The sequence below is a fragment of the Staurois parvus genome, unplaced genomic scaffold (genome assembly GCF_062004578.1).
Source record: "Staurois parvus isolate SC_StPar_1 unplaced genomic scaffold, SC_StPar_1.0 ptg000009l, whole genome shotgun sequence".
Lineage (NCBI taxonomy): Eukaryota > Metazoa > Chordata > Amphibia > Anura > Ranidae > Staurois > Staurois parvus.
In genome coordinates, this window is record NW_028317805.1 from 309,421 (window position 1) to 597,778 (window position 288,358).

The 288,358-nt window shown below is 42.5% G+C and overlaps 6 protein-coding genes across 11 annotated transcripts; 3 read left to right on the forward strand and 3 right to left on the reverse strand.

Moving 5' to 3' along the window:
• Nucleotides 1-6,770: 6,770 nt before the first annotated feature.
• Nucleotides 6,771-18,223, reverse strand: CUNH10orf88 (chromosome unknown C10orf88 homolog). 2 transcript variants are annotated; one of them, XM_089668848.1, is made up of 6 exons: nt 17,913-18,223; nt 14,772-15,063; nt 13,485-13,691; nt 12,704-13,023; nt 10,248-10,351; nt 9,365-9,519 (listed from the first exon to the last, which is right to left on the reverse strand). In XM_089668848.1, exons 1-6 carry the CDS (start codon nt 18,047-18,049, stop codon nt 9,506-9,508), a joined length of 1,074 nt encoding a protein of 357 aa, XP_089524974.1. In that variant the 5' UTR covers nt 18,050-18,223; the 3' UTR covers nt 9,365-9,505. The 2 variants fall into 2 exon arrangements, with proteins under 2 accessions (XP_089524972.1, XP_089524974.1); XM_089668846.1 differs by lacking the exon at nt 10,248-10,351 and having other exon boundaries at nt 6,771-9,519; nt 17,913-18,215.
• Nucleotides 18,224-26,548: 8,325 nt separating this feature from the next.
• Nucleotides 26,549-107,600, forward strand: LOC149474202 (disintegrin and metalloproteinase domain-containing protein 9-like). Of its 2 annotated transcripts, none has more exons than XM_089668861.1 (22): nt 26,549-26,740; nt 54,485-54,576; nt 61,074-61,150; nt 62,876-62,954; nt 63,914-63,993; nt 65,636-65,813; nt 66,933-66,998; nt 69,688-69,759; nt 72,042-72,211; nt 74,835-74,922; nt 77,801-77,919; nt 80,732-80,903; nt 82,669-82,758; nt 84,118-84,313; nt 89,616-89,721; nt 93,688-93,862; nt 95,589-95,669; nt 97,138-97,243; nt 100,200-100,329; nt 103,115-103,196; nt 104,714-104,766; nt 106,697-107,600. In XM_089668861.1, exons 1-22 carry the CDS (start codon nt 26,668-26,670, stop codon nt 106,788-106,790), a joined length of 2,379 nt encoding a protein of 792 aa, XP_089524987.1. In that variant the 5' UTR covers nt 26,549-26,667; the 3' UTR covers nt 106,791-107,600. The 2 variants fall into 2 exon arrangements, with proteins under 2 accessions (XP_089524987.1, XP_089524996.1); XM_089668870.1 differs by having other exon boundaries at nt 26,551-26,740; nt 104,717-104,766.
• Nucleotides 107,601-124,736: 17,136 nt separating this feature from the next.
• On the reverse strand, nt 124,737-137,606 carry LOC149474203 (uncharacterized). Of its 2 annotated transcripts, XM_089668888.1 has the most exons (4): nt 136,873-137,606; nt 131,820-131,955; nt 130,832-130,901; nt 124,737-127,713 (listed from the first exon to the last, which is right to left on the reverse strand). In XM_089668888.1, exon 4 carries the CDS (start codon nt 127,710-127,712, stop codon nt 125,076-125,078), a length of 2,637 nt encoding a protein of 878 aa, XP_089525014.1. In that variant the 5' UTR covers nt 127,713; nt 130,832-130,901; nt 131,820-131,955; nt 136,873-137,606; the 3' UTR covers nt 124,737-125,075. The 2 variants fall into 2 exon arrangements, with proteins under 2 accessions (XP_089525014.1, XP_089525006.1); XM_089668880.1 differs by lacking the exon at nt 131,820-131,955.
• On the forward strand, nt 137,367-160,020 carry PSTK (phosphoseryl-tRNA kinase). The gene is made up of 6 exons (XM_089668929.1): nt 137,367-137,636; nt 142,771-143,068; nt 144,539-144,737; nt 150,198-150,273; nt 152,333-152,426; nt 155,420-160,020. The coding sequence occupies exons 1-6, from the start codon at nt 137,412-137,414 to the stop codon at nt 155,653-155,655; spliced, it is 1,128 nt and encodes a 375-aa protein (XP_089525055.1). The 5' UTR covers nt 137,367-137,411; the 3' UTR covers nt 155,656-160,020.
• Nucleotides 160,021-160,850: 830 nt separating this feature from the next.
• On the reverse strand, nt 160,851-184,680 carry IKZF5 (IKAROS family zinc finger 5). Of its 3 annotated transcripts, none has more exons than XM_089668900.1 (4): nt 184,515-184,680; nt 169,034-169,200; nt 165,304-165,543; nt 160,851-162,559 (listed from the first exon to the last, which is right to left on the reverse strand). In XM_089668900.1, the coding sequence occupies exons 2-4, from the start codon at nt 169,164-169,166 to the stop codon at nt 161,616-161,618; spliced, it is 1,317 nt and encodes a 438-aa protein (XP_089525026.1). In that variant the 5' UTR covers nt 169,167-169,200; nt 184,515-184,680; the 3' UTR covers nt 160,851-161,615. The 3 variants fall into 3 exon arrangements, with proteins under 3 accessions (XP_089525026.1, XP_089525034.1, XP_089525041.1); XM_089668908.1 differs by having other exon boundaries at nt 165,304-165,486; nt 184,515-184,678; XM_089668915.1 differs by lacking the exons at nt 169,034-169,200; nt 184,515-184,680 and adding an exon at nt 162,885-163,129 and having other exon boundaries at nt 165,304-165,434.
• Nucleotides 184,681-184,862: 182 nt separating this feature from the next.
• On the forward strand, nt 184,863-213,867 carry ACADSB (acyl-CoA dehydrogenase short/branched chain). The gene is made up of 11 exons (XM_089668942.1): nt 184,863-184,979; nt 189,640-189,802; nt 191,621-191,721; nt 192,523-192,729; nt 193,403-193,573; nt 196,214-196,339; nt 197,417-197,509; nt 199,944-200,033; nt 203,927-204,064; nt 207,700-207,799; nt 208,845-213,867. The coding sequence occupies exons 1-11, from the start codon at nt 184,950-184,952 to the stop codon at nt 208,913-208,915; spliced, it is 1,290 nt and encodes a 429-aa protein (XP_089525068.1). The 5' UTR covers nt 184,863-184,949; the 3' UTR covers nt 208,916-213,867.
• Nucleotides 213,868-288,358: the final 74,491 nt, after the last annotated feature.

A 288,358-nucleotide genomic window follows, 5' to 3' on the forward strand; every position in this document is an offset into this window, starting at 1 on the left:
ACAACATTCCAATCAAGCCAAAGCAGGGGCAACTAACAACGTTCCAAACCAGTCAAAGCATGGCTACACTTACAGTACCTAAATGAAAAACATTGCAAATAATTTACTATATCAAAAGAAACATTATAAATGAGGGAAACAAGCTATAAACGGGGCAATCCATAAATAAAGCAGACAATCCATTAACCACTTTGAAAGCACATACTAAACATACAGTATAAACATTGAACTGGGAAAGATGAATAGCATTCAGAAGTTAAAGTTGGGGTTGGGTCATCGCTCCAGCTTGGTTTTACAATACTCCTAGTGCATTCTTCACATGTCTTTGTATAGGCACCACTCTGTCCGGGAGTGAGGCCCCATTCACACCAGAGCTCAAAGCTCCAAATTCCAAAACATTAGAGGAGAAAAAAAATCAATTATTCTCAATGGAGATGGTTCACATCTCCACCCCATGTGTACCAAGGTGGGGGGGGGGTGCCCTGTCCGATATTGCAGCTGGTGCTAAAAGGCACTTAGGGAGATGGGACAATGTACTACATGCACTTTGTCCATCAGGAACAGAAGAAAGTGCAACAATAATGATGATTCTTCTTTAAATGTATAAGCATGTCTGGAGGTATGGGGGGGGGGACTCGAGTGCAGTTGCCTTTCACTACTTTAGCTTCTGCACCCATGTGCCCATTTACATTTGTTTTATAGCCCTGCAATAGATTCTGCAATAGCTGCCATTCCTTAAGATAACTGAAAGTGCTGCATAAATTGATGGCGCTATATATAAGTACCTGTAATAAATAAATAAAAAATAACAAAGCAAGGATGTTTTTGTGGTCTGGTGATGGCATCATTGTGTAACTTCGAAATACCATACTACTGACAGTATGAAAGGTTCACTGGAGCCTGTCTATAAGCCAAGGACCAAGCTGCAAAGGTTACAACCACTGCAATTTTTAGTGTTATTTGTCGTATGGATTAGCGTCCTCATATAAATTGCAACCTCCTTCAATGTGCTACGGGATGCTTACCACCTGCCCAATGCTACATTTTTTTAGATGCATCGTGCAGCTTTAGCACAGTTTCCACATCCTGTAACTCTTCTATTTGACCAGCTAGAGACACTGTTGTTGGGTCATGACTTGCCTAAACCCCTATCGGTGATATACTCCCAAAACAATGACTGCGTATCATAATGGCATTCCCTCTCTGACGGAAGATGACTGGGAGGACTGTCTACTTCAATTTTTAAAGAATATGATTTCCTCCATTGATCGGTTCCTCCAAGTGAAATTTATCCACAGAGTCTACTATACCCCTCAACATTTGACCCTTATCTATCCTGGCACTCCTGATACTTGTTTTCAATGTGGGCTTAAAGTGTTACTAAACACCAGATCCTGCATTCACTATATCTGGTCTCCCACAGTACACAGAACTTGGAAATACAATTATTTTAGTATACAATATCTCACAGAAGTGAGTACACCCCTCACATTTTTGTAAATATTTTATTCTATCTTTTCATGTGACAACACTGAAGAAATGACACTTTTCTACAATGTAAAGTAGTGAGTGTACAGCTTGTACAACAGTGTAAATTTGCTGTCCCCTCAAAATAACTCAACACACAGCCATTAATGTCTAAACCGCTGGCAACAAAAGTGAGTACACCCCTAAGTAAAAATGTCCAAATTGGGCCCAAAGTGTCAATATTTAGTGTGGCCACCATTATTTTCCAGCACTGCCTTAACCCTCTTGGGCATGGAGTTCACCAGAGCTTCACAGGTTGCCACTGGAGTCCTCTTCCACTCCTCCATGATGACATCACAGAGCTGGTGGATGTCAGAGACCTTGCACTCCTCCACCTTCCATTTGAGGATGCCCCACAGATGCTCAATAGGGTTTATGTCTGGAGACATGCTTGCCCATCACCTTTACCCTCAGCTTCTTTAGCAAGGCAGTGGTCGTCTTGGAGGTGAGTTTGGGGTCATTATCATGTTGGAATACTGCCCTGCAGCCCTGTCTCAGAAGTAAGGGGAACATGCTCTGCTTCAGTATGTCACATTACACACTGATATTCATGGTTCCCTCAATGAACTGTAGCTCCCCAGTGCCGGCAGCATTCATGCAGCCGCAGACATGACACTTCCACCACCTTGCTTGACTGTAGGCAAGACACACTTGTCTTTGTACTCCTCACCTGGTTGTCACCACACACGCTTGACACCATCTGAACCAAAACAGTTATCTTGGTCTCATCAGAACACAGGACATGGTTCCAGTAATCCATGTCCTTAGTCTGCTTGTCTTCAGCAAACTGTTTCTTGAGCATCATCTTTAGAAGAGGCTTCCTTCTGGGATGACCCCCTACCCCTTCAACCTCTGCAGCAATGCTGGCAGAACTCATATGCCTATTTCCCAAAGACAACCTATGGATATGACGCTGAGCATGTGCACTCACTTCTTTGGTCGACCATGGCGAGGTCTGTTCTGAGTGGAACCTGTCCTGTTAAACCAGTATATGGTCTTGGCCACCATGCTGCAGCTCAGTTTCAGGGTCTTGGCAATCTTCTTATAGCCTAGGCCATCTTTATGTAGAGCAACATTTCTCTTTTTCAGATCCTCAGAGAGTTCTTTGCCATGAGGTGCCATGTTGAACTTCCAGTGACCAGTATGAGAGAGTGAGAGCAATAACACCAACTATAACACACCTGCTCCCCATTCACACCTGAGACCTTGTAACACTAATGAGTCACATGACACTGGGGAGGGAAAATGTTTAATTGGGCCCATTTCTTCAGTGTTGTCACATGAAAAGATATAATAAAATATTTACAAAAATGTGAGGGGTGTACTCACTTCTGGGAGATACTGTATATAAACTGCTAAATACCTTTTCCCATCAGCAGTTAGAGCAGGCTTGTGACTTCAGCAAAGCACTGGTTAAAGCTTGTAGGAGAAGTTTTCTTTCTGCTCTAGGAGGATGCAAAACCCTTGACCCTCTGTCTAGACCAGGGGTGTCAAACTGGTGGCCCTCCAGCTGTTGCGAAACTACAAGTCCCATCATAACTCTGCCTTTGGGAGTCTTGCTTGTAACTGTCAATCTTGCAATGCCTCATGAGACTTGTAGTTTGGAAACAGCTGGAGGGCCGCCAGTTTGACACCCGTGGTCTAGACAGTGCTGATTGGCCTTGTACTGATCACATGCACTCTCCCAAGAAAAAAAAAATCCTCTCTAGCAATACACACTAAACTGAGCATGCGTATGTGGCTAGGGGTTCAGTCTGTCTTATCAGGTGGACATTTGAACAAGAGGAGGGGCAGAGAAGTCAGGATCAAACAAGGTTTTTACACAATGCACAGGATTAACCCTTTAGGTTCCCCAGTGAGTATAACAAGCATGCTTTACTGCAGATACAGACTGATTTTACTGTTGTGGGTTTAGTAACACTTCAATATTCACTTGTACTTTCACATTTTTTGGTTATACCCTAAGCTGCAACACTACTGGAGAGGAGCAGTGGACACTGTCAATGCAGTAGGTAATCTTCCCCTCCCGCTGGACCCAACCCTGTGGTCACTAGGCCGTGTGGAGGGTGTGGTGGCAACTAGACATGAAAGCTATTTGTGCTATATTCCATCTTCTATGCTAGACAGGAAATTCTCCTAAAATGGAAGTCATCATCCCCCATTATTGTGAATAGTTGGAAAACTGCGATTAATAATATTCTACCCTTGCACAAGCTTACCTATGTAGGAATTGTCCCCATAAGTTTGATCAAATGTGGAATTGTTGGGTTGATGCACAAGGTATTGCTGTTTGATCTCTATTTCGGTTGCATACTTTGAGGATCTAGGTTGTAGGTTTTCTTGGTCCCACTTTACATTATTGCTGCCTCCTCTCTCCCCCACTTCCCCCATCTTTTTTTTATTCTATCTCCCCTCACCCTTTCCCTACTCCTTTTTCTTTCCTTGGCACTTCCCCTCATAACTGGTGCCTGAGAAACTACCCTGTTCTGCTGAGTGTTTGCCACATTGCCATATATGAAACATGCACCTGAATTGCTGTGTACCTTATACTACAGCTTTTTTGTAATGCTCAGATATCGACTGTTGTCAGTGATTGCATTTTCCATTTCCCATTTTGTACGTACTTGTACATTTTGTATATCTTAATAAAAAATATTTCTGATAAAAGAAAAAAAATAACCTGTATCTATTATAAGTACCGTGGAGGCAAGTGGCCATTGTGCTGCTCTGTGGTACCTACCTGTGCATTGTGGAAAAATACTACGTCTGCATTTTATTGCAGTTCACTACACCGCACCGCACCTCTTAGATGTGATTGGCGATTATCCATTTAAAGCTGCCTCCTTGATGACTGGTGTTTTTGACTGCTGGGGACATTTCCCAGAAACAGCGGGAGAGGTGGAAGAAGCACAGAGCCACAGAATGAACAAAACAGAAGCAGGGAAGTGCTCACAACGCAGGTCGTAAACGCTACCAAAAATAGTTTTCCCCTGCAAGGAAATGTCATAATGTGCTAGTATGCATCGCATGATAGCATGTTATGTGAAACTTACCTTAAAGTGAAGCCCTCCAGTGGCGTTCTGTCACCCCTGAAAGGGATTCCATCGTCACTCGGTCTCTCTTCCGGGTGGGCGAGTGCTAGCAGCTTGGATGGCCAAGTCGCAATGACGTCATTCTCCCGCATGTGCGCAGGAGTTACTTTTTTACAGCACACAGCTCTGAAGGAACGGCATAGGCATGCTGTTCCATCAAAGCACATGCGCTGGTGCTCTACACAGGTAAATATCTCCTACATGTTTTGGAGATATTTACAGTACATACAGGTAAGCCTTATTATAGGTTAAAAAAACAGCGTTTTTGGTAAAGAAAAAAAAAACAGACTTTACTACTTTAAGCCCGGGTTCACACTGATGCGGTGCAGAATTCAGTGTTTTCTGTGCGAATTCTGCACCGCATCAGAATCGCACCCCGTTCATGCAAACTGCTGTGGGTGTGTATGTTAACAACACCCCGAAAGCGGTCCGCGAAACGCGGTGCGATGTGCAGAATCAGATCGCATAGGTGTGAATACCCATGCGATCCAATTCTAGTGCGGATCCAAAAAAAAGAGTCCCGCACCTTTTTGGTGCAATTAGAGCCATACAAAGTGTATGGCTCCAATCGCACCGCACACAAATCGCATGTGATTTGCACAGGATATATGTGAACCCAGGCTAAGATAAAGGGCCGTAATGACATCACTGAATCTCACAAGACTAGCAGTCAGAGGCTGCAGTGTGGTCCACGTGCAGGTCAATGTTCAGGCACTGCCCGATATGGAGCGACAACCGTGTTACAACTTGAGCACCTCTTGGAGACATCAAAAGCAGCTGTGTCAACACACATTGTACAGACATGGTGCACTGTTGTCACTATCAGGAAAGCAGTCCAGAGCAATGATGTCCAACTGACACTGGAGAGCATGCATGTAGACAGGACATGGCTGGAAGAGGATGGAAGTGATCAGCTGCACATATACAAACAGTGATACAAAAAACAATGAAGAAAAAGCTGGAAACAGTATTGGGTGGGGAAAAAAGCCAATGTTTTATAATATACAGAGCTGATGCAAGCTAAACAATGTGTGGGATTTACTAAAACTGGTGCAGCTCTGCATGGTAACCAATCCGCTTCTAACTTTAGCTTCTTAAATTAAGCTTTGACAATAAAACCTGGAAGCTGATTGGTTACTAAGCACAGCTGCACCAGATTCTGTGTGCACCAGTTTTAGTAAATCTCCCCCATTGTCTAGCTAGGGTGTACATTTATTTTAATTATGTAGGTTTTTTTCAAAAGTTACTATTTTTCAAGTAGAGGGAATCATTTCAGCAAATGTAAAACCAACTGACCCATGAATTCTTGCATGTATCTATGCCAGCCTTTCTCAACAGTATTACCCCAGAGGTATCCTTAAAAAGAAACACATAGGTCTTGGGGGACCCCTGCTAAAACCAATTAATTGAGGGGGGGGGGGGGGGGAAGCAACCTTTTATGAGGGCCTAAGAGATCACTGGTGTTATGCTGCTGGACTTCCAACTGCTCTTGGCTCTGTATCCATGCCGCAACCATCAGGTGGGAGGTCAGTTAGGGACAGCTCAAGGAATGGCTGGAGGAACCCTAGTTGAGAATGGCTGGTCTAAGTCACAATACATGTAAGGGTCTCAGCATTGCTGCCTATAGAGCTTCTGTTCTGATCACCTCTCCCAGCTTAGATCCATGATTTCTGCAGTGCCTGCTTTTATCAAACCTCAACCGTACTGTGACATAAACATATGGTAAAACTCCTTTAATATTTACAGTAGTTATCTGTTTTCTTGCGATACATTTACAGCTGGCAGTTTTCCCTTTAAAGGCACACTTTTGAAAAAGCACACAAAAACATGTCTGAAGACTTTGACAAAGTGGCCTGGCTCTGTTAGGACTTGTTCACATTACTGCCCCTTCCTGGTGGTGTTTGGGCATTTAAAAGGCAGTTGTATTGGAAGTTTGGCTTCCTATTACATGTAAGGTACAGATCTACTCACCACAGTAGTCAGAACTGAAAATCCCTATGTAAGGGAGCAGTATAAGGCAGAATGGTTTCTAAGTTTTCGAAAAGGGTGATAATAGGTAGTGTTATGTGACCATTTTACATGAAACTGTTCTTAGCTGTGTTCTTTAATAATTATGACAACTCATGAAAAACACAAAATGTAGACAAATGCTTGCTGCAGGGCTTTGCAACATGTTTTTTTATTGGCTACAAGACAAATGACATACGTTAAGTGATATAATGTCAGGTATGCACCCAAGTAAGGTTTCTGCCATCAAATACAATTTAAGAGTACCTGTCATTTGACTGCAACAATACCTAAATTAGGACTAAAGGCAAAACATTTTTCATTTTGGATAGAGCAAGGGAGACGATTTTCCTTCACTTCCTTTCCCACAGCACACCAGGAAGTGAGAGAAAAACTCTAAAGTGAGGAAAATGTCTGATTGTCACCGGGGTCACCAGTGGGAGATTTCCTATTTATTTCTGTTTCGGTGACAATCCAAAATTTTAGAGTTTCACTTTCGCTTTCGGTTATAATTGCAAACATGACAAATAAAGAGAGTACATCTCCCTAAAGGGGGCACAGACAGCAATAAAAAACTGAAAGGTGTTCTAATCCTTCTCCATGCTATCCAAAAGTTATTCCTTCAGTTATAATTGAAAGCAATGGGGCTTCCCCCACACTGCAAGGGTAAAATGCTCATTTACATTTAGAGTACTATAAACAACACCTTTTCTTACTGGCTCCTGCAAGCTCCTTTCAGGCTGTAAGGTCGGTGCCCACAACCATTCCTGCCCTACGCTACAGCAATCATATGTCCTGACATCATACAATGCAGGGCCCAGAGCTCTAATTTGGATATGGGGACACCAAGCAATAGTCCACAAGCCAAGTGTAGATGAGAAGAGGAGACCACCAGCTGCTGGGGGAACAGAGGATCAGGTAAGCAAAAAATTGATTTTTGATTTCCCCAATGACAGGCTTTAATTCCTCAATGGTATTGCTGGATTATGATGAATAGGTACACTTTAAAAGGCCAATTCACAAAAAACTGGAATGTAGTTTGGGGGGAAACTGAAGAGCTGAATCATGCAGGAGCAATGGAAAATCACGTCTTTATTAGCTATCATTTATGAACAACTGGTTGAAGACTGGCCAACCTGACAGTACTGCTAGCTATAAGATCTTTTTCCTCTCCAGCTCCTCCAAACTGACACGGCTTTATTAAAGGGATCTCACTCTCCTTGTTAACTTTTCATTAATATTATATAACAGAGAATGCAGAAGATAGAGTGGGACAGCAAAGAGAGACAAAGTCAGCAAACAATTTTATAACAAATTCCAACAGATCTAGGTGGCTATTGGGCAATTCATTTAAATCCAGAACAACATTCTAAAAAGAAGCTTCAGCAAGAATGTGGAGCGGTAACAACACATTACGTGTACACTGGAAACATCATTCAAGAAACGACTCAGTGCAGTTTGTTTTATTAACTTGAATGGACTGTACAGACTAAAAAGAATGTACAATAGCCCAGCTGTACAGTGCTGCAAAATGTTAGCATCCTATATAAATTAATAATTATAAAGATCTGTGACGCAGTCCTGTCACCTGGACATGCATATAAAAAACATGCTCCATGGAAAACAAACCATTTAATACGTAAGTCTCGGTTCACACTGCTGCAATATAGGATCCGACTTGTGAGACCCCAAGTCGGACGACATGTGAAACTCAATGTTTCCCTATGAGAGCCATCTTAACTGATATTACACAAGTCAGTTCGGCTTTAGAAAAGGTTCCTGCACTGCTTTGGTCCAACTTTGATATGAATTGCCTGTGAATGCCACAGTGAAAAAAGTCACATCAAAGTTGTATCAAAGTCAGACTCGAAAGTTGAAAAGTCGTGCAACTTTGGAATCAGGCGAGTGTGAACTGAGCCTTACTGTTCTGCTGTCTGCCCAGTCATTCTCCTCTGTCTTCACAAGAGACCCCTTGGTAAAGAGTCTCCTGTATCCAGCACTCCTGGAAGTGTCAGGTGCAGAAAGAACTTCCGCTGGCGGCATGCTTGGTGCCCCTTTGCACTTTGTGGCTCCTGCTGATCCAAACCTCACTGCAGGATGCAAAAGGGACATGGGGACTGACAGAAGAAAACAGACAGTGTAGCAATGAACCATGTAACCAAAACTCTCAGAAAACTTTGGCCAGTGGTATCTCTTAAATACACAGGAAAGCAGAGACATGGGCAGTGGGACAAGTAAGTAATAAAGGACTCTTAACAGGCATTTTTTTAGTCCAGGTGGCAAGGTCAATTTAAACAAACAAGTCCATTAATAAAAAGGTAGATATCACTAACGGATAAAAAGATACCCAACAGCTGTTTCTTAAAACCGTAACCAAAGCTTAAAAACTGACAAGTCCATTTACATCTTTGTTTATATTGCCAAGTAGATTATGTAGCCCTGACGTGGTGTGTAGCTGAAGAATAAAAAATGGACCGCATGGACTTGGATCACAAGTTTAAACCGCATAGATTTTTGATGATACCGTGTGGCAGCCTTGGTAATAGGTACGCACTGTAGGACTTTCCTGTACAAGCAAGAGCCATCTTACCGAAGGATTACCCTGATCCTCTGACCACTAAGTGTCAGTCGGATTTAATCGTTAAATGCCAGTCAGTGTATGTCATGTGTGTAATCCATGTGCCCGTTGACAAGTTTGTCTCCAGTAGTTCCAGGATGTGGTTTAGACTTGCCGCCTCTCTCCAGTACACATACTAATAACTGGTCTATTCTGGTGTCCAGGTGCTCCTGTAAACATGTTATCCTCTGATCAATGTGCTTCATAAGATTAATCTCCATACGCTCCATGTGAGCAGACAGCACTTTCTCTAAAGCTGGATCTAGCTTGTTCTCTCTGTAAGAAAAGTAAAAACACTTCAGGCAAAAAGTAGAAAACAAACAATGAGCTACTAATATACCAAGTAAACTCAAAAACTGTACTAAAATCCAAAAGAATGTATTTAATATATTTATGGTTATAGGAGAAATCTTTGTATCCACTAGCTGCCATGGTAACTCGTACAACTCGTTTCCACTATACGGGCATAAAAACTGATGGGAAAACTGCAGATTTCACTTGCAGAGCCACAAGTTTATATCAGTTTGTATGCATGCACTAGTGAGTTATATACACGTTGCAAATTCCTGCACAGAAAAAATCCATACATAATAACAGTGTTGTGGTGTGAACAGGGCACATAGAGAACAATTGTTTTCTTTGTGCCCTTGCAAACGTGTGCAGAAAAACTCAGATCTCTGCACATGGTGTGAACGAGGCGTCTTTTATTTTTTTTTTCCAAAAAAGTTTTATTAGAAGAAAGCATTCATAACGATACATGTACAGACGGAAATCCAAGATCGGACATATCACTGTATGGCGCTTCCCGTGTCGCAGACGGGTTAAATCACAGCAGGCAATACAAAACATACCATTGTAAAACATTTTGTCAACGTAATGTTACAACCCAGGAAATATACAGCAGATATGAAATGCGCAAAAAGATATATTGTCTTATGACCTTTGAGCAGCATTTTCTATCATGGGAGTGTAAAGAGTAGGCCTCTTTTAAATTTTTTGCTTACCTGATCCTCTGTTCCCCCAGCAGCTGGTGGTCTCCTCTTCGCATCTACACTCCGCTTGTGGACTATTGCTTGGTGTCCCCATATCCAACTTAGAGCTCTGGGCCCTGCATTGTATGATGTCAGGACATATGATTGCTGTAGCGTAGGGCAGGAAAGGTTGTGGGCATATTCAGGGTGTAACATGTTACAAAAGGACTGGCCCCCGCTACCCTGCTTTGACAGCTAGCAGGGAATCTTCTCCCCCAGCTAGCTGTCACAATTTTAAAAAGATGTGGCTGGGTAGGGCTCCACCCACCTGGATGTGTCACTCATTGACAGTATTCTGTGAATGGGAAACTTCAAGTTCCGACAGCTTTTGTAACTGATGACTTGTAGTCCTCAATGAACTACCACGGCAGTGTGGAGTGCTGTAGTAGTCTACTGATTCTTCCTGTCAGTGTGCATCTGCTTGCCCGTACAAGGTACGAACACACAGATACACTGACAGTTCTGCAGGAGTCCTAAATGGCACCAGTGATCTGCTGGAGCCATGCTTTACAGGCACCCAAAACAAAAAATAGTAAATGCACATTTTTTTTACCTGCAAAAAAAAAAATGTGCATTTATTATTTTTGGTTAAAAGGTAAACCTGTTCTTTAAGCCTCGTTCACGCCATGTGCAGAAACATGAGTTTTTCTGCATGCGTTATGCAAGGGCCCAAAGAAAACAATTGTCCTCTATGTGCCTCATTAACACCACAACAATATTATCATGCGTAGATTTTATTCTGTGCAGGAATCTGCAACATGTATGCAGTTTTCTGCATGGAAAATACCTGACGTGACAACATTGTGGTGTCAATTGAGCAAATAAGAAAACGATGACAGGACATGACAGGGTGTGATGTCTATCTGTGCATATAAAAAGCACATGAAAACTGATGTCAACGTGCATAAAAACTCACTGAAACAGGCTGAAAACTGATGTAAACTCATCTCTCAGCAAGTGAAAAATGTGCGTTTTTTCCATCAGTTTTTATGCACAAATGGTGTGAACAAGGTCTTTAGAAAAACTGAAACCTAACCTAAGTTCTACCCTCTGCCCGCTTTAGCTAAAACAAATGTAAAATATGTGGCTTGAGTTGGGCTTTTTAAAAATAGCAAGCATGTTATACATACCTGCTCTCTTCTGGGGTCCCCAACAGCGCTCCTGGTTGCTTCCCCCCACCAAGTGCTCACCATAGCAAGCTTCTTGCTATGGTGGCAAGGGCTCTGCGTGTCCACAGGAACACAGTGGTTGACTTACTAAAACTGAGAGTGCAAAATCTGGTGCAGCTGTGCATGGTAGTCAATCAGCTTCTAGCTTCAGCTTGTTTACTAAAACTGGAGAGTGCTTCCAGTTTTTTTTGTCAATTCAACCCCACATAGTATGGCATGGCCCCCCCCCCCTCCCCCCTTACTGGCTGTGATTGATAGTAGCATTAATCAATGGCTCCCTCTGCTGCCTTTGAGCCTACCAGGAGGAACAGAGCAGGGAGAGAACATACAGACAGACAGTTACTGAATCGCAGGAAGAATCAAATAACTATGAAAGCGCTCACCAGCGCCCTCATAGTACACTGAGAACCACAAGCCACAAGCAGCTGTAGCCGACAGGACTTGTAGTTCATTCATTCACAGAACTCTGTGTGGGCACAGCTCTGCACGGCCACACTGTTTTTAAATTCTGCCGCAGGCAGGGGATCTTCTCCCCCACGAGGGGAGGGGGGAATCGGGGGAGAGGAGGCAGGAGATGAAACATGTTACATGTTCCACTCTAAATGGTGAATTTCTCCTTTAACCACTTGTCTACTGGGCACTTTCACCCCCTTCCTGCCCAGGCATATAGAGCTTTCTTTTGGTGGTATTTAATCACCTCTGGGTTTCTTATTTTTTGATAAACAAACCAAAAACAACTGAAAATTTTTAAAGAAAAAAGTTTTTTCTTAGTTTTTATTATAAAATTTTGACAATGAGTAATTTTTCTTCTTCGCTGATGTGCGCTAATGAGGCTACAGTGATGGGCATTGATGAGGAGGCACTGGTAGGTGGCACTGATGGGCATTGACAGGCATCACTGATGGGCACTGAAAGGCAGTGCTCATATATGGCACTGACAGGTGGCACTGATAGGCAGCACTGACTGGCACTGATAGGTGGCAGTCAATGGCAGCGCAGATGAGCACTGACAGGTGGCATTGATGGTCAATGACAGGTGGCACTGATGGGGCTACACTGATCATCAGTGTAGATGTCCCCTCTGAGAAATGCCGATTACCGGCTCGCCTCTCCTCACGAGCGAGGAGAGAAATGCCGATAACCGGCGCTCCTGTCATTTCCTTATATGAAAGGCGGAAGGCGGTTAAAGAAAAAAAATAAAAAACCTTCAGCCTTTAGAAGCACTTTATGTTTTCTCTTTTGAGTGTCTAAGTTGCCTACCTTGGCATTGAACATGACTTTCCTCCACTGTCTCCATCAGTGTTCCTCTGTACAGTAAGATTTTGCAGGAGAGGCAAAACAGAGTCAGGAGAGACAGCCTGACCCAGCTGGTTCTGCAGAAATGAAGACATCATAGACTTGACATCGGTGGGCGATGGTTGTTGGTAGGAGGGATGACTCTGTGCAGCTTCCAGCCTTGTATTAGGAATCGTTTTGGTCAGTTGGAGAGTTTCTTCTTTAGGGCCCTCTTTGTTCTGATAAGCATGAGGCTGGAAGCTGCCAAACAGTTGCAGTAAGTGAGACCCAAATGGAGCCGGATTCTGTAAGCACAAAATACATGAACTGAAGGGAACTGCAGACTCCATGCACATCTAATCAAAACAACAAATTCACTGTGGTCCCCATGCAGGTATCACCCTGCAAAGGAGGTACATGCAGGTACTCCCTGGCCATGACTGGACAGTGAAGGAGAAGGAACAGGCTGATGGTCCAATCTCACTATCACTATGCTCTCTCCTCCTATCAGCATGTCCCTGTTAGAACATAAGCACAGAAGTTCAATGGATTAGATGCTTGCTGCATTGCTTCTCCCTCTCCCAGTCTGAGCTTTGTTGATACCAGGCCAAATGAAGGTATTTCTATAGCTTGCATTTAAAAAAAAATAATTTATTGTTTTGTGAATACAGAGCTCCACTGGTTGGTATCTTTTATATGTGCCTGGAGTTCAGCTGTAAAGGTTTAGGAGGGTTGTAGTCACTGGTAACAGTACACAGATACTTACCTTCTGCTGTGCTCGCACCATATTCATAAGCTGCTCGGCTCCAGGTGACATTTTCCCGCCCATGCTGTCCATCATACTCTGCACACGCTCCAGATTAATGGATGTCCCCAACAAAGATGGAGTCTGGGAGCATCTCTCGGGAATGGACGTCACTTGCACTGCAATATCCCCCACAAGGACACTTTGATTTTCTCCAAGTGAAAGTAGCTGCAAAGAAAAAAAAAACAGTCCCTATAACAGTAAAAAAGATAATTAAATGTAATGATAAAACATCTGCATAGAAATCTTTGATGTAAATGTCCAGCCAACCGCTTGACATGCTGGGACCCTCTCAACTTTTTACTGTTGTCTGTATAAGTAACAATATTGTGTGAACGAGTTATAATTGCCACCTGATGAGAGCTCTGATGAAGAAGGGTCTCCCTTCGAAACGCGTCAGCCTCACTTTGAAAGTCTACCGTCGTAACATGACTTACATTGGCTCTACACTCCCCAGTACCTCTGAGGATCTGTAATGCTTGTTTTACATCCTTGTTTGTGAGTATATATATTTTATTAAATAAAATCACTGAATTACTGAACAATGCGCTCTTTTTGCTTCACTTCACTAGAGGAACAGTCTGCAGGAGTCTGAGCATTGCACTCATTTTCCACTCATTGTGGTTGCATTGCATTGCAAGCTAAAATGAAAAAAAATAAATAATACACATATTTATTTTTGTTTGATTAATGTGGGTGCATTTACTAGGTTTTTTTGCAAAATGTGGAATATGCCTTTAATGACAGGTGTGCTTTGAAGTGTTACTAAAGGTATTTTTTTTAAATAAAATAAAAGACACCTTATATTCAACTGCTCTGTGCAGTGTGGCCCCGAACCTCCTTCTGGAGTCCCCCGCCGGTAATCTTGGCTCCTCCTCTTCTTTATTGCCCTCATAGCAAGCTGCTTGCTATGGGGGCACACAGTGCTTGCTCACTCCTGAGCTGTGTGTGTCTATGGAGCCATGCTTGGCCCCACTGCCGACACCTATTCACACCATTTGATTGACAGCAGCAGGAGTCAATAGCTCCTGCCGCTACTTGAGTCCCTGTGTGAAGAGGAAGGAAGGGGAGAAGAGAAGCAGCTGTGCACAGCACTGGATCTATTCTCCCCTCTCTTTCCCTTCACACAGAGAAGGGGGAGGACAGAAAGCTATAAAACATTTTTTACCTTAATGCAGGAAATGCATTAAGATAAAAAGAGTTTTGGCTTTAGAACCACTTTCAGTAGACAGACACCTGAAGTTGTACCTTGACTTTACAAGCGGGCACAGGAAAATCGAACTTCAAGTATGCTCTGTACAAGGCAAAGGGCTCATCATCTCCACAACTTCTGAAGGTACATTTTTCTCCTCGACTGGTACCCAAATATTCCTCCTCCTGACCATCCGCAGAGATGCTGTACACCTCTATGGTTCTGGCTCCACTGCATAAGCTGATGTCCAGTATATGGTGTGTCTCTTGTGCAGAACAGGAGATGGTCAGGGTGCAGGGAACAACATCACCTGTGGGACATTGAAGCTCCAAAACCACACACTCCTCCCTGAAAGAAAACACAAAGCAAGCATTAAAACCTTCACATACAGTAAGGCCTCATTCACACGTGCGGCTGTCCCTTTACACCCTTTGGAAAACAAACCGCAATAAATCGCTCTTCAGAGGCGGGTTGCAGGTCTTCAGAAGGTGATACTGCTGCCTCATGACTGCCTGTGTTTTTTCTTTTTTCAGCTGCAGGGCATTTTGAGATTGGCAGCCAGGAAATGGTAATAACGCAACTGTTTTTACAGCCCCTCTGACTCCCATGTGAACCTAGCCTATCACCATAAATATGAACAGAAAGGAATTTAAATTATTTTTAACAGAAATTCCACTTCACTTCCTGTCCTTTAGATACAACAGGAAGTGGAGGGACATTTTTTAATAGTGAGGTAATTCCACTCTTAGTTTTGTCACCAGAGCAATTATCCCCAATGGAATTCACTCTCATGTACCAAGCATGTACATATCATGTATCATCTAACCTAATCGTATATCATCTAATGAACGCATGCTTGTTCCAGGTCAGTGACACACTACGTACTGATAAAAGAAGAAGAAGGAAAGTCCCGGAAACTGCACCTTCAAAAGGCCAGAGATGATCAGTGGCATCACTCCCAGTCTGAGCTCTGCTGTCAATGGGCTGCAATAGGCTGATAGCAAGTAAGAATTGGGTACTTTAATTACTTGCAAAAAAAAAATACACTTGAAGTGCAATGATTTGTATTTTATATTGGCCTGGAGTTCTGCTTTCATGCAACCCTCTACTTTACCCGTGGATTGCTTTACAAAAGGCCTGGATTGTTTCTTAGATACACAGAATATAACTGGATACTAACATTTATAGGTAACATTGATCCAGGAAATATCTGATTGCCTCTCGGGGGATCAGGAAGGAAATTTTTCCCCTGCAGGAGCCAAACTGGATCATGCTTTGCTGGGTTTTTTTATGCCTTCCTCTGGATCAACTGTGGGTATAGGTTTATAACTTTTTTTATTTTTTTTGGTTGAACTGGATGAACTTTTGTCTTTTTTCAGCCAGACTAACTATGTAACTACCTAGACAAGTATACCCTGAGCAAGACGGACCTTGCAAGCCAAAGCTTGCACAGGACATGTTGGGGGATGCAGCAATGGGTGGACTGGCAGGGGTTGTAGGAAAGTAAGTACAGGCTGTCTGTGGGGCAGGCTATGAAGCAGAACTGCTACCTTGTCTGGTCCAGGATCACTTTAAATAACCTGTAAATCAGACTTTAGTGTGGCCGGCTATTCTTGTACCCTTAGCAGAGATAATACCATGTGATGCTCAGCTCTGCAGGACAGATCTGCCCACAAGGGCCATGCTGCCAGATACATAACGATACGATTGCTCAATAGAATTGTTACTGAAGGAAAAAAAGTTTAGAAATAATTTGCACTAAGTGAATAATTACATCAATAAACACTTGTTTTTATAAAAATGAGGCGCCAGCTATGAAGGACAGTGGTGAGCCTGTTCTGCAAGGGAGCAACATTACAGAAGGGGAGAGACAGTGGGGAAACAGCTCTGCGGGGGGGGGACAGAAGAGAGAGGGCTCTGCATGAGAGGAAGAGTGGGAAGCCTGCTCTGCAGAGGGGATAAAGTGGGGTGACAGCTGAGCAGGGGCAGAACAGTGGGGAGAGAGCTCTATGAGAACACGGAGAAATCTTTGCTGAGTGACGGTGAAGAGAACTGTGTAGGGGACAAACAGTGAAAAGGTTTTGCAAGGGAGCAATGAGGGGAGGGGGGAATAGGGAGGCATCTTTAGCTCTGCAGGGGAGGAACAGTGGGAAAACATCTTTTCAAGAGAGAGACAGTGGGGAGATAGTTGTGCAAAGGAGGAACAGCAGGGAACCAGGACCACCCACCCATAGGCTGCTCTCACCTTAGGAGAGGGGACAGTTCTGCAGAGGAGGGACAGTGGTGAGACAATTCTGTAGGGGAGGAGAGAGGGCTCTGCAAGAGGAAAACCAGTGGAAAGCCAGTTCTGTAGAGAGGAGAAATTGGGATGACAGCTGTGTGGGGGGAAGTAGGGAGATATCTTTGCTGGAGAGTGACAGCCAGGAGAGAACTATGCAGGGGAGGGACAGTGGGGGAAGGCTTTGCAAGGAAGGAATACTGGAGTGGAGGGGGGGACTTTGTTCTGCAGGATAGTGAGGAGACAGCTCTGTAGGGGAGGGAAAAAAGGGCGACATCTTTGCTGAGGAGGGATAGTGGGGAGATAGGCCTATAGGGGAAGAATATTGGGAGGGGGAGGGGGAGGTGTTAGCTTCGTAGGAGAGGAACAGTGGGGGGATAGTTGTGCTGGGAAGAAGCATTGGGTAGACCTCTGCAGGGGAGACAGCTGTGCAGGAGTGGGACAGTGGGGAAACAACTCTTCAGGGTAGGGATAGAGGAGAGAGGACTCTTGCAGGAGAAAAACAGAGTAAAGGGAAACAGGAGAGGGACAGGGAAAGAGAACTACGCAGGGGAGGGGCAGCGGAGAGAGAACTACGCAGGGGAGGGGCAGCGGAGAGAGAACTACGCAGGGGAGGGGCAGCGGAGAGAGAACTACGCAGGGGAGGGGCAGCGGAGAGAGAACTAGGCAGGGGAGGGGCAGCGGAGAAAGAACTAGGCAGGGGAGGGACAGTGGGGAGAGAACTTTTCTGGGAGAGACAGCTCTATAAGGGAAGAATTTTGGGCAGGGCAGGTGTTAGCTCTGTAGGGGAGGAACAGTAGGAAGCCAGTTGTGCAGGGGAGGGGCATTAGAGTTCTGCAAGGGAGGGGTATTGGGGAGTAAGCTGTGCAGGGGAGGGACAGCAGGGATGCGGGGCCATCCAATGACAAGCTGCTCTCACCTTGCTGTGGTCCCCGGAGTGGTGGTATCAGGCTGGACCGGGCCTGTGACATGGAGCACAGAGAAGAGATCATCATCATGACAGAGCCAGGAGCTGGAGCACAGCACAGGGCCCCGGGCACTCTGCACCGAGGACATCTCCCGGTACTGCTAGACCATCACTGGACCTGCCATCACTACAATACGGAGCTCTGCCCCGCCGCTGACACTCTCATTACATTACAGCCAAAATCAATGAGCCTCTGTACAGTGGAACAGATTATTCGGAACAACTTCCGGTCCACGGCAGACGACACTAGAGATGTGTTGTTAGCGGCCATTTTGTCGTAGTCTCCATTCGTCTGCTGCTAACAAGCCGTTCGGTCCTAGCTTATCGATACAAGCTTGTTGACCTCACTAAAACGTAACCCCGCTAATGTACGTTCTTGCGCTCCTACTCAAATCCCTCATGCTTTTATTCTCCTTTTCTCATCATTGCGATGATGTACCTAAATGAGAAGTTTTGATCTCCGATAAAATGGCCGCTACTGTCATGCAGGTATGAGTCAGGTGTAGGGGGCGGAGTTAAGGACTGGCGTTGCCATTTACAGGACAGTGGTTTCTTGCGGCTCTTATCCCACAGCACCACCTAGGGGTTGGCCGAATACAGCGAGCATTGAAGATGGAGTTCATACAGTGCAGCCATGTGACTAGGAGGACCTGTCCGGAAGGAGGCAGGAACTCTGCATGCACTGAACTGGGATCTTTTCTGGGCTCTTTTCTTTTTTTGCTGACATTTGGAGCTCTTTTTTCACAGCGATTTGTTTTTTATTCATTTTTGGGGTAAAAAAAAAAAGCGTAAGAAAAATGTATTCCTTTAAATCCTGTGGAACGCTTCACATCAGTATGCTGCAGGGGCGGTGCGTTTATAGGCTGCTTTCACACTGCAGGGCTACATTGCAAAAACACCGTTTTTGATGCGTTTCTGGTGCGTTTTCTGATTACCTGCACCTATGAAAAATGGACATGTAATTCAAAAAAGGCACCAGAAATGCTTTTTTTCCTTCCTGATCCCCTGAGAGGCAATCAGATATTCCCTGGATCAACTTTACCTATAAATGTTAGTATGCAGTTATATTCTGTGTATCTAAGAAAGAATCCAGGACTTTTTTAAAGCAATCCACTGAGCTGGCCAGAACCAACTCTTGAGGGAGTCTATTCCGCATTTTCACAGCTCTTACTGTGAAGAAACCTTTCCGTGTTTGGAGATTACATTTCTTTTCTTCCAGACGTAAAGAGTGCCCCCTTGTCCTCTGTGATGACCTCAGGGTGAATAGTTCTACACCGAGTTCACTATATGAACCACTGATGTATTTATACATGTTGATCATATCCCCCCTTAATCTCCTCTTCTCAAGAGAGAATACATTCAGTTCCTCTAATCTTTCCTCATAGCTGAGCTCCTCCATGCCTCTCATCAGTTTGGTTGCCCTTCTCTGTACTTTCTCCAGTTCCCCAATGTTTTTTTTGTGAATTGGTGCCCAAAACTGAACTGTATATTCCAGGTGAGGTCTTACTAATGATTTGTACCGGGGTAATATGATATCTCTCTCTCTGGAGTCTATACCTCTTTTAATACAAGAGAGGATTTTGCTCGCTTTAGAAACCGCAGCTTGGCATTGCATGCCATTATTAAGCTTGTGATCTACCAGAACCCCCAGATCCTTCTCCACCATTGATTCCCCCAGTTGTACCCCCCCCTAGTATGTATGATGCATGCATATTCTTAGCCCCCAAGTGCAGAACATTACATTTATCTACATTAAACCTCATTTGCCACATAGTTGCCCAATTAAACAGTGCATTGAGGTCGGCTTGTATCAAACGTTTACAATGGTGAACTTATCCTTTAATATCTGATGGAGTCTCCGCCTCTTTACTATTACAGCCTGATGAAGGTACCAAACTACGATATGTTTCCTCCAGTATTTCCTGACTGTAGCCATTTTCTAAAAAATTAGCTTTAAGAATGTTGCTTTGAGATAAGTAGTCATCCTCAAGAGTGCAGTTTTTTTTTGTCAATCTACAAAACTGACCTACACTCCGGTCACATCAAAGCCGATTTTGAAATCATGTGATTTACATTTCAAAATCAGATGCAATGCCGATTTCATTGCGATTTGCAAGACATCTAACACTGATGTCTATGCAAATCGCAACAAAAGTAGTGCATGTAATACTTTAGAAATCGATGCGGCTCCGACCAGGTCAGAACCTCACTGATATGACCGCGCTAATAGCAGACAATAGGGTGAAAATTTGCATACGATTTGCAAGTCACCTGGCATGCAAATCACATGCCAAATCGCACCAGATGTTACCAGGGGCTACTTTCTCACTGATCCAATGCAAAAATGCCTCAAAAACGCATAGGCGGTTTTACAACATTTGTTAAAGGACGTGACTTAAAAATGCATCAAAAACGCTTCTCAGAGGCGTTTTTGAGGCGTTTTCCATTGATTTCAATAGGAAGAGGTGTTTTTGGGGCTTTTTTTTTTAACTCACCAAACATGCCCCAAAGATGCTGCAAGCAGGAGTTTTTACACCGCACCGCAAGCACAACACCTCAGTGTGAAAACATACATACATAGAAATACATTCACATACATAGGGAAGCCCTTTTGCTTATGCTTTTCAGGTGCTTTTTTTTTTAATGCAAAAATGCTTGAAAGACACAAGGATTGAATTCCAAAAGAATTTTTTTCAAAAATCTTTTCTGAGAATTTTCATTTGAATTTCGCACCATTAGTGGGCCACAGCAATAGCCAATTTTTGAGCAGCCATCCAATTTGAGTGATCGGGCATTTTGGAAATTTTTTTAAAAACTAACAAATTTCTAATCAATGATGGGAGAATCGTGTGAGAAATGTAATTGAAGAAGAAATGAGCATGAACTGTGACCTGGAAAGAAAAGAAAATTCTTGGCCACAAAAAAATTTTTCTGTAGTAACATGAGGTGAAATTAAAGGCTTGGTTGGTTGAACTTCGAAATCATTGGTGGCATCATTGTATTACAAAACTCAAGAAATTTCTGATTTTCTAAAGAAAATTAATTCGGAATTTGACCCCTGTGTGGCCTGCATTTGCCCTGCTTCACACCATTTGTCATGCCATTTGACAGTTCAAAATCACATTACAAGTCACACAATATTTACTATGCAAATTTGAAAAAGGTTCCTGCACTACTCTTGTGTGATTTCATTTTGATTTGCATTGACTTGGGTTAAATGAAGTCGCAAGCCTCAATGAAATTGCAAATTAAAATCGCACTGATCATCAGCTTGGAAGCCAAAGCCGAACTGGTGTGAACCAGGGCTTAGGTATTTTTGATCCATATGGGGTGATGCAACTATGAGAGTGTAAACATGAATTCCCTGTTGTGGGTTTAAAATTTTTTTTTATAAAATGAGATCATCCTTAAAGGGTAACTCCATATGTGTGGGGAAAAAAATAACAAATAAAAAAACATTAATATAGGATATACAACTGCTAAACAATCATATTGTAATTGATTGTTATGAAAAAGTACCTTTCCTTTTCAGTCTGAAGTGCTGCAATTTTCTATAAAATGCAATGCAATATGGCTACCTGGAGGTGTCCTGTACTCTAATGGTATACAGAACGCCCCCCCAGAAATGTCACTTACTGCTTGTGTGATTGGCTCACTGATTTTCCTAGAAGTCTGCACTAAGATACAAATCAGATTTTGAGCATCCCCTGCAACAAAAATATAATTATCTAGGGATGCAGACCCTGCTACTTTCCTCATTAGAGCCCTGCAGGTGCAGCAGCTGATTGATAATTATAAAATCACTCCCATACAGATTCACTCTGCACATGGACATAGACAAACAAACAGTCACTTCTTCAGAATAACTAAAGGTAGGAATCTGCAACAAAGTTTGGTCAGATCCCTGTGATATACATAGATCACCAAGAGGGGAATGTTTTTTCTCAACAAACGTGGAGTTACTCTTTAAGGGCCAGTTCACACTGCACGCGTTTCAGTTGCTCTTTTTCTGCATCCAAAACGCACAGAAAGTAAGTTATATGGTTGTCAATGTCATAGTTCATCAGTGCTTGCAGTTCCAGTGTGTTCTGCTTGCAGAAAAAAAAAGTAGAGCAGGCTGCATTTTTCCTGCACAGAACTGTATTGGAATGGGGTAAAACACATCAAAAACACACCAGCATGCACCAAAAACACAGTGGAACGCACATGTCCCTATTTAAATTGAAGAAAAAAGAGGGGAAAAATGAATCGGAAAGCATCAAAAACGCACTGGAACGCATCAAAAATGCATTGGAACACACCCAAAATGTGTCAAAAAATTTTCATGTGGAAATGCATCTGGAACACATCTGGACTGCGTTTCAAAGGTGTGAACCGGCCCTAAAGCTGAACTCTAAGTCCAGGAATTATAGAGAGGTGGAATCACATGTTTAAAGGGGGAGACCAGGGTCATTGTTATCAGAGTAGTCCACGAACAATGATACCCCCCACCCCCCCCAAATATATTGTGGGCAAAAGGGTTATTATTCCAAATAGAGAGGTTCTCCCAATAGTTAGGATCACATAACTGGGTACAGAACTTGCACCCATATCAGTGTCTTTGGTTTGGAGGTAATATTCAGTGTTAAATGTGAAATCATTATGTTCTTACCAAAATGTGGTGCCTTCCAAAAGGAGCTGTGCTTGCTTGTAGTGTAGATATGGCACAGAGACCTACAATAGGGAATTTGATGTATAAAGTGAGCTGACATCTAGAGACAAACAGATGTAGGAAGGATTCCTTGTATAACCACAGAGGCTTTCCCGGAGGTGCAAACAATTACTCTCTTTGTGACATTGACACAGTCCAGATTTTTAGTGGGCATTTTATATTACCGTGGTGTTTTAAAACTTTTCTGTCCAATAATATATTCTTCTAGTGAGTATACAGGGTTTGTATTGTTTCTAAAGTTATACTTATGGGAGATCCGCTGAGTCTTTAAAGAGGTTATATTTGTTGTTCTGGAGTCCATATATCTTGGCTTTAGCTATACTTTAAAGTGTTACTAAACCCACAACAGTAAAATCAGTCTGTATATGCAGTAAAGCATGCTTGTTATACTCACTGTGAACCTAAGGGGTTAATCCTCTGCATTGTTTAAAAAGGCTGTTTGATCCGGTCTTCTCTGAGCCTCCCCTTCTTCTACTGTTCCCAGTTCGTCTGCTGATAGTACAGAGCCCTAGGAGTCACTCTGCACATGCTTAGTTTGGTGTGTATTGCTATAGTTTTTTTTTTACTTTGGGAGGGTGCATGTGATCAGCACAGGGCCAACCAGCACTGTCCAGACAGAGGGTCAGGGGTTATGCAGCCTCATAGGACAATCATAACAGAATGAAAACTCCTACAAAATTAACCAGTGCTCAGCCGGACACTGATAGAACTCACAAGACTGCTATATACTGCTGATGAGAGAAGGTATTTAGCAGTTTATATTTACTAAAATAGTTGCATTTCCATGTTCTGTGTACTGTGGGAGATCAGATATAGTGAATGCAGAGTCCAGGGAGACCAGATATAATGAATGCAGGGTCTGGGGGAGACCAGATATAGTGAATGAAGGGTCCTGGGAGACCAGATATAGTAAATGCAGGGTCCGGGGAGACCAGATATAGTGAATGCAGGGTCCTGGGAGACCAGATATAGTGAATGCAGGGTCCCGGGAGACCAGATATAGTGAATGCAGGGTCCGGGGGAGACAAGATATAGTGAATGCAGGGTCCGGGGAGACCAGATATAGTGAATGCAGAGTCCGGGGAGACCAGATATAGTGAATGCAGGGTCCGTGGGAGACCAGATATAGTGAATTCAGGGTCCTGGGGCGGACTGACAACTCATGGGGCCCCCCGGGCAATAGGGGATCATGAGGCCCCTGTGTCCTTGCCCAAACTCAAAAAAGCCTATGAAAAAGGTACCAGGGGCATCTTATGGGGCCCCCTACTGAACCCGGGCCCTTGAGCAGTGCCCGAGTTTCCAAATGATCAGTCCACCCCTGGTCCGGGGGAGACCAGATATAGTGAATGCAGGGTCCAGGGGAGACCAGATATAGTGAATGCAGGGTGCGGGGAGACCAGATATAGTGAATGCAGAGACCGGGGAGACCAGATATAGTGAATGCAGGGTCCGGGGAGACCAGGTATAGTGAATGCAGGGTCCGGGGAGACCAGATATAGTGAATGCAGGGTCCGGGGAGACCAGATATAGTGAATGCAGAGACCGGGGAGACCAGATATAGTGAATGCAGAGACCGGGGAGACCAGATATAGTGAATGCAGGGTCCGGGGAGACCAGATATAGTGAATGCAGGGTCCGGGGAGACCAGATATAGTGAATGCAGGGTCCGGGGGAGACCAGATATAGTGAATGCAGGGTGCGGGGAGACCAGATGTAGTGAATGCAGAGACCGGGGAGACCAGATATAGTGAATGCAGGGTCCTGGGAGACCAGATATAGTGAATGCAGGGTCCGAGGAGACCAGATATAGTGAATGCAGAGTCCGGGGAGACCAGATATAGTGAATGCAGGGTCCTGGGAGACCAGATATAGTGAATGCAGGGTCCAAGGAGACCAGATATAGTGAATGCAGAGTCCGGGGAGACCAGATATAGTGAATGCAGGGTCCTGGGTTTAGTAACACTTTAAAGAGGTGGAGATCTACCTAAACAACATGGGAGAGGTCAAAGATCACCAAGCACAGTGTCTGCCAGTATCACTTCCTCACACCTGATTTAAAGCTCTAATTGTACTACCGTGTCACAATCACAGGTTTAAATCAGACAGCGAGGAGGCAACATATCACCTCCTCACTACTTATCAAACACACTCGGATCGCTTTGCAGAGGGGCAGCAGTGCCTGCTGCACTTGTGAATGAGCCCTTAGTTGCATCCGGAAGCGGCACCCTTAGGGCTCACTCACATGTAAAGTTGGGGTGTGGTAAAACCCTGCAGTTGAGTCACAGTTTTACCTCCCCTAGTCCCTACCCCCCTTTATCTGATGAGGCAGTAGCCAAAGGTGTACATATGTTGCAGCAGGAAATACACCCCGTGTTGCTTTTGGTGCCTACTACCGCCTGTCATTTGAGACCCATTCAAGTAAATGAGGCCACTCTGTAAGTATTCTGTAACTATCTGCGGGGTTCAAAGGGTCAAAGCAGGTGGTGAGAAAGCAGCACACCTCCACACCTTAACCCCTTGTTTGCTGTACTGCACAAGGTTGCAGGGCACTTGCAGAGCGGCCTCATTCACTTGAATATGGGTCATACTTGGCAGGTGCTACACCCACCACATTCCCTCCAGAATAATCAGTCTCTAGATGATCAGTAGCAAATGTTCCTCTCTTAGGAGGTCTATGTCCCCTGAATGAGACCTATAAAGTCCCAACACTTTGTAAGAAAATATCAGCCCACCTGGCTACTTAGTGAAGTGTTCCAGAGCAAAGGATTTAGGTTATCACTGTCCCGTGAAAGCATGCTGGATATTGCATCTGGCAGCCTTCTCCCTTATAGGCCCTGGGGGTGTAGAAGTGCTCACACTGTCCCTTGTATTCTGCTGCTTTGGATAAGACTGCTTGTCCAGGCCTTTCGCTGTGCTAGTCTTCCATGCTGAGCAGGGTGTCTCCTGGGTAGGACTTGACGGTAGTGAAGTTCGCTCTCTCCTGCTTTCTCTCCTTCCCTCTCCCTCCTCAGGGTCCCCTCCCAGGCCTCACGATCTTCAGCACTCCATCTTTCACCCGATCACCACACTCCCCTGCTGGTTAGGCTCTTTAATATTTATAGGCCCATCTCACCAGACTGCAGGCATCCTGCCTGGGATTGGTCAGACTTCCATAAATATTCAGATCCTTGCTTCTGCCCCTCCGCCCACTAGTTTCTAGAAGTTTCCACAGACCTCCAGAACCAGGGGAAGGTGACAGAGGCCTGACCTGCAAAACTCTCCATCCTGACTTGAGCTTGACATCCCCCCCCCCAACACACACAGACATGCTCACTTCAACTACTCTGTGAGCCAAGCTAAATTTACCTATCTGGAACACACTAGAGGGTGCTACATAGATATCCTTTCAGCAGAGAGAACTCCTTGGGGCACCTCTGGCTCTACACTGCGTTGTGTATTTTATGACTGGCCTATAAAATGCATGTCCTGAAGAGCAGATAACAGCATTTGTACTTCAATATAAATCAGTCCAATAGTAATTGGTTTTCTACTTTAATTTTTCTGTAGTAAAACACATGCGCTTCACTGCAGGGTAACAGGTTTGAACAGGGCCTAGATGTTCTTTGTTCCCTGTGCTGTTTTTCTATATTCAGATAACCTTACCGATCCCTTTTCCTTATCACTCATTTCCCTTTGATCTGCAAATAAACATTAATTGTGTTGTGTAAATGGCATATATCATATTTACTGTATTAAGAAATCTTTGAATTTAAATATCTGAGTCACGTTAAAGAGTCCTTTTGTCTACATCACTTTGTCTATATCACAATAGCTGTAGAACAGGTTCCCTTGCATGCCTGAGAAGCAGCAGAGACATTCGACTTCAGCCTTTCAATATGATCACACTGATTTCCCTGGACATTCCGGGGCAGAGAGGAGTGCTGCAATCTGGATTTTCTGGTTCCTTGCACTAACCTTGTGACACAATGAAGCTGGCTGAAGTGCCATGAACGGCCCATGAAGCTCACACTTCCTCAAGCCATGCGGAAGAGTCAACAGCTGCTAGGGCTTCTGTGTCTGCTGCTCTGGGGTGAGTTATTTTGGGGGTAACAAGGTACATGGTGTTTCTTACCACCTCTCTAGTTCTTAAGGACAAAGAGCTTTGTTGTTGGATATGTTCCTGAATAGGAAAGTTTGTTAGTTACGTTGTGAGAATTGCTTTCTTCTTATAATAATACTAGAGTCCTGTATATTATGTACTGTATATTTATGCCGTGCCTACTCATGAACACGATAATTCATGCTAAGTAGTTTTTGGCCTCTGAGTGATTCATTACACATTGGTATTGATTACTGTTCAATCAGACAATATTTTAGCTGGTTGTTTAACTTCCACTATGGGAGGTCTCTCTTTGCTATAGGGGTGGTCTTTCCTTTTCTTGTTCAATATGTTTTATGAATGGGTTTAACATATATAAGATATGTAATGTAGATAAATGCATATATATATTCAGTTTAACAATACATTATCAATAATGGACTATCAAGATAATTACTGACCTTTTCCTAATTATTATTATTATACAGTATTTATATAGCGCCAACAGTTTGCTCAGCGCTGCACATTATAATGGGAGACAATACATGAGACAGCACAGTAACAATACAATACAATACACGAGGGGTTCGAGGGCCCTGCTCCTTGGAGCTTACAATCTAGGAGGGAGCGGATAGTGGTACAGGAGGAAATAGCTGTGGGGGATGGAGTGGTAGGAAGAGTGGAGATCGGCAATTAGGTGAGGGCGGGGTAGGCTTCCCTGAAGAGATGGGTTTTCAGGGTGCACCTAAAGGTGAGGAGGGTGACAGTCTGATGGATTGGGGTAGTGAGTTCCAGAGGATGGGGGAAGCCCTGGAAATGGGCATGGGAGGAGGAGACCAGGGAACTAGAGAGTAGGAGGTCTTCTGAGGAGCGGAGAGTACGTTTTGGGTGGTAAATGGATATCAGGTCGGTGATGTAGTTTGGGGCAGTGTTATGAACAGCTTTGTACGTCCTAATGACACAGAATGGGGTTAACATTATTAGGTAAGATGTCCAGTGTTGGTTACCATACCGTACCATATACCATATGATAATCTGGCATTTCTCACTACTTTATGGATTTTTTTAAGATTGGGCTAGAGGTGACCTTAGAACAAAGGGAATTAGAGTATCAGCTCCTCGTCCCCAAAACATTATAAATACAAAAATGATACCCCCTTGTGACTTTAACGCAGCTAATAAAATACCACACATATATTTATTTATAAAAATTTGTATGCTTTATTTTACAAAAACATATAAAAAATACTCATTATATAAAATCTCTCTAGTAGCTCTGGCCCTGAGCCATCAGGGACTATTATGTGTACTAATTTGTATTGCCTTTCTTGTTTCTTGACCCCACATAGAGGATGATGTCAAACAAACTTTGTCAAAGCTATTAGAGAGATTTTATATAACGAGTATTTTTTAGGTATTTTGTGTAAAATAAAGCATACAAATCTTTATATATAAATATATGTGTGATATTTTATTAGCTGCATTAAAGTCCCAAGGGTGTATCTTTTTTGTAGTTAGAGGTGACATTAGAAGAGCTTTAAAGTATATGTGAACCCTCACCTTGTAAAACAACCCATTCAGTTTAAAATAGAAATGAAAGGCAAAACATTTGTGTATACATTAAAAAAATTATAAATACCTTTTTTCGCCATTTTTAAGTGATCCCATACCCTCTGTTCTTAGCTGTATAAGCTGCTAGGGGAGGAGAAACAGCAGAATACTGGTCTTCTCAGTAAATGGCTGTGCAGTGGGTCAGCACAAGCCTGATCATTGGATTAGCTCCCAGCACAGACAGAAATCTAACCACACAGCTCTCCTGCTTAGCATGGTCAGTTTTTAATAGGAAAAGGAATTGGCAGGAACATTAGGGATTTCACACAAAAGAAGCAATACAAATAGAACAGGATCCTTTTTCATACAAGTAAATGGTACAGGTACATACTAGGTACTTATTAGCTTTAGTATGATAATTTATTGTATCTCCATTACCTGTGAAAGTCTTGCCTTTTCTATCCCTCCTTGTCTAATCACTCTCACCTTCTTCTCCTCTCCTCCTATTCTACCTACAACTTACTACCTTCCCTTGTTTCCCTTTCCTCCTTTGCACGGCATGTGGTCATCAGATCTGTCCTTCCAACTGGGTACACTATGCTGGAAATCCTTAAAGAAGGCAGTCTCGTGGATGCCACACCTTGTCTGCCTTACATGTTCTGTTTACCACTGTACATTGTGTAATTATGTACACAACAACAAAATGCCTGCATGACATCAATCTTTATTTTCTCAATAAATTTTAATTCTGAACAACAAGATATTGCAAATGGGCACGTATTACTTTGTGAGATATGCAATGTCACTTGAGCTGATCATGTGGGCAAGAGAGAAGGCTGACCGCTAAGCCTGGAGGAAATAGGAGGCATAGCAGAACCTGATCCTGGACCACTGGGAGATTAGGCAGAATAACAACTCTAGGTATACCCAGGACAGGAGACAGAGGAGAATAAACTACATACGTACTTTATTCTTGTATGGTTTTGGAATGATGTCATTGCAGGGAACTTCCTCTAGACCAGTGGTGGGCAACCTTTTTTTTAAACTGAGCCAAATCTCGCCAAAACCACGATTGAAATTTATTTTGAGAGCCACATTTTTAAAACTGAAAATACATCCCCCATATAGTAATTCATCCCCCATAGTAATTCATCCCCCATAGTAATTCATCCCCCATATAGTAATTCATCCCCCATAGTAATTCATCCTCCATATAGTATTTCATCCCCCATAGTAATTCATCCCCCATATAGTAATTCATCCCCCATAGTAATTCATCCCCCATATAGTAATTCATCCCCCATAGTAATTCATCCCCCATATAGTAATTCATCCCCCATAGTAATTCATCCCCCATAGTAATTCATCCCCCATATAGTAATTCATCCCCCATAGTAATTCATCCCCCATATAGTAATTCATCCCCCATATAGTAATTCATCCCCCATAGTAATTCATCCCCCATAGTAATTCATCCCCCATATAGTAATTCATCCCCCATAGTAATTCATCCCCCATATAGTAATTCATCCCCCATAGTAATTAATCCCCCATATAGTAATTCATCCCCCATATAGTAATTCATCCCCCATATAGTAATTCACCCCCCATAGTAATTCATCCCCCATATAGTAATTCATGCCCCATAGTAATTCATCCCCCATATAGTAATTCATCCCCCATAGTAATTCATCCCCCATATAGTAATTCATCCCCCATATAGTAATTCATCCCCCATAGTAATTCATACCCCATATAGTAATTCACCCCCCATAGTAATTCATCCCCCATATAGTAATTCATCCCCCATAGTAATTCATCCCCCATATAGTAATTCATCCCCCATATAGTAATTCATCCCCCATAGTAATTCATCCCCCATAGTAATTAATCCCCCATATAGTAATTCATCCCCCATATAGTAATTCATCCCCCATAGTAATTCATCCCCCATAGTAATTAATCCCCCATATAGTAATTCATCCCCCATAGTAATTCATCCCCCATATAGTAATTCATCCCCCATAGTAATTAATCCCCCATATAGTAATTTATCCCCCATAGTAATTCATCCCCCATATAGTAATTCATCCCCCATATAGTAATTCATTCCCCATAGTAATTCATCCCCCATATAGTAATTCATCCCCCATATAGTAATTCATCCCCCATAGTAATTCATCCCCCCTATAATAATTCATCCCCCCTATAGTAATTCATTCCCCATATTGTGTCAATTCACTTACCTTTGCTCCGCGCGTTCCTCTCGCCGTGTTCCCGCGCCGTTCCGGTCTTCAGGGCGGACTGTGAGAGGAGAGGAGTTCGTCACGCTGCCCCGCCTACATCCTGACAGCCAATGTTTGCCACGCTCCGCGGGCCGGATTAAAAGGTTCACCGGGCCGTATACGGCCCGCGGGCCGTAGTTTGCCCATTGCTGGGCTAGCTGCAGAGTCCTGACTTTTGGGGCGGCCGCCCGAGAGGAGGGAGGGGAGCGGGCGCTCGGCACACAGAAGAGCCGCATTAGAGTGTGTAAAGAGCCGCATGTAGCTCGCGAGCCGCGGCTTGCCGACCACTGCTCTAGACAATCAATTCTCAACAAAGGTTCCATCAGGGGTTGCAAGGAGTCTCATGAGCTGTAGCTGATTGATCTCCCATTTCATGGTGCCTGCATACAGTGGATATAAAAAGTCTACACACCCATTAAAATGTCATGTTTCTGTGATGTAAACAAATGAGACAAAGATAAAACATTTCAGAACTTTTTCCACCTTTAATGTGACTGTAAGGGACCACCCGGCGGTACCACTAGCACTCCACTGAATAGGCGTCCCCAGAGCATGGAATCTAAGTTCCAAGGTGCTTGTTCACCAGGGCCCCTGATGGTGGGGATGGACTTGGAGCACCCTGAGACCAGGTCGTGGCTACTGGGTAAACCCGTCAGTGGTAGTGGTATACGCCGAGGGCTCCCACGGGGGAGAGCCTGATATGAGGAGGTCTGAAGCCCCCTGGGAGGGACGGATGGATGGATGGCTGAGCAGGTGCGAAGTCAAACAGGCCGGGTCGGTAACAGAGAGGACGGTACGGTACAAGGCAGCGGGCAGAGAATAGTCGGGTCACACGCCAGGTCAGCAACAGCAGGTCAGATCCAATAGGAGGCATCCAAGAGAGAGGTCAGGCAAAGCAAGGGTCTGGGCAGGAGAATATAGCAAGGTCAGAGCACAATCCGGGTCAGCAATTTACAAATCACAGGTTCGCAGACACAGGATACAGGGAAGACCAGAATGCACTGAATGACAGCTCAGGGCCATTTAAATATCCCACCCTGCGCTGTCATTGGTGCCACGCGCACGCCCGCGGTCCCTACTGCGCATGCGCGAACTCGCTCGTTGCGGTCGGCCAGGTCCCAGTGCCCGCGTTCCTGCACAGGGCGGTGCACTGCGCGTGCGCCGAGCCCATCGCGGCAGTGATCTCCGACAGTGACCTACAAACTGTACAACTCAATTGAAAAACAAACTGAAATCTTTTAGGGGGAGGAGTCAACATAAAAAACAAAAATATTGCAGTTGCATAAGTGTGCACACCCTCTTATAACTGGGGATGTAGCTGTGTTCAGAAGCAATCACATTCAAAATCATGTTAAATAGGAGTCAGTACAAACCTGCCATCATTTAAAGTGCCTCTGATTAACCCCAAATAAAGTTCAGCTGTTCTAGTAGGTTTTTCCTGACAATTTCTTAGTCGCATCCTACAGCAAAAGCCATGGTCCACAGAGAGCTTCCAAAGTATCAGAGGGATCTCGTTGTTAAAAGGTATCAGTCAGGAGAATGATACAAAAGAATTTCCAAGGCATTAGATAGAGTATACCATGGAACACAGTGAAGACAGTCATCATCAAGTGGAGAAAATATGGCGCAACAGTGACATCACAAAGAACTGGACATCCCTCCAAAATTGGTGAAAAGACGAGAAGAAAACTGGTCTGGGAGGCTGCCAAGAGGTCTACAGCAACATTAAAGGAGCTGCAGGAATATCTGGCAAGTACTGGCTGTGTGGTCCATGTGACAACAATCTCCCATATTCTTCATATGTCTGGGCTATGGGGTAGAGTGGCAAGATGGAAGCCTTTTCTTATGAAGAAAAACATCCAAGCCCGGCTGAATTTTGCAAAAGCACATCTGAAGTCTCCCAAAAGCACGTGGGAAGATGTGTTATGGTCTGATGAAACCAAGGTTGAACTTTTTGGCCATTTTTTCAAAAGATATGTTTGGTGCAAAAACAACACTGCACATCACCAAAAGAACACCATACCCACAGCGAAGCATGGTGGTGGCAGCATCATGCTTTGGGGCTGTTTTTCTTCAGCTGGAACTGGGGTCTGAGTCAAGGTAGAGGGAATTATGAACAGTTCCAAATACCAGTCAATATTGGCACAAAACCTTCAGGCTTCTTCTAGAAAGCTGATCATGAAGAGGAACTTCATCTTTCAGCATGATAATGATGCAAAGCATACATCCAAATCAACAAAGGAATGGCTTCACCAGAAGAAGATTAAAATTTTGGAATGGCCCAGCCAGAGCTCAGATCTGAATCCGATCGAAAATCTGTGGGGTGATCTAAAGTCACACCTGAAAGCACACTGACCTGCAGCTTTGAAATCACGCTACTTCAAGTGAAGTAGCGTGATTTAAAAGTTGCATCCAGTGTGAAACAAGGGCTAAGGGCTCATACAGATGACCATCATTTCACATCTTTTTATTACTAAACTCAAACAATGCTTATGTCAGTATTTATGTAAGTGTAACCTTGTGTGTACCAGGATTGCTGTGAAAACGTTTACTTCGGGCAGGGATAGATATGTATAACATTGTAACAAATGGCTAAATATTATTTTGGCCTAGGCCTGCTTAAACTGATACAAAACAAACTGTTTAATGTTTATTGACTGATATTTTCCTATACAAGTACCAACTATAATGTCAACTTTTAATGTGATTAATTACAGTACAATTATATTGCTGCTTGTTGTTGTAGAATGACTGTTGTATGTACTTCATCTGCTCTGACCTATGAATTTCATTTTTATGGCCTTTATTAGATAATAAAGCGGAGCTCAAGTCAAAGATAAAAAAAATAAAAGTCAGCAGCTACAAAAACTGTAGCTGCCGACTTTTAAAAAACAAACACTCACCTGACGCATGATTCAGTGGTGTATTTACCACATCTGGTTTCACCGGCAGTCCTCTCTTCCTGGTGCTGGCAAATTAAGTGTGGGCACCCGGCTGTGACAACTTTAGAGCTGGGTGCCCACTGTGCATGCGCGAGTAGCACTGCACCTTGTGAATGGTCAGGTAGTCTTCTGGGACCTGTCATGTGTCCCAGGAGACTATGGGGAGGGAGGGTGAAGGACAGAAGGACAACTTCCGCTTCCAATCACCAAAGGTGCCAATTCCTCATCGGGAGCAAGGGATCAGTGCTTAAAGTGTAACTTCCCCTTTTGGGTGGAGCTCAGTTTTAAAGAATATATAAACCCTCACCTTGTAAAACAACCCATTCAGTTTAAAATAGAAATGAAAGGCAAAACATTTGTGTACAGATATAAAAAAAATTATAAATACCCTTTTCACCCCTTTTTTATAAGTGATCACATACATAGTTACATAGTTAGTCTGGCTGAAAAAAGACAAAAGTCCATCCAGTTTGACCATTAAAAAAAAAAAGTTATAATCCTAAACCCACAATTAATCCAGAGGAAGGCAAAAAAAAAACCAGCAAAGCATGATCCAATTTGCTCCTGCAGGGAAAAAAAATAAATTCCTGAGGCAATCGGATATTCCCTGGATCAACTTTACCTATAAATGTTAGTATCCAGTTATATTCTGTGTATCTAGGAAAGAATCCAGGACTGTTTTAAAGCAGTCCACTGAGCTGGCCAGAAGCAACTCTTGAGGTAGTCTATTCCACATTTTCACAGCTCTTACTGTGAAGAAACCTTTCTGTATTTGGAGATTACATTTCTTTTCCTCCAGATGTAAAGAGTGCTGCCTTGTCCTCTGTGATGACCTCAGGGTGAATAGCTCTACACCGAGTTCACTATATGAACCACTGATGTATTTATACATCTTGATCATATCCCCCCTTAATCTCCTCTTCTCAAGAGAGAATAAATTCAGTTCCTCTAATCTTTCCTCATAGCTGAGCTCCTCCATGCCTCTTATCAGTTTGGTTGCCCTTCTCTGTACTTTCTCCAGTTCCCCAATGTTCTTTTTGTGAATTGGTGCCCAAAACTGAACTGCATATTCCAGATGAGGTCTTACTAATGATTTGTACCGGGGTAATATGATATCTCTCTCTCTGGAGTCTATACCTCTTTTAATACAAGAGAGGATTTTGCTCGCTTTAGAAACCACAGCTTGGCATTGCATGCCATTATTAAATTTGTGATCTACCAGAACCCCCAGATCCTTCTCCACCATTGATTCCCCCAGTTGTACCCCCCCCCCCTAGTATGTATGATGCATGCAAATTCTTAGCCCCCAAGTGCATAACCTTACATTTATAAACATTAAACTTCATTTGCCACATAATTGCCCAATTACACAGTGCATTGAGGTCGGCTTGTAAGTTGAAGACATCTTGTTCTTAAGAGCTAGGGGAGGAGAAACAGCAGAACACTAATCTTCCAAGTGAATGGCTGTGCGGGGGAAGGCATGTGAGCAGATGTCTGATCATAGGAGGAGAGCACACTGAGTTCCCAGCAAAGCTAGAAAAACTGACCTCGCTGTGCTTTCCTGCCTAGTGTGGTCAGTTATTAATAAGAAAGCAGAGGGACTGGCAGGAACACCAGGGATTTCACACAAAGAAAGTAATTCAAAGAGAACAGGATACTTTTCATACAAGTACATGATAGAGCAGGCACATATCAGGAATATGAAATGTTAGGTTTACATATTCTTCAACAACACACCAAACAATTGAACATCATTCCCAGGTGTAATACTTTGGTTATCGGTGATGTACTATCTACAATATCACCCTCACACTAACCGTCTTTTCCATAACTGGATTTAGGAATGTTGGGGTGGTAAAGTTCAGGACATTCATTTTTATTTTAATGCACCCTACATTTTATACAGAATAACAATAAATATACGGTTCACAAGCGGTTTTCCTATCAATATGTTGAGAGTGCATGAAACTGTTGTAGGACCAATAACATAACAAGAGAATCTAGTCATTGGCAAAACAGTTTGTATATTGTAGATGGAATATAGAAACTATTCCCCATTGGTGTCATTTCAGCATTGTTATATATAAACTAGAGTACAGCCGTGTTTTTTTAGCAGTGGACAGCTGCAGGTAATGATTTGTTTATCTATAGAACTGTCTGTTTTTAGGGACATTTTTTGTAAGATATGCAAATTATTAGTAAGCATTTCTGCTGTGTCTGTTGTATATGATCCTTTTCACCAGCTGATGTGACTCTGGATTGTTTTCTGTTGGCTCTATACAGAGAAACATACTCGGCTCTTAACACAGAATGCCCCTAGGCTGGAGCTTTTGGTCCAATGACTAGTCTTCACCTTTAATAAACTAAGATATATAGAAAATCCCTGCGCTACTACCAAAACTACCAATAACCACCAAATACAGAAAAACGCCCTACCAAGTGCTTCAGAGAGTGCACTAAGTGCTTACAGGGAGCTTCTGCCACTAATATGCGCAATCACAACACAAGCTAAATAATAATATTGCCCTCCAGATGATTTAGCCCCCTTCCTGACCAGGCCATTTTTTGCTTTACGGCACTGCGTTATTTTAACTGACAATTGCGTGGTCATGCAATGCTGCACCCAAATGGAATTTGCATCCTTTTTCCCCCCACAAATAGAATTTTCTTTCAATGGTATTTGATCGTCTGTGCATTTTTTATTTTTTGCGCTATAAAAAAAAGACCGACAATTTTGAGAAAAAAAACTATATTTTTTACTTTATTAAACATGTCCGGTAAAAAAAAATGAAAAATCAGATTTCCTCAAAAATTTAGGACAAAATATATTCTGCTACGTCTTTGCTAAAAAAAAATCCCAATACGTGTAAATGGATTGATTTATGTGAAAGTCATAGTGTTTACAAATGGTGGTATATATATTGGTCTTTTTAAAACAAAATTTACTAGTAATGCTGGCGATCAGCGACTTATAGCAGGATTGCAGCGGGAATTCTGACACTGGGGGGAACTGACTTGGTGCCACCTACCCAGAAATGCAAAATTACATGTATATATACGTGATTTTGCGCACAGCTGCCGCCTTGTAGCAGTATTTCTGCTATGTGGCAGAGATGAAGCAGTTAAAAAAACTTCCAAGAATAAACTAAAAATTATAAACCATGTTCAATAATGAAATAAAAACAAAAATATATACAGTACATCCATCACATAAATGTTGAAAAACGTATTATGAATCACAAATCAAATGAGCCATGTGCATGACACATGTACCTATATAATAAAACTCATTTGCATATACTACAAACCAGGTATGTATCAGTGGTCCAAAGGGTATACACATACAGTATAAATGTCCCACTAAATGCAAAAATAAATATTATGAATAATTTAAAAACACAGTCCAGCAATTAGATATCCATATCCCGCAATGGGGTTTATTTACTAAACCTGAAGAGTGCAAAAACAGGCTCACTTCTGCCGAGAAACCAATCAGCATCCCCGTTTTATTGCGAAAGCTTAAATGAACAAGGTGATGTTAGAAGCTGATTGGCTATCATACACTGCTGCACCAGATTCTGAGTGCTCCAGTTTTAGTAAATCTACCTCAATGTGTCATAAAATCTTCACCGTTTTTGCACATATGTTTAAAAAAATCATGTTAGGTCTGAAGATTACACAAATCCCCAAACATTATATATTTTCTGAAAGCAGACACCCTAGAGAATAAAATAGTGGTAGTTCCAATGTGTTATGTCACATAGCAAACTGGACCTTTACTGCAACGGTCTAAAAAACACAACATTTCAGTTAAAAACACACTAAAGTGAATTTTAGGGCAAACCAACGCAATAAATTACCCACATTTTTGGTAAAATATAAAATACGAGGTTGCACTGAGTAAATAGATAACCAACATGTCAAACCTTAGATTGAAGTGCACCCTTGAAATGGCAACAAACTTCAGTACCCTATATTTTCTATGGGCAATGCTTTAAAAGTCCATACATGCCATCAGTTTAGTGTTATGGAGGAGATCTTGTTCTAGATTTATTGCTCTTACTCTAGTGTGCGCAGGGTATATTCAAATCAACGATTTCATGCATAGGCGTCTCGGCACATGTGTCTACGTTCATATGTGCATATACAGTGAGGAACAGAAGTATTTGAACACCCTGCAATTTTGCAAGTTCTCCCACTTAGAAATCATGGAGGGGTCTGAAATTCACATTGTAGGTGCATTCCCACTCTGAGAGACAGAATTTAAAAAAAAAATTCAGGAAATCACATAGTATGATTTTTAAAGAATTTATTTGTCTTGCACTGCTGAACATAAGTATTTGAACACCTAAGAAACAGCAAGAATTCTGGCTCTCAAAGACCTGTTACTGTGCCTTTTAAAAAGTCCACCTCTACTCCATACATTAATCTAACTTAGTAGCACCTGTCTAAGCTCTTTAAAGACCCCTGTCCACCCCACAGTCAGTCAGACGCCAACTACTACCATGGGCAAGACCAAAGAGCTGTCAAAAGACACCAGAGACAAAATTGTGGACCTCCACTAGGCTGGAAAGAGCTATGGGGCAATTGCCAAGCAGCTTGGTGAAAATAGATCAACTGTTGGAGCAATTGTTAGAAAATGGAAGAGGCTAAAGACGACTGTCAGTCTCCCTCGGACTGGGGCTCCATGCAAGATCTCACCTCGTGGGGTATCACTGATGATAAGAAAGGTGAGGAATCAGCCCAGAACTACAAGGGAGGAGCTGGTCAATGACATGAAGAGAGCTGGGACCACAGTTTCAAAGGTCACTGTCGGTAGAACACTACGCCGTCATGGTTTCAAATCATGCATTGCACAGAAGGTTCCCTTGCTCAAGTCATCACATGTCCAGGCCCGTCTGAAGTTTGCCAATGACCATCTGGATGATCCAGAGGAGGCATGGGAGAAAGTCATGTGGTCAGATGAGACCAATTTGGTCTAAACTTCACTCATCGTGTTTGGAGGAAAAAGAAAGATGAGTTGCATCCCAAGAACACCATCCCTACTGTGAAGCATGGGGGTGGTAACATCATGCTTTTGGGGTGCTTTTGTGCGAAGGGGACAGGACGACTGCACTGTATTAAGGAGAGGATGAATGGGGCCATTTATTGTGAGATTTTGAGCAAAAACCTCCTTCCCTCAGTCAGAGCATTGAAGATGGATCGTGGCGGGGTCTTCAAACATGACAACGACCCGAAGCACACAGCCAGGATAACCAAGGAGTGGCTCCTAATTTTTGGGGGGAGATGTTATGTGCTTGGGACTCCAATCAAAATTAAAAAAAAATAAAAGTCAGCAGCTACAAAAAAATGTAGCTGCTGATTTTTAAAAAACAGACACTTATCTGTCCCTTGATCTAGCATTGCAATACATTCCTCCCCGGCAAGAATAGCCAAGGAAAGTGACAGGAGTGACCTGACAGTGACGTCATACACGTTGCTCTCCGGGTCACAGCAAGAAGGAGAGGAGAGCGGACGTTTGTCCGCTCTCCTCCCTACCCTCGACCCACCATGTCGGCCCCGGGCCTGCGGGTGGGAGCCTGAATTACATGGCAGGGGCACGTGGGAGGCGCCACTACCGGAGGTGTGTGGAAGCAATCAGCCGGCAGCACACTGCCTGTCAGTTTTTTTTACAATCCCGGTGGCTGCAGCCATCGGATTTTCTGTAAACCCCCCTACTGTCAGGTCCGTATGACATACGGACCTGGCAGCAAGGGGTTAAATCCTTAAAGAATGCGACCAAACACCCCCACTGCAGACAGATGGGTGTATCCTCACCTTATAAGTTGGACCTCACTATATGGTGTGAAAGTCAAACAGCGCTTTAGACATACCCCAATGCTCATTTCAGGTTCCTTTGTCAGAAATCTTGTCCAACCACTTTTCTACCAAAAGGTCTTCTTTAATAAGCAATCAAGGGACAAGAGTAGAAGGAAAGTCCAAAGTGTGAAACCTTAAATGTTATTTAAATGAAAAAAAAACAGACTCACAAGATTTCACTTTATAATATCTTCCAAACAATAGCCATAATACCATAAACATGACTTCCAACTGCCTCTTTTTGCCCAGATTTCCAAATTCTTCCCACCACAAGCTGCTTTGTTTGATTTCTATGTCCATTAGTATAACCAGATCTATAAATTACAGCACCATTTTCAACCTTTTTATCCCTAAGGAACCCTTGAAATAAACTTCAGGTCTCGAGGAACCCCTACTAAAACCAATTAATTGAAAGTCAATGGAAAATTCCTCTTAAATGGGGGGCCAGTGGCAAGAATGTTCACCATACAATGATGGTCGGAATGCAACTCTTAGAGGCAGCTAAAAAGATCATTTGTGACATGTAACTGGCCCTGCCAAGAGGTATTGCCTCTGCAATTATGCAAGCACCATTAAATGTAAGATCAATGAGCCACAACTCATGGAACCCCTAGAAAACTCTGGAGGAATCTTAGGGTTCCACAGAATCCTAGTGAAGAATTGCTGATTAAGTCTCGGTTCATGCTCCTGTGACCTGAAAGTCGCACGGCTTACAGCGTGACTGTGCCAGGCGACTTCCTGACGACTTGAGTACTATTTTGATGCGACTTTGAAGCGACTTTCAGGGAATGCCTAGGTAATCTTCCTGTAATGTCAGATCCAAATCACATCAATACAGATGAGGATCCGACTTGGAGGCAACTTCCATTAAAGGAACAAGTCGGATAGAAGTCACTTTGAAGTAGTACAGGAACCTTTTCTAAAGTCGGAGCGACTTCAGTAGTGCCAATTAAGACATCTCTCATTGACTAACATGGGAATTCACATGTCATACGACTTGGGGTCTCACAAGTCAGATCCCAATTTGCGGCAGTGTGAACCGAGCCTTAGGCTGGCCATACACTATACAAATTTCTTACAATTTTCTGTCCAATTTCCTTTAGATTTACCTTCAATTATGTAGTGCGAGGACCTGCCTAACTGGATACAACTGAAAGTGTTGTTTAGGTTTGACCTCATATTATATGGTTTTTGGTAAATCTAAAGCAAAATTCTCAAGAAAATTGTATAATGTATGACCAGTCTTAGAGGGAAACTAATTATTTGCAAAATTTAAAATTTGCAAATTAGGACATCCTGGGTTCTGGAGGCACTGATAATCTATGCCTTTTCATTTATGATGCTAATTTGGGTAGCTTTCTGAACTGACAAGTTTTACTGTAAGATTACATTGGGATATAAGAAAATGGTGACATTGATATGTAAAAAATCATACAGTTGGCCATACATACACAGAGTATCTGCAGAGGAGAGTGGTTTTCACCTGTTCTGACAATATGTCTGTATATAGGTCACAGCCAGCTTATAACATTGACAGACATTCACTCAAATATTGCATCGCTTAGCTGGAAGACGCAGTCTTTTATGGGATGCATGAATGGGACTCATGAATACTTTGTTCCAGGAATTTGTGCACGCCACAATCTCCCAGTGTAATCTGCAGGACTGAGCTGTCAGTTTGGCAGGTGGAAAAATGAGACGTCACCAGCACTCTGTTGCAAACATATACACATTTTTATTAGTGCCATGTCAAGTAAGGCTCATGTACAATGCAGCTTATAAACTCACGTTTAGGAGCTTTTCTGCGTTTTTTTTCAGCAGCCGCTGAACTCTCCCTAATGTTTTCCTATGTGTCCATGTACACTATGTCGTTTACAGTAATTTACAGGCAGTAGAGTTTACAGTCTTTTTTTGAACGCACCAAACTTGTGTTCAGGAGTAGATTTTACCAGCGTTTCAAATTTTCCAAACACAAGTGCTTATAAACGCATTTAGCCGTGTTTACACACGTTTACAAGCGCTTACGTTTGGAAACTTTTTTTAACTTTTCCATTTCCAGATGCTGTCTAGAGCCTTTTTTCATCATGAAAAATGCATACAAAGCATTTTCCCGGTACTCAAATGAACCTGGTACACCATACTTTGAGGTTTCGCATGAAAGAAAATATGTTAGACACTGCTGCAATAATTTCTGCACAGAAATGAGCTGGAACACATCCAAACACCACAAAAAAAAAAGACAGCTAATCTCAACAAATACTACTCTCTCTGCTTCTGCTCTCTCTATTTCTCTCAAAATGTCTGAAATAGTTATTTTTTTACTGTTTTTCAGTGCTTTCTGGGCATTTTGGAAGGTCTCCTGAGGTTATCTTTAAAAAATGCTCATAAACATGCATAAACGTGGTATGCAAACGCGGCTAAACAGACATTTTTTAACCTATGTTTTCCAGCAGTCAGTTTCCATCATTCAGAAGTGTTTTCCAAACGTCCCGTGTACATGGAGCCTAAGACAACGTTCTGGGATCACATAGGGCCGACGACATAGTAACATCTCGCAATACAATGAAGGAAGTATACATACATAAGTGGACATACCTATCAGACCCTGCATGACCCCAAAACGTTAGCTTATTTGACTGATGTGACTATAAAAGAGTGCATATGTTCGCGTGCTGGTGACATCTTATTGTTTAACTGTGGTTTGTGCGATGCCATTCACTAGCGTCATTGCGACTGTCAATGTGTTTCCTAAGGTCATACACTGTAAAAACTATAGTCCTCATCTTCTGATATAAGTTTGCAGGTACTTCTGCCTCTTCTTCAGCTGGCCCTGCTCTCGTACTCTGTGCAAGTGACCCCCTTAGAACACTGTAATAGGCTGATCTGTGTGTCTTCTCTCTTTGGAGTACTTTCTCCATTTGTCCCTATAAAGTGTAACACTGTCACCATTCCCTCAGGAATTTTAATTGGGAAAATTAGAAGATAGCAAAGATGTATTTGAAAAAAGGAGAAACAGGATATTCAACTCAAAGCAGTGCCCTGATGGTCACCAGAACAGGGAAAAAAATGTTTTTGAAGCTCTGTTTTCCTTCTCTCTCTCTCTCTCTCTCTCTCTCTCTCTCTCTCTCTCTCTATATATATATATATATATATCTGTGTGTGTGTGTGTGTGTGTGTGTGATTCACACTTTATTCTGCAGTAAATAACATGACTATTTAATGTCTCTAGTTCTCAGGCCACATGTATACAGTTTTATACCGGATGCTCAGGGATCTACATCTCTACAATCTACAATCTTCAAATCCTGAGCAATTAAAAGTCATTAACATATGACTATACTTACAAAGTATACAGTACTTAAATATAGCACCCTCCGAGTTCAGAGCAGGCTGCTAGGCAAATTTAGTTAGCTCTTTTGTAAATAATGGAGCAGAGGTTGATTACTTGGGGATGCTCGGTCTCACAGGCTGCTGTTTTGCTACTTCCCCATATTCTAGAGATTTCTAGAAGTATGGTTGAGGGAGAGCAGAACAGGCAGTCGGAATATTTATAAAACTCTGGCCAATCTCTGGGTAGGTGTACCCAGAGGGTGGAGGGGGAGTCCATAAATATTCTAAGGCCTGGCATATACAGTAGGTATAGAAAAGAATCCCCCCTCCACTTAAAAATAATCACATTTAGTTGCTTTGCAGCCTGAAATGAAGACAGACACTGTTTTTGTTTTTCCAGCTGTATTTACTCAGTGCAGCTTAAAACATCCACATGAAAGATATAACACCAACACATCAGAAAAAAAATATAAAAAATTTTAAAAACAGAATCACTGAGCTGGAAAAGGATCACCTCCCTCCAAAAAAGACTTGTAAACTCAATCAGGTGTAGCTAATTACCTTCTCAAAGGCACAATTTGACTTTCAACTGTGATCAGCTGTGGTCATTTTGATTAGCTCAGCATGAAAAGAGCTTTCCTGGAGCATTTCAGTTCCTGGTAGTGCAACTGAAGCAAACACCTAGGGGTGGCAAGGCACTGTTAAAAGATCCCCGGGATAAATTTGTGGCCAGGCACTCGTCAGGACATGGGTACATAAAAATTCAAAGGCTTTATCAATGCCTAGAAGCACTGTGAAGTCTATTATTAAGAAGTGGAAGGTATTTGATACAACACAGACCCTCCCTAGATCAAGACATCACTCCAAACTGGATGAAAAAGCCAGGAGGAAACTGGTCAGAAAGGCTGTCAAGAGGCCTACAGCAACTCTGAAGCAGTTGCAGGAATTTATGACAAAGAGCGGTCATTGTGTGCATGTGACAACAAGATCACAAATTGTCCACAAATGTGGCTTGTATGAGAGGGTTGCAAGAAAAAGTGGCTCCTCAAGAAAGGTCTCAGTTGTCTTACATTAAAAATGGAGGATGATGATTATATTTATAAATGTGTTTTCCCGCAGCAACTAGTCCAACAGTTCTTTTCCAGAGAGATGCATTTATTAGGATAAAGATATTTGCAACAGATGACAGAAATCCAGCTGAATACTTGTAAATATTACAATGAACAACAGCCCTCAGAATCCCATTTAAGATACTTCATATCAAACATGGAGATACTACACCTCCAGCATATGTCCAATCTATAATATGCACCTAGGTAGCTTCCATGCATGCAATAATGCAAGTTATGATCTATACCTGTGCTTCCATATTAATGAAAGGAAGAAGCTCCTCGTATACACATTCTCCCAATTCAATAGAATGGCAAGCACTCTGATTGGCCACTTTTAGGAGCTCCTTTGATCTTCTGGGTGACAGGTAATGCCTTTTGTGCTTGGACAGATGCCGTCATAAATTCTAACAAAAGTCCTAAACTGCATTCTTTTACCATTAATTAGATAAACAAGAATGTTATTTACCAAACTTAATTCTGACTGAACAATCTGCATTTATCACCCTTGCAAGTTTGCAAATTACCTCCATTGAATTTTAACAAGTTGGCCCCTGAGTGCCAAAGTGATCTTGCATAAAATTAACACAGCAAAGAGTCCTTGGCTATGCATTTTGTTGTGTAAAATACATTTAGCTCAGTCCTAGAATACACCACATACAGTGTGTATATATATATATATATATATATATATATATATATAAAATTAAATATCCCTACAGTCTCATGCGGTCACAACTGTGCTTTGACAAAATGCACCTTGAAGATTCTGAGGCCACACGGAGAAAGGTGTTATTGTCAGATGAAACTAAAATTGAATTATTTGGCCTGAATACTAAACGATATATCTGGCGGAAATCCAATACAACTCCCCATCCAAATAATACCATTCCTACAGTAAAGCCCGGAGGCGGTAATATCCTGTTATGGGGTGATTCTCTGCAGCAGGGTCTGGAGAACTTGTCTGGATAGAAGGAAAAATGGATGGGGCAAAATACCAACAAATTCTTGAGGGAAATCTGCTGCCCTCTGCCAGAAAGATGTCACTGGGAAGAAGGTTTACCTTTCAACATGACACTGCCCAAAGCACACAGCAAAACTGACCACACAATGGTTGAAGGAGAAAAAGGTGAATGTCCTTGCATGGCCTAGTCAAAGCCCAGATTTAAACCCCATCAAAAATCTGTGTCTGTGGAATGACTTGAAGACTGCAGTCCACAAACTGTCACCATCAAATTTAACTGAACTTGAGCAGTTCTGCAAAGAAGAGCAGTTAGTAGAGACATATCTCAACAGACTAAAGGCTGTCATTAAAGCAAAAGGTGATTCAACAAAATACTGACACGAGGGGGTGATTCTTTTTCCAACTCACTGATTCTGTTTTTGAATGTTTAAATTTTATTCTGACGCGTAGGTGCTATATCTTTCACTTGGATGTTATAAATTGCACTGAGTAAATAGACCTGGATGAAAACAAAAACTGTGTCTGTCTTCATTTCAGGCTGCAAAGCAACAAAATGTCATTATTTTAACTACTTGCCAACCGCAGATAGCCGAATGATGGCTACACTGCGGCCGGCCAGCCCCCGGGGGCACGCACCCGGCGATCTCCGTGATCGCTGTGTCCTACGGACACAGCTGATTACTTGATGTGGTAAAAGGCCAATCACAGCAGCCTTTTACCACGTGATCAGCCGTGTCCAATGACACTCTAATCACCGGGAAATGCAATTGCTGGTTCTCGGCTGCACTTTCCTCACGCTGTCAGAGCGTGAGGAAAGTACTGCCAAGAACCGGCAGTTGTCAGGGCAGGGATCGGCACCGATCATCAGGGCACTTTTATTCCTTTTTAAAATTTATGTATTAATAAACCTTTGTACTTTTATGTGAATGTAGGCATTCTTGGGCACCTCATAAGTGTTTGTCAGGGATCCCCGCCGCGCTGGTCCCGGCGCAGGCGCAGTGCGCTGTCCTGTGCAGGGACGCGGGCACTAGGTCCTGGCCGGCCACGGCGTTCGGGTTCGCGCATGCGCAGTAGCGCGCTTGGCACCAATGACAGCGCAGGGCTGAGCTGTCATTCAGTGCCTTCTGGTCTCTCCTGTATCCCTGAACCTGCGAACCTGTGCTCTGTAAGTTACTGACCCAGATTGTACCTGACCTTGCTCTATTCTCCTACTCTGACCCTTGGCTTGCCTGACCTCCCACCTGGATGCCCCTTATTAGATCTGACCTTCTGTTGCTGACCTGGCGTGTGACCCGACTAATCTTTGCCCGCTGCTTTGTACCGCACTGTCCCCACCGTTACCGACCCGGCTTGTCTGACCTCGCATCTGCTCAGCAATCTATCCATCCCAACGGGGTCACCCGACCTCCTCATATCAGGCTCTTCCCCGTGGGAGCCCCTGGCGACTACCCCTACCACTGACAGGTATACTCAGTAGCCACGACCTGGTCTCAGGGTACTCCAAATCCATCCCCACCATCAGGCGCCCTGGTGAACAAGTACTCTGGGACTTAGATTCTGTGCTCTGGGGACGCCTGATCAGTGGAGTGCTAGTGGTACCGCCGGGCGGTCCCTTACAGTGTTTCTCTTTTTTGGCACCTGTGTAAAAGCTTTGTGAATTAAGCCTATTAGGCTGTGCACTTTGGAACAGAAATATGGGGGTCATAAAAAAGTCTTTTACATTTTACATTCATTGTTCACACTTTAGGGGTGTGATATAACCCAACAGGATCAGCCTTATTCCCTATATCCTACAGACAAGCAAGACGCTAATAAGGATTAGCCTATCTGAGCTGTGATAAACAGTTGGACTCAAGCCATGCAAATTAACACTAATCAATTCTAATCACATCTGATCCTCTGAAATCTTTATTGTAGAATGCACAAAAGCACAATCTGCACACAAACACACTAAATGACCTCCCCCAGGATAAATGCTTGAGCCATCCATTTACAAGCCTGTGTAAAAGTTATAGGATCCTCTGTCACATCTCCTAGGCCGCTCAGAAAATGGAAACTGGTCTGTGATTAGTTACAATACAACTTTCCTCATATGATGCGTCATGATTGCAGACCGTGGATGAATATTTAGCTGGTAGTAGGATCTCAAAGTCTACAAATGTGTATATACTGCATACCAGCTTATACGGCAATGTTTATTTAGTTCCCTTTTACTTAAACATACTTCCTCAATTTGGAGCATTAGGTGCTTTCCATCAAATTCTGTCTACTGCTGCCTCATCCCATGGGATCCTGATGACTTTCCACTCTGTTTTAGGGCTAGGTTCGCACCTATGCAGGTTGCGTTTAAACCATTTCATTTTGCATTGCGTTTTTGACGCATTTTTGATAATTTTTTTTAATTTATTTTATTTTTCTTGTTGCTAGGCAGATTTAAAATGCAAAATGCAGCAAAAACACAGCACATGCTTTTTTTGCAGCATTTCCATTGAAGTCTATAGAACCAAAAAACGCAACTTTTTGCGTAAAAAAAAAAGTCCCTTTCCCTTTCCAAAAAATGCACCAGGTGAAAACGCACAGATGTGAACATGTCCCATAGGAAATCATGTTAAATTGACTGTACTGCGTTTCTGCAAAACGCTACAGAAAACGCTTAGGTGTGAGCCTAGGGTAAAAGTGGACCGCCAGGTTGTTGGCAGTCTTCCTCGTTTCCACTCTCTTCTAGATGGTGGTGTCCTGTACATTGAACTTTTGGGCATGCGGTGGTTGAGTAGATGCAGGATTTGTCTGGTCAACCATAGGCTCCATTTTAATAACCTCAGCTATATATTTTTGTTTACACTCCTTCCTGCGGAGAAATGGTTTTAAACAACCTTTGATCTGTGTTACATTGATAAAGACTAACACTATGTGTATATTTATTTAAACCGGTTTCCTTTAGACTATAGAAAAAACAAGCATGATTTAATGGCATGCTTCATGTGGAGTTACTACATCAGCCCAAGGTGCGGGTTTAAAATGCGTCATTCCAGACAACTGGGTGGGAGAATCAAGGGCAAAGGAGGCTGTATGGGTGCAGTCACAATCAGTGGGTCTAAAAATTTGTGGGGACTGTTGTCACCCTAAAGATGGAGTCAAGTGGAGTAAGTGGTTGCTATTATCTATCTGTATTATTATGCTTTTATTTTAGAGAAGAGCATTTATAGATAGCATATATGTAAAGTGCTATATTATGCTTTTATATGTAAAAATGTGGCATTGCCACAGCAGTTTTTTCCACATGTAACATAGTTTTATTCCCAGATGATTCTGCCAGTAGATCTGTTATTTTGTCACTTGTAACAGGGTGAAAATTCTCTTTGTTCTATAGTCAAATTGCACAGCAGCAATTTATGCTGTACCAAGGGTAGATTTAGATGGATTTGAAGTTTTGTAGGATAGTGCACATACAGTATGTGGCCTGTTGTAATTCCCCTAGTTGGCCACTAGGTGTGCCTATAGCTGGAAAGTGAGATTCGGCTTAGGAGTAGCTTGGGTAAAGTGCCAGCCCTGCCCCTGCTAGGAAAGTGGCACCCTGGGTGAGGTTATATCAGGAAGGAGGAGAGCTTTCTGGGTACTAGCAATAGTTGCCTCCAGGAGAGTGGCAACTGGACCAGCATGTAGGTGATAAAGGATATTGTTTAGCTTCCCCTAAGGGAGGTTGGAGGTAGCTGGGGGACTAAAATATATTGGAACTACTCACAAGAAGGAATGCCAGACCAGAGGTAGGTAGGCGGGTAGGGGCCTTTCGTTTTGTCTCTGCTCTTCGGTCTGTGGTATTTCTCTCTGTATATCTACAAATTATTTGGAAGATTATACATGTAGCACCCTCTAGTGATAGATAGGCTTGTTAGAAGCCTGGGATGTGTCAGGAGTGAAGTAGTGAGTTCACCTCAGGACAGGCTGGGAGGCTGTACAGGTCAGGGTTTCTGGAGCCCTCCCATCCTTCCAGAAATTGCAAGAACTTTCTGGAAGAGGGGCAGAGGAGGGGAAGAGGCCCAGATTTGCATGTTTAGGGGAACTTGGCCAATTCCCAGGAAGGAGGCCGGGCATAGTGGCCACAACCCTTAAATATGACAGACCCTGTACAGCAGTGTAGTCGGAAGGAAGATGGTCTGAAGGAAGGTGCTGGAATGTGAATCCTTTGAGGAGGCCCAAGGAAAGGAGCCTGCCTACAGGTTGGTTGCTGGACAGAAGGATCTCCATTATGCCAAGTCTCCTAGAGAAGACAATCCTGTTAGCAGGGAAGGAGCTAGCTCAGCGAAAGGCCTGAAAGCAGCTACAACCCACCAAGCTAACAGAACAGGACAGTGTGAGTACTTCTACACCCCCTGGGCCAGATAAAAGGAGAGGGTGGTTGGGCGCAGGTCCCAACTGGTTCTCATCTAGGACTACTTGACTGGTGGAACTTGGAATCCTTTGCCCAGGGATACCCTCAGTGCAGCTAGCTGAAGAGGAAGGATTAATCTGGGGTCTGAGGAGGTACATCAAGGGGAATTCATTAAAGAGGCAGTGCTATATTTCTTATTTACATTTTTGTACAGTGTAGTTTGCTAAGAAGTTTGTCCTCAGGTTTGCAGTTCTTTGGACATCCCATATACCCCTAGACCCCATCCAAGTTGTTAACCCCTTAATAAATTCAACAAAAACCCAGCTCAAGGACTGTTTTACTGACTTTGTGTGTGAAGATGTGGGAAAATGTGTGTTACCTGGCTGTGCAGAGCTTAGGAGGACTCAAACAAATCCAGCAGCCTTTAAGGGGGTAGCGCTACATAAGTCTTGGGTTACTGCCCATTAGGTAAACTGACCTGTAATATGCATTTATTAATTTAGTAAACCTCTGAAAAGAGACTTCATGTGGAATGTCCCTTCCTGTAGCCTGAATGGGGACATCTCCTGGAAATGGCCCTGTGCACTGGAGTCTAGTAGAGTCTGTTGGTGGGTAAGGCCAGAAGGGGGTGGAATAGGGCACTGGGGTCCCCAATGCTAGTAAGGCTAGGTTGGGTTGTTCTCAGGGTGTACCCCAATCAGGTGGGGCCTTGGGAACCTGAAGCATGCCATGTGGCTCATCCAGCTGGGTCTCAACAGGTAAAGAGTGGATGTGTTCATAACAGCTTTAAATTAACTTAAAACGTATGCAAACCTAAGTACAAAAATGTACTACATTGCATCTTACCAGTCTTTAATCCACCAATGGTGTTGCCATATTGCATTGCATTTTACGGAAAATTACAGCTCTGCAGATTAAAAATGAAAGGTCATTTTTAATAGCTTTAACGTGCAACATGGCTTAAGTATGCTATATTTTTTGCTGTACTTTTCCCACAAACCTTTAATTTACTTGCAGCCTTTGCATATGAAGGCAGTCACTAGTCCCCTTCTGTGTCTATAGAAAGGCCCCAGGTCTGAATAGCTAACAGCATTCAGTAGGATCGGATGGGTCTATTAAAGGGTGGGTGATGGTCAGATTAGAGGTTTTCTTTTTTTGGGCAGCATGTGACAAATATATAGGTGATCTAATCCTATTTTCTATGATAATCCTTATAGCTTGGCAAAGCTCTTCATTTTCCTGAAACCAAATATGCTGTCAGAGTCACCTGACAGGTTAGTCCAGTACAGACATTAACACATCAGTGATGTCAGTTCTCTGGTTGATGAAGCTGTGTCATAGAGCCAGAGGACGGAATTCACACATATTGATCTCATAGCTAATTCTTGCTCAATTGTATGTAGTCATGTGAAAATTCCCGAGGGCTCCTTCACACTACATGCATTACCATGCATTATGATGGGGCTGGAACAAACCAAAATTTGACATTGACCATTTTGCTTAACGGATAGGTTCACCGTTAGGAACATGTTGTACTGTTGCAGCCGCTCCCCAACCCACCGCCTCTAGTGACAGCAAGACGGGGATCTTCTCCCTGTCACAGTTTCTTAAAAACCGTGGCTGTGCAGGGCTCCACCCACATGATCCTGTCATTCATTCACAGGGTTCTGTGAATGGGAGAACTACAAATACCAACAGTCTTTCTGGCTGTCCTCTTGTAGTTCTCAATGAACTACCCGGGCACTGTTGAGAGCTGTGGTAGATCATTGATTCTTCCGGTCATTGTGTGTGTGCTTACCTTTATGAGGTACAAGCAGATAGCTTACACCGACAGTCTGCAGGAACCCTGCATTGCACCCATAATCTGCTGATTGCTGGTGCAATGCTGTGTAGGCTCTTAGCAAAAAAATTAAAAATTCAAATTTTTTTACCTTCAAAAAATGTGCATTGATTATTTTGTTAGAAAGGTAAAAGTATCCTGTAACATAACGGACTGCACGCCATGTGCATTGTGTTGTATTGTGTGTTAGGTTATGCATTGCACATGGGGGTGCCATTGAAAATGAATGGAATTTCAACACAGCTCATCATGAGGCATGCATTGCCATGCATTGTGGACCATTTTTCAATTGCTTGAGCACTAGGGTGACTGTGACAAGGAGAAGCTTGTGCTTTTTTATTTTTTTTAACTGCAGTCATGTTCTCACTTGCATGTCTGTGCCGTTCTAATGAAAGATCTGTCTAATGTGAAAGTGAAATGATCCCTGAATCATAATTACAATTTTGTGGTTTTACTCATTAGAGATCTATACCTCCTCCCATATCTAGCTTTTATTTGTTTGTCTGGGCCTGGCACTTCTATGTGAGTCAATGGAATACATCCAAGAGGCACTGGGACTTCAATGCTGATTAATACAGAGTTGTAAAGGGCAAAAGACAATAATTTAAAAAGTACATGAGCTTTGGTTAGGTGGCTTCACATGTAACCAGGTCACTCCTCCAATGGGAACCCAGGAATATCACCCAGAGCCAGGGGCGGACTGACCATTTGGAAACTCGGGCACTGCCCGAGGGCCCGGAGTCAGTAGGGGGCCCCATGAGATGCCCCAGGTACCTTTTTCATAGGTTTTTTGGAGTTTGGGCAAGGACACAGGGGCCCCATGATCCCCTATTGCCCGGGGCCCCATGAGTTGTCAGTCCGCCCCTGCCCAGAGCCTAAACCAACAGAAGGAGCACCAGACCAAATTCTTATTCAATGTAATTTAAGCATGTTATTTACCTGTAAAAGCCTCCCTTGTGTAAGCATCCAAAAGCCCTGAGCTACCTGCTGGGCACTGCCATCTTGGAGGTGGTGGCAGCTAGCAGACTCACAGCTGTCACTTAATGTACATTACAAGTGAATACAAAATTGTATATGGAAAGGAAGAACACTGCAAGTAAGCATTAAAAATTATTTTTCCTTTGTTTGTTGTAGCAATTCTACTAATATAATTCCATCTCATCTAATGCATTTTCAATCTATAACCCTGATGAAGAGCGTGTTTTGCTTCTGAAATGTGTTGGCTGTATTAAATCATTAAAGTGTTGCTAAACCCACAACAGTAAAATCGGTCTGTATATGCAGTAAAGCATGCTTGTTATACTCACTGTGGAACCTAAGGGGTTAAGCCTATGCATTGTGTAAAAAGGCTATTTGATCCTGTCTTCTCTGATCCTCCCCTTCTACTGTTCCCAATCCATCTGCCATAGTTAGAGCTGCAGTGGCAAGTCTGCACATGCTCTGTTTGGTGTTTATTTCTAGTGAGTTTTTTGGGGGGAGGGTTCATGGGATCGGCAGAGGGTCAATCGCCGCTGTCCAGACAGAGGGTCAGGGTCATGCAGCCTCATAGGACAGTCAGATGAGAATGAAAACTATTCCTACAAGATTAACCAGTGCTCAGTTGGACACTGATAGAAGTCACAGACTGCTATATCCTGCTGATGAGAAAAGGTATTTATATTATATATTTAATATATAATAAATTGCCTTCCCATGTTCTGTGTACTGTGGGAGACCGTATATAATTAATGCCGGGTTGTGGGTTTAGTAACACTTTAATGATTTAATACAGCCAACATGTTTCAGGAGCAAAACAAGCTCTTCATCAGGGCTCAGTAATGTTTGCAAGTCTTTAATGGACTCCTAGAGGTACATGCCAGAGAAATAGCTTGCAAATGCATTAGATGGGATGGAATTATACTAGCAGAATTGCTACAACAGACCAAGGAAAAGTATATTTAATGCTTACTTGCAGTGTTCTTCCTTTTCATATACAATTTTTTATTCTTACATAACAGCTGTGAGTCTGCTAGCACTGCTGTCACCACCTCCAAGATGGCAGTGCCCAGCAAATAGCTCAGGGCTTTTGGATGCCTACACAAGGGAGGCTTTTACAGGTAAATAACATGCTTAAAATACATTGAATGTACATGCCTGTTTAATCCTATGGAAAGATTTTTGTTGAGATGAACGACCTAGCAATGGGATTTCGTTAACGATTATCTCATATAATTCAGTATTTTTAATTTTAGATGTGGTGGGGTTCTTAAGCAAAGTTATCATGAGAAAAGTATGGGATTTGCCAATGCTGACCAGTCTAAAAATGCTGGTTCAAAAAAGGAGAGAACGTGAAAAGAGATTCACAGAAAGTGGTTACATTATGGACAGAATGCGATACTAGAAGTAGTTCCAAAAATTATGCTTTATTACACAATACACATGTGGACAATTAAGGTTAATACCTTGGTTCACCATCACCTCAATATGAGATAGTACAAAAACAGACCTAAAATCACATAAAAGCAACGTCAGGACCGGTCTTAGTAGTGATGTGCTGCAGACATAGTGACAATAGCCTAATACATTTGCAGCACCGACACAATTGTACCATATAGGCATAGCATACATTGCAATAATGGCTGATAACAAGTACCAAGTGATAATGATATATTTGCCCATAAATCTGACTAGGTAATGTGGGTTAAAAATAATTGCATATATAGGGATGCGGTTAGCCTCTGTTATAACCAGATAAAGTAATGGCAAGAAATTAATGGCAAGAGTAGGTGGTGAAATATTAAGCCGCAATGAACATGTCCATGTTGCTTGAGTATAGGATCAGCAAAGCAAAAATCACCATTGACTTCCTCAGTGTTGTAGAGATGGCAGGGCCGTGCCTTAAGGGGTTTCTTCACTGCGACGTGCGGGCTATTAACCATCTTAATATTGATGTAGTAATGCAAAGAGTTGGGTCATCCGTGCCTTGTAATAAGTGTAGGGTGCCATGCACCTTTATATAGTGAAACATGCTGTCCCCATCCTGAAACAAATAGGTGACATATGGACAGTCAATACATATATTCCTTGTAGTATATATGTAATGGCGGACATGCGCCTTATTTCCGTTTATCTGTGTAGCAATTTACTCACCACCCAAGCCATAGGTGATACTCTTACAGAGTTTCCTTCATCTGGATGACCAGGCGCAGTCCCGGAAGCAGCCGTCACCATCGGGACTGTTATCCAATGACCACAATGGAACCGTTCTAATCAATGGGACTCCAACTTCCAACTTTGTTGGAGTCGCACTGATTTGAAAGTATTTCTTGCACTACTTTTGCAGATTTCGGGTGCGATTTGCATAGACTATTGAAGTCGCACAGATGCCTGAACTCCTATTCCTGCTAAACATCATAGAAAAATATTTTGCAGTAAGGATAATTATTCTACAGCTAAAAGAGCCGTATTCAAATGTGTGATTCTAAATTTTTTGTACTACTTCCACAGGAGGTGATGTATTTGGGTTTCGTAATGAGGAGATTGTATTCCCAGAGCAGATCTTGGGCAGACAGAGGAGAGATGCAGGACAGAATCATACGGTAATTAAAGTTCTCTGATGGTCCATCTTGGACTTGTTTACTACTTTACTTACTGAGGCCTCATTCACATGCGTGCTTACACCCTTAGTCTGTGAATGGGCCGTGTCTTTGACCTGCATGTGTTACAAGATTATCTGTACAACAAAGGTGCAGCCTGCAGTATCTGTATCAAAGAGGAGACAGAAAAAATGTGTTGCTCACTTGCACTCGAGTTTAATGTGTTAAACAGAAATGGATCACATACAGATAATTACTTTCTTTATAGCGGCTGCGCAGGTCACATGGAAAAATGCATCAATTTGTATTACAGAATTGCCATTATTAACATATAGGATACTAAACAGAGAAAGTGAATGTCAGAACAAACACAAAACTGAACAAAGATAGCATAAACCAAGTATCAGTAACCTGTATCAAAGAGGAGAGCATAAACGCATGTTGTTCACTTGCATTCCATGTTTAATGTGAGCTTGTTGGAATTAAGCCTCATGCACACTGCTTTTGGCATTATTTTGCCAAAGCCCCTGAACTCAACTCAATAAAGACCTATGTATACATGTACACATAGGCTTTTATCATAGTTTAGCAGCAGCAGAGTTTAGAGGCAGTTAAACGTCCCTCTCCTGAACGCAGAAGAATCACAATCAGGAGACGAACATTTTGGCCACAAAATGCCAAACACGGCAAAAACGCGTGTAAACGCGCCCAAGCGCTAACCGCATTTAACGCTTGGGCGTTTATTCATTTCAGTGGCAAGTACTCTGGTCAATTAAATTAATAAATGTCCAAGTGCTAAATGTGGGTATGCACAGTTAAACGCAGTACCACGTTTACAAGTGTTTTGCCGCATTTAGTGTTCCAGTGTACATGTAGCCTTAGTCTCCTGAAGTCACACTACAAATCATTCGAGCTCACTATAGATGTAGCCTAGTAATAGCATTACTGGGAGATTTATTAATTTACTTGCTACACATGCAAACAGCCTATCTTTGTCTAGAGGAACAGAACGCTTGGTGAGGTGAGGGGCCCGATTGCATGCTGTCTGCATTAGGGCCACCGACTCACAACCACCGGCTATCAAGTTAAAGTGGTAATAAACCCAAGACTGGCAATACTGCCGTCCAAAGGTGCCCCTGTGCCCCTTCATCCAGAGTGGGGTTACTCATACAGGAGCTGTGTTACTGGCCAATTCACAGGGTGAAAACAGAGGGGGGAAAGCCTAAAAAAATAAAACAAATGCAGCCACCACATCTAATGATTTGTAGGCTATAATTTATTACATTTTTGTTTTTGCATTTAATACCGCTTTAAGCTACTGAATTAAATTAACTTATTGTATTAAAGCCCAGGTTCAACTAAAGTGTTTTCTTTAGTTTTGGCTAGGGTAGGGTAGGTTTGGTTCCTCTGTCTGTGGCCCCACTGAGGAGATTTCCTCTCTACGAAGTCATTTTATGACTACAGAGGAAGCAAGAGAAATATTCTATATTTTCACAAGACACAAAGCACAGTACGAGTCCTATCAAATAAAAACAATTATCTGTGCTGACTGCTAAAGTGAGCAGCTGACACTAAAAGGTAGTATACAAACCCAAAACAATACAAATACACAGCATGTGCAGCGCTTAATGACCAATTAAAGTGAAAGAACAATATAAAAGAAATGATAATAAAACGTCCATATAAGTGGTACAGTCTATCTTGAAAACATGCTCAATAGGTGTTCATCCACCACCCTTAAAAAGGTATACTTGATAGATGCCAATTCAATACGGTTGCAAATGTCACCACCACCATCTCCCAGTGAATTGCAAACTCACCGCTGAGAAGGAGTTACAGTGCTGACGCCATGCCACTGCTTGATTCCGGGTCAGCAGCGGCTACAAATGTAAGCTGGCTTACCCAAGTTTATGTTTTCTGTACATTTATGATTTTAACATTAAAATATTACACTATGAAAACTATACTTTGCTCCTGGTGAGCCTTATTTTGCCAGAGCCTGCTTAACCATCTGCCACTCGCCCTATGGCCGAATGGCGGCCGGCAAATGTCATCAGCGTTCCGGGTGGACACCATATGGCGTCCTCCCGCACATGTGCAGATTGCGCTCCTGCAGAGCTGCGCAGCGGCGCGATTTGTCACCGGCCGTGTACCTCGGACACGGTCGATGACAGATCTGAGTATCAGCCCCCGTTGCCGGTACCATGTGACCTGCTGTGACCAATCACAGCAGGTCACATGACAGTTGTATACAATGGATGGCTTCATTCATGCCATCCATTGTATACTAGTGTCTAGCTGTGATTGGTCACAGCTAATAACATGCACATGTCATGTGATTAGCTGTGGCCAAATCACAGCTAAGCACAAAAAAAAAAAAAAAAAAACCCTGAATGAATCGATGTCATTCAGGTAAATGCTTGCTTATAGCAAAGTAATTCTTTGCTATAAGCAAATTGTGTATAAAAAAAAAAATACTGATCACTTCCCCAAAGTAGTACAATGTTACTATGGTAACATTGTAGAGGAAGATGAAAGAAAGAGAGCACAAACCTTACGCATTACCTCAATAAATAGTGACTAATTTTATTAATAAGGAAATATACTCACAAAATGATTGTATAACAGGCATAAGTAACCATAATCCAAACAGGGTTACAGGTAAATCAAAAACGGGGGGTAAGAAAGCCACTGAGTGTCAGTATTACAGCAGTTCAGCCTGTTTAGTGACACTAAACAGGCTGAACTGCTGTAATACTGACACTCAGTGGCTGAATATCTCCTTGCCATGGGAACTCTGCCATACTGAAGTTTCTATCTGCCAAACCCAGCTCTGATGAAGAAGGGAGCACCCTTCGAAACGCGTTAGCCTTCATACCCCCCCTTTTTGATTTACCTGTAACCCTGTTTGGATTATGGTTACTTATGCCTGTTATTCAATCATTTTGTGAGTATATTTCTTATTAATAAAATTAGTCACTATTTATTGAGGTAATGCGCAAGGTTTGTGTGCTCTTTCATCTTCCTCTACAGTTTTATTAAGCTTCCCCAGCTTCATGATAGAGCTGCACAACCTCTGATCACCAGTGGATGAATACACAACACGCTGCTTGTCACTAACGCCTGTTTGATCTGAGTCCTTGAGCGCAGGAGATAATGGATCTTTGGTGACTATGGTAATTGTACTACTTTGGACATAGTGAAGTATGAAAAAGAATTCTTAAAAAAAATTAAAAAAAATAAATAAAAAAAAAATATATATATATATATATATTTTTTTTTTTTTTCATACTGTCACCAGTCAGTGTCCCTGATCACCGCCATGCCAGTTATATGATGACGCTGTACTGCACTGGTGACAATATGTAAAAAAGAAATAGTGAAACTCATTTTTTTAATTTTTCCATTTTCCGAAAAAAATTATGACAAAAAAAATACAACTTCAAAAAACTCGCCATGCCTCTTATGAAGTACGTCGGACTGTCTACTTTGCAAAAAGGGGTCATTTGCGGGATATCTGTTCTGTTCTGACATTCTTGGACCTCAAGAAATTAGATTGGCTGTCAGTACTTCAGGATTGATCAATATTCAGATCTATACCATAGTTTGTGAACTCTATAACCTTCCTACAAACTAAAAAATACATCCTAATTTGGGTTATTTTCACCAAAGACATGTAGCAGAATACATCTTGGCCTAAATTTATGAAGAACAATTATTTATTTGCAAACTTTTATAACAGAAACAAAGAAAAACGTGTTTTTTTCAAAATATTTGGTCTTTTTTTGTTAATTTAGCAAAAAATAAAAACCCCAGCAGTGAATAATTACCACCAAAAGAAAGCTCTAGTTGTATGAAGAAAATGATAAATTTTAGTTTGGGTACAATGTTGTATGACCGCGCAATTGTCATTCAAAGTGTGAGAGCGCTGAAACCTGAAAACTCGCCTGGGCAGGAAGGTATAAAATTGCCCGGTATTGATGCTCTTCATACACTAATGGCTGTGACAAGCTACATACTTGCTGCTGGAATCTGAGAGGTGTTTGTGCTGCTGTAGTGGCAGCTGATACTTCCGGTGAGCTTGCAATTCACTGGGAGATGGTGGTGGTGATATTTGCAACCGTATTGAATTGCCATCTATCAAGTATACCTTTTTAAGGGTGGTGGATGAACCGCAAGTGTCCTATTTGCATGCCGTAGCTGGAGGCTCCTACATCAGGAAACTGCATTGTGTGACCCTTTTCAACTGGCCCATGTATATCATCAAGCTTCACAGATCCGTGCCTGTGCTGCAATAAAGCTGAACAATGAATAAATCCCCGGAAAATGAAAAGCAGGCCATACATGGATCGAAATTCAGACGGTACAGCTGGGAATGGCTGAATTGTGATCCATGTGCGGGCAGGCTGGTTTTATAGAAGTCAACCACCCAAATTTCTATCCATTTATGGGCAGTCTGGTTGTACAGAAGTCAATTTACCAATCGACTTTTGTACAATCACCCCATCTGATAAATGCCACTCGATGAGTGCCGCCGGCAGTGCTGATCAGTGTATTCTGATAGCATGGAAATCTCCCAACCATCAAAACACATCAGCTCAGTGGAAGTGATTCCACCATCCACATCAAATGTGTGGATGGAGAAATTAGGTCAGTGTTTTTTGTTCTACCTGCTAGTTGAATGAAAAAACTGACCCATCTATGGCCAGCTTATGACCTCTTTCACACGGGGCGGACTCCACTTTGATCATCAGGGGATCTGTCTGCTGGTCCCCTGCTGGTTAGAACAGAGCTGGCAGATGACAGGTCCGTGTTTGCTCAGTTTATGCAAATCAGACATGGACACAGCCTGCTCTGCTCTATGGGCAGCCAGGAGTAATTAGACTCCACTGTCCATTTACACCCGACTCCCCTCTGATTCAATCCACCTAGACAGAAGGGATGGATCCCTTTCCGTTTTTTTGTTTTTTTTTAGTGAATCAGATTGGAGGTAGGTGGGTATAGATGGATACAAGTCTGTTTACACCCTCCAGTCCATAGGGATACATGGACCCAGGGGGGGACTGACAACTCATGGGGCCCCCGGGCAATAGGGGACCATGAGCCCCTCTGTCCTCTCCCACACCCAAAAAAGCCTATAAAAAGCCAATGAAAGGTACCAGGGGCATCTCATGGGGCCCCCTACTGACCCTGGGCCCTCGGGCAGTGCCCTAGTGCTCGAATGGTCAGTCCGCCCCTGCATGGACCATCCTATCAGGTCTACCTGAAAAATGGACAGCCGGGCCTGATTGGATCACCTGGGTGAAAGGAGCCAGACAGTGGGCTCAGGTTCTTCTACCTCTCCGCCCCTGTGGGGAGAGAGCCTTCCAGAGAAGCACTGATGTCTATTCACCTTGTAAAGAGGAGGTAACGACTTTCATCTGGTTACAGGTAGCCATATACAGATCCAAAGAGTTGCACAATATACACAATGACTCAGTTGTGTACAAAATGGAACAATGAAAAGGAATAACTGCTGAGCATTATAACGTGAACGTGTTCTCTGGAACAATTCTTTCTGTTTCTATGTGTTCTTTGATGATTGTTTGGAGACAAGTCTGAGACAGCAAGATAAAATCAACATTGTCAGAGATGGCAGGTCTGATTTTGACAAAGGTGAATAATTACAACCTAAATTAAAATCTGTACCCAGCCTTTTGGCCCCAAAGGTGGCCATACACTGGTGGATTTTCAAACAAACATTTGTACCAACATTCATATGAAAATTGTTAGTACATTCAAGTTGAGTTGAGAAATTTAGTTTGAAAGTACTTCAAAATTTAATTTTAACATTCAGTCTTGAAAGGAATGGACTTTCCCCAACAAAAACCACATACTGTACACTGTTTGAAGTCTATTTGTTAGAGAAAAATTTCCATCTTGCTTTTTCAAGTTTTTTTGGTCACTGCAGTTGAAAGGAAATGTCAGATTGACTCCACTAATAACTGGAAAATTATTATTAAATAATTGGATAGTAGTACCAGAGAATTTAAATTGTTAAAGAAATCTATATACTGTATATGACTAGATTAATAGGAGGGGAAAGAGAGAATAAGATGAGATTGGACAGTGGTGTGTTGGGGTGGGTCTGGGTATAAAGTTTATATGTATGATGTAAAAAAAATTATGATGGTTTTGTAAGGTATTTATTTCTTAAAAGAAAATTTAATAAAATATATAATGGAAAAAAAAATTGGAAAATCAAAGCTCTTAAAGTGAAAATTTTCAAACAAAATTCCACTAGTGTGTGGTCAGTTTACAAACTCAATTTCACTTGGAGGACCTTTGTCAAAGGTAAACTTTAGGGTATGTCCTACATTGTTTCTGGGATTAAACACCATTGCAACTGCATGCTGTGCGGTGGCTATAGTTTTCTAGAAATAGGTGTATACAGTATGTGTAATAAGGAGTTGGGCCAGCCTCTGAACCAACAAACTAATCTACTGTTTTTGTTTTTGCAGGGTCTATGGGAGGATAGTTTAACATATATCATCCCAACATCAAACGGTACTCTACTTCTAAACCTCCAGAGGAACAGGTACATAGAGACTTGTATCTTATAAACAGATTATAGACATACTGTAAAGCTGGTCATACAAGCATGTGGGTATATTTAAAAAAATATGCTGTGTGAATATCTCAGCATTCACACAGCTGTCACAAATAATCCCAATATTGTGTCTAATAGGTTTATTTCCTGTAATCATCAGCTCTATCTACTGTCCATGCTACGGTATTTTCCTGAAATACCTCAATCAGGAAAATATGGCATTATGGCCACTAGATGTAGCCAATGAGCATAGGAAATAAAAATACTAGATAAATTACAGGGATTATTCATGACAGTTTTGCAAATGCTGAGGAATTCATCAAGTACATTTTTTACAGACAGACCACATAGATTTTTACAATCAGCCTGCCGGAATCAACTGAAATTCACTCAGTGTATTACCAGCTTAAGAGATACATGTATAAACCATTTAATTCCTTTAGTCCAGTAGTGGTCAACTTTAGTCATAAGGAAGACCTCAGGTGTAGCCCCTGGTATCAGTAGTGGGACAACCTAATATTTAGTGAATGTGATGCCACAGAAAGCTGTCAAAGACCACAGACAAGCAACAGGACAAGCCACAGGAGACAGTCAAAGACTACCAAAAGATGATCAGAGTCTGCCTTTTTTGGCATTTTCAACACAGAGGAACTCTTGAAATAACTTTCCAGTTTCTGGGAAACCCTGCTAAAAGTACTATATCTACAACTCATGATACATTAGTGTGATGGTCAGTGGGGAAGATAGCTAACTCTGGAGCAACACTGGGATTCCATGGAACCCTGGTTGAGAAGACCTGCACTAGATGTTGTAGGAGACATAGACAGTTATGATATAACATGAGACTGCAGGAAATCGTTGTTATTAAAAGACAATAGGGAAACACCAACTCACCCCAAGGGCCATGCAGAACAGAAAGTGTCAAAGGGCCGCATGAAGCCTACGGCCTGCAGGTTGGGCATTACTAATGAGGAAATACTTATATCCACCAGCTTGTCTTATACCTCCACTTTGCACTTTTAACTGCATTCTACCATTGAGCATAAAGGGAAACCAACAAACTTCACTTTGAAAGCCTTTACACACAATATGACTTCAGGCTTGGTCCCTAGGCAGGCCCTGTACCACAGTTGGCTCCAATATTGAGGCTCTGCCACTAAGTGGAACACATGAAGTAATAAGCTGTTCCCTCACTACCAGGACCCCCATCACCTGCTACCATCACCGTTCCCACTGTCAGCTGGTTGACACAGATAACTTCTCCTTTGAACAAATACACAATTTACCGAACATTCTTGTAATTTGCAACTGGGGCAGAACACTTAGATGCCCTAAAGAATAAGTTCCATTGGAGGGGAATGCTGTCAGAAAAGCAGATCATATGATACACTTGTCCTCACTGTGGAGATCCCACTCCAGACTCCTCAGCACAAAGTATATGACTCTACAAAATGGGAAATGACACACATGCAGGACAAACCATATCACAAAGTACATTACCCCCCTACATGCATCAGCCAATATTTTAAGGTGCATACACAGAGATACATAAATAAATTATTAAGAAGGCACTTGACTACAAGCAGGATTACTGTCTCAGTGTCACTTGTAGCTACTTTACCATATGAGCTTGACACATTAATCATCTGTTGTACATTTTAATCTATAAATCTGAATTATGTTGGAAATCACCCTCTCCCACTTTCTCCACAGAGACTTTATTAGTAAAGACTTTGAACTGTTTACCTACAGCAAAGATGGTGGACTGCAGAAGCACAATAGGAGTGCACTGGTATGTGTAATCCCCATATTACTTATGCATTCTATTCCATTTAAACCATATTTAAACTCAAGAACAGAAATGTATATCTTTCTCCCAAATTTGTGCCAGCAAGCTATATCTGAGGCCTAAGGAGAATAATTCCCTTTATATAGATTAAGTCTTGACTGAGAAGGCCAACTGCTTTAAGAGATTGAGCTCTTAGAGATTGAGATATTTTTATCAATATCTGTATGCAAGTGCGGTCACCAGAACTATTCAACCAACAGTCACCCAAAGTATGAAATGCAAAATACTAACAGACAAAGCCATTCACAACTCTGCCCCAGCTACATCACTAACTTCTTCCTAAAATGTCACCTATACTGTCATCTGTCATCTTTGTAACTCCGAAAACCTCCTGCTCTCTAGTTCCCTCATCACCTCCTCCCATGCCCACATTCACAACTTCTCTAGAGCCTCTACCATCCTATGGAACTCCCTACCTCAACCTGTACAGCTATCTTCTACTCTACTTTAGTTAAAACCTGAAAACTCATCTCTTCAGGGAAGACCTATCCCACCTCTACCTAAAAATGAGAACTTTAATTCTCGAACAACTCATCTTCTCATAGTTGCTGCTCATCCATTTTTTAATTGTATTGTATTTATACTGTCTCCCTTTATTTTGTAAACCGTTGCGGAAACTGTTGGTGCTATCTAACTCCTACATTATGATAACTAGACATAGTATTCAAAATGAGGTCTAAGTAAAGCTCTATATACAGTAGTAGAATCAGGACCTCTTTTCTTCTGTTGGAGATTCTTTAAGTGATGCACCCTACAATTCTATTTGCTTTCTCCACTGCCTGGTCACACTGCTTGCCCATATTGCAATCTTCTGAAATAAATGTTACACTGTTATGTGCTGAAAGACATTCAGTGTAGGCTGTTAATTTATGCTAAATGTATATACAATTCCCTTTTCCCAGGAACACAACTGTTATTACCATGGACAAGTAGATGGATTGGATGACTCAGTTGTTGCTCTTAGCACTTGCTCTGGTCTCAGGTTGGTATGGAGTTTTTTTTTATTTTAGTTACAAAATATGAAGAATCTGATATTGATTTATCATAGTCTTCCACATGTGTAGAAATAAATGTATCTGTAGTAGAATAGTTTTGAATACACTTTGGGCCCCTTTCCCACTGATGCTGTTTTGCCTCTCCACAATGCACCTTTCCAGCAGGACAAAAGTGCATCAAAATTATTGCCCTTTAAATCCTATGAGACTTTTAACATCGTTTTGCTGCATTTGCACTGTGGTTTGAACAGTTCTGCAAGCTGCATAATTGGTGCACTTTCCAAAAGCACACAAAAGATGCTATTTTCATTGAAGTCAATAGGAAACGTCCCAAAAGCGCACTCAGGATTTTGGGGGTTGTGTGGTCAAAATATGCTGGTTGTTAAGGAGCAGGCACCCCCTGGCATCCTTGGCAACCAGTGAATAACTTATTGATAAGGAGCAAGCATATGCCAGCTTCCTTAACAATCAGAAGATAGGTAAAAAAAATTCCCCCTGCACCCCTCCATCCCCTGCCAGGATAACGGGGGAGCTCTGGAATCTTTATTAGCCCTCCAACTCTCCCATCTGGCCATCCCCCTCCTCCCCTCAGATCTGCTCCTGGCTGTCCTGCTGCCTCTCAGCCTCCTCCCCCTCTCCAGTGGTAGCATCTCTCCTGCACAAGAGGAGCTGGAGCATGCTGATCACTGAGGAGGAGGCATTATCACTAGTTGTCAAGGACACCAACACCGTAGGACACCGTCGGCGACTTTAACAACCAACAAATAGCCGGTTGTTAAGGAGCTGGCACCTGACAGCATTCTTAATAACCAGCTATTCACACAGATGTGCTGTAATGCAGTGCTTTTGAAGCTCAATATGCATTTAGAAGCACTGCAGAGTGCATGCAGCTTCACTGCAATGTGAAAGAAGCCTTAAACATATTATAGAAAAGGGATGAAGACAAAACAAATCTCAAAAGTTCTCCCATTGACCAGTAAATTCTAGAATAATTCCAGGAATACAGATGCATACAAATATATAGGTGTTACTCCAACTATGAATTCCAACTCCAGCAGCCTCTGTGGACCATGGGTTTGATTTATTAAAACTGGAGAGTGCAAAATCTGGTGCAGCTGTGCATGGTAGCCAATCAGCTTCTAACTTCAGCTTGTTCAGCTAAGCTTTGACAATAAAACCTGAAAACTGATTGGTTTCTCTGCAGTGCTGCACCAGATTTTGCACTCTCTAATTTTAGTAAATCAACCCCCATGTGTTGTTGAGCCTGTCCTTAGTATAAAGTCAATGTTGTTGATTACTTGGTGCCTGTGTGGATGGGCTTTGGGCTTGTGTTGATGACATCACTTTGATATCACTTCTGAGATCATTCAGTAACCACAGGTGCATTTCACCTGCAGTTGACCTCCTTCTGAAGAGCATTTAACCTGCTTAATGTGTTTTGCATCCCAATTTACTTGTATGGGAATGAAAAACCTTCTTGAAGAGAAACAAACCCCCATTGACACAGACCATAAAATTGTAGAGCATGTTTATTTTGCAATGTGAACTTTCACTTGTGCTTGTGACTTCAGCCATATAATCCTATGCAAGTGAATTAGGCTGTTTTGATATCTAAGTCCTCTTTTCCAGGGGAGTCTTGTTTTGGAGTGAAACACATTTTGGGATTGAGCCCATGAAAAACTCATCAAATGGAGAACATCGACTGTACCAGTTGGAGGAGCCTGATGAACCAGCTATGTGTGGTGTGGAGGACTTCAGCACGGAATCCCCACATACCTTACTGTCTTCATATTTCCAACTCCGCAGGGTAAATTCATGCTTATTTCTTCAACATAATGTTCAAAATACTGAAACTGATGCAGCATTTTACATGTACATAGGAGCAATCACTTCAGGCCATGCTTCAGAGCAGCTCACAATACCGTAAACTGGATTGGTTCTTTCCATCCTTGACAACTCTTTGCTGTTACTCTTTAGCAGTGGCAAACTGAGGATTTGGTCCCATCATTCATGGTGCAGAAAGAGGGGAATATGGTGCAGTCGTGGTGCAGGATGGTTAGGTTGGGTTAGATTCGTGTTACAGTCAGGGTAAGAAGGTTTAGTTTATCTGTTAGGATTAAGTGTCTAGTAGTTAGGATTATATTTTAGACTGTTGTGTTAAATACTGTGGAAGTTAAAATGTAACAGCAGCCTTTGGTATAGTTACACTTATATTGCCAAAAAAAGGTACATGAGATACTTTGGCCTGTTTGTTGAGTGTAGGGCAGCCTATTCAAGAGAAAGGGTTGTGACAAACGCACCAAAAAACATGGCAAAGAAACGTGTTGTGTCATGTCCCTCAGGCGACCTTAATCGCAAAAGTGTGATTAGATGAGAATTTGAGCTTTTACAGTTTGACAGATAATGGCAGATTCTGGTACCAGACTGGCATTGCAGGCCTTTGTGCTAGTCATACAAAATTTCCTTGCTGCATATGAATGGCTGGAATAGATTAGGAGTTACTGTATACTTTTAGATGTCCTTCTATATGATAGCTAGGCCATTGTTTACTTTTGTTTTCCCAGATGTCCTAGAGCTGTGTATAGCCGCCCATAGACATGAATGGTTGATGGCTATTGTATGCAGCAAGTGGTGCAAGCGTACAAGTGGAATACACCAAATGCACCTTAGATGGATTCAGTGCATGCTGTTTGTACACTTGCACTTCTTTAGGCAAATAGGTGTGTAGAGTCGCCTCCACCCCTTCATGTCTACAGGCAGCTGTACACAGCTCTAGGACATCCAGGCAAAACAAAAATAAACACTGTCCTTAAGCTACAAGGGCAAATGGGCCCATGTAGCCTAAAAAGCATGTATGCGGTGTGGTAATGTAATTCTACTTTACACAAGTGATCGTAATTCACTGTATTTGTTGTTTTTTTTACAGAAGAAAAGAGGCATCCTTCTTTCTACCAGTTACGTGGAGCTTGGGGTAGTCGTAGACAATCTACGTGTAAGAAACTTCATTCATCATAATCATCATTATTATTATTTCACCTAATCAGGCTCAGGAGTTTATTTATAAAACATTTGTTGCACTCATGTCAGAAGCATATGTGGAAGCCGAACAAAATGTCACTATATTTTTTCTAGGAGATATGTGCTTGTAATGTCCATCTGCTGGCCAAAATGCAGCATAGTGTTTCTGAAATACCTCAGTGAGAAACCTTTATGGCATTTTGGACACAAAATGGAAACGATGGTACAGGAATTAGTCTCTTAGAAAAACTAAGGTGACATCATTTTGTTCAGCTTGCACAAATGCTTCTGACATTTATGCAACAAATGTTTTATATTAGACCCCTCAGTGTTTTCATACACTGCTCATAAAAAAAGGAACACTTTTTAATCAGTATAGGATCAAGTCAATGAAATTCCTGGGATATTGATCTGGTCAGTTAAGTAGCAGAGGGGGTTGTTAATCAGTTTCAGCTGCTTTGGTGATAATAAAATTAACAACAGGTGCACTAGATGGGCAACAATAAGATGATCCCCAAAAACAGGAATGGTTTTACAGGTGGAGGCCACTTAAATTTTTTTCCCTACTCATCTTTTCTGACTGTTTTTCACTAGTTTTGCATTCGGCTAGGGTCAATGTCACTACTGGTAGCATAAGGTGATACCTGGACCCTACAGAGGTTGCACAGGCAGTCCAACTCCTCCAGGATGGCACATCAATATGTGCCATTGCCAGAAGGTTTGCTGTGTAACATCGGTCAGCATGACCGTTTTGGTGGTGGGTCAGTGATGGTCTGGAGGGACTCAGAGACCTCTACAGGCTAGACAATGGCGCTCTGACTGCCATTAGGTATTGGGATGAAATCCTTGGACCCATTGTCAGACCCTATGCTGGTGCAGTGGGTCCTGGGTTCCTCCTGGTGCACAACAATGCCCGGCATCAAGTGGTGAGAGTATGCAGGCAGTTCCTGGAGGATGAAGGATTTGATACCACTGAATTACCCCCACGCTTGCCTGACCTAAATCTAATAGAACACCTCTGTGATATCATGTTTTGGTCCATCCAACGCTGCCAGGTAGCACCTCAGACTGTCCAGGAGCTCAGAGATGCCCTTGTCCAGATCTGGGAGGAAATACCCCAGGACACCATCTGTCATCTCAGGAGCATGCCCCCGACATTGTCAGACATGCATACAAGCACATGGGGGACATACAAACTACTGAATACCATTTTGAGTTGCTGCAATGAAATTTCAGCAAAATGGACTAGCCTGCTGCATCATCTATTCACTTTGATTTTCAGGGTGTCTTTGAATTCAGTCCTCTGTAGGTTGAAAATTTTAATTTCCATCAAACAATAGGGCATCCTTACATTCCTAACACATTACCCAGTCCATATCAGTATTGAGATCCAGCATGATATTTTTCTCCATTGAGATCTGATGTGATTTCAATGTGTTCCTTTCATTTTTTTGAGCAGTGTATTATTATTATACAAGATTTATAATGTGCCAACAGTTAGTGTAGCATTTTACAAAATAGAGGGAGACAATAAAGTTACAATATAATTTAATACAAGCAGGGTTGAGACGGTTGACCATGAAAGTTTACAGTCAAAAAGGTTTATTATAATGAAAAAACTGCAGCTTCGATGTCCTCTTATAAGTCCAATTGTCTTTGGCAATATATAGCTAAAGACAAATCTATTACATGGGATGCCTGTAACTGGACTTCCAGCTCTCTGCTGACATTTGACAAAAGCATGATTACATGAATAGAGGGATGGGAAATATAGGAAGGCCTGTATACAGAATACTGTTACCATGGTTGGAGGAAGCAGACATGTTGTTGTTCTGTTTTAAGCACCACCTTATTCACCGGTATACCTCCTTTAAGCCCCTTTCACAGGGAGCGGATCAACTTTGCTCAGCAGGGGATCTGTCTGGTGATTCCATGCTGAGGAGAGCAGAGCTGACCAAGCTTTGCTCTATGGGTAGTCAGTTGTAAACGAACCATCTGTCCGTTTGCACCCGACTACCCTCTGATCCCATCCGCCTACAGAGAAGGGGATGAATCCTATTCTGTTGATTTTTAGCAGACTGGATCAGATTGCAGGTAGACAGGTGTAAAGGGACACAAGTCCGTTTACACCTGCCATCCATAGAAATTAATGGACTGTCCCATCAGTTCCATCAGAAAAATTGACAGGTGGACTTGACTTTTTAAAGGGAATTAGGACTTTGGTCTATCTGGCCAGCATGGTCACTTGCTACTCCACAGGCATCTCAACTCTAAAATAAGACATGACTTTTTAATCCAGCATAGTTTAATTGTTAAAATGCAGTGCTTGAATGTTCACCAGTCATTTGAAGTGTAAAGAGCCAAGAGTCGTCTAAGCCTCATGCCTGCTATGAAGGTTGGTAACTAACTTCAGAAACATGAAGAAAAAGAGAGGGAAGAGGGAGTCTATCTAAGGTCTAAACCCACTAGCCTCAACATATAGGTAAACTAGAATATACAATTTCCAGACATAAAAGTAGCAAGTTGTAGTCGCGCTGAATTGTCATTAGATAATGAAATCTAAAGCAAATGTGATGGACACACAAGTGTTCCAGAACAGTTATGATTAGGAAGTGGTAAATAACATTTTGGTAATTTTTTGTAACATGTTATTTCTTTTTTAGTACACATATGAGAATTCTAACACTACAGCTGTAGAAATGAACACCATAGAACTGATCAACATTGTTGATGGGGTAAGAGTTAAAAAGATGAGATGGTTTTGTAAAGAATGCAAAGAAAGTCAAAGCTCGGTTGTGAGGAATGAGAAAACACTTGAAGTGGAATTAAGTAGAATTCATGTTCATTTGTTGATGTAAAGTTGTATAGGTATATTTTAAGATGCCTCCCTCCTACAGAACCAAATACAGTATGTCTCCTTAGTGTGAAGGATAACGGCCAATATCCAACCTCCCAGTCAATGTCTCACAAGATGGTTGCCATTGTAACACTTCCTGTATCACTTCAACATTCCATGTACAGTATGTTCTTGGTACACCAAGGTAGCAAAGCCTCCCTAAGTCAGTATTTTGGTGACTTAATTTAGATGCTTTAATATTGCAATTGGGAACTTTCACTTCAAGGGACTTTTAACCTTAACCTTACCTAGCCCCTAACCTTAAAATGTTTGTAAACCCCAATGGTAAACTTCTCATATTTGCTTCATTTTGCTCTGTTAAATATACCATTGAAAGTATGTTATGTGTTTGATAAATGTAAAAAAATATGCATTAACCTTGTCAGAAATTTTGAATTGTTGTGTGTCTTGTGCCCTGTCAAGGAGCCGCATTAGCCCTTCCAGTTCATATCCCTGGATTACAGAACAATTAGTTTATTTATTTACTGGTATTTACTGTATATAGTGTTGGCAATTTATGCAGTGTTTTATATATTGCACATTAGCATCAGCCTCTGCCCTCAGGGAGCTTACAATATAAGGTCCCTGTTACATAGTAAGTCCAATTTAGAAAGGAGCCAGTTGCACAGTTTGCAGCGTTTTTAATTTTTTTATGTTGATTATGAGGTCACAAATAATGAAAGCAAACCCTGCAATAAAAAACGCTGCAAACTGTGCAACCAAATCAATCCATCAAAAAGTGTCAGACACTCAAAAGGGATCTTCAATATCTCCGGACCATACAGCTGCACCTCCAGTAATGTTGTGTACCTTATCCAGTGCAGAAAATGCAGCAAAGGATCTTATGTTTGCGAAACAGGATGGAAGTTGTGAACAAGGATGAATTTGCACAGACATACCATCAAGGAACATAAAGAAGATGACTTTTGCACACCTGTAGGACACCATTTTTCACAACCAGACCACATTATGGAAGACCTCAATGTTTTAGTTCTTAAAGGAAATTTCAAATCCATTCAGGAAAGAAAAACTTTTGAACTAAGAATGATAATTCTATTTGACACAAGAGATAACGGCCTTAATTTGGATATGGGATTCCTCAATCATTATCCAACATTTTTATGACTCACTCTGTGAGTGTTGTTCTCCCCCCCCCCCCCCCCCAGTTTTTGCTTTTGCTTTGCTGTGTCTTATCTCTAGGCTTGTGTTTCTTTCTGCTTTTTTTTTCTCATCCCCCACATCTCTTCTAACATTCTGCTAAAACGTTGTAATAGTACTGCTTGGACCTGAAGAAGGGGACATACCCCGAAAGCTTGTCCTCAAAATTGTATGTTAGTGCAAATAAAAAAAGAATCACGCCAGTACTCAATTGTTGCAATTAACTTGAAACTGAAGACTTATAGGGGCTTTTTAAGTGTTGCATATGGAAAATATAAGATATCAAAGTTTGTCACCATTTCACATGCACTTGCAATTATAAGGCTTGATATGCTTTGTATCTATTTACTCGGCGCAACCTCATCTTTTATATTTTACGAAAAAAATGTATAATATATTGCGTTTATGTGCCCTCAAATTAGAGCCAGTGTATTTTTTACTGAAAATGTGGCTTTCGTAATTTGTTGCGGTAATATCAGGTGACAAACAATTGGAGCTACTGTTCTTTTATTCTCTAGGGTATCTACTTTTACACAATATGTAATGTTTAGGGGGTTTACGTAACCTTGAGGACTAAAATTAATTTTTAAATTGTGTGCAAATGTGTGCAAATAAATGCTAAAATTTCCTTCCTTGGCAGCAAAAAGGTGAAACTGGATTTTGGGAAATTGAATTCACACACCTGGTACTACCAAGTATAGGGAGCATGTGATTCACTCCTCTTCCTTCCAGCTATAGCTTTTCTCTGATGGAATAGAGAAGTGGCTATACAGCTACCAAAAAGAACTACACTGCAGAAGATACATGGAAATGTACAAATTATACCTATTCAGCAGATCGGTTTGAGCCAATTTGTATGCAAACCTTTTTGCAGGACTAGATTGTGGTCTTTACACAGTCTTGGTCCTTCTAATAAAGACATACCGTGTTCTGATTCTTTATATGTTTTTGGTTGTTCTATAGATGTTTCGTCCGTTGAACATTCGAGTAGCCATAACTAATCTGGTGATATGGTCCACGGAAAATCCCTTTGATGTTAACAGTGGATCTGCCGGTGATGTCCTGGGGAGATTTGTTCAGTGGAGACAAAGCACCACGGATCTCAAGAAATGTGACATGTACCACCTTCTCATGTGAGTGATCTTTCTAGCCACCCATGTGTCAAGGGCAGATAGCTTCAGCTGACCAGTCAGAATATTCCCTGAATTGCCCTTCATAAATTCTGTGTATAATTGGCGGGTTGGAATCCTATATGTGGTCCCATAATAAATTGTTTCCAGTGCATGTATACTATAATATTCTACTAAGAAACATATTTCGGGCAGTCTTGTGGGTACAGTAGAATGCTCATAGGGCCACCTATTACCAAACTTTACTCATCTCTCTGTTAATTTGTAAGCTTTGCTCAATATCTTACTGATAGTGTCATTGGAGAGGGCAGTAATCAGTAACAAAGTGCAACAATGGGTGAAACAACGATTGGGATGCTATTTACTGTGGCAAAGGCCTGTCAGTTAACTTGCAGGCTACTATAGACTTGTCCTGTCTTTGGATAAGCAAATCTGCCTAAGTTTGGTTCCTGAACATTTTTGCAAATTTTGCTTGAACCCTATTGAGGGAAGGATGAATCTTGTTTAATTCTCAGTAAGGTAATACAAAGCAGAAGGAAAGTAAATGATCACCTGGGATATTTGAAGGATGTGAAGCCTCCTCCACCACACCTTATTGTGGAATTACTATTATTATTATTATAATACAGGATTTATATATAGCGCCAACAGTTTGTGCAGCGCTTTACAAAATGAATGTAGACATTACAATTACAATACAATTTGGTACAAGAGGAACAGAGGGCCCTGCTCGTTAGAGCTTACATTCTAGGAGGAAGAGTTGAGTGATACAAAAGGTAATAGTTGTGGGGGGGATGAGCTGATGGATGAAATGGGGTTGGGTTGGGACAAACCATATTACACTGATAGGGTGCTTACAACTAGCAGCTTTTTTCATTTCCAATAATTTTGAGTCAGAAATACAAAAGTGGACATAGTTAAAAAAATAGTTAAAATTTTTAAAGCAAAACTTCTCCCTTAGCAACCTAATAAAAATAATGTTCTTTAACAAGGAACATACATTCCACATTAATAATTCTGCTACCAAAATTAGTGTGTGCAGTAACTTGTTTCCAGCATTGCTTCTGTTTCTTCTTGCTGGAGGATGCCATTTTGTTGACGTCCAGAGCCCCTGAACAGCTGTAAATCATAAAACATAACTAAACCCATCGATTAAACAGTTTCAACTGGCATGCCCAGATTGCTAGCTTGCATTGCTTGTGTCCACAACTAAACAGTCAAACCATCAAATGGCTTTTGTTATAACTGAACACAACAGAAGCAGCCTCCTTCACTGTAAAGGATAGGAGGGTTTAATTCCACTTTAAGGCTGTCACCAGATCGGGTTCTACAAATTCGGCAGTGTCACTAATGCCTATAAATGGAGAGCAACTGAGCATGTGCAGAGCAGGGTGAGACAGTGTGTTACTGGATTCCAAACTATATAGGCACTTTTTTTAAGTTTTAAATACTGTGGCTATACCTGCAAAAGGGGCCAGCCTGGAGTAATCTAGCAGGACTTAATTTTCTGACTAAGGTTCCACTTTGAGTACAAATGACACTGGTTCAGAATCCTACAAAACTCCAGTTACTTAGTTGGAAAAAACAACATACAAAGCATGTCAGTTCCCGCTTTTGCTTTGTAACTTCAATAAAATAAGAACCCCAAAAGCCTTAGGTGTTAGAAAATGGCATTGGTCTATTTTTAGGAAAGGTGGCATCTTGCGATGCCCATACAGATGGGGGGGCTCATTGCAAGATCACGGGTATCCACCAGCCATCACAACTATAGGTACACTTGAAAGGGGAACTGAAGTGATAGCCATAGTATCTAGGCTAAAGAAATAGTGTAAGGAAGGGAAGATGAGAAGGACGAAAGAAAAGTAGTAAGAAGAAGAGAAAAGGAGGAAGGTAGGGTAGGAAAGTGGGGGGAGAGGCCATGCCAGGACATGGAACCTCTAACAACTTGACAGGCCAAAAGTGAACCACAGAAAAGGGCCTGCTACATGAGCACTAAGGTTTAGTCTAGGACTTTCAGGAGATCATTTTAGATCCAGAGGAAACACGTCTTTTCAAATTTACAAGTCGTGTCAATCAGTATCGTTTCCATTTTTTTCATGGATTGTGATTGCTGCACTAGAGCACTTTAAAGCCCAGCTCCAGACCAAACGTTTTGGATAGGGCTTGGAAGAGTTTGAATCTCTGCAACGTTTTAATTGCTGTCTAGCCATTTCTAATTGCCTGGTCAGGAAGTGGTGGGAAATGGCTGCAATGGAAAGAGACAGAACCAAAAATACATTTTTATTAGAGTGCAAGACTGTTGGAACTTCTGGCAGTGTTTTTATTGTTGTCTGTGTTACCTGTCTTGGCAACAACTGCCCCCCCCCCCTTTCTTTTCTTGTGACACTGGGAGAGAAAGTGAGGAAAAATTTCCCTAATGGGGCTAATAGACTGAAAACCAAACCTGGCAGAAGTTTTAACTCCTTAACTCTAACTCTATCCAAAACTAAAAAAATGAATGAAGTTAGGCTTTATAAAAAATAACCAGGAGTCAAATTGTCATGGTATGAACAATCCCATTTGAATTGGGCTAGTTTGAAAAAAATTACATATAATAAAATGTGTAATTATTACTTAATTGTTCCAGAGGGCATGGTGCTTTCACGGGAGGAGTGATCGGCATGGCATTTGTTGGCACCGTTTGCTCACCTAATCTTGCCAGCTCCATCAGTACAGTAAGTACATTTTAATTAACAATCATGGCAGTTTCATGGAAACTAGGGCAACAACAAAGAGATAAGTTTCCTCAATTTCATAAAATTTGGGGTCCATGAATCATCCATTGTTTATAAATTTTGACCACTCCCTACTGAGCATAAATCACTGAAAAGCTTGACCTTAGATTTGTTCTGTGAACAAATCAATAAAATTAGGAGCTAGCCGTTCTCATATGAAAACTCCCCCTGATGCAAATAGTGCAGAATGCAAAAAAACACATGAGCCAAAAAAATATAATAGCCTATTGTAATTAGAAAGTCCAAATGCTAATTAGTAACAAAGTTCCCAAGCACCATATTTTTGTGGACAAGAAAAGCGATCAATTCTTCTTATTGTAGTCAACAGTGTTCCACCAACATGTCCAGATGAATTGCACACTCACCAGATCCCATCGCCCACCAAAATAGCCAGCAGGCATTAGATATCAGATCTTGCGTATGGCCAACTTGGATATCCACTTCTTTATTTAAATGAGAAGTACAGCCAAAGCTCTTTTGCGTGTACTTCTCCTGTGGATCACAGGAGTGTAAAACATTTTGCACTCCTGTGACTCGTTTTCAGCTGACAGCAGACTGTCCGCTGTCAGTTAACATCACTCAGCCAATCCAAGCTGGGGAAAAATGACGACTTCACAGTCGGTTTACACCCCAGAGTCTGGAGCGGCACCCGGCTCAGCCTCTCAGTGAAGCGCTGAGAGCCAGAACCAGCCACTACCTCCCCCTCCACAGCACAGTGCTTGGGGGCTAAGCAGACAGCGATGGCTGACAGTCCCTCTCTCTGCTTAGAGCGGAGAGGAGAACTCCGCTTTCATCAGTCATGTGATTGCTGAGTTCTCACCCTTAGAGCCTCTGGGGGACAGATGAAGCATTGGATTGATGTTTCATTCACCTAGGTAAGTATAGTGGGGGAAAAAAAAAACCCCATACTTCTCTTTTAAGTCTTCACCAAAATGGCGGCGGCTGAGCTTCCTGAGGATGCACATTGCATGAAATGTATTGAGGCTGAGCCGCAAACATCATTTCCTGTCCCTCTCTTACATCATATCCAGTTGCTAGAACGCACGCCGGTTGTGGCACGATCAGCGGTGTGGGCAAGGGGTCCCCCTAGTGAGCTATTTATGTTGGTGCCCCCTCTGGCACCCAGTCCATGTGAGTGCATACAGTTTGTACTTTTAATTTTACATTTTCTAATAAAACTCACTTCATTATGAGCATTTCTTCTTGGGCTTCCCTCTGAGATTTGCTTGACAGTGGAGGTGGTTTACTAGTGAGTGTTTGGGGGAATAATCTTCTGTGATTCTGCATAAAGAAGCGGATATCCAGTTTGGCCATACACAAGATCTGATATCGAATGCCTGCTGGCTACTTTGGTGGACGATAGGATCTGGTGAGTGTGCAATTCATCCGAAAACATTGGTGGAACACTGTTGACTACAATAAAATGAATTGATCACTAAACTTCTTTTCTTGTCCACAAAAATATGGTGTTTGGAGACTTTCTTACTAGTTAGCATTTGGACTTTCTAATTACAATACACTATTATATGTTTTTGGTTCATGTGCTTTTTGCATTGTGCACTATTTGTATCAGGGGGAGTTTTCATATGAGAAACGCTAGCGCCTACTTTTATTGATTTGTTCACATATACAGTGTTATTTTGCACTAAAAGAGGCAGCTGCCATGGATATTGGTGTGTTGGTTTTGGACATATAAGTTCATGGAATGGCGTGTTCATATCACTAATCAACTGAAATTGGTTCTGATGACTCTTGCCTTTTCACTCCCTAAACCTCCCTTTCCTTTTTTTTCTTTTCCCTTTCCTCCCCTCTTTCCCCCACCCGATGAGATTTCTTTTCACTTTCATGTCCATACTCTATACATTATCTTTTTTTATCCACCTGCTTCTATGGGTGAAGCCTCTCCACTGTCAGCATGCCTCTCTGAGCCTAACAACATCTTCACTTAGGAAGCTGAGAGGCTCAGAAGGGCACACTAATGGATGTCCATGTGGGGAGCTGCGAGAACTGGAAGGAGAGAGCCTGAGGAGCTGATCGGTACAGCAGGGAGGCTCAGTTCTGGTGGGAGAGGGTTGCCTAGGACATGGCCCGATGCTCTCCTGCCACTCTGCTATCCGGCCACATTCTTCCTTTGTTAGCCCTGCACACTGCTAACCCTAGGAGCTGTGCACCTGCACTTCACTCCAGGTCAGGATCTGCAGAAATTTGTACTGTACCAATCTCGGGCTCTCTCCTTCCAGTCACAGTACTTTTCAGAGGGCTTTGACAGGCACTTAGGAGATGTTATATCACTTCCTCACCATCTGATTTAACCGAAAAAGCTGCATTACCATGCTGCAATCTTGTGCATTGCACATGATTGCAAGCAGCCCTTTGGATCTCCGTGGGTGAGTTTGATAAGCAATGCTGCTTGTCAAATTCTGCAGCTCAGGTTACAGACAAGTGGACAGCCTTGTTTGGCTGTTATTCTACAGTTCAGATGGGTTGCCAGGAAGCAGTAAAGCCATGGCTCATTTGCCTTTTTTACCACCCCTGGCTGCCCATCTGAAAAGGTCTATTTTAGGAGTAGTTGTACTTATTATTCCTAGTGCCAGATGTTTGTTTTCTATAAATTTATGTACTTACTGACCTCCCAAGTCTAAAATTATTATTGAGCATGATAAGGTTCAGCCATCCACAACAGTCCAAGTCTCTCAAGTGACCTATTGGCAAAATGAATTGCCCACCCTTGTAACTACCTCCACTTTTAGGTTAATTTATCTGTTTGATACGCCCTGGTGTGTTTTACAAGTCACTCAACAAGACCTTTTGTGTGCAGTTCTCCGGCTCTCCTCAATCACATGCCTCGGTGGTGGCTCATGAACTTGGCCACATCCTTGGAATGGGCCACGATGATGCCACGTGTCCAGGGAGCTACATCATGCACAGCGCAGACATGTAAGTCTTGATGGTAATGTATGAGAACCGATGATACCAAGATACACTTACAACTGTACCCAAGTGCCTCTATGGCTCTTCTGTCCATTGCTTGAATTAGCTACAGAAAGTGGTTATGCCACAACAAATTATAAGAAGCTAAAGCCAAATCTTTTCTTTTCTAGAAGCTGATTGGTTACTGTGCACAGCTGCACTAGATTTTTTGTGCACCAGTTTTAGTAAATCTCCCCCTATGTGTACTACAATTCCCATAGAGTTGAAAGTGTCTGCAAGAAGATGTGTGGCCAGGGGTCTCTGGGTGTCCACTGAAAAAGAAAAGAGATGGAGGTGGGAGAGCCCTTTATAGTGTAGTAGATTAAATCATAAACAGGGTGTAACGTTTCAAAAAAAGATAAAGTGAACTGACAACTACAGAGGCTGCGGTCACCCAGCAGGGTGGAGAACCCACAGATTTCCAAGTGTACAGGTGAAGAAAACCTGTCTCCATGATGAGTGCCTGTGGTCACTCTCCTTGGGGGCAGGGGCGGACTGACCATTTGGAACCTCGGGCACTGCCCGAGGGCCCAGGGTCAGTAAGGGGCCCCATGAGATGCCCCTGGTACCTTTTTCATAGGCTTTTTTGAGTTTGGGCAAGGACACAGGGGCCCCATGATCCCCTATTGCCCGGGGGCCCCATGAGTTGTCAGTCCGCCCCTGCTTGGGGGTTCCTATTCTCAGTGAGCTTCACAGGCTGGTAAACAATTCCATAATCTAATGCATTTAATCAATGCAGAGCCAAAAATAAATGTAAAAATCATCATACGGCAAGTAAACAAAAGTGTACATAAATTAACATAAACTTTACAATGCTTCCAAAATTTACACCATTTGATTCAGAAATCTTTTTAAATTAAATAAATACATAAAAATTCCTGAATATAAATATGTGCATAAACAGTGGTTTCTAAAAGTAAGGCTATTTAATTCAATATTTTGCATTCATTACAAAAATTTAAATAAACAAATAAAAATTTCCAGCAGTTCATTAATATAATAATATGTGTAAACAGTGTTTCCACCAAGTCCTCCAGATATTATCTGTGCAAATACCAACTTCTGGCTGTGAACACCATCGCAGCACCACCACCAATGATTAGCCTTTTTCTTTTCTTTTTTCTTTCTAAGGCTACATTCACACTAGCGTTGTGTGCAGGCGGCAGAGAGGCGTTTGGGAAGCGTTTTTACAGCTTCCCAAACGCCTCTGCCAATTATGCACATTACAGCTGTTCTAACGGGAGCGCTTGCGTCGCGGCAAAACGGACACCTAGTGACCCCTGAGGAAATGTCCTTGCACAAAATGGGTTGGGGGGAGTGTACGTGCTGAGTGGCGGACATTGTTGCGAGTCTCAGTAGCATATTGCATTTATTTAATTTATAAAAATTGTGAGTTTAGTGTCACTGTAAATTTTCATTCAAAGTTTGTTGAGCCAAGTGATGCTGATAGAGCTAACCACGGCTTAATTTGCAGCCAATTGAGCAGGAATCAGCTGAAATTTAAATGATGTTTGGGAAGCATACGAGGGCATTTCCTTCTAATAAAAAAAAAGGTTTTGGATAGAGATAAACTTTAAAGTTCAACTCTTTATTTATAATGGATAAATCAATTTGTGTGGCATTTTTAATATAATCTGCAATAAAACAGATTAAAATACATAACAAATGTGTAGCACCCTCCTAGATAGGTTGCTAGAAAGGTTTATGCATATTTATTTTTCTGGGGCTCTTCTGTAATTATTGGAGCAGTGTGTGATTATTTTGGGCTGTTCTGGCTTTCCTTGGCTGCAGGCTCAAATGCTTCCCACTACCTTCTGGTGAATTCTATAATGTAGTGGGCTGGGAGAGGCCGGTCATCATCCTGAATATTTATGTAGTCTTGGCCAATCCTTGAGGGAGAATACCCAGTAGGTGACCAAGGAGTGCAAAAATAGTTTGGGGCCTGGAGTAGCAGGGTTCTTGTCCAGGAGGAGAAGTTCCAAGCCTGAAGGGCTGCTGCATTCTGGGCAGTACAGGTGAGGTTTTACTGGAGATCTTCGAGGTCCCAGTTCAGCCAGAGCTGAGGGGGGATGGGGCTATTTCTTTGAGAAAAGCTGGAGTTGATCAAGGGATTTCATCGAGGATCTGGTCTAGGAGTTCACCGGAGAAATGTCTGGCTGATATTGGAGGGTGGCATCTAAGTATTCAGGGGCATTATGAGTAGAGACCTGAGTGCAGGATTCTAGTGACTGTTTGGTGCTACCATCCATTTGTGCATCAGTGCCAGTGCTTGCTTGACTGGGGACATTACCCTTTTGGGGTACTGGTGCTGCTCGTTCTCTTAGTGGCTGCTAATGAGTCTATGCTAAGAAGTCCAAGCAAAGTAAAGATTGTCCTCTGAATATTGGCATGTGTTTCTGGAGTATCCCACAGCTTCCTGCACCCTAACCAAGTTCAACTTGTAATAAAGCACCAAAAGATACCCCCAGAGTGATCATTGAACTGTGAGATTGACTGTGCTGCTAGGGGGTGAGCGCTACAAAAGGGATCACATTGCAATTCACATATAAAGAGTTTCTTTCTGCTCTCAGAAACCAGTCAGCTTTTAAGTGCAATGTTTTCAGTCCATGCTAAAGAAAATAAAGAATGATCCAGCTTGGTCTCTAAGAGGCAGTACAGATAGTTCTCATCTCAGACCATAATATATGGCTCAAGTAGGCTGCCTTTAGTCCCAGGCAGTATGCACTGTCTCCATTGTCTACCATACTCTGCTATGGCATGAACTGACTTTCTTTTCCAGTGGTGCCAAAGTATTCAGTACCTGCAGTTCAAATGACTTTGAGGCACTAACCCAGAGAGGTGGAGGAACCTGTCTTCGTAATCCTCCCAACCCCAGCCAAGTTCTCAGCATCCCAGTCTGTGGGAACAACCTAGTGGAAAAAGGAGAAGAATGCGACTGTGGATCACCGCAGGTAAAGTGCAATGTCTGCATTTTATACTGACCACATTTCTGGTGCGGCTAAGTGCACATGGTTGTCTGTTGCCCCACCTCTACGTCAAAACACCTTTGTTTAAAAAAGTACAACAAAAGCAGGACAATGTAAAGAATTGGTGTTCCTTCTACAAGAGAACTTTTCTGTCCCCACAGACCAACATGAATGGGCATCAGCAGTTCCATTATCTAGACACTGCAGGGCTAGGCTCTTTACGGGCAGCTTTTCTTTCAAATTGCTCAGTAGTTGTGTTAGCATGTTAGTTAATTGAAAATCTATAAAAGGCGTACATGAACATGAATCACTATAACTCACAGGCAATATAGAAAATCATGATTGGAAACCCAGTTAGCAATAAACAGTGAAAGAGAAAATGTATTAAATACATGTATTTATTTATTAAATGTTGTATCAGGAAATTTCTATATTAAATAATTAAAAAATGTCAAAATTTAAAAAAGTATTTTGTGAATGAGAAACTACAAGTCCTGACAGTCTTAGTGGCTGTCAGCTTGTAGTTCTCAATGTACTACCGCAGCACTGTGAGCGCCGTGGTAGTTAATTGATTCTTCCTGTCAGTATCGGCTTGCCCGTACGAGGTAGGTGCAAGCAGATACACTGACAGGTCTGCAGGAGACCCACATGGCTGGTGCAAAGCTTTACAGGCTCCTACAACAAAAAACAATAAATGCACATTTTTTTAATCTGCAAAAAAATGTGCATTTATTATTTTTTGTTGAAAGGTTGACTTATCATTTTAAGGTTTTTTTAGTAGGATTAAGTCACTTGTGGTGTTTTTTATTTTCATTATTTACCTACTTGTTATTGAATTCTTAGCTTTGATTTTCTATATTGATTGTAACTTATAGTGATTTTTTTTCTCTAAATGTGTAAACACTTATATTTACACATGATGGAAATGATATTAATGCCAGATTGTAACTTTATTTATATTGTCTCCATAATCATATTTTTGCAGCCCTCATGAAGGGGGTATTGTTTGGTCCTTTGGTCCCTCAGTGAGAGTTCCTTTTTATTTTATTTTGGAAAAAAGTTTCATCCGGATGTTCAGTCTTGATTTTCTTCAATTACAAGCCTGCAGGATAGTGGAGTCCTTTGGCATGGCGAAGCAGCCTACCCAAAATATAGATACCCTTAACAATTTAGCTTTTTAACTTTTATAACAAATGGTCAATCCTAAACGCAGGTCCCACAATTCTTTGACATTTGGGAGTCTTTCATCCAGACCCTGCCTACTGACACCCAACAATCCATAGTACAATGTTATCAATACACTCAATGGTATCAAACCAGATTAGTTGCTAATGATACCCCAATTGATGTTTTACCCCCTGCCTAATCTAAATATTATATTCGAACAGCCTTCCCTACTTCTTGCAACTGTGAACTAAAAGACCGACTGCCATCCACGTACAGCATGTTGTTTATTAGGTTCCTTAAGGCTTTGTATCATTAACTCAACTTTATGCCATGGTATCAAGCTGACTAATATTATCTTTGTATTGTCTTGTTGCCCAAATGTTCTGGCCACCCTCGCTGTCAACTGCATTCTCATACTCAAATAATAAAGTTAGAAATGGTCACTCCTAAGGCCCCAGCGCTTCTACTCCATTTTCCCTAACCCTTTGCCAAAAAAAAAAAATATATATTTTTTGAAGTTAGGCTTTTAGCTTTTTAGAGAAAATTGTAACAGTTGGAATATCTGTTCAATATTTTGCTGTAGGAATGCAAGAACACATGCTGCAATGCTGCTACCTGCAAGCTCACAAGTGGATCACAGTGTGCCCAAGGATTGTGCTGTGAAAACTGCAAGGTAAAACCAAAGTTTAATCCCGTACTGCATGCAAGAAATATACAGTGGGAGACACATATGCAAACTGTTGTAATTCCTACACCGTTCACCTGATTTGGATGTAAATACTCAAATTAAAGCTGACAGTCTGCAGTTAAAGCACATCTTCTTCGTTTCATTTCAAATCCATTGTGGTGGTGTATAGAGCCAAAAATGTTACAATTGTGTCGATGTTCCAATATTTATGGACCTGACTGTATCTGAGTCTAAACTGGCACAACACTAGCTGCATTTTTACGCATTGCATACCACTGCATATGTATGGTGTGAATAGGGCACATATACACTTGCGTGGAGCCTGCATTGATCAATGCTGATCAATACAAATCAACGCAATGGATGTGAACATGCCCCCTGGGGGTATATTTATAAAATTTGGATTATTTTGGCACATTGGCTTGCTTCCATTTGCTGGCACGCTACCCATACTTTAAATATTTGGTGGGTGCAGAGAGGAAATGCAAAAAAGGACCCCAGGCTGAAATCCTCATTTTCTGGGCAATGTATGTCATGCAGCAGGTGAGCAAGCACAGCGAGTCCTTCACTAGAATCAACAATCTGCCATTTGTAAAGAGTGAATGACCAAATGCTGTAAAATTTACTGTGTTAATATTATATTTGGATTTTCCTCTGAAGATTTGAAAATCCAGACCCACGTAGGTGCAGCTCGATCTGACCAATATAGGTCGACATAGATTTTTAGTAGGAGATTGAATAAGGCCCTCGTGGTAATAAAAAAAAAAATTCCCTGCACACTAACCAGCTAACCTGCAAAATAAGCAAATTGACAATTTACGTTAAAAACAGAGTTTAGTTGTACACATTTTTGAGAGTCTCCAAGTTGGAGCATATATAGCAGTGGATACATTAAGGGCAGGTTTTCCCTCAAAGGGACAGGGGCATATTGGACAACCAGCAACAGCACAATGGTAGCTGAATGCATCTAATTTGTTCCCACACCAAATCCAGCAAGCAAACTATACAAACAGATGGCAACCACCCCAATTTATAACTAGTCTTTGCAGTAAGATGCACATGGAAGGGCAATGCACATCACAAACAGACAAAAATGCCTTACTGCAAAGGCTAGTAATACATTGAAGTGGTTGCTGGTTCTGATGGTAATTAAGCTGCAAATGATTGGTCATTTGCTGCTTTATAAATAAATTCCTTCAACAAAACTACTGAATAACCTCTATCACTTAAAATCCGAGATTGCAATGTAATCTGGGTTAGTGTAGTAACGCTGATGAGGTGTGTGTTTGTGTCCATGATAAATTACTTTGTGGTTTCATTTTATTCCCTCACTTACCATTTCAGTTTATGGTAGCTGGAACATCTTGCCGTTCCAAGGCTAATGAATGTGACCTACCAGAGTTTTGCAATGGAACTCATGCTTTGTGCCCTTTGGATTTTTATATCATGAATGGATACACCTGTAATAGTGGCCAGTCTTACTGCTATGGTGGCATTTGCCAGACCTATGATGCACAGTGCAAGGCTTTGCTTGGACCAGGTAAGTCCACTATTCTTTGCTTTGCTAAAAGTTATGTGATTTTTTTCCCATAGTAGGTCAAATACTGTAACCATTTAGAGAGCTGCCAGTGACATCACCTACACTTTTTAGATTAGTTCTACAAGGAACTCTAACCCAAACAGGATGATGACAGTAAAATAAAATCACTATATACAACCAACAGGGGCGGACTGACCATTCGAGCACTCTGGCACTGCCCGAGGGCCCGGGGTCAGAAGGGGCCCCATAAAATGCCCCTGGTACCTTTTTTCATAGGCTTTTTTGGGGTGTGTTTTGAGTGTGGGCAAGGACACAGGGGCCCTATGATCCCCAATTTCCCGGGGGCCCCATGAGTTGTCAGTCCACCCCTGATAACCAATTAAAGTTTTACCCCATTTTCTACTCCTGAGAAAGTAGCTATAGAGTCTGGAACCTGACATTCTCAAAAACGTAGCTTTTATGCCTACTTCCTCCACTATATCATTCTTGCTCTAGAGCCCTGCTCTGTGTGTTCATACCAAACAGAACGGGGATCGGCCCCGCCCCCGCCCCCACTCCCTCCTCAGTGGCTGTGATTGACAGCCGTGGGAGCCAATGCCCACTGCTGCTATGTCTCGGCCAATTAGGAATAAGAGACCCAGGAGAGCAGTTGCTGTTGAGCACATTGCTGGTTCGCAATCAAACTCAGGTAAGTATTACAGGGGGCTGTGGGGGGAGCTGCATATTGAAGGTTTTTTACCTTCATACATAGAACACATGAAGGTGAAAACCTTTCAGCCTTTACAGCTACTTTAATGTCATGCACCTAATAACTTAAAGTATATGGGCAGCACAGTGGCTAAATGGTTAGCACTTCTGCCTGGCAGTACTAGGGTCATTGGTTCAAATCCCAACCACAGCACCGTCTGCCTGGTGTTTGCATGTTCTCCCTGTGCCTGCGTGGGTTTCCTCTGGGTACTCCAGTTTCCTCTCACACTCCAAAGACATGCTGGTAGGTTAATTGGCTCCTGTCTAAATTGGCTCTAGTATGTGTATGTGTGAATGTGAGTTAGGGACCTTAGATTGTACGCCCTTTGAGGGTTAGGGACTGATGTGAATGTACAATATATATGTAAAGCGCTGCATAAATTGATGGTGCTATATAAGTACCTGTAATAAATAAATAAATATATAAATCATAGACATCAGGTTCACATTACAGTTTGTCTCTAAAAAGCTCATCTTCTTTCAGATGTCAGTTTGTAAAATAATTTGATACAACCTACGTACATGTAATGTAGAGTAATGATGGTAATTTCCATCTTGGTGCTGATGTGCACACTGCTTAGCTCAATGTTATCCCAAATGAGTGCTCACATGAGAAACCGCCAGAAACCTGTGAGTTGGGCCTCCAAGGAGGGAGAAGAATGAGCTCATCAGTCTGCTGCTTCTCCTTTCACTGTCCAGTCACAGGCTGGGGTGGGACATGACCTATGTTACGTGTTACTTAACTGCAGCAGAGAACTATCAGGTTTCCTACTCTGCCAGACAGGGCTATGCTGTGTGTCAGAGCTGTTTATATCGTAGGAATCCTCCGGCACGTAATACACTTCTCGTATGTGTATTTAGCCATTTAACCAAAACAAAAAGAAAATACATTCCTAAATAGGTCACTCAATAAATGCTTAGAAAATAGATCAAACAGCCATAAGATTCCAAAAAGAAGAGAAAAAAACTTCGATCAAAGTACCGGGTATGGCATATGTGGAAGGATCTTCATAAACCTTAGCATTCAATCCAATAAGGCAGTGCTGTGCAGCCCCCTAAGGGCTGGGGTAGCCCAGTATGGCACTATAAAATAAGAAAAGAAAGGGGCGCACAAGCCTTCCGCATTACCTCAATGAAAATATTAATCATAAAATGTAGCAGGTATATCCTCACAAACATCAAATGTACACAGGCATATCATGACCGACAATGGTCTATGGTCTCAAATGGTGCACAAGTCCCACAAGCAAGAGGATGCTTGAAAATGGCTGACGCATTTCGAGGGGTGATCCTCTCTTCCTCAGAGCCTCTTGTGCACCCCTTTCTTTTCTTTTTTTATAGAACCATAAGATTCCACCATGTGCGAACGATATGTGCAACTTAAAGGATAAGTTAACCTTTTGACCAAAAATAATAAATGCACATTTGTTTGCAGGTAAAAAAATTTGCATTAATTATTTTTGGTTGTGGGAGCTTGTAAAGCATTATAACCAGCGATCAGCAGACCTGTAGAACTGTCAGTATATCTACTTGCTCATATAGGATGTACCAGCAAGCAGATACACTAACAGGAAGATTCAATTAACTACCACTTCTCTGCACAGCACCGTGGTAATTCATTGATAACTACAAGCCAACAGCCACTAAGGTTGTCAGGACTTGTAGTTCATTCACTCACAGAACACTATGAATGAATGACGCGGCCATGTGGTCAGAGCCATGCACGGTCACACTGTTTTTCAAAAGTAACAGCTTGTACGGGGAACTTCTGTTACAGGGAGGGGGGATCAGCCAGCGGCTGCAGTATTGGAAACATGTTACATGTTCCACCCTAAAAACAGGTGGAACGTGTACCATGTTCCCAAAGGTGAACTTATTCTTGTGATTATCAAGCCCATAAAGTAAGTGTCTCAAAATGTCCTTTATTCTTCCTAAATATTGTGAATTGTGCCATTGTTCCTCCAAACTCCACACAGCTAAGCATGTATTACCACTCCCACAGGCCAACAAACTCACCAAAACAAATTGATTCTCATTTTACTTATCAGCAAGAAGCATTGTAGTTTGTAATTTCTTTATTCACTCTCAGGTGTACCCACTCTTCAATACTTCTTCCTCAATCACGATCCCCAGACAGGCTTCAATGGGAATCAAAAATGAAGAGAACTGCCATAGTGTAATACTGTACATCCTTTTGTTTAACCGGTTCCCTGCTGCCCTATAGCAGAACTACTGCTACTTGGTGGCAGGGCTATATATACATGATTTTGCATTTCCAGGAGAGGGCGCTTACGTACACGCCACCATACCTGCACCACTATTGGTGGCTACAGCTGTCAATCACTGGGTCATGGCCGGAAATTCCCCTCCAGCGATAACCGAGGAACAGTGAAAAGAGAGAGGTCTGTGTGTAAACAATACAGATCTCTCCCCTGTCAGCACTGACATGCTGCTTTGTATTGCTCTGCATAGAAGCAATACAAAAGCAGCATGTTCCCTTGTAAAACACACAAAGCACACATAGCAAAACAGCACACAGATAACCCTTTGATCTTCCCAAATGTTAACCCCTTCCTGCGCAGTGTCAGTAATGTTGATAAATGTAAGGTTCTGCACTTGGGGGCTAAGAATATGCATGCATCATACATACTGGGGGGGGTACAACTGGGGGAATCAATGGTGGAGAAGGATCTGGGAGTTCTGGTAGATCACAAGCTTAATAATGGCATGCAATGCCAAGCTGCGGTTTCTAAAGGGAGCAAAATCCTCTCTTGTATTAAAAGAGGTATAAACTCCAGAGAGAGATATCATATTACCCCGGTACAAATCATTAGTAAGACCTCATCTGGAATATGCAGTTACGTTTTGGGCATCAGTTCACAAAAAGAACATTGGGGAACTGGAGAAAGTACAGAGAAGGGCAACCAAACTGATAAGAGGCATGGAGGAGCTCAGCTATGAGGAAAGATTAGAGGAACTGAATTTATTCTCTCTTGAGAAGAGGAGATTAAGGGGGGATATGATCAACATGTATAAATACATTAGTGGTTCATATAGTGAACTCGGTGTAGAGCTATTCACCCTGAGGTCATCACAGAGGACAAGGGGGCACTCTTTACGTCTGGAGGAACAGAAATTTAATCTCCAAATACGGAAAGGTTTCTTCACAGTAAGAGCTGTGAAAATGTGGAATAGACTCCCTCAAGAGTTGGTTCTGGCCAGCTCAGTGGATTACTTCAAAAAAGTCCTGGATTCTTTCTTAGATACACAGAATATAACTGGATACTAACATTTATAGGTAAAGTTGATCCAGGGAATATCTGATTGCCTCTCGGGGGATCAGGAAGGAATTTTTTTCCCAGCAGGAGAAAATTGGATCATGCTTTGCTGGGTTTTTTGCCTTCCTCTGGATCAACTGTGGGTATAATTATAACTTTTTTTTTTTTTCTATGGTTGAACTGGATAGACTTTTGTCTTTTTTCAGCCAGACTAACTATGTAACTATGTAAGTAATACAGTGTCAGTGCTTTTTAATAGCACTGATCACTGTATTAGTGTCACTGGGGATGTCAGTGACACTCACTTCCCCCCCCAGTGTCAGAATGCCCACCGCAGTCTCACTGATCGCCGCCATTACTAGTAAAGAAAAAAAATTCCAGTATATATACTGCCATTTCTAGACGTTATAGCTTTCACGTAAACCAATTTACACATATTTGGATTTTTTTTTAACAAACACGTAGCAGAATACATTTTGGCCTAAATTTATTACGAAATTTGATTTTTACAATTTTTTTACTGGATACATTTTATAGCAAAAAGTAAAAAATAGGGTTTTTTTTCAAAATTGTCGGGTTTTTTTGTTTATAGCACAAAAAATAAAAAGCGCAGAGGCAATCAAATATCACCAAAAGAAAGCTCCATTTGTGGGAAAAAAGGACATCAATTTCATTTGAGTGTAGCGTTGCATGACCGCGTAACACAGCGCTGTATTGCAAAAAATGGCCTGATCAGGAAGGGGGGTAAATCCTCTAGAGGGCAAGTAGTTAAAACTGACGTTGGATAAAATGCCACTCACAAACGAAATAAAAGAAAATCAGGCCTATCAAATGTCCATAGATGTGTAAACATCAGAACCTCCAGTGCTGGTGTAGAACAGTGGAAGCGGTGTCTCACCCAGTCCACGATCGGCCATTTGACATCACTTCCAATTGGCATGCAGCCACGACTCAAAGCGTTTCATCCTTACGTCTTTGTTGCCATTTGCCTGAAGTTCAGTTTTAAGTCAGCTTATTCACCGTGCCCACAGATAGCAGCCTGTCTGTTGCTGGAAATCAACTGAACCCAATGGTGTGAGATTGTCTCTCAGACTGACTGATAACAGAGACTGTCATCTTAGCTCTATGGCTGGTGGTCTGCCTGGCAAATATACTCTTAACATAGGCTGTATTCATTGTTTTTAATGGGAATGAAAAATAGTTTCCTGAGACTCTGAAAATGTCATGTTGGAAATTACTTCCTCTGTTGTAAATCAATATCATTGCCTTCTGTACAGATACAACAAAGGCACCTGAGGCATGTTTCCAGAGTGTAAATGTGGAAGGATCACAGTATGGAAATTGTGGCATTGTGAATGGAGTTCCCAAGAAATGTTTGATTGCGTAAGTAATAGAAGAAAATGTTAGATCATACATGATCGTATACCTGCCAGTGATTTAAAACATACTGTATGTCTAGTGGTAGTTAGTCACATTCAGCTGGACTTGCTCTGTAATGTTGAGTAGCTTATCCAAGTCACTTCTTCAATTGTAGGGAATACCTGCATTTCTGACATTTGTTCCTGAAAACACAGGCTCTTAAATGCGTGTATTCCTTGGTACAGCACTGTCCATCCACAACGTAGTTTAGCCTGTCATAGACTTTAACAGACAGCTGGTAGAAGGACTGGTCACTGCAAATATGCCTCCTAGGTACACTGCAATGCTAGGATTGGAGGAACAGCACATCAACTTCAGGGACAACATGTTCACATGCAGCCTAATCAGGGGCGGACTGACCATTTGGAAACTCGGGCACTGCCCGAGGGCCCGGGGTCAGTAGGGGGCCCCATAAGATGCCCCTGGTATCTTTTTCAAAGGCTTTTTTGAGTTTGGGCAAGGACACAGGGGCCCCATGATCCCCTATTGCCTGGGGGCCCCATGAGTTGTCAGTCCGCCCCTGAGCCTAATATATTCCACATACTTTCAAATGCTATTGTAACGAGATAATAAGTGTTATTCACTTTGCCTGTCAGTGGTCATAAGGTTTTGGCTGATCATTGTATGCTCCAACACGGAGATTCTTAAAGATTAGAATTAGGATTGCACTTTACAGAAGGGTCTTGATGAGGCAGTGTGGCTTCCACATATATTTGCAAATGTTTTGCAGCTAAACCTGTTTTTGATGCAAATTTTTAAGTGATTTTTTTTTTCAGGCTAGCTGGTAAATGTGCCAGGAAAACTCTTATTTTTGTTTGTGCTCATCTAGCCCCTGAAAGCAGAATAAATGGGCAAGCATGAAGGTATGAGTAACTTTGACAAGGGCCAAATTGTAATGGCTAGACGAGTGGGTTAGAGCATCTCCAAAATTCCAAAACTGCAACTGTTGTGGGATGTTCCCGGTCAGAACCTTCCAAAAGTGATCCAAGAAAGAAAAACTGGCAAAAGGTTCATGGGCAGCCATGGCTCATTTGATGCACATGGAGAGCAAAGGCTGGCTGGTGTAGTTCAATCCAATAGAAGAGCTACTGTAGATATTTGCTGAAAAACATAACGCTGGTCCTGATAGAAAGGAGTCTGAACACACATCGTATTTCAGTTTGTTGCATATGGGGCTGTGTAGCCACAAACCGGTCAGGGTTTCCATCCTGACCAGTGTCCACAGACAAAAGTGCCCACAATGGGTACCTGAGCATCCAAGCTAGATCACTGAGGCAATGGAAGAAAGTGGCTTGTTCTGATGAATTCAAGAATGGTTTAAGGACAATGAGTTTGAGGCATTGACTTTGGCCTCCACATTCTCCAGATCTCAGTCCATTCAAGTATCCGTGGGATGTGCTGGATAAACTGAGAAGTCCGATCCAAGGCCCTACCTTGCAACTTACAGCACCTAAAAGATCTGCTACTGATGGCTTGGTGTCAGATACTGGAGCATACCTTCAGAGCTCTAGTGAAGTTCATGCCCTGATGGGTTAGGATGAGTGGTCATAATGGCTGACTGAGGTATATAACAATGGATAAAATTATGCTTGGAGTCAGCCCATTACTCCTTAAAAGTGCAGGGACAAACCAGAAGCCCAGCAAAGCTCAGTGGAAGCTGCAAGCGTCCAATGTGTCCCCACACCAATTCCAGCAAGCCGGACAAAAATGGAAACCACCCCAATTTAAAACTAGCTTTTAAAACAAGGTGCACATGAAAGGACTGTGCATGACACAAACAAAACAAGATTTTTCTCAGCACACTTACCAGCAAGACCCATGTGTAAGGGGACTAAGAGATATACCATGAAATGGATAAATGAGAATCATCACAGACAACTAGAACATAATTAAGCTTCACGCTGCTTTACGACATCTCTGCCGTAGTATGCACAAATTCACCCTTGCAGAGCAAAGCCTTGTGTATCGTTCACCCCCAGAGGGGCTGCTTAGAACGACCTAGGTTCCTCTTTGCAGTGCAGAAGCTGCCAGTCACAAGCACATGCACACTGACAATACAGGCTCAGTCTAGGGAATGTCTTTTTCGAGTTTTTGCTGCAAATCTTGAAACTAGAGAAGAGTAAAGGGGCTTTAGGATACCCCAAGCAGGCACACATGAGTCCTGAAACCAGGTCTTACATTGTCCCAGGAGCTCTCTGCCATCCAGCTTCCACAGGTAGTTCCTCAGTGATGGAGATAAAAGATTCTTCTCCAGACCAGGACAGTTCCCTCCAGCAAAACTCCCTTTAGTAATATTCTCTACGTCCTCATCCCAGCAGTTTCTGAGGTCCAAACTGCATATCTACAGCACACCCTAGCTACCTCCCAGAGGCAGCAGCCCTAGGAGAACTGGAACCCTCCTAACAGAGGATGAACCTCTCTGACCAGGCCTTCCTAGACATTTATCACCTATCTCTTATATCTTGTTATATCTTATCACCTATCTCTTATATCTTGTTATATCTTATCACCTATCTCTTATATCTTGTTATATCTTATCACCTATCTCTTATATCTTGTTATATCTTATCACCTATCTCTTATATCTTGTTATATCTTATCACCCATCTCTTATATCTTGTTATATCTTATCACCTATCTCTTATATCTTGTTGGGATAAATGACTTAATTATATGTTACCATATCTAGTCTATATAAGATTGGTTTATGGAGTCATCTGCATTCCCAAGGATTGTATTCTGCTGTATACAAGTGAAACACGAAGCAAGGTGCTGCAGCTGCATATTATTTGTGTGACTCTAAAACATTCACAGCAGGTGCAGCATCAATACAATACTTGCCTATCATTTTGTAATGTAGTGATCAGTAATAGGGTTGCAAAGATCCTGTGAAGCTTGTACAGCGATTAAAGCGGAACTTCACCCAAAAGGGAAAATCCTGCTTTTTGTCCCCTTCCCCCCCTCCTCTACCACATTTGGCTCCGGTCTGGTCACATCTTGGACCCGATCATGTGACCAGACCAACTTCAGAATAAGTAAGTATAGACATTGTTTCTTTTACAGGGTATATAGAATAGTCTTAGAATGGGGGGTTGGAGTAGATTTAGCCTCAGTTAGAATTTGACTGGATTTCCACCACTTTAAAGAGCACTGCTCCAATTGGCTACTCTGCATGGTATTGTTTCAGCCCTTTAAGCTTAATGTGGCACATTGGTAGCTGCTTTCTGCAATGATTGCTGCTCAGCCTTTGTATCTGGAATTAACAAACTGTATATTCAGTGCTTGAATTGGGCTATATATGCTGCGAGGATTTTTATTAGATACAGTAAATGCAAATAAATGTAAAAGCCCCAACTGGAGAAGGAAAGCATCTGGAATTATATGTGTTATTTTGTAAGCAATCGATAGAAAAATAATGTCTGTAATGATCACGTGAAGCATAAACAATGTTTAAAGCCTAACTCCAGGTTTCCTATGACTTTAAATAGTTTGTTTGGATCAAGCTGGTCCAAACAATTTCCTAGTCTCATTTTCTGAATCCCATTTAGCTCCATTTTTTTTCTGAATGAATGTAAAGCATTCTCTCTTTGGATTGGGCGAAGAGTGTGATGTTACTGCTCCGCCTCCCCACTTTCATTCATTCAGAAAATGCAAACCCATCTCTGAATGTTGCTGATGCTGAGCAGCCAAGCTCCTGTTTTCAGTAAGCAGAAGTGCAGTTGCTCGGCAGGGAACCCGTAAGCAAGTGCAGGTCACTGGAGTTATTTTCAACTTCCAGGGGCATTGGCCAGGTATAGTATGTACATAGTAAATTCTAGCTGGACCAATGTAATGTATAATATAGCCATGCCTGGAATTATTCTGTAGCATTTTCTGCTTTATACAAAGTGCTGAGCCACATAATATTTGTCTTCTGTGTTCTCTCCATAGGGACAGTCTGTGTGGAAAGTTGCAGTGTACAGGAACTTTTAATAAGAGCTTGCCGAGCAGCATTATTATTTTCAATGTGGGAGCTATTCAATGTACCGGGGTAGACTTCAACCTAGGTCCTGATGTCCCTGACCCGGGACTGGTACATCAGGGGACAGCCTGTGGGAAGGACATGGTAATTAACCTTTGTAATCTGTTTTCTAATTTTGCATTGTTGTTGTAGCAGGTAAAAAGGAACCTTCACAACCTCTGATAGCTTTTTTCCTCTGGTTTTAAAAATTCCTCTACTCCCAGCCTGCTCAAAACTCATCCACCCTAGGTCACTTCTTCTCCGACTTCAGCATATCCCTTTGCCTGGTCACCTCCCCTCCCATGTCACCTCCCATTTACAGGACATCACTCCAGTGTCACCTCACCTCCCATTCACAGGGCATCTCTCCTGTGTCACCTCACCTCACATTCATAGGGCATCCTTCCCATGTCACCTCTTCTCCCACTCACAGGCCATCCCTCCCATATCACCTCAAAATGGCTATAAGCTTTTAAATTTGAGTTCACCGGGAACAGGATGAAATTCGCTAAGTGGGAGGCCTCGTCTGCCCTATTCCGCCCAACATCCTTTGATTGAAAAGTCTAAAACCAGCTGTAGATGGATTGAATTTTGGCTAGTTCAGCAGGGACTGGCCAAGATTTCATCCATCTATGGGCAGGCTGGTTGCACTGAAGTCAATCCATCCATCAACTTCAGTACAACCAGCCTGTTGGATTTTTTTTTTTGCATGTGATTACTGCTGGCAGTTTAGCCACCCTCAGTGATCATTGTATTCTGCCAGCAGAGAAGGCACTCCACCGGCAGAACACAATAGCACTTCAGGAGGGATGTGAACATTGAATGTGTTGATGGGGCAATCGAGTGATTTTTCTTTCCTGCAACCCAATGCATCGTCTATGACTTGCCTAAAGCAGCACTCCAGGCAAAAACATCTTTACATATCTTTGTTGCTGATTTCCTACCTTAACTGAATATGTCATCCATCTTCTGGTTCACTCAGTAGTTGCTCTGAAATAGCCTATTCATTTTCAAACCAAACCGTTAATTTTCTTTGGTTTCCTGTTTTCAAGACCAGTGGCTGCTGTGCCTCCTATTCCCCCAGCCACTGGTGTTGGCACATCCCTTCTGTAGTTCTTTCACCAGAAAGCAGTGATGTAATTCAGCCCCATTTGCAGTGGTGGGCAGACCGTGACTATTGGACACATTCAATATTTACAGGCCTAGTGTACCTGCCCACATTCACTACAAATCCCTGTGATTGATGGGAACTGTAGTTTCCTTTTTATGGCAGAGAGAGAGGAGAGGATATGATGTAATCCATGCTGTTACACCTCCTCCTTGTGAGAGCAGATGCTGTTAGCTTTTGGATGAGGTCATGAACATTCAATGAGATTTTTCTCCTAAATGGTAAAGATTTTCAAAATTGTATTAACTGTTTAGTGTTTTGTGTAGGTGTTGTACCAATGAGTGATTTTTTTGCCTATCTTCTTTGAAGAGCAGGATAGAAAACTGTCAGCCAAATAGTGGTTATATGCAATCACATGAAGCCGTTGTTCAGGTATCCTGACACCCGCTGCCAGCAGCTGTCAAAATACAATAACCCAGGAGGGAAATTCATTCATCCATGCTGTAGGTAGATGGAGAAATCTGTTACATTTTCATTTATTACTGCATGGCCAGCATTAGCGACTACAAGGAAACTGCAGTAAATGTAGAATTCTTATCAGTTAGGTCAATGCAAGAAAAGTGCAGTGTTTTGCAGAAAATGCAATCTGTGTGAATTTTCCCATCTTGCTATGCAATTTGAGGGCTCTTGAAATTGATTTTACTTTCATATTTTCCTGATTAGGCTTGCGTCAACTATCAATGTATGAATGCCACTGCGCTGGGATTCAACTGTGACATCAAAGGGAAGTGTAATGACCATGGGGTGAGTATGGTGTGGTATTGTCAGCTAATACTATCTGCTGTGTTCTGATATTCTTCTTCTGTTTGCTGTAATTGCAAGCAAAGCCATGTCCATTCTACAAGCCAACTTCTTCCACAATGCCGTACAATGAGCCAGGGCTTTTGTTCTCAGAGAACATGCGCAGATACTGCCTGCCCTCCGAGTCACCTCTTGTCTCTGACCCCTACCCACCCCAGAGCACCATATTTGGTTCCACCGCCTTCCCACCTACCAATAATGCCCCTTTAAGAGAAAGCAAAACCAAGTATCATTTTGTGGTGCTAAATAATTTGTATGGAATTTGTTAATGATAACAAGAAGAGCAGTAAAATCGATCACCTTCTGCCAGCAATAATAGCACCCTCAGCTACAATACATCCCCCCCAGATACAAAGAGTCCTTCACAAACCCCCCCCCCCAGCAATAATAGTTCCACTCCAGCAACAATGGACCCCTGCCACGTTTTGTCACTTTTTTCTTACTTTTGTGTGTGTTTTCCACAGGATGGAGGGTGTGGGTCCTCGGGCCTGCCCTGAAGTCTAGGGGGAGGATGTGTGGCCTTTTGATTCCTTCCTCCCCTGATCCCTAGGGGGTTTTCTCTTCGGGAGAGCCCCCTGACCAAGTACTGGGTGTCCGGCTTCGGCTGGACACAAGGAACGGTGGTCCACCAGGCCTTTTGGCCAGGAGGACCAAATGGGAACCTTGTCCCTGTCAGGAGCTTCGTACCCCGGGGGATCAGGGTAGCGGTCCAGCCCCTTTAGGGGTAGGACAAAAGCACACCCCTAAGTGCACTTTTTCGTGTGGTGTTTTGCACTTGCACTTTTTTTGTGAACACTTACGGGTTTTTTCGTTATAGTTGCACGTTTGCGGACTAAAAAAAAAACAATGGACCCCTGCCGGCAACAATAGATCTCTCAGCAGCCAGCATCAATAGACCCTCCAGCAATGGCCAACAACAGATCATCCTCCATCAACAGTAGATCCGTCCAGGAAGCAACAACATACACTTCAGCAATAATAGACCCCTTCCTCAATAATAGATCTCCCCAGCGACAATAGATCTTCCAGTAGCCAGCATCAATAGACCCTCCAGCAATGGCCAACAACAGACCCACCTCCCTCAACAGTAGATCCATCCCAGCAACAACTGACACTTCAGCAGCAATAGACCCCTTGCTCAACAAGAGATCTCCCCAGCGACAATAGATCACCCAGTAGCCAGCAACAGTAGACCCCCCAGCACATTGCAGCACCCATTACCAGTAAATACATTCAGTGCTGGAGGTGCTGGAACTGTGTTCCCCCACATTCCCGCTGAACAAAAAAACCATGCAATGATTATTACTATTATTGACCTGATTATTTCTCTAACTGTCCTTCCAATATCTGATTTCTCTGAGAAATGGAATTGATTCTAATTCTAGCTAACATCCTCTTTATTTCACATTAGGTGTGTGACAACATCGGGAACTGTTACTGCAATGACGGCTGGGGCCCTCCTTACTGTGACCGGGCAGGATACGGTGGAAGTATTGACAGTGGACCTACTCATATTGGTAAGTAAGGCTGACCATAGACAGGCCATTGTGTCAGTGAGAGCAATGGGTAATAATACATTGGATGGATGTTGTGTTTGCACAGTAAAAGCTGAAGTGGTTATAAAGACAAAAGGTTTTTGTACCCTACTGCATTCTCTGCATTAACGTACAAAACTTTCAAAAGCTGCTCACCTCTGCCCATTTTATACACTTACCTGAGCCCAATCTGGATCCAGCACTCATTGGAACCATTGGCTCCTGCCGCTATCAGTCAAATCCTGTGAGGGGGGGCAGAGCCCAGCTGCTCTGTGTGTGTCTATAGATGCACGCAGCCCCGCTCAGGATTGAGTCTGCACGAGTGCCTTCATAACAAGCTTGCAATGGGGGCACTTGAAGAAGAGGAAGAGCCAAGATCACCGACAGAGGACCCCAGACGAGAAGGTTCAGGGCCACTAAACTATGGCACAAAGCAATGTAAGTATAACATATTGACTGCTTTCATAAAAAGAAACTCTACAACCACTTTCATTTTCTTTGCTCTACAGAAAACGAAAATATTGGCATTAAAGTACAACTAAAGGCAAAATGTGTTTTTGGATAGAGTGGAGAGGGATTGGAACACCTGTTTTTATCACTGTGACCCAAACAGGGATATTTACCCTCTTTATTTGTCTTGTTTACCATTATCACCTACAGTGAAAGTAAAAAGAAAATCCCAAATTTTGGGTTGTCACCAAAACAGGAAGAGAGGGGATTTCTTCCAATGGGGACACTAGTTCTAGTGACAGCCAGGGATTCCCTCATTTTGAAGGGATTTCCTGGCACTTTCTCTTTTTGGCTGTGGGACAGGAAGTAAAGAAAAATCTAACCAATGGGACACAGATGGCAAAAAAATGGACAGGGGTATAATTGTCCCTTACTTATCCAAAGTTAAAAAAAAAGGTTTTGCCTTTATTTCTACTTTAAGCTGCTCAGTAAACATCCGAATGCAATCCTAATTTTATTTCACTATATCCTTTATTAAATGTTTGAAATGACTGCACATAATCCTAGGCTTTTAACCTACTGAATCAATTGTACAGAATATGCAGCATTGGGGAAAGGAGTGAAGATACCATTTGTTCACACTGAACTGTAAAACTGCACAGGGGCTCTGTGGAACTTAGGCCTAATTCACAGTGGCAGTGAAAGCAGGCGTTTGAGGGGCATTTTTAACACCCCTCAAACGCCTATGCAAATGATACTATGGGAAGCACACAGTGGTGTTCACACTAGCAAAACATGAAAGGTTAATGTTGCTTTGCTTCAAAATTGAAGCCTCATGTCGAGTCAGGAGGAGTTTGAAGTTTTTCAATGCCTCCCATTCAAGTCTATGGTGATGCTACACAGACGCGCTGGCAGGCGTTTGCGAGCCATTTGCGGTGTGGTTGAGGCACGCTAATAACATTACAGTTTATTATAGGCGTTTGTGATGTGGTTTTAACACTTGTAAAATGCGTATAAAATGCTTCAGAACTGCACATAGGGCATTTGGGGAGCGGTTTTAACGCCTGTAAAAAGCCAGTCTAACACCCATGCTAAAGCTCATTAACGCCTGTCTAACTGCTATACTAAAACTATAAGAGTATTTGGTAAGAGGTAGAAATTTAGTCATGGGTGAACAAGCTCTTAGGGGCCCATTTATGTTAAATATGGTTCCAGAACCCCTCCTTACAGGCCCATTTATATTAAGTGTGGGTCAGGCAAGTTCTGGAGCCCATCCTTACAGGCCCGTTTATATTAGGTGGGGTTGGCACATGCTGGAAACCCCTATAGTAGACCTGTACACTGATCTCTTTGGGGACAGGCAGTAGCATTATGTCCCACCTGTGTGCCTGGTTTATAACACTGAAGAGGTGTTGAACAGCAAGGACTATTTCCTGCTTGACCAGCACTGAGATATGCAGAATGCTTCCCAGAGCAATGTCCTTGTGACACTATCTGCACTGGAAGTGACAATGGTGTTTGTTGTCCACTCTAGCACATTGTGAACAGAGACTATTCTTCATCTACAGTTTTTATCCATCCATACACTTGGTTAGCAGCTGAATGAGTCCAAAAATTGTTCTCGAACAAAGGCCCTTTGGTGGCTTTATCAACCACTGCTTAGGTGTCCCCAAAACACTTGTGACAGTTGCCCAGTATGGCTAGAAAATATATGGGCAGTTGCTTACAGTGGGTGAAAGATCCTAAAGGGCATCTGGAGGTGCAAGTATGACACCTTTTGAGCATCGGCGCCAGCCCATTTGGCCCATTTTGTCAGAGGAAAAGAAGCTGCCTAATAATTATGCACATCTTGATATAGGGTGTTGATCTCCTTGGGCCACACCCTCTATTATTACACTAATACACATCACCTGATATGCTTAAATCCAATAAACATTCAGGTCATCCTAAATTGTAAGCTCCAAGGAGCAGGGCCCTCAAATCCCTCTTGTATTGAACTGTATTGTTGCTGTATTGTCTCCCGTTATATTGTAAAGCAATGAGTAAACTGCTGGTGCTATATAAATCCTGTATAATAATAATAGTAATAATAATACAGCTTGGAGTTGGACAACATGCATAAAAATGATGATTTGGTCAAAATACTCACTTGCCTAATAATAGTGTTCACAGTGTATAACATTCATTTCAAGGCCCCATGTGCTTCGAGGCTCTTGTTTTTTTAATTGCTTTGAACCTTCATACATACGCATTTACAAGCAATATAAACTCTGATCACAGTGATGCAAAGGATATCATTGTAGACTCTATTACAAGGTGACGTTATGTAACAAGGTGATTCTATAACAATGACTTGTGATCTGTAACAAAAATGTTACGAACTAATGACTGATAATCTGTGACAGTGGAAGATGTTGGCTCCTAGGTTATACAAGTCCAGGTATAGGTACCGATACTGAGTGCCTTATGAAGTATTTTTTATTTCCAGATACTTCATTGCGTGATGGATTGCTGATATTTTTCCTGCTGGTTGTACCCATCCTCATCCTACTTATCGTCTTGTGGATAAAGCGTGATGCAATTAGAAGGAGGTGTTGCCGAAAAAAGAGAAGATCTAGGTAGCGTCACTAATCTTTAATACTAATGTTGCAATAATGCTGCTGAAAATTAGGGACACAATGGGACTTGAATGGAAGGAGATTTACCAGCTGAGGATATGTGCAAATCTCAATTGTTCCTGCAATGGTTGACACCCCTTGCCCACTTCCTGATCCTTTTCATCAATAAGGCAACCCATTGCAAAATGGGACCAATCAGGGCAGTCTAGTTGTTCTCTGTGCTCCCAAGTTCAGGTATATTTTAGTACAGGCTGGCTTGGTTTCTGCATGGCTGTTCCTGACCCAGGATAAGGTCAGTATACTACAGACGGGGGTTAGTTTAGTTTTAGGGGTTAGGTTATTGCTAAAGTCAGGGATTAGGGTTCACTTTTAGTTTTAGGGCTTAGGCTAGGGTTACTTGTTAGGAAGTTAGCACAAGTGTATGTCAAGCCATGTCAAGTATGTCTTTTTTGGATAGAGTGGAGAAGGATCAGAACCCCTTCCAGTTTTTTTCCCACTATCTTACATAGTTACATAGTGTGGCTGAAAAAGACAAAAGTCCATCCAGTTCAACCATTAACAAAATAAAAAAGCAATAATCCTATACCCACAGTTGATCCAGAGGAAGGCAAAAAAAACCAGCAAAGCATGATCCAATTTGCTCCTGCAGAGAAAAAAATTCCTTCCTGATCCTCCGAGAAGCGATCGGATATTCCCTGGATCAACTTTACCTATAAATGTTAGTATCCAGTTGTATTCTGTGTATCCAAGAAACAATCCAGGCTTTTTTTTAAAGCAATCCACTGAGTTGGCCAGAACCAACTCTTGAGGGAGTCTTTTCCACATTTTCACAGCTCTCACTGTGAAGAAACCTTTCCATATTTGGAGATTAAATTTATTTTCCTCCAGATGTTGAGTGCCCCCTTGTCCTCTGTGATGACCTCAGGGTGAATAGCTCTACACCGAGTTCACTATATGAACCACTGATGTATTTATACATGTTGATCATATCCCCCCTTAATCTCCTCTTCTCAAGAGAGAATAAATTCAGTTCCTCTGATCTTTCCTCATAGCTGAGCTCCTCCATGCCTCTTATCAGTTTGGTTGCCCTTCTCTGTATTTTCTCCAGTTCCCCAATGTTCTTTTTGTGAATTGGTGACCAAAATTGAACTGCATATTCCAGATGAGGTCTTAGTAATGATTTGTACCGGGGTAATATGATATCTCTCTCTCTGGAGTCTATACCTCTTTTAATACAAGAGAGGATTTTACTCGCTTTAGAAACCGCAGCTTGGCATTGCATGCCATTATTAAGCTTGTGATCTACCAGAACTCCCAGATCCTTCTCCACCATTGATTCCCCCAATTGAACCCCCCTTCCTAGTATGTAATATCTGGAATATCATTAGTGATATGTATCTTCACTTCCTTTCTTACTGCAGTTTCCCCTGACAGGAAGTGAAGGAAAATCTGCAACAGAGACCCAGAAGTAACAATTAGACAGGGGTTCAAGGCTTCCCCTATTTTAAGAAGAGTATTTTTGTTTCTGTCTGTGTTGCAGATTTTACTTCTCCCTAACACAGACTTGGTGAGCTATAAAACCTGACAGGGGCTCCAACCTGAGAGGTTAAAAGTGAAAGATGAAGTATACTCACATTCTTTTCAGCGCTGTGGTGTTCTAAAGCTCCCCAAACGCTGTTGACATCTTCAGCCAGTCAGCTTCTGGATTTTCATTGGCCGAGGGAGATGATGTAATTTCTGTGCAGGCATGGGAGTTCATTCATTTACACATTGCCAATATTGTCCACTGAGCTGCACATGCGCAGCTCAGTGTAAAGAATATGCAGGCAGGCAAGGAACTTTAATGCAGAACAGATATAGTATGTCTCTTCTGCATTAAAAATCCTGCCTGTTCGCAATTTGTTTTCCCCTGAAGTTCCACTTTAAGCCATTATTTTAGCTTGTTATGTTTTATGTGTTCAAGTAGGTGAGTGTTAAGTGTTTGGGGGGGCTTTTGTGTAGGCCTCATATTAAAAAGGTATTCTAAGCACAAGTAGCCTTTTTGCCCTCTTTGACCAATCATGTAACAGCTGTTATAAAAAGTGGTGTATTTAGGTATTGTGCTGCCCTAGGCAACACAAAAATCGTCTGCCCCCATGGACACCAACCAACACCACCCTCAGAGAGCCTGACATTGACCAACAACACCCCTGCCCCCCACCTGGTAGAGCCTTCCACTACCCACCCAGCGACAGAGAAAAAGACACTCATCTTCACAGCTCTGGACATCTCCAGAAATGAGAGTCAGGCTCTACATAGATCATCAAGCAACCCGCAGCCTCTCTCAGATCCCACCTGGTTCCTATGGCGTGCTTGTCCCTTTTTTCATCCCTTCGTCTAGTGCAAAGTAGTTGCCCCCCTGAAAAATGCCGCCCTAGGCAAGTGCCTTGTTTGCCTTGTGGTAAATACACCCCTGGCTATAGGTCCAGGTCAGATTTGATGATGATACTGTAATATGGCATGGAAAACAAGACTATGGGGTTGATTTACTAAAACTGGGGAGTGCAAAATCTGGTGCAGCTCTGCATAGAAACCAATCAGCTTCCAGTTATTTTGTCAAAGCTTAACTGAACAAGCTGAAGTTAGAAGCTGATTGGCTACCATGCAGAGCTGCACCAGATTTTGCACTCTCCAATTTTAGTAAATCAACCCCTATGTATTCTATAGAACAGGGCTGACACATGTCAGTATATTTTATATTGAAGTAATGCATAAATGTCTTCCAATTGATTTTTTTTTGCCCCAGAAATGAAAATGCACAAAGACCGCAACCACCACCACCAAACAATTACGCTCGAAATCCTGCCAGTAATGCACCAAGGAACACGGTAATATGCTCAGCCCTCAGTATGTATAACAAATATACACAGCTTATTTAGCAGTGCGGTAATACAAGTCAGTAGAGGTGTGACAAGACAATCTTGTTTTCTGGTCTGTGCTCACAGATCACGCTTCCCTGGGCACATTTATCTGATAATGCCATTTTCACTACCACCTGTCACTTAGTCATGTTGTTGACAAAAGAAAAAAGAGAATGCACTGTTTGAAGTGCCACATTGTCCATTTTATGTCCAGACCAACCAGCTGACGATATCTTCTCACCAAGATCCTACAGTGGGCATAATAATCAATGCATGTTTCCTTAGCAGCTGTAGAGAATCTTGTAACATCCAAGTAAGAGATCTGCAATTCCGTGTATTGCACATAAAAATCTTCTATTTATTCATTAATCCACAGTGCAGCAGTTGATGCATCTCAGCCTAATTGGCTTTGGTCTTGACTAAGGCCGACTAGGCTGAAACCTGTCAACTGCTGCAGATGTAGTTGTGGATTGCTTACTTGGATGATTGTGCATGCAGCTGTGTGACTGTGGGTCTTGTACCCATCTGCTCAGGGGAATTTCTCTTAGTTCTTGGGTTGTAGCACCAGACACAATGGATTATTCAGAGAATCTTGTGACACCTGTCAGAAGCTTCTGCCCGTTTTACTGCGTCTCCTTCTTCCATTGCCTTAGAAGGAACATTTATGTTACCTGAGGTCAACAGTAAGGGCCAAAGTTAGCATAGAGGACATTGTGAGATGGTGGGATTGTGTTCAATGTCAATGGTAGGTACTGTTTATAATATATATAAAAGTGCAGCGCTAAAAAGTTATCATACATATATGAAAAACACAATGATTAAATGTGAATAAAAATAGTCCCAGCATAAGGTGACTTGGAGTAAAAGTGCACACTAACCAGATGTGCACATTAAAAGTGCAATGTAGAGATCATAAGGCTCATGGGGTGATCATCAGAGTAGAAACGGTGTTCTCTTGGTCAGAGAGGATCCCCGGGTGGTGCAGAGCTGGGCAGGAAGAGAGACTCCTTGACAACCAAGAACAGAACGATGATCCGGCTGAAGAAAACGACTCCTCCACTGGGCAAAAAAACGTATCTGGAAAAAGGTTGCTCCCCACGGAGGGTCAAGAAAAAATGCCCATAGTGAAGTATTGCATAAACAATTTATTGTAATAAAAATGACAGTAGCAGAGGGGACGCATCCAGTAAAAAACAAGCAAATACAGACAGGACTAACCGTCCTGTCAGATGTAATAGCCGCCGGAGCTCCACGATGCTCCGACGGCGTGACGTCACGGCGTGCGTAGGCTCCTCCTTACGTGTTACATGCCAAGCACATACTCAGAGAAAGAACCTACTGTTTATAGACTATATAAGGTGGCTACAACATACCCAGTAATACCTGCTAAGAAACTGGCCCCACTGAAAGCTCAGGAATAGGCTTTATATGACCTGTACCCATTCTGCATCATTGCTCACATTCAATATTTTTCTTTGAATTAGCAGGACAGAACCTTCACTGATGTCTTTACCATATCACACAATGTGCCACAAAGGTATGTATTGTTTATATGTACAGGGTCATAGATGAAAGCGCTGTTGTGAAAATGAAAAGCTACAATCCTATGAACAGAGCCTAAAGCTCAAAAGATCGAATTTCCACCAATTCCTGCTGAATCAGCCTATATTTGTTTCATGGGTGGTCCTGTTGGCACAGTCTGGCTTTACAAGTCATTTTTTCAATTGACTTTTGTCGAAGGAACTGGTTGGAAAGTTCTTGGTCATACAGCGACTGCACCAAATCCGATTCAGGCACTATTCAAGTATTCTGACAGCCGTGGGTGCTGGCTATAAGGGTACAATAGACAGCACTGCAGATTCATCCATCCACAATACTGGAGGGATCAAGTGATTCCTCTTGTTACAAGAGAAATCTTAACATGTATGGCCAGCTTTTTTTAGATAACTGTGATCCTGAGCTGTGAGCTCTTGTAATACCAGCAGGGGCAGACTGACAACTCATGGGGCCCCCAGGCAATAGGGAATCATGGGGCCCCTGTGTCCTTGCCCAAACTCAAAAAAAGCCTATGAAAAAGGTACCAGGGGCATCTCATGGGGCCCCCTACTGACCCTGGGTCCTCGGCAGTGCCCGAATTTCCAAATGGTCAGTCCGCCCCTGAATACCATGAAACATTCTGTATCTTATTCATGATATAGAAGGAACATACTACTACTACTAGATTATTTCATTTCTAGTAACTGAATTGCAAGTAAAGGCGATAAAACAGTTTAATGTATTTCCTTTTCCCCCTTTATTTTGTTTTAAAGAACTCAGGCATAAAAAGTTCAATTGATATACTGTATATTATGCCATAGTCACAAACTATAGACATCCAATTGCATGCCCCAAATGCCTTTGCAAACCTAGATTTTACCATGTAAAATAGGGCTGACATCATCACTGTGCAGAAGCCAGAGCTGTAAGTGGGATCCAGCAGGTTATCTCATAATGGGCTACTGCAGAAAACTACAATGGTGTGAAGACCAGTCATCCTGCACAAAGATAGAGAGCAGCAGAATAAAAAATTGTGCCCTTAGGCAGGAGTGGTTCATGCTGGATTACTGCACAGATCTGAAAAAAAGAATACCAAGATTCACATAGGAATGCAAATGGCTCTTGTATTTTGACAATATTTGTTATCCCAGATTTCAGCTTTAAAGCATCGATTAAGTGAGCCTGAAGTTGGATGGTTCAATGGTTAAAACATCCAAAGACCACAGCACCACTCCATACCTGCACCTCTCACCATGTGTGGATAAACAGGGTGCCGGCTCAAAAAAAGCCTGTCTCTGCTTACCATTGAAGGGTATCGATGAATGAAATCTGCACTCCAGTATATGCTCTCCCAGACATTTTATTCAGTCATTGTCAATACAGTTGCATTCATAATGTCCTCACCCAGGAACCTCCACCTCCTTAACGCATTTCACCAAAAACGGCTTGAAACGTGGTAAGGAGGTGGTGGTTCTTAGGTGGGGACATTATGGTGGAAGCCATATTGACAATGGCTAAATAAAATGCTTGGAGGAGCATATAATGGGGTTCGGCTTTCATTCGATACCCTTTGACAGTGGCTCAGTGGATAAAACGTCTGCCTTTTGGTACTGTTTTTTTTTTTTTTAAATCCTGGCAAGGACATTATCTGCATGGAGTTTGCATGTTCTCCATTCCATGGGTTTCTTCCCAAAGATATGCTGGTGGAGTAATTGGCTCCTGTCTAAATTTTCCCTAGTATGGTTGTGTATTAGGGACCTTAGATTAGTAGGCTACTTAAGGGCAGGGGCTGATGTGAATGAATAGTATGTAATGTGCAGTGTACATTTTTCTGTGCTTTATAAAAACCTTGATTAAGTTGAAATGTTGCTGTTACATATTTGTCTTTTCACTTTATAACTCCTCATTCCATGTGTTTTTCTATATTTCAGACCACCAATGCCTTCCGCCAGACCACAGCCTGCCCGTCCTCCTCCACCTCGACCAACAGCATCAACACAAAATTACTGGCAGCCAAATGTCTAAAACCAATCACCGTTAAGCCTTATGCTTGTGTTCTCAGTTTGTGTCAGGAAAGAAGCCACTGTATTATTTTACCAACATTTTACATGGAACAATTAACATTTCCTGGAAACCGGTGCTAGTGCCATTGTACTAATCATATCTGCTGCTGTGCCAACACCACAATGAAGAGAATACAAGGAAGGATCCTAAGCCGGGTTGAAGGAATACTTCTTTATTATGCACTTTTATAAACAGTTTTGTGAATCATTTCTGTGAAAGGCCCTATAGGCTGCAATAATTATATACTGTATATAATATTATATACTTGTCTCAGACCTATTCACTGTGTTAAGCTGCTCCAGGGGTGAAATGATTAAAGGGGATTTCTGGTTTACAGGTGGATTAATCCAATCTCTTCTTGATAAATAAAGGACCAGACTTGGATTAAAGGATAAATTCACCTTTAGTAACATGTTACACCCGTTACACACATGTTATGTCGTTACACACATGTTATTAAATGAGTAGCCCCCACACCTCCCCTCTCCCCTGAGTCCCTGTTGTGACAGCGGATCATCTCCCCACACCCGCTGTCAGTTTTAAAAAACTCGGCTATGCGAAACTCGACCTACCCGACCGCATCATTCATTCACAGAGTTTTGTGAATGGGAGAACTACAACTACCATCAGCCATTGTGGCTGTCGGCTGGTAGTTCTCAATGAGCACTCTAGGCCATTCACTGATTCTTCCAGTCATTCAGTAACTGCCTGCTTGTACAATGTGATTAGAAAAATGGACAAACGTTTGTACAATAAAAATGTTGAATGAAATTCTACTAGTGCATGCCAGCGTTAGGCAGAATGGGACCTAGGAAAGGTAGATGATTACCTAGGTCCCATTCTGCCCTTTGCAACTCAAATGCCTTTTTGAAACATGTGAGCGTAATACTGTACCTGTGCTAATCAGCTGCATCAACATCTATGGGCTGTCACTGAGCTGGTGTGCAGGGAGGCCCTAGATCTACAGTTGTGCTCAAAAGCTTACATATCCTGGCAGAAATTTTGAAATTTTGATATTGAAAATATGACTGATCATGCCAATAAATGCTCTTTTATTGAAGAATGATGATCATATGAAGCCATTTATTATCATATAGTTGTTTGGCTCCTTTTTAAATCATAATGATAACAGAAATCACCCAAATGGCCCGGATCAAAAGTTTACATACCCTGGAATGTTTGACCTTGGTACAGACACACAAGGTGACACACATGGGTTAAAATGCCAATTAAAGGTTAATGTCCCACACCTGTGGCTTTTTAAATTGCTATTAGTGTCAGTGTATAAATAGTCAATGTGTTTGTTAGCTCTTACGTGGAAGCATTGACTGGGCTAGATACTGAGCCATGGGGATCAGAAAAGAACTGTCAAAAGTCCTGCGTAACAAGGTAATGGAACTTTATAAAGATGAAAAAGGACATAAAAAGATGTCCAAAACCTTGAATATGCCAATCAATACTATTAAGAGCATTTTTTGGCATGATCAGTCATATTTTCAATATCAATGCCAAAATGTAACAATTTCTGCCAGGGTGTGTAAACTTTTGAGCACAACTGTATATGCAGCCTCCTAAGGACCTGTGTGGAAGAGCTTCAATTGGTAAATGCAGCGTTTTTGACATCAGTTTGAGAGGCTTCTGAGATCATTGGGAATTCATTGGGGTGGATTTATTAAGGCAAATAGACTGTGCACTTTGAAAAATTCAGTTGCACTCTGTGCAGTTGCTCCAGAGCTTGGTAAATGAGTGTAGTACTAACCCAGTAGGAGTCACTAAGTTTTGGGTCCCCCTATAGTCCTGTACAGCCAGGAAACACGCATTTTCCTCTTCCACGTTTGCAGACTGAGGCAGTAACCAGTCCTTAGGCTTGTTTTGAAGTTTTATGAGGGGAATTGGAACTTGGATGGAGTATGGGATGCCCAAGGACAATGGCAAAAGAGGACAACTCCTTATCAACTATGTACAAGTCTTTACAGCACAAATTCTTCTGGAGAGCTAGCCAGCATCTCCTACAGTAACACCCCAGACCCCAGATGAATCCTCTCCTCATCTAGCTGTACTGTATGAATCTCTGGGCAGGGGATCCAGTACCTGTCACTGCGGTGTGAACAGTCCCGGGTGAAAAGCTAATCCAGTTTCCCACCAGAGTGCCTCTTCCCCTTGCTGGCCCAGGGGGTACAGTTCTATCCACTCCTGTGTTGCCGGTGGGTTGGTGGCTGCTACCAGGCCTTCCAGTTGGGCTGTTCCTTCTCTGTCACACAGGTGGTCCTCTCTCAAGGGGGTGGTGAAGTCCAAAGCTTTCCCACTTCCAAGCTCCACTGCCTGTAGGTGAGCCCCTCTCTATCATGGCCCCCTACCAAGCTCTTCTTTCCAGCCTCACATCTTCTCTATCTTCCACCTGAACTCTCCTCCAACTTTCCTGCTGCTGAGCAGGCTCAGTTACTTTTAAAGGTTGTCCTGACCCCTTGCCAAGCTTCTTGTCAGGGGCTGGCCAAGATCCTCTAAGAGTACAGACCAGCCCTCTTCAGATCCACCCACTGCTTCTAGACCTTTCTCCAAAGTTCTAGAGGAGGGGGAAATTCCAGAGGGCTGGTCTGCAGAGCCTCTCAGCTCTGACCAAATTTTGACCCCTGCTAGCTATCACACCCAGGCTGCTACTCAGCTCTAACAATTGGAGTCTAGCTCCCCCTAGCTAACTAGGTGGGTGCTACATAAGCAAACACTTTGCTGACTTCCATCATCCAATCATATGCAACAAAAATGCTGTTTTTTTTTTTATTCCTTTGCACATGATTGGGCATTCTTTGCAAAGTGAAATCTTACCTCATTTACCAAGCTCTGGAGCAACTGCACTTGCAGAGTGCAACTACCCTTTGCAAAATGCAGAGTCTTTAGTAAATCAACCCCATTGTTGGTTCATTTGACCTGCATCAGCTGCTTTTACACTTCTATAGACTTATAGGGAGACAGACTCTCCTAAAGGAAACTAAAGCCCACTGACACCGGTCCCAACGCTCGGACAGTTCTGTGCTCAGTTGGCTGAGATCGGATATAAAGAAAGTGGGAGCATTGTGGGTCTGCTAGCATAGTCTGGTTTTGGCTCCTTTTAATAAACTCTTCATTCTTGAAGGAAGTGGATCTTACAAAACTTTAAAGAATAGGTTCACCTTTTATAACATGTTACGCTACATCTGTATTCAGAGTGTAATATGTTACTGTTGCAGCAGCCCCCGCACCCCCTGATCGTCCATTGTGACAGCGAGCGGGGGATCTTCTGCTCGCACTCGCTGTCACAATTTTACAAAACGCAGCCACATGGGGCTCCACCCACCTTGCCACATCATTCATTCAAAGAGTTCTGTGAATGGGAGAAGTACCAACAGCTTTTGCAGCTCTCAAACTACAAGGGTGCTGTTGAGCTTCTAGGTAGTTCATTGATGCTTCCTGTCATTGTGTAACTGCCTGCCCGTGCGAGGTCTGAGCAGACTGCTTACACTAACAGTCTGCAACAGCCCTGCATTTGCAGGCTCCTAGCAAAAAAAATACTAAATGCACCTTTTCTTTTTACCTGCAAAAAGATGTGCATTTATTTATTTATACAAAGGTGAACTTATCCTTTAATTTATCATTTCATTTCAAGTTCAGACTTTTGCTAGTGGTGCTTGCTGGTGCCCCATAGAGATTAGATCATCTCATTTGGTGGGAAAATGTATTCTGCTACATGTCTTTGCTAAAAAAAAAATCCCAATACGTGTAAATGAATTGGTTTACATGAAAGTTATAGTGTCTACAAATGGCGGTATATATACTGTTTTTTTTTTTTTACTTATTTTTACTAGTAATGGCAGCGATCAGTGACTTATAGCAGGACTGCGGCAGGCATTCTGACAGTGGGGGGGAACTGACTTGGTGTCACTGACATCCCCAGTGACACCAATAAAGTGATCAGTGTTAAGAAAAAAGCACTGACACTGTATTAATGGTACGGGGCAGGAAGGGGTTAACATGAGGGGCTATCAAAATGTTAACTGTGTGCTGTTTTACTTGTTTCTGTGTCCGTGTGCTTCACTGTAAGAACTTTGCTTTGCATGACTGTGCTGTGCACAGCCATCCAAAGCAGTGTGCATGAGCTGACAGGCAGGAGAACAGTTTTGTTTACAAACAGTTCTCCTCCCCGTCGGAGATGCTCGGCAATCACCAGGCGCCGGCAAGTAATCATCAGCTAGGACCCAGTGATTGACAGCTGCGGCCACGAATTGCAGCACAGGTAGGCTCCTCGTCTGCACCCCTACCCGGAAATGCAAATTCACGTATCTGTACTGTACGTGTTTTTCGCATACGTCCTGCCCTATAGCAGTATTTCTGCTATAGGGCGGTTGGGAAGCGATTAAAGGATAAATTCACCGTATTCACCCACAGTAGATGGCTTGTAGTTCTCAATGAACTGTGAAAGTACTGATGAACACTCTTGTAGTTCATTGACACTTCCTACAGCTTTCAAACAGAAATCCGTACAGAGGTATGGGAGGAAACCTGTAGACAGTTTCTGAAGAAGCTTGATATTGCACCCACAATCTGCTGATCGCAGGTGCAATGCTCTGCAGACTTTTGAAAGAAAATAATAAATGCACTTTTTTTACCTGCAAAAATATGTGCATTTGTAATTTTTGTTTTTAATGTGAGTTTAGCCTTTAACATACAGCATATATATGTGCATATATGTACATGACATAAAGTGGACATAGTCACAATCAATGCTGATGATTATGCATTAGCAAGTGTGAGGTGCAGAACAACCTAACCATATACAAGGGGACATACATGATTAAATATAGAATTACCGATTATTTTCTCTAAAGTAATTTCATAATTACAGTATAATGTTAATTTTTATATATATATATATATGTTTCTGTTCCTATTTCTAAAATGTAATAAATAAATATTTTTAAATTAAAATGACTGGCCATTAAGATGATTAAAAATGTGGATGATGCCGAACATAATAAGTGCACAATAATGGAGACTCAGGGGCCAGTTCACTATAGGAGGTAATAAGAGTCAATTCATCATAGTGAAATATCAAATGTGAAGCAACTTCAGCAACAAAAATGATAAATCAATAAGCCCTGGTGCACACCAGGTGCGGCTTTGAAGTCATGCTACTCCAGTGTGAATTCAAAGTCACTGATCAGTGTGGCTTCATATGTGGCTTGCCGACATCTGTCCGATTTTATACACAGATGTCAATGCAAGTCGCACATGAAATCGCACATAAATAGTGCAGGAACCTTTTTCCAAGTCGCACCGATTTGAACAGAGCCATAGTAGTAAATAGAGTGAAACTTGTCATGCGACTTTGATCTGTCAAGTCGTACCTGGTGTGAACGGGGACTAAAGTCAATTCACTAAAGAACACACATTTGTTATTTATCACCTGCCAATAGGCAGCCAGTATTTTAGCAATGTACAAAGTAACAAAGGGGGGAACTCTGCACTGGCCAGTAAGTGAAAAGTATACAATGTATCCATGTGAAAATGTTCCTGAGCTTCAGGAATGAAAATAAAATCATAACATTTTACCAGAGGGAGATCGTTTTGTGAATGAACGCACGCTAGAATGTTTCATAGTTTAATATTTCTGCATGCATTTAATTACACAACTATCTTCCGCTGGTGCTGTTAGCATGAAAAAAAACTATTCTGAAAAAATGGCAAAAATAATTCTAAATGTAAGTGAAAAATATCGCAAAACATAAATCTTTATTACCTGCAGATGAACAGCTTCCTCTAATATATGCCTACTCACTTCTAATTTTGAAAAATTGGGTGACAATGCAACATTTGAATCAAGATCTTATACATCAACTCATCACTTACACTTCTTTGTATGTGTAAATTACCGTGTGATGTACATGACAGGGAGTATATTTTTTTTTTCTTTTTGTCCATTGACTATACTATGTGCAAGTGCATTTGATAACCTTTTTTTGCTCTTACTGATGAAAAAGACTCCCTCATGATGTACAATGCATCCAGAAAGTATTCACAGCACTTAACTTTTGCCACATTTTATGTGACAGCCTTATTCCAAAATGGATTACATTAATTTTTTTCCTCAACATTCTAGAAACAATACCCCATAATGACAACATGACAGAAGTTTGTTTTTAAATATTTGCAATTTATGAAAAATAAAAATGTATTAACAAATAAAAAACAAACAAAACCACATTGAGCTCTGGTGCATCCTGTTTCCACTGATCATCCTTGAGATGTTTCCACAACTTGATTGTCGTCCACCTGTGGGAAATTCAGTTGATGATTAGGACATGATTAGGAAAGGCATAAACCTGTCTCTATAAGGTCCCACAGTTAACAGTGCATGTCAGAGAGCAAACCAAGCCATGAAGTCCAAGGAATTGTCTGTAGACCTCCAGGACAGGATTGTATCAAGGCACAGATCTGGGGAAGGGTACCGAAAAATGTCTGCAGCATTGGAGGTCCCAATGAGCACAGTGGCCTCCATCATCTGTAAATGGAAGAAGTTTAGAACCACCAGAAATCCTCCTAGAGCGGGCCGTCAGGCCAAAATGGGCGATTGCGGGAGAAGTGCCTTAGCCAGGGAGGTAACCAAGCACCCAATGGTCACTCTGAAAGAGTTACAGCATTTCTCTGTGGAAAGAGGAGAACCTTCCAAAAGAACAACCATCTCTGCAGCACTCCACCAATCAGGCCTGTATGGTAGAGTGGCCAGACGGAAGCCACTCCACAGTAAAAGGCAAATGGCAGCCCACCTGGAGTCTGCCAAAAGGCACCTGAGGGACTCTCAGACCATGAGAAATAAAACTCTCTGGTCTGATGAAACAAAGATTGAATTCTTTGGCCTGAATGCCAATCGTCATGTCTGGAGGAAACCTGGCACTGCTCACCACCTGGCCAATACCATCCCTACAGGGAAGAATGATGGTAGCAGCATTATGCAGTGGGGATGTTTTTCAGCGGCAGGAACTGGGAGACTTGTCAGGATTGAAGGAATGATGAATGCAGCAATGTACAGAGACATCCTTGATGAAAACCTGTTCCAGAGCACTCTGGACCTTAGACTGGGGTGACGGTTCATCTTTCAACAGGATAACAACCCTAAGCACACAGCCCACATAACAAAGGAGTGACTATGTGAATGTCCTGGAGTGGCCCAGCCAGAGCACAGACTTGAACCCGATTGAACATCTCTGGAGAGATCTGAAAATGGCTGTGCACCGACGCTCCCCATCCAGCCTGATGGAGCTTAAGAGGTACTGCAAAGAAGAATTGGAGAAATTGCCCAAACATAGGTGTGCCAAGCTTGTAGCATCATACTCAAAATGACTTGAGGCTGTAATTGGTGCTAAAGGTGCTTCAACAAAGTATTGAGCAAAGGCTGTGAATGAATACTTGTGTACATGTGTTTTTTTTATTAAATTGCAAAGATTTCAAAATGAACTTTTTTCATTTTGTCATTATGGGGTATTGTTTGTAGAATGTTGAGGGAAAAAAATGAATTTAATCCATTTTGGAATAAGGCTGTAACATAACAAAATGTGGCAAAAGTTAAGCGCTGTGAATACTTTCTGGATGCACTGTATGTGATGCCGCACATTCTTAAATAAGGAATGTTAAAAAAAATATTTAATGCATTCGGTAAATAATGCATGTTTTTTAGTGAATTCACTACATTACCGCACAAGTTAATTTAACTAAAAAATTCATGCAGTATTTCTCTCTTTGTAAATTGACTCCCTTGCCACTTCGCCTTGCCTGGGATAGGTAAAATGTCTTTGTAAAGTCTAATAAAACCATGTATACATTTAAAGTATAATTAGAGACACAATTTTTTTTTTTGTTTTGCATAGAATGTAGGATTCGAACACTTCTCAGTTCTAATTGCTGTCTGTGCCCACATTAGGGAGATTCACTCTCTTTATTTATCCTGTTTACCATTATCATTGAAAGTAAAAAAAAATCCCAAATTTTGGGTTGTCCCCAGAAAAGTATTCGAGGGGAAATCTTCCAAATGGGACTTTGTAGGGATTTCCTTTCACTTCCTGTTTGGCTATGGGACAGGAAGTGAAGGGAAATTTTCCCAATGAGATACAGATGGCTAAAAAAAATCTTATAGGGGTTATACCCTCTCTTACTCTATCCAAAATTTAAAAAAAGGTTTGCCCATAGTTCTACTTAAAGCAATACTAAAGGTTCATTTTTTTTTGTAAAATAACAAACATGTTTATACTTACCTGCTATGTGCAGTGGTTTTGCACAGAGCAGTCTGGATCCTCCTCTTCTCAGGTGCCCCGCAGGCTCTCCTGGCCCCTTCCTCCTGTTGGGGGCCCCTACAGCAAGCAGCTTCCTATGGGGGCACCCACTGCTCCGTGTCTCCATTCACACACGGAACCACAGCTTGGCCCCACACCTTTTCTTCTCATTGGCTGACTGGGTGTGATTTACAGCCAATGGCTCCAACTTGCTGTCTTAGCCAATGAGGAGGTAGAGACCCGGGACAGCCAAGGCTGTCATGCACATCGCTGGATCTCCATGGGGCTCAGGTAAGTATTGAGGGGGCTAGAGGAGCTACTGTACACAGAAGGTTGTGTGATTTTACTGCTAAACAAGGTTTGCAAAGTAACAGACCTACTGACAGGATCAATGAGTAATGAAGCCATGTAGAAAAAGAAACTGCTGTGTAATAATGACAGACTGCATTTATATATATACTATATTACCAAAAGTATTGGGATGCCTGCCTTTACACGTACATGAACTTTAATGGCATCCTAGTCTTAGTCCATCGGGTTCAATATTGATTTGGCCCACCCTTTGCAGCTTCAAAAGCTTCAACTCTTCTGGGAAGGCCATCCACAAGGTTTAGGAGTGTGTCTATGGGAATGTTTGACCATTCTTCCAGAAGCGCATTTGTGAGGTCAGGCAATGATGTCGGAGAAGAAGGCCTGGCTGGCAGTCTCCACTCTAATTCATCCCTAAGGTGTTCCATCGGGTTGAGGTCAGGACTCCATCGGGTTGAGGTGCAGGCCAGTCAAGTTCCTCCACCCCAAACTCGCTCATCCATGTCTGTATGGGCCTTGCTTTGTGCACTGTTGTATAGGAGAAAAAACCCTCCCTGAGTGGGACTTTATAGGCAACACAAGAGTGTATGAAAGTTACATAATTCTTTATTGGACATAGATGAGTAAAAGCCATGGCTTTCACTCATCTATGTCCAATAAAGAATGATGTAGCTTTTATATACTCTGGTGTTGCCTATAAAGTCCCACTCAGGGAGGGTTGTTTTCTCCTATACAATTTATCACTTTAGGGATGTTTGTTATCCAATAGATATACCTCAGGTTCACCTCTCGTATATTGCTTTGTGCACTGGTGCGCAGTCATGTTGGAACAGGAAAGGGCCATCCCCAAACTGTTCCCACAAAGTTGGGAGCATGAAATTGTCCAAAATGTCTTGGTATGCTGACGCCTTAAGACTTCCCTTCACTGGAACTAAGGGGCCAAGCCCAACCCATGAAAAACAACCCCACACCATAATCCCCCCTCCACCAAACTTTACACTTGGCACAATGAAGCCAGACAAGTACCGTTTTCCTGGCAACTGCCAAACCCAGACACGTGCACCGGATAGCCAAAGAAGTGTGATTTGTCACTCCAGAGAACACATTTTCACTACTCTAGAGTCCAGTGGCAGCATGTTTTACACCACTGCATCTGACGCTTTGCATTGCAATATATATATATACTGTATACACACACACACACACACAATGACCCTAAAAATGCTGTCAGAGCTACAATTGAATGGTTTAGATCAAAGCATAGTCATGTGTTAGAGTGGCCCAGTCAAAGTCCAGACCTAAATGCAATAGAATCTGTGGCAAGACTTAAAAATTACTGTTCACAGACATTCTCCATCCAATCTGACAGAGCTTGAGCAATATAAGAAGAATGGGCAAAAATGTATTTCTCTAGATGTGCAAAGCTGGTAGAGACATCCCCAAAAAGACTTTCAGCTGTAATCTCAATGTAGAATAGGGTAATAATATTACTTTAGGCAAAATGGTAGTGTGACAAGAACACCCCTACCTGGAAAAAGAAGGTTATTTGGTGATCCACGCGGAGTAATATGAATTCAAAAATATTCCAAACAATTCTTTATTTGATCACATAGATCACATTATTTTTTTGTTAAAAGGTGAACTTATCCTTTTCAAAGCCCCGATAAAACAACTTATCTATCTAAGACTACAAGTCCACCAGGTGACAGTGCTGCTGTGCCAAAAGTAATCGAAAACCCCAAAATACTACCCCCTTAAACAAAAGCTCACTTTTTTGAAGAAAAATATTGGGGGAAAAAAGGAGTTTGCTATCAGGGAAGTGCAATTCATATTGCCCGACACCCGGTACATGTAGTTCCGGGCGCCGGGCAGGCCTTTAGCCCTGCTGTGGGCAAGCAGCAGGGCTCATCTGTCAGGTGGAAGCATTCACTGACAGATTTGAGGCCAGGAAAGAATGTAATGCAGTGCGATGTGGGAGCCATTGGAGGTAGTATGGACAAGCAAGCTGCTTGCTCTGGGGGCACTCGGCAGGGGGGAGGAACCTGAAGCACCACTAGTGGTATGGGGACATTTCTTGCCATACACTGTGTTTCCCCTTCCATGCAAAGCCTCCCTAGCAGGGAGCTGTGACACCGCCGTTCCTTCCCGCCTCGTGGGCGCTGCACCCAGTGAAGTGAAGTGTAGTGACGTCAATACGCTCGGCGTCTTCACTGGGTGCGGCGCCCACGAGGCGGGAAGGAACGGCGGTGTCACAGCTCCCTGCTAGGAAGGCCCTTGACCCTCTGAAAACTACCATAAGGCTATTGCTGCAGCGGCTCGCAAACGGCTATCTTTCAGGGAAATTTATCTTCCACCGGTGGCAAGTTAACTTAGCTTACGGCTGTTGAGATTGATAGAGCTTTTATGGTGTTAACAAGGGCATGCTATTTGGGCCTAAATTACCCTGTATATTCGGGGAATCTTTGCAAATCCTCTTTGGAGGACGATCTACATATATATACATATATACGCTATCCTATCTAGGGGTTGTGCTGTGACATAGCCATATCCTCATGAAACCGCAATAACCTTCTCATTTTGAGCAATTTTTGGAAACCCTTTATTGGGTATAAAAATTCAGGTTTGCAAAGCCTGCTATATGCTATATACACAGTATATGGAATAATAATCTTCTCATTTTGAGCAATTTTTGGAAACCCTTTATTGGGTATCAGAATTCAGGCCCGTATAGCCTGTTATATGCTATATACACAGTATATGTGTTTGGAATCTACAGTATTGTGACTACCTGGCTCCTCACCCCCATATGCATCTTGGAAAAGCATCAAGGACCTGATCCTATTTCAAGTCGACAGATGTCTTCTTGATCTCCATTGATGGTAATATACCCACTCTGTGTGTGTTTTATTTTCAGGGTGACCTGATGCCCATGATTTTTACATTTTTCACTATTTTTCTACATATATCCTCAGAATCATTTGGTACTGTGGACTTTATTTTATTTGGGGTGGCTATCCAGGAAGTCCCTACACTTGAGAAGCTGGCCTGTCAACCTCACCTTTGAGAAGGTAATAGTAGTATCCACTGACCATTGTAGAGGGAGGCCTGGTGAATATTGGATGTGATATGGTTTTTTGGTTTTCATATTTCCATATATATACTATATATTTTTGTATTCCAGCTTTTTTCACATCAGGAGATACCTGACATACATTGGGAACACATTTGCTGCATACATGGTTTACTCGAATACAAGCCGAAAACCCTTGGAAACCCAGGATAACTTTATCACCACTTTATAACTCTGCCTTGTGGTACTCTATTTGTTAAGATGACCCTAAACTGAAGACGCCTAGTGCTTTTTAACATGATTTTATTTTTTTCATATGTACACTATGCTCATGTTTAACCTCCTTATGATCTATGTGATCAAATAAAGAATTGTTTGGAATATTTTTGAATTCATATTACTCCGCGTGGATCACCAAATAACCTTCTTTTTCCAGGTAGGGGTGTTCTTGTCACACTACCATTTTGCTTAGTATGTACCTTATGGGTTTATGGATCCACACTTATACCAGTGAGTCGGAGATAAGTTAATGACACTAGTTATACGTGTCATTATTGGGTGGCTTGTTTATGCTTTATTGTTGTAATATTACTTTAGCCCTGCCTTTAGTAGAACTGCACATACAGTATACTGAAAATCCCAACTTCTGCAGTATAGCGTAAGGCTGGATCTCTGAAAGGAAGCTGTGTAGTCATACATACAAGTCATTATAAGTACATTTATATATCTCACTCTGGGAGGAAAGAACCATAACATATTCAGTAGAGTATGTTTGGTGAGCACAAAATACTTATCAGGTCCAAATACTATTAGGCACTATACTGTAGATACAAAAAACAAAAATCTGGACAGTACAACTCAGTTTGCACCAAATCAATGGACTAGCCTGGAAGTGCAATCAGGAGAGCCAGAAACCTGCAGAGCACCAAGGTGGAAATTCATTTGGAACAATTTAAAAGCTAAGTTCATCTTTAAAAAATAATTGCATGTTTTTGCAGTAAATAATGTGCATTTATTATTTATTTCTTTTCACAGGAACCTGCAAAGCATTGCAACTATGATCAGTTTAATTGGAATGGTACAAGGTTGGGTTCCCAAAAACTCTTCATCCAGCTCTCTGCCCATACAGCTGTATAGGCTTTCAGTTAAAATTACCATAATTGGAATTTGGCATTAAAGTGGTTGTAAAGCTTCAGGGTTTTTTTTATTATTAAAATAACAAACATGTTATACTTACCTGCTACTTACCAGTTGTTTGCACAGAGAAAATATGATCCTCCTCTTCTGTCCCCCAACCCTCCCCCAATTTGCATGAAAGGGGAAACACAGTGTATGAGAAGAAATGTTGTCCCCATACCACTAGCAGCGCTTCTGGTTCCTCCCCTCTGCCGAGTGCCCCCCGAGCAAGCATCTTGCTTCGGGGGCACTTGTCCATACTACTGTATCTGAGGGAATGAAACATTTGGAAACAAGGGACCCTTTCTTCCTCTCCAAACAGGGATAAGAGCCTACTGGTGTGCTGAAAGCACGAACTACCATCCCCTGCTTTGCATGGAAGGGGAAACACAGTGTATGGCAAGAAATGTCCCCATACCACTAGTGGTGCTTCAGGTTCCTCCCCCCTGCCGAGTGCCCCCAGAGCAAGCAGCTTGCTTGTCCATACTACCTCCAATGGCTCCCACATCGCACTGCATTACATTCTTTCCTGGCCTCAAATCTGTCAGTGAATGCTTCCACCTGACAGATGAGCCCTGCTGCTTGCCCACAGCAGGGCTAAAGGCCTGCCCGGCGCCCGGAACTACATGTACCGGGTGTCGGGCAATATGAATTGCACTTCCCTGATAGCAAACTCCTTTTTTCCCCCAATATTTTTCTTCAAAAAAGTGAGCTTTTGTTTAAGGGGGTAGTATTTTGGGGTTTTCGATTACTTTTGGCACAGCAGCACTGTCACCTGGTGGACTTGTAGTCTTAGATAGATAAGTTGTTTTATCGGGGCTTTGAAAAGGATAAGTTCACCTTTTAACAAAAAAATAATAAATGCACATTTTTTTGCAGGTAAAAAACTACAAGCTGACAGCCACAGAGGGCTGTTGGAACTTGTAGTTTTCCTATTTAGATAATACTGTGAATGAGTAAGTAACATGGCCAGGCTTGCGGAGCTAGCGGGGAGAAGATCCCTGCTATCTGTCACAACGGGGGAATCAGCGGGAGAGAGTCGATCCTTTCATAACATGTTACACCCTGAATATGGTTGTAACAAAGCCTCCAACTGCTACTTTTGCGAGACAGCTTGGCTTGTAAGAGAAAATGAAAAACCAATGGATCTATTGACAGGATCAGCAGGTAGCAAAACCATTGAAATGAGCAGTGCTGCTGGGCTAATGCTAGTAAAAGACTGTAGGCTTCTGGATTCAGATATGAACGAAGGATCTCTGTTGTGTCTGGCAGTAGCTCTTCTTACTGTGCCACATGAGATGTTGGGCAGCTACCTGCCATAGACAACTTTACTTTCTCTCGTTTCTGGTGAACTTTGAAGTCCTTGCTCTTCCCATGAACTTCCTAATTAAGCCATGTCTTTGCACTTCCAGTTTGCCAGATCATTGTATTCTTCTCCAGCCAATAGATCTTGCTCCTTGCGCTCCTGCTGTTGTCCATATCTTCACTACCATTTGTTCCCACTTGGATTGTTTACCAACTACACTTCTGTTTAATCCCTACCTGCTACATTTGCTGCCGGATCCTGGCTTGCTCATTTCCTGGTGTGACGATCCTGAGGACCATGACCTGGCACTAGCATGCAGCAAAATCCATCTCCACCATCAGGAGCACTTGTGAAGTCCGGTTAGTGCTTAGACCCCGTGCCTTGGGTGAGCCGTTGTTTCCTGCTAGGGGGCCCTGCTTGTACATTCATCCTACTGGTGTCTGTGTGAAACTTTCCACTGCTATAGCTACTGGCCTCTGAGCCTGACCCTGGACCGTGACAGTAGGGTTCACTTTAAATGTTGTCAACTTTGCAGCTTTCTAACACTTGGTTTGCATACAGTTCTCAGCACAGATGATCAGGAAGCATATCATCCACTATAGTTACATTGTAGGTAGGTTGGAAAAAAGACATTATCCAGTTGTGTGCTGGCGATAGATGTAGAGAAATTCAACTTCTGTCAAGTATACTTTCTTGATCCAGGGCTACAGCCGCTGATCGATGTTTTCTGACAGTAAGAAGTCCCCACTGTCAGAATACAATGTCCTGTTAGGAAGGATGCACTTTGATTGTATGGCTAGAGAAATCCATTGCTTTTTTCATTTTTTCTTTTCACTGGCTGAATGAAAGAAAATGATTCATCTATGGCCAGCTTTAGGCCTCACGCACACAGGACATTAAAAAAAACTCTCCTAGAAGCTGTCCTTCTGGCAACAGCGTTTTTGCAGAGAAAACGCCTGACGCTTGCAGAAGTATATAAGGTTTTTACAAGTATCAAGTGCTTGGGCATTAATTCATTTCATTGGCCAGAATGATAATTCATTTCAATGGCCAGAAAAATATTAATGCTCAAGAGCTAAATGCATCCAGAGTTGATGCATTTAGCCACGTCAAGCGTTTTTTCTGCCAAAACACTGCTGCTCCTGGATGCACTGACCTTGAGGGTTTTTTTCCTGCTGGTAAAGGCTACTGCTACCAAAAGCTTCTATAAGTCTATGTGTGAATGGACACAAAGGATAACATGTAGGGCCATTTGGAAGCAGGAAAAAAAAAAAATGCCTGACGCCCCTAAAAGTGGCTTCAAAAATGCCCTGTGTGCATGAGGCCCTAAACTTCTGGAAGTATATATAACGTTTAATATTGTACGCATTTAAGTAGGCATCTTGAGGTTTTTTTAAAGCAGTCAACAATCCCAGTGATACTATGACCCGGGGAAGGTAATTCCACATTTTTGCTGCTCTAAACCGTATAATTCCCCCTACACAATTTCAGATTAAACCTCATTTCCTCCAACCTAAAAGTCCTCCTCATGAGCCTTAAATGAAGCATTTTCTTACTATCACTAGTCGCCATGGATTAATTTGTACAAAAGGATCAAGTCTCCTCTTAAACACCTCTTCTACAGGGTGAATAAGTATAACTTACTTTACTTAAAGTGTTACTAAACCCATGACCCTCCATTCACTATATCTGGTCTCCCACAGTACACAGAACATGGAAGTGCAATTATTTTAGTAAATCTAAACTTTTCTCATCAGCAGTCACAGCAGTCTTGTGACTTTTATCAGTGACCAGCAAAGCACTGGTTAAAGCTTGTAGGAGGAGTGTTCATTATCTCCTGATTGTCCTATGAGGCTGCACCCCTGACCCTCTGTTTGGACAGCGCTGATTGGTCCTGTGCTAACCTGAAATGATTTATCTTTGTCTCATTTTTTTACATCACAGAAACCTGACATTTTAATTTGTATTTTAGACAATATTTGTTTAGCCCCACATGCTCACTCCCCCCCTGCAAAAAAAAACACCTGAGCTGAATTGCAAAACCCCCTTCACACCAACCCTAGGTAGAAATCGACTAGGACAGGTTGTATGGTAAGTGGGTGGGGGTTTCAGTGGGTAGGTGATCTGCCAGGCAGGACATTATATAGGGGATTTACTAAAACTGGAGCATACAGAATCAGTTTCCAGGTTTTATTGTCAAAGCTTACTTGAACAAGCTGAAGTTAAAAGCGGATTGGTTACTATGCACAGATACACCAGATTATGTCTGCTCCAGTTATAGTAAATCAACCGCACTGGCTCAAGAGATAAAGGATATGTTCACCTTTTGAAAAAAAAATAGTAAATGCACATTTTTTGCAGGTAAAAAAAAATGTGCATTCATTACTCTTTTTTTCTAAGGAGCCTGAAAAAGAATTGCATCTGTTAACAGCAGATCGCAGGTGCAATCTCAGGCTCCTGTAGACTCTCAGCATAGCAGTCTACCCATACCCGGTACGGGCAGGCAGTTGAGAGCAGGAAGATCACTCACCAGCACCTTCATAGTTCATTAAGAACTACAAGCTGTCAGCAGCAGTGGCTGACACTATTTGTAGGCATTAATTAAGAGAAAACTGTGAATGAATGACTAATGTTATCAAATTGTGACAGCGGGTGCAGGGAGAGGATCCTCGGCCTGCTGTCACAGGGATCAAGGGGAGAAAGGCTGCAGATGTTGGAACATGTTTGACCCTAACAATGGGTGAACTCCTTTAAAACCATCACTTGCTTAACCCCCCTGGCGGTATTCCCGAGTGTAGCTCGGGGTAAAGTTTCAGTACCAAAAGCGGTAACCCCGAGCTACACTCAGGCTTACCATGCAGCGCTGCTCCGGGATCCCTTGGTCACTTACCTTGTCCTGTGATCCCGCGATGTCCCTCCTGCAGTGTCCCCGGCAATGTACTCCGGCGGATGTCGGCATCTGTCATCTCGGTTCCGTCCCCTGCGAGCGTCGGGACGTACGGGGGACGGAACTGGCGGGAAATTTGAAAATGACATATTGTGCCATTCACTCAATACACTAAAATCACATGACTGTATCAAACCATTTCACATACATTTTGTCCCGAGTGCTTTGTCCTGTGCCCGGCCTGCATTCTTACTGTTCTTTCTGCCTGGAAACTGAGAAACGTCCATGGCGTCCAAAAAGCGTCCTTTTAGGTCAAAAGCGGTTTAGACCGGCTAGAGAACAGCGATAGTAAATTAGAACCACTTGCAGAATTGAGTGATAATGATTAGTGGGGGAAATTCGTCATCAGACACTGAAAACGATTTTGCGACTTTGCTCAGTGATGTGCGAACTTGGCGCTATATTTAAAATTTCAGTGTTTTTGGTTAGATTATATTATTAAAATAAATTTATTATTATATTATTTTTTATGATTATTTATTATGTTATAATTTATGATTTTGTTTCAAATTTTAACATACCTGGAATGTTTACTAGACTCTTGTTCGGACAGATTTCAGTGAGTTATTCCTAAAAATTACAGGCCTACAATAAAAAAAATACATATTTCCATGCAAAAAAATGTACCTCTTTGAGCACAGAAATAGGTACATAATCAGACCACTAGGGAGGTTAACGGACAAGTGGTGCCTCATCATTCTTTGGAGAGATTCCTGCTCTCTTAGTTCTTGATGGGTCTCTACAGAACAGAAAATTAGATCCCAAATAGGATAAACACCCAAAAAAAAAAAATCTGACAGTGTTTTCCAATTCCAACTTTTAGTAAAAAATGGTAATAAAAAAATTCCACTTACAAAGTAAAAGAAATATAAAAACAAAAAAGGTCAACACACAAACTGGACCATGACAAGGTACACACTACACATACTTTTTGCCTTATATATGCTTCATACAAAGGTGCCGCATAGTTACAGAGGATTATTCTGATTGTAAATCAATCTGAGGGACAGAACAACCTCTGTGGTTAATATTACATGTGCAAGAAAAAAAAAAGTTTTGACAGTTTGCTGAAATGTAGAAACAGTGTTTTTGGAACAAAAAGTCCTTCAGGTATTGGTAGAGATTGTATCGAATTTTTTTTTTACTGGGCGGCCCTCTTTCTCGATTGCCAGGGAAAGCTTTTTTCCCCAAATGCAAAGGCCACAGTATCTGACAAAATATCAAACAGGAATAACCGATTTGTTGGTTCATATATCTTTGATACTGCCCATTGTTTTCTGCCATTGTTGTAGGCTTGGCGATAATGTAAAACTCCCTCAATGTCATTGTAAGCATATAGTCTTTTTATTATGGCTTGCATTCGACTGATGTTATGGTTGTGATCCAAGATGGCAAGCTGTGATTGTGCCACCATATCGTCAATAAGAAGATTGTGGCTTTTTGAACGATATTTGTGAGCCAGACTATGGAAGACTTCAAGGCCACCAGTGTGGCAAAAATGTGGCAACTGCTCCAGGTCTCTAAGGAGTCTTTTGTCTTGTACTATCTCCTTCAACTTATAATGAGCTGCTGACCCAGTCTGCAGCCAGTCATAGTTGTTGGCCCCTTCTGGCCAAATTGTGGAATGGTGACATGAGTGGTACTGTGAGGCAGAATACCACTGATGAATATTGGTAGCGTGGCAAGCAATCGAAATCCACTTTTCTTTCAAAAGTTGGGGGTCGTGATCACATGTACTTGCAGACCACAAAAGATGGTTCTTGGCTGGGACAACCCAGGTGGACAATTGGGCACAGTCCGTTTCTTTGCTGGCAGCTTGCAATTTGCGCTCAACTGATTTTGCTAAGTGCCATAAATCATATTTGTGAAGGATATTGCTGTAGTGACTTCTCAGCATCTTTCGAATGCCAGCATGTCTGTCAGTTGTAATGACTTTTACTTTTAGTTTGCTGTTCAGGAGACTATCTAGTGCTATTTGAAATGTGTTTGGCTCAAGAATGTCTGGCGATTCTCCTGGCTGTAGTTCCTCGACTTGAAAATCAATGATCTTCTGAGTGTTGAGCTCCATGAAGATGTAAGAACAAAATTTAATATTAATTCCTGGAGGGTCACACTGTCCATCAGCAGCCAGCGCAACAGGTTTATTCCCCAGAGATTTCAACACACTGTCGCGATCATTTTTCCAGTGGTGTTCAATGGTTGGGAAGACATACTTTTGCTGGTTCTTATTGTGTGTGGATTGAGAAATATCTGGCATGCAAAGAAGAGAAAAAAAATCCTTCATTTTTTGAAAATGGGAGCCGCTACAAACTATTGCACCAGAAAGCAACAGATTTCCTACAGGCATGCGGCCAACAAAAGGTTGACTTGCCCACATACGGAACTTGTGGTCCTTTGAACAGACTCCCGTGACCACAAGTGCAGAACCTACAAGATATTTTTTTAATTTTCTGACTTTTCCAGTGCAAGTGCTGCTTGCTTTACATCTGCAGTTCCAAAGAAGCTCATCTAAACATGAACCAAAAACCAGATATTTATTTTCACGGGCATAAGAAATAGGCTCTGCTGAATCTTGAACTGGAATAAAAGATATATCAGGGTCCTCAGGATCTCTAAACATCTCATCTTCTGTAAGTTCTTTTTGAACCATTTGATCCTCTTTAACAGACGGTCTATAGCTCTCATCACGATTGCGTTGTTTTGACATTGAAACTATTTTAGGTTTAGACACAGACTGCTTCAAAGAAAAAGAATTATCTTCTGCATGTCTACTTTTTGTTGATAGAAACTGACTAGGTGGAGAGGGTTGGAACTGAGTTAAAGGAAGTGGACTTGGTATAAATTCCTCTACTGATTTGGTATCACTGGGTAGGTCTGGAAGAAAAGTAGATTGTAAGACAAAATTTATGTACTTCTGTTCCTCCTCTGTTCCTGTAGTTTCATCCTTTACTTCAAATCTGCTTAGCGAAGGCAGACTTGCCAGGTTGCATTGCACCCCTACAGACATATGTGGTTTTCTGCGTTCTACTTGCACAATTTTACTTTTCTTTCCAGCAAATTTATCATACTGTGTGCTTTTGTGCACATGAGTGGGACAGTGCTTGGTGACCATGCCAACTGTTCGACGAACTCTTGGTGTATACTTTCTTTTTTGTTTTTGTGCCACAGGCTCAAAGTTTGTTGTGCTAGTTTCCACATACTCACTCAAGGATTCAACCATTTGCTCCATTTGATATTCCTCAACAGACATAAATTCTATGTTCAGAGCTTCACCGTCAGATGCAGCAGTGATGTCTTCTGGATCTGTCAAAGAAACAGAAAGCAAGCTTTGATCTTGATGCTGTTCTGTGTCCAGCAATGGGGACTCTGAGGGCACAGGCTCCTGTGAAGATGGCTCCAAAGGCACAGGTTGCTGCGTGTAAGACTCTGAGGATGCATGCTGCATTTCCTCATCTGGTCTTTTGCTGTAAAGATGGTCTACGTGAAGCTCTACGGGTGGTTTCAAATTCATGGATGGCACTGCACTTTTTTTCAGAACCTTATTAGGTCCCCGTACCTCATAGTCATCCTCTGTAAAGTGACTGGAGCAGATCCGATAAGCCCCCTTTCTGGAACTGTGAATTTTTGTCATGAGATCTTCCATCATCTCGTCGGCTACAAAGATTTTTTCCAACCAAATCTGTAAGGTATCCCATTTCCTAGGAAAAACATGAAGTATGGTTTCTGCAGTTCTGGTTCTCCAGGAAAATGTACATCCAGGAACTAAACAACTTGGCATGCTGAGAAAAAAAAAAAAAAAAGACAGACAGTCAGAACTCAAGGATCATATAATTGTCGACTCACAAACTGAAGCATTTGTGTGCAAGACATAGCAAACTAGTAAACCTTATAACTCCTGACGTGGTTTCTAATTACTAGAAATTAAAGCCTTTTCTAGACTATCAAGTTATGAAAATGGAAGTTTCCTGTCTTTTGTGTTCAACCTTTTCCATTTGGTTTTTGCCCATGCTGAGCCAAATTTATCAAATGCTGCAAAATGAAAAGTTATCATTCAACCAGTTTTATCCACTCTTTGCCAGGATCACAAAGAGTGTCACTCTAAGGAATTTTTTTGTTTTATGATACAAATAGAGTGCATAGGCTACAACAATGGTTGTAAACCTAAGAGGTATTGGGACCAAGGCAGAAAATTGTGCTGAAGAGTTCTCACGCTTTATGTGTCTTCTTGAATAATCCTCCCATTTCCTTCACTGCAAAAGTGTTCTCCATTTTCCTGTATGACTTTTTGCAAAACAATTCTTCTACTGACAGCTGTGGTCAAAGGTCTGCACGGCAACCACCAAAGGGCTACATATGTCCCCCGAGCCACAGGTTGGGTACCAGGGGGGTAATAACCTTCAGCTGGTGGTTATTGTTATCTTAAGCTTCATTGAAGAAATTTCTCATTACTCAACTCCATGGTGATAAATATGTCTCAGGGAATGAAATGAAAAAAAGAATGTTCAACGTAAACATACCACATAAAAGTCTTAAATTGGAACTTGCCTTCTAAAATTAAAAAAAAAAAAATCAGTATTGTTACCTCTGCCTTGGTGAAATTATTTAACATATACTTTCCAGATGACACCTTGTCACCGGGTCTGAAGGAAAAGAGAAATGTCCCCAAAAGGGCCAAAGAATTCAACACAAAGAATGAGTTTTGATTTTTCTTCCTTTTCTTTTCCAGTATCTAATCAGGCCCATAGACTATTTCATACCTGTAGATATTACTTATTTTAAGTGTTATTATCTATTTAACTACTTACATTCAGATTGGGCAAGCCATGGGGGAAGACTATTTCCCCTCTCTCCTGTCACCCCCAAACCTTTCCTTCTCCTTATACAGTCATGGCCAAAAATATTGGCACCCCCGCATTTCTGTCAGATAATACACCACTTCGCCAGAAAATTGTCTGCAATTTGAAATGTTTAGGCATTATCATGTTTATTTCTTTTGTTCGTATTGGTATGACACATAGAAGTGGAAAAACAAAAGACAAATCTAACACATTCCACCCAAAACGGACTGGACAAAATTATTGGCACCCTCAATTTAATATTTAGTAGCACACCCCAAAATAAGTGAAATCAATGGCTTCCTGTAACCATCAATGAGTGTCTTACACCTGTCTATTGGAATTTTGGATCACTCTTCTTTCGTCAACTGTCCCAGGTCTCTCTGATTGGAAGGTTCCTTTTCCCAATTGCAGTTTTGAGATCTCTCCACAGGAGCTCTATGGGATTGAGATCTGGACTCATTGCTGGCCAGTTCAGTACTCTCCAGAGCTTTATCTTAAACCATTTCTGGTTGCTTTTTGACATGTGCTTTGGATCATTGTCCTACTGTAAGACCCATGATCTCTGACAGAGACCCAACTTTCTGACACTGGGCCCAACATTGCACCCAGAATTTATTTAAGGTACTTATATAGCACCGTCAGTTTACATATATACACATATATATATATATATATATATATATATATATATATATATTGTAAATTCATATCAGTCCCTAACCCTCAAGGAACATACAATCTAAGGTCCCCAACTCATACATACACATACTAGGGCCAATTTCAATCGGAGTCAATTAATTCTTTGGCAGTCTTCATATTTCTTAATGCCATGCACACGGTCAAGACATCCAGTGCTTGAAGCAGCAAAGCAACCCCAAAACATCAGTGAACCTCCACCATGAGTGACTGTAGGGATTGTATCCTTTTCTTTAAAGGCCTCATTTCTTTTTCTGAAAACAGTAGAATGATGGGCTTTATCACAAAGCTGTAATTTTGTTTTGCCTGTCCACAGCACATCTTCCCAAAAGGATTTTGGCTTCCTCAGGTAAGTTTTGGCAAACTCAAATCTGGCTTTTTTATGTTTCTGTGTCAGCAGTGGGGTCCTCTGGGGTCTCCTACCATAGCGTCCCTTTTCATTCAGATGGCAATGTATAGTGCGAGCTGACACAGTTGTACCCTGTGCCTGAGGATCAGCATGAATTTGTCTGGAAGTTGATTGAGGTTCTTTATCCACCATTTGAACAATCCTTTGCTGCAATCTTTGATCAAGTTTTTCTCATTCATCCACGTCCAGGAGGGATTAGCTACAGTGCCATGTGCTGTAAACTTCTTGACAATGTTGTGCACAGTGGACACAGGAACATTAAGATCTGTTAATTGATACAGGTGAGTTTAATTACAAATTACAGGAGCATCACAAACTTGGAATGCAATTATTTCTTACAATTGAGAAGATGCCAATAATTTTGTTCAGTCCATTTTTGGGGTTTTGCGTGGAATCCTAATTCTCATCTGTTATTTCTACGTAAGCGGGTTCTAATGACGACTGTGATTTGCAAATCTGTTTATTCTTTTACAATAAAAAGAATGGAAGATAAAATGGAAGTTCTAATCATTCCTAAAGCTAACCTAGATGGATTGAATCTTGGCTGGTTCAACAGTGACCGGCTGAGATTCAATCCATCTACGGGCAGGCTGGTTGTATTGAAGTCGATGCATCAGTCGACTGCAGTACAAACAACCTGTCAAGTTTTTCATACCGTGATTACTGCTGGCAGCCTTAGCTGCTAGCAGTGAGCATTGTGTTCTGTTGGCAGGGAAGGTTCCCTGTCAGAAGAACACAATAGCTCAGCGGGAGGCAGTCAGTGGTGATGGGGGAATGGAGTGATTTTTCTTTCCTTCTACCAGTGGTGGAAGGAAAGAAAATCGTATCATCTATTCTATGGTCTGCTTTACTCTCTGCAAAGCATATGAACATTTTAACCTTTGTCTATCACTGACATATGAAACACTGAGCGACACTAAACAACAAAACACTTTTAATTACACTTTCTCTTACTTGTCTTTAGCTTCAAATGGACCAGGATATTTGCAGGTTCATACAAGGTAATGTGTAGAAGGCATGCAATCTGAAATGAAAAGGCATGGTTAACATAAAAACATCAGTCTAGTACAGCAATGGGCAAACTACGGCCCGGCGGACCTTTTAATCCGGCCCGCGGAGCTAGGCTCCCACTAGGCTCCTCTCACAGTCCGCCGTGTAGCATGAAAATCTGTCTCCTATGAGGATCTGTCCCCCTCGACGTATCTGCGCATGTGCCGGAGATCGCCGATCGGCTGCTAATGCCTGAAACTGGCACATGCGCAGATACGTTGAGGGGGACAGATCCTCATAGGAGACAGATTTTCATGCTACACCGGAACGACACGGGAACACGGCGAGAGGAACGTGCGGAGCAAAGGTAAGTGAATTGACACAGGGGGGACTTGGGGACTTAATATGGGGAATGAATTACTATAGGGGGGATGAATTACTATATGGGGGATTGAATTACTATATGGGGGATTGAATTACTATATGGGGGATTGAATTACTATATGGGGGATGAATTACTATATGGGGGATGAATTACTATATGGGGGATGAATTACTATATGGGGGATTAATTACTATGCTTACTATGGGGGAATATTACTATACTTACTTAGGATGACACATACACATCATTCATCTACTCTTGGTCTGGCCCCCGGGTCCAATATATGAACCCATTGCGGCCCTCAAGTCAAAAAGTTTGCCCACCCCTGGTCTAGTAACTCTTATCAAATTTGTAACATTTAAAACATTGTCACCCAAAAAAAATCTGCCAAAGTACTTGATGTAACAGAAGAGGTTTTATACGTACTTCTCCAGAACCTTTATTTCCTATCTACTCGCTGTTTAAGTTCTACAGCCTCCACTACAATCTTCAGCATTTGAAGTGTCACTAAACCCACAACAGTAAAATCAGTCTGTATATGCAGTAAAGTATGCTTGTTATACTCACTGTGGAAACTAAGAGGTAATCCTCTGCATTGTGTTAAAAGGATGCTTGATCCTCTCTTCTCTGATCCTCCCCTTCTTCTACTGTCCCCAAACAATCTGCTGAGCCTTGGGGGCAAGCTACTAGGGTGGATAAAAATCTATGATTTTAAAAAATAAAAAAATTAAAAAAAAATCTGATTTTTTTAATTTAAATCTGATTTTTTTTTATCTTTATCGAATTTATTTTAATAAAATGCTTTTGGAGTAACAATCTATCTAAAGATAGTTTTCTATTTAAGACACATTAATAATTTAGTTTATTCAGCATGAAATGGAGCTTCGTTATGTAGTATGAGGCTGTATATTCTGCAATATTTTCATTTTTGGTAAACTCATTCAATGAATCCAAGCTCTGCAAGCTGAGATCACATGCACTGCATTGATGAATTCACACAATTTCACAGTCACCATGAGAAAAAACATGAAATAAAAGAATTTGAGTAGTTCTCCAGCTATGTGTGATTAACCTATTAACCTAAAATCAGTTCTGATATCATTATCTTACTAACCTGACAGCTTATTATTCTAAAAAGGAAAACCTTCATTTGGTTTGCAAATATTACGGATTCTAACTACCACCAAGAACGAGTCGGATTCCTTACATTTAAAGAGCACCTGTCATTTTAGATCCATCATGGCAGCGCCTGTTAGCTGCCATCCACTCACCTGCTGCTGCCACGTCCCTCACCTTGTCGTGTCACTAACGTGAATGGGACTGTCGGTGCGTCAACAGCGGATCACAGGAGGATCCACTGCGGGAAAGAGATGACAGTTGCTCTTTAAGAAATTAAGATTTAAATCAAGCCTTGTCACTAGTGATTTAAATCGTTATTTAAATCAACTTTATTTAAATCAAAACTTCCCTGCAAAATGCACATGCTCAGTTTGGTGTGTATTGCTAGAGAGGGTTTTTTTTTGGGGGGTGGGTGCCTGTAATCAGCACAGGCCAATCAGCACAGAGGGTCAGAAGTCCTGCAGCCTCACAGGACATTCGGGGGAGAATGAAAACTCATCCTACAAGCTTTAACCAGTGCTCTGCTGGACACTAATAGAAGTCGCAAAACTTTTTTACTAAAATAATTGCACTTCCACATTGTGTGTAGTGTGGGAGACAAGGTAAGTCTAACATGTTTATTATTAAAAAAAGAACGTTTTACATCACTTTAACCTTTTGGCGTGCGCCTCCTGGCCTTTTAAGGGGTTTTAGATACTGGGAGGTGGGGCAGGGTTTCTGATCATGTGACCGCCGTGATTGGCTGTCACATGATCGGAAAGTAGAGATAGGGAGCTTTTCGTTAGCTGCCGGGAGCGTGCACGGTGCACGCTCTCTGCACAGTTCTGTTTTTTTTGTGTACGTATATCTGCGGCCTCTCGACATTAAGGCCCACCTGTTGAGAAGCCACATATAAGCATGCAGCCAGCAGGAAAAACGTAATGCTATAGCTGCAAAAGGCACCAGAATGGAGTGATCCAATGGGACTTCATTTCTGATGAAGGCTTTGGTCACACCGAATCCGACTTTGAAATCCTGCGACTTCACTTGAATTTGCACGATTTCAAAGTCGAATGTCAGTCCAACTTCAGGTGCGATTTGGAAACATCTGTGCGCCTTCATGCACAGATGTCTATGCAAGTCGCACCTAAACTTGCAAAAAGTAGTGTACAAACTACTTTCATAATCAGAGCGACTCCGACAGTCGCATCAATTTGACAACTTCCATTCCAATAGGGTGCGACTTGTCATGCGATTTGAAATGATCAAATTGCATGGCAATTTGCATCGGCATGACTGGGGACTAAAGTCAGAGAAAAAAGTTTATTCCGCTATGTCCTCAGAATGCTTATATCTGAATGGGAGTGTCTGTGTTCATTATAATCAGTTGATGCACTTTCAGTGTTTTAATGAGGAAAGTTGCAGAGTCTGCATCCCTTTACAATTAACGCTTATGGAATAGCTCACCAAAAATATAAGGGGATGCCAAAATTCTGACTTGCATCTTAGTGCAGACTTCTGCGATCAGTGAACCAATCACACAAGCAGGAAATGACATTTCTAGGGGGCGTTCTGTACACCATCAGACTACAGAACACCTCCACGTAGCCATATTGCATTGAGTTTTACACAAAATTACAGCGGCTGCAGGTCGAAAAGGAAAGGTAATTTTTAACAACATTCAATTACAATATGACTTGTAGCAATTGTATACTATATATTTTTTTTGCTATATTTTTTTCACAAAAGCGGAGTTACCATTTAAGGTCCTAGATCCTTTTTTAAAAATGCACAGAGCCATAGGCTCAGGCCCGGACTGGCCATAGAGCACACCGAGCATTTGCCCGGTAGGCCAGGGACGTCTGGATAGGAGAGGTGGCCGAGCAGCGGTTCCTCTATATGCCGCCCAGCCACCTCTCCTATCAATCTACTGCATGCAGTCAGCTCCTGTATGCTCCCCCTGCGGTCGCCCCCTCTCCCTCATCTCCTCCAGTGGCCCCCTCCCTCATCTCTCTTTCTTTCTTCTTTCTTTCATTTTTATAGTTCTCTGTTTTTCTCTCTCTCTGTCTCCAGTTTCTCTACTTTCTTTCTCTCTCCTTTCATTCTTTCTTTCTCTCTGTCTCCCGTTTCTCTCATTTTTTTTCTCTTTCTTTTTTCTTTCTTTTTTAAAGTTCTCTCTTTCTTCCTCTCTCTCTTGGTCTCCTGCTTCTCTCCTTTATTTCTCTCTCCTACTTTCTTTCTCTCCTTTCTTCCCTCTTTCTTTCCCTCCTTCTATATGTCTCTCTTTCTTTCTCTGTCTCCTGTTTCTCTCCTTTCTTTCTTACCCTCCTTCTATACGTCTCTTTTTCTTTCTCGATCTCTGTCTCCTTTTTCCCTCCTTCCTTCTTTCTTTCCCTCCTCCTTTCTTTTTTTCCCGCCTTCTTTCCCTCCTTCTTTCTGTCTTTCCCTCCTTCCTTCTTTCTTTCCCTCCATCTTTCTTTCCCTCCTTCTTTCTCTCTGTCTCCTGTTTCTCTTCTTTCTTTCTTTCTTCTTTCCCTCCTTCCCTCTTTCTATATGTCTCTCTTTCTTTCTTTCTCTGTCTTTCTCTCTCTGTCTCCTGTTTCTCTCCTTCCTTTCTTTCTTACTCTCCTTTTATACATCTCCTTTTCTTTCTCTCTGTCTCCTTTTTCCCTCCTTCCTTCTTTCCTTCTATGTCTTTCTTTCTCTCCTTTCCCTCTTTCTTTCCCTCCTTCTATATGTCTCTCTTTCTGTCTGTCTCCTGTTTCTCTCCTTTCTTCTTTCCCTCCTTCTATATGTCTCTCTATCTCCTGTTTCCCTCCCTCCTTCTTCCCCCTCCTTCTTTCTTTCTATACGCCTCTCTTTCTTTCTCACTCTCTGTCTCCTGTTTCTCTACTTTTCCTTTATTTTCTCTATTTCCCTCTGTCTTTCCCTCTGTCTTTCCCTCCTTTCTTCCTTCATTATTTCCCTCTTTCTTTCTTTCCCTCCTTCCTTCCTGTCTTTCCCTCCTTCCTTCTTTCTTTCTGTTTTTACCTCCTTCCCCTTTCCCTCCTTTCTTTCCCTCTTTCTTTCTGTCTTTCCCTCCTTCCTTCCTTCTCTCCTTTCTTCCTTCTTTCTCTCTTTCTTTCTCTCCTTCCTTCTTTCCCTCCATCCTTCTTTCTGTCTTTCCCTCCTTCCTTCCTTCTTTCCCTCTTTCTGCCTTTCCCTCTTTCTTTCTTTCCCTCCTTCCTTTCTGTCTTTCCCTCCTTCCTTTCTGTCTTTCCCTCCTTCCTTTCTGTCTTTCCCTCTTTCTGTCTTTCCCTCCTTCCTTTCTGTCTTTCCCTCTTTCTTTCTGTCTTTCCCTCTTTCTTTCTTTCTTTCCCTCTTTCTTTCTTTCTTTCTTTCTTTCTTTCCCTCTTTCTTTCTTTCCCTCTTTCTTTCTTTCCCTCTTTCCCTCCTTTTGTCTTTGTTTCTCTCCTTCCTTCTTTCTGTCTTTCCCTCCTTCCTTCTTTCTTTCCCTCTTTCTTTCTGTCTTTCTCTCCTTCCTTCTTTCTTTCCCTCTTTCTTTCAGTCTTTCCTTCCTTCCTTCTTTCCCTCTTTCTTTCTGTCTTTCCTTCCTTCCTTCTTTCCCTCTTTCTTTCTGTCTTTCCTTCCTTCCTTCTTTCCCTCTTTCTTTCTGTCTTTCCCTCCTTCCTTCTTTCCCTCTTTCTTTCTGTCTTTCCCTCCTTCCTTCTTTCTTTCCTTCCTTCTTTCATTCCCTCTTTCTTTCTGTCTTTCCCTCCTTCCTTCTTTCATTCCCTCTTTCTTTCTGTCTTTCCCTCCTTCCTTCTTTCTTTCCCTCTTCCTTCCTTCTTTCTTTCCTTCTTTCTGTCTTTCCCTCCTTCCTTCTTTCTTTCTGTCTTCCCCTCCTTCTTTCCCCTCCTTCTTTCCCCTCCTTCTTTCCCCTCCTTCTTTCTGTCTTTCCCTCCTTCCTTCCCCTCCTTCTTTCTGTCTTTCCCTCCTTCCTTCTTTCCCTCCTTCCTTCTTTCTTTCCGTGTTTCCCTCCTTCCTTCTTTCTTTCCCTCCTTTCTTCTTTCCCTCTTTCTCTCCTTCCTACTTTCTTTCTCGCCTACAAAAAAAAAAAAATGTTAAAAAATAATAAAATATAAAATTGTGAAGAATTAAATAAAAACTTACTGACACTAATGGCAGAATTACCAGGGTCACAAAAGTCGCTCTTGCAATCAGGCCCTGGCATTCAGCCACCGGGCTCCAAGGAAAGGGCCCCCAGGCTTTGGGCTGCTCAGTCCAAAATACCCAGGCCTATATTTTGTCCCAGTCCAGTCCTGCATAGGCTGTATGTGAAAATGCAGGTGTTTTGCTGATGAGTGGGGGTGCCATTAAGAATTAATGGCACTCCGTGCGTCTGCTAAAGAGCAGCGCGTTTTGCCAGCAGGTTGGGGAAGGCACGTGATTAAGCACGCCTTCCCGACCTGCAATTATGTGAACCTAGGCTTATAGCTGGACAGTTATCTGACTGAACACTCAATAAAAGAGATATACTCACCGTCACGCAGACAGTACGTACAGTGCAAGCGATGGGGTCAGCGCTGGGGCTGTGGGTGGAGCTTGCTGTGCAAAAGCGAGTTCAGGCAGTGTTGAGGACAATTATTATCACCAGTGACAGTAGTGATCACCTCACCCACCCCTTCTGTGCTCACACACCTTTGCTGCTTCAGGTGACAACTCTGAAGCAATTTCACTGCTGTTAAAAAAACGTTGTCACCCTATTGAAGGAAGTTCAAGGAAGGCAGATTTATTGGCAGAATCTTCCAGGTATCTTTGAAGGGATTCAGGGGGCACTTTGTGAATCGGAGCGTGACTTAGGACCACAACAGGAAGCCTACATCACAAATCTAACCTTACTTCATGCCTACGTAGGCGGCTGCTATACTTTCCCGTTATCCTATTAGCTGGAGCAGGCGCGTAACCATAGCGACAGGCCGGCCCCTCTCGCCAAGCAGGCGTGGTCCAGCTAAGTCAATAGCCCGCAGAAATGCCAATCATCCTTCTAGCACATGCGCACTGCAGGAACAAAGCGTCAGCATGAGCAAGCGAGAGAGCAACTGGCCAATGGGGTTGTGTGTATTGTGCGGGCTGCCCGGGGCTGGGAAGTCTACCTTGGCAGCCGCACTGAAGCAGAAGGAAAGCCTGTACACCATTGTCGTATTGTCCTATGACTGTATCCTTGCGGCGGATGCTTTTGAAGAGGAATCGCTCTATGAATCTCGCGAGGTTTCCTGTCAGTCTCTGGAACCGGGCGGAAAAGAAGTGAGTGAACTGACCAATGATAAAAGCGATGCTTCTGCCTATCAGCCAATGAGGTTTATGAAGCAGTCACTTGCTGCTTCCCTCAGTAAAGATGGCGTTTGGTAGCGTATTGCGAGTCTGTGAAGCCAGCAAGTGTGGGCAATGTACACAAATTGCTGGAGGAACAATGTGTAGTGTTAAAACAAACACCATGAAATGTTATTGACTTGTATTGCTACGAATTCATATCACTTTATTGTTCTATTTCTCAGTTTATGTCATATAAATACACTATATTGCCAAAACTATTGGGACGTCTGCCTTTACATGCATATGAACTTTATTATTATTATTATACAGGATTTATATAGCGCCAACAGTTTGCTCAGCGCTTTACAATATAAAGGGAGACAATGCAGAAACAATACAGTTCAATACAAGAGGGTTAGGAGGGCCCTGCTCCTTGGAGCTTACAATCTAAGAGGGAGGAGCTAGTGGTACAAAAGGTAATAACTGCGTGGGATGGACTGGTAGGAGGAATAGAAGATTCCATTATTAGCTGATGGCAGGATAGGCTTCCCAGAATAGACAGGTTTTCAGAGATCGCCTAAAAGTGAGCAGAGTAGGCGATAGTCTGATAAATTGGGGTAGAGAGTTCCAGAGGATGGGGGAAACTCTGGAAAAGTCATGGAGACGAGCATGGGAGGAGGAGACAAGGGAGCTATAGAGAAGGAGGTCATGCGAGGAGCGGAGAGTATGGTTTGGGTGATATTTGGAGACAAGATTGGTGCTGTAATTTGAGGCAGACTTATAAATGGCTTTAGATGTTGTTAATGTTTTGAATTTTATCTGTTGGGCAATGGGAAGCCAGTGGAGGGATTGGAAGAGAGGGGTGGCAGATACAGAACGGTTTGTAAGGTGGATGAGTCTGGCAGCAGCATTCATGATAGACTGAAGAGGGGATAGCCTGCGATGAGGTCGGCCAATGAGGAGGGAGTTACAATAGTCAAGGTGAGAGACAACAAGGGAGTGAATAAGTTGCTTAGGGGTTTCAGAGGTTAAGAACGGCCATATCTTGGAGATGTTGCAGAGGTGAAGTCTACAAGATTTGGACAATGATTGGATTTGGGGCTGAAAGGACAGATAGCATCCCAGTCTTAGTCTGTATGGTTCAATATTGAGTTGGCCCTTTGCAGCTATAACAGTTTCAACTCTCCTGGGAAGGCCGTCCATAATGTTTAGGAGGGTGTCTATGGGAATGTTTGACCATTCTTCCAGAAGCGCATTTGTGAGGTCAGGCACTGATGTCAGATGAGAAGGCCTGGCTCACAGTCTCCATTCTATTTCCTCCCAAAGGTATTCTATCGGGTTGAGGACAGGACTCTGCGCAGGCCAGTCACGTTCCTCCACCCCAAACTCACTCCTCCATGTCTTTATGGACCTTGCATTGTGCACTGGTACGCAGTCATGTTGGAACAGGAAGGGACCATCCCCAAACTGTTCCCACAAAGTTGGGAGTATGAAATTGTCCAAAATGTCTTGGTATGCTGATGCCTTAAGAGTTCCCTTCACTGGAACTAAGGGGCCAAGCCCAACCCCTGAAAAACAACCCCAAACCATAATCCCCCCTCCACTAAACGTTACACTTGGCACAATGCAGTCAGGCAAGTACCATTCTCCTGGCAGCCGCCAAACCCAGACATGTCCATCGGATTGCCAAACAGAGAAGCATGATTCGTCACTCCAGAGAACACGTCTCCACTGCTCTAGAGTTCAGTGGCGGCGTGCTTTACACCACTGCATCCGACGATTTGCATTGCGCTTGGTGATGTAAGGCTTGGATGCAGCTGCTCGGCCATGGAAACCCATTCCATGAAGCTTTCTATGCACTGTTGTGCTAATCTGAAGGCCACATGAAGTTTAGAGGTCTTAAGCTATTGACTCTGCAGACAGTTGGCGACTTCTGCGCACTGTGCTCTTCAGCATGCACTGTCCCCGCTGTGTTATTTTACGTGACCTACCACTTCATGGCTGAGTTGCTGTTGTTCCCAGTTGCTTCCACTTTGTTATAATACCACTAACAGCTGACCGTGGAATATTCAGTAGCAAGGAAATTTCACAGATGGACTTATTGCACAGGTGGCAACCTATCACGGTACCACGCTTGAATTCACTGAGCTCCTGAGAGTGACCCATTCTTTCACAAATGTTTGTAGAAGCAGTCTGCATGCCTAGGTGCTTGATTGTATACACCTGTGGCCATGGAGGTGAGTGGAACACCTGAATCCAATGATTTGGAGGGGTGTCGCAATACTTTTGGTAATATAGTGTATATTCAAAGTGCATCCCAACAACTCATGTTCCATGTCTAACAGTTTGATTTCTTTGCAAAAGCAGCCACAGCCTGAGTAAAAAGGTCCGTCCCCTGTCAGCAGCTGCAGAGTGGGATGCTTGCTGTCTGGAAGCAGCGGTCTCTTTGCAGAGGTCCCACACATCTGAGCCAAAGCCCTGCAGGCAGCTTCAGTCTAATGATTGAAAAGCTATCTCTGGCTCAGTAAGGGGTCACTCAGACCTCGACAGAGAGTTGCTGCTTCCACAAGAAGCACAATGGCCCCACTCTGCATCTGCTGGCAAGGGACAAGCTTTTCTACTCAGGCTTTTGCTGCTTGATGACCCATTCCCCAAACCCAACATAGTGGCCAAAGGGGGTTGTGCTAGAGTTGCCACCTCATCCCTTTATTTGCCTCCCGTCCGCCATATAAGGTAATGACGGGCGCAAGGCGGTTCTCTCGTTCATATGACATCCACCCACTCTAACCGCGCGTGCGGGTCTCCCGGAGCACGCAGCACGGCGATCGGTGGTGCGCTGTGTCCTTCGGACACAGCGGATCACCGATTCATGGAAAGAGCTGAAGATGTTGGCTTGGTCATGTGATCAGCTGTGTCCAATCACAGCTGATCACATGTAAATAACGAAATTCTGGATGTCGGCATTTCTCTCCTCATGAGCTGTCACGCTGACCTTTCGAGAGGAGAGGAGAGCCGGTAATCGGCATTCCTCAGAGGGGACATGTACACTGATCATCAGAGCACTGATGATCAGTGTGCTCTGATGATCAGTGTAGCCCCAGCATTGCCACCTGTCAGTGCACATCAATGCCACATAGCAGTGCCCATCTGAGCTGCCAGTCAGTGCCTCCTATCAGTGCGCGTCATTAGTGCCAGTCAGTGCCACCTATCAGTGCCATATATGAGTGCTGCCTTTCAGTGCCCTTCAGTGATGCCTGAAATACCCATCAGTGCCACCTACTAGTGCCCCCTCATCAGTGCCTCCTCATCAGTGCGCATCACTGCAGCCTCATTAGCGCATATCAGTGAAGGAGAAAAATCACTTGTTTACAAAATTTTATTACAAAAAATAAGAAAAAACTTGTTTTTTTTTTTCAAAATTTTCAGTTGTTTTTGGTTTGTTTAGCAAAAAATAAAAAACCCAGAGGTGATTAAATACCATCAAAAGAAAGCTCTGTCTCAAAAAAATGATAAAACTTTCATATGGGTACAGTGTTGCATGACTGCGCAATTGTCATTCAAAGTGTGACAGCGCTTAAAGCTGTAAACTGGCCTGGGCAGGAAGGGGATATAAGTGCCCGGTAGGCAAGGGGTTAAAACCGAACACATATTCATTACACAGGTTCTGTGGCTGATTAACTACTAGCCTACAGGGCACCTTGACAATTGCACGGTCATGCAACACTGTATCCATATGAAATTTTTATAATTTGTTTTCACATAAATAGAGCTTTCTTTTGGTGGTATTTAATCATCACTGGGGTTTTTTTTTTGCTAAACAAACAAAAAAAGATTTAACATTTTGAAAAAAAAATTGTTTTCTTAGTTTCTGTTATAAAATTTTGCAAATAATTTTTCTTCTTCACTGATGTGCGCTGATGAGGCTGCACTGATAGGCACTGATAAGCTCCACTGATGAGGAGGTGCTGATCAGGTTGCACTAATGGGTGGCACTGATAAGCTGCACTGATTGGCACTGATAATCAGTGCCCTGATTATCAGTGTAAACCATGTACAAACAGCCCGGCCAGTTATCAGCTCTCCTTTCTTTACACAGACACAACGTGTGAGGAAAGGATTGCTGATAACCAGCAAGTATGTTTACATGTGATCAGCTGTATTTGGGCACAGCTCATCACATGGTAAAGGTCTACTGTGATTGGCCCTGTACTACAATCTGTGATCAAGGGACACAGCGGTCACATAGCATGCTCGATGCACGTCCCAAGGGCTCACAGGTAGTTAGGTTCTAGGAGGACATCCATGGACGCCCTCCCAGAACTGGACGACTGCACTGTAGCTGTCTTTTGGTCAAAAAATGGTTAAAATTAATGGGCCAAAAACCCAAACTTCTGCCCCAAAGAAGATTATGTACTTTTCTGAGTTTCACATGACAGATGGCAAACAATACAATGCTCAAGTGTGATCAGGCCAATCAAAAATAATAGGATTTTTCATTCTGATCATTATTGCACTTTGGGAAACACAAAACAAAACCCTTAGATGTGAATGGGGGCTAGGCTCATTGGCCCACTAAAGCTTGCTTTTTCACGTGTACCTACAGGTATACCTATAATAAGGCTTACCTGTAGGTACAGTGAATATCTCCTAAACATACATCATTTAGGAGATAGTCACATGTGTAAGAGCTGGTCAAGTCACCGGCTGTGAATGGATGACACACTCAAGTATGCCGCCCATTGACAGAACTTTGCTGCGATTGTGACTCCCGTGTGCATGCGTGGGACTGACGTCATTGCAGCTTGGCCAATCAAATGGCCAGAACCTGTGAATCTCAAAGGAAGACCAGGTGAAGATAGAATCCCAATCAACAGTGACAGCTTTCTGCTGGAGGGATCTGTTTTATAGGCAAGTCTGTCCTAATGTGCTGGTGTGCAGTGCATACTACACAATATGACATTACCTGTTGGGGGACCATTATTATTTTTTTTTTCTTACATGGTTTACTACCGCTTTAAGAAGTATGAAAGGCTGAAAATGTAAGCCATAACTTCTAAGTGTGGCAGCTGTCCAGCTCACACAATATATGTAATAAATGCTGTATATCTTGTGCCTTGTTTTGCAGCAATCCCTGTGGAAGCAGTATCGCCAGCAACTCCTGCAGTGCCTGGAACATCTTATAGTGTCTGTGTCCAGCTTCTCTCCTCTACAGGCCCCCAGTGGTGTCAAAGACAGTGTGTGGAAACGGTTTTGCCAATGCCTGGCATGTCAAGGCTTAATATCTGCCTCAAGTTCCTCAAGTTTGAACTTGGAGTCCCAGCATTTTTGTATTAGTCCAGTAGATTTTCCTTTATACTTCATACTAGACGATAATTTCTACTATCAGAGCATGCGGTATGAGGTGTATCAGCTGGCACGTAAATGTAAGTACTTTCCATTCATTACTGGCTTTCCGGATTAGACATTTTATCCTCACTATCGCTATATTGGTTTCTCTAAAGCTTGGTCATACGCACCCAATACAAGGGTGGTTTAGGTTTTTTTGCTTTGAGCTTTTGTCTTTGGTATGGACAGAGGTCAGGAGGCCTCAAAGCTGCTCTGTCTGACAGTCAATTAGTGGGATTCTAAGAGGGAATTAGGATAGAAGAGAAGATCTGATTCCAAAACAAGGATAGTCTTAGGTTTATTCACCTTCACCTGGTGTCCCAGGTATGAACAGAGGATATAGAGTCATAGAGCTTCTCCATATGAACTTTGCAGACAATGGATTGGTGGGGATTCGAATAGTAGAGAGAATTTCATTCTGAAACAAATATAGTCTTATATGTATTCACTTTCAGTTGTTGCCCCTGGTATGAACAAAGGATATGAGGCCTCAGAGCTTCTCCATATAAACTCTGCAGACCATGAAATGGAGAGATATGGAGTGGGAATCAAATTAAAAGAGAAGGTCTCATTCAAAAACAAGTATAGACTTTATTCACTTTCTGCTCCTGTCCCTGGTATGAACAGAGGATATAGAGCCTTAGAGCTTCTCTGTTTACATTTTTCAGACAGTGGATTGGGGAGATTTGGAGTGGGAATTGGTATAGAAAAGAAGGTCTCATTCTGAAAAAGGGTCTTATTAGATTTATTTATGATCAACTTTACAGACACTGGCTTGGTGGGGTTCAGGATGGGGATTGGGTTTATGGCTATAAAAATTTTAATTGCAGTTTCATAAATTAGTCAGACTGTGTTCACACACACTATACTTACCTTTTTTTTTGGAAGGCTTAAAGAAGAATTATCATTAAAATTTTGTTTAATGGCATTTAAAGTGATTATTGAGCTTTTAGAATTTAATTTCTTTTTTTTAAATAACAAACATGTTATACTTACCTGCTCTGTGTGATGGTTTTGCACAGAGCAGCCCCAATCTTCTTCTTCTCGGGTCCCCTGCTGGCGCTGTCCGCTCTTCCTGCCTGCCGAGTGCTCTCATAGCAAGCCACTTGCTCTGAGTTCTCTTTTGCTAATCTGAATGAACAAGCAGCGCTGATTGCTCATTCATAAGGGTAGATTTAAGCATGCATACAAATCTCCCTTGCCACTGAAGCCTGATCCGCATTTGGAGTCTACTGGCAGGCAGTGAGGAAGCGATGCGACCGCCTGTTTTAACCCAGTTTTTGTCAACAATCGCAAGCACTTGCAGGACATTTGCTTCCCTTCCCCATTTACTAGAATGTGTAGCGGGCGGCAGGTTACATGTTGTGTGAACTTTGCCACGGGCGCGATGCATCGCGAGGTTTCCTGCTCTATCCTGAACTAAAAGGAAACGTTTTAGCTGGGCCTACATGCTAATATTTGAAAAATGCAGTGCTTTCCTTGTGTATTCATCATCCCTTCTTTCCCAGATTCTCTGGGATTCTGTCAGTTGTATTTGCAGTGCTCGACTGAAAGCTGCTTGCAGAGGAATAAAGGCAGACAGATCCCTGTAATGGATAAGACAATTCTTCTGATGGAGAGGAAAATAGAGAAGCCCAACCCTGAGAAGAATACTTGGGAAGAGAACAGTCTATTCCTGGACAGCTCTGGAGGAGACATAGCAGATGAGTAAGGATGGAAAGAACTTGCTATGTAGGTGACATAGATTGTATCACGTAGCACATTATATTCTGAATATACAGTGCTCAGTATAAATCAGTACACCTCAACAGATTTGTCAGAAAACCTTTACTTTCCTTTCAGAATCAACATTTTCTATGGGACACTATACTACAAAATACTTCCACAAATGCGGGCCGTTGATTGCAAACAAAATATGTTCATCTGCACACACAAATAAGTAATTTTCCTAATAAATTAATTCAAAGACCATGTTGCAAAAATGATTACACCCCAATGAAAGCTTAGGAGCAAAGATAAATTGTATTCTAATTAACAAGAATTCAACTACAGGTCAGTCTAATTATTCATTAAACAGGTGTCCAGCAGACAGTTGATTATAAAAGGGCATTACTTAACAAAGAAAACCCCTTCCCATTTCATGCTGCCAGCAATGGCGCCACATGGAAGAGAAATGTCACAAGGCCTGAGAAAGAAAAATAATTTCTGAAGGCTACAAGAAAATAAGCAAAGCTTTACTGTTCTGTCAGAACACTATAGCAAAAGTGATACAAAAATGTAATAAAGATAGAACTGAAACCATCTCACGGAGACGTCCAGGCCATCCACGGAAGTTAATACCTCAACAGGAGCGTCTTCCGACAAGAAGGGTTGAAGAAAATCGCCATGCATGTTCACTGCAGTTAACTAAAGAAGTAGAAAGCCAAACTGGGGTGACTGTTTCCTGTGACACAATACGGCATACACTGCAGAGGAATGGCATGCATGGGTGTCATCCACAAAGGAAGCCTCTCCTAAAGCCCATGCATAAAAAAGCCCACCTAGAATTTGACAGGGCCTATGCTGAAAAAGAAGACTACTGGGGCTCTGAACTCTGGAGTGATGAGACCAAGATAAATGTTTTTGGAACTATTGGGTTCAAAACTGTATGATGTCGCAAAGGTGAGGAGTACAAAGAAAAATGCATGGTGCCTACAGTGAAACATGGTGGTGGCAGTGTCCTTCTGTGGGGCTGCATGAGTTCTGCTGGTGTTGGTGAGCTGCATTTCATTGCTAGTATCGTGAATTCACAGATGTACTGCTCTATATTGAAGGAGAAGATGCTGTCATCACTCTGTACCCTTGGTTGTCGTGCACTTTTCCAACATGACAATGATCCAAAACACACTTCTAAGGCCACTGTTACATTTCTGAAGAAGAACAGGATGAAAGTGATTCAGTGGCCAAGTATGTCCCCTGATCTAAACCCAATCAAACACCTATGGGGAATTCTGAAGAGAGAAGTTGAACATCACTCTCCATCCAGCATCCAGGCTCTAAAAGAGGTCATTCTTGAAGAATGGAAAAAGATAGATGTTGTAATATGACGCCAACTCCATGCCTAGAAGACTTGGTGCTGTCCTTACAAATCATGGAGGTCATGCAAAATACTAGATGTAGTAGTTTTTGTTGTGGGGTGTATTCATTTTTGCATCAATTAATTTGAGTAAAACTGAAGATTTTGTAATCTAAGTTATATTATTAACCTTACTTTCATGTAATGAGCCGAAAAAATGTTCTATAAAACTCAGTTTTGTCAAATTGTGGAAATTGTTCTTGTGTTCATTGAGAAATTGATTAAAATCTTACTTTTCAAAAGGGGTGTACTCATTTATGCTGAGCACTGTATATACTATAATAGATCTAATTTATATTGAGTTGTAGGTTTTTATAGCCTGCCTTCTAGCTGAGGACTTTATTCAGTAAAGAGTTTAAAGCCCAACTCCAGTTCCAGTTTCTTAAATATATGCATAGAGTACCCTCCTATCCATTAAGATAAATGAGTCCTCTTTGTAATAATTACCTTATCCATGTAGCATTGCTGCTCCATATTTTCAAATTCTTCTTTCTTCTGTCCCATTTCCTGGTTACGTGACACACAGCATCATTTAACTTCATTTTTGTGAGCCCAGGCTGTCATGGACACGCTCTTATATTCCATCAGGCTGCTTGGGATCACTGAGGGTGTTGTTGCTAGCAGTCGTGAGCAAAATTATATCTGCAGTGTGGTGTCCACTAAAGTTAATGCTACATGTATGAACATGCAGATTTACAAACGCTGATGAAGTCCATCCACATCCCAACAGAAGGAAGGGGGCAGCCGTTCTCACGTGACTTATGCAGGCCATAGATGGGTCGAAAATCAGCCGATTTTTCGTCCGCAAAAAAAAAAAAAATCGGCCGATTTTTTTGCACCGTTAACGGGTTAATTGGTCGGCCGTTTTTCTGGATTTTGCCAGATTTTTTTTGATCGGTGAAGTTGGGAAAAAATCGGTCGATTTTCGCGGCAATGATGGGCAAATTGGCTGATCTTTTTACCAATAAAAAATCTGCGCATGATCCGGGAGCTGCAAGAAAAAGAAGACGACGAAGAGAAAGAAGTAGAAGAAGAGAGAGGAAGAATTCCAGTCCGCTATTATATTTGAGATGAAAAAGTATTGTGGTTGCAACAAGGTATCTATTTGTATCCGAAAAAACCATCTGTATCCGAAATGGATACAAATAGATACACCGCAATACTTTTTAATGTCAAATATAATAGCGGGGCTCTCTGCAGGGACAGAAGTAATTAAATGCCGGCCGTAGACGGGAAGAAAATCGGCCACTTTTTTTTTACTGTTGGTTGTAACGTCGGCCTATTGAACGACCGATTTTTCATTTTTTTGTTAAAAAAACGGCCGCTTTTCTCCCCATCTATGGCCTGCATTACTCATTTTTTAAAGATCCTAAAGTGGTTGCTCTATGCATGAAGGTAAAAACCTTCTGTGCGCAGCTCCCTCTCAGTCCCTCCTAATACTCACCTGAGCTTGATCTCATTCAAGCAATGTGCAGGTAACCAGCAGCTCTCCTGGGTCTCTGCCTCCTCATTGGCTCAGACACAACCGTGGGGGCCATTGGCTCCCACTCCTGTCAATCACAGCCAGTGAGGAGGGTGCAGGGGACAGGGCTGAGTCATGCTCTGCTGTGTGCAAAGTGTGGGGACGAGTGTGGGGACACGATACAGAGTACATACACCCTGGCATACAAAGCCCTGTAAGTTTAGGTGGACGGCCATGTCTTGGTAGGTTTGCAGTTGTGCCATACTCTTTCCATTTTCGGATGATGGATTGAACAGTGCTTTTTTGAGATGTTCAAAGCTTGGGATATTTTTTTTGTAACCTAACCTTGCTTTAAATTTCTCCACAACTTTATCCCTGTCCTGCCTGGTGTGTTCCTTGGCTTTCATGATGCTCTTTGTTCACCAATGTTCTCTAGCAAACCTTTGAGGGCTTAACACAACAGCTGTATTTATACGGAGATTAAATTACACACAGGTGGACTCTATTTACTAATTAGGTGACTTCTGAAGGCAATTGGTTCCACTAGATTTTACTTAGGAGTATCAGAGTAAAGGGGGCTGAATAAAAATGCATACTGAAGTTTGTGGTCTTGTGAGCTACTATGGTGTATGCTACAATATTTAAATATTACCAATGCTGTGTGGTAAAATCAATACAATAATAAAATGAAATTATCATAAAATTGTGTAAATAAATATGTGAAAATTAATGGTTCGCTTACACTCTACACATACTCATACCATTGTGTCATAAAAAAATTAAATCAGAAATGGTGTCATGCTCCACTACCAATTGCAAAAAAATGTAAATAAATAAATAACAGTTCAGCTTGGAAAGTGTGGATAATGTTATCTCTGCAAATATATTACTGCTGCAAACATGTCCTTATTAATCATTGACTCTTCTTCCAGTGCTGTGATACAAAATTAAGTGTGCAGTTCACCAATCATAAAAAATGTTGTACACCTTGACCAGTTGTGCTCTCACCTGGTGTTTATGACCAGACCGTTAAGTGAGGTCATAAAAGACTTGTGTCCCTTTAATGGGGCTAAGTGGTAAATGGATGGGATGGTCCCTCATCCATCCATCCCAGGGAAAGAGGGATCATCCCATCCATTTACCACTTAGCCCCATTAACCTCCTTAGCAGTGTTCCCGAGTGTAGCTCGGGGTAGAATTTCTATACCACAAGCGGTAACCCCGAGCTACACTCGGGCTTACCATGCGGCGCTGCTCTGGGAGTCCCTGCAGCACTTACCTTGTCCTTCGTTCCCACGATGTGTCCCCTGCAGCGTCCCCGGCCATCTCCTCCAGCCGATGCCGGCATCCGGCTTCTGTGTTCCGGTCCCCGTGACGTCGGGACGTACGGGCGCCGCCGCCGGCGGCGGGAAATTTAAAAAATTTAAAAAATGTCTTTTTTTTTTCAATTTTAAATAGTAAAACATTGCTGTTTCATCCCATTTCACATACATATTGTCCCTAGTGCTTTGCCCTGTGCCCTACCTGCATTTTGTCTGTTCTTTCTGCCTGGAAACTTAGAAAAGTCCATGGCGTCCAAAAAGCGTCCATTTACGTCAAAAGCGGTTTTAGACCGGCTAGAGAACAGCGATAGTAAATCAGAACCACTTACAGAATTGAGTGATAATGATTTGTGGGGAAATTTTCCTAAAAATTACAGCCTACAATAAAAAACTATTTCCATGCGAAAAAATGGTACCGCTTTCAGCACAAAAAATCAGAAGGAATCATACCGCCAAGGAGGTTAAAGGGACACAAGTCTTTTATGACCTCACTTAACGGTCTGGTCATATACACCAGGTGAGAGCACAACTGGTCAAGATTCCATTATTAGCTGAGGGCAGGATAGGCTTCCCTGAAGAGAGAGGTTTTCAGAGATCGCCTAAAAGTGAGCAGAGTAAGTGATAGTCTGATAAATTGGGGTAGAGAGTTCCAGAGGATGGGGGAAGCTCTGGAGAAGTCCTGGAGATGAGCATGGAAGGAGGAGACAAGGGAGCTAGAGAGCAAGAGCAGGAGGTCGTGCGAGGAATGGAGAGTACGGCTTGGGTGATATTTGGAGACAAGATTGGTGATGTAATTTGGGGCAGAGTTATAAATGGCTTTATATGTTATTGTTAATGTTTTGAATTTTATCCGTTGGGCAATGGGAAGCCAGTGGAGGGATTGGCAGAGAGGGATGGCTGATACAGAACAGTTAGTAAGGTGGATGAGTCTGGCAGCAGCATTCATGATAGACTGAAGAGGGGATAGCCTGTGATTAGGTAGGCCAATGAGGAGGGAGTTACAATAGTCAAGGCGAGATACAACCAGGGAGTGAATAAGTTGCTTAGTGGTTTCCAAGGTTAGGAACGGACGAATCTTGGAGATGTTGCGGAGGTGAAGTCTACAAGATCTGGACAGTGATAGGAATTATGCATGTGGGCTAAAGAGGCTAGTAAATAAAAGTTAGGGAAAACATTAGTGAAAGGTCAACTTTAAGGGGACAGGTTCAAGGTGGGTTGATCTGAATATTGTACAATTTCACTGTATCTACTATATTGTTTTTTTTTTAGTACACGAATCAATGACTTGCTGAGTGGAGCCCTGGAAACCCCTATGCAACCGCTCGATGATGATGATAATGAAAGGGTAGGTGAATGAAGTTTGATATATTATCATGCTACATTAGGCCCCTTTCACATTGCTCAGCAGGGGATCTGTCTGCTGATCAGAGCAGAACAGTTGGATGACAGGTCCGTGTCCGCTCAGTTTATGCAGAGTGGACGAGGACAGAGCTTGTTCTACTGTATGACTGGCCGGGTGTAAACTGATCGGCTGCCTTTTAACCCCTGACTACCTGCAATCCAGTCTGCCTACAAAGAGCAGAACGGACCCCCTTCCATTTTTTCGCAGACTGGATGACACACAAGTCCATTTACACCTGCCAGTCCATAAGGATGAAATGTTACACAGCTGTGTAAACTTGTACATACCAAAACAAACATGGCATACACTTAAAAACAGTTAAAAAAAAAAGCGTGTCTGCATTATTATTTTTTGCTTGTTGCGCGTGTGTCAAAATAGACTTCCTTGGGGGTGTAAGGAAAGGCTAATTTTTTTTTTTTTTTTAATTTTGCCTCCCCATTGCTCTGCATACATTTCAGCATAAATTGCTATGTAAACCTTTCGGGGCCAACTTCTTTCTTTTCTTTCCTTTTTCTTCCCCTTATCATTCACACCCCTCCTACTTCCTTCCCCTTTCAATCCATGTCCACCCTTCCCTTCATGCATTCTCCCATTTAACAAGACCATTTCTCACCTTCAATATAACATCATACAAACCAAGATCACTCTCGCCATTCCTATTTTTAGTAATGGACTCCATCACAATCCCAAAAAAAAAAAAAACCAAATATTATATTTTCTTTTGTTTATCTATAAGTTATGTTTTTTTTTAAATAAACATTAATTGCGAAGTGAAAACTGTACACAGATGGAATGCATTTTTCCCAAGTTATAAATTGTATATAGAAAAAAAATTATAATATATATTTTGTTTTAAGTTTTTCTATACATGACATGACTACAAAGCTTTGGCTTCTCGATGTCAATGTACCCACAGTGGACAAAATTACATAAAGCCATGAAGTCACCTGGCAGCTCTGACTGTTGTTCAGGAAGAGTTAACTCCCACCAGCTGCACATGAGGAGCCAACACTATACAGTTAGGTGACCGCATAGAAAAATTTGGGGGGAAAAAAGGTATTTACACAGATATTTATGCTATAATATATGCAGGGAAATAGGGCGGCAACATTTTAAAGTAGGTTTATTGTAGCTTTTGCGTCCATGTCAATGCACAGCACCATTAGGCTACATTCACACAGGTGAATTTCATACCCTGCCATTTCCAGCAGCTGATTCCTGTGTCTGGAATGACAGGTTTGTGCAAGAAGCTGCAGACGCAAAGCACATACAAAACAATGACAGGCTGGTGGCCTAATTGCAGCTACAGTGCATTTAATGTAATACATTCAGAACTTAAATATAAAGGCGAAAGAAAGGCAAACCATTTGTGTATACATATAAAAACATTATAAATACTTTTTTTTTTTTTCTCCTCCATGTTTATAAGTGATCACATACCCTCTGTTCTCAGCTGCATTAAGAGCTCAAAGAGGTGGGGGAAGAGAAACAGCAGTATACTGATCTTCCCAGTGAATGGCTGTACAGGAGGGGGGGGGGGGGGAGAGGTGGCAGCACACTGATCTTCCCAGTGAATGGCTGCGCAGGTAGGGAGTGTCAGCAGAAGTCTTATCATTAGAGGATAGCAGGCTGAGTTCTCAGCACAGCTAGAAAACCAACCACCCTGTGCTCATATGCCTAGTGTGGTCAGTTTCTAATAGGAAAGCAGAGGGACTAGCAGGATCACCAAGTATTTCACACAAAGGAAATACACAATACTTTTTAACTGAAGTACATGGTACAACAGACACATATCAGGAATATGAAATGTTGGGTTGATATTCTTTAATTGCAAGGCTGAAAAACACATGGCAGCGCATGTTAAGTTGCAGTTGACACTGTATGCATTTACAGCTGCATCTGGTGCGAATGACCTGTCACTGCCCATACTCCTGCTCCGAGTTTTGTACCTTACTTCTTATCAGTTCCCATTATTCAATTATCTGCTGTCTTCTGTTAACAGGAAAGAGATCGTGAAATCTGTGCGGCCAGTCTTGTCCATCAGGCAGATCAAAGTCTACGACGGCTCATCTCAGAAACGATGCATAAAGTAAAAGGTACTGTTGTACAATGACAGCACAGCAGCTATTCGAAGTCTGACATCTTTTCATCACGAATGAATTATTTACAAAAGCAGCTGTCATGGATCCCGCTTTCTTTATCTTAAAATGTTTTATTGACCTCAACCCAGCTAAGATTTGAAAGCTGCTAGCAGTATCTGATGTAAGAGCTACTGAGGCGTACATGCCAAATGTTACAGGGTAGCTGAAGAACTTTGATCTATATTTGTTTATTAAAACTACTAGATTTGGCTTTGAAGCAGCCTTTAAAGTTGAACTGTACCCCAGTGTTTGATTAGGGATGACGTATAGCAGAGTTTGATCCTCTGGCCAATAACTGCTTTCCATTAGCCCGAGAAAAACATTTCCCTAAACTCCGCTTCTCTAGGGTGGACAGCTCTGTCTCAGATGTGAGATGAATTGCTTTGTTCCTTTCTGGAGTATTTTGTCCTTCTATTCCTATAAATCAGGGGTATTGACTTAAAATTCAAGGAGCTCCAGTCAGTAAAATTCCCTTCCAGCAGAAGTCCAAATCTCATGTTTGTGCTCTGACCCATATATGCGGTCCGTGTATGTCTATCAGAAAATAGACCCCATCATAGTGCACTCTAACATCAGGTGGCCCTACCAGAGTGCCCCTTTACCGTAAGCCACGTGCACACGATGAGAATATCAGACAAAAAAAAATGCTTTTGGAACAATCGTCTGGTAATCTGATCATTAGTGTGCAGCTGATGAGGACAGTTCATGCGAAAATATTGTTATAAGATAACAAAATGAACAGTTTTTGTGTACAATATTTTTCGCTCCATAAGACGCACCTGACCATAAAACGCACTTAGATTTTAGAGGAGGAAAAAAAATATTGGTCATCTCCTGTACTGTGTCTGCAGTCCATTGGTTCAGAGACTGCGGGCACAGTACAGGGGATGACCAGAGCTTGCGGGCACAGTACAGGGGATGACCAGAGCTTGCGGACACAGTACAGGGGATGACCAGAGCTTGCGGACACAGTACAGGGGATGACCAGAGACTGCGGACCTTTGGGGAGCGGGGGGGGGGGGGTACCCACTCCCTCGGAGTTGTCTTTCCCCCTCCCTCCCCTTAATCTTCTGGGACATGCGACAGTTCCCAGAATATTACAGGGTCATACACAAAGCAGGGCACTTCTCGCGCATGCGCAGAGGGCACCCAGCTGTGAAGCCGCAAGCTGTCAGAGCCGGGTGCCCGTGCCGGGGAGAGATTGTGAGGACACTGCTGGACCGAGGAACAGGTAGGACCGCTGGAGGTCTGGGAGGTCTGCAGAGAAGAGCCGAGCGGCCGGTCGCAGAATTCTGACACGGGAATACCAGGGCTGGCCGCTCCATATTCGCTCTATAAAAGACACACAGACATTTTCCCCCATTTTTTTTTGGGGGGGGGGGGGGGTCAGAAGAAAATACGGTAATTAGTATAGTATTTTTCCAAAAAAAAATTGTGTCCCCAAGACCACACATGCTCGGAAACAAAAAACACATTACAATAAAATACATCACATCTGAAGTTGTATTCTGAGGAGAATTTTCTGAACTTTAATAACCTATTCGTTTTCTATATGAGACTACCATGCAAAAAAAAAACAAACAAAAAAAACGGATGCTCATTTGTCCAATATTCTCGCGTGTATGAGGCTTTAGTGATATCTTTTCTAAGCCAGGCACACACAGGGTAGGAGCCAGGAGTTGAAGCAGTGGGCAGGGCCCGTATGTGACATTGTTGGATGTTAGGACACTGGTGGTCCTAGCCAACAATGACTGCTGCAGATGGAGGAATCCTGGGCTGGTGGTCCAGATAGAACTGTCACACGATTTGGGTTTGAACCATGCTCTGCTATTTAGTGTAGTCTGTTTTAAAAAAAACCATTAAAGGGTTAGTGATACCATAAGGTTTGTGTCTTCCTGCAGACATTCTCTATTCTTTCCACATTGGGTCAGCTATTACCATTACCAGCAAGATGTAAAAAAATGTAACAGCTGAGGCCCACACTGCATTTGGTTCCGGTATAATTTCATATACTGTCACCTGGCAAGTCTTACTCACCCATGCCTGATCCACCAAGATGTCCCCTACAAACTTGCTTGTCAAAGGCTTCTAAACTAGGATCACACATACGCAGTTAATCTCTTTTCAATCCTATGCACCAGCAAAATATTAATACATTCTGTGCATGTGTGGGCCTGGCTATGAAAATGTTGATGAATGACTCGATGGCTTAATTGGTGATATTGCACTGGATCATGTACATGGGGGGGCAGTACAATATAAATGTAACTGCACCAAAGGTGTGATGATAGGCAAATGTAGCTTGGTTTCAGGTGCATTCCACTTGTATTCAAGATCAGAGTGCATTCCATCTAATATCATGTGAATTGAGAGGGGTGTATGAACTCTCTTATGAAGCTGCATCAACCTGCTTCCATCTCCTTTGCATTTTCATTGACTTTATGGAGGTAGAAGCAGATCTAGAGTGAACAAAAAGCCCATTGGCACAGGCCCTAAAAGGATCTTTTATACAAATATAAGAGCTTCTGACTTGCACCTGAAGGTGTAAACTCCAGGACTGTACTCTTATTCTTCCATTATTACTTGGTGAATCACTGACCTAAGACGAGGATAGGCATATCTGGTGTTAAGACACCTGATATAGTTCTGCTTATTCCAGATCAGGGGCGGACTGACAACTCATGGGGTTCCCGGGCAATAGGAGATCATGGGGCCCCTGTGTCCTTGGCCAAACTCAAAAAAGCCTATGAAAAAGGTACAAGGGGCATCTCATGGGGCCCCCTACTGACCCCAGGCCCTCGGGCAGTGCCCAAGTTTCCAAATGGTCAGTCCAAATCCATCACTCACTAGGTAGTGAAGGCATGGTCAGAAATTGAAGGATGGTCCTGGTAATTGTAAGTTCAAAACAGGTAAGCATCACAAAAATAACTTTGATTTTGTATTTTCAGGGTCATCTGCTAGCCAGGATATTAAGAGAATTTCCCAAGAACTCCAATGTGTAAAGTCTAAGGCTTTGGAACAATTAAGGGAGCATATCACTGTACAGACTGTCCTACCTGACAAAGACAGAAGTTTTGATGTTCAGTCATATTTTACAGAAGAAAAAGAGCGGATATTGCAGCCGTTCTTGTGCCAGTCTCAGAAGCCATGGATGGATTGCCAAAAATCTTCTGCCATCTCCTAGTAAATATGTAGATACATACTATTGCTTCTATAAATTTATCTTTTATCTATATGTTTAACTGAATTTTTCCCACAGAAAAATCTCCACAATGATTACCTTGCTTTTAAAATCTGGAAGGATTACAAGCCCCAGACCCCATATAATATACAGTACAACCCTTATCACGCCTCTTTTTATATGCATATCAAATTAATACATGCTCATTGCATCAGTGCCAAATTATATCAGTGTAATACACAAATTCAGCAGGAGTTGGCACTTTAGATTCAGCTTTTATACCAGAAAAATAAAAAGCTGCTGAAGCATGGAACCTTCCCATTATTTTTTTTAACCACTTGCCTACAGGGGGTCAAATCTGCCATATATGTAAAAATCTGCATTTGTTTTCTAGAAAATAACTTATAACCCCAAAACATATATTATATATAAAATATATATATTTTTTTTTTTTAACCGGAGGCCCTAGAGAATAAAATGGAGGCCCTAGAGAATAAATACCTTGTGCAATTTTTTTTGTCACAAGGTATTTACCCAGCAGTTTTTCAACCACAAATTTTTTGGAAAAAATACACTTTGAGTTTTGCTGTACGCAATATAATACCCATTTTTTTTTTGTAAAACAGATTGGAGCATTTGTTTGTAAGGTGCTCAGAGGACAGTGGGAATTAGGAAGTAACCTATTGCTTGTCACCCAGTATGCAGTTTGATATATTAGCAATTGTACCATGTAAATCAGCAGAGTTTCTGACAAGCTATAGGCAAAGGTTTCAGGCTGCGATGCTGAATTTATTTTTTTTTTAACTCCATGGCTGCAATTTTATCACTCCAGAACTAGCTTGCAGCTTAATCGCCCCACGCAGATAACCAGAAGAGGCTAGACTCTGTTAGTATGCAGATCATTAAAAGTACCACTGCAATCAGGTGAAGCTGAGCGCTCCTCCTGAAAACACATAATTGCTGTTTTGAGCCTCACATATAAAGTGCCAAAATCCAAAGTATTCAAATAGTACCTAACTGAAATATTTCATTTGGTGAAGAAATCCTGTAAAAGACAATTTCTGATTGCTTACTATGGATTATTGCACTTTGTGCATCTCCACTGCACAATTCTATTAAAACCCTTTTATATTTTTTATTTTCTTTAATTTAAATATACTATATTGCCAAAAGTATTGGGACATTTCTCCAAATAATTAGATTCAGGTGTTCCAATCACCTCCATGGCCACAGGTGTATATAATCAAGCACCTAGACATGCAGACTGCTTCTACAAACATTTGTGAACAAAAAATGGTTGCTCTATGGAGCTCAGTGAATTCAAGCGTGGTATCGTGATATTGCACCGATGCAACCTCTGTCCATCTGTCAAATTTCCTTGCTACTAAATATTCCAGTCAACTGTTAATGGTATTATAACAAAGAGGAAGCAAGTGGGAACAGCAACTCAGCCACCAAATGGTAGGCCACATAATGACAGAGCAGGGTCAGCACATGCCGAAGTGCACAGAAGTCGTGAACGGTCTGCAGACTCAATAGCTAAAAACCTCCAAACTTCATGTGGCCTTCAGATTAGCACAACAACAGTGCATAGAGAGCTTCATGGAATGGGTTTCCATGTCCAAGCAGCTGCATCCAAGCCTTACATTACCAAGTGCAATGCAAAGTGTCAGATGCAGTGGTGTAAAGCACGCCGCCACTGGACTCGAGAGCAGTGGGGACATGCTCTCTGGAGTGATGAATCATGCTTCTCTGTCTGGCAATCTGATGGACATGTCTGCGTTTGACGGTTGCCAGAATGGTACTTGTCTGACTGCATTGTGCCAAGTGTGACGTTTGGTGGAGGGGGGGTTATGGTGTGGGGTTGGGCTTGGCCCCTTAGTTCCAGTGAAGGGAACTCTTAAGTCATTAGCATACCAACATAATTTAATGCTCCCAACTTTGTAGGAACAGTTTGGGGATGGCCAGTTCCAACATGACTGCGTACCAGTGCACAAAGCAAGGTCCATAAAGACATGGATGAGCGAGTTTGGGGTGGAGGAACTTGACTGGCCTGCACAGAGTCCTGACCTCAACCTGATAGAACACCTTTGGGATGAATTAGAGCAGAGACTGTTAGCCAGGCCGACATCAGTGCCTGATCTCACAAATGCGCTTCTGGAAGAATGGTCAAACCTTCCCATAGACACACTCCTAAACCTTGTGGACAGCCTTCCCAGAAGAGTTGAAGCTGTTATAGCTGCAAAGGGTGAGCCAACTCAATATTGAACCATACGGACTAAGACTGGGATGCCACTAAAGTTTATGTGTGTAAAGGTAGGCATCCCAATACTTTTGGCAATATATAATGTCTACATCAATATAGGTTCATGATCTCGCAGATGTCCAGGTCAATAATAGGTTCATGATCTCAATTTAAAGACTAAGTGCAGCTAAAATTAAAAACCGAAAAATCAGCACAGGAACTTAACTTACACTCAGTAGGATGTGTCCCTTGGGCCGATGCCTCTTTTTAATAGAAATCCTCCTTCGTTCTTGACCCTAGCCTTATCTGCCACCTTCCCCCCTTCCAGTGCTGTGGGGGCTAATACAACTAAGGGGCTAGTAAGGGTAAATATAATAAAGGGGCTAGCCAGAGCCTGGCTATGCCTGCCCTTTCCACCCAGCTGCTCCATTCATAGAAGCCATAATACAGCTTTTATGAACGAAACAGGGCCTATGAATGGAGGGAGGGCAGATGATTGATAGCTCCACCCCCTCCATTATTTCCTCAGTCCACTTTCTGCCCTCAGCTTCCAAATAACCACTTGCCTACCGGGCACTTATACCCCCTTCCTGCCCAGGCCAATTGTCAGCGCTGTCGCACTTTGAATGACAATTGCATGGTCATGCAACACTGTACCCATATGAAATTTTTATATTTTTTACCACACAAATAGAGCTTTCTTTTGGTGCTATTTATTGCCGCTGGGTGTTATTTTTTACGCTATAAACAAAAAAAGAGAAAAAAAAAAAAGTTTCTTTATTTCTATTATAAAATTTTGCAAACAGGTAGTTTTTCTCCTTCATTGATAGTGCCAGCTCATGAGCTGGCACTGATATGCAACAATCATGGGCACTGATGGGTGGCAGTGCTGGGCACAGGTGGGTGGCACTACTAGGCACTGCTGAGCACTAATGGACACAGGTGGGTGGCACTGCTGGGCACTGATCATCAGTGCCCTGATGATCGGTGCTGATCCTTCCTCTGACAACTGCCGGTTATTGGCTGTGACAGTTGAGGAAAGTGCAGCCGATAACTGGCAACTGCATTTACCGGTGATCTGCGGTGTCATTGGACATGGCTGATCACATGGTAAAAGGCCGCTCTGATTGGCCTTTTACCACATCACGTGATCAGCTGTGTCCATAAGGGATCACCAGGAGTGTGTGGGAGGGTGCGTTCTGGGAGGACGTCATATGACACCCACCCAGAACTGGACAACCACGCTGTGGCCTTCATTTGGCTTTAGCCCAATTGTCAAGTGGTTAAACACAGAAGGATTAGCAGCATACTGATGAAGTCATGCTGTGCCATGAGTGGCGCCCACACAGCTCTCCCTTCACCTCCTGTTCTGTGGGTATCTGTAAAAATGTGGATTTCCCATCATTTTATGTTTTTTCTTCACATTAGACAACATGAGAGACCGTGAATCTTCCCAAGTGATACACAGCAATAAAAGCCCGACAGAAGTTCCAACCCTTCCACACTTTACCTAATACTAAAAAAAAAAAAAAAATTTGTACCAAAAGACATATTGGAGCCATCATTGCTGGCACTCAAATCACTTTGCGGAGATTTCCTAACATCCTCTGTCGTTTTTCTGGGACCTGAAGTAAAATTCCCACCAACCCCAATGCAGCAAGGATTGAAAACATGACATTGTGACACTAAACTCTGGTTTAAAATATATATATTTTTTTTTTCTTCAAGTATGTATTCTTAACTCAAAAGTACTCTGTATGGTTCTCGGCCCCCCTCAAAATTCTTACTTTTTTTGCTTCAGTTATTCAAGTTGCTGTTCAAGGGTGGCTTGTTTTTCTCCATAGTCCTACTGTAGGAGTGTAGCCACGCTCTCTTGCTTGCTCCTGAGTCAGATTACGGACAATATGATGTGTAGTGTGCACAGAGCAGTGCACATGACTGCAACGAATGGTGACGTTCGGTAGCTAACAGAGTACAAGACTGTAGAACAATACAGCAAGAATTGATTTCATGAAAAATAGATTACAGAGCCATAAAGTAGTGGATTTGTATAGATTGTATTTGAAGAACCTTGTAATACTAACCTTTACCCCCTACCACCAATTAAAGCGATTGTAAAGCTAGGGGGTTTTTTTGTTATTAAAACATTTCATACTTACCTGTTCTGTACAATGGTTTTGCACAGAGCAGCCCCGATCCTCCTTTTTTTGGGTCCCCTCCTGGTTCCGCCCCCATAGCAAGCTGCTTGCTTTGGGAGCAATTGTGCGTGCTCTGTCTCTCAGGTATGTTTTTAAGGGGACAATGAACCAAACACAAATGCTCCTGCGCTTGGAGATGGACTCGATGCAGGCTGCAACCACATTAAGAATGTCCTGGAACATGCACACCTTGCTGCCCTCAACAGACCGGGGGAATCCAAATATACTGAATGAGGAAAGAACAAAGAGAGGGCGCACAGGCCTAGTGCATTACTATAAAAATGTTTAATAATAAAGTAGGTGTTGTACTCACAAACGACAATAAAGTCAAGGCAAGTCAAAGAACAGCTGGGTCAACACCGTGCTGAGTAACAGTCCGTAATGGGGAATGTAGACATCCAATAGGTTGACGTGTTTCGAGGACTTGCCTCTTCCTCAGAGCCTTTATTTCTTATTAAACATTTTTTATGGTAATGCACTAGGCCTGTGCGCCCTCTCTTTGTTCTTTCCTCATTCATGTTTTTAAGGGGGCTATGGGGGAAGATGCTTGCATGTTTTTTACCTTACTGCATAGAATGTAGTAAGGTATAAAAAAAAAAAAACCTGCCTTTAAAACCACCTAAATCCTTGCCAAACTTACTTTGTTGAGCAGGAGCACAGTCTTGCACCAGTTATAGCTTGGAATTCCACTTTAAAAACCAAAGTAAATAGATAGGAACAAGCCAAGATATTGATCAGTGCTTCAGACTACATGCTGATGGTGGACAATACATTTATTAAACGGGATGGTTTACGGAGAAGTTTCAGTCTTTGGAAAAACACATAACACACTGTGAATATACTTATACAAACATACTTAGCAACTTGTGAGGATAAATTAACAAGAAAAAAAAAAAAATAAAAAAAAACACTTTAAGTTGAAATTTACCATAATTAAAACGTACATTATTTCCTTCAAGCCCCATTGCATCCAAAGGGGAAGATACCGCTATTAAATAATATGTATTATCCCTATGACAAACCATTAAAACAAGAGCATGGTGCTCCGTTATACAACATTCATGAACACTTCCAGCAATAACGATCAATATTCCTCCATAGAATACAATGATGTACACAATTAAAATGATTAACTTTTTTTCCTCCTGATGCTCTCTACGACAAGTGGCTTGGGACAACAGACAACTGGATGGCATCTAAACATTAGGTGTTTCATCCAGTGCACAAATACCATGCCCATCCTAGGTAAAAGTCAATTTTAGAGGTGCTTTCTGCTTATAGCATTCTTCATTTGCACCTTTTGAACCATTTTATCCTGGTTCCTCCCAATACTGTGATGTTAGAATCTTGGCCTTCCAGACAGAAGTCAAAGCATGTCATCACAAAAGACAAAACACACACACACACATATATTTACATCCTAATTGTATTTTCCTCACATAACAGGCACTGTAGAAACAGACCGTCCCCCGAGGAGAAGATTAGAAGAATAATCTGGGGATAAAAAAGGCCACTAGGAGTCAGTTTTGGCTGTGCTGGCCTCGAGCAAAGTGGCAAGCAAAGTCATACTTGTTTTTGCATTTGCAGCCACATATGTTGCATTGGAAAGGATTTTCAAAACCGTGGCAACCCATGTGGATTGTGTACAGTATATTGTCTGCAAAGTACATGTCACAGTGCTGGCAGTGATGAAGAAGTTGAGGGTCCTGAACCGGGAGAGCAGGGGCAGGTGTACTAGGCTGACTGTTGCTGATGCTGGGAGTGCTGGTTCGCCCACTACGTTCGCTACTTGGCCCGGCCATGGGACTACAGTTCCTGTGATTGTGGGTGGCACGGACTTCAGGGCTGGCTGGGGAGGAGCTCTGAGGAACACTGGTTGATACTGCAGAAGCGCAGGCTGGTGCTGGAGGCTGTTGGATCATAAAGGGTTTCTCATCTGGGCAAGGACCTGGATCGGGAGAGGCGGGGTTCTGAGTGTCTGGCGGTAAGCTGGAAAGCTGTCCAGCCAATGTGGACAGCTGATTTAAAGGATTGTCCACCATGAGTTCCTGTGGGTCCCTAGACAGTCCTCCCGTATGAGAAGTCTTGGCCAGAGTCTCATAGGCTTCACTCTGAATGCTGGGGATCTCATGAGAGAAGTCACTCAAATAGTCAGGCTTGTGCACCACCATGGATGGTGGACTCAGGTTGATTAGCATTCTGCGACTGTACCCCAGGCTGCTGACCTTCTTTTGAAGGACCCCCCACATTTTCTTGTTTCCAAGAGATGGACGCGTGCCTTTAATCGGGAGCATCTTGTGCTTGCGGCGCCGGTGATGGGAAAGGTTGCTACGGTCACTGCAGCGGAAAGAACATAACTCGCACTTGTAAGGTTTTTCTCCGGTATGAGAGCGCATGTGAGCCTCTAAGTGGCGCTCATAGGCAGATGCGAAGGGACACAGATGACAGCGATGTGGCTTTTCGCCTGTAAATAGATGAGGCAGAATGGAATAGTTATTGGGTATTGTAATTATATATAACATGGATAATGCATGACACAATTTACCAGTTACGTTCCAGCAGCAACAAGGCTTTAAAAAAAACGTATATACAGTATATATCCTAGCTGAGCACAACACAAAACTAAAGGCTAAACAGGCAAAATGGTGTGTTCAAGCAGAACGCCTTCCAAAACATTTCGTTTTGGACAGTGCAGGGCTATTTTCTAAAATGTAAATAATGTGAAAGTCACATTAAGAAATAACATTCTAGCTGTGCCGGGTTATCATGATTCAGTTTTATATTGAGACCTGTGGATTCTTTTTCTAGTGCAGGAGTGCTCAACCTGGGGTCAGCAACACGTTGATCTTGGCTTGCCGAACCACCATCGCAGAACATCAGAATGCAGCGGAGGAAGCAGTTGGCCACATGTGGAGCAGGAGCCGCATAAACCAATGCCGCCTCTGTAGCGCCAACTCCTGTCACAGGCGGAGTGATACCAAGTGCACTTCACCTGGAACCTTCCTACTAGCCTGGAGATCGATACCAGCAGAAGCTGAAAGAGGAAAAGAAGATATGTGTTTTACACAACACATACACTGCGCTTTTGCAATGGGAATATTAGCACCTATAAAAGGGTTAACAACTATTAAGCTGCTTCCACACTGATCCATGGGTGCAGAGCAGTGCTCCTGCAGCTTTCTTGTGGGGTAGCTACACCGAGCCTTAGAGGGGATTCACACCCATGTGGTGCGGCTTGAAGTTCAGATTTCACAGTTATTTGACACAGTAGTTGGTCAGGTCAGGTTTACAACAGGTTCAGGTAAAGATTTTACCTGTTCACACATGTGCGGTTTAAAGATGGTTCAATAGCCTGTAATCTGCACCTGAACTGGACCGCACTGCTCAGAAATTGTACAGGACTCTTTTTCAATCCACACTGAAACCCCACAGCCAGTGCACCAGACATGTGAACAGGCACCATAGGAAGCAATGTTTTTTCACATCATGTGGACTGGATCCGGTTCAACCCGCATCTAATCTGCATATATGTGAACTGGCACTTAGATTTCGATTATATCCTGCGGATTTGGTGCACTTTCAGAAAGTGCACCAAAGCTGCCAGCTATAATAGATATCCATGGCAAACACAGCGACCCTCAGGAAAGCTGCAGGTGCATCGCTCTGCACCCACGGATCAGTGTGAAAGCAGCCTTATAGGGGGCTCAGGACAGTAGGGGCTCATTTACATTTGGGTTTGAAGGTGGTAAAAGCTCATAGTTCAGATGTTTTTAACCCCCCCCCCCCCCCCAAACCACTAGTGTAGTCTCAGGGGTTGCAATGATGGCCCGTGCAGCCTCCCTGTCACATTCTGTTTTACACTTGGACATGAGTGCTGGCATATTTCCTCCTGCAACCACTGAAAGCTGGCTTCTCCTCCTCTCCCTCTTGCTGGTATTTAGTGGCTGCAGGAGGAAATATGTTTATTATGTTATTCAAAATAAACTCGAAATTCTGAACCATTTCATTGTGGCCCACAACGGGTTACCAAATCACTTAAGTGGCCCTCACTTTTCAAAAGGTTGAGCACCCCTGTTCTAGTGGTTATTTGTATATCAAAACAGTACAGACAGCACCCTTGCTTATCACAATAAGATCAATTAGCTGCATAGACAGTAAGGAGAACTTGCGAAGACTGGACCAGCTGTAAATAAGTGGCTGAGTACTACTTTCCGAAAGGGGGAAGGAAGTGAGTATATTTTCCCACCATACCGAAAAACCATTTTTTTTTTCAGGGGGCTTACAATCACATTTATGTAGCTAAGCAATTTCAAAGACTAATGACTTCTAAGTCAAAATTGCACATTATCTTCAAACTCTTAGGGGGAGATTTACTAAAAATGGTGCACTCAGAATTTGCAGCAGCTGCGCATTATAGCCAATCACCAGCTTGTTCAATTAAGCTTTTGCAATAAAACCTGGAGGCTGATTGGTTTCTATGCAGAGCTGCACCAGATTTTGCACGCTCAAGTATTAGTAAATCTCCCCCTTAGCGGTAACACCAAGGGGTCCCACACAGCCTGAGTAATGCTGTACTTTAGAGCGGCTGCACACTGCCCTGCGGTGCTTTTACTAGGATCTCATAGAAGTCTGTGGGAAAGCACAGCTAACCCACAGATTAGCTGTGCTTTCCCACAGACTTCTATGAGGTCCTGCGGTTTTGGTGTGGTTTCAGAAAGCGCATCAGAACTCCTTAATGCTGCATCTTTGGTGCACTTTATGAAACCGCAGGACCGCATAGAAGTCAATGGGAAAGTCCAGTTAACCAGCACGAAAACGGGTTAGCAGTGCTTTACCAAAAGCACAGCAGGGCTGCAATGGGACAGTGTGAAGCCGGCCTTACACTATACAGAGGATTAAGGTGTGATTGCAGGATCTTTCAAATGTAGGCTCTGCTACACGTGACAGCTGGAATTACGGCAATGTGCAGAAGGGGTCACCCTTCCATTTTTATAAATGAATGGCTTCTTTTATAAATTATAACTGTACAGCTGGTTACCTCCTCACTACTAAGGAAGCATAACTCCCAGCATACTAAAACAGCTATCATAAAAAGTTTAGAGTCACAGGTTGTCCAATAATGGTCATTTTACAAGCATACACACACTGCACCGTACCCTCCAGCAACACACCACATGCTGCCCCATGCATACACAGCCAGGGTCCTACCTGTGTGTATGCGAATATGTTCTATAAGACGAGCTGTGCCTTTGCTGGCATAGTTACAGTAACGGCATTTTAGTTTCCCATCATATGTCCGTTCAAAGCCATCAACCAGCATCCCCGCGCTCTCATCTAGCGACACCTCCACTGACGGGTGGTCCAGGCCGTTCTGATCACTGTCTGTCCCAGCTGCCGGTAGAGCAAGGCACGGAGAGTTAGCGGTGAGCACATCGAGGTTTTGTGGCCCTAATTCACAGAAAGTCAGTCAATGAACAGAACCCCTCTGCCAACCGCCAAGGGAAAGCTTGAGCCAGGGTTGCCAGGTGTTAAAAAAAAAAAAAACAAAACAAAAAAAACACCTTGCCAAAGATTGGAGCAAAACTACATAACAAAAAAAAAAAAAACATAAATTTTACATCTAAAGTGAAAATGTGTGAGTGAAATACATAGTCTGCCATTGCTAATCTTGTTTTGAGGTTCTACTTGCCTGGCTGTCATGCTGATCCTTAGTTTTCCATCATTTCAGAGTCATCGACCCAAAGCAAGCATGCACCCAGTGAAATGAGTGAAGCTAGAACTCCTTGTCTGTATAATTGCTCCTGGTCAGTGATTCTAAGCATTAAAGCTTAACTCCAGGAATTCAGCCATAGTAAAATGTGCAGGAATACTATGAGTGAGGTCCAATGAAATGCATGTCTCTTTAATTTACCTGACAGTTTTATGGAGCTCCAGGAGGATAGCTATTGCTATCCTTCCGCCTTTCTGACACTTGAATTTCTAAGCTCAGCTCCTTCAGCTGCAGAGTCACATGCAGCTGCTGTACTCGCCCCTCTGCTCCTCCTGCCCAATCACAGAGCACTTTGTATTTTATGAACTCATTCACAAAATCCAAAGGCTTCTATGAACTGACAGAGGGGAGGGGCAGAGATGTTGTGTGTAAGAAAGCAGCGTCTCCCCCAGCGTCTTGCCCCAAGAGTGTAGGGATAGCTATCCTCTTGGAGCTCCATAAAACTCTCAGATGAAAATTAAACAGAAGCCTCAAAGGGGTGGCATGCACCTCGTTGCATCGCTAAAGATTCTTTTTTTTTTTTTACTGTTTACCATTATCACTGAAAGGAAAAGAAAATCCAAAATTTTGGGTTGACCCTAGAAAAGTAAGAGGGGAAATCTTTCAAATGGGACTTTGCAGGGATTTCCTTTCACTTCCTGTTTGGCTAAGGAACAGAAAGTGAAGGGAAATCTTCCCAATAAGATAAAGATGGGAAGAATGAAAAAAAAAAAAAAAAAATCTTACAGGGGTTATGAGGGGGCTGGGGGAGCTGCTGCACACAGAAAGTTTTTTTACTTTCATGCATAGAATGCATAAAAGGTAAAAAAAAACCTTCAGACTTTACAACCACTTTAACTCATATTATTTCTGTACATTTTACAAAAAGACTGACTTCCTGGAGTTCAGCTTTACAGTCCAGTGACTGACACAGGCAATAGGCATTTAAGGAAGAAGCTGATGTATTTCTCTCACAATAGGAATTAGTAATAATTTCAATGCAAACCAACCAAACCTGGCAACCTTGACACCAGCACACATATCATTTGGGAAACATTTTATGAGAATGAAGGGGCCAGTGTGGAATAATGGAATGAAGGACATTCATTTAAATCCATTGGATGCTTGTGTACAGAAAACAGAGGTGTGAATGTGTCAAAATATTACTAAACAACGGATTATAGGTATGCAACTCCATGATAAAAACCAACTACATTAAAACATTTTTTTTGTTTCCCTATAAGTTATTAACTACTATCTGGCTTTACATGTTAAAAACAAGTGCAAATAATACAGGTTACTTAAGTGCCCCTAACCTTCCCAGACTTGAAGTAAGCCTGTCAGAGAAAAAGTGGGCTGCCATTGTCGATTCTCCTCTGACCCCATAAATATCAATGGATTTTAGGACACTGACCTTGGCCAAAGTAGGCAAAGTGTCCCGTGTTGCCTTGAAGATGCTTGCTCTGTGTAGCTGGCATCACCTCCCAGCACTTGAACATATGGAGGAGTGTGTGACCTTGCTCCCACTATGATGATGATGTCCCAGTCTAGCAGCTTAGATAGTTAAGATAATAGCGAAGACCGAACACGGTCAGATGATGGAGGGGATGATGTCACTACTGCTCCACTCTTGGTCCATGGCTGCGACACAGCAAGGAGCAGAGGTAAGTAACTTGGGTCGGGGGAGAAGAGAGAAAGAAGAGAGGGGGGGGGAGAAGAGAGAGAGGGGAAGAAGGGAGAAAAAGAGAGAGACAGAGCAAGAGCGAGCGACAGAGGAAGAGAGAGAGAGAGCGACAGAGGAAGAGAGAGAGCGAGCGAGCGACAGAGGAAGAGAGAGAGCGAGCGAGCGACAGAGGAAGAGAGAGAGAGCGAGCGACAGAGGAAGAGAGAGAGCGAGCGAGCGACAGAGGAAGAGAGAGAGCGAGCGAGCGACAGAGGAAGAGAGAGCGAGAGACAGAGAGAGAGGGGAACGAGAGAGAGAGAGGGGAACGAGAGAGAGAGAGAGGGGAACGAGAGAGAGAGAGAGGGGAACGAGAGAGAGAGAGGGGGGAACGAGAGAGAGAGAGGGGGGAACGAGAGAGAGAGAGAGGGGAACGAGAGAGAGGGGAACGAGAGAGAGAGAGAGGGGAACGAGAGAGAGAGAGAGGGGAACGAGAGAGAGAGAGAGGGGAACGAGAGAGAGAGAGAGGGGAACGAGAGAGAGGGGAACGAGAGAGAGAGAGAGGAACGAGAGAGAGGGGAACGAGAGAGAGAGAGGGGAACGAGAGAGAGGGGGGAACGAGAGAGAGAGAGAGGGGAACGAGAGAGAGAGAGAGGGGAACGAGAGAGAGAGAGAGAGGGGAACGAGAGAGAGAGAGAGGGGAACGAGACAGAGAGAGAGAGGGGAACGGGAGAGAGAGAGGGGGGAACGGGAGAGAGAGAGGGGGGAACGGGAGAGAGAGGGGAACGAGAGAGAGAGAGAGGGGAACGAGAGAGAGAGAGAGGGGAACGAGAGAGAGAGAGAGAGGGGGGAACGAGACAGAGAGAGAGGGGGGAACGGGAGAGAGAGAGGGGGGAACGGGAGAGAGAGGGGAACGAGAGAGAGAGGGGAACGAGAGAGAGAGGGGAACGAGAGAGAGAGGGGAACGAGAGAGAGAGGGGAACGAGAGAGAGAGAGAGAGAGAGGGGGGAACGAGAGAGAGAGGGGAACGAGAGAGAGAGAGAGGGGAACGAGAGAGAGAGAGAGGGGAACGAGAGAGAGAGAGAGGGGAACGAGAGAGAGAGAGAGGGGAACGAGAGAGAGAGAGAGGGGAACGAGAGAGAGAGAGAGGGGAACGAGAGAGAGGGGGGGGGTGAGAGAACGAGAGAGAGAGAGGACGAGAGAGGAAGAGAGGGGGGGTGGGGGGGGGAGAGATAGAGAGAGAGCGAGTGAGAGAGAGGGGTGGGGAGAGAGAGAGAGGCAGAGGAAGAGAGAGGCAGAGGAAGAGAGAGAGAGAGAGAGAGGAAAAAGGAGAGAGACACACACAGAGGAAGAGAGAGACTTGTTTTGGTCACCTTTCCCCTCGTGGCCTCATTAAATTCTAATCCATGGCCATTACTAGCTCCTGCAGTTGGCACTCTGTGACCCATCTACATGCCCTGGTCATGTTTTCATTCCACTCTATGAATCAGTGTACAGGATGAGTATGTCAATGATAATGTGCCACATACCTCCTTGCAGGCTGTCTGCCTCCTTCTCTCCACTCACAGAGCCTGATATCATGTTGACGTGATGCGTCTGCTGTGTGAGATACTCCTGGAAATCTTTAACAAAGTCCAGCGCCTCTGGCTTTTTTTCACCCATATTCAGACCCTGTGTGTCCCTGCAGAGCCCCTGCCTGGACAGGAGATGGGAAAAAATTTATGTATACAGGAAAACAGTATATATATCATCAGCAGTGATTGTCACATCAGAAGTAAACAAACATTAAACATCCTTATATCTGATATAAAAATTGTAATGCTCATAGCAAAGGTCCAGGGTAGGATTAAAAATGATTGTGTACATCTGATTGCATTATTTCAGGCTACTTCACAAATGAGAGAAATGCAGTGACCGGTTTTTATACTGTTGAATTGCTGGTCGAGGGGGTGCATTGGACACCTTAGCTGCCATTGTGCTACATGCTGGGTGTCCAGTGCACTCCTGTACCTTTAAGAAGGGGTGGGCTTGAGCATGCGCAGTGGGCACCCGGCTGTGAAGCTGCAAGCTGTCACAATCAGGTGCCCACACTGACGATGCCGGCGCCAGGGAGAGAAGACGGCCGGTGAAACCAGCTGTGGTGAGGACACCGCTGGAAAGAGGGACAGGTAAGTGACTGTATTTTAAATGTCAGCAGCTACAGTTTTTGTAGCTGCTGACTTTTTTTTTCAGCTGGAACTCCGCTTTAAGTCTTTTATATTAAAGTGGTTCTAAACCTCAGACATGAACAATGAACAAAGCATATCCCTCTATAGTGTGTACTTGTCTCAATCCAGAGTGCCAAGTGTCATTTCTGTCTGCTGCCTCATTCCTCTGCTGACAAGTTTCCTGAAGCCAAGAGAAAAATGGTGACAGGGGAGAGAACTCCAGCAGAGTTACAGACTAAACTCTGAGATCCTGTGTAAATTCTGCACTTTGAATGGATGTAGGGAACAGACGGCTATAGACATACAGGTACCATGTAGGAGGATTTGTTTCATCTCTGTGCATCTGTGGAGGCCAGTCACTTCACTGGGTATATGGATGGGTTTAGAACCATGAATGAATTCCAGGCATGGATATTTTGCACATTTTTAAAAGTGGTGCAGTTTGTACCAATGTAACTATGTATATACCATACCTGGCGGATACCTCTGCAAGCTAGAAATCACTGTATAGGCACCTCTACTCCAGTGATCTCCACTAGCTTCTGGGTCTCATGCGGATCGGCTGCATTCTGAACACAGGAGGTCGGAGCTCAACACAGGCACCATTCAGACAAAAGCTTTAAATTTCCTCAAAGAAATCAGTGCGTTCTCTGTATGGATAAGGTGGACAGGTGGGGCAGTGACATCACACTCTCCACCTGGTCCAATCAATTAATGCAAGGCATTCTATGAATGGCACCCATGATGAGCAGCCAGCCTCCTATGTTTACAAAGCAGCAGGGCAGCTGATCTGTGTGGGACCCGGAGGCAAATCTAGATCACTGGAGTAGCAGGATAAAGCTGGACCAATGTAACCATGTATAAAATATCCATGCCTGGAATAAGAAGAATATCTTTCTCAAAGCAATTTTAGCATTTATTTTTAAGTTCAGCAAAAAAAATTGATTATTAACTAACTGCTGAGGGCAGTAGCAATATTTCTGCCAAAATATCAATCAATAGAACCCAGTGACTTGGGAATGATATTAAAACGGACCTAACACATAAGTCCTGCCCTGTCTACCTGCCCTGGAAGCTAACGGATGTCCATACTGAAAAGCAGGACTGGGGTATCTCTGGTGCAGAAAACACACTGAAGGATTATATGGAAAAACAAACAGATGCCTGACACCTAGAAATTTAGTTATGTGATCTCTGGTCATGTGGCCTCTTGTAAAGAGAAGGATCACAGTTTAGAGTGGCTGATCCCTTTTCTTTACCAAAGGTCTTGGCTTTGGCTCATGCGACTGGCTTCCATGTGATCCTGGCGTATTGCTTGACACAAGACAAGGAAGCACTTCAGAATTTCTGCTTTCAGGGAAGGACGTGGCAAGGGTACGTAATTAAATTGGTATTAAACCCATAAGCCAGGACTTGACAAATTTGCTTTGAATCTAGAAGCCAGCTAAAAAAGTTAGGAGCCAGATGTTTAAATCAGCTGCCCAACACCTGCAACTGCATGTCTGGGGCATCAGACAATAGGAATTGCCCAGGCCCAGGCATTTTAGACTGAGCAACTCAGACTCTGTTGCTGTTCCCGCCTCTTTTTCCAACCCACGCCAAAATGAGGCATGAAACAGACCTGGAGCCCCCCCCGTACCCTAGACGGCATGTCAAACGAGAGCATGGGGACGTAAGCCGTGAAGCCAATCCACATTGTATCCATCCCTCGGAATGTATGTGGTTGGTTGCCCACCCCCTTGCCAGTGATTGGCTGAGCCCTAAAGCCATACAAGCTGTAGCCACTGGCGTCTTCTGCGCATGTGTGGTGGCATCCTTAGGACGGCTGGTGTTTGCTACAGTGTTAGGCTTGCGTGCTATTAGCCATGTCCCTTCACAGGAAACGGAAGGAAATCTACAAGTACGAGGCGCCATGTCCCTTCACAGGAAACGGAAGGAAATCTACAAGTACGAGGCGCCATGTCCCTTCACAGGAAACGGAAGGAAATCTACAAGTACGAGGCGCCATGTCCCTTCACAGGAAACGGAAGGAAATCTACAAGTACGAGGCGCCATGTCCCTTCACAGGAAACGGAAGGAAATCTACAAGTACGAGGCGCCATGTCCCTGCACAGGAAATGGTAGGAAATCTACAAGTACGAGGCGCCATGTCCCTTCACAGGAAACGGAAGGAAATCTACAAGTACGAGGCGCCATGTCCCTGCACAGGAAACGGTAGGAAATCTACAAGTACGAGGCGCCATGTCCCTTCACAGGAAACGGAAGGAAATCTACAAGTACGAGGCGCCATGTCCCTTCACAGGAAACGGAAGGAAATCTACAAGTACGAGGCGCTATAGACCGTGTATGGCATGAATTGGAGCAAGAGATTCTGGTTAGCTCTGGGCAGTTTTCTGGACGAATATAATTAGGTAAGCAGGGGCTGAGAAAGAAAGCAAAGAAAAGAAAGAGGAGGCCCACAGGATAACTTGTTTGAAGTGATGGACACTGTATTCTGTGTACCCATTGGCTGAGAGGTAGTGCAGCCCATCTCCTGCTACCTCCTCAGCCAATGGGTAGCTGAAGTACTCTCAAGTTCCTCCCTCTTGACTTCACCTGGAATCTCCCAAATCCCAGTCCAACCAGCTAGCTTGCTATGTGGGTAGGCCAGGAGGACCCACTGAAAGTGTAGGTTCACCTTAACAGAAAATCCGTAAGGTGGCCTTACACTGGACCCCCTCCCCATCACTTTCAGTCCCACTGTACCAGTATCCCAAACCAGGGTGCCAATTCACCAGTCTGGGGATTTGAATTCCACGCAGCTTTCTCTCCTCTCCTACCAGCACTGACAGGATGGGCTAGATGGATTCTGATTAGTCAGCGCCTTCCATGTGACAGTGCTGACCAATTAGAAAGCCTCTTGTCTGTACATGCTGAGAGATACAGAACGGAGATCAAGATGTGGATATTTAAAATCCTTGGATCAGTAAAGCGGCGTCTCGGTACCTGACAGTGGATGGCTAACAAAAGCCCAGGGTGCAATTTCTAGTCACCATGGCGACCTAGGATTTGTCGAGCCGTACCATAAGCAAACATTTATTATATTGCAGCCAGGGCGCCGTTTAAGAACAGCAACCCGCCCCTGGACTGCCACCGTCCTGCCTTTATATACAGCAGCCGGACGGCAAGTGGTTAATACAGGGTGTTACTGGCCAGATCACCGAGTGAAAACAGAAGGAAGAAGCGTGAAAAAGAAAACAAATGCAGCCACCACATCTAATGATTGGTAAGCTGCAATATATTACATTTTCTATTTTGGGTTTAATATCGCTTTAACAGTCGGTACCTCTGAGGACTCTTCTACAGTACTGCAGAGTTAATAATCCAGTCAGTGTTTATTCAGCTGCAGCTGCCTGTCGCAGTGGTCAGGAGTTACAATACTCGACATAGAACTGTAAACTGTAAAGTGGCCTTCTCTTGTGTATGTATGGTGTATGGCAGTGGTCTCCAAACTACAGCCCAGGAGCCAGATACGGCTCTTGGCTTGCTTTAATCTGGCCCTTGGGGCATTATTTCCCCCACTGTCAGCAACCGTGGGGTATAGTTCCTGCCACTGACACCGACAATAGGGCACTATTCCTCCCACTGACACCAATGATGGTGCACTATACCTCCCATTAGTACCAAAGATGGGGCACTATTACTCCCACTAATACCGATCATGGGGCATGGTTTACTCCCAAGTCAGGATATTTTCTACTCCCACTGACCACAGTCTGGCCCCCCTAAAGTTTGAAGGACAGTAAACTGGCCCTTGGGTGGGAAGGATCACCAATCATGTAACCACTGTGATTGGCTGTCACAGTAGTCACATGATTAACCTCATGATTAAGTCGATGACGAAACGCGTCAAGGGGAAGTGACATCAACACGCGCACAGGAACCGGAAGTTGACCGGCGGCCATCTTGGATGAGGGAAACGACCATCTGATTTCCCCTGGACACTTCCTGGATGACAGTAAAACTACTTTTGAGTATTTAAAGCGTTTTATAAGCTGATAAAATGTGAGCATCCTAATTAAAAGTTGATTTTAAGATTGATTCTGGCAGTGTCACACTATTGTGTCCCTTATATATTCATATTTATATGAAACATGCTTGATGGGGATATATGGAGTCTCAAGGCTTTTGGACCCTGATGTTATTATGAAGGCAGACTAAACTGGGTAAAGATCCATAGGAGGACTGTCTCCCACCAATCTTTTGGAAAGATATAAAAAAGCGTCTGTTTTTCTGAATATTGGTAAGGGTATGCATTCCTTACTGCACTTAGAAGTGTCACAGTGCTGGTTGGAATAGAGCACTGAAGAGTGATTCACATTCACAGTGGTTTTTTATTGTTTTGGATTCACAGTTTTTTTCACTTTGTTCACTTTTTCACTGATTATTAATGTGATTGGGTATTCACCTGAATGAAGTCACTATTATTTATTTAGTTTTAAAAAAAGATAATGCACTATGTGAATATTTTCTTTTCTTTGAGGTATATTATCGGAGGAATTTTTTGAAAGATTTTTGAACACGAGAAGAACTTGATTTAAATTTTGGACGTATAGGGTTTGGACTGCACAAAATTTTTTGAGGATTTATTGTATAGCATCTTCTGTTTATTAATATGTTAATCCACATCAAATTTATCATTGTAACTTGTAATCTGCACAACAAAAGTACAGTGTCAACATATGGAGTACTATGGAACATTTCTAATTTGGTGACACAGTAAGAAGTCATCCATCTGAGATTCTGACTACATCTAAGATCTGTGTGTATCCTCTCAGCGTTCCTGACGGGAGCCCACCTACTGACACAGACACAGTGCCTGTCTTATTCCATGTTTGCACAAATGGCCTGTGTGTGTACAGAGCTGGGTGGCCTTACAGAGCCTCCAGCCCTCCATCCAATCTCCTACAGGGCACTGCCAGGCATTGCTGAGCACTCCGCTCACAGAGGGGGCATTGATAGAAGGACGGCCATTTACTGACAGCTCAGATAACCAGGCTGTGAGCAACATCGCTTCGTGATCAGGGCCAATAACCCAAACACTGTAGATGTCCCAAATTTCTTAGAGCTTTCTCACACTGATCCATTTTTGGGGATGAAAAGGATGAAGAAAAATGTATCCATTTAAACCCTGTGGAACTTTTCACGCCAGTGTGTTGGTGTGCAGCACATATATGAGTTTTTACCGCATTTTCTCAACGGTGCAGTGTGAATGGGCCTTTAAAAACTGGGGAATTTCCTGTCATCAGAGTTTAAAAAAAAAAAAGAAATGACAATATATGCCTTTTTAACGCCTTTCTGACCAGGGGTTTCTTTTGGGCTACAAAGTGATTTGGCACAGTGTAATAGCTCGGTCTCAGAACATGAATCGCATCCATGTTCCCCAAAATTATACCCATAGGCAGGGTGGATTTGATTTAAATCAAACTGATTTAAATCACGATTTAAATCACTAGTCAGTAAGGCTTGATTTAAATCATAGTTTTCTACATAGACTAATTCTTGGTGGTATAACTTTAATATGCAAGTACTGTAGATGACGATTTTTAGAATAACAACTTTTCATATTAGTTTTTTTATCCCCAGTTTAATAGGTTAATCATTCTGTTGTACTTAGGAAGGAGAAAAATAGTCATTACCTTAATAATAACAATTTAAATAGATTTATTCAACTGAAACAATAACATTCCAGCATATGTTATTTGCTTAAACATCCATGTTTGTTAACTAATTTGTCTAAACAAAATCTATATATTTTAAGAAACTTAGACTGTCAGCCCCTTCCTCCTCACACTTAGTTTCACTTTCTTCTTGTGCAGATCTATTCCACTCCAAACAATCAGAAAAATATTGTTTCTATTCTATTCACTGAACTTCTTGAAACTTAGCACTGAAGGGGTTGATTCTGTATTCATAGGTTTGTAGAAGTTAGGATGAAGGTCTTTTTCTTAACTCTGTTCATGTTATAACATTTTTGCTGTGAAGAAGAGGCTGTGATCTCCGCTGAGTCCAATTCAGTTTTGAGAACTGAAAAAGTAAACCAATCATCTGTGATATCTTGTAGGCAGAGAAACTGCCCAATAATCTTACAAAAACCTCTGGAAGAGCATGACATTGTGAATGGATTCATGGAATTTATTTACCAAAAAAATTAAACATATACAGCCTTATTCTACATAATTAAAAAACTAATCTTTATTTCATGATGGAATGACCTTTGGATGGTAATATATTTTCCTCAAAAAAATCCGATTTAAATCAAATGAATCCGATTTAAATAAAAAAAATCCGATTTTTTTAATTTTTAAAAAAAAATCATTGATTTTTATCCACCCTGCCCATAGGTCAGTGCACAGTAAAGCCTCATTTACACAGGAGTACTTAAAGTGGTTCTAAAGGCAGAAGGTTTTTTACTTAAACACACAGATGTCAAATTGGGAGTAACAGCTGTGTCTGTGCAACTGCTGCTCCCAAAAATCATGAATGTGTCTACCTGCATGTGGATGCATGAATCACCTGTACATCCCCTGCGGGCAAACACCGCCCTTCTCAGGGGTATACACTTAGATATGCCTGTGTGAACGGGGCCTAAAGGCCAGTGGCAGCAGACGCAGCTTGTATCCAGTCATAACACACACAAACTGTATACTGAAATTAAAGTGTTACTAAACCCCGGACCCTGCATTCACTATATCTGGTCGCCCACAGTACACAAACATGGAAGGGCAATTATCTTAGTAAATATAAACTGCTAAATATTTCTCTCATCAGCCTCTTATAGCAGTCTTGTGACTTCTAGCAGTGTCTGGCTGAGCACTGGTTAATCCTGTAGGAGTTTACTGTCTCCTCTAATTATCCTATGAGGCTGCATAACCCCTGACCCTCTTTCTGGACAGTGCCGACTGGTCCTGTGCTGATCACATGCACCCTTCCAAAAAAAAACAAAAAAACCCTCTCTAGCAATACACGCCAAACTGAGAACGTGCAGAGTGTCTCCTAGGGCTCTGTAATATCAGCAGATGGATCGGGGACTGTGGAAGAAAGGGAGGATCAGAAAAGACAGGATCAAACAGCCTTTTTTTTACATGTGGAGGATTAACCCTTTAGTTTCCACAGTGAGTATAACAAGCGTGCTTTACTGCATATACAGACTGATTTTACTGTTGTGGGTTTAGTAACACTTTAAAAGTAGAACTTCAGTCTCTCAATCAACATTGACTATTTTCAATCCTTCTGCTGCTTGCATTGGTAAACAGATAGGAAGGTATATTGCATTTATTTGTATTAAACTTTTTTTATCCATTTCTTCAGTTACATCCTGGTTTCCATGCCTAAGCAAATAATGTCATACACGTCAAGAGTCTTCAGGAGGGGTTTACTTAACTAAGATAACCCTCCTGCCTGTGTGCCTGAGCTAAGGGCAGATGGATTCCAGGAAGTAAATACTGCATAATGTATCTGCCCTTAATCAAGATGGCCACAGCCAGTAATGCTGGGGAGTGTTTTTCAAAGTGATTTCTCAGCAAAATAAAGCACGGAGACGTGGATGGATGGGAGAGCTGGCTTTGAATACTAAAAATTAATTAAATCGTTTTTGTTTTATGGTGTTCAGATTCAGTGTAGATCCACTTTAATTATAAATAAAAAAAAAAAAAAAAAAAAAAAAAACTTTACAAACTATTTTTTTTTTTTTTACACAAACAAAATAAACTGACATGTTAATGTAATTTCAAATCTTTTTTAAGTCTACAATTTTCATATAATACTTGTGATCCTGATCGGTCATTTCCTGGTATGTGATGACAACACTTCCAACTGGACTCCTGTGTTGTCACCCTGTTACATGGGCTTCCAATGGAGACCACAAGTGGCCTTTCAATCTATATTAGACAGGCACGGGTCACTGTGTCATCATTACAAAAAACTACTCTGAGTAAGGCTATGCAGTTAGAACTTGGGTGCACACAATGAAGACATGATATGGCTGCAAAAAGCTGCAGGAGATCAACAGCACTGCAAAAGGCTGCAGGAGATCAACAGCACTGCAAAAGGCTGCAGGAGATCAACAGCACTGCAAAAGGCTGCAGGAGATCAACAGCACTGAGCTGCAACATGGGAAGAAAACAAGTATTCTAAATCAAAAACAAAAAACAGTGTTTGTGAATAATAAGCAGTGCCTTTGACAGGTCATGTGACTGAGCTCTCTTCATCTCATTTTCCTTACAGGGTCCTATATAGTCATCTGTGCATGCTCCTGGCCAACAGCTACAGAAACACACACCCATGGTCCTGCCTACTCCCTCATCAAAGCCAATAGATGAAAAGCAGCTGACCCTTGTGATCTGTTAGACAGAGCATACTCTCCCCAACAGGAAGTTCAGGGAAGCTCTGCTTAGGGATCCATTATTTATTACAGGTACTTATATAGCGCCGTCAATTATATATAGTACTTTCACATCAGTCCCTAACCCTCAAGGGGCGTACAATCTAAGGTACCCAACTCACATTCATACATATCCATACTAGGGACAATTTAGACAGGATCCAATTAATCTACCAGCATGTCTTTGGAGTGTGGGAGGAAACTGGAGTACCCGGAGGAAACACACAGGCACAGGGAAAACATGCAAACTTCAGGCACGTGATGCCGTGGTTGGGATTTGAACCAATGACCCTAGTACTGCCAGGCAGAAGTGCTAACCATTTAGCCACTGTGCTGCCTCTAGAGCTCGCACCAGTGAAGATGCAAACACATAACATATATGACCTTAGTAATGTGCTTGGGAAGGTTTCCCCAGTACATGAAAATAGGAAAAAAAAAAAAACAACTTTGTAGGTATAATACTATTTTTATTTGAATAACACCCACTTGGTTTGGCATCTCAAAGTAAGAGGAAAATAACACACACTTTTGTTTTTAAGTGGAACATTAAGTCCTGCTAGATCACCTCAGGCTGGCCCCTTTTGCAGGTATATATATGTAAAACATTAAAAATAAGTGTCTACTCTATACGGTTTAAAAGCCATTATTACATGGTCTCACCCTGTTTTGCACATGCTCAGTTGTTCTCCAATTTTTAGGCATTTTTATCACTGCCAAATCTGTAGAGGCCGACCTGCTGGCAGCCTTAAAGCAGAATTAAACCCTCCTATCCTTTACAGCCAAGGAATCTGCTTCTGTTTGATCTGCAACTCCCATGGTGCTGCACATGTGATCAGTTATGACAACAGCCATTTGATGATTCAACAGTTTGGTTGAGGACACAAGCACATGTGACAGATAGCAATCCCAGCATCCCAGGAATGTAACTGTCTTTTGAAACAGTTACATTGATGGGTTTAGTTCTGCTTCATGATTCATATCTGTTCAGGGGCTCTGGACTTCAACAAAATGACAGCCTCCAGCAAGAACAATGCTGGAGACAATTTACAGCACACATGGGGGCACACAGAGAAGAGGATGAGCATGGAGCACCAGTGGGGGAGCCCAGAAAAGGAAGATCGGGGTAGCTCTGTGCACAAACATCACACAGAGCAGGCAAGAATAACATGTTTATTATAATACAAAAAAAGATTCTAGACTTTACAATTACTTCAAGGCCATAGCAAGTCAGTTAATGGCGTGCCCTGTAGGTCATGACGACCCCAATAAACTTTTTTTTCCCTCTAAAAATGCCCCCCAATCAAACCCACATGGGACATCATGACAACAGTTCTGCTACTGCTGACTGCTGCTTCTAATATAAAAATGCACAATGTTTCTGCAGTGGCCACATCTGCACTTCTGCTGAGATTGCGACATGCCAGAGTATGCAGACACAGCAAGGAGGGAGGGGACTTACAGATTGACAGCAGATTATATTGTAGTATTAAAGCTGAACTCCAGGAACATCTCGGGGGGGGGGGGGGGGGGGGCTACAGTAGACAATGCCATTTGTGGCTTATTCACACTAATTCTGCCCTGGATAAGGGCAGGTCTCCACTGAGTCCCGGTTCACACAAGCGCAACTTCAAAGCCGACTATTCAGTGCGACTTCCTGGTGGCTTGCTGACACTCTGTGCGACTTCATTTAACAGATGTCAATGCAAGTTGCAATGAAGTTGCACAAGAAATAGTGCAAAAAACCTTTCAAAGTCGCTGCGAATCACACCGATTTGATTTGCTTCATTGCTGCTAATGGGGTTGCGACTTGTCGTGCAACTTTGAACTCTCAAGTTATATAGCAAGTGGCACTGGTGTGAACCAGGGCTTAGGCACATAGAAAACAATTGTTTTCTAAGTGCCCCATTCACCCCACAACCCTGGTGTGACGTGCGGTGCAGTGCGGAAAAATGCAGCATTTTCCATTGCGTACTGGATGGCACGGGATGTCACCATGCTGCAGTGCAGCGACATGAGTAAAAGGTCATTATGTGACAATTCAAATAAAGTAAAACGTAAGCAGTACATTGCACTGAAAAGCGCGGTGAGCTGCTCCCTACTGAAACCAATGCTTGCCTGTACAGTGATATGCTGTGTGAGCTAATGAAAACCTAGTTTGCTAAAGCACTGTGTATCATCAACACCCAACTCCAGGCAACTAAAAAAATTATCCCTTGCTGCAACTACACCGCATGCTTCAATTGCTCATTTTGGTTAGGGAGAACAAAAAAGCAAAAAAAAAAAAAAAAAATCTACTCTGCTCCCCCCAATGACCAGACCATTCCCTGCAGCCTATTCCTTTCCCCTGCTTCAGCGGCATATGGTCCTAATGTCATGAAGACCAATGCAGGGTCCATAGACCTGCAATGAACATGATGATGCCGAGGGACAGTCCACCCTTACAGCATGGGGGGAGCACCATTTGCCGGGGGAAGGGGGGGCCTCTTCCCTAGAGCTATGAACCCATGCAGTGCAGGCACAGCCCTACCGCATGGGATCATTTTACATTTTCCCAGAGATGGGCTTCAACATTTTTTCAAAAATACTTGTTTTTGTCTCTTTTTTTGCTTTTGTCATTTTTGGACCTTTATAACAGGATCACCAGATATTATTTCAATGAACGCTGAAGATTGAAAAAAACAAAAACAAAACAATGAACACAACTTAAAATAAGATCAAGTTAAAGCTGCTATGAGATTTTAATGACTGGGTTCACATCAATATTAGACAAAACTTTAAACCGGATACACCTGAAAAGAAGAGTCACCGTGTTACAGGGGCAGGGATGTGCAATTCCTATAGCATAATGCCTGGGACATGCAGTTTCGGGAGCCGGGCAAGAGGCTTTTCTTTATATTTAGCCCTGCTGCGGGCAAGCAGCAGGAATTAGAGCCAACAGTTGGCTCTCTGGTAAAAGGAATCTGAGCAGCAATCTAGCCACTGGATTGCTTTTACAAGTGGTGGAGGTAACATCCCTCCTTCTGCGGGCTGTCCCGTTGCACCAGGACACCCAATCGACCATCTGGTACTTCCACTGGCTGATCATAGAGGCGGACAAAGACCGGAACCACTCTGTCCGCCTCTATGATATAGGAAACAGGAAGCAATGAGCATATATCACTTCCAGTTTTCCTGGCACCATTTTTAAAAATGGAAAGCATTTGATCACACCGATCTTGTGATCAAATGCTTTTAAAGGGCAGAGGAGGGATCTGGGGTCTTATTGACCCCAGATCTCTCGATAAAGAGCACCTGTCACTGCCTATTGATGTCACAAGGGATGTTTCCATTCCTTGTGAATGCAATAAAAGTGATCAAAAAATTAAAAAAAAAATTAAAGCAACAACTTTAAAATAATTTTTTTTTTTTAAAAGCATCCCCGTCCATGCACACAAACGCATGTGTCAGTCCTGCACACAAGCAAAAGCAATCATCCCACCCATACGATACATCACTGAGAATGTCAGATCATGGGTAGCAATTCTAGCACCAGACCGTGTCTGGAAATCTAAGGTGGTAACCTGTAAAGGCTTTTAAAGTGTGGCTTTTGGATAGTACAATTTGGGTTGTTTGTTGCCGCTGCACGGGCATACACAATTTTAAAGTGTGTCATGTGTTGTATCTATTTACTCAGCATACCATCACCTTTTATAGATTACCAAAAATTGGGTTTAGTATTGTGTTTTTTGCATTAAAATTCATAAAAAGTGTTTTTTTCCAAAAAAAACTATCGCGTTTGAAAAACTGCTGCGCAAATACCGTGTTACATAAAAAATTGCAAAACCCACCAATTTATTCTCTAGGGCCTCTGCTTTACAAAGAAATGTATGGGGGTTCTAAGACATTGTCTAGCAGCTGAAGTCACCATAAAGCCTAAGACTTTCCTAAAAGCATCTCTGCCTAATAAAAAACATCAACTCTTCATATTTTCCATCCTGACAAATTTTTTTCATCATCAGGACAAGTAGATTGTCATGAGGGACAAGTAGATTGGGACCCTTATTTAGTCCCCGGACAAGTAGTTTTTTAAAAAATATCCACACCCCAGTGGTGTCTCCAATAATGGCTAGAGGTGGAGGAGGAACTAGTGAGAGCTGGGGAGGACAAGGAGATGGCACTCCGGGAAGTGATGCTGGGGGGAAAGGCAGCAGGAAAAGTATTCTCACTCTTATTTTGCAGGTAAAAGACAATAAAGAAAATCTGTCATGCCTCAATGTATGAATGGTTTCAACCAAGATTCACACAGCTTTCAATTCAATTAGAAATTGTGTGAATCTTATCTGAGTGCATGGCTACTAACCGTGAAAATAACAGACTTCCCTAGGTACCCTGGACAGATCCCTGGGAACCAACCCTCGACGGACCCCTGGGAACCAACCCTCGACGGACCCCTGGGAACCAACCCTCGACGGACCCCTGGGAACCTTTTTGTACCACACCTGGATTAATAAACGTATTTACTGCGGAAGATTGAGCCGACAGCTTTCTTCCATTTACATGTTTGCTTGGATGCTAGGAGGACACCCCAAGCCAGTGCACCGACTGCTCCCCACCTTTATCACAACAAGTATTTTCTACTATACTTAATCCTGGACAGAGTCCTAGGACCTGATCCTGGACAGAACCCCATCCCTAGGACAGGACACTGATCTGATTCCCAGCATGTTTATCAGTCCAGTTCAGACTGTGTGGAAGGTCAGTATACAGAAAAGACCAGGAAGAAGGGGGGGGGGGGATGAGAGCTCATTCGTTATTGTCTTATAAAGCCAGATCATTACTAATTAGGTGTCCCAGGAAATCGGTTATTTCTATGGCTGGTGGTCATACACTCAATGTCTAATCCTCAGGAGAACTTGTCATGTCTGGGGTTATGCTGCTCTACCTCCCTACACACCTCTAACACATTCCACTCCCAGAGTGTACAGAACAAGGTCACAGAAATACCCTGTAATCAGGAGGAAGGTAAACAAGAACAGGACTTTGTGTATGGTGATGATGATGATGTTATGGGTACTCAGGAGCTGTAGGACAGCATAGAAGGGACCCCAGAGTAAACCCAGAACTGTCTTTAGAAGGAACCCCAGAACTTTCCTAGGAAGGAACCTAGGAAATCTGTGGAAGGAACTCAAGAACTGTTCCTGGAAGGAACCTCAGAAGAACCCCAGATGGAACCTCAGAACTGTCCCTGAATGGAACCTCAGAACTGTCCCTGGATGGAACCTCAGAGTAACCCCAGAACTGTCTTTGTAAAGAATGCTAGAACTGTCCCTGGAAGGAACCTCAGAGGAACCCAACAACTGTCCCTGGAGAGAACCTCAGAGTAAACCCAGAACTGTCTTTGGAAGGAACCCTAGAACTTTCCCTGGAAGGAACCTCAGAGGAGCCCCACAACTGTCCCTGGTAGGAACCCCACAACTGTCCCTGGTAGGAACCCCAGAGTGACCCCAGAACTGTCTTTGGAAGGAACCCCAGACCTGTCGCTGGAAGGAACCTCAGAGTAACCACAGAAAGAACCCCAAAATTGTCACTGGAACCCCACACCTGTCCCTGGTAGAAACTTCAGAGTAACCACAGAAAGAGCCCCAGAACAGTCTTTGGAAGGCACCCAACAACTGTCCCTGGAAGGCACCCAACAACTGTCCCTGGAAGGCACCCAACAACTGTCCCTGGAAGGAACCTCAGAGTGACCCCAGAACTGTCTTTGAAAGGAACCCGAGAGTGACACCAGAAGGAACTCCACAACTGTCCCTGGAAGGAACCCAACAACTTTCCATGGAAGGCACCCAACAACTGTCCCTGGAAGGAACCCAACAACTGTCCCTGGAAGGAACCTCAGAGTAACTCCAGAACTGTTTTTGGAAGGAACCACAGAGGCACCCCAGAACTGTCTTTGGAAGGAACCCCAGAGTGACACCAGAAGGAACCCCACAACTGTCCCTGGAAGGCACCCAACAACTGTCCCTGGAAGGCACCCAACTGTCCCTGGAAGGAACCTCAGAGTAACCCCAGAACTGTTTTTGGAAGGAACCCCCAGAGTGACACCAGAAGGAATTGTCCCTGGTAGGATCCCCACAATAACCCCAGAAAGAACTCCAGAACAGTCTTTGGAAGGAACCTCCAAGTGACCCCAGAACTGTCCCTGGTAGGAACCCCAGAGTATCCCCAGAACTATTTTTGGAAGGAGCCCCATAAGGAACCCTAGAACTATCCCTGGAAGGACCCCCAGAGCTATTCCAGGAAGGACCCCCTGCTCTTCCATCATACACAGAGGATCATTGTTGTGAAGCCTGGAATGACGTCACGCCCCCTCAGGCCCCGCCCCCCGCCGTTTCCGCGCCTTACCGTCAGCGGGAGCTTCTTCCAGGCCGGCTCACCATTCCGCCTCCAGCCCGCCGAGGGAAGCAGCCACGGGTCTCTCCGCCCCGTCCCCGCAGATCTCCGCTGTTCACGGGGCCCCGAAGAAGTCCTTTGGCACGCAGGCGCAGAGCGGGCCCCGCCCCCGTGACGGCACGAGTGCGTCTCCGTGACCCTAGGGCGCGCGGCCTGCTGGGAAATATAGAATAACGCGTGAATTCCAAAAATCTCAGGGATGAGCTATCCCCGGCCAATAAACGGTTTTCAGAATTCTGCTGTGCTCTCTTTTTTCTCTGACACAGGGTGCTTTAGGGACAGCGAGGCTTGGAACGCAAACTGAGGCACCAGGTCTCGCGAGATTTTGGGTATTCCCCCTCTGCTTTGTCTAAGATCTCGCGAGAAGAGGCGTACAGGTGGAAGGCAATGGCTGCAGCTCTGTGTCGTAGTGCTCAGGTGAGAAGGACATATGTATAGGTCATGATCTATGTGAGCCATTCATAATGCAGCATGTGTGGATGGATGCATGTTACAGCAGAGGAATGCAGCACATGTAACAAAAAGTGTGGATGCTTGGAAATGCACATTGCACGGCTGCCTGCACTGCAGAGACTAGTGTGAAGCGAGCCTCAGGCTGCTGCATTGCCATGCGCTCGTGTGGGCCTCCTTTGTGCGTTTACAGCATGATTTGGAGTGGATAGGTTAACTGCCATTGATTAGAACCAACCCCATCGATATCGGGCTGATCGCACCAAATGCACAGTTCTGGGCAACTCAGTGCAGTGTGATTTCAGCCCATTCATTTGAATCCGCTGGATCGCACCAAATGTATAGTATGCACTACAGTTCAAAGACGCAGTGCAGCCACATTGCATGCTACTGCGGTATCATGCAAACCAGTACAGGTGTAGGGGCAAGATCTGTCCCCCTTGAAGACCTGTCCCTCCATGAAGATCTGTCCCCCTTGAAGACCTGTCCCTCCATGAAGATCTGTCCCCCTTGAAGCAACTGCGCATGTCCCTATTTCAGGCACGATCAATCGATTACCGAACTACTGCATCTGACCATGTATCTTTGTTGAAGTATGCGGGAGTGTCGGCTATTGATCCGCGGGATCAGCTTCAGCGGTGCGTGTTAGGGCTCGTTCACACTTGGCTGTTTTACCAACGCTTGCCAAACGCCCCTATAGCGTTTGGCAAGCGTTGGTCCGGTGTTTGTGGAGCGTTTTTAACGCTCTGCAAATGCCGCATGCGCGGTTTAGCGGCGGTTGCTAGGCGTTCGCCGAGCGTTAATAACGCCCCACAAACGCCTATAATGCAGTTTGAGTGGTGTTACCGCTCCGCAAATGCCCCGCAAACACGTCGCAACCGGCTGGCGTTTGCGGAGTGGCATCATAGACGAGAATAGGAGGCTTCAACGCCTCCTGACTCAACCAGAGGCGTCCGTTTTGCTGCGACGCAAACGCTCCCGCTAGAACAGCACCATGTGCTGTAATGTGCAGAATTGGCAGAGGCGTTTGGGAAGCTGTAAAAACGCTTCCCAAACGCCTCTCTGCAGCCTGCACACAACGCTAGTGTGAACGTAGCCTAAGTGTCATCAGCGGTGCAGCCTAAACGGGGTTAAAGCTTGCAGCTGTGTGCTACAGATGGTGATCGGCTTCTTATGCCGAAAAGTGTGACATGCGCAGTTGCTTCAGGGGGACAAATCTTCATGGGGAGACAGATCAAACACACTGCGTTTGGGGTGTCGCTGGGAATACATTGACACCCACAGCAGATCGCTCACCCAGTGCATTTTGAACATAGCACAGAAAATGCACATGGAATACCTTTCCCGCATCACATTCTGGTGTGAACGGCCCTCAACATGGAACTTCACTCTCTCAATCAATATTGACTTTTTAATCCTTATGCTGCTAGGAAAAGGAAATAGGAAAGTATATCATATTTATATTACTTCCTGGTTTCTGGCCTAGGCAAAAGATTTCATACATCTCTAAAGTCCTCAGGGTTTCTCAGCTAAGCCTGTGCAGTTTTTTAACCCATTCATGGTCCCTTGAAGACATAGGGGGGTTATCTCAACCCGTCCCCTCTCACACAGCTACCCCATCATCCCCCCTCCCCCTCGACATTACCCGCAGGGACTTCGTCACTGCTCAAACTCCCTCCAACCCCGTTCCCCCTCACTCAGCTACCCCCTCATCACCCCTCTCCCACGGCCCCACCACTGCTCTGACCTCCACTCCCACCCCACCCCACCCTACATTCCTCATACTGAAGCTCCCCCAACACTCCACACCTTTGACCTTACTACCATCGAGGAAGTCTCCAAGATCCTCTCTGATGCCCGCCTCACCACCTGCCCCCTCGACCCTATCCCCTCACAATTCCTACGACCTCCCTCCCCCTCCATCCTACGCTCCCTCACCCACATCTTTAATCTCTCCCTCTCCTCCGGCACTTTCCCCTCCCCACTGAAGCATGCACACATCACCCCCATACTTAAAAAGCCCTCCCTGGACCCCAATGACCCGAACAACCTCAGACCCATTTCCCTGCTCCCACTTACATCTAAACTCCTCGAGCGCCTCGTCTACACCCGCCTATGCTCTAACCTCAACGACAACAACCTCCTCGATCCCCTACAGTCTGGCTTCCGCCCCCTACACTCCACCGAAACCGCCTTACTCAAACTCTCCAACGACCTTCTAACCGCCAAAGCTAATGGCCACTATTCAGTGCTCCTACTCCTTGACCTCTCTGCGGCCTTCGACACAGTTGACCACCCCCTCCTCCTCAAAAAACTACACTCCCTCGGCCTCAGAGATTCTGCTCTCTCATGGCTCTCATCCTACCTGTCACAACGCTCTTTCAGCGTTACCTATAATGCTACCACCTCCCCCTCACTCCCCCTCTCTGTTGGGGTCCCTCAAGGCTCTGTCCTCGGGCCCCTTCTCTTCTCCATCTACACCTCCTCCTTTGGCCAACTCATACACTCTCACGGCTTCAACTACCACCTCTACGCCGACGACACGCAAATCTATCTCTCAACCCCCCACCTCACCCCCTCGGTCTCTGCCCAAATCACACACCTACTGAGCGACATATCAGATTGGATGTCACTCCACTTCCTTAAACTGAATCTCTCCAAAACCGAGCTCCTTGTCTTCCCCCCAGCCCGAACCCCACCCCCCATTGACTTCTACATTACATCCAACAACGCCAATATCAAACCCGCTCTGCAGGCCAGAGTACTTGGTGTCATTCTGGACTCCAACCTATCCTTCCAGCCCCAAGTCCAATCTTTAACATACTCGTGCAGACTCCACCTCCGCAACATCGCCAAAATCCGCACGTTCCTAACCCCAGAAACCACTAAACAGCTCATCCACTCCCTCATCATATCACGACTCGACTACTGCAACTCCCTCCTCACTGGCCTGCCTCGCCGCTGGCTATCCCCGCTTCAGTCGATCCTGAATACGGCAGCCAGACTCATTCACCTTTCCAACCGCTCCATCTCCGCCACCCCCTTCTGCCAATCCCTCCACTGGCTTCCGATTGCGCAACGGATCAAATTTAAAATCCTAACACTGACGTACAAAGCTGTCCACCATACTTCCCCGAACTACATCACTGACCTAATATCCAAGTACCGCCCAGCACGCACACTCCGCTCCTCACAAGACCTCCTTCTCTCTAGTTCCCTGGTCTCCTCCTCCCATGCCCGCCTCCAGGACTTCTCCAGGGTGTCACCCATCCTCTGGAACTCCCTGCCCCAACCCATCAGATTATCACCTACTCTCCTCTCCTTTAGGCGCACCCTGAAAACCCATCTCTTCAGGGAAGCCTACCTCACCCCCTGCTAACTTGCTGATCTCCTCCACTCTTCCTACCACTCCATCCCCCACAGCTATCTCCTCCTGTACCACTATCCCATCCCTTCTAGATTGTAAGCTCGAAAGAGCAGGGCCCTCTAACCCCTCGTGTTTTGCATTGTATTGGTATTGTTCTGTCACATGTTCTGTCCCCCTTTGTAATGTACAGCACTGAGTGAACTATTGGCGCTTTATAAATACTGTATAATAATAATAATAATAATTTACTAAAACTGGAGCATGCAAAGTCTGGTGCAGCTCTGCATAGAAACCAATCCGCTTCCAGGTTTTATTGTCAAAGCTTAGTTGAACAAGCTGAAGTTAGAAGCTGATTGGCTGCCATGCACAGCTGTGCCAGATTCTGAGTACTCCAGTCTTGGTTATTCTACAATTTTCTTGAGAATTTTGCTTTAGATTTACCAAAAACTATATAAAAGGGGTCAAACCTAAACAACACTTTTCAATTGTATCCAATTAGGCAGGCCTTTGCACTACATAGTTGAAGGTAAATCTAATGGAAATTGGACAGAAAATTGTGTAGTGTATGGCCAGCCTAAATCTCCCCCATGGACTGCTAAGTACTATGCACTTTTTTTATTACCTTCTTTCTTATACAATATGGTGTCAGCGTTTAAGCCCTGAGTCAGGGGAAGTTACAAACACCCAAAACGTGTTGGTTTAACTACTGATCTTATATCAAGGTGAATAAATCTATAATGGACTTTGTGTCCCTCTCTTCTTTTACACTTTATTTTGGATGCATTATGTAGTGACAAATAAAAATTGTAATCACTTTTCTGTTACAGTGTAATGCGGGTGGTCATTTTTAAACTTTTTCCAGGTGCTAAGGCACATGTTCAGTTCCATAAACTAGCTAGGTGCCTTGATGTGCCATTCAAAGTGAATGTCTCCACACTTGGTTTTGTGTGTGTTTTGCAGCAGAATGTGGTAGGATTCATGTTTTCCGCACATTGTAGAAACACACAGATGTGAATAGTGTCTCAGAGACATATATATGAACTGTGTGCTGACAGAAAAAAAATATTCTTATCCAAACAACCAATGTGAACATCATTTCGGCAGAGAGGAAAAGGATATGAGGACTGTAAGTGGTTTGTCATTTGATGTCATTACTGACCTCTCTAAAAATTCTTGGGAAATTCTCGTTGCCTGGCTGTTATGTGATTTTAATATTTTGTCTTTTGTTTTGTTTGTTTATTTTTTGTTTTTTTTTCTTAGCTTCTGGGCAGAAGGCTTCCTCGCTGCTTTGCCGCAATTCAAAATCTCCATTGCAGATGGAGTTCACAGAAAGCAGAGGCATTGTCTCCGAGCACTGGAGAGGGCACCACGATTCCTCCCCTGGCAACATTCACAGAAGAGGAGGCCATGATGAGAGACATGGGTATTTTTTACTACTAGAGTACCAGTCTGTAATACTCCATTACTGCACCATGTTTCAGGTTTCAGTGCTGTGATCGTTTGACTGAGAAGTACTCCAATGTGCAACACTATTCTCTTTTGGATTTTATATGTAAACAGATTAGTCGGATAGAGCTTTCTTTGGTGGTGTTTGGTAACTGCCCGTATGTGATGTGAACGGGCTCTACAGAAAAATATTTTATTTGACCTGGCATGTGAATCGGTGTAGCTCAAAACGCATCTGAATTCAACAGTTATTTTCAGCTGAGTCCAAAAACATTTAGGTGGCTAAATATACACATGCATATCTTTTGAAAATTGAACCTTCTGTCTTTTAACCACTTCCCGCCCACAATGTACTGCAGAAGGGCGACAGCTACAGGCAAAACAACGTACGGGTATGTCGCTCTGGCTGTACTAACCCGAGGGGGCACACAGCACTCTCCACCCGCGACTGCTGTTTCCGGAGGACACAGCAGAATGAAGATCCCGGTGATCATGTGATCGCTATGCTATCATATGATCGCAATGTTAGAAAAGCTGTTATGAATCAATCTGTAAGCCCTATTATCTGTATATTAGGCATCATGCTTCATTGTTTACAGTTTTCTTAAAGTGGAACTAAACCCATCAATTTAATGGTTTCTCAAAACAGATACATTCAAGGCATGCCATTAATGATAACTGTCACAGATACTTGTTCTTTCAACTGAACTGTCAAGCCATCAGTATGTGCACATGTGCAGCACCATGACAACTGCAGGTCAGACAGAGGCTAACATGGCAGCTTGATTGGCTGTAAAGGATAGGAAGGTTTAGCAAATCATTTTGGGAATATGTTTAACCACTTGCCAACTGTGTTATAGCCGAATGATGGCTACAGCATGGTTGTCCAGTTCTGGGAGGGCGTCATGTGATGTCCTCCCAGAGCACACCCTACTGCGCCCACAGAGGCTTGCACCCGGTGATCTCCGTGATCTATGGACACAGCTGATCATGTGATGTGGTAAAAGGCCAATCACAGCAGCCTTTCACCACGTGATCAGCTGTGTCCAATGACAGCAGATCACCGGGTAAATGCAGTTGTCGGTTATAAGCAGCAATTGTCAAACAGAATGGCACTGATGATCAGTGCCACTCATCAGTGCCGCCTATCAGTGCCCATCAGTGTTGCCTATCAGTGCCCATCAGTGTTGCCTATCAGTGCACATCAGTGAAGAAGAAAAATTACCTGTTTTCAAAATTTTATAATAGAAACAAAGAAAAACTTTTTTTTTTTTTAATTTTATTTTATTTTTTTGTTTATGGCACAAAAAACACCAAGTGATTAAATACCACCAAAAGAAAGCTCTATTTTTGTGAAAAAAAAGATAAAAATTTCATATGGGTACAGTGTCGCATGACTGCGCAATTGTCATTCAAAGTGTGACAGCGCTGAAAGCTGAAAATTGGCCTGGGCTGGAAGAGGGTAAGAGGCAAGTGATTAAAGATTTCTTACCTGGAGTTTCTGCCAGTGACAGCACTTTCTGTTAGACTCAAAATGTTAAACCACCACCTCACAATCATAAGCATCGTCGTCACCCTGTTGTGTGAACACCTTAGGCTGCCTATCAGGTCTCACAGTTGCTTCACCTTTAATTTATCCATTGCACCCAGAGAGAAGGAATTTTTCAGTTCATTCCAGTTATCCAGTCACCAGAATGTGATCACACTTTTCCAAAACACACTCGAGTTGTTCAATATTTTACTGTACATTAAACAGCCTGGTCTAATCTCTTTTTTTTTTTTTTTTTCCCTGCAGTGCAAAAATTTGCCCAAGATCGTATTGCCCCACTTGTAAAAACTATGGATGCCAACTCAAAAATGGATGACTCCGTCATACAGGGCATGCTTGAACTTGGGGTTGGTATGATTGTTTGCTCTGTAATAATATCAGTGATTGAGTTTCCAAAAAAAAAAAAAAATAACGATTATTCTATCAACAATGTATGCAAGTATAGTGCACATTTGTGAAGGTGTACAAGGACTGTTATTGGACTACTATTATTGGGGTATACCTTCAATACCTGAAGAGATTAGTGACTGCAGCAGCCACTCCCAGGTCAGAACTTAGGCTGTTTTTACCTTCCTACTTCTATGGTGCAAGTCCCTAGATCTGAAAATGAAGCGCAGCACTGGCACCCAGTTCAGTGGTAGACCAAAGCTGCAGATCCCGTCTTGCACTGACAACTCACCAGGGGAGGTAGTTAAGGCTGTTACTGAGTTGTCTGGTGGAACAAAATGCTGGGCAGGTTTTTTTCTTATCTCCCTTTTATTTTATGCTATCTGGGCTTGCGCTGTATTTTTACTTTCACTATTGAACTGCTGCATAAGTGCTGCCATTTTATTGTAGCTAGGCTGCAATACACCTGGGAATCTTTCCCCTGACTTTCTGTGGGACATTTGTGCTGATATATTTGTACATGACATGATTGGGGCTTACATCAGCATGCTGTTTAGTGGCTCTGCAAACCCTTTGTACTGTGGGAGACCAGATATAGTGTATGCAGGGTCCTGGGTTTAGTAACACTTTAATGCTTTTGTTGTCAGCAGTAAAGTTAGCCATCTTATTACAAAGTGGTCATTGTTTATGTAAACGAGGGGTACAGTTGTGTTTGTTTCATTATTTTGTCTGAAAATATATCCTTATCTTCTCCCTTTCAGCTAATGGGGATAGAGGTGGATCCTAAGTATGGAGGCACCGGATCAACATTTTTCTCATCCATTCTGGTGATTGAGGAGTTGGCTAAAGTGGACCCATCTGTGTCGATTATATGTGACATTCAGAACACACTTATCAATGCCTTGTTCATGAGACTGGGTACAGAGGAACAGAAAGACACCTACCTGTCCAGGTTGTGCAAAGACATGGTGAGAAACTTCGTTATCTCAGTTATGGAAACTAGTTAACTTTCAGATCTGTGTAGATACAGACCCTTGTCTGTTCCCTCCCCAGAGGAGTTTCCACCAATGATGACACTGCATTACAAGACAGTGTCTGTCAGAATATTAGGGCAGCAGAGGTGTATACCAAGGTGTATCTGTACCAGGATTTCAAAACTGTACCTGGTCATTATTTTTAAATCTCATATTAATCTTAATTGAGGTTAACATGTTTCATTTGTCTGTGTTTTGTTTGTTTATTTTTTTTTGTGAACTATTTTGACATGCAGAGCAAAGCAATTTGAAAAGTAGTTCCTGCACTACTTTTTCAGATTTCTGGTGTGACTTGACATGAAGTTGCACAGATGTCTTACAAGTCACACCTAAAGTCACACTGACATTCGACTTTGAAACTTCAATTGAAGTTTCACGATTTCAAAGTCGTATTCAGTGGTGACCAGGGCTTAATCCAACTTGTTTCTTTTCCCTGCATGAGCAAATTTTGCCTTTAGGTTATGAATAGCTGAGCCCTGTCTGTATGGAAGCAGATTAATATAGAAGGTCAAATGCTTTAATTTTGTCCTGTAGGTACTCTGTGTTCAGTGTTGTTACAAGCATGCAGATAATTGAGGATGAAACTGCTTTTTTACCTTTGTCACAGGTGGGTAGTTTCTGCCTTTCAGAAGCCGGTTCTGGCAGCGATGCCTTCTCTCTAAAGACCACAGCTCAGAAACACAAAGATTACTATGTGATCAATGGCTCCAAAATGTGGATCAGTAATTCTGAGCAGGCTGGAGTTTTCCTTGTCATGGCCAACGCTGATGTCTCTGCTGTAAGTCCTCTGTTGTCTCCCTTTTTATCTCTGGTTGTAGCTGTTATACCTGCTCTTTTACAGGAAAAAACACACTTTATTAATAATCAGTGTAATGTCAAATTTCTACACAAGCTCATTTTTACATTTTCAGACATCCAGAACAGTAAACTCTCAGATTTTGTAGTTGACAATTTAAAAGTAACCGGCCTTAAGAGATAATGGAGGCTGATTTGCTGACCTCTTCTTTTGAAACTACTAGCCGTTTGGTGTTGAAGCCGATCAGATGGCTCTAGAATTGTTTACAGCGCTGACCTAGAAGAAGCCTGCAGATGAGGACGTCTGACTTTAATTACACTAAACAATATTGTTATTCTCCAAGAATAGTCCATACACACCCACTACTTAAAGTGGTATTAAACCCAAAAGCAAAAATGTATAATATTACCGCTTTTCATTTCTTAGATGTGATGGCTGCATTCATTATTTTTTTTTTTTTAGTGCTTTCTTCTATTTTTTTTCAAAAGAATAAGCTCTCCAACAGAATGCATCAGTTACAGAGATGAGACAAACTATTTAACATTAGCAGGGGTGCTTACAATGATCAGCTTTTATTTATGTAAAAGCTTTATCCCAAAAGGGAAAAAAAACTGTTTGCTGTAATTGCTAATAAAGTATTCTCAATTAGGTGAGTCACCTGAAGTGTCTCTATGAGTATAACACTCAAGACACTTCTAATACCCACATCATTGCGCCAATATAATTAGATAATGAGTATAAAACATTAGGTGCTGCTATTAATAATACACTGTAAATAATAATAAATGTGATAAACCAAATAACCACAAATAATAGCGCAATCCTAAACCAAATCAATAAATGAATAAATAAATTCATATATCCACCACCATATATGTGCAATAAATTAATCAGTGCTAAATCATATATAGGAAGTCCCCATATAGTCCATTCAGAAAAGTCCATATATCAATGATCCTCAATAACTGAAGTAATGAGATTCTCCTTCACCAATGTGATATCCAGTGCACAGAACACCCCATCAAATTGCACACTCACCATGTACTGGTGATAAACCAGCGTATCAATTTATATCCAGCATTCCACCAATTAGGCTCCAGCTTAGAAAAATCCTCTCATATCCAATACGCACATGTGAATAAAAAAATACTCGTCATAGTGCAATATCATCCAGCAAATTTATTAAGGTAACAAAACCCCCCCATTAAAACCGCACTCACAATGAGTATATAAATATACAGCGTTTGTTAATACTCAGAGCTACAAGCTCTGTCTCCAGCGTCTCACCAGCCTGCCTGCACTCAAGATGGTGATGGTGCAATCACGTGGTCCAGACACGTGCACCAGCGTGCGTGGTGACGTCACCGGCTAGCCACACCCTAACGCGTTTCGTCAAATGACTTCTTCTGAGGGAGTGGTAAGCCGTGCGTGGAGGGCGCTCTTATAGAGCCACCTCCTTTCTAATTGGCCCAATCAATAAAACACCTGAAGGTGTAATGTCATTACTATGCATGATCCAATGTATAAACACCAGACTACCTCATTGCAATAGCACCATCTTGTGTACAAATACTAGTATAACAACGAGATAATATCAATACATATCATTGTAATAGCCATCAGCATAATCACATTTATACACTCAATAAAGAAATACATTTTAAAATACATCAATAATAATTAAATAAATTAGAATAGAATAATAATGAAAAAAATATATTTAAAAAAATAACCTCAGAAGAAGTCATTTGACGAAACGCGTTAGGGTGTGGCTAGCCAGTGACATCACCACGCACGTTAATAAAGTATTAGCTGAAGTTTGACTTCAATTTGTTAGTGTATCTAAATCTGCACACTTAATACTCTCCTCTCCCCCCCCCACATGACAATGCAGCTATCCAAAGGTGCCCCTGTGCTCATTCATCCAGAGTGGAAATACTGTAATGCAGGAAGTGGGATACTAGCCTGATCAGCAGGTGAAAACAGAGAGGAAAAGGGATAAAAGCTTAAGAAAAAAAAAACGAATGCAGCCACCACATCTAATGTTTAAGCTTCAATATATTACATTATTGGTTATGGGTTTAATAGCGGTTTAATGACCCTGTAATCTATTTTTCATGAAATTGTTTTTGTACTGTGTTTTTCTGCCTCATTGTAATGTCCTCGGTGAGCTCCCCAACCTCCTTTTCCCCCTCACTTCCGTTCCATTGGAATGAGCAGCGCATGTCAGTTTTGGTCATGCGTGCTGCTGTAAACACACTACACATCCCATATTCTATAGTCCTCAGGATCGGTCAAGAGAGTGGCTGCATTCTTACATACAGTGAGACAATGGAGAAGGAACTTAGCCACTCTCTAACAGGAGAAAAAAAGGAATTTGGACACTTGGAGGAGGCTGAGAGCAAGAATACCTTTTTTAATTAAGAATACATACTTAAACAGAATTTTAACTTTTTAAACAAAGTTTAGTGTCACTTGCATAGACTCCAAGCAATGCCTTCTATTTATTTGTATAAACTGATCATCTATAAGTGGTTTGTACAGCAGGAATGTGCAGCATACCAATGCAGGATTACACAGGTATTGTACAAGTATTGGAACCAATTGTCTTGTGTATTTCAGGGATACAGAGGGATCACGTGTTTCATAGTGCCTAGGGATACTGAAGGATTACATATTGGAAAAAAAGAGGATAAACTGGGTCTCAGAGCATCGTCAACCTGCAGCCTGTCATTTGATAATGTGAAGGTATGATGCCCTTTTCATTGAATTAATCCTTAATGTAAATTGTAAATGGGATCCTCATGGGAAGAGCAAGCAGTTTCCTGTATTAAAGTTTAACTCCAGCCAAAAAACGTTTCCTTTTTAATATTGGATGGAGTGGGGAAGACTTATAACCACTGTAAGGTGTTTTTTTTTTTTTTTCCTCTGTCCCCATTGGTAAGATTTTCACTCACTTCCTGACCCCTCAACATAACAGGAAGTGGATATCTTCCCAAAATATGGGGGCAGCTGTCACCAGAAAAAGTGTCCCCTTTGGAAGATTCTCTCTCCAATACTTTTCTGGTGACAGTCATAACATTTTTTTTTTATACTAGTAATGGCAGCAATCAGCGACTTAGAGCGGGGCTGTGATATTGCGAAGGACTTTTTTACACTGACACTTTGTGGGAACCAGTGACACTAATACAGTGATCAGTGCTAAAAAATACGCACTGATACTGTACTAAGGACACTGACTGGGAAGGGGTTAAATATCTAGGGCAATCAAAGGGTTAACTGTGTGCCTAGGGAGTGTTTTAGTGTACTGTATGTGCGAGCCCCCCTAGACAGAAGTGCAAAATCACGATTACATACATGATTTTTCACAGGAGGGCTGCTCTGTAGCAGTAAATCTGCTAGTGGATGGGTCTTTAAGTGGTAAAGATAAAAATACCTCAAGCCTTTAAAACCACTTGAAAGCCCTATCTCTGCACTTTCCCCCAATAATTCTTTTCCACCACTAGATGTCACCAGTTTACCAGGTTGAATGACAACCAGCCTTCATTCAATTCACTTTGTTGGGGGTATGCTATCCAGTCACCCTGAGCTCACAGGAAAATGCCGCAGATAGCGGCACCCCATTATTTTATGACACTATTCTCTGTAACATTCAACATGCATAAAGATTTTTAAAACAAAAAAGGGTGCAAGGTTGTTCAAAGGTTCAAAGGAATGAGGGCTGGATGAAGTCAGGGGAGGGCACACTGGAGTAGGGCTTTAATTTAAGTATAGCAATCATCTACATCTCTATGTACTGTTGATCTTGCACTTTGTCTCATACAGGTTCCAGAGTCCAGTATCCTCGGCCAGGTGGGACAAGGTTACAAATATGCTATAGAAATGCTGAATGAAGGCCGGATTGGAATTGCTGCCCAGGTGATACAACAGGACCAGTGAGCCCAAGTGCCACGTCAAACATAAATATTCTACAGTTTTGCTCATGAGCACACTGCTGTGAAGACTGAGATTGAGCTCTGCAGTCACTTTTGCAGTAGTTGTTTTCTTATTCCAGGTCACAATCCTGCACGATGTCTTTTTGTCTCTTTCGGTCAGTCAGTCAGCCATGTCGAACCGTGCCTATGCTTAGCAGATGGCGTTTTCCCGTGAGCTGCATATGCCGTCATAAATTTTGATACTGTACCTCGTGACACGGCAAGTAAATTGGCAACTTTAGTCACAGAGGCACCAGCTAAGCGGGCTCGCAACAATTTGCCCTCTTTGAAGCTCAGTAAGCTCTGACATGGCTCCATATTACTAGCAGCACACGTACTGAATGACGAAAGTGAGGCTTGCTATCTGTTAGCTAGGTGTCTCATCACACAGTGTAAGCAAAAGAATGTTACATCACTTTTGCTTTCAAAGCAAAACATACCATAATTTTCACATCTGCAAATCATGTAGTGTTTCCATTTTTTTGTCCAATCCCAACAATTCTAGGCTTGTAATAACTGGCCTGTATTGTGTATTGTTTGTGTTTTGTGACCAGACTGGCTGCTAATAGCCATGATCACAATGGAGGAGTGATTGCTGACAGTGCACATTTGTGTAGACGCTGCTGTTTTCCTTATTAGCAAGTATCAGAGGGAGACGTACTGTTTTATAGAGGTTTATTTACTAAAGTTGGAGAGTGCAAAATCAGGATCAGTTCTGCATAGACACCAATCATCTTCCAGGTTGTATTGCTAAAACTTAATTGAACAAGCTGAAGTTAGAAGCTGATCAGTTTCTATGCAGAAGTCAGCCTGATTTGAGCTCTTCAGCTTTAGTAAATAAACCCCACAGTGCCAGATCACTATATAGTAATACAAAGCTACAAACTGACTATTTCCCTACAGTTACAATGTCATGAAATACCTGTACTTATGAAGAAGTTTAAATGTAAGTCTGTGAAAAAAACACATGCAATACAACTTTGAAAGAACAAGCACATTTTTCAAACACCATTGTCTGTATAAAACTGTTGCTTACGCAGTACAGAAGAATACCTGCTGATCTGCCAGAAATCCAGTAAACTCCGAGTTTCAAATTTTTGTTAAAAACACAGCAACTCTGCTGCACTGAAGTAACCCAACATTGTTGTCAGCCCTGCCCAATACTTCTGTGCTCAACTGCAGAACACCTCCCCTTCATAATATATGGGGTGCAAGTGAGTGATATGTAGTCCAGCAGACTAGAACTGGGTGAGGCTGATAACACTGCTTGGGATTTAAAGTGTTACTAAAGGCAGATTTTTTAAATTTTAAAATAAGAAACATGTTATCCTCACTTGCTCTGGGCAGTGGTATTGCACAGAGCGGCCCCAATCCTCCTCTTCTTGTGTTCCCCCGCTGGTGATCCTGTCTCCTCCTTTTCTTTGTGTGTCCCCATAGCAAGCCTTTTCCTAGGGGACACATGCTGTGTGATCGCTCTATAGACACACACAGCGGGACTAAGCTCACCCACTACTTCCTCTTCACCGCATTTGATTGACAAGAGCAAATGCCAATGGCTTCTGCTGCTGTTTGAGTCCCTATGTGAAGAGGAAGCAAGGGGAGAACAGATGCAGCCGTGCACAGCACTGATCTCTTTCTTTCTTCCCCTTCACACAGGGAAGGTCAAGCACAGGGAAACAGAAAACAACATTTTTTTTTTACCACCATTCATTAAGGTAAATAAGCATTTTTAGGTTTAGTATAACTATAGTAGAGACACTGTGTTGTCCGCTCAAAAAGGAAGTTAGGAGCTCATTAGATTTCTGTACTTTCAGCTTGTTCAAGAGATAAAACAAGGGGGGAATGCATATTTTTTATTTAGCTCTGGCATATATTAAAGCTCATGTCAGGGCAAAATTAAAGTTTTCCCATGCAGTGAGGCTGTGCCGGCACTGCACGGGTTAGCTGCTCACTCACTCAATCCTTTGTTCCACCAGAAAACGGTGCTCCCCAATAGTCCAGCAATGGACTGTTCCTGGTCTATGGAGCCTGCTCTGGGATTGATGACATCAGGAACAGTCCACTACTCAAGACCACTGGAGTGTGGGGGTGCCAAACCGGTCAAAGGATTAGGTAAGTAAATCCCCCCCCCCCCCCAGACAAAAACAAGTAGTTAACCCGTGCAGCGTGGGCACAGTCTTGCTTCATGGGAAAACTTTTGTATGCCCGGAGATGAGCTTTAAGCATTAATTATACATAAATACATTTTAATATGCTGCTGAAAAAAGGTTAGGTATTTCTAAATGATTCTTTCTTTTGATGTCCTTTCAGAGATGATATGATAATTTCATATTACTTGTCATAGAAACAGTATAATTTACCCCTTCTGTGTTTCGCAGATGCTGGGGTTGGCTCAGGGCTGTTTTGATCAGACCATCCCATACACCAAGCAGAGGATGCAGTTTGGGAAGAGGATATTTGACTTTCAGGTATGGCATAATTATTACTGTTTTCATATGCATCCTATCTATAATAAATGTGAGCAGCTGTTTTTTATCTTGGGGCAAGTGTGCCATTTTCTACGGCACTTGCTGAGAGGTTGTTGCTGCTCTGGAATGCCACAGTCTTAACCCAGGAAAATCCTATAGGGCTATGGTCATACAGGTGAAACTCGAAAAATTAGAATATCGTGCAAAAGTTCATTTATTTCAGTAATGCAACTTAAAAGGTGACATTAATATATGAGAGAGACTCATTATATGCAAAGCAAGATAGTTCAAGCTGTGATTTGTCATAATTGTGATGATTATGGCTTAGAGCTCATGAAAACCCCAAATCCACAATCTCAGAAAATTAGAATATTGTGAAAAGGTGCAATATTCTTGGCTCAAAGTGTCCCACTCTAATCAGCTAATTAAGCCATAACACCTGCAAAGGGTTCCTGAGCCTTTAAATGGTCTCTGTCTGGTTCAGTAGGAATCACAATCATGGGAAAGACTGCTGACCTGACAGTTGTGCAGAAAACCATCATTGACACCCTCCATAAGGAGGGAAAGCCTCAAAAGGCAATTGCAAAAGAAGTTGGATGCTCCCAAAGTGCTGTATCAAAGCACATTAATAGAAAGTTATGTGGAAGGGAAAAGTGTGGAAGAAAAAGGTGCACAAGCAGCAGGGATGACCGCAGACTGGAGAGGACTGTCAGGAAAAGGCCATTCAAAAGTGTTGGGGACTTTCAGAAGGAGTGGACTGAGGCTGGAGTCAGTGTATCAAGAGCCACCACACACAGATGGATCCTGGACATGGGCTTCAAATGTCGTATTCCTCTTGTCAAGCCGCTCCTGAACAACAAACAACGTCAGAAGCGTCTTACCTGGGCTAAAGAAAAACAGACCTGGTCTGTTGCTCAGTGGTCCAAAGTCCTCTTTTCTGATGAGAGCAACTTTTGCATCTCATTTGGAAACCAAGGACCCAGAGTATGGAGAAAGAATGGAGAGGCACACACTGCAAGATGCTTGAAGTCCAGTGTGAAGTTTCCACAGTCTGTGTTGATTTGGGGAGCCATGTCATCTGCTGGTGTTGGTCCACTGTGCTTCATTAAGTCCAGGGTCAACGCAGCCATCTACCAGGAGATTTTGGAGCACTTCATGCTTCCTTTCGCGGATGAGCTTTATGGGGATGCTGACTTCCTATTCCAGCAGGACTTGGCACCTGCCCACACTGCCAAAAGCACCAAAACCTGGTTCAATGACCGAGGGATTACTGTGCTTGATTGGCCAGCAAACTCACCTGACCTGAACCCCATAGAGAATGAGACATGAGAACGAACAATGCAGAAGGCCGCTATTGAAGCATCCTGGTCTTCCATAACACCTCAGCAGTGCCACAGGCTGATAGTTTCCATGCCATGCCGCTTTGAGGCAGTAATTGCTGCAAAAGGGGCCCAAACCAAGTACTGAGTACATATGCATGCTTATACTTTTCAGAGGTCCGATATTGTTCTATGTACAATCCTTGTTTTATTGATTGCATGTAATATTCTAATTTTCTGAGATTGTGGATTTGGGGTTTTCGTGAGCTGTAAGCCATAATCATCACAATTATGACAAATCACGGCTTGAACTATCTTGCTTTGCATGTAATGAGTCTATCTCATATATTAGTTTCACCTTTTAAGTTGCATTACTGAAATAAATGAACTTTTGCACGATATTCTAATTTTCTGAGTTTCACCTGTATAGACAAATATTGTATTCTGTAAAATTGATAATGGGTCCCCCTTTTACAGCTTCCTACTCTCACTTTGCATTCTTAGGACAGCCAGTGAAATATCTGTCTATCCTTAGGTGCGTTTTCTGGGAGCTTTACTTTAAATGATATAATTTGATCCTTTCCTCTGCTCCATAGAATTGGGCTTGCTCCCAGGACTTTTATTTTTAATTTACAGAGTTTTCAATATGAATAAATATAGCAGAAAACGATGTGCTACTTGTGATTATTTCCCTTCCTGTCCTGTCTCCTCTTATTCCACAATTAGGCCTTAATGTGTATGGGCTTAACTAAACAATGCAGTTGTTTGGCACGCTGCCAGAATTCCAAATCATGTGAGCTACAAAGAACGTCTTCGGATGCCCCCAAATGCAGACAGATGTGTATGGTGTACAGTTAGATTTTCCATCTTGGTCATTTGGTATCTGAGTGGACAACAATCACATATGTAGTTGGCCATACATTAATTGAAATTCAGCCAGTTCAGGACAGATCAGCTGAATGTTGATCCATGTATGGGTAGGCAAGTTGTACAGAAGTCAATTTCCCATCTACATCGAATGTGTGGATGGGGGAATTGGATCTTTTTTTTTTTTTTCGTTCAACTCACTGGTACGTATGGGCTGCCTAAAGGTTCGGTATGCCTCATAATAGGACACATAAGGTACCAAATTGGTCTCTGCCAATGACTGGCTTAGTGCTTGGCCACCTTGAAGAGGAGCTTCACTCTTATCATAAAAATCACTGTAAAGGCACCTTTGGAATTGTTTAGTAATGGCAGTCTACAAACAAATTAATTATAGATAATAGCAGGTTTTTATTTATTTCTTGCATATCTCATTTTTTTTTCTTCCCCATTCTTCTCATGGTGGCCATTTTTGCCTCCTTTTAATTCCTAGAACTCTGGGTAAAAGCAAAAATTGTTTCACTAATGAATATAAAATGATTTAATTTCAGCATGCTGATGTCAATTTTAGTGTATGGGGGGAGAGGTCTGTTTAAGGAGAGGTGGGGTTTCCTGATTTTACAGTATTACTATTAAGTGTTATTTCATCAACGAAATATAATATATTCAGGTAATGTGTGAAACAGTGTTACAGCCAATAGAGTTTACACTTTTTGGGATTTTTTTACATTGTAAAGTTGCACTTCTGTTTGTCAAAAAGCAATATTTTTTGTTTATCAAACTTGGTTTTATTTATAAAGGCATTCTATATCACAGCTGCTAAATCTGTGTCTGTAGTGCATGTTCAAACCTTAATACCATAAATAATAACATGCTATTAGAGTTTTACTCCGAGACTATATAATGAGTTTGACAGTTCTAGAGAAATGCATAATAATTAGTGGTACACCTAAATAAAAACCCTGGTGTCAAAAACCGATGCCAAAAATTCAGAATACACGTGGCCGAAAACCTAAACTGAAAAGTTTGCGTATGTGAGGGTGGGGAGGCCCAATTTTTTTTTGTATTTTTTTTTTTTTTACTTTAATGTGTATTTTTATTTATTTCTTTAACTTATGATTTTATTGCTATCACATAGGGGACCAATAGTTCCCTATGTGATAGCATAGGAGTGATGGGTCCTCTTTGTAGGGTGGGGTGAGGGGCAGGAGAGGAGCGGTGTATACAGTGAGGGAGCAGTGTATACACTCAGGTTCCCTCACTGGCTGCCCCTATATGTCACTGCTGTTATTTAAATGTAATTACCTTTTTCCCTTCACTATAGCTCCAAGAAGGAGCTGTCATTCTCCCTGCCGCTAAAGGAAACTAATGGGCGGGGTCACCGTGTAATGTCACTGGTGACCCCACCCCTTTATTTCCTTTAGTGTTCAGGGAGAATGACAGATCCTTCTCGGAGCTATAGTGAAGGGAAAAAAAGCAGGTAATTGCAATTAAAAACAGTGCTGGGTTTTAAATCTAATTACCAGCTTTTTTTATGAAAAGATTGATTTCAGTGTAGGGCAGTAAGCATTTGAAACTACTACAACCTATTGGGAATTGCTTTTTTACTTGGCTTTCCACTTTTCTTCTGAGTTTTGTTGATTCCAGGATTTAGCACCATACATCTAAGAATAATGGTCTGGTTACTGTCTTTTGTTTTTTTCTTTGTAGGGTATGCAGCATCAGATCTCACACGTGGCCACTCAGCTGGAGGCAGCCCGACTTCTTACTTACAATGCAGCCAGGTTGAGAGAAGCTGGGAGACCCTTTAAGAAGGAGGCCTGCATGGCTAAATACTTCTCCTCAGAGGTAAAGCAGCACCATATATAAGTAGAGTTCCCTGTGGGTCAGTGTATCATGTGTAATAAAATAAGATTACCTTTAGTTCCTAGAGGCAAAAGCAGACAGGTTCAGACTATGTCAGCCAAACCTTATTTATAATAATATCTGGGCTGTCTTAGCATTTCAGAGGCTGCACTAGTCCCTGACACTTAAAACGTAACTAAAGACAACATTTTTTTTTTTCTAGTTTTGGATAACGTGGAGAGGGATTAGAATACCTGTCGGGTTTTTAATGCGGTCTGTCCTGCTGTTATGGAGATTCACCCTCTCTGTTTGTCCTGTTTACTGTTATCATTGAATGGGAAAGTAAAGCTCACATTTTGGGTTGTTACCAGAACAGGAATAGGGGGAAAATTTCCAATGGGCACACTAGTTTTGGGAACCCTGGTGACACACCAAGATACCTGTGTAGGGATTTCATCTCACTTCCTGTCTTGGCTATGGGACAGGGAGTAAAGGGAAATCTCACCTATGGGACACAGATGGAAAAAAAAAAACTGACAGGTTATAACCCTCCCTTACTCTATCCAAAATGAAAAAAAGTTTTGCCTTTAGTTACACTAATGGTAACTAAAAAATTAAATCTTTAGGTAAAAATGAACTTTAGGTAAAAAAAATATAAAATCAAACTTGTTGTTTTTGTTTTGTTCCTTGTTATGATTGGTAACAGTTTTATTGCACTGTAATAGGAAGCAGAATGTGACCTGAAATTTTACCCTCTGAACAGTAATATTTCTGACCAAATTAATCTATGGAGTTTTTGGTCACATTACAAAGAGATAATCTGCGCCATCCCCACTAGGTGGCGCCATATACAATTCTACTGGATCCCTACCCATAAAATGTAGTATATAGCATGACCTCCTATGGGGTCATTGCAGCCTATTCTGATTCTGACTGCTGATAGAGCTAAGAATCTGCTGTTGGTTTGCTATTTTAAATATTTCACTTACAATTAACGTCATGCAACGCTGCACCCAAATGAAATTTACGTTCTTTTTTTCCCCCACAAATAAAGCTTTCTTTCAGTGGTATTTGATCGCCTGTGCGTTTTTTATGCTATTTAAAAAAAAAAAAGGCAATTTTGAGAAAAAAAAAAACAATATTTTTTCCTTTTTGCTATTAAACATGTCCAGTAAAAAAATTTAAAAAATCAAATTTCGTCATAAATTTAGGCCAAAATGTATTCTATGTCTTTGCTTTAAAAAAAAAAATCCCAATACATGTAAATTAATTGGTTTACATGAAAGTTTACAGATGGCGGTATATATACTGTAATTTTTTTGTTTCTACTAGTAATGGCGGCGATCAACAACTTTCAGAGGGTCTGCGGTGGCTGACACTGTACTACTGGCACTGGGCAGGAAAGGGGTTAACGTGGGGCGATCAAAGGGTTAACAGTGCACTGTTTTACTAGGGGCTATGTGTATGTACTTCACTGTAAGCTCACTGCTTTGCATGGCTGTGCTGTAGACAGCCATGCAAAGCAGTGTGCCGGAGCTGACGGGAGAAAACTGTTTTGTTTACAAACAAACAGTTCTCCATGGCCCACCCCCGTTGGAGATGCTCGGCAATAACCGGGCGGGACTTGGTGATTGACAGCCGTGGCCGCGAATGGCGGCGTGGGTAGGGTGCGCGCATCATGCACACCCCCTGTTCAAAAATGCAAAATCACATACAGGTGAAACTCCAAGAATTAGAATATCGTGCAAAAGTTCATTTATTTCAGTAATACAACTTAAAAGGTGAAACTAATATATGAGATAGACTCATTACATGCAAGCCAAGATAGTTCAAGCCGTGATTTGTCATAATTGTGGTGATTATGGCTTACAGCTCATGAAAACCCCCAAATCCACAATCTCAGAAAATTAGAATATTACATACAATCAATGAAACACGGATTGTACATAGAACAATATCAGACCTCTGAAAAGTAGAAGCATGCATATGTACTCAGTACTTGATTTGGGCCCCTTTTGCAGCAATTACTGCCTCAATGTGGCGTGGCATGGAAGCTATCAGCCTGTGGCACTGCTGAGGTGTTATGGAAGACCAGGATGCTTCAATAGCGGCCTTCAGCTCTTCTGCATTGTTCGGTCTCATGTCTCTCATCTTTCTCTTGGCAATGCCCCATTCTCTATGGGGTTCAGGTCAGGCGAGTTTGCTGGCCAATCAAGCCCAGTAATCCCACGGTCATTGAACCAGGTTTTGGTGCTTTTGGCAGTGTGGGCAGGTGCCAAGTCCTGCTGGAAAATGAAGTAAGCATCCCCATAAAGCTTGTCTGTAGAAGGAAGCATGAAGTGCTCCAAAATCTCCTGATAGATGGCTGCGTTGACCCTGGACTTAATGAAGCACAGTGGACCAACACCAGCAGATGACATGGCTCCCCAAATCAACACAGACTGTGGAAACTTCACACTGGACTTCAAGCATCTTGCAGTGTGTGCCTCTCCATTCTTCCTCCATACTCTGGGTCCTTGGTTTCCAAATGAGATGCAAAAGTTGCTGTCATCAGAAAAGAGGACTTTGGACCACTGAGCAACAAACCAGGTCTGTTTTTCTTTAGCCCAGGTAAGACGCTTCTGACGTTGTTTGTTGTTCAGGAGCGGCTTGACAAGAGGAAAACAACATTTGAAGCCCATGTCCAGGATCCGTCTGTGTGTGGTAGCTCTTGATGCACGGACTTCAGCCTCAGTCCACTCCTTGAAAGTCCCCAACACTTTTGAATGGCTTTTTCCTGACAATCCTCTCAAGGCTGCGGTCATCCCTGCTGCTTGTGCACCTTTTTCTTCCACACTTTTCCCTTCCACATAACTTTCTATTAATGTGCTTTGATACAGCACTTTGGGAACATCCAACTTCTTTTGCAATTGCCTTTTGAGGCTTTCCCTCCTTATGGAGGGTGTCAATGATGGTTTTCTGCACAACTGTCAGGGCAGCGGTCTTTCCCATGATTGTGATTCCTACTGAACCAGACTGAGAGACCATTTAAAGGCTCAGGAACCCTTTGCAGGTGTTATGGCTTAATTAGCTGATTAGAGTGGGACACTTTGAGCCTAGAATATTGCACCTTTTCACAGTATTCTAATTTTCTGAGGTTGTGGATTTGGGGTTTTCATGAGCTGTAAGCCATAATCATCACAATTATGACAAATCACGGCTTGAACTATCTTGCTTTGCATGTAATGAGTCTATCTCATATATTAGTTTCACCTTTTAAGTTGCATTACTGAAACAAATGAACTTTTGCACGATATTCTAATTTTTTGAGTTTCACCTGGATGTATATGTGATTTTGCGCATCCGTGCCATCCTGTGGCAGTACTTCCGCTATAGGGCGGATGGGAAGCGATTAAACAAAGTGAACAATTACAGATCATATGCACTTGTCAAAGAATTCGGAATGATCGCAGAGGTGTGTCAAACTCATGAGATCAATATAAGCCCCAAGGCTGTCAGCATTGGCCCTAATATATATATTGTAGAGGTATGCAGCCTTAGAGAAAGCCTGATACTTCTTTTTTTCCCCCAGTTGAAGTTCCTGAAATCATCAATTTTATGACCGATCACACAACCTGATGACCATTTTATCTCCTTAGGTGGCAGCAATGACAACCAGCAAGTGTTTGGAATGGATGGGAGGTGTTGGCTTCACCAAAGACTATCCAATAGAAAAATATTACCGGGATGTCAAGATAGGTAAGATGCATAATAATAGTAGATGCGGGGGGGGGGGGGGGGGCCTTATCAAGAGAACCTGCTACTTTGCCCTGAAAGGGAAAAGGGACAGGATTTTAATTGGACATATTATTATAACAGATCTATTGTTTTCATGTCCCCTAAAACTAATAATCAGTAGCAGAGTGTTTAGAATTCTCGGCTTCACTGTAGAAACCGATCTCTGCTGGGGGTGAGGATCAGCCATTATTAACTTTAGCCTTGGCACCTGGTCATGTGACTGGCTACTGTAAATTATAGGTTCAACTAACCGCAAAAGAACACAGTGTAAACTGTGAGTAGCCGTTTTAGGTGCACCTGTAATTTTGACACAAACAAGACACTGCAAAGGATGAGGAAAGGTAAGGCATGCAGGACTATTTTTTTTTTCAAGGCTTAAAGAATTTGGTGATTCTATGAAGGATCATGCTGTATACTATACCAGTAAACTCCACCCTTATATATGTGCATGTTGCCATAAAGCAATAGAAAAGTTAGATTGTGAAAGATTTTTCCTTATACCGATGTGCTAAAGTTGTGAATATCACTCATGTGGGATCTAACCACCTACTGATGCCATGGTAACAGCCCAACAACAGGGAGGAGTAGATGACAAGAACAGGCCTTTAATATGACCAAAATCATCATCACAGGAAAAACTAATGACTGTGTCTACCTGTTGCCTTCCCTCCTGGTTTAAAGCTTTGTGTCATTACAAGACACTTGGGTTTCAGAATAGCTGAGGAGCGTGTAAACAGAGCCTACACAGCACCCCTGGAAGACATATCTTTGCCCTGGAAATTGTATATGGCCCAGGAGGGAAGAAAGGCTACTTCTACCTGGGATTAACACTTTGGCTTTTTTACACATTTTACTTCAAAATATTCACATTCATGAAGCTGTGTGAAGAAGCTTCTAAATTTAGTGATCCCATAACATGCCAGCATATGTTATTTCTTCATTAAGAAATGTTAATTATATGATATTAGTACATGTTTACTGAGAATGTGTACATTTGATGTTCTAGGTACAATCTATGAGGGAACATCTAATATCCAGCTGAGCACAATTGCCAAGTTTATCGATCAGGAATACTGAAGACCAGGAATGTGTTATCTGTCACCAGGGTCTCTCCGATTCCGCGTGAGAAGTCACTTCTCAGATACCCATGAATGTCCTCTCTATAATCCATGAGTATTAATGCTGGATTATGCAGAAAGCACTGACACTACTACTTAGGTCCAACTCTGAGCTCTTAAGTGTTCTTCAGGGTTCCAAAAAGAAGCAATTATCAGGGAAGTCCAATGCCAAGAACACACTACACCCTTCAAACACTTGTGCCTCTAAAGGGTCAGTCCGCAAAAAAATATATATTTTAGTCACAGGAGTAGACTGGTGGAAGGTAACACTCACCATTTTGGTATATTTCTCAGAGGTTTCATTGGCAAGATCCTCCTGAAGGAGTACATACAGTTACCTCCCTACACATGAGTCTCCTCCTGTTGCATTTTCTGTAATATTATTTCAACAGGAAAACCTTCTCCAAATGGTATCGAAAGATACTGGAAGTTCTACAGCTGGTAATGGGATTACTAATCTCAGATATTGTGAGGGAAACATTTTAGTGCACCATCCCTTCTTCAGATGAATGTTATCTGTGCTGGTAAGTCAGGTGCAGAGATCTTCCCCACCAAAGTTCCAGAAGTAAAGGAGCACCCTCAACTGACCACTGTGATGAGTTCCATAGGTTTTAATGGTTATGCATTTCTCTTCTGCTTTTTTTTAAAGCAAAAACAGCAGAAAAATAGATCAGTGTGAAAGCAGCCTTACAACAGTCATGGGCAAAAATATTGGCACACCTGCATTTCTGTCAGATACTGTGCCACTTCGCCCAGAAAATTGTTGCAATTACAAAAGTTTAGGTATTCTCATGTTTATTTCTTTTGTTTGTATTGGTATGACACAAATAAGTGGAGAAACAAAAAGCCAAATCTGACACATTCCACTCAAAACCCCAAAAATGGACTGGACAAAATTATTGGCACCTTCTCAAAATTGTAAGAAATAATTGCATTCCAAGTTTGTGATGCTCCTGTAATTTGTAATTAGACTCACCTATATCAAAGAACAGGTGCTGACAATATAGAAATCATGCCAGCAAACCGTTAAAATGGTGAAAAATTGACTCAACCTTTCTGTTGTGTGTCCCTGTGTGCCAGAGAAAGAGCAGCAAAAATTGTCTGAGGATTTGAGAACAAAAATTGGAAAAGCATGGACAATTTCAAGGTTGCAAGTCCATCTCCAGAGATATTAATGTTCCTGTGCCCACTGTGCGCAACATTGTCAAGAAGTTTACAGCCCATAGCACTGTAGCTAATCTCCCTGGACGTGGACGAATAAGACAAATTGATAAAAGATTGCAATGAAGGATTGTTTGCTGAATAAAGAACCTCGATCACCTTCCAGACAAATTCAAGCTGATCCTCAGGCACAGGGTACAACTGTGTCAGCTCACACTTTACATCGCAATCTGAATGAAGAGGGACACTATGGCAGGAGACCCAGGAGGACCCCACTGACACAGAAACATAAAAAAAACAGATTGGAGTTTGCCAAAATTTCCCTGAGGAAGCCAAAATCCTTTTGGGAGAATGTGCTCTTGCAAGATGAAACTAAATTACACCTTTTTGGTAAAGCCCATCATTCTACTGTTTTCAGAAAAAGAAATGAGGCCTTTAAAGTAAATAATACAGTCAAACATGGTGGATGTTCACTGATGTTTTGGGGTTGCTTTGCTGCTTCAGGCACTGGATGTCTTGACCGTGTGCATGGCATTATGAAATCTGAAGACTACCAAAGATTTCTGGGGTGCAATATAGGGCCCAGTGTCTGAACGTTGGGTCTCCGTCAGAGGTCATGGGTCTTACAGCAGGACAATGACCCAAAGCACATGTCAAAAAGTACCCAAAAATGGTTTCAGACAAAGTTCTGGAGAGTACTGAACTGACCAGCAATGAGTCCAGATCTCAATCCCATAGAGCACCTGTTGAGAGATATCAAAACAGCAATTAGGAAAAGGAAGCCTTCCATTCTGAGAGACATGGAGCAGCTGGTGAAAGGAAAGTGGTCCAAAATTCCAGTAGAGAGGTGTAAGAAAATCATTGATGGTCACAGGAAGCCATTGATTTCAGTTATTGTTTCCAAGGGGTGTGCTAGCAAATATTAAATTGTGGGTGCCAATAATTTTGTCCAGTCCATTTTTGGGGTTTTGCAATGTGTCAGATTTGGCTTTTTATTTCTCTGCATTTTTGTGTCATACCAATACAAACAAAAGAAATAAACATGATAATTACATTTGTAATTGCAACCATTTTCTCCACGAAGTGGCGCATTATCTGACAGAAATGCAGGGGGTACCAGTATTTTTGGCCATGACTGTATATGTTTACCCAATATTTGGCCTATCAACTACCTAGAAACCAGTGACTTCACAGGAAGATGATCCATCTTCCTTCACTGAGAGATGATCGCTTGTACTTTCTTGAATATTGCTTCACCCTTTAGTGGTTATAAGTGACAGGTGCACTTTCAAGTAAATCCACCAAAAGTCAAATTAGCATAATAAATACCTACCTGCTTTTTAAAACCCTTTTGGATTGTAAAATCCTTATATCTGAGTTACTATGTTCCCTACATTTGGTTAATACAAGGAGATCTCACTGTCCCTGCTTTTAACATTTCATAGAATGCAGCAGAAGAAATGAGACTTCAATAATACACTGCAACCCTGGTGTAGGATTGGGCTAGCAGCTCTATAACTTACCACTGAATGCCTCATGAGAAAAAAAACTCAGAAATCCCCTGTAACTGGTATAACTGCTTTGGATGATTTGCACCTTTACCCCCCCAGTCACATCAAAGCTGATTTTGAAATCATGCGACTTACAGTGACTCTGACACAGAGATTTACTAAAACTGGAGCACCCAGAATCTGGTGCAGCTGTGCATGGTAGCCAATCAGCTTCTAACTTCAACATGTTCAATTAAGCTTTGAAAATAAATTGTGGAATTTGATTGGTTACTGTGCACAGCTGCAGCAGATTCTGTGTGCACCAATTTTAGTAAATCTCCCCCAATTTGCTTAATGTCCCATGGTTTTAGCTTAGCATTTAAAAACACAGGACACGTTGCATTTTTTGTGCATCGCAGCATTTTCCAACTCACTGTAAGTGCATGAACGTGCACTGCAGTGCGAAAAAAAAATCACATAGTAAGAGACGAAAGGGCAAGCGCTGCAGATTATCACAACTCATTACAGTGCATGACCGTGAGATTTCACATGTTATGTACTGTGTGGTGTGAACGAGTCCAAAGTATATGCAGTAAGGATATTTGTTACATGATGTGGGCTGCGCTGGACTGGAGCATTTCTTAAAGTGGTTGTAAACCTTTACATATACCCAGTGAATTGACTGGCCTCAGGTGATATACAGAGATGGAACAACGCTTCCTACATAAGTTATACCTGTTTATCTACAGCTGTCTGCCCCCTATATTATTTCAGAGTGCAGCATTTACACAGGATGTCAGTTCTGGAAGGCAGGGGGCAGAGAGGTGAAGTTACATCAGTGAGGAGAGCTGATTGGAAGGAAAGGACACACCCCCCTTCACACAGTACACAGGAACAGAGCTGAGGCTGTCAATCACAGGCTGTGCCCTCCCCCTGTCACCATTTTTCTCTTGGTGTCAGGAAAACTTGTCAGAAGTGATTCATGCTGACAGCAGGGGAAAGAGGCAGCAGACAGAAATAACACTTAGTACTCTGGATTGAGACAAGTACACACTATAGAGGGATATACTTTGTTCATATTTCATGTCTGAGGTTTACAACCACTTTAATGTGTATCCACGGTGAATGAGGTTACATAGAAAAATCTGTTTATTAATGTAGCAATGATGTTTTCTTAAACAGCACCTTTTTGTATATGGAGGAATAAATTAAATGTTATTGATGAAGTTGTGTTTTTATGACCATGTGTGTATAGGTATTCATGTTCAGAATAACTGGGTGTTTTTTATTTGTGCTGCTGTGAAATCTGAAATTGTCCATTTCACCCAGGATCAATCTGTCTGGGGTCATGTCAGATTTCTAGAGTAAATTTGGTGCTTGTGGAGGAACCAAAGTTTGGCTATAGCAAATGAAATGCTTTCCACTTTTCAGGATTGTGCTCCAATATATTTATGCAGATGTAAGGTGCACCTCAAGCCCCTTTTTTCATTTTGAAAAGAGTAGGGAAGGGTTAGAACCTCTGTCAGATTTTTATTGTGGTTGTTGTCCCTGTTAGGGAGATTCTCTCTCATTCCCTCTATTCATTCTTGGAGCATTGTCACTGGAACTAAAAGTGGGGGAAAATCCAAGCTTTTCAGTTGTCACTGGAACAGGAATAGAAGAATACCCCTTACTTTTCAGAGATCTGATCTTAATTCCTGTTGTCTTGAGACCGGAAGTGAAAGGGGAACTTCCCAATAGAATGCAGACAGGAAAAACAATGCAACCGTTCCTCAGCATCCCAAACTAAAAAGAAAAAAAATCAGCTCTATATATGATTTAGTAGTTTTTGAAACTACACTTTCCTTAAAAAAAAAAAAAAAAGCATACATTTGCCATTTGATAGTTTGATATTGTTAAAAATGACCCCTATGTTCAGTCTGTATTTGCATTTTTTACCTAAAGTTATCAATTTGGCAACAGAGCCCAATGTTTATTTAATTCTTTTAAATTATGGCATTCTTTTGCACACTCGGGAGCTAGGAGACAGCATGTGTTATGAACATGAAGTCAAGCAGTGGGCAGGAACTGTCTGGGCTCTTCCTAACACTTGCTCTCAGCTCACGCTTACAAAAATACATGGAGGAGGTATATGTTAGCCTGTAAAAATTGAGTGCGCACATTTTATCTTTTTGTTTTTTTTTGTTTTTTTTAAGATGATTTTATTTGCATTTTTAATCATGAAATACAGAAACAATAAAAGTCTCTCAAATTAAAACAATCTTGCATTTATTTTTATTTGTTCTTGCATGAAATAAATAATAGAATTGGGTTATAGAGATACAACACCTAAGGAAAAGGAAGATGGCCATACAGGGAAAGTATATATCACAAGGCTAGGCGATTATATGCAACAAGGATGCTCCTGGGTCCATTTAAAGGGAGTGTAGAGGTGGAACTGATCCAGAGACCCCTAAGTTCATAATTCATAATGTATAAAGGGCAGATCTGCATTTATCAGTCTCTTCCAATCCAATAGGCACAGGAAAGAAGATGTTTTTTTCCTGATGAAAAGGATTTTTTTTTTGCCTAAAAGAACAAGGCACACAGAAGGTTAGCTTCTTTAGAAAGTTGTATCTCTTGAGACTTGCCTAGGAGTAAGATTTTAGGGTTATATATATTTAAGTCTTAGCATGTGATCAGTAGAAGTGTTGACCTTATTCCAAAACTGCGGAATATATCGACAAGATCATAGAGCGGGGGTCTTCAAACTTTCTAAACAAAGGGCCAGTTTACTGTCCTTCAGACTTTAGGGGGGCAGGTGTGTGGCCATTGGGAGTTGAAACTGTCCTAGTGTCAGTGGGAGTAAACAATGCATCTTTGGTAATAGGGGGGAGGAATAGTGCCCCATTGCTGGTGTCAGTGGGAGGAATAGTGCCCCATTGCTGGTGTCAGTGGGAGGAATAGTGCCCTGTTGTTGGTGTCAATGGGAGAAATAGGGCCCCATTGTTGATGTCAATGAGCCCCACTGCTGATATCAATAGCAGGAATTATGCCCCATTGTTGGTGTCAGTTGGAGGAATAGTGTCTTGTATCAGTGGGAAGAAAAGTGCCTCAAGGGCCAGGTAAAGGCAAGCAAAGTGCCGCATCCAGCCCCCGGGCTGCAGTTTGGAGACCACTGTCATAGAGAATGGAAGAAGTCCCCTTCTTCCACAATCACGAAAACCATAATAGAATATACCGCTCGGTTGCCACATCCATAATGAATGCATACCCAAAAAAAAGAACAACGTTCTTTACTTTTACTGGCATTGAAGGGGAACACACCTATTTCATAAAATATTGTATTTAATCGCATCCACATTAAAATAAATATACATTAGGCCGAAGCCACAATAAAAATAGTACACACATTTTTAGATGATAAATGCTACTGCTAATTCACTAATATTTACTGAAATTGCACTTGGACTAATTGGTTAAATATATAGTTGTATGGTGTGGTCATGAGTCCTCATGGGAACTTGGTGGCTTCGGCCTAATGTATATTTATTTTAATTTGGATGTTATAAAATACAATATTTTATGAAATACGTGTGTTCCCCTTCAATGCCAGGAAAATCCATTGTTTTTTTCTTTGGGTATACACAAAAACCATAACAAGAGGGAAGCAGTGTTGGTTTACGAATTTTACTGGGGTGTAATAAAGTTGGTGAAGGTAGCATAGTTATAGATGTGTTTTCAAATTGCTGCCAGTCTTAGTCTGTAGGCTGTAGTAATTGATTGCACTATTTCTCTATGGATTTACATAATCTAGGTCTGGAGGCACTATTCAATGCATAATAATATTTAGATAGCAGTTTGACTTTACTAGGTTGGAAAAGGATTGTTCCAACTTCAGTTATAGAAGAGCCATATTATGTAGGCAAAGTTGCACTGAGACTGCATGCTACAACTGGAGATCGTTAATCTCAAATTTAGGAGGTTCAATAAATTACTTTTGTATGGCCAAAACGTCACTTCACTTGTGCTCTCCTGTGACCCAGAAGCAGCCAACAGCAGGTATAACATCCACTGTCATCTGATGTCACAGAGCCGCTCTGAAAGGATCCAGTCCATATTGTCAGGATTCTTCCAGATGTCTGATTGGCAGCTGACTCAGTGTCTCAGAGCGTGGCTGAGAGCCTGGAGCCAGTTGTTCCCAGCCCCTTGCTAGGTGAGCGCTGGAGAGGCAGAGCAGAGAGCGACAATCATCAGTCTCTGCTTAGAGCTGAGATGGTCAGCGGTCATGTGATTGCTCAGTTCTTGGGCTTGGAGCCAGCAGGAGACTCCTCACTGAGGCGAGTATAAAGGTTTATTTTTTTTTTAACAACCCCAAACCTCCTTTTGTGTCTCCAGAATTATATTGGATAAATAAGTTTTATGCCAGAGGAGCTCCACTATGGTACTTTTGGAACTGTAAGTAGTTTAGGTAAAGATGGGCTAGAGTCCAGGGGTGTCACACTGGTGGTGAAACTACAAGACCCATCATGCCTCTACCTTTGGAAGTTATGCTTGTAACTGTCAATCTTGCAATGCCTCATGGGACTTGTAGTTTGGCAACAGCTGGAGGGCCGTGAGTTTAACACCTGTGGGCTAGACCATAGAAGGTTATTGGAAAAGTAGGTACAATTCTAAGGAAAAAGCCTTAATCACATACAGAGAGTTTCAACAAAGCTCTGAGTAAGGAAGTACCTTGTCCTAATTGTAAGCAATACTGCGCATTGACTCAAATGGAAGTTGTAACCCTGTTGTAACACAGACATTATTATGGTTAGGAATCAGCCAATCATGTATAGTCACTAGCTGTGTGGCAGGTTAGGAAATATGAGTTAGAGAACGCCAGACCTGCGTTCTGTTGTGGTAATTGGGAGCTTGCAAAAAGAGTCTAAGAGTTGGAGTGCTTCCAAATGAAGGAAAATCGAATACTAATAATCTGCTTGAACAGGGCTAGGGGTGTTGAGCAGGGAATATTAGACAGATTATACATTTACTTTGGAAGGAAAATCATTTTTAGAAGGTCAACTTCCTATTACATGTAAAGAGAGATCCGTCCACTGCTCATTCTTACATTGAAGATTCAGTATAGGTAGTTGAGAGTTGTTAGTGATGTAATTTATTTAGGGGGAATTGTATGGTCGCAGTCTTGAAGAGAGGAGCACAAACTGAACTAGGTCTTGACATAAAGGGAACAGTACAGACTTTTAGTTAAGATGAAAACCATAGTGCATACCATACCTCTGAAAAATCTCCAGCAAATGAGAGAAATATTTTGGTCTGCTAATATAAGAGGGTGTTGTCGGTATATAACAATATCCGTTCTTCCAGTAAGGAAATTTGGAGATCCTGGATCTCCCTGGAATTGTGAACCAGAGTTGCCAAAGGATTCATCTCCAAGACCAACAGGATTGGGAACAGGGAAGATCCATGTCTTGTTTCCCTGCATATTGGGGAAGGATTGGATATGGAATTGATCACCTCAATTTTAACGAGTTAATATAGAGAAATTTCACCCCCCTGAATTAAGCAAATTAGGACCAAAACCAAAAAGGCACAAAATGATACAAGCATGTAGGGCCACTCAACGCTATCAAACCCATTTTGGATTCCAAAGGAGACCATCACTTGCTTTCTGGAGTTTTTTTTTTTTTTTATGAGGATATTGTAAATTAATATGTGTATATTTACATGAGTGGTACTATTTGATAGCTCCCCACTAGATGATTGATGTATTTGTTAAATTTGATAGCAAGGCCTTTGGCCAGTATTTTAGCATCCACATTAACAAGAGTGATTGGGTGAAATCTGAGGACAACCCACCACCAGAGAACAGAACAGGAAGAGGAGAGTGCATCATGTGACTGCTTAGAAGATAGCTGGGGAACATAGGTATGTATGCAGGTCATTTTTAAAATTACATTTGCAAGTGATTTCTGATTTAGGCTAGTCCTTAACAGTGCACAAACTTGGAGACTATGGTGTGACATTGTTTTTCAGTACTTCTATACACTATATTGCCAAAAGTATTGGGATGCCAGCCTTAACACGCACATGAACTTTAATAGCATCCCAGTCTTAGTCCGTAGGGTTCAATATTGAGTTGGCCCCGCCCTTTGCAGTTATAACAGCTTCTACTCTTCTGGGAAGGCCGTCCACAAGGTTTAGGAGTGTGTCTATGGGAAGGTTTGACCATTCTTCCAGAAGAGCATTTGTGAGGTCAGGCACTGATGTCGGACGAGAAGGCCTGGCTCGCAATCTCTGCTCTAATTCATCCCAAAGGTGTTCTATCAGGTTGAGGTCAGGACTCTGTGCAAGCCAGTCATGTCCCTCCACCCCAAACTCACTCATCCATGTATTTATGGACCTTGCTTTGTGCACTGGTGCGTAGTCATGTTGGAACAGGAAGGGGCCATCCCAAAACTGTTCCCACAAAGTTGGGAGCATGAAATTGTTCAAAATGTCTTGGTATGCTGACGCTTGAGAGTTCCCTTCATGGGATTTAAGGGGCCAAGCTCAACCCCTAAAAAACAACCCCATGCCATAATCCCCCCTCCACCAAATTTTACACTTGGCACAATGCAGTCAGGCAAGTACTGTTCTCCTGGCAACTGCCAAACCCAGACATGTCCATCGGATTGCCAGACAGGGAAGCGTGATTCATCACTCCACAGAACACGTCTCCACTGCTCTAGAGTCCAGTGGCAGCGTGCTTTACGTGACTGTGTCCTACGCTTTGTATTGCACTTGGTGATGTAAGGCTTGGGTGCAGCTGCTCGGCCATGGAAACCCATTCCATGAAGCTCTCTACACACTGTTGTGCTAATCTGAAGGCCACACAGTTTAGAGGTCTTTAGCTATTGATTCGCCAGACAGTTGGCGACTTCTGCGCACTGTGCACTTCAGCATGTGCTGACCCCGCTCTGTAATTTTTCGTGGCCTACCACTTCGTGGCTGAGTTGCTGTTGTTTCCAGTTGCTTCCACTTTGTTATAATACCATTAACAGTTGAACGTGGAATATTTAGTAGTAAGGAAATTTAATGGACAGACTTATTGCACAGGTGGCAACCTATCACGGTACCACGTTTGAATTCACTGAGCTCCTGAGAGCGACCCATTCTTTCACAAATCTTTGTCGAAATAGTCTGCATGCCTAGGTGCTTGATTTTATACACCTGTGGCCATGGAGGTGATTGGAGAACTTGAATCCAATGATTTGGAGGGGTGTCCAGATACGTTTGGCAATATAGTGTAAATTTTAAATACAATGTAAGGAAAGCAGCTAGCCGTCTAATGCCCCGACCACAATCATTCACATTAGTACATACATCAGTTTTATTTGGAGGAAGTGGAGGAAGCCATTTTAACCGCTTAAGGACCGCCCTATAGCAGATATAATGCTTCAGGGCGGCACCTGTGTGCAGGATCACGTATATATACGTCATTCTGCATGTCCAGGTAGGGGGCGCGCGAGGCCTATCCGCGCCGCCATTCGTGGCCGCAGATGTCAATCACCAGGTCCCGGCTGGTAATATCCCGCCCGCGCCCAGTGATTACCAGCATCTCCAACGGGGAGGAAGATTGTTTACAAACAATCTTCCTCCCTGTCAGCTTGAGCACACTGCTCGGGATGGCTGTGCACAGTATAGCCATTCCAATCAGTGTGCTTACAGTAAAGCACACCCCCCACCCCATATAAAACACTTCCAGCACACAGTTAACTCTTTGTTCGCCCCTCACATTAACCCCTTCTTGCCCAGTGCCATTAGAACAGTGTCAGTGCTTTTTTTAAGCACTGATCACTGTGTTGGTGTCACTGGGGTGTCAGTGACACAAAGTTAGTTCCCTCCAGTGTCAGAATGTCCGCCGCAGTCCTGCTAAAAGTCACTGATCGCTGCCATTACTAGTAGAAAAAGCAAAATCCAATTATCTATACCGCCATTTGTAAACACTATGACGTTCACGTAAACCAATTAATTTACACGTATTAGCATTTATTTTTTTTTAGCAAAAACATAGCGGAATACATTTTGGCCTAGATTTATGACGAAATTTGATTTTTACATTCTTTTTACTGGACATGTTTAATAGCAAAAAGTCCAAAATATTGTTTTTTTTCTCAAAATTGTCAGTCTTTTTTTGCTTATAGTGAAAAAAACTCAAATGCACATGTGATCAAATGCCACCAAAGAAAGCTCAATTTGTGAGGAAAAAAGGACATAAATGTCATTTGGGTGCAGCGTTGCGTGACCGCGCAATTCTCAGTTAAAAAACGCAGCTCCGTAACACAAGAAATGGTCTGGTCAGGAAGGGGGGTAAATCCTCAGGAGGGCAAGTGGTTAGAGTATATGTATACCCAGTCATGAACATTTCATATAAGCTTTAGCATGTTCCCATAACTTCAAAAGTCATGTTCAATATTTGTAAATCTGCAGCTTCAATTACCTGATGAATAAACAAGGGCCATGAACTTTCTTATTTGGGCACTTCCTATTGTAGGCTGACAAGCTCTTTCCCAGGCTTCCAATTATGCTCCTGCATTGTCACCCTGTTAAAAGGTCTTCTGATTGAGATAGCAACTGGATGTTTCAGCACATACTACACAGCCATGGTCCACTTTTGTCACCATCAGGAGATCCACCCTCAGAAATGCCATGCACTCATCACTGGAGTAAATGCATGTAGACAGGAAGTGTCTGCAAATCAGAGCCATCTAGTGGCCGTATTGTGATAGTTTTCCTAATTGGAGTATTTCAGGAAAATACTGCATTATGGCCAATAGATGGAGCAGACAATTATAGGAGATCCCCGTGCTAAGCAATATATGGTCAGAATTTGCAAGGGCTGGGTGAATGCTTGTGGTGGTTTTTGCATACTTACTGTCATTCGGTTAACCTGTAGATCTACATTAACCTTCTTAGCGGTATTCCCGAGTGTAGCTCGGGGTAAAATTTCTATACCAAAAGCGGTAACCCCGAGCTACACTCGGGCTTACCATGCGGCGTTGCTCTGGGGGTCCCTGCAGCACTTACCTTGTCCTTCGCTCCCGCGATGTGTCCCCTGCAGCGTCCCCGGCCATCTCCTCCGGCCGATACCAGCATCCGGCTTCTGTGTTCCGGTCCCTGTGACGTCTGGAAATTTGAAATTTTTAAAAAATGTCATTTTTGCTGTCATTGCTGTTTCAATGCATTTCACATACATATTGTCCCTACTGCTTTGTCCTGTGCCCTGCCTGCATTTTGAACGTTCTTTCTGCCTGGAAACTTAGAAAAGTCCATGGTGTCAAAAAAGCATCCCTTTACATCAAAAGCGGTTTTAGAGCAGTGATAGTAAATCAGAACCACTTGCAGAATTGAGTGATAATGATTCGTGGGGAAATTCGTCATCAGACACTGAAAACGATTTTGCTCAGCGATGTGAGAATTTGCCTCTGTATTTCAAATTTCAGTGTTTTTGGTTTGATTATATTATTGAATTAAATTTATTATTATTATATTATTATTTTTTATGATTATTTATTAAATTATAATTTATGATTTCGTGTTTCAAATTTTATCATATCCGGAATGTTTAATAGACTCTTGTTCGGACAGATTTCAGTGAGTTATTCCTAAAAATTACAGCCTACAATAAAATAAACTACATATTTCCATGCAAAAAAATGGTACCGCTTTCAGCACAAAAAATCGGAAAGAATCATACCGCCAGGGAGGTTAACCCATCAATATATTTTTGTGGGAGGGAAGCTGCACAGTACATTGAAAACAAACAAACTTCATGCAGGAAGGATTAAAACCCAGGGCCCTGAGCTGCAACACAGGAGTGTTGGAAATCTAACCACTATACCACGTATGTCTGTGTGTGTAGATTAAAACCAGATCCTTCTGTTCTTTTCTGCATGTACCCCTTTGCTTTTCTATTCATGGGTTAAATTTGACAGTATAGAGAAGATGCATAATCCTACCAAAGTGATTCTCCCTCCAAGTAGCCAATTAAGAATCCAGCTCTTATGGCCCAAGTGAAGAGAAAGCAGTATCTCCGAAAGAATACATTGGAGAAGAGATTTTTCCTTTTCCACAGAAAGTGTGCTCGGTTATGTTTGCACAATGGGCCTTATATGCTCCTCATTCTTCTACAAAGGTTAAGATGGCTTTATTAGTAAGCTGCAGATATTTATGTTCCAGTTATGTATCCTCAGGAGCTGTGCAGCTTGTAAAGAGCCCAGTGAAAGGAAGCCAGTGGGGGATCAGCGTGTTCGGAGGGGGTCTCTTTTTGTGTCTTTTTATAAACTCACCCTTTACTTAATTTCCTCACTGCTAGGCCTGTCCCAGTTAATAAATGTAATTGTCGTCTTTCATGAAAATACTATTATCCTGATCACACGTTACAGTGGCAAAGCGCTTCTCTCTTTAAACACAGAGACTCTCGCCTCTAATTATTCCCCTATCAAGTGGCCGCGGCACAATAGAGCTGCGTGTCAGGAGGCGCGAGCTACGAGAGGCAGGCAAGCAGGGAACAATGCCTAGATTACACATTAATTTCCTGCTGAACACTCAAACAATTTGCTATCTTTAAAAGATGAAGGGGAGAGAGAAAATCTTCCCAGCTACGTCCATTTGAAGCTCAGGGATTGTCAGGAACATAATACTGCCAGTAGTTTCATACCAATGAAATCTTCAGATGTGTTAGATGACATCTTAGATGTTACCATTTTAGTGTGTGCCCTGTTATCATCTGCTGCTAGGGACAATATGATGGAGTAAGAGTTGTGTAGAAGAGTGTTGGGTAATGGGCAGGCAAGGGGCCATGTAGGGTCTTCTGGTGCTACCTAGACTGCCCTTTGGGCTATGTTGCATGGTATATTGTTGAGAAAGGTTTTCTTCATGGCCTATGCCATCAAATGCTTACAGTGGTAGAGAAGATAAAAGAGAATTGCAACGGTTCTGTCCATATGTGTTTGCCTAATGTCTAATGACATTTCATCCCACAAAGTCCTGCCCCTTCCTTCCAAGCCCTGCCCTTTTTCCACAAAGCTCTGACCCTTACCACCAATTCCTACCTCTTAATCAACAAGTACTACCTTCTTCCTACCAAGCCCTGACTTTCTCAACAAACCCTGTCCTGTTGCAACCAAGGCTCGCCCCTTCTCAACAAGCCCTGCTTCTTTCCTATCAAGTTATTTCCCTTTCCCACCATGCACTACCTCCTTCCCATCAAGCTATTTCCCTTTCCCACCACGCAGTACCTCCTTCCCATCAAGCTATTTCCCTTTCCCACCACGCACTACCTCCTTCCCATCAAGCTATTTCCCTTTCCCACCACGAACTACCTCCTTCCCATCAAGCTATTTCTCTTTCCCACCACGCACTACCTCCTTCCCATCAAGCTATTTCCCTTTCCCACCACGCACTACCTCCTTCCCATCAAGCTAATTCCCTTTCCCACCACGCACTACCTCATTCCCATCAAGCTAATTCCCTTTCCCACCACGCACTACCTCCTTCCCATCAAGCTATTTCCCTTTCTCACCACGCACTACCTCCTTCCCATCAAGCTATTTCCCTTTCCCACCACGCACTACCTCCTTCCCATCAAGTTATTTTCCTTTCCCACCACGCACTACCTCCTTCCCATCAAGCTATTTCCCTTTCCCACCACGCACTACCTCATTCCCATCAAGCTAGTTCCCTTTCCCACCACGCACTACCTCCTTGCCATCAAGCTATTTCCCTTTCCCACCACGCACTACCTCCTTCCCATCAAGCTATTTCCCTTTCCCACCAAGCACTACCTCCTTTCCATAAAGCTATTTCCCTTTCCCACCAAGCACTACCTCTTTCCCATCAAGTTATTTCCCTTTTCCACTAGGTGTTGCAAAGCCATTGTTTCTAATTTTTAGGGACTCTTTAATGGCTGGCATAGTACCTCTGGATTGGCGTAAGGCCAATGTGGTGCCTATATTTAAAAAGGGGTCAAAATCTTTACCAAGTAATTACAGACCTATTAGTTTACCTTCTATAGTTGGGAAGATCCTGGAGAGTTTAATAAAAGACCACATAGATGAGTTTTTGCTGGAAAAGTATTTTAAGCAACAGACAGCATGGATTCATGAAAGACAGAAGTTGTCAAACAAATCTGATTTCTTTTTATGAGGAGGTGAGCAAAACCTTAGACAGAGGGGTGGCGGTGGACGTGGTATACTTTGAGTTTGAAAAAGTGTTCGACACAGTTCCCCGCACATGGCTAATGTGTAAGGTAAAGTCTACAGGCTTAGAAAAATCTGTATGTAAATTGATAGAAAACTGGCTAAAAGATCGTATTCAGAGAGTAGTGGTTAATAATGATTCATACTCTGAATGGTCTAGGGTGGTCAGTGGTGTACCCCAAGGTTCAGTGTTGGGACCCTTACTTTTTATTATATTTATAAACGATATAGGGTCTGGGATTAAATATACCATTTCTTTGCAGATGACACTATGCTGTGCAGTGGAATAATGTCCTTACAGGACGTCTCCAACTTACAAGCCGACCTCAATGCACTGTTTAATTGGGCAACTATGTGGCAAATGAAGTTTAATGTTGATAAATGTAAGGTTCTGCACTTGGGGGCTAAGAATATGCATCATACATACTAGGGGGGGGTACAACTGGGGGAATCAATGGTGGAGAAGGATCTGGGAGTTCTGGTAGATCACAAGCTTAATAATGGCATGCAATGCCAAGCTGCGGTTTCTAAAGTGAACAAAATCCTCTTGTATTAAAAGAGGTATAGACTCCAGAGAGAGAGATATCATATTACCCCTGTACAAATCATTAGTAAGACCTCATCTGGAATATGCAGTTCAGTTTTGGGTACCAAGTCACAAAAAGAACATTGGGGAACTGGAGAAAGTACAGAGAAGGGCAACCAAACTGATAAGAGGCATGGAGGAGATCAGCTATGAGGAAAGATTAGAGGAACTGAATTTATTCTCTCTTGAGAAGAGGAGATTAGGGGGGATATGATCAACATGTATAAATACATCAGTGGTTCATATAGTGAACTTGCTGTAGAGTTTTTCACCTTGAGAGGACAGAGGACAAGGGGGCTGGAGGAAAAGAAATTTAATCTCCAAACAGTGTAAAGGTTTCTTCACAGTAAGAGCTGTGAAAATGTGGAATAGACTCCCTCAAGAGTTGGTTCTGGCAAGCTCAGTGGAATGCTTTAAAAAAGATCTGGATTCTTTCTATGATACACAGAATATAACTGGATACTAACATTTATAGGTAAAGTTGATCCATGGAATATCCGATTGCCTCTCGGGGGATCAAGAAATAATTTTTTCCCTTACAGGAGCAAATTGAATCATGCGTTGCTGTGTTTTTTTGCCGCCTTCTGGATCAACTGTGGGTGTAGGATTATAACTTTTTTTTATTTTTATTTAATGGTTGAACTGGATGGACTTTTGTCTTTTTTCAGCCAGACTAACTATGTAACTATGTTGCCCCTCTTCCACCAAGCACTACCTCCTTTCCTTCAAGCTATTTCCCTTTTGTATCAAGCATTACCTCTTTCCGATCAAGCTATTTCCCTTTCTCACTAGGCTTTTCCCCTCTTCCACCAAGCACTACCTCCTTACCATCAAGCATTACCATCTTCCAACCAACCTCTTTTCCCCAGATGAAAAAAAAAAGTTTCTTAGTCCTTTAGAGGTTTCTTTCATTTGACTTATGCATAATCCCTGCAAGATAAGCACACACCTCTACCCAGCAGTGGTCCCCAAACTGCGGTCCTTTGCTTGCCTTTAGCCTTGGGGCATTTTTCCTCGACCCCAATGATGGGGCACATTTCCTCCCACTGACACCAGCAATGAGAAACTCTTCCTCCCACTGAGACAAACGATGGGGCACTATTCCTCCCATTTACACAAACGATGGGGCACTATTCCTCCCACTGAGACAAACGATGGGGCACTATTCCTCCCACTGAGACAAACGATGGGGCACTATTCCTCCCACTGAGACAAACGATGGGGCACTATTCCTCCCACTGAGACAAACGATGGGGCACTATTCCTCCCACTGAGACAAACGATGGGGCACTATTCCTCCCACTGAGACAAACGATGGGGCACTATTCCTCCCACTAACACCAATGATGGGGCACTATTCCTCCCACTGACACAAAGGATGGGGCACTTTTCCTCCCGCTAACACCAATGATGGGGCACTATTCCTCCCACTGTCACAAACAATGGAGCACTATTCCTCCCACTGACACCAACAATGGGGCACTATTCCTCCCACTGACACCAACAATGGGGAACTATTCCTCCCACTGACACCAACAATGGGGCACTATTCCTCCCACTGAGACAAACGATGGGGCACTATTCCTCCCACTGACACCAACAACGGGGCACTATTCCTTCCACTGACACAAACGATGGGGCACTATTCCTCCCACTTACACCAACAATGGGGCACTATTCCTCCCACTGAGACAAACGATGGGGCACTATTCCTCCCACTGACACCAACGATGAGGCACTATTCCTCCCACTGGCACCAACAATGGGGCACTATTCCTCCCACTGACACGAACAATGGGGCACTATTCCTCCCACTGACACAAATGATGGGGCATTATTTCTCCCACTGAAACCTATAATGGGGCGTTATTCCTCCCACTGACACGAACAATGGGGCACTGTTCCTCTCACTGACACCAATAATGGGGCATTGTTTCTCTCACTGACACCAAGGATGGTGCACTATTCCTTCCACTGACAACAACAATGGGACATTAATCCTTCTCCCACTAATCAAGTGCTAGGTCATTTTATACTCACACTGATCACCAAGCCTGGGGCATTGGTTACACATTGGTTCTGGCTTATTTTCTGCTCTCACTGGCCACAGTCTGGTCTCCCTAAATCTGAAGGACAGTAAACTGGCTCTTTGTTCAGAAAGTTTGGAGATCTTTATTTTACAGTGTCGGGAGAACAGTAGGAGTGTACTTTCTGAATATTGTGTTGGGGAACTTCCTTTGTCCCTTTTCCTGCATCACCAATTACAACATCCATGTGGCTGTGAAAAATGTCTTTTCTTTCTCATCCATTGAGGGACACAGGATGTCTTAAGTTTATGGGTTATACTGCCACCTACAGGAGGATTGTAATATGGCAAACAAAAACTGTAGGCCAGCTCAAGGTAACTCCTCCTATTACCATGGTTCCTTAGTTTTTGCTAGTGTCCTAGGAGGATACATATCTTTCTTCAACCCTGCCTTGCTAGCACTCTTCTTCTTCGTTTTTAAAACTGTCTTGCTGCTGACTAATTTTGCACAGCTACATCCTCTGCAGTATGCTAAAGCAGAATATCAGGTTTACTTTAGTATTAAATATTTTGTTTGGGCCAAGCTGGTGCAAACTATTTATTTCCATATCAGAACAGTCTGACCACTGGGGCTGCTGTAATAGTTTGTAGTAGCATTAGCTACCAAGCAGCAATGTGTTCAGGCAGCAGCAATATATTTCCTTTCTGCTGCCAGGAATAAATTGAGTTGGTCTTCAGGCATCCCTGCCATTCAGGAAAAGCCTTGTATTTTTATCAATGAATACAAGTAGGGCTGCAACTAACAAGTATTTTCATAATCGATTAATTGGCAGATTATTTTTTTGATTAATCGGAAAAAAAACTCAAAAAACAGTTTGGTGTATAATTTAGTTAATACAGTATGTAAAGTAATTTATTTTTGAATATCTATATCAGGGGTGGCGAACACGCGGCTCTCGAGCCGCGTGCGGCTCCCGGCCAAAATGAATGCGGCTCTTTGCCTCTTATCATATTTTGTATACTGTGGCTCTTTGCCAAGTTTCATCTTTCTTTGGGGAGGTGGGGAGCGGGTACCTGAATTTGACAGGTACCCGCTCTTACTTCTTTGTTCTTTGATCTTACCTGTTCCTCTATCCAGCGGCGCGCTGTCTTCCGGCTTCTGTAGCGTGGGCACTGGGCATGACAGCCGGGTGCCAAGTGCGCATGCGCAAGAAGCGGTGCTTTTTGTGAATGGTAAGGTGGTACCTGGGACACATGACAGATCCCAGAAGCCGCCGGACCAATCACAAAGCGCAAGTGCTTCTCGCTCATGCGCACTGGGCACCCGGCTGTCATGCCGAGCGCCATTACAGAAGCCGGGAAGACAGCGCGCGGCTGGATCGAGGAACAGGTAAGATCAAACAAAAACTCTGCGGAAGTAAGAGCAGGTACCTGTCAAATTCAGGTACCCCCAAAGGTCAGCAGTCAACTGTACTGTCCGCAGTCTCTGGTCATCCCTGTGCTGTCCGCAGTCTCTGGTCATCCCTGTGCTGTCCGCAGTCTCTGGTCATCCCTGTGCTGTCCGCAGTCTCTGGTCATCCCTGTGCTGTCCGCAGTCTCTGGTCATCCCTGTGCTGTCCGCAGTCTCTGGTCATCCCTGTGCTGTCCGCAGTCTCTGGTCATCTCCTGTACTGTCCGCAGTCTCTGGTCATCCCTGTGCTGTCCGCATTCTCTGGTCATCCCTGTGCTGTCCGCAGTCTCTGGTCATCCCTGTGCTGTCCGCAGTCTCTGGTCATCTCCTGTACTGTGTCTGCAGTCCATTAGTTCAGAATTTTTTTTTTTCCTGTTTTCTGCCTCTAAAACCTAGGTGCGTCTTATGGTCAGGTGCGTCTTATGGAGCGAAAAATACGGTAATACGCATGCAGGATGTTACCCTCGTCGTCAAAATGGCAAAATGCAAAGCTAAACAAAAATATGAAGATGAACACAGGACATTTTTGGAAGAATGGGAAGATGTTTTCTTCTTTATTGAACGGAATGGGAAATCGCTGTGTTTAATATGCAATACTACGATATCACATTTCAAGGCTTCAAATCTTCAGCGTCATTTTAGCACTCTTTAGTGTTTTTGTGTGAGTGTTTGTCTGTTTTGGCAGGTCACTGCGTGGTGTGGCTCTCTGACTTTCACAGTTTAAAATTTTGGCTCTTTGTGTCTAACTTGTTCGCCACCCCTGATCTATATGAATTAGTAACTATAAATAACTAGCTACATGGTTAGGGAACAAAATATCAAATAACAGACAAATATCTGAATAAAAGACAGAAGAGATATATACTATTAGGAGATTGAATCTGGTATATACCATAAGACTCAGAGATTAAAATTTTTATTGAAAAAAAAAAAATTAAAAAAGACCTAAAACACAGTTCTGCAGATTTTCAGATAGGGCTGTGTTATAATATGCATGCCAGATTCCCTTGGCACAGGCAGGTAACTTGATACAAGCTACCTACACCTGCTACCACTTATGCTGGCTATACATTAACACATTTTTTGTTTGAAAATTTTTGTTTTAAGAATGTTCGTTTTATTTTCTAATCATTAGCGGGGTCAAATATACATTCGTTATCAACCACAGTGACGGGAAAATTCGAAGGAGCAGAATAGAAAACTTTAATTGTAACACCTTATATTACCTCCTGTATATCATCCTGGGTATATATCTGGGTTCAGATGCTGATCTTCTCTGCACAGAGCCCGGTACTGAGCTGTATACTGTAAGCTCTGCACTGTATTTTCTGATATGGAAACAAATAATGCATTCTGTATGCAGGCCAACTAATCGGCTGACCAACTAATCGATTATGAAAATAGTTGACAACTATTTTCATAATCGATTATGTTGATTAGTTGTTTCAGCTCTAGATAAGCTTTCCTCTGAGTATGGCCGAGTTGGAGATGCAGACGTAGGACCTCTTAATCTCTTTGAAATGTTAGAATTCCTGGAATTCTACCTTAATTCTTGTAGGAAAGCCCCATCCTGTGGTGTCTCTATTAAATTTGGGGCTAGACTTGCTATTTAACCTCCCTGGAGGTATTCCCGCGTGTAGCTCGGGGTAAAGTTTCAGCATCACAAGCGGTTTTAGACCAACTAGAGAACAGCAATAGTAAATCAGAACCACTTGCAGAATTGAGTGATAATGATTTATGGGGGAAATTCGTCATCAGACACTGAAAACGATTTCACGACTTTGCTCAGTGATGTGCGAACTTGGTGCTATATTTCAAATTTCAGTGTTTTTGGTTTTTGATTATATTATTGAATTAAAATTATTATTATATTATTATTTTTTATGATTATTTATTAAATTATAATTTATGATTTTATGTTTCAAATTTTAACATACCCGGGATGTTTACTAGACTCTTGTTCGGACAGATTTCAGTGAGTTATTCCTAAAAATTATAGGCCTACAATAAAAAAGTGACATATTTCCATACAAAAAAATGTACCGCTTTGAGCACAGAAGTACTGACTTAATCAGACCACTAGGGAGGCTACAATTGTCGTGCTGCTGGCCAATTTTAGCTGCGGTGTCATTTGTTTTCTTCTAATTTTTAACAAAACACTTGCCTGTACCTTTTTTTTTCTAGTACATTTTGGCCAATCCTACCACATTACAGATGTCATGTTATTGGTCAATTTTGCACTGCTATCATCTGTGGTCTCTCAATTCTTAGGCCTCATGCACACTGGGCGTTTTTACAGCTGCTGTTTTTTGGCTTCTGGCGTTTATTTTTAACAGTCAGTAAACTCTCCAGCATGTTATCCTATGTGTCCATGCACACATAGGCTTTAATCAGCGTTTTTTAGCTGGAAAAAGAAAAACAGAACTAGTGGGTTTCAATTGGAGTTTTTTAGCTGGAAAAATGCTCTAACGCTTGTAAACGCGGCAAAACACGGCAAACCTGTGTTTTTGAGCATTTTTCTGTAAAAAATGCTAACGTGGAAAAACATGACTAAACACCAATGCAAAAATGCTAAAAATTGCAGAAAAACTCACTTTTTTAATGCGACTTTATACAGATACTGTTACCGGCATTTTTAAAATGCTCAGTGTGCATGAGGCCTTACTGAGAACTTCATAGAAAGTGTTCAGCAGTAGGACAGTTTTGTGTCAGCTTTAAGAAGGACAGCCACAGCCAGGGGCGGACTGACAACTCATGGGGCCCCCGGGCAATAGGAGATCATGGGGCCCCTGTGTCCTTGTCCACACTGAAAGCACACCCAAAAAAGCCTATAAAAGGTATCAGGGGCATTTCATGGGGCCCCCTACTGACCCTGGGCTCTTGGGCAGTCCCTGAGTGCTCGAATGGTCAGTCCGCCCCTGGCCACAGCAATCTATTGGGCAATTTCTATCTGCCAGTTAAAGCAAGCCTATTACTGTGAACTGCAAAAATTGTGTGTTGCTGTCAAATGTACCTAAAAAAGCCTTTTTTCCTAAACTGAAATAATGAAAGTGGAGGTCCAGATGGAATTTAAAAAAATAAAATTCAGCAGCTACAAAGGCTGTAGCTGTCCATTTTTTAAAAAACGGACAATTACCTGTCTCTTGATCCCTCTGTGTCCTCACACCGACCGGGTTGACGGACCATCCTGTCTCCTCGGTGCTGGCATCTTCAGTGTGGGCACCCGGCTCTGACAGCTTGCGGTTTCACAGCCGGGTGCGCACTGCACATGTGCGAGTAGTTCTGCGTTTTGTGAATGGCCCCGTAGTCTTCTGGGACTTGTCACATGTCCCTGAAAACTACGGGGAGGGAGGGGGGGAGGACAACTTTCACTTCCGATCGACTAGGTGATCAAAGCGGAAGTGTGAGCGGGTATCTGTCAAATTCGGGTACCCCCTCCTTCATCGCTCCCCAAAGGTGCCAATCCTTAACAGGGAGCAGGGAACAAAGCCTTAAAGTGGAACTTCCCCTTTTGGGTGGCACTTCGCTTTAAGATTGGGATGCTGCCACTGTATGTAAGCCAAGCTAATTGTAAATGCAAAAAAATCTATTCCACCATATACTGTCACTGAGACTATTTGTGAAAATCATACTTTTCTATTACACAACAAACAGTTTTAAGGCATCCTCCAAGCATGTTATTTAAAGGGTGACTCCACTTCCATGGGGAAAAATAGCAAATAAAAAAATATAACATATACAATTGCTACACAAGCCATAGTGTAATTGAATGTTATTAAAAATTACTTTTCCTTTTCAATCTGTAGCATTGTAATTCTCTGTAAAATGTAATGCTTTTGTAATTGGCTCACTGATACAAGTCTGATTTCAGGCATCGTTTACAACAAAAATGTCATTGCCTCAATGTGAGATGCTTCCAAAGGCGTTATTAACTTCTAAAGGGTTCCAGACACTGCATTTACCTCATTAGAGTGCTGCAAGTACATCAGCTGGTCAATAATGGAAATGGCACTCCCATTCAGATTCGCTCTGCAGACAACAAACAGCTTTTTTTTCAGAACAGAAACAGGTAGGAATCTGCAACAAAGTTTGTTAAAAGTCCTGTAGTGTACATTGATCACCCAGAAACAGGGGTGGACTGACCATTTGGAAACTCGGGCACTGCCCAAGGGCCCGGGGTCAGTAGGGGGCCCCATGAGATGCCCCTGGTACCTTTTTCATAGGCTTTTTTGAGTTTGGGCAAGGACACAGGGGCCCCATGATCCCCTATTGCCTGGGGGCCGCATGAGTTGTCAGTCCGCCCCTGCCCAGAAGGTATTGTTTAAAGAATTTGTGTATTTTCGATGTTGCCCCTGAAGCTACATGAAAAGACACTTTCCCTCCTGTATGGTATTTTTCAAAATGTTTTTGCATTGGTTTCTCCCCCATGGCAGTTATCTTCCGATACCTTTTTATAGTAATTTGCATATTAGCCCTAAAAATGGTCAGAATTTAACAACATAATTCGTCATCAAATAGAATTCAATGGGATTTGCCTGAATTTTAAACAAGATTTCTGAACCGTTTGCAAATTGAGCCTGGACAGATTGCCCAATCACTATGCAGAAATTACTGTGATTTGAATGGATTCTAAACATTCAGGAACTGTTTGTGGAACCGACTAATTATTTAGAGTATCTAGTTCTAGCCTCAGACACAACTCAGGCCAGAGTGTTCCTTTTACAGGAGAAACCAGGGGCGGATTGACAACTCATGGGACCCGTGGGCAATAAGAGATAATTGGGCCCCCTGTGTCTCCGCCTACACTCAAGCCAAAGCCACACCAACACAACACCCCACCTACATATTGCAGCTCAGCTGCATAGAAATGTCATTAAAAATAATTAAGAAACAAAACAACATTGTGGGGTCCCCCCTCCATTCATACCAAGCCCTTAGGGTCTGTTATGGGTTTTGTGGGGAACCCCCATGCCAAAATTTAAAAAGAATGGTGTGGGGTCCCCCCTAAGATCCAAGATTCCTACCAGACCCTTATCCAAGCATGCAGCCCGGCAGGTCAGGAAAGGGGGGGGATGAGTGAGCACCTCCCCAAACCATACCAGGCCACATGCCTTCAAAAGGATGTCCCCCTAAGTAGATCCAACCTCAATCACGATGCCCATCGTCACCGCTACCCAGAAAAAAAAAAGGCTCCGTCCCAACGCTGGCTCCACTGGCTTGACAGTTCTAAAGTATGTAAGGGGCGGGGCCACCCAGTGACATCACATGTGTGGCCCCACCTCCTTTTGACATCGTTGACCCAGCATGCCCCGGTTAATGGTGCCACAAGGGGCATGGTCACACACGTGATGTCCCCAGGTGGCCCCGCCCCTTAAATATTTAAGAACTGTCAAGGCAGTGGAGCAGTCAGATGGCCAGGAGCCAGCGTCGGGATGGAGCCTTTTTTTTTCTCTTTTTTCAGGTAGAGGTGATGGAGGACAACATGATTGTCTGGGACTTGCAGCTCCTCAACACCTGGAGGGCATAGTTTGGAGAATCCTGCGTTACATGGTCATCTGATAAAGACTCAGTTGGATAACTCCACTGCAGTGGCATACATCAATCATCAGAGAGGAACCAGAGGTCCCATCATGGCAAGTAGGGTAGATTAAATCCTGTCCTGGGCAGAACTTCACACTCCATCCTTGTCAGTTGTGTACATTCCAGGCGTGGACATTTGGCTGGCAGATTTCCATAGCCAGCAATGTCTGAAAGCTTGGAGAGAGGTCCCTTTGCCAGAATACATTCCAAGACCTGTGTCTCAAGTAGGAGATGCTGGACGTGTACCCCCTGGCTTCCAGGTTCAACAAACTGTACAGGTTCAACATTCTTTGCGGTCTTTGGCTTAAACTGCATGGCTTTTAAAGCTGGTTTTGAGGTACAAGGGCATCTCTAAATCTATGAATTGTACTTCCTACGAGGTCTTTTATTAGACATAGAAGACATGCTTCACTTGGTTTGAGTCTGTAGGTGTCCACCACAGAAGTCTCTCCATTGGACAAGTCTTCCCCTTCCTGCAGCTGGGTCTGGACCAGCGTTTGTCTCTCAGAACTATCAGGTTTATTCCCCTTTATTCAGTTTCAGAGACCATTGGACTCTCTCTCCTTGATTGTACAGGGGGTCTCCATCATTTCACCTGTAACCCCATGGGATATGAACCTGGGAACCCATGAAAGACATGCCTCTCTCTTCTATCACCAAAAATATGGTGTTTGTTGTAGCCATTACCCCTGGAAGGTGAGAGTCTAAACTTACGGCCTTATCCTGCAAGGAACCCTTTCTGATTTTGCATAAAACAAGGTGATGTTGAGGCTCAGGACTTCCTTCTTGCCTAACGGATATTCTGCCTTTCACCTCAACCAGGGTATTGTTCTTTCATCCCTCTATCTAGTTCCAGTTCCTCAAAATGAAATTCCTCCCCATTGTCTGGATGTGGTTTAGACTGTGAGAATCTCTTAGCCTTGGGTTTTTTTTTTTTTCAGAATGACTGATTCCCTATTTGTCACCCCTGATGGACCCTGACCACACCAGCTTCCTGTTCCATCCTATCTAGGTGGCGTAAGCAGACCATCATCCAAGCTTATGGTCCTAAGTATCTGGTTCCCCTCTTACCTGTCAAGGCACACTCTACTAGATCAGTAAGTGCTTCTTGGACTTTTCGAAATTAGGCAGGTGTGTCTCAGATTTGCAAGGCTGCCATCTAGTCTTCTGTTTACTCATCGGAAAATAGATGTGGATAGGACCTTACATTTATATACAGGCACCATAGACAATAGCACATGTACCCTCAGTAGATAGACTTCAGAATAAAGTTCATACCCAAAGATCTTGAAAAAATAACCAAAAGGGGCCTCAGGTCTCGATCTGTCTAATCTCCCACCATCATACAGGATGTAATCTGACAAAAATCACATACAATAGAAGTTTGTGAACTGTTATTACTTTTTATCATGTTGGATGCTGCTCTGCAGATTATGTTTTGAATGTTTTTGTCCCCCCCCGGGCAATAGGGGATCATGGGGCCCCTGTGTCCTTGCCCACACCCAAAAAAGACTATGAAAGGTACCAGGGGCATCTTATGGGGCCCCCTACTGACCCCGGGCCCTCAGGCAGTGCCCGAATGGCCAGTCTGCCCCTGGGTACTGTATATAAGGAACTGTGCATTATGCGATTACCAAGCCTCATCTGTGCCTATGTGTACTGTATATAGGGAGCTGTGCATTGTGTATAGGGAGCCTCATTTGTTTTTAGGTGTACTGTATATAAGGATTTGTGCATGGTGATTGCCTAGCCTCTTTTGTGCCTATGTGTACTATATATAAGAATTTGTGCATTATGTGAATACCAAGCCTCATTTGTGCATATGTGTACTTCTATATGGAGATGTGCATTGTGTGTATACCGATCCTCCTGTACTGTATATAAGGATTTGTGCATTATGTGAATCCCACGCCTCATTTGTACATATGTGTACTTCTATATGGAGCTGTGCATTGTGTGTATACCGATCCTCCTGTACTGTATATAAGGATTTGTGCATTATGTGAATCCCAAGCCTCATTTGTGCTGTGTGTTGTGTTGTCAGTGATCCCTCCGGCATCTTGTGTTGGTATGGTAATGATCCCCAGGCACCGGGAGCTCGCTGTGACCTTTCTCCCTGAACATATTGAGTGCTCTTGCGGTAATAAAGAAGACACCTAAATTAAGGAGAAATGCAGGAATCTGTAAAACATCCCGTTAGTGTCTGAGACGCAGCCTCTGGCCGCCTCATAAATTTATGTGAGCGGAAGAGGGAAGACTTATAGGTGAGTTTAGCCGTATTTTCCATGGGAATGGCACCTTCCAACCATTATGCCGGTATTTATTTGATTCTGAAGGAGCACAAAAGCCAGCTCCACAAATAAAGAAGATTGAGGAGCCGCTGGTGAGTGGCGAGCTGGCTTTAAACTCTGAATGAGGTGTCCGCCATTGACTTACTGTGTCCAAGTGCCATTTGTACAGTGTGAGAAGTGGGAGTATTTCTCCAGGCTGTCAGTGCTCACAGCGGAGAGTGTGTGTGAGTGATGGTGAGTGAGGCGGCGAGCCTGACTACATCACTTCCAACTTTACTGTACCAAATGTATCAATCCGGGCCCAAACCTGGCAACCACTGAAGCCCTGGATGGGAAGTGGGCTTGTGTATCCTTCCCCGCCTGTGTGCACGGGCCCGAGACTACCCTACTGCAGCTTCAATGCTGATAACTGGGCCATGACTATAGCAGCAAAGCTTCATGGAAATGTAAGATGGGTGCATTTAGCACTGCTGGTTTAGAACATGCCAAAAAAATCCCATGCAAAGCATTACTAGGGTGTAAAAGATGCCCTCACAATGCTGCCTGACCACCCCTACACCAGCTACAGATAGTTAATTAACCACATAACACCAATTGGAGTTTAATGGCCATGGCAGCCTTTTAGTAACCAAATATAAATACCATATCAACATATGAACATTCAGTACAGTATTAAAGGGGTCCCCAAGGTCCTTGTTGGACAATTACCCGAAATACCTGCGTACACCAGAATTAGGCCTCCAGCCACAGAAACACCGACTCAGAGACAAACCAACCATCGCAGGTACCACCAACCAGAATAATGGGAACCGCACCCCAGATGGGTCCCTACAACTGTATCATTTTGCCAATAATGAAGACACATCCAAGGACCTTGTACCCCGCCACCTGCCATGATGTAAAAGACACAGCACCTATAATATATTCAAAAGAACAAAAAGAAAACCAACACAAGCAAAGTAACAAGGGAGGGAGGGTGGGAAGTTGTCCCGACCAAGCTTTCTTCCAACTAAAGACTACCCAAACCCTCCTTCATCCCACATCCCTGAAGCCACCCCTACTACAGCTCTATCCACCAATCTGGTGAGTACTCATTAAATCCTGTTCATTTGATCCACAAGCCACTCCTACTATGCCAAACCTCTTTTAACCCAGTCATATCGGCCCTGCGTCTAGGCTCCTCTTTCTTTTACTGCGGGCCTGGCTTTCCTAGTAGCTGTGATAAATACAGAGCTCTGTATTTCAGTTGTAGGATTTGGGTCTTGATAGAATAAAAAAGGTGGATCTGTCAGGAGGCCGGAGATCACACTCTTGACATGATCTGTCAGGAGGCTGGAGATCACACTCTTGATATGATCTGCCAGGAGGCCGGAGATCACACTCTTGACATGATCTGTCAGGAGGCCAGAGCTCACACTTTTAACATGCTCTGTCAGGAGGCCGGAGCTCACACTTTTAGCATAACCTGCCAGGAGGCCGGAGCTCACACTTTTAACATGTTCTGTCAGGAGGCCGGAGATCACACTCTTGACATGATCTGTCAGGAGGCCGGAGATCACACTCTTGACATGATCTGTCAGGAGGCCGGAGATCACACTCTTGATATGTTCTGTCAGGAGGCCGAAGCTCACACTTTTAAAATGACCTGTCAGGAGACCGGAGCTCACACTTTTGGCATAATCTGCCAGGAGGCCGGAGCTCACACTTTTGACATGATCTGTCAGGAGGCCGGAGCTCACACTTTTGACATGATCTGTCAGGAGGCCGGAGCTCACACTTTTCACATGATCTGTCAGGAGGCCAGAGATCGCACTCTTGACATGATCTGTCAGGAGGCCAGAGATCACACTCTTGACATGATCTGTCAGGAGGTCGGAAATCACACTCTTGACATGATCTGCCAGGAGGCCGAAGCTCACACTTTTAAAATGACCTGTCAGGAGGCCGGAGCTCACACTTTTAGCATGATCTGTCAGGAGGCCAGAGCTCACACCATTGCCACTCAACTGCACATGGGGTTGCAGAAGGCTGACAAGTTTAGATCAGTGGCATATCCTCCATGTGTGCAATGTACGTGGTGTACATGGGCCCCAAAGGAAGTGGGACCTGCTGTGCCCTCACACATTGTGCAACAAATATGGGGAAACAAAGCTCCATCTCCTTTCTGTGTCTCTGCTGCAGCTGCGCTTGTCACAGGCAGCTGCAGCAGAAACACTGTTTGTTTGTGCCATGGGGGGGGGGGGGGGTAAAGGCTGGTGCAATGACTAGGGGGCTGGGCTATGATTGGCTGTGATTGGCTTACCCCTGTTCTGCTTCTACCTGGACTCTTCACAGTACTCAGGTTATTGCAGCTCCAGCTCTTCTCCCCTATCTCCTGTTCCTTGATCCAGTAAGAAGGACTATGATTAGCTGTAGGCAGAAGGAGAACAGAATAAGCAGTGCAGAGGAGGGATGTTTGCACTGTGGGACAGACGTTCACTTTAGCTCCGTTCACACCATGCAGGTGCAAAGTACTGTGCATGCATCACATGTAGGGCAGCCTATTCATTTCACTGAGAAAGACACAAAAGAAGTCCCTGACCCCTTTACAAAATTGCACTGAGAGGTCAGTAGTGACACAGTGGAAAATGACGCAGAGGTCAGTAGTGACACAGTGGTAAATGACGCAGAGGTCAGTAGTAAGTAGTGCAGATTTTAGAGAGGTCAGTAGTAAATTACACCCAGATCTAGGTTTAGGAGTAAGTAATGCAAGTTCAGTGGTCACTAGTAACTTACACAGTTTGAGGGGTCACTAGTAAGTGACGCAGAGTTCAGGGGTCACCAGCAAGTGACACAGATTTCAGGGGTCAGTAACAAGTTATGCAGAGTTCAGGGGTCAATAGTAAGTGATGCAGAGTTCAGAGGTCAGTAGTAAGTGAGGCAGAGTTCAGGGGTCAGTAGTAAGTGAGGCAGGGTTCAGAGGTCAGTAGTAAGTGAGGCAGGGTTCAGAGGTCAGTAGTAAGTGAGGCAGAGTGCAGAGGTCAGTAGTAAGTGAAGCAGGGTTCAGAGGTCAGTAGTAAGTGAAGCAGGGTTCAGAGGTCAGTAGTAAGTGATGCAGGGTTCAAAGGTCTGTAGCAAGTGATGCAGAGTTCAGGGGCCAGTAACAAGTTATGCAGAGTTCAGAGGTCAGTAGTAAGTGATGCAGAGTTCAGAGGTCAGTAGTAAGTGTTGCAGAGTTCAGGGGCCAGTAACAAGTGATGCAGAGTTCAGGGGCCAGTAACAAGTGATGCAGAGTTCAGGGGTCAGTAGTAAGTAATGCAGAGTTCAGAGGTCAGTCGTACGTGAGGCAGGGTTCAGAGGTCAGTAGAAAGTTACACAGAGTTAAGGGGTAAGTAATGAGTGATGCAGAGTTCAGTGGTAAGCAGTAAGTGATGCAGAGTTCAGGGGTCAGTAGCAAGTTATACAGAGTTCAGAGGTCAGTAGTAAGTGATGCAGAAGTCAGTAATGAGAGATCAGAAGTAAATGACACAGAGGTCAGGGTTCAGCAGTAAGTGATGCAGAGTTCAGAGGTCAGTAGTAAGTGATGCAGAGTTCAGAGGTCAGTAGTAAGTGATGCAGAGTTCAGGGGGTCAGTAGTAAGTGATGCAGAGTTCAGGGGTCAGTAGTAAGTGAAGCAGGGTTCAGGGGTCAGTAGTAAGTGAAGCAGGGTTCAGAGGTCAGTAGCTAGCTACGCAGAGTTAAGGGGTAAGTAGTAAGTGATGCAGAGTTCAGGGGGTCAGCAGTAAGTGAAGCAGAGTTCAGAGGTCAGTAGTGAGTGATGCAGAAGTCCATAATGACTCAGAGATCAGAAGTAAATGACACAGAGGTACAGGTTCAGTAATAAATGATGCAGAGTTCAGAGGTCAGTGTTAAGTGCCGCATTTTTATGTCTATACTCTGTAAAGTCAACTCAGTCAACCATACCTCTAAGCCATGCCCAATATTCAGTGCAGTTAGAAATACATGGGTTGACTGCAAAAAATGAAACAAATTCCTCCATCCACTCAAGCAAGGTGGATAGGGGAATCCTCTCTGCTGAGCTATTGTATTCTTACAACGGGACCCCTCTGCTGTCAGATTACACTGATCTGCACTGCAGTCAATTGGCTTCATGTACTGATTGAACAAAAATTTACCAGCAGTCCCATTTGAGAGGAGTTGATTATTAGATTAATTCTTTTCAAAATGGAACAGTGCGGTTGCGATTTCCAGTGTGGGCGGCGTGCCATTAGAAGTATTGGCACCCACCTGCGGTTCTTCATTCTTCTGTGTGGGTGGTGTAGCTGCACGGATTTTTGTGCGGATCTGCAGCGGCACCACCCACACATATGTGAACCTAGCCTTAAAGGCATCCCACAGGTATGGTATATATGCATAGTTACATTGGTCCAATCTGGTATAAAATATCCATACCTAAATTCAGCTTTAATATAAAAGACATACAAATCCAGCAAGCAGAGTGGAAGCCCCTAATGAGCGCCATGATCTCTCACCAATACAGTCTTTGGGAGATATACACCACATTCCAAATTATTATGCAAATTCTATTTAAGTGTCACAAAGATTAAATATTTTGTTTTTCAGTTTAGCTCATGGATGGCATTGTGTGTCAGGGCTCTTTTGATCACTGAAAACAATCTCGGACACCTGTGATAATTAGATTGGCCAGTGAGTCCAATTTAAGGAAAAACTACTAAAGGACGATGTTCCACATTATTAAGCAGAGCACCATTTTCAAGCAATATGGGGAAGAAAAAGGATCTCTCTGCTGCTGAAAAGAGTGAAATAGTTCAATGCCTTGGACGAGGTATAAAAACATTAGATATTTCACGAAAACTTAAGTGTGATCATCGCACTATTAAGAGATTTGTGGCTGATTCAGAGCACAGACGGGTTCGTGCAGATAATGGCACATTGAGGAAGATTTCAGATCCTTGCATCGGATCAAGAGAGCAGCTGCTAAAATACCATTACATAGCAGCAAACAGATATTTGAAGCTGCTGGTGCCTCTGGAGTCCCACGTACATCAAGGTGTAGAGTCCTCCAGAGTCTTGCAACTGTGCATAAACCTTCTATTCGGCCACCACTAACCAATGCTCACAAGCAGAAGCGGCTGCATTGGGCAGAAAAATACATGAAGACTAATTTTCAAACAGTCCTGTTCACTAATGAGTGCCGTGCAACCCTGGATGGTCCAGATGAATGGAGTAGTGGATGGTTGGTGGACGGCCGCCATGTTTCAACAAGGCTGCGACGTCAGCAAGGCGGTGGTGGAGTCATGTTTTGGGCCGGAATCATGGGAACAGAGCTGGTCGGCCCCTTTAGGGTCCCCAAAGGTGTAAAGATGACCTCTGCAAAGTATGTGGAGTTTATGACTGACCACTTTCTTCCCTGGTACAGAAGGAAGAACTATGCTTTCCGTAATAAAATCATCTTCATGCATGACAATGCACCATCTCATGCTGCAAAGAATACCTCTGCATCAATGGCTGTTATGGGGATAAAAGGAGAGAAAGTCATGGTGTGGCCTCCATCCTCCCCTGACCTCAATCCTATTGAGAACCTTTGGAGCAGCCTCAAGCAAAAGATCTATGAGGGTGGGAGGCATTTTACATCCAAACAGCAGCTCTGGGAGGCTATTCTGACATCTTGCAAACTAATTCAAGCAGAAACTGTCCAAAAACTCACAAGTTCAATGGATGCAAGACTTGTGAAGCTGCTATCAAATAAGGGGTCCTATGTTACAATGTAACGTGACCTGTTCAAATGTTTAAAAAGTTAAAATGTTGTTAAAAGTTTGATTGAAATAGCTTTTGATTTCAGTAATCTGCTGCAAACACAACAAATTACAATTTTCAGTTCTTTACAACCTATAAAGTGTTTTGAAACTTACTGTGCGTAATAATTTGGAACAGAGCATTGGAAGTGTTTTATGTTTAACAAAAATACTTTTATCATTAGGAGGTTTGTTCAATAAAATGTGAATTGTACTCTTAATAGTTGATAACATGAGAATTATGCTGACTGTTATTTACATCAATTATTTAGGTAAATGAGAAAAATATCATTTGCATAATAATTTGGAACACGGTGTAGGAAACTGCTAGATGTGTAACCATCCAGCATCCACCAACTAATACAGCAATTTGGGGTGGATTGACCCTTTAAGAAGAAAGACAGCCTTCACTGCAAAAAGTTGCCTTGGATGGTAACCCCATGCCAGCAGTATCTGTTCACAAATTTGAGTTTTAACTCTTCCTTCCTAATATGTCATAGCCAGTATTGGCCCCTCTCTGAGCTCTGCTCCTGCATAAGCTGTGCTGTCTGTTAGAATGCAGAAACATTATACTGGTAGCTGCTCCCCCATTACAAGGGAAGTAGGTAAAAGTGATAATTGGTTGCATTTAGTGTTTTTAACAGCTCATTTGAAAATGAACTGCTAGTTTTTAATGAGAGCTGAGTTCTTTAATTACAGGCTTGAAGTAAACAAGCTACAATGAGGTGAGCACCAGGCAGCCGCCTCTGTATAGGGATTGATAGCGAGGAACGCTGACTGATCCCTGACCTCTATAGATTGGAGTCCCGGGACACAGCTGCGCTCTGCAGACCGGTCAGCTGAAGAGAAATTGAAAGCCCCAATGTCATCGTCATCAATAACCCTTCCGAGGGTGACTGAGACACAGCCTGTGCATTCAGCACCCGAAACACCTAGGCTACATGCGTGACCAAAAATGGATCTGGAACACACAACTCCAGGCTACATGTGGTATGAATTATTGATCAAGGACACACAACTCTAGGCTTCATATGTGACCAAGGATGGATCAGGAACATACAGTTTTAGCCTATATATGTGATAGATAATGGAACACATAACTCTAGCATATATGTGTGACCAAGAATGGATCAGATCTGGTACACACAACTCCAGGCTACATGTGTTATGAATTATTGGTCAAGGACACACAACTCCAGGCTTCATATGTGACCAAGGATGGATCAGGAACACACAGTTCTAGCCTATATATGTGATTGATAACGGAACACATAACTCTAGCGTATATGTGTGACCAAGAATGGATCAGGAGAAAACAACTCCAGTCTTTGTGTGCTCCATAACAGATCTGGTACACACAACTCCAACCTATGTGTATGACTAAGAACAAATCAGGAATAAACAACTCCAGTCTACATGCGTGACCAAGAACAGACCAGGAACACACAACTCCAGTCTGCATTTATGAATGAGAATGGATCAGGAACACTCAAGTCCAGTCTACATGTATGACAGATAATGGTTTTGGAATAAACAACTCCAATCTACATGTATGTCCAAGAACAGATCAGGAAAACACAACTCCAATCTACAAATGCAAATGAGAACTGATCAGAAACACAAAACTCCAGCCTACACTTGAGATCGAGAACGGATCAGGAACATGCACTCTAGTATACATGTATGACCGATAATGGTTCAGGTACACACAACTCCAGCCTACATGTATGTCTGAGAAGGGATCAGCAGCACACAACTGCAGTCTATATGGGTGACCAAGAACAGATCAAAAATACACAACTCCAGTCTACACGTGACCGAGAAAGGATCAGAAACACACAACTCCAGCCTACATGTGTGACTGAGAATGGATTAGGAACACAAACTCCAGTCTACAAGTATGACCAATAATGGTTCAGGAACATACAACGCAAGTCTACATATATGTCTGAGAACGGATTAGGAACACAGAACTCCAGTCTACATGTGTGACCGAGAATTGAACGGATCTGGAATACACAACCTCAGCCTACACGTGTATCCAAGAACGAATCATTAGGAACACACATCTCCAGCCTGCACATTTAACTGAGAATAGATCAGGAACACACGACTCCAGTCTACATGTGAATGAGAATAGATCAGGAACACATAACTCCAGTCTAAACGTGTGACCAAGAATGGATTAGAAACACACAAATCCAGTCTAAGCATGTGACTGAGAATGGTTCAGGGAACACATAACTCCAGCCTACACATGTAACCAGGAACATATCATTGGCAACATAAGACTCCAGTCTACACGTGTGACCGAGAATGGATCAGGAATACACAACTCCAGTTTACATATGTGACCGAGAGCAGATCAGGAACACATAACTCAAGCCTATACTGTACGCGTGACCAAGAATGGATCATCGGCAACATATCACTCCAGTCTTCATGTGTGACCGAGAATGAATCAGGAATACACATCGCCAGTTTACATATATGACCGAGAATGGATCAGGAACACATAACTTGAGCCTATACATGTGACCAAGAATGGATCATCAGGAGCACACAACAAGTCTTCATGTGTGAATAAGAACAGATCAAGAACACACAACTCCAGCCCTTAAAGTGGGTCTATATCCCACCATTTTACCATGTTATTGTAACAACAAAAAACATTTTCACTCTTAAAATATGCATCTTTTGTTAGAATAACACCTGATAGTCCTGCCACGAAAACACCTGTTCAGTTACTTCCTCTTATAGGGTGACAACTGTTCCCCAAACCGCATGGTCACATGTGACCTTGTTGAGACTAAAAGTGATGCCAGTGCTTGTTGCGCAGACATGGTGTATCTTTGTCACTATTGGAAGTCAGTCCAGAGCAATGATATGTAGCCATCACTGGAGCAAGTGCATGTAGACATGAAGTGCTGGGAACAGCTGCAGGTGATCAGCACCCAGATATAAAAAAAAATGAAAAAAGGGTAAAAACAGTATTTTATTGATTAAAAAAAAAACTGGCAATTGTTTGATATGCAGTGCTTTGGCTTTCTAAATAGCATCCAGATACCTGGTGAGCCTGCAATCTTCATTCAGGCACTTCCTGTTGTGGCGTGACAATGCTTTGTCTCTGTTTCTGAATTGCTGTGTGCCATACACTCTCCTAATGGTGACTACAATCAGGTTTTCTGGTGCAAACTGCACAGACATCTTCTATTGTTGTCACCATCCCATCAGGAAACCAGCATAAGAAATGATATGCAGCCATCACTCGTGTGCATGTAGACAGGAAATGGCCACAGAGGGGCTGCAAAAGATCAGCAGCACTGACAGAAGATATCAGAAGATAAAAAAAAGAGGATGAAAAGAAGATTTTCTTTCCAGGCATAGGTTTTGTCAACCCTTCTATTTAAGCAATGGAATTCCTTTGATCTGGATATCCTGGTTAAGAATGAGCTGGGTTGGGTCTGAAGTTGAATTTTGACTAAAGCCGGAAGGAAGCTATGACTCCCGCCCACCGTCGTCCAATCAACTACAGTTAGTGCATTGTGTGCCCCATATTCCATGTGGTCATGTTAGGTCAATGATGATATGAGTGTCCCTGCCCCTATGTAGCCATATCAGGACAATGATAATATGAGTGTCCCCTCCCTATGTAGTCATATTTGGTCAATGATGATATGAGTATCCCCGTCCCCATGTAGTCATATTAGGTCAATGATGATATGAGTATCCCTGCCTCCATGTAGCCATATCAGGTCAATGATGATATGAGTATCCCTGCCTCCATGTAGTCATATTAGGTCAATGATGATATGAGTATCACTGCCACTATGTAGCCATATCAGGTCAATGATGATATGAGTATCCCCGCCTCCATTTAGTCATATTAGGTCAATGATGATATGAGTATCCCCGCCCCTATGTAGCCATAATAGGTCAATGATGATATGAGTGTCCCCGTCCCCATGTAGCCATAATAGGTCAATGATGATATGAGTGTCCCCGTCCCCATGTAGCCATATTAGGTCAATGATGATATGAGTGTCCCCGTCCCCATGTAGCCATATTAGGTCAATGATGATATGAGTGTCCCCGTCCCCATGTAGCCATATTAGGTCAATGATGATATAAGTGTCCCCGTCCCCATGTAGCCATATTAGGTCAATGATGATATGAGTATCCCCGTCCCCATGTAGTCATATTAGGTCAATGATGATATGAGTATCCCCGCCCCCATGTAGCCATATCAGGTCAATGATGATATGAGTATCCCCACCCCCATGTAGCCATATTAGGTCAATGATGATATGAGTGTCCCCGCCCCCATGTAGCCATATTAGGTCAATGATGATATGAGTATCCCTGCCCCATGTGGCCATATTAGGTCAATGATGATATGAGTATCCCTGCCCCATGTGGCCATATTAGGTCAATGATGATATGAGTATCCCTGCCCCATGTGGCCATATTAGGTCAATGATGATATGAGTGTCTCCGCCCCCATGTAGTCATATTAGGTCAATGATGATATGAGTGTCCCTGCCCTATGTAGTCATATTAGGTCAATGATGATATGAGTATCCCTGCCCCATGTGGCCATATTAGGTCAATGATGATATGAGTATCCCTGCCCCATGTGGCCATATTAGGTCAATGATGATATGAGTGTCTCCGCCCCCATGTAGTCATATTAGGTCAATGATGATATGAGTGTCCCTGCCCCATGTAGTCATATTAGGTCAATGATGATATGAGTATCCCTGCTCCATGTGGTCATATTAGTTCAATGATGATATGAGTATCCCTGCCCCATGAAGCCATATTAGGTCAGTGATGATATGAGTGTCTCCGCCCCCATGTAGTCATATTAGGTCAATGATGATATGAGTATCCCCGCCCCATGTGGTCATATTAGGTCAATGATGATATGAGTATCCCTGCCCCATGTGGCCATATTAGGTCAATGATGATATGAGCATCCCTTCCCCATGTAGCCATGTTAGGTCAATGATGATATGAGTATCCCTGCCCCATGTGGTCATATTAGGTCAATGATGATATAAGTATCCCTGCCCCATGTGGCCATATTAGGTCAATGATGATATGAGCATCCCTGCCCCATGTAGCCATGTTAGGTCAATGATGATATGAGCATCCCTGCCCCATGTAGTCATATTAGATCAATGATGATATGAGCATCCTTGCCCCCATGTAGTCATATTAGGCCAATGATGATATGAATAAATAAATAATTTGCGCTAGTAAATGTGTATAAATATATAAATATATATAATGAAATCATCAAATCATAAGTCCAGAAAAAAATATATATATGCCAATACCACAAAAAATATAAAAAAACTTTTAAGTGCAAAAAACTTTTGTGCAAAAAAAGTGTCTAAATATGAAAAATTTCACCAAAAAACCTTGATAATATAATGGCAGATCATCCATAAATATATCTTCAGAAACGGAAACTCTGCAACACACCGATCCTCATCGATCGAAATAACAGGATGAAAAACTTTGTAGTTAATCGAAAATCCACTTCTCCAATAGATAAAGGACCACCTTCAAACGTATCCATGGGGGGAAATGCCAAGCACTCGAGAGAAACAGAAAGACTTCATGGTGCAATATTATAAAAACCAATTCCTTTATTAGGTACTCATTGCACTTACTCAAGAGGTGTCCCAGCCGACACCAGCATCAACAGCATAACAGCAATCACATAAACGAGCCTGGCTACTCAGCACATGCGCAGTAGCTGGCAGCCAAAAACGTAATGACGTCACATCAATCAAGCTCCGCCCTACGCGTTTCGTCATCGACGTCCTCACGGAGCGGGGCAGATGATGATATGAGCATCCCTGTCCCATGTAGTCATATTAGGTCAATGATGATATGAACATCCCTGCCCCATGTAGTCATATTAGATCAATGATGATATGAGCATCCTTGCCCCAATGTAGTCATATTAGGCCAATGATGATATGAGCATCCCTGCCCCATGTAGTCATATTAGGCCAAAGATGATATGAGCCTCCCTGTCCCATGTAGTCATATTAGGCCAATGATGATATGAGCATCTCTGCCCCATGTAGACATATTAGGTCCATGATGTCACTAGCATCCCTGCCCCTTTGTGTATGTGTAGCTACAGGGTGGAGAAGCTTTGATCGCAGTTGATTGGGTGGCAGTGACAGCTCATCCTTAACCCTGGATGTCTCTCTCCAAGGAAGATTGCGAAGGGAGCTTTTGCCAGTCCTTGTCCTAATTACAGACCCCTTTGGACCATGTTCCCTGACTCTGATAGCCGGTCACCAATATTTGCCAACACTCATTCTTCTACATCCTATAGGCCCTTTTAATTCTTCAGTCGTAGTGGTCACATGGTTTTTTGAAGAATCCATCTTTAGATTTCAGCTGTGTGAAATATCAACCCCTTCGCAACAAACCCATCTTCACCACAAACTCTCTTTAGTTCTGATAAGTTCTTGAAACTTCTCCATATTTATCCATGAATGACACTGTCAGCCCTGTATATAAACCAACTTGTAATTGATGTTTACTGGCCCTTTACAGTGTTCAGTGAAGGGCTCCTTTGAAGGTCACAGCGCCCTCCAAAAAAAGGCTAGAAGAGCGGCCTCGTCCTTCTGAAGCCGTAGAGCGCTCCATCCATCACACATCACATTGCGCTGATTGGGAGATATCCTGCTCATGTTTAAACGCAGCAGAAAGTGGGGAGGTAACTGAGCATGCAAAAGCTTTCAGAACATAATGCCGAAATAAATTGGGGAAGCACACTGGGGATCCCTTCGCCGCAGAATGCGTGACGAGACCGATGCCGATAAAATGCAGGAGGATAAAAATAAAATACGGCCAGACACCGGGAAAAAAGTGAAGGGAAAAAAAGTCTTTCTATAAATCAGGGGGACAGGAGGAAAGGGGGGGAAGGAGAGTTTAGACTCATTTCACTCTTAAATGAGCCAGTATGAAGCAAATTTATTTGTGAGTGAGATAATCTGCATGAAGTGTTAACTCGTTTATTGCCAATGTCAGCTGGCACACCGGGGCATTTGAATCATATTAGGTAGCGATCGGTGGAATGCATCATCATATACACAACTTGACCCACTAACCCACCAAAATTTTATTTTGTCATATTACAAAAATAAAAATGTAATATAATGAAGTTTACCAGTCCTTACACTGCATGGCTGCATTAGTTGTCTTTTATTTTCAGGACTGTAGAGAAAAAATCCTCTTGGTCCTGATAAAGATCCAGTATCCTAACATCCTGTACACTTAACTAAAATCTCAAACAATAATATCGGCTTTTTTTATCTGCCATAAATTAATTACATAACCTCTATTCCCTATGTAATGAAGAAGGGGAGGTGTTTGTAGTCCAAATCAGTAAAGCAACCTGGTGAGAAAACGCAGCTCCTCTATAGATACAGTGCGGTAAGTAAGCGGTGTCACACAAGTAGAGGAAGTGTTTTGCTGGCAGGATCACCAGTTAATATAAAGGGATACATGAATGCAGCTATCCCCTTTAAGAACTGGTAAGTTGGAATATTTTACATTTTGGTTTTTGGGTTAAGATATGCTTGAAGGATCAGTTCATCACATTTTTAGTACAAAGTCGCCACCTCTCAACTTATTTTCCTGGCCAAGCCATATTTGCTGCTTTTTCTAGCATCTGGTTTTCATATGTCTCAGTAGGAAATCCATAGGTTAGTAACACTAACCATAATGAACATTGGTCCAATGACCACCACCACGAAGTGCTTCAAAATTGTTGATTCCAGTGGTGACCTGTCCCTTTTTATAAGGCTTGCTTGTCGCTGAACACATTCATTGCAAAACTGGCATGCTACAAATGAAGAATATAGGCTAAAATGTCTGTTTGCCAGTTTTTGCTCTCTTCTCCTGAATCCACAAACATTATCAGGGGTGGACTGACAACTCATGGGGCCCCCGGGCAATAGGGGGTCATGGGGCCTTTGTGGCCTTGCCCAAACACAAAAAAGCCTATGAAAATGGTACCAGGGGCATCTCATGGGGCCCCCTATTGACCCCGGGCCCTCGGGCAGTGCCCGAGTTTACAAATGGTCAGTCCACCCCTGAACATTATATAACTCAGTAGCAGCCCAGAAGAACTGAGCAATGAAACAGCAGCATACTGATGAGGTCATCTCTCGGCTTACTTCTGCTGTCAATTCATTTCCTTCCAGCACTAGGGATGAGTGAATTTGACTATTTTTTTCTTGAAAATTTTGGCAAAAATCAGGAGATTTCAGTGAAATTTTGCCATTCTGGAGAGTGTGCTATATCGCAGTAGGCAGTATTTGTGAGACCAGGAAATAATAAGGCTTAGAATAGGATCAAATATACAAAACATTTCCAGGGACAAGTCATCGAACTCTCTGCATTACTCTACATAGAGTAACATGCTCCTGATGGTTGATCAACCCCTCTTCCTCCTGTTCTCTCCAAGGTGTAAGTGGGCATGATTTACAGAGGCCAGAATTAATTCAGGCTCAGTGCACTGACATAATGCCTGAGTAGTGGTGTATGTTACTCCTTGTTGGTACTTGGGGAAGTCACCTTGTGCAGTCTGTACTCTATTACTCTGGTTAGGTATAGTTTTTTATTTTACTTTTTCACAAATGAACACTTGCCCTGGTTACATTTTGTCTTGTTCTCTGATATTAGCTAGCTCCATTCCAGTTTCTCCTGTATCCATTCACTTAGATCCTGTTTTCTATCACCCGTCTGACACTTTGCTCAACCTTCTGCCTCATACCACCACTTCATCTGCTTGCTGCCTGCCCTGACAACCTGCCTAATACTCTCCGCCTACCCCAACCATCTGTCTAATACTTCCACTATGGCTGCCTGTTACCTACCCCAACCTTCTACCTGCTACTGCCAATTCATCTGCCTGATGCCTGCTCTGACAACCTGCCTAATACTCTCCGCCTACCCCAACCATCTGTCTAATACTTCCACTATGGCTGCCTATTACCTACCCCAACCTTCTACCTGCTACTGCCAATTCATCTGCCTGCTCTGACAATCTGCCTGATACTCTCCACCTACCCCAGCTATCTGTCTCATATTTCCACTATGCCTGTCAGCCACCTTCCCCAACCTTCTTCCCGGGACTGCCAATCCACCTGTCTATTCTATCTCCAATCTGTCTGTCTGCCCTGACAATCTGCCTGATACCTCCACCACCACTGCCTTCCACCTGCCCCACATTTCTCACTGATATCTCCACTGTGCCTGTCTATCACCTTCTCCAACTATCTGCCTGATATTTTCACTCTGCTTGCCCTCTGCCTGCCCTAACCATCTGTCCAATACCTCCACCATGCCGTTTTTCACCTGCTTCATCTTTCTGTCTGATACCGCCACGATGACGTCCTTCCACTTTCCAAACCTTCTGCCTGGTACCCTCACTGCACCTGACTGTCTCCTGCTCTGATGTTCTGCCTCAGAACTCCTTTGCATCTGTCTGGTGACTGCCCTGAACTCTTGCCAAGTACCGCTGCTTTCATTATGTGCCACCTGTACTGAACTTCTGCCTGATTCCTCCACTTTCTTGCCTGCCATCTGCCCTGATGTTCCGAATGATTACTTCCAGAAGGCTTCCTGCTGCTGCCCTGATCTTCTGTCTGATATCTACACTACCTATGTTTGCAACCTTCTCTGGCCTTCTGTATGATACCACCTGTAGCACCCTTCTAGTTAGGTGCTAGGATTTGCATAGTTAGGATGAGTATAGCTGCATTTCTCTGCTTAACAGAGAGACTGTAGGGAAAATCTAATTGGGCGCTGTGCTTAACAGAGTGCTGTGATTGAATAGGTAGGTCTGCTCGTGATGCTCTGGTGTTGTTTGAGTTTGTCTGAGTCCTGCCCCCCTTCAAGGAGAACTTCCAGAATATGGGTAGGGGCTAGGCAAATGAACAGCATGAATATGGATACAGCCCTGGCAGATTTCAGGGGATGGTGGCTCCACTGCATGCTGGTAGTGGTATTTATGTTCTGTGAGCACATGGGTTCAGTGTCTTTCCCAGGAGAGGACTGAACCAAGCCAGGTTGGAGGCAGGCTAACCTCGCCTGGTACTGGCTGCCATGCAGGCCTCAGGTGGTCCACCTGAGGGCCTGAAGTCAGAGAGGGTGACCTTGGTTTTACAGTATGCTGACTGAGAGGGGCTGTCTGCCAAAGATCTGTCTGATATCACTAGAGGGTGTCACTTGTAAGGAGGCCATGATTCTGTCCTTGGGCCTTGTGAGTACATACACTAAAGGATCTTGGGGACTCTGTGTGCTTTGCTACCCCTCTCATGCTTGATAGTCAGCTTGGGTCTGAGAAAAGGGAACACTGGCTAGCTCTGAAGAGCTTGCCCAACCGTTGCCACTGCATAGGACCTTGCTGAACTACATTACCGTTGGGCTGTCGCAGTCTGTCGTAACTGGCTTGTGGCTGAGGAGCTCAGACCTGTTACTACTACTACAGCTAAAGGGACTTTGCTCACTCCTAGAATACTTGTTGCTACAATCTAAGAGTAGTCTGCTATCTGTTTTCAGCCACGACCTCTACGGTGCTCAACTAAGAGATCAGCTATATGTCCTCAGTGTGAATAGTTCTAATTTTGAAGAACCCTACTGAATTCCCCATCCCCAATTTTAAAATAAAACTCCAAAACAAACATCCCCTAGACTGGTCATTGAAGATAAAGAGCGAAAGAGTGTGTGTGCCTGGCTGCGGGGCAAAGAAAGGAGGAAAACTGGGCAAAAATACAAGCGGCTCCTCCGGGGGTTGCCCTACACACCTTTATGATTGCCTGCTGCCTGGCCCAACTTCTGGCTGGGATTCCACCTTACGATTTGGCACTCCATCTGCTTAACTTCAAGTCACCTGTAGCTTGCTTGTCATCTGTCATAGCAATCCTGAGGACTTAAATCTGTGAGTAGCCAAATTCATCCGGTATTGTTGGGGGTAAATAGTAAGACTGAACACGTGTTAGACTGTCCCACTTGGTGAGACCCCAATCTCTAAAGAGAGGTCATCAATGGCAGATCCCACATATCCATCCTCACAGGTTCCCTTTAATGCTGACCCCATAGCCACTTTTACTCACTTTCTTCTTGCCCCCCCAACTCTTTGACATTTTCTGTACTGTTACATATAAGGGATTGGGGAACTCAACCCCGTTGCTCCATGTAACAGAACTGGTACTTGATGATTGGCTGCTCTAGCATCCATCACTGTAACATGGGGTTGGAAAAGTGTCCTCCCCAGCCTTGTGTAAAGACAGATTAGGATCAACTTGGAGCTTACACATGACTTCTTCACTTCACTCCCACTTACCAAACAGAGTAGCTGAGGTGTGAAGGGTATGTAAGTATACACTGTGTTATAGTGAATAGGCATAGCATAGGTTCACTTAAAGAGTCAGCTCAGCTAGAACCAATATTTCAGGTTTGGGTAAATGACATTGAGTTAAATTACCTATTATCATCTCATATGTCTGCAGGAGTTCATTTCTGAGATATCACCTCCAGAGTTCTCAGCAGGGGCAGACTGACCATTTGGAAACTCAGGCACTGCCCGAGGGCCCGGGGTCAGTAGGGGGCCCCATGAGATGCACACAAAAAAGGGGGGGTTTGTGAAAAAGAGATTCACAAGAAAGCGGCTACATAGTGAACAGAACGTGACACACAGGAAAAATTTCCAAAAATTATACTTTATTACACATATAAAAATATGACATATGGGCTTTCGCCCTGGTTTACCATCACCTCAGTAGAGACAATACACACAGACCTAAAACCATTAAAAATGACACCAGAACCGGTCTAAATGTATGTGCAGCAGGGAAAATGGCTACAAGAGTCTAGTGTCCCTGTAGCACAAACACACACGTGAACACTTCCCTGGGGAGGTGTATCCAAAAATTATGCCATAGGCATACCATAATAGAGGATAAAGGGATTAAGCAGTAACCATGTAGGCAAATCCCAATCAAGGAATCCAAAAATTATACTATAGATATGTATGTCACATGTATACAATAAAGCAAGCACAATATGCGTCAAAAAGGAGAATAGCAGGCCTCAGGCCTGTATGAAGAAAGACATAAATGTCAAATATATTATACAATACATTCCTGTGCCACCGTCATACGTCACATACGTCACTTCCGGTCATGCGCACTAGGTGGAACGCACGCTGACCCATAAGGAGGAAGCCATCTTCACATGCCATGAGGTAAGCTTAAGCAGCACAAACGCCAAGAAGGGGCTGGAACCCGCGGTATATCGGCGGATGTCAGCGGTGGTTCCTTGGCCGCCTTGGCCCTGTATGGCAGTACCTATGAAGGACTTCTCTTTCATCCCTGTTATCCATAGCACAGGTGGTGAGTGGATTGTTACAGGACATTAGATATATGATCCTCTGTGATCTATATGACCTATATATCTTCTATAGAGTGTTAGCTCTGTCAGTGACTTCCCACACATTGTTTGTTTCACTACAGGATGGGGACATCATGGTGCGTTGTATAGGATACAAGATATACCACCATATATATTTCAACAGGCAGAAGAGTCTTTGGGATGTGTCTTGTTTTTTCCTACAAAAGTGGTGTATAGTCCACACACAGTGGTGAAGAAACCACTTCAAGCAGAGCGCTGCTTTGTGCATCTTTTCCTCCATCCTGGAAATAAATGGGGTATATTTCCATCCAAGAGTTCTAGGATACAGCTATCTATATTACAGATGAATGGGCCCCAACCACTTGTGCCGGCACAGGAATGTATTGTATAATATATTTGACATTTATGTCTTCCTTCATACAGGCCTGAGGCCTGCTATTCTCCTTTTTGACGCATATTGTGCTTGCTTTATTGTATACATGTGACATACATATCTATAGTATAATTTTTGGATTCCTTGATTGGGATTTGCCTACATGGTTACTGCTTAATCCCTTTATCCTCTATTATGGTATGCCTATGGCATAATTTTTGGATACACCTCCCCAGGGAAGTGTTCACGTGTGTGTTTGTGCTACAGGGACACTAGACTCTTGTAGCCATTTTCCCTGCTGCACATACATTTAGACCGGTTCTGGTGTCATTTTTAATGGTTTTAGGTCTGTGTGTATTGTCTCTACTGAGGTGATGGTAAACCAGGGCGAAAGCCCATATGTCATATTTTTATATGTGTAATAAAGTATAATTTTTGGAAATTTTTCCTGTGTGTCACGTTCTGTTCACTATGTAGCCGCTTTCTTGTGAATCTCTTTTTCACAAACCCCCCCTTTTTTGTATGCCTCTTTTGGCTACTGAATGGAGACCATACATTGGGTGACACGCCAATTTATTCAATAACCTCTTAAATAACTATCTTAATATATAGGCCCCATGAGATGCCCCTGGTACCTTTTTCATAGGCTTTTTTGAGTTTGGGCAAGGACACAGGGGACCCATGACCCCCTATTGCCCGGGGGCCCCATGAGTTGTCAGTCCGCCCCTGGTTTTCAGTTCCAACTTGGAACAGCAGCCCATTCAAGGAATACAAGGAAAAAGTCCCTGACCCTTTTTTGAAAATGTTGCTGTTTGGAACTGCATGGTGCTTTGGCACCATGCAGTTTCAAGCACCTAAATATGCGTTGTGTCTTCTGATACCTAGTGGTACCCCACGAGTCTGCTAAAGAGCAGCATGTCTTGACTGTGGGTGTCGTGAGTACAGGAATGCGTGAGTTTTACATGCATTGCCATGTACACAGTAGTGTAAATCTAGCCTCACTGCTGGCATTCATGGTCATTCTCATGTTTTAATTATGGTTAGTAATTGAAGTTTAAAATGGTAGTAAACTGTCAAAAAAAGAAAATCTTCTCCCTACAAGACAATGTCATAATATGCTAGTCTGCATCACATACTAGCACACTATGAAGTATTTACGTAAAAACAAGCCCTCCAGCGATGCACTGTCACCACTGACAGGGATTCCATCTTCACCCAGTCTTCCTTCCGGGTTCACAGGCTCTGGCTGTTTGAATGCATGGGAGTAACTGCTGTAGCACAGAGCATGAGTATGCTGTCCCTTCAGAGCACATGCAGGAACTGTGAATATGTCCTAAATGGTCCACGTTTAACCTCTTGGCGCTGGCCGCATGCAAATGTGTGGCCTCCCGGCATCTGGGCCTTGATGCTGAGAGGCCGCACATTTAGCTGCAATTGAGAAGAACATATGTGCTGAGAGCACGTGCCCTGCGCGCTCCCAGCACACATGTCCGGTACTCACGGAAAGGTCCCGATCTCCTCTTTCGATTGGGACATTTCCAGATCATGTGACCGCCGTGACAGCAAATCACGGCGGTCACATGACCCTAAAACCCCGCCCCGCTTCCTAGCTTCTGAAACCCTTAAAGGGCCGGGAGGCGCCGGCACCAAGGGGTTAAGAAATACTCCTTGTACCTACAGGTGGGCTTTATTATAAGCTTAGCTGGTACAAGTGTCCAAGCGGTGTTTACCACTTTAAGGGCTCGTTCACATGGGCGCTCAGCCTGTACAACATGGAGAGCCATTCCATTTTTTACTTTTCTGTCCTAGCACTGAGGTGCACACAGGCAGTCCTAAAAAGTGAATGGAAATGCATAGACTGTATGGACTCATATGCCAAACCAGGTTTGACAGGTACGTAGGGAAAGGTGCCCGAGCCCAGACACACAGGCGTTGATTTACTAAAACGGGAGAGTACAAAATCTGGTGCAACTCTGCATGAAAGCCAGTCAGCTTTTAACTTCTGCTTGTTCAGTTAAGCTTTGACAATAAAACCTGGAAGCTGATTGGTTTCTATGCAGAGCTGCGCAAGATTTTGCACTTTCCAGATTTAGTAAATCAACCCCACAGACTGTGTCCAGGTCAGGGAGGGCCCATACAACCAATGTGTGTTCATTCAGTCATATGGGCTGCCGCCACACAGCTCTGTGTTAGGACTGAAAAGTAAACAAAGGACTCTATAACCACTTGCCCTCTGGGAGGTTTTACCCCCTTAATGACCATTTTATGCTATCCAGCACTGTGCTACTTTAACTGTCAATTGCTCGGTTATGCAACACTGTGCCCAAATTAAATTTATATCATTTTTTCACATGAATAAAGATAGAGATTTCTTTTGGTGATATTTAAAGTGTCACTAAACCTATTTATTTATTTATTTATTTATTGCAGGTACTTATATAGCTCCGTCAATTTACGCAGCGCTTTACATATATATTGTACATTCACATCAGTCCCTAACCCTCAAGGGGCATAAACCTATGACCCTGCATTCACTATATCCGGTCTTCCACGGTACACAGAACATGGAAATGCAATTATTTTAGTAAATATAAACTGCTAAATACCTTTCCTCATCAGTAGTTATTGCAGTCTTGTGACTTCTATCAGTTTCTGGCCAAGCATTGGTTAATCATGCAAGAGGAATTTTCAATCTCCTCTGACTGTGCAATGAGGCTGTATGACCCCTGACCCTCTGTCTGGACAGCACTTATTGACCCTGTGCAGATCACATGCACCCCCCCCCAAAAAAGAAACTCTTTAGCAATACACACCATACAGAGCATGTGCAGACTTGCCACTGCTGCTCTGTAGTATAGCAGATGGATTGGGGACAGTAAAAGTAAAGGGAGGATCAGAGAAGACAGGATCAAACAGCCTTTTTACACATGTGGAGGATTAACCCCTTAGGTTCCACAGTGAGTATAACAAGCATGCTTTACTGCATATACAGACTGATTTTACTGTTGTGGGTTTAGTAACACTTTAACAACTTCAACTATGGAAGATTTTACCCCAGCCATGCATGCAATGCTGTATACAATTGAAATTAATATAATCTTTTTCACACAAATAGAGCATTCTTTTGGTGGTATGTGATCACCACTGGGATTTTTAAATTTTTCTTATATAAATGAAAAAAGACTGAAAAATATGGGAAAACATGTGTTCTATTTTCTGTTATAAAACATATCTAATAAACAAAAAAATAAAAAATTTAATTTCTTCATAAATTTAGGACAAAATGTATTCTGCTACGTCTTTGGTAAAAAAAAAATAACAATACGTGTATATTATTTAGGGCTCATGTACACGGGTCGTTTGAAAAACTTTTCTGACCATTGGAAACTGTCTGCTAGAAAACGTAGGTTAAAAACGTCTGTTTAGAGACGTTCACCTACCGTGTTTATACACGTTAAGCCACATTTATGCGTGTTTGCGTTTAGAAGCGTTTTTAAAAGATAACCTCAGGAGACCCTCCCAAATGCCCAGAATGCACTGAGAAATAGTAAATAATTACCTATATCAGACATTTTGAGAGAAATAGAGAGAGCAGAAGCAGGGAAAGCAGTATGTGTTGAGATGACCTGTCTTTTCTGGTTGTATTCACTATGGATCCCATCATGAGCATAATGCAGCATGTTCTACCATTTTTTCCTGCACGCAAAACTTGGAACTGACTGCGCTGGTGTACCGGGTCCTTTGGAATACATGGAAAACGCTGTGCATGCATTTTTGATGAAGAAAAAAGGCTCTGGACAGCATCTGGATATGGACCAGCCCAAAAACGCATCTAAATGCAAACGCTCATAAACTTGTTTACAAGCGTTTACATGCGGTTACAAGCATTTGCCGTTTGAAACGCTGGTAAACTCTACTCCTGAATACGATTTTTGTGCTTTCAAAAAAATGCCTGTAACCTCAACTGCCTGTAAACTACTGTAAACGACTATGTGTACATGGACACATAGGGAAGCATAAAGGAGAGTTCAGGGGCTGCTGAAAAAAATGCTGCAGTGTACGTGAGCCCACGTAGGAAAGTTGTAGCGTCCACAAACTATGGGACATATATTTGAAAACTGATCAATCATGACGGCCTATCTCATTTCTTGAGGCACTAAAATGCCAGGACAGTACAAATACCCCACAAATGACTCCTTTATAGAAGGTAGACACCCCAAGGTATTTAGTAAGATAGTAAGTGAGTTTTTTGGAAGTTGTAATTTTTTGTCACAATTTTTTGGAAAATGAATAAATTAAATAAAATTAGTTTTTTTTGTATACATTTTTTTTACATACTGTCACCAGAGCAGTACAGTGTCATCATATGACTGGTGTGGTGATCAGGGATACTGACTAGTGACACTATGTAAAAAAAATAAAAATGTAGATAATTTTTTATTTATTTTTTTTCAACTGTTTTTCTTTTTTATTAATTTTTTTTATACATACTGTCATCAGAGTAGTTCAGTGTCACCACAGTGATACTGTACTACTCTGGGGGGATCAGAGATTTTTTTTTTACACCGTGATTGCTTGTTACACTGAGGATCACTGTAATATCCATCATTTGAACTGTCATAAATGGCTTTCACTCATGATTCATTGTTTACTATTGTGATTCTGTGATTGGCACACAGTTATCACATGGTACAGGGTGCCGTGATTGGCCCAGGTACCATGTGATAGCTGTGGGCCAATCACAACATCACAATAATAAGCAAGCTGCCATTAATGAAACAATTCATGACAGTTTTGCTTACATCATGTGATCACTATGATTGGTCACAGTGATCACATGATACCTCAGCTGCTCACAGCAGCCAGGTAGAGGACACTGTGATCCTCCATGTCCACTGGAAACAGTGGTCACAGGGTCACAGAATCATGCTGTGCCAGGGGGTGCGCCAGCACATATGAGCACCACAATGTACGTGTATGTCGTGGTTTCTGGGGAAGACACCCACCAGCAATCAACTTACTATTGGTGGTCAGCAAGTGGTTAAGTGCTCCGGGGCTGAGCACCCATGTGAATGAGCCTTAAATATGTCTGACTTCTATTGAGCTACACCACAGTTCCTACTGTAGAGCAGGGATCAAGAATTAAAATTTACAGAGGTCCGGTCAGCAAAATTTCCTTCCAGCAGAAGTCCGAACCTCGTTAGCGATATAACACATCACAGTCCCCCCGGTGCATTATGATCTTCAGTGTAGCTTTCATACTGTAATCCCCTCTACATCACAGTTCTCTCTTTAAAGAAGTCCCACAGTGTCCTCTTTTCCCTTCACATCACTGCCCCCCTTTACATCACAGCGCCCCTTAACAAAACACAGCGTCTCCTAACACAACACAGCACCCCTTAGCACAGCACAGTGGTCCTAGCACAACACAGCGCCCTGAACAACACAGCAAATATATAGCAAAGATGGGATGTCTCTTTGCTGGACAGGGATGTCTCTTTGCTGGATAATGATTTCCCTTCTTTGACTGGGCTGTCTCTTTGCTGGATTGGGATGTCTCTTTGCTGGACCCAACTAGGCAAAGAGACAGCCCAATCTAGCAAAGAGACAGCCCGCCCAGCAAAGAGACAGCTGTCCAGCAAAGGGACAGCCCCGTCCAGCAAAGATCCCGTCCAGCAAAAAGACAGCCCATCCAGCAAAGAGATAGCCCGTCCAGCAAAGAGACAGCCCATCCAGGAAAGAGACAGCCATCTAGCAAAGAGACAGCCCTGCCCAGCAAAGAGACAGCCGTCCAGCAAAAAGACGGCCCGTTCAGCAGAGACAGCTCATCCAGCAAAGAGACAGTCCATCCAACAAAGAGACAGCCATCCAGCAGAGACAGCCCCATCCACCGCCACTACAGACCTGTCACAGTGTGCTGGCTGGTGATGAAGAAAGGTCGCCGTTGTCCCTTCAGTGCAGCAGCTGGCCGAGGAGGTGTCCCTGTGTCAGCGGTGCTTCCTCCTTCTTACTGGAGTCTGTTGGCCCTGCTTTAGCCGCACAGCGGGAGGTGACCGGCAGCCATGGTCTGTATTAGCTCCGTCCAGACCACGATCGCCACTTACCTCCCTCCTCCTCAGTCATCTTAAGCCCGGCGGCCCTGAGTGAGGGCAACCAGTGGTGGAGTGGCTGTGGTCCAAACAGGACTGTCCCTCGGTCCGATTCCAGATCGCAGTCCGCCATGTAGTGACCACTGCTGTAGCGTGTCTGAAAATAAGTTCCACTCTGATTGCTATGGGTCAACAAAGTCAGTTCACATTTAAAGGAAAGCTATGGTCACAGCATACACTTTCATTTTATAAGATCAGCATTGTAATAGCAATACAAACAAAAGTTATTTTTGATAATGCAATAACAAGCTTGCTTGAAAAATATCCTTTCATGTTGTGATTGCTGCCTGTCTGCTGGCCATCTCTTTCCACAATCTTCTGGATTCCCTGCATGCTTTGCAGTTTTTCTTCTGCTGTTTCAATTTATAAGAACTACATATCCCATGGTACCTTGCTGCCTGCAGTGATTCTTGTACTGACTCCGCCTCCTGAAACTCCTCCTCTCAGCACCTCTGTAGTTCAGAAGGCAGGCTCTGTGAAATGTGTGATACAGCAGTGCCTACTCACAGGGCACAATGAATGTATGTGATAGGAAGTAAATAGGTGCAGCGCTGATATCAGATAAACAAGTGCATAAAGTGCTAATGCAAATGGAAATAAATGAATGATTAAAAACTGCAGATAATAAAGTGCCAATAGTGCTGTTATCAAAACATGAGATATATAGTGATAAGGTGCTTATGATAAATCAAATGTAAAATCCATTAAATAATATCCTGTGCAGTAATATAAAGCCACACAAGATGGCTAAAGTGCTAAATAAGTGAAAGTCCAAATAATGAAAGTGGGATCCACAAGAAGATCTCAGCATGGGTGTTCCAATCTCCTAATCCAAAGTGACGGATGGTGTGACTGGTAATAAGTGAATTGGGGTAATGGGGTAATTGACTAGAAAGATCAAAAGCAAAGAAAATTGATTGTTTTGTTTCTTATCTGAACTAATATAATTTTAACTGGTAATATGGTTCTCAGTTGGTAAAAAGCACACTTATTGCAGCGTACATATTTTAGGAAAAGTTTCTACAAGAATTAGAACTTTTTTGATTATGTATAGTATAAGACTGCAAGAACAATACAAACAAATATGCTAAATAAATCCAACGTGCATATGTGAATAGTGAAAACAGAAAATTGAGCTATGTGACATTAATATGTGCTATATCACAATAAATATTTTTTTTTATTTATGGTTTACATGTGGGAACACAGTACATGTGCTAGCTGCAATACTTGTTTCATAGGAGGTCCATTGCGCTGATGGTCTCTCAAATACAAACAAATGTTACTCAATGCAAAATTTGATTTATAAGTAGATTCTAGTGTAAGCACTGTGTATATATATATATATATATATATATATATATATCCACTACAACCCCATTGGTTGATGAACATATAGTGTACAGTATATGTAGATAGTACTTATGAATATGCAATATATTTCTAAATATATTATATTATAATAATAATATATATACCGAATTATAAACCTAAAAATAAACTCTGCGGTGCATTATTATTTTGTTGATTTATAAGCAATAAAAAAACCTGTTTAATAAATCTGGGAATCCAGTCAAGCAGCAGGTCTCGACACGATATTTAAGTGCCTTTGAATGAAAGTAGTTGACTTAATGATGGCACTATTGAATGCACTGGCAATGATTTTTTAGAATTTCGTGTGAGCGTTCAAATGAAAATCTAACCATGTATTGCCAGCTTAAGGAACAGTAAAAGAGGCCTATGGTGTATATAGTACAGAAGGACACAATATCTTTTAGAAGACACAATTTACATATCTGACAGATAACTAAGGCTTCCTTATATTACAAAACTGTCTTTGACCATGGGTTTTATAAAATACAACTATGCCGGGTATGGTACATAGTTATCACTGCGTTGAACTTGACCCACAGCCTGAAGTTGAGCTCCATTACAAATTATGTTCTGGCTGAAAAAATTCTAAGCTACATCACAGGTTTTCTACTAACATTGCTGCTTTGAGATATGGCCAATAATTGGTTAAATTGCTCTGTATCTAGAGATGTAGCTTATTTATTAGCAAACGTTGGTCCCGTGGTTGATGTACTACATATACCAGGCTGCTCCTCTGCCCTGGTCTAGTGTTCATTTGTTCTCTGGCAAGTCCCGAGGGCAGGGAGGATGTGCAGTTAAAATACGGGATGAAGAGCGGGGACACTGAGTCCCGATAGGGGTGAATCTTTTTTTTTTTTCCATGTTTTAATTCCTCCCCTGAGAAGCCATTAGTCTATCAATCTAATAAATTGGAAAGCTATTAGCAGGTCCAGTTTATGCGTTTCAAGCTGTTAACTAGAGTTTGATGAATAGCGCTCCTTTTGATGGGATATAGAGCCTGATCTGACTGGCTTGCGTTCCGCTATAAATTACAGGGCCGGCTTCCCAGAGAGAATCCAGCCTGCGGGCACAGCCTGCTCCCAGCACTCTGCTCAGCTTCTGCTTTATGGAGCCATTTAGCCAGCGAGCTCCTCAGCAATCCTAGCCTCCAAAAAATCGAAGCATAATCAAGGTGTATGTTTGGAAAATTTATTGTTATAATTTTCCCCGAGTAATCTCCTCCATTTTCCCGGCAGCTCCACGCCATAGATCATCATCTAAAAGGCAAAATGAATAGCAGTTTAAAATTTATCGGTCTTTGATTCTCAATTATACGTGTTTATGGCTTCATCTGTCTTCGGTGGCTTCAACCTTTTCCATTCCGATGGAATATTATTTGTACGAGATCCATTAAATTCACAATCCAGCCCTAATGGTCGGCTGTAGCATTTTCAGAAGGAAATTTTTTGAAAGGTGGTTTGCAAAAAGCACAGCTGTTATGACATCAGAAATTGCCTTATTGATGGCTCTCCTCTCTCCTGCGCTGCGTGCAATTTGTAATCCGGTCCATATCTATATCTTAGGCTGACAGCTCTGGAGCGGCCCTCTGAGCCCCAATCACACATCATCTCCGTCAATGACAGAGGGGCATCTAGACAGACAGACAGGCGTAGGACAGACACCACGCTCATCACATCCAGACAGACCCTGGTCTCAGTTAAGGTAGAGAATGATGATGTGCCGTAACCCAAAGCAACCTGACTGCAATTTGGTACAATAATGGAATGGTGACTCTTGAGCCGTCACTGAGCAGATGGAGCCACAAACTTAAAAGCATGGAAAGTAACCAACCCCCATGACTACTAGATGTCCCCTTTCCTTGCTGCACTACCAACCTGAACGTTTGAAAATGATTGGATGCTTCAGGCACTTCTATACATGAAGACCGTTATTCCTGTTAAATAATTAAAGTACATGTAAAAACCATCGATAAAACTACAATAAGCCTTAACCAGGGGCGGACTGACAACTCATGGGGCCCCCGGGCAATAGGGGATCATGGGGCCCCTGTGTCCTTGCCCAAACTCAAAAAAGCCTATGAAAAAGGTACCAGGGGTATCTCATGGGGCCCCCTACTGACCCCAGGCCCACAGGCAGTGCCCGAGTTTCCAAATGGTCAGTCCACCCCTGGCCTTAACATGGTCATGTGATTTCAATGAGATATTTTTAAATCTAAAGCTTTCATTAAAATATTACTGGTGAGCCTGTCATGAAGGTCCTTGGTTAGGCACTTCCTCTTATGGGGTGACAACATGTTTTTCCTGTCTCCCAATTGTGTTCCTTTGTTATCACCCTATCACATGGGCTTCCGATGGAGACTGCAAGTGGCTCTTTTTAGAATGCATTGTTAAGGTATTGTCCACCATGAGCAAACCAGCCATGAGAAATGTTATACAGCCATTGCCGGAGATCATGTAGTTAGGAAGTGGCTGCAAAAAGGCTACCGGAGATCAGCAGCACTCAGATGCAGAAAAGGATGAAAAAAGGTGAAAATCCAATATTTTGTTAAAGAATAAACATGGCAATGATAAATAGGGGTTGATTTACTAAAACTGAAGAGTGGAAAATCTGGTGCATCTGTGCATGGTAGACAATCAACTTCTAAATTCAGCTTGTTCAATTAGTTTTGGACAAAACTCCTGGAAACTGATAGGTTTCTATTCAGAGCTACACCAGATTTTTGCACTCTCCTGTTCCCCCATAGTGTGTTGAAAAAAATAAATGTTGTTACTTTAGGGCACGGGTGTCAAACTGGCGGTCCACCAGCTGTTGCCAAACTACAAGTCCCATGAGGCATTGCAAGACTGATAGTTACAAGCATGACTCCCAAAGGCAGAGGCATGATGGGACTTGTAGTTTTGCAACAGCTGGAGGGCCACCAGTTTGACACCCCTGCATTAGGGTTTAAGTCTACTTTATTCCTTGGCCCTTGGTCCAATGTAAGTATAAATTCATGATACTTTGTGTTTACTACAACTTCCCTAATCATGAGCAAGCCTGGAGAGGTGAAACGCGTCAAGAAAGATTGGGAATTGGGAAGAGACATAAATGTATGTACTCAATTCATTGATTATTAAAAAAATACTACAAGAGGAGCTAGTGAAGTGTGGCTGACATTCTTTCATGTTTTAATAGAAAGTGGAGATGGACTACAACGACCAGCACCCAGGATGTCCATGTACAAGAGAGGCCAGTCTTGAGTGGAGCTTTGGATCTTGTTATGCCAAGCTGTAAATAAAAAGCCAGGTGTGTCCTCGGGTTCAGTTCCTTGATGAAACCACATCAATCATGGTATCCAGCAATGCAATCCACCCCAATCACGATGACCCCAATATGCAAAGAAAGGATTCCATCCAGCCCAACAATCTGGGTTCCGTAGTGAACAGGGTGGGTGACGCCACTTGTCACGAATCTAGAACAGCGAATCTCGCCAGCACATCATAAGCTCAGAGCACAGCCAATTTTTGTTCACAGTATAAGAGACATTTTGGAGCACTCAGCCCCTTCATCAGGCAAACAGTGGTGGCGCTTTGCCTGATGAGATAGTTTTGTGATCCAAAATGTTGCTTACCCTGTGAGCAATAAATGGCTCTGTTGTGAGCTTATGATGTGCTGGGGAGATTCAATGTCCTAAATCACAATGACCCCTCACCAGCTGGTCTGTGCACGCCACAGCCCCATCACTAAATGACAGATTCCTGGGTGTGGTAAAACAGTTAGAAATCCCAGGTGACATCATTGACAAAATTTGAACAATGAGGTCACCTGAACTAAGTGCTCTTCAACATCACATGTATTCAGATATAGATTTTCTGAAAAGCATTGGGTGGAATTTACTATTTTACTGAATACCAACATCTACGCTTGAGTAGAAGTTAGTTTTGGTGCACCAAAGGCTCCCAATATGTCTCCTGTAGTTAGTGGGTTTTTACAATGCCCTTCATTTTCTAACATTATATTGAATTTTAGTTTATGGAAATGTGCAGATTGTGTATTCTTTTAATTTTTTTTCCATGAGGCAAGGTGCCTAGATCCTTCTGAGGGAGGATATGTGATGTGGTCTGCACTTAAAAGGGGTTTGGGCCTTTGCCCTTGAGATAGCACTAATGGTTCCCGTATTGCCGTTTCCAAAATAAAGCCTATGCAGTCAAGGGGCCCCATTAGGTATTAAAAAACTAATTCTATTAACATACCTGTAGGCCAATTGAGACCACTGGGAAGCCTGGCCAAAAAACTAATTTACCATTCCCCACGTCCTGCCTTTTTGTTAGGACGTGAAAACCATTGTACACTCACTCCCAGCATTATAGGAACAAAAGCCAATGGTTTTCCATCCAAGCAACAAGGCATGGCCGGGGCAGTCTTTTTGTTAGTCTTCCTGGGGAAGGGGGGCAAATGACCTACAGGTATGACAATATCATTAATGAATATTTTACAATGTTGTACAGTTTTTTATTACCTACTGGGGCCCCTTTGACTGCTTAGGCTATTTTCTGAAAGGTGAACTTAACCTTTAATGCCAATACAGGGGGCCATTAGAGCTACCCCAGGGACAAAAGCCCAATTTTCTAAGATTATCCTGAGTGTTTCTTGCCATGCTAGGTGGTTGCTATTGGAAACAGTGCTATTGTCTTCCTTTTTTTTTTCTTTTTTCTACGAATGACCCCCAGTGTGTTTTTACTCTAAATAGGTCTATTTATTTTTCCTCTGTTCCAGCCGAATTTCCAGTGTCTTGCTTTACGGCCTTTAAACAGCCAAGGCCTCTCCTAGGACTTGGGTTATCTAAATGCCTCATAAAGCTTGCAGTCTACCAAGGGGTAAGCGGACGAGTAGCAGGAAATAAGCCTCTTTGGCAGAAGGCCCCCTAAGTCAAAATGCACAATTGCCAAGAGCCGAAATGGAGTTTATTCTAGTATAAAGAGTAGCTATAGCCTGTCATCCATCATCCTATCTTTATTTCTGGCCCCTTCTCCTACAGCACACGCTGCTGATACAGTCTTGAAAAGCCGGCTGTCTTACTTGGGCTGATGGCAAAATGTTTGCAGTGCGATGACACCGCTTATTTATTCCCGGGTTTATATAGGGCCGACATATGATGTGGAAAACCTTTAACGGCAATCCCTTCCCCCGATGAAGCCTAATAACTAATAATGTCAATTTTACACCTATACAAGCTCACAGATATGTGCTGTAGGGTCATTTTGGGGAGGCACTCATTACCTTCCAGTATTGATTTTGCTGTGAAAATACAATTTTTTGGACAGATTTTGCCAACGTTCTCAAATGCACTTGCTTCGCTGCAAATCCAATCTACTCTTTTTATTTAGAGAGTGTAGTTTTGTGTATTTGAGATACTTTGTTTATTTTTTTATTCTTTTGTATTGTATTTTCCCCCTCTTTTGTGTATTTAAATTATTTTGTTTAATGCCATTTTAACTTTTTTTTTTCCTGCTGACTGAAAAGAGAAGCAGCACACCTATGAACTCATTTCTTTCACTCTGCTTTCTCCTCCTATCAGCATGCTACTTGCACTACAGCACACCTGATTGGCTTCTCATGCAGCTTCTCCTTTCTCTTCTCTGAGCTCTGCTTTAAAGTTTTTACAAGAGGCTGAAAACAAGCTAAATTTAGGCACTTACATTAAAAAAAAATATTTCAAGGATGTACAAATGACTACAGAGTTGCAATAATTTGCGTTGTTTATATCTCAAATGTGTTTTTCAAACCTGTCTTCATTTCCCTTTCTTCTTGACAGTAATGCATTTAGCCAGAATGTCACAGCTTCACCAAAATCTCACATATTTTGGTGAAATTTCAAGGAAATTAAAACTCTCAATTTTGCTAATACCCCCCCCCCCCTTCCCCTACAGACATGGTATGAAGGTGTATATTGAACCCGGACAAAGTGTAGGAAATGTGGAAATATACCTATCAGCTTTCTGAGATGAGAAAAAAGAGCAACTATCAAAGAATGTGATCAAAGGACCATGCCCCAAGTTTTACGGATCACCAAGAAAGAATACACAATAATGATTGGTTAAATCCACAAGGGAGTTTTTTACAACAACTTCTCCTTTGTTCAGTTTTTCTTTTAAATCACAAATACAATCATTTAGAGGTTGGAGGAAGGGTTTAATGCAATATATTACTTTTAGTAGTTAAATATTAGTATTTTATATACACCAGCCCAAAAAATATGAACTGAGAGAGAAAGAGGGATTTGCTTCCAATAGAGGGATGGTGAGATATGGGCAGCTACAGCATGATGATAATGATGATGGTGATTATAATTACCACTGTGCAATCAATACCAAAAGAACTGTGTATTCACAGACATTCTTCTCCTTCTCATGCATAGTCATCTTTACATTACTGATATTATTATTATTATAGCTTACTGGTTAAACTGGAGCTGTGTACTATTGTTATTATTATTATTATTATTAATAATATTCAATTATTGTTACTGGACAAAAAAAACAAAGTAAAATATTTGTATACAGTATAGTAAAATAAATAAATAAATAAAATAAAATATATATATAATATATATATATTTATTTTATTTTTTATATATATTTTTTTTTACTATACTGTATACAAATATTTTGCTTTGTTTTTTTTGTCCAGTAACAATAATTGAATATATGTATATATATATATATATATATATATATATATATATATATGGATATATATGGATATATATGGATATATAAATATAGATAGATATATATCATATAAGCTTTAATGTGTTCTTTTAATTTCACACACCTTTTAAAATATTTTTATATATGCAGCTTTCATTAAAATAACACCTGTTGATCCTGCCATGAAGATCCTTGTTCATGTGTTTCCTGTTATAAAGTGACAACACTCTCTCCCTCTCTCAGTTGTGCTCTGTTGTTGTCACCCTGTGTTGAAAACCTAAGAAAGGCCTCGCAGTCATCACTGGAGAGCATTCAGACTGAAAGTGGCTGCAAAGAGGCTGCAGGAGACCAGCAGCGCTGAGATGTAACAGAGCATGGAAAAAAGGGGAATATTTTAATTAAAAAAGGCAAACAAAATTTTATTCAGTTACGGTTTACATCTACTTTAAATAATCCCCAGATTAGTCAGTCAGATGTTTTTTATTTCTGTGTGTGCATATTGGGGGGGCTCCTGACATCAAATTCTATAGAGGTGACCCAATGTTCTATCTTTGTGTTGTCCAGAAGCAGCTACACTACTGAAACAGATGTTATCATCTCTGTCACGGTGTTATTAAAATGTCATTAGGTTATAGTAGCACATGAGGGTGCCGCCGAGTCATTGTGTATAACAATATGGGACAATAATAGGGTCAGATGGGACTGCAGCCTGGGGCTAGATCTGGGCCCGTGCTTGTATCATCTGTATGAACCCTGCAACTCATCTATTACAGATGGAGGAATGAGCCCTTCCTGCTTCTAGAACAGACTTACTCAGTACTGAGTGCATGAACCCATACCAACCAATTAGATTACACTTTACTGCAGTCAAATCAGTAGGAAAACCCTTTTGTAGCAAATAAAGGATACATGTGTTGTCTTTTCTCAAGCTTTTAATAATTTAAAGGGTATTTCCACTTTTGCAGATACATTTGAGTATTCCCTACTATATCTCCTAGATTGTAAGCTCTAAGGAGCCGGGCCCTCTGTTTCCTCTTGTACCAAATTGTATTGTAACTGTTATGTCTACCTTCATTTTGTAAAGCGCTGTGCAAACTGTTGGCGCTATATAAACCCTGTATAATTATAATAATAATAATGTTTGTTATATATTCACATTTACGCAGTATGCTTATACTTTAAAAAAATATGTATTTTCTTCCTAGTTATGTCTTTGGAGTACATTTATGAAACTCTATAGACAGCTGGAAATTGTTCAGAAACATAGGAGATTGACAGCAGAAAAAAAGACCAAGTGATCCATCAAGCCACCCCTATCTTTTTATATTGATACATGTTTATTTTAGTTTAGTTTTTTTACTCTGTCCGATGATAGATCCTTGTTTGTCCCAAGCGTGTTTGAATCCACTTACTGTTGACTAACTGACTACCAAATAGTAACTTCTCTTTCAATAAAATAATACTTTCTATGATTATTCATGAACCTTCCTCCTGCTAGTTTGAGGTCTGGTCCACATTTTCTTGATTTTGACTTCATATTAAAAATACTGCCCAACAGCTTCCAACTAGGGAATGTTTTTTTTTTAAGTGCGTTAACATACAACACACCAACCAAGCCTTGAGATCTTTAAAGTGATTCTAAAGGCTTATTTTAAAAAAAACAACAAACATGTCTATACTTACCTGCTGTGTGCAATGTTTTTGCACTGAGCAGCCTGGATCGGGGGCGGACTGACAACTCATGGGGCCCCTGGGCAATAGGGGATAATGGGACCCCTGTGTCCTTGCCCAAACTCAAAAAAGCCTATGAAAAAGGTACCAGGGGCATCTCATGTTGCCCCCTACTGACCCCAGGCCCTCGGGCAGTGTCCAAGTTTCCAAATGGTCAGTCCACCCCTGGCCTGGATCCTCCCCCGCAGGCTCTCCTGGCCCCTCCCTCCTGTCGGGTGCCCCCACAGCAAGTAGCTTGCTATGGGGGCACCTGCTGCTCCGTGTGTCTATTCACACACGAAGCTTCGACTCAGCCCCAGCCCCTTTCTCTTCTCATTGGCTCACTGGATGTGATTGAGAGCAGTGGGAGCTAATGGATCCTGCTTCTGTCTCAGCCCATGAGAAGAGGAGTCCCGGGATAGCTGAGACTCCAGAGCACATTTCTGGATTGAGAGGGGGCTTAGATGAGTATTGGGGGGGCTGGAGTTGATGCTGCACACAGAAGATTTTTTACCTTCATGCATAGAATACATGAAGGTAAAAAACCTTGAGCCTTTAGAACCACTTCAACCTATTGCTAGAGCAGACGGTGTGCAAATCTAACTTACAACTGATAATGAGTTCTGCCAGCACAGTACAGACAGGGTTAATTATGGTAAATGTAACAGCCTAGTCCTCTTCTTAATATTGCATAGAAGGGGAAAGCTATGTAGGGTTTTTAGGCAAGTAAAAAAGTAAGCAGTAAATTCGTATTATTTTTTTTAACATACTATACAGTATGAATGGGAACATGGAACAAATATAAAGTAGGTGTTATCCCAGTTTGGCTGCATAAGTGGAAGTACACTTGAAGGTATACTTAAAGCCAGATCTTTTTTTATCAGATTTTGGATAGTGTAGGAAATAGTTAAACCCTGTTGGTGTTTCCCACCTGTGTCTCATTGTGGGGATTTCCCTTGACTTCCATTTCTGTCTTCTCAACAGGAAGTGACAGGATGTCTTGCCATAAGTAAGGAAAGTTAACTCTTTAGAGTGCACAACACAAACAGTTGACAATTGTCACTGTAACAAGTGTGCTCATTGAACAATTGTTCTGGTGACAACTTAGGCTGGGTTCATACTAGCTCATGCTATGAACAACGATCAGCAATGGATTGCTTTTCAGAGTGCGACTAATCAGCCACTATCAGGCATTCAGGAGGAAATCAATGCTTGTATTTTTGTTCTGCTGATTTTCAATTCCCAGCAATACTAATGTCCTACAAATACAAGCTAAGTATTTGGCTTGTGGTTGCAACAAACCCGTGTTTACTGTAATGGCCGAGTTTGACAGGCGGTCAACTCTGCCTGACGCATTAAATTTGCAGCGCCACCAGTTTTTACCAACCCTGGCCCCTCATGCTTTAAAGCCCAACATCAGAAAACCACAAAATTCTCCCCTGCAGCACTCACATTGCAAAGGTTAACTGCCCATTTATTCTAAGGGCTGTGAAAAGCACTCCCCTGGCCAGGGGCGGACTGACCATTGGGGAACTCTGGCACTGCCCGAGGGCCCAGGGTCAGTAGGGGGCTCCATGAGATGTCCCTGGTACCTTTGACAGGCTTTTTTGGGTGTGATTTGAGTGTGGGCGAGGACACAGGGGTCCCATGATCCCCTTTTGCCAGGGGGCCCCATGATCCCCTATTGCCCAGGGGCCCCATGAGTTGTCAGTCCACTCCTGTCCCTGGTAGATAGTGCTATGGGCCCTGCATCGATCTTGATGACATCGGGGCTGCTACAGCATGGGGGAGAAGACGCTGCGGGCACTGGTCTAGCAGCATGGAGAATTGCTTTAACAGATCTACTTTTTCATGCCTCCTAGACCCAAACAAGCAATTAATATTATTATTATTATACGGGATAATATTTTGGGTCTAATATCTGGGACTGCACATAACATAACATTACATATATGTTTTGGACAAGCAATAGGAAACATGTCCCCGAGGTTCATACAATTATATCAAGAAGCCAAAGAGTATGTATATAAAACTACAAAACTTTTTATTAGATTTACATATATAAATATTTTTACATATACGACATCACATTTTAAAAAATGGGTAGGTTGAGTGTGTCAAAGCGTTTCATCCGCTTCTTCAGGACCCAAGAATTTTTACTTTAATGTACAAATAGATAAATGTCTAAAATTCTTCTACAATAGAAAAGAGAAAAAAAGCATTAGTAAAGAACAAATATATCAAAAACATATTATTTACATATGTGTTAACAATAAAATCCTGTCTGCATGAAATAGGGAGACTAGTAAAGTTAAAAAATAAATAATTGTATAATAAATCAAACTAGAAAAGCTACAGTTTCTGGGGAAATTGTGTGAAGTGTTCTTGCCTCCACCAGTAGTCTACAACTGGAGTGAGCGGAGTAACTGGGTGGAGTGGGCGGAGTAACTGGGTGGAGTGGGCGGAGTAACTGGGTGGAGTGGCTTGAGTAACTGTTGTGTGGTTGGAGTGGCTGGAGTAACTGTGAAAAGGTTGGACTGGGCAGAGTAACTTTATGGAGTGGGCAGAGTAACTATGTGGAGTGTTTGGAGTGAGTAAAGATAGTAAACATTACACTAACCAATTGATTGATCAAATTTAAAAAGTGCATATGGCAAGATTTGTGTAGGTGGGCTTGAAAATGAGGGAGTGGTGGCAGTTTAGAAATCATGTCCTGATTTTTCAGCTCACACTCTAGCTTTTGTCACTCTGCTGCCTGCTCACACATCTGGGTTCCTATGGCAACTCACTCTACAGCAAGGGCAGAGAAGAGCGGTTAAAAATAAACTGCTCCAACTTGCTCACTTCACTGGCAGTTGCCATCTTCAAACGGTTGTAGTTTAAAAATTAGAAATCCTACACCATAGAGCTTTATATTGTGAGAATCACAAGACCCAGACCTACATTATGATGCATAGTATGTCTCTGAAATATTACAAATGAAGGCACAGTCGCAGTTTAGAAATTGCCCTTCAAATTTGAGGTGGCTAGAGTGGAGTTTCAATGAATGTCAATGGGCGGCGTGAGTTGCAAACAAATGGTCATATTGTGAAAACTATCAGGACTATGGCTTAGCCGTGGACATTTTTAGTGGCAGCAGGGATAGCTGAACGTTTTGATATAAGATTTGTGTAGGTGGGCTTGAAAATGAGGGAGTGATGGCAGTTTAGAAATCATGTCCTGATTTTTCAGCTCACACTCTAGCTTTTGTCAGCTCCCACTCTAGTTTTGAACATTCCACCATTCATTCCTACGGGACCAATTTCACCACAAAAACGGTGATATTTCATGAACCATTCGGCGAAACGTTCCACAAAGTAATAGCACACCAATCGGGAACAATCCGCACGTTTCAGTATATTACTGTGTATGTAGTGTAAAAACTGTGGGAGGAGTTAGGGTGGTAAATTTGGCTATAATAATAATATATATGTGAGGTAACAGTAAGTGGTCTGCCATGCAAGAACACTTAATGATAAAATATGACATGAACACCTTACCCAAAAGGTCTATGAAAAAGGGATGATCGAAGGAAAACTCATAGATGCTTGCCAGCCCAAGGGAGTCACCCATAACACATCAGGGCATACAGAAATGTTTTATAATGATGAGTTACAGGAAAATGATTTTTTTGAAAATGTACCTATTTATATCTAGTTCAAACCTAGGATATAAAAATAGAGGTATCCAGATCTCCTGCCTAATAATATCCCTATCTGTCCTGAAAAAAAATGTATAGTATGTGAGGGGGCTCTATAGAGCTGTAAGAAACACTAGTGACTTAAAGTGTTACTAAACCCACAACAGTAAAATCAGTCTGTATACGCAGTAAAGCATGCTTGTTATACTCACTGTGGAACCTTAGGGGGTTAATCCTCTGCATTTTCTAAAAACTCTGTTTGATCCTGATCTTCCCCTTCTTCCAGTGTCCCCCTCTTATCTCCTGATAAGACATATCATGTGGTGTCACTCTGCACATGCTCAGTTTGGTGTGTATTGCTAAAGAGTTTTTTTTTTTTTCTTGTGAGAGTGCATGTGATCAGTACAGGGCCATTCATCACTGTCCAGACAGAGGTCAGGGGTTCTGCATCCTCCTAGGGCAGAATGAAAACTCTTTCTACAAGCTTTAACCTGTGCTCTGCTGAACAATGATAGAAGTCACAAGACTGCTATATACTGCTGATGAGAAAAGGTATTTAGCAGTTTATATTCAATAAAATAATCACATTTCCATGTTGTGTGTACTGTGGGAGACCAGATATAGTGAATGCAGGGTCCGGGGTTTAGTAACACTTTAATGGCTGACAGGAGGAACCAGAGAGGGCAATGGCGGGTGCAGGCAACTGACACACCTAGAAGTCTTAGATACTGAATAATCTGGCAAGAAAGAGGAGAATGGAATGTAGTGGGACTGGTAAGTGTTATTAACCACTTGCCCTCCTGAGGAGTCTGTCTGTCAGTTTTATACACAATCCTGCCGGATTGTGTATAACCCCCATACCCCCCCACCCTCCACCCCACCCCCGCTGTTAGGTCTGTACAACCTATAGACCTGGCGGCAAAAGGGTTAAAGTGTAATTTTTAAAAATATTTCTTACCTTTCTTGTTTCTTCGGAGCTGGATTATACAAAGGCCTGCAAGGTAAAGTGGAACTTCACTCTCTCAATCAGCATTGTCCATTTTGAACCCTTATGCTGCTGGCATTAGTAAATAGATAGGAAAGTATATCATATTTACTTGTTTTAAACTGTTTTTTTACATTTCTTCAGATACTTCCTGGTTTCCATGCCTAGGCAAATGATGTCATACATCCCAGTAGTCTTCAGAAGGGGAGGAGGGGTTTTCTCAGCTAAGCCCACCCCCCTGCATGCAGACCTGAGCTAAGGGCAGATGGATTCCAGGAAGTAAATGCTACATGAATCATCTGCCCTTATTTAAGGGAGGTGTTTTTCAAAGTGATTTCTCTGCAAAATAAAGCATGGAAACATGGATGGATGGATGAGTTTGCTTTGAATAGTAAAAATGAATTAAATAGCGTTTTCAGTTTTAGGTGCTCAGATACTGTTTAATTCCACTTTAAACAAGTAAAAGACATTTAAAAAGATAAGCAGCATTTTATGCTATGTGAGTGGTAATAAGTTACAAATAACTAAGCGTTATTTCATATAGCTGCAAAAGTGAAAATATATTACACAAATGTAAGCAGCAATTTTTAAATATTTGTGAATGGGAACACACTGTATACCACATACTGTATATAGCAGGTGTTATCCAAATTTTGCTGCAAAACTGGAAATACACTTCAACGGTTTCAATCATGTCCCCCGCTTTTCCCCCCTTTTCCCAAGACTGTTTGTATTAAGCTCTTGCAGTCTCTCTTGATATGTTTTATCCCTCAGACCTTTCACCATTAAATCACACGGGCCCTAAATAAAGATTGGTAGAACTTCAAGGTTGTCAGGGATCACCTGACTTAACTAAAACGTTGGTGATTTAAAAGAAAAAGAAAAAGCTGGGAGCTAAAAGGGTTAAGTGAGAGGTGCCATTCTTGCCATTTGTTTTTGCACAGAGAAAAAGTAATAGTCCTTACAATGTTAATACTTCCCCTTTGTATCTTTAATTTCTACTATGTCAATATTTTGCACCAAGGTGAAAAATTGGAGCAAAAACCACTCACCAGGGGTGCAAAAGAAAAATCAAAGAGAGTCCTTTTTCTATTTATTATTTTTTAGATATATTTTGTAGATTGCGAATAAAAGTCAAGGAGAAAGAATTGTTAGTGGGGTGAGATTTTTCATCATTTACTTGTTCGATGATGATGGATGCTTAGCTATAAAAATACCTAAACTAAAACCTTTAACCATACAGCAGGCTACCATTCTCATCATCGCTTTAATAGGACTCAGTGGCTGCTCAGCGCCATTTGTCATTTTCACACTGGAAGAATCAATATCTCGGCTATGAAATTAATAATTTAACACTCCCCCATACATTATTTTTCCCTTTCAGTTCCTGTTAAGTAGAAGTTAGGCCGAGGAGCCCTGTGATCAGGGGCACAGCTGCCCCTCCAGCCACACTAAATGCTGAATGGAATATTCATCATCACACGCCATAAGGGCTCAGCATTCCATCCAGAGACTGATCTACCTCGGCATTGGCTGAGCACCCTATGAGCTCACAATAACCCAACGTCAAAGAAGCTATCTAAATTTCTATACAGTAAAAAGACAAATAAAAAAGAGCTCTTTATCTGGCTTATACAGCAAATAACTACTATTATAGTGTGTACTATAGTACTTGACTTCCTTCACATTTTATGTCTATGCCTGCTCTTCAGCACATCATCATTTTTATAGAACAGACCCTAGGAAATGAATATGGCATCATGGGATCTAAGTTTTTTTTTTTCTTGATTCAGACCAATCTAGCTATGGTATCCACTTGCCGACCCGCCGCAGTACATTTACTGCGGCAGGTCAGCTCATACTGGCACAATCACGTGCCTGTGCATCGCAGCTTTCTTCTGTGTCCGCTCACGCATGCGGACCCGAACGACTGTGCTGACATTTGCTGCAGCTCAAGCCAATCAGTGGGTCTTGGCCAATGATTTAAAGACAAAGCCCGCTGATCAGCTTAGGGAATGACAGGAGAGAGCTCTGTGTTGGTGCAAAGCAGGGAGTAAAAACCAGCACATTACATGGTAAAACAGCACAGAGTACACACACTAAACATTGTTAGGTGTACAGGTAACCCACTGATTGCCCCATAAATGTTATGCCAGTGTCATTTGTACAGTTACAGCGTATATTATTAGCACTGATCACTGTATTAGTGTCACTGGAGATGTCAGTGGCAGTTAGTCAGTTACCCCCCAGCATTGGTAAGTGTCAGATTGCCTGCCACACTATCACAGTCCCACTATAAGTCGCTGATCACTGCCATTACTAATATAAAAAAAATAAATAAAAACTCCAGTATATATACCATCGTTTGTACACGCTAGACATGTAGCAGAATACATTTTGGCCTAAATTTATGAAAAAATTTGACTTTTTCAAAAATTTTTATTGGATATGTTTTATAGCAGAAAGTAGAAAATACTGGGTTTTTTTCAAAATTTTGGGTCTTTTTTCATTTATATTGCAAAAAATGTAAAAAACCCAGTGGTGATTAAGTACCACCAAAAGAAAGCTCTGTGTCAAAAAAATGATATTAATTTTGTATGCATAGAGCATTGCATGACCACATAATTACCAGTTAAAGTAGCACAGTGCAGAACAGCAAAAAAATGCCCTGATCATGCAGGGGGTAAAATCTTAAGGAGCTTAAGTGGTTATAAGGAGGAGGAGAAAATGTAAAAAAAATGAGCAATTGCATAAAAAATGGAACCAGGAACTGTGAAGAAAAGTAAAGTAGATATCTATTGCCACCAATCAAGGGAAATTAAACAAAGTTGGCTTAGGGAGCTACTGCTTCTTTTTACAGTTTTACTTGTTCTGTATTTTATTTATCCAATCTAAATCAACTAGACATTCAAGTCTTTGCATCTAAAAACACACCAGAACCAGGCATCGCAAACACCATCTTTTGGTTGCACTCCTCCTCTTTGGAGTTTGGCGAAGAGAAGGTGGACAATGGTGGTGTCTTTGATTGCTGCAGGGTATTGTAAAGGCTCATTTGCACCAGGTGTGCTGGGACTACATTAGGCGGACATGTTTAGAGCAGTCCCAACACAATACTAGACAGTAAGCCTTGCTCCCTATTATTTCCAGTTTACAGTACTGCGCTGTGGTCGTGTGCACTGAAAACAAGTACAGCATGCAGTCCATTTTTCCACTGCAGTGTGTGCGACGTAATCCACCATATCAAACTGATCTACAACCAAAAGAACTTTGCTAGAAAGTTCTCACAAAAAAAATAAACAGTGCATTGTACTGGGATCGGCACATTGGCATTGTTCCACTGCACACCAGCAGACATGCATTCAGAGCAGCTGCTAGTGTGAACAAGCCCTAAGAGGTTTACATGCATTTTTCAAGCGTTTTTATGGGGGTATTATTTAGGGATTGGCATCTCATTTAACAAAAGTTTTCCAATGTTTTGTTTGTATTTCCATTGACTGCCATGGGAGGAGAGAATATGCTAAGAAAATAATGCAGGGGAGGAGGTTTTCAGAAGGGCCCTAACACAGCACCTTGTCTAGCACTTTGCTGGTGTTTTAAAATGCTGAAAGATGCTTGGAATGGCACCCAATATGAAAAGGTCCTAAAGGTACCTACAAATACTAGCTCGTGACTGTCTGTACATTCATGTTTACACATGTAGCACTACCCTTGTAAGGGCTGCTGGATTTGGTTTTGGTTCCCCCTATGCTCTACACGGCCAGGCAACATGCATTTTCCAAACTTTGCACACTGGAGTCAGTAAACAGTCCGTGAACTTGGTTTTGCGGGTTTTATTAAGGGGTTTAACTTGAATGAGGTCGAGGGGTATATCAGATGCCCAAGGAACTGTAAAACTTTAGGACGATTCCTTAGCAACTATGTACAAAAATGCAGATAGCAACAGTCTCTCCTTAAAGAGCAGTAAAGGCTTTCTATTGTACCTCCTCAGACCCTGGATGATGTATTCTCTTCACCCAGCTGCCCGAGGGCATCCCTGGGCAAGGGGACCCAAGAGCTGTCAATTTAGAACAGTCCCAGATGGGAAGCTAGTTGGGTCTTGCACCTGACCGCCCTCTTCCCTTATCTGGCCCAGGAGTGTAGGAGTACTCACACTGTCCTCTCCTGTTAGCTTGGTGGTTTGGTGGCTGCCTTCAGGCCTTACGCTGGGCTGGCGCCTTCCCTGCTACAGAAGCTGTCATCTCCAGGAGACATTGAGGTAGTGGAGATCCTCTTCTCCAGAAACCTGCCTGTAGGTAGGCTCCCTTCCCAGGCTCCTCACTTCAGCCTTCCTCAATCCATCTTCCACCCAATTCTGCATGCCGCCCCCCAGGCTCTGCCACATTTGAGGGTTGTCCTGGTCACCATGCCAAGCCTCCTACCAGGGGATTGACCAAGGTCCCTCAAACATGCAGATCTGGGCCTCTTCCCCTCCTCCACCCCTCTTCCAGAAAGTTATTCAGTTTCTGGAGGGGTGGAAGGGCTCCAGAAGAGCCTTCCAGCCTGTCCTGAAGTGAAATCCTTCCTCACTCCCAGGCTGACTCATCCTAGGCTGCTACTCAGCCGTTTTTTTTTTTTTAAAAACAAAAAATTGGTCATTCAGTTGGTCGGCGTTACCACCATTGTTAAAATAAATTGGCTGATTTTTGTCCCATCTACGGCCGGCAAATATAATAGCGGTGTCCCTGCAGAGAGCTCTGCTATTATATTTGACATTTAAAAGTATAGCAAAGTTGCAACATTGTATCTATTTGTATCCATTTCGGATACAGATGTTTCTATTCGGATATAAATAATAGCGGAGCTCTCTGCGGGGACACCGCTATTATATTTACATTTAAAAGTATAGCGGTGGCAACATTGTATCTATTTGTATCCAAATAGAAACATCTGTATCCGAAATGGATACAAATAGATACAGATGTTCTTTTTCTTTGTCTTCATCTTCTTCTTTTTCTTCTTTTCTTGCAGGTCATGGCTCATGAGCATTTTTTTAATCGGTAAAAAGATCGTCTGATTTTCCCATCATTGCCGTGAAAATCGGTCGATGGACAAAATCGGCCGTTTTTTTTGTCAACATGACCGAATTAAAAAAATATGTCAAAATCACGAAAAATGGCCAACCAATTCACCCACTAACGATCCGAAAATCGTTTGATTATTCTTTTGGCAAATTTTCAGACGATTTTCGACCCATCTATGACCTGCTTAACTCAGACACACAGTTACACACATATGAAGCAGAGAGGGGGAGCACACAGGGGCCACATTGTCTTGTAGAAATCAGTAATGATTTGCTAGGATAACTCTTCTCAGCCAAATTAATTCTTTCTGTTTCCAGTCTTGGCCAGAAAACCCTGGGTAGGGCTTATGCTGGGAAAAGATTGATCAAAGTTCAGTTGGTTTAACAGGGACAGGCTGAGTTTCGACCTGTTTGTGCCCCTCCCTATTCAACAGAAGTCAACAGATTTCTGTCAAATGGACATGCTGGAAAACTTTTGTCAGGAACCATTGTCAAAGTACAATGTCCCCACTGGCCGAACGAAAAAACACTAACCATCCTTGCCCAGCTTTACAGACAAATGACCATTCCACTGTCATAAACGTCCAGATTTGGCAATTACTCTCTTTGATCAGTAGACATCTTTTGGACACAGTTACTGTGTATCACCTTAAACATTCAGAAAGTGCCACTTAGTTTGGTTTACATTCTATGAAACCTTGGAATATGCAACTGCCCCAACTGCCACCATGCTTTGGAGTATATAGGGACTCATTCTGATTACGTGTGTACCAGCTGACCTGGGTTGTCTAAAAAGCTGCTGAAAGCACCCTCTGCTAGGAGCTGGTACTGCAGCCCACAGAGCAAGTGAGCCACAGCACCACCAGTGGTGAGTCCATTCCTGACACCATCCCACTGATGATGTCCACAAGATCTCATGAGAATAAAAATTCACTTCAAGTAGCCAATCATGTGAAAAGAAAATTCATGTTTCATCTGCACATGATTGAGTAGTCAAAGTGAACACGATTACACTTTATTGAGTAAAGTGTCTTAACTCTTTTAACATATCAACCTCACTGCCTCTACATCCAGCTCTAACAACAACCAAAGGTCAGACTAATAAGGTCACTAGGTATGGACTTTGGCAGACCAATGGAATTCTCAACCTGTCCACAACCTCCTCATTATTACATCATTACCTTAAAGCAGGGGTGTCAAACTCAGTTTCATTGCGTGCTGCATCAGCATTATGGTTGCCCTCAAAGGTCCAGTTGTATCTGTAAGACTAGATGTGCACCCCACCCCCTTACATCAGATGTGAAGAGCCCCCCCCATCATCAGAAGTTGAATCCCCCACTCTCCCTTACATCACAGTGCACCCTCCTTACCTTGTGCTGCAGCCAAAAGAACCTTTGGGATGGATCTGGGAAGAAGAAAGTGCAGTGTCTGAAGGAGGACCACAGGAGGGCTGGAGTCAGCTGCCAGAATCTGCTGAATGCTGAGACCAGAGGAGGCAGAGACAAAGGGGCGCTGTAGCTGCTACCGACTGCTGAAACAGGGTGAGGGGGCAGAGACGAGCCTTCTTGTGGCTACACAGAGAGGTGTAGGATCTGATGGAGGAGTTCTGTCCTCCTCTCTGCTGGTGATGGCTGAGTCAAGGTGAGGGGCAGAGACGAGGGGGGATGCCACAGCTGCAGGAGAGGTGTGAGAGCCACATGAAATGGCCTGGCTGACCACATTTGGCCTACAGGCGTTATGTTTGACACATGCCTTAAAGAATCCTTCTAACCATGTCTTGCGCACAAGTGGAAAGCAGAGGTGTGAAGATATGATAATATCTAAAATATTTTATTTTAAAATGTGGTTATGTTACATGGCGTCACTTGAGATCTAGATGGTGTTTATTAGAGTTCTTTTCAGAATAACCCAAAATTGTAGATTAAACGGTAACTTGTCCAAAGTAATATTTTATATACTGTATGTTATGATGTTGTGATGTTCTTAAAGGAGTATATCATTGTGTTCAGAATATATCTAATGGCAAAAGGCTCATACCAAGTCTAATGAAGATATGGGAGCAGAATATGAAAGCGCCTCTCTCTGCACTCATAGAAAATGTTCAACTCCAGGTGTTCGTAGCGGCCTATTAAGAAAATGAATGCACCATTTAGGCAAGCCACAATGGTTCACAATTTATGTAGAGCACTTCGAGTGACACTTATGCCTAAAAGATATGAAAATATTAAAGTGTTGAGCCCAATAATCAATACAATCCTATTTCTGTGTGCCAATAAATTCCACTTTACATTGGGAAGTGAAGCACTGAAGATAATTTCAAATGCTCTGATAGTGTTAGCTATGTTGATTAAAGGGCAACCACACATAAAATAGGAAGGGATGGTTTATTGAAGATAGGGCTTTAAAAACATTCCTAGACAAACATGTAAAGGAAAAACACATTGTGGTGTATTATTGAGGGGTGATATTTTCTAATCAACAGACAATGTCCTGTTATGCCACATGCCATGTTATGCCATCAAAGAAAACCATTATTATTATTATTACATTGAGTTTATATAGCGCCAAAGGGTTTGCTCAGCGCTGTACAATATAGGGGGGACAATACATGGCACAGTACAACAATAACAAACAACGTACGAGGGGTAAGAGGGCCCTACTCTTTCGAGCTTACAATCTAGGAGGGAGGGGGTAGTGGTACAGTAGGAAGTGGCAGAGGGGAATGGAGTGGTGGGAGGAATGAGGGAGAATGGCCGTTAGGTGAGGGTGGGGTAGGCTTCCCTGAAGAGATGGGTTTTGAGGGAGCCCCTGAATGTGAGGAGGGAAGGCGACAGTCTGATGGATTGGGGCAGTGAGTTCCAGAGGATGGGGGAGGACCTGGAGAAGTCTTGCAGTCGTGCATGGGAGGAGAAGACCAGGGAGCAGGATAGAAGGAGGTCCTGTGAGGAGCGAAGGGTATGGGTAGGGTGGTACTTGGGGATCAGGTTGGTGAGGTAGTCAGGGGCAGTGTTGTGAACGGCTTTGTAGGTCAGGGTTAGAAGTTTAAATTTGATGCATTGGGCAATCGGGAGCCAGTGGAGGGAGAGGCAAAGGGGGGTGGCAGAGGTGGAGCGGTTGGTGAGGTGGATGAGTCTAGCCGCTGAGTTCAGCCTCTGAGAAATTAGACCCATGGAGTAAAACCATGGGTGTAATTTTAGTGCTTCTTTTTGCCTAAGAAAGAATCATATACAGCAATATCATTTCATGTAGGAGTAATGATCAAGTATCAATGTGTACGATGTGTAAGCATGTCTAAATGAAGAAACGCCAACCACACTCTCCCTTTTATATGTTAGATATAGAATAAGAGAAATCAATTGCTATGAGCAAAGCAGACCACTTTTCAGCTAGAAACATAACTGCAGGTCGTGAGGTCCCTTAGCAAAATTTTGATGGGCCCCACCAGTGACCATACGACATGGTAAAAGGCCAATCACAGCCGCCTTTTGCAACGTGATTAGCTGTGTCCAATCATCTGATCACCATGTAAATACACTTGCCGGTAATCGGCAGTACTTTCTTCATGCTGTCACAGCATAAGGAATGTGCTGCCGATAACTGGCAACTGTCAAAGACATCTACACTGATTATCAGTGCAGCCCCAAAAGTGCTGATCAGTGCCCAACAGTGCTGTCTATCAGTGCCACCACTCAGTGCCCTCCAGTGCTGCCTATCAGTGCCCTCCAGTGCTGCCTATTAGTGCCAATCAGTGCCACCTATCAGTGCAGCCTAATCAGTGCCTCCTCATCAATGCCCATCACTGCTGCCTATCAGTGCCGCCTCATCAGTGCCCATCAGTGCCACCTCATTAATGCACATCAGTGAAGGAGAAAAATTACCTGTTTGAAAAATGTTATAATAGAAACAAAGAAATTTTTTTTTTCGGTCTTTCTTCTTTTATAGTGCAAAAAGTATTAAATCCCAGTAGTGATTAAATACCACCAAAGGAAAGCTCTATTTGTGTGAAAAAAAGTATTAAAAAGTTCATATGGGTACAGTGTTGCATGACCACGCAATTGTCATTCAAAGTGTGACAGTTGTTAACCTGTAGTATTGTTTTTCAGACTGAGTGCACTTTTGCTAATCCTTTGATTGTGCTACTTGTACATTTGTTTTATGCATCTCTTAGATTGTAAGCTCCAAGGAGCAGGTCCCTCCTAACCCTCTTGTATTGAACTGAATTTTTGCTGTATTGTCTCCCGTTACATTGTGAAGCGCTGAGCAAACTGTTAGCGCTATATAAATCAGGTATAATAGTAATAATTTGCTATTTAAAACTAACAAAAAAAAAAAGAAAAACATTAACCAAGCAAAATCTTTTGGATTAATTAAATATGTAACAGCAAGAAAGTAAAAATTTAAAAAGCACAGCAAAAACCATTATAGCTGGATACTAACATTTATAGGTAAAGTTGATCCAGAGAATATCCGATTGCCTCTCGGGGGATCAGGAAGGAATTTTTTTCCCCTGCAGGAAAATGTGGATCATGGTTTACTGGGTTTTTTGCCTTCCTCTGGATCAACTGTGGGCATAGGATTATAACTTTTTTTTTTTTTTTTTAATGGTTGAACTGGATGGACTTTTGTATTTTTTCAGCCAGACTAACTATGTAACTATGTAACAGATAAAACTTGAAATATGAATTAAAATGTGTACAAAATAAAAATCCTTTGAAGTGATCCTGTCATATGTGAATCCATGATGATGAATCCAGCGTGGATTAAAACAACTTTTAAATTGTATACAGGAAATCTGCACAGAGCCAGTAGCTGTGGACACTGTAGTGTGTCTGGATGCTGCAGATAGTGATTCAGCCTGGTCCTAGAGTGCATTTTATATTACATAGTAATATTAATCAGGATTCTGACAGGCTTGGGAGAATTATGTTAGTTTATCTAATCAGTGAGCTGCTGCATGTCTAAGCTGCGTTCTTGGTGACAAATTCCCTTTAAAACAGTTTAATTCCCTCATTCGAACTGGAATTATATTGTCTGTTGGAAGGTGTTAGCACTTTGGACGTTTGCAGCTCGGAATGGGCTATGAAGGTTTGCTAGCCCCCTTCATTGCCTCTGTCAGCCCTGTAATTTATGGCCAGTGGAAGGTGGGCATATGGCCTCCTCCAGCCATAGATCACAGCATCAAATTTTTATTGGTTTAAAGAATGTGCTTGGACTGAATTATTATCTGACCCCCCAACTAAGATTAAGTCAGAAGAAAGTGACCTAAGAAGCTAGGGACAATTTATGGCGGGCTGTGAAATTACCCCTGATATATAGGATTTGCTGGGTGCTTCTGTCACTCTCAGTATGAAATAATACTTTCAGCCTTATTCAATAATACAGTGCAAGGAGCAAAGTGCTAAGTGGAAATGAGTGCGAAGAGCACGCAATCACCATATCTCTGTTACCGCATCTGATTGCTATGGGTAACTACATTTTGCAGTATGAACTAAACTGTATCTAATCCCAAGATAAAATATGTCATATATTGCAAATTACTAGTCCTTAGATGTAGAGACTGCATTCGTTTTCTTTTAGGCTTTTTTAAACTTTATTTTCACCTGGTCCCAATCCTTCCAGTAATGTTCTCTGTCTTAGGGTGACAACGCTTACTCCTGGTACAGAATCTTTGATGAAGCAATGTTATCACCCTAAGACAGGAAGTGTTCTACCATCCTAGGGTGACAACGCGTACTCCTTGTACTGTATCTATGGAGGAACGGTGTTGTCACAATAGGACAGGAAGAGTTTTACCATCCTAGGGTGACAACGCGTACTCCTTGTACTGTGTCTATGGAGGAACAGTGTTGTCACAATAGGACAGGAAGAGTTTTACCATCCTAGGGTGACAACGCGTACTCCTTGTACTGTATCTATGGAGGAACAGTGTTGTCACAATAGGAGAGGAAGAGTTTTACCATCCTAGGGTGACAACGCGTACTCCTTGTACTGTATCTATGGAGGAACAGTGTTGTCACAATAGGACAGGAAGAGTTTTACCATCCTAGGGTGACAACGCGTACTCCTTGTACTGTATCTATGGAGGAACAGTGTTGTCACAATAGGACAGGAAGAGTTTTACCATCCTAGGGTGACAACGTATACTCCTTCTGATGTATCTATGGAGGAACAATGTGGTCACCCTAGGACAGGAAGTTTGACCATCCTAGGGTGACAACACTTTCTCCTTCTACTGTATCTATGGAGGAGCAATGTGGTCACCCTAGGACAAGAAGAGTTTTACCATCCTAGGGTGACAATGCATACTCCTTGTACTATATCTATGAAGGAGCAGTGCTGTCACAATAGGACAGGAAGAGTTTTACCATACTAGGGTGACAACGCTTTCTCCTTCTACTGTATCTATAAAGGAACAGTGTTGTCACCCTAGGACAGGAAGAGTTTTACCATCCTTGGGTGACAACACTTACTCCTGGTACTGAGTCTTTAATGGAGCAATCTTATCACCCTAAGACAGGAAGTGTTCTATCATCCTAGGGTGACAACGCTTACTCCTTCTACTGTATTTATGGAAGAGCAATGTTGTCACCCTAGGACATAAAGATTTTTACCATCCTAGGGTGACAATGCTTACTCCTGGTACTAAATCTTTAATGGAGCAATGTTATCACCCTAAGACAGGAAGTGTTCTAGCATCCTAGGGTGACAACGCTTACTCCTGGTACTGTATCAATGAAGGAGCGGTGTTGTAGCCCAAGGACAGAAAGTGTTTTACCATCCTAGGATAGGAATGCTCACTTATTGTACTGTATCTATGGAGGTGCAGTGTTGTTGCCCTAGGAAGGGAAGTGTGTTACTATCCTAGAGTGACTACGCTCACTCATTGTACTATATTTATGGAAGAGCAGCATTGTCACCCTAGGACAATAAGGGTGTTACTGTCGTAGGGTGACAACACTCACTCATTGTTCTCTGTTTATAGAGAAGCAGTGTTGTCACCCTAGGACAGAAAGCATGTTACCATCCTAGGATGACAACACTCACTCATTGTTCTCTATCTATAGAAGAGCAGTGTTGTTGCCATAGAACACGAAGAGGGTTAACGTGCTAGGATGATAACACTCACTCATTTCATTGTATTTTTGGAGAAACAGTGTTGTCACCCTAGAACAGGAAGCAATTTACCATCTTAGGGTGTTAAAGCTCATTCATTGTACTCAGGGCCAGGACATGGGGTGCAGAAGGTGCATGTGGCCCATTGTGCAGGGGGTTGGCATGCTGCAAACTCTAGTCCTTCCCCTTCCCTCTCACTAACAGGAGTGGCTGCTGTGTCACTCCTATCAGCAGGGCCTATTTATCACTTGGAGCACAGCAGAACTCAGTCACCTCCAGCAACTAGCCCTATGTTCACCTCTGTCACTTGTTCGAAAATCAGAAGCCAGCTTCCTGTGCCGGCTTTTGTGTTTACAAGTGACAGCTCATCCTGCAGAGCAGCGATTGCAGAGACAGAGCATGACAGCCCAGACTCCAGGCAGCTGCTCCTCTGCACTGAAGACTGGGTAAGTAGCTGGGGGTGGGTGAAAGAGCTGTGTACTCTGTACTGGGATTGGAGGGGTCTCTTTACTGGTGGAGCTTTTAGTTTGGGGGAGTCAAAGTTGAGGGAAGATCTCTGCGCTGGGGGGTGGTGGAGGGGCTTTTTAATGGTGTTTCTTTCAGTAACATCACCTATTTAGGGACATTTTTTCCTTTCAGTGACACCACCAACACAGGGCCATTTTTTTCTCTGTGACACCAGCAAATCAGGGACATTTTTTCCTTACAGCAAATATAGAGCTGTAAGAGTTAGGCTATCCTCACACAGACCATTGCAGGCTCAAGCACAATTTTATTTATTTTTTTTATTTAATTGTGTAAGTTTTGGTAAAAACTCCTAATATCAGGCTCATATCACCAGAAAAAAAATGTTTGTCAAATTATAATGTTTGCCTGTTTATTGCCTGTCATAACATTAATTCTAATATTTGCCATCGTATGATAAATAAATAACGAAATGAGGCCGTTTTATTAAACACGTTAAGAATATTCACACAATAAATTGTGTGAATATTAACTTTTTAACAATTATGCAATCATGTGAAAGGAAAATTCCTGTTTATTTATTTCCTATGCACATGATTGGATAATTGAAGTGAGTATTCACACAATTCATTGTGAATAGAGCCTCATCCCAAGTTACACACATTTGCTTTACCTGGGAAATAAATCTTTATTATCTGTCACCATGGGATTTGTAGAAAAGGACTACTGCACTTTACACGCCCTCTGTGCTGT

Excerpts from the sequence above, each read along its gene's own strand:
- CUNH10orf88 (XM_089668846.1), bottom strand. The coding sequence starts at position 18,049 with ATGTCCTCGGTGCAGAGTGCCCGGGGCCCTGTGCTGTGCTCCAGCTCC. Across the intron at positions 13,692-14,771 it reads TGCCCGCTTGTAAAGTCAAG|CTACTTTCACTTGGAGAAAA; the intron begins GTACAACTTCAG and ends TTTTCTTTGCAG. Across the intron at positions 9,520-12,703 it reads AAGTCATGTTCAATGCCAAG|AGAGAACAAGCTAGATCCAG; the intron begins GTAGGCAACTTA and ends CTTTTCTTACAG.
- LOC149474202 (XM_089668861.1), top strand. The coding sequence starts at position 26,668 with ATGAAGCTCACACTTCCTCAAGCCATGCGGAAGAGTCAACAGCTGCTA. Across the intron at positions 77,920-80,731 it reads ATCATGCACAGCGCAGACAT|TGGTGCCAAAGTATTCAGTA; the intron begins GTAAGTCTTGAT and ends TTTCTTTTCCAG. Across the intron at positions 89,722-93,687 it reads CCCAAGAAATGTTTGATTGC|GGACAGTCTGTGTGGAAAGT; the intron begins GTAAGTAATAGA and ends TTCTCTCCATAG.
- LOC149474203 (XM_089668880.1), bottom strand. The coding sequence starts at position 127,712 with ATGCCAAGTTGTTTAGTTCCTGGATGTACATTTTCCTGGAGAACCAGA.
- PSTK (XM_089668929.1), top strand. The coding sequence starts at position 137,412 with ATGAGCAAGCGAGAGAGCAACTGGCCAATGGGGTTGTGTGTATTGTGC. Across the intron at positions 143,069-144,538 it reads GTATCAGCTGGCACGTAAAT|ATTCTCTGGGATTCTGTCAG; the intron begins GTAAGTACTTTC and ends CTTCTTTCCCAG. Across the intron at positions 144,738-150,197 it reads GGAGGAGACATAGCAGATGA|TACACGAATCAATGACTTGC; the intron begins GTAAGGATGGAA and ends TTTTTTTTTTAG.
- IKZF5 (XM_089668900.1), bottom strand. The coding sequence starts at position 169,166 with ATGGGTGAAAAAAAGCCAGAGGCGCTGGACTTTGTTAAAGATTTCCAG. Across the intron at positions 165,544-169,033 it reads GGCAGACAGCCTGCAAGGAG|GGCCACAAAACCTCGATGTG; the intron begins GTATGTGGCACA and ends TCTGTGAATTAG. Across the intron at positions 162,560-165,303 it reads ACATATTCGCATACACACAG|GCGAAAAGCCACATCGCTGT; the intron begins GTAGGACCCTGG and ends ATCTATTTACAG.
- ACADSB (XM_089668942.1), top strand. The coding sequence starts at position 184,950 with ATGGCTGCAGCTCTGTGTCGTAGTGCTCAG. Across the intron at positions 189,803-191,620 it reads GGCCATGATGAGAGACATGG|TGCAAAAATTTGCCCAAGAT; the intron begins GTATTTTTTACT and ends TTTTCCCTGCAG. Across the intron at positions 191,722-192,522 it reads AGGGCATGCTTGAACTTGGG|CTAATGGGGATAGAGGTGGA; the intron begins GTTGGTATGATT and ends TCTCCCTTTCAG.